This window comes from Phodopus roborovskii, unplaced genomic scaffold (assembly GCF_943737965.1).
Source record: "Phodopus roborovskii unplaced genomic scaffold, PHOROB, whole genome shotgun sequence".
In the NCBI taxonomy this organism is placed as follows: Eukaryota; Metazoa; Chordata; class Mammalia; order Rodentia; family Cricetidae; genus Phodopus; species Phodopus roborovskii.
In genome coordinates this window covers 19946800-20192486 of record NW_026126407.1, presented here as the reverse complement: position 1 = coordinate 20192486, position 245687 = coordinate 19946800, and the positions used below count along the sequence as shown (strand labels likewise).

The 245687-nt window shown below is 47.7% G+C and overlaps 10 protein-coding genes across 14 annotated transcripts; 6 read left to right on the top strand and 4 right to left on the bottom strand.

The window, feature by feature from the left end:
- Nucleotides 1–3357: 3357 nt before the first annotated feature.
- Myo15a (myosin XVA) lies at nucleotides 3358–54166 on the top strand. Its single transcript, XM_051180502.1, has 65 exons — nucleotides 3358–7222; nucleotides 8927–9009; nucleotides 9556–9619; nucleotides 10103–10212; nucleotides 10525–10599; nucleotides 10812–10902; nucleotides 14000–14005; nucleotides 14244–14347; nucleotides 14463–14526; nucleotides 15277–15390; nucleotides 15810–15971; nucleotides 18203–18316; nucleotides 18870–18928; nucleotides 19037–19160; nucleotides 19838–19933; nucleotides 20256–20387; nucleotides 20992–21117; nucleotides 21663–21740; nucleotides 22549–22697; nucleotides 22814–22859; nucleotides 23012–23136; nucleotides 23866–23983; nucleotides 24225–24400; nucleotides 24804–24888; nucleotides 25403–25456; nucleotides 25553–25634; nucleotides 25710–25840; nucleotides 26260–26355; nucleotides 27193–27428; nucleotides 28559–28722; nucleotides 28939–29011; nucleotides 29203–29391; nucleotides 29691–29851; nucleotides 29949–30040; nucleotides 30459–30579; nucleotides 30680–30747; nucleotides 30841–30918; nucleotides 31082–31262; nucleotides 31341–31473; nucleotides 31683–31788; nucleotides 31916–31988; nucleotides 32783–32904; nucleotides 33080–33139; nucleotides 33597–33672; nucleotides 33994–34109; nucleotides 34195–34313; nucleotides 35148–35289; nucleotides 35927–36038; nucleotides 36126–36200; nucleotides 36492–36670; nucleotides 36910–37025; nucleotides 37246–37318; nucleotides 37578–37650; nucleotides 37862–37935; nucleotides 38112–38194; nucleotides 39041–39171; nucleotides 40740–40834; nucleotides 41061–41138; nucleotides 41743–41839; nucleotides 43627–43787; nucleotides 44553–44686; nucleotides 47151–47284; nucleotides 47737–47870; nucleotides 49283–49423; nucleotides 53629–54166. Exons 1-65 carry the CDS (start codon nucleotides 3653–3655, stop codon nucleotides 53728–53730), a joined length of 10536 nt encoding a protein of 3511 aa, XP_051036459.1. The 5' UTR covers nucleotides 3358–3652; the 3' UTR covers nucleotides 53731–54166.
- A 5105-nt stretch (nucleotides 54167–59271) lies between these two features.
- Alkbh5 (alkB homolog 5, RNA demethylase) lies at nucleotides 59272–81000 on the top strand. Its single transcript, XM_051180501.1, has 4 exons — nucleotides 59272–60512; nucleotides 70021–70101; nucleotides 78430–78585; nucleotides 79275–81000. Exons 1-4 carry the CDS (start codon nucleotides 59740–59742, stop codon nucleotides 79450–79452), a joined length of 1188 nt encoding a protein of 395 aa, XP_051036458.1. The 5' UTR covers nucleotides 59272–59739; the 3' UTR covers nucleotides 79453–81000.
- An 11166-nt stretch (nucleotides 81001–92166) lies between these two features.
- Llgl1 (LLGL scribble cell polarity complex component 1) lies at nucleotides 92167–106929 on the top strand. Its single transcript, XM_051180499.1, has 22 exons — nucleotides 92167–92405; nucleotides 95136–95233; nucleotides 97012–97093; nucleotides 97192–97322; nucleotides 98233–98388; nucleotides 98468–98630; nucleotides 98714–98849; nucleotides 99022–99076; nucleotides 99231–99385; nucleotides 99460–99683; nucleotides 99849–99916; nucleotides 100846–100999; nucleotides 101086–101190; nucleotides 101731–102023; nucleotides 102283–102430; nucleotides 102609–102762; nucleotides 103927–104222; nucleotides 104718–104982; nucleotides 105119–105224; nucleotides 105353–105465; nucleotides 105654–105774; nucleotides 105866–106929. Exons 1-22 carry the CDS (start codon nucleotides 92325–92327, stop codon nucleotides 105942–105944), a joined length of 3183 nt encoding a protein of 1060 aa, XP_051036456.1. The 5' UTR covers nucleotides 92167–92324; the 3' UTR covers nucleotides 105945–106929.
- On the bottom strand, nucleotides 106885–119951 carry Flii (FLII actin remodeling protein). Of its 2 annotated transcripts, none has more exons than XM_051180497.1 (30): nucleotides 119785–119951; nucleotides 118193–118303; nucleotides 117870–117941; nucleotides 116183–116263; nucleotides 115832–115917; nucleotides 115580–115741; nucleotides 115288–115391; nucleotides 114662–114837; nucleotides 114426–114583; nucleotides 114038–114122; nucleotides 113346–113493; nucleotides 113114–113250; nucleotides 112739–112951; nucleotides 112380–112559; nucleotides 111763–111845; nucleotides 111562–111636; nucleotides 111295–111378; nucleotides 111036–111207; nucleotides 109854–109958; nucleotides 109583–109774; nucleotides 109102–109290; nucleotides 108867–109006; nucleotides 108554–108794; nucleotides 108260–108414; nucleotides 108128–108188; nucleotides 107920–108048; nucleotides 107743–107849; nucleotides 107566–107671; nucleotides 107311–107376; nucleotides 106885–107186 (listed from the first exon to the last, which is right to left on the bottom strand). In XM_051180497.1, exons 1-30 carry the CDS (start codon nucleotides 119845–119847, stop codon nucleotides 107052–107054), a joined length of 3816 nt encoding a protein of 1271 aa, XP_051036454.1. In that variant the 5' UTR covers nucleotides 119848–119951; the 3' UTR covers nucleotides 106885–107051. The 2 variants fall into 2 exon arrangements, with proteins under 2 accessions (XP_051036454.1, XP_051036455.1); XM_051180498.1 differs by having other exon boundaries at nucleotides 113114–113247.
- Nucleotides 119952–121056: 1105 nt separating this feature from the next.
- Mief2 (mitochondrial elongation factor 2) lies at nucleotides 121057–126256 on the top strand. Its single transcript, XM_051180496.1, has 4 exons — nucleotides 121057–121272; nucleotides 123017–123169; nucleotides 123541–123703; nucleotides 124242–126256. The coding sequence occupies exons 2-4, from the start codon at nucleotides 123023–123025 to the stop codon at nucleotides 125300–125302; spliced, it is 1371 nt and encodes a 456-aa protein (XP_051036453.1). The 5' UTR covers nucleotides 121057–121272; nucleotides 123017–123022; the 3' UTR covers nucleotides 125303–126256.
- Nucleotides 126257–131259: 5003 nt separating this feature from the next.
- Top3a (DNA topoisomerase III alpha) lies at nucleotides 131260–164167 on the bottom strand. Of its 2 annotated transcripts, XM_051180495.1 has the most exons (20): nucleotides 163948–164167; nucleotides 163662–163816; nucleotides 154485–154544; nucleotides 152563–152636; nucleotides 151781–151856; nucleotides 148780–148888; nucleotides 147689–147832; nucleotides 147404–147574; nucleotides 147041–147141; nucleotides 146677–146751; nucleotides 144949–145031; nucleotides 142979–143186; nucleotides 141614–141799; nucleotides 141353–141482; nucleotides 139063–139176; nucleotides 138794–138959; nucleotides 137093–137236; nucleotides 134688–134810; nucleotides 132885–133573; nucleotides 131260–131998 (listed from the first exon to the last, which is right to left on the bottom strand). In XM_051180495.1, the coding sequence occupies exons 2-20, from the start codon at nucleotides 163764–163766 to the stop codon at nucleotides 131820–131822; spliced, it is 2937 nt and encodes a 978-aa protein (XP_051036452.1). In that variant the 5' UTR covers nucleotides 163767–163816; nucleotides 163948–164167; the 3' UTR covers nucleotides 131260–131819. The 2 variants fall into 2 exon arrangements, with proteins under 2 accessions (XP_051036452.1, XP_051036451.1); XM_051180494.1 differs by having other exon boundaries at nucleotides 163662–164167.
- An 88-nt stretch (nucleotides 164168–164255) lies between these two features.
- Nucleotides 164256–175275, top strand: Smcr8 (SMCR8-C9orf72 complex subunit). Its single transcript, XM_051180491.1, has 2 exons — nucleotides 164256–167121; nucleotides 170134–175275. The coding sequence occupies exons 1-2, from the start codon at nucleotides 164771–164773 to the stop codon at nucleotides 170585–170587; spliced, it is 2805 nt and encodes a 934-aa protein (XP_051036448.1). The 5' UTR covers nucleotides 164256–164770; the 3' UTR covers nucleotides 170588–175275.
- Shmt1 (serine hydroxymethyltransferase 1) lies at nucleotides 175090–187857 on the bottom strand. Its single transcript, XM_051180493.1, has 12 exons — nucleotides 187835–187857; nucleotides 187593–187695; nucleotides 185900–186045; nucleotides 184523–184638; nucleotides 184036–184196; nucleotides 183056–183137; nucleotides 181917–182129; nucleotides 180419–180535; nucleotides 178769–178891; nucleotides 177101–177217; nucleotides 176588–176698; nucleotides 175090–176341 (listed from the first exon to the last, which is right to left on the bottom strand). The coding sequence occupies exons 2-12, from the start codon at nucleotides 187659–187661 to the stop codon at nucleotides 176169–176171; spliced, it is 1428 nt and encodes a 475-aa protein (XP_051036450.1). The 5' UTR covers nucleotides 187662–187695; nucleotides 187835–187857; the 3' UTR covers nucleotides 175090–176168.
- Nucleotides 187858–218422: 30565 nt separating this feature from the next.
- Dhrs7b (dehydrogenase/reductase 7B) lies at nucleotides 218423–229788 on the top strand. The gene is made up of 6 exons (XM_051180490.1): nucleotides 218423–218589; nucleotides 221307–221416; nucleotides 223998–224214; nucleotides 224666–224758; nucleotides 227464–227616; nucleotides 229245–229788. The coding sequence occupies exons 1-6, from the start codon at nucleotides 218436–218438 to the stop codon at nucleotides 229448–229450; spliced, it is 933 nt and encodes a 310-aa protein (XP_051036447.1). The 5' UTR covers nucleotides 218423–218435; the 3' UTR covers nucleotides 229451–229788.
- A 4219-nt stretch (nucleotides 229789–234007) lies between these two features.
- Nucleotides 234008–245175, bottom strand: Tmem11 (transmembrane protein 11). 3 transcript variants are annotated; one of them, XM_051180488.1, is made up of 3 exons: nucleotides 244890–245014; nucleotides 242146–242435; nucleotides 234008–234906 (listed from the first exon to the last, which is right to left on the bottom strand). In XM_051180488.1, exons 2-3 carry the CDS (start codon nucleotides 242157–242159, stop codon nucleotides 234390–234392), a joined length of 531 nt encoding a protein of 176 aa, XP_051036445.1. In that variant the 5' UTR covers nucleotides 242160–242435; nucleotides 244890–245014; the 3' UTR covers nucleotides 234008–234389. The 3 variants fall into 3 exon arrangements, with proteins under 3 accessions (XP_051036445.1, XP_051036446.1, XP_051036444.1); XM_051180489.1 differs by lacking the exon at nucleotides 244890–245014 and adding an exon at nucleotides 244681–244704; XM_051180487.1 differs by lacking the exon at nucleotides 242146–242435 and having other exon boundaries at nucleotides 244890–245175.
- Nucleotides 245176–245687: the final 512 nt, after the last annotated feature.

Below are 245687 nucleotides of genomic sequence, written 5' to 3'. Positions count from 1 at the left end.
TCTTTCTTTGGTCACCCCAGAATGAAAGTTTTTAAAAATTAAGAACAGGTTGGATAGACAGTTCAGCAATAAAGAGCACTGGTCTTCCAGAGAACCTGAATTCAATTCCCCAAACCCACATGACAGCTCACAACCATCTATAACTCTAGTTCCAGGGAATCAAACGCATTCTTCTGACCTCTATAGGCACCAGACACACGTATGGTACACATACACACATATAGGCATGTAGTGAGATAGTCCTTCTGTGGCACTGACCACACCCATTGGAGGTGGAGCCATGGGCGGAAGTGACCTGTGGAAGGAGGTTGGAGGAAGGGGGGGGGGAGCTCTCATGCTGGTGAGACTCAGACAGGAGAGCATCCAGTGGAAATTGCTGGTGTTCATCTGTCTAGGCTGTAAGTTATTTCTCCCTGAATAAACATCTATTCGGCCTATTTGTTTATCCTGATCCTTATTTAACCGCAATATAGGCAAAACACCCACACATCCAAAATTAAATAAGTAAAAGTTTAAAAATCAAACTAAAAACATAAGCCTTGGGTGAGGGACATGACTCCAATGATAGAATGCTCACCCAGCATGCATGAAGTCCTGGGCTTAGTCACCAACAATAAGAGCTGGGTGTGGGGTCACATTGGCTTGTAGTCCTAGTTCCTGAGAGGTAAAAGAGGATCAAAAGTTCAAAGTCATCCTTGGTTATATAATTTGAGGCCAGCCTGGGCTATAGCATGTGTCAACACATACACATTTTTTTGAGACAGGGTCTATGTAGCCCTGGAACTAGCTCTGCAGACCAGGCTGGCCTCAAACTAACAGAGATCCTCTGCCTGCCTCTGCCTCCCAAGTGTTGAGATTAAAGGCATTCACACCACACCCAACAGCATTTTAAATTTTATGCAGTCAGGGGGAGCCCATGGAGATCAGAAAGGGGGGCTGGCCATGGGTTCCCTTGCAGTTAGAGTTACAGGTGTTTGTGAGCTGTCTGATGTGTATGCTGGGATCTGAACTGTAGTGTTCTGATAGGGCAATAGTAAATCCTCAACCACTATCTCTTCAGCCCATTCCCTACCCCACCACATCACACATACATACAAAATAATAATAATAATAATAATAATAATAATAATAATAAAACAAATTGGATCAGGACACATGGACAATGGTGGGTGAAGAGACAGTTTATTAGGAAAGAAAGCACTCCCAAGTGAGGAACTGAGCCAGGACCAGGATGGTCAGAAGCTCATTGTCACCCAGCCCCCATGGCCTTTGTACAGTGCGTGATTGTTTCTGTCCTGCTCAACCTTGACAGTGAGGAATTTCCAGCCTGATCTGTTGTTGTTGTTGCTAAGGTTTATTTTCTGTCATCTTTACAGAGACAGGTGGATTACTGTAGTTCGAGGCCAGCATGGTCTGCACAGCAAGTTCAGGCTAGCCAGGGCTACATAGTGAAACTCTGTTTCAGAATAAACTTTTATTTTTCTTTATGTGTCTGTATGTAGGCATACATGTGTAGGAGTGTCTATGGGAGCTAGAATTAGAATTAGACATCCGGTTTCTTAGAGCTGGAGTTACAAGTAGCTGTGAGCTGCCAAACCTGGGTAGGAAGGACTCAGTTCCACTGAAGAGCTGAGCCACCTCTTCAGCATGATTTCTTTAGTATGCTGGGTTTCCCTCTCTTCTCTACTCTCCTGCCACAGCTCACTAAGGCTAACCATGCACCATCCCTGATTCTATGCAGTGACAGAGTCACAGCTCAGTACTTTACACACAATGGCAGTCATTCTGGAGACCAGGCTGCACCCAGACCACCGATCTAACTCTTTTGACCATAAATAATGTTTTTTATGTGTATGGGTGTTTTGCCTGCATGTATGTGTATATCATGAGTGCTTGGTTGCTCATCGAGGTCAGAAGATGGGTTGAATCCCCTGAAATTGCAGTTATAGATGATTTTGAGTGACCTTGTGGGTGCTGAGAGCCAAACCTGGGCTCCTGTGTAATTTCTGAGCCAACTCCCCAGCCCCCTAACAGTCAAAAATTTTAAAAGAATTAAAATTGTGGGCAGGGCATGCTGGCACACACTTTTAATCCCAGCATTCAGGAGGCAGAGGCAGGTAGATCTCTGTGTTTGAGGCTAGCCTGGTCTACACATAGAGACCCTGCCTCAAAAAAAATTAAGACAATAAATAAATAGCTAATTATTGAAATTTTAACCATTGGAAGTAGAAGCAAAAAGATCAGAAGTTCAGGGCTACATAGGGAATTTGAAGTCTAGGCTAGGAAGATTGTCTCAGAAATAAGTAAATATTTAATCTCAATACTCAGAAGCCAGAGGCAGGAGGATCTCAGCGAGTTCAAGGCCAGCCAGAATGACATAGAGAGACCCACCACCAGCATGTCCAGCATTAGTCACATTTTATCAGGAAGAAATGCCCTTCCTCAGTAGCCTCAACAGAGGCTGTCTATCCATCCATACCTCTCTCTCTCTCTCTTTCATATGGTACTTTAAATCTTAGGGGGAGTTGTGATGCCTCCTCCCTTCTTCTACAAGCATTTTAAGTTCTAATGTCAATTGTGATATTGTACCTTCTAAAAATTACTATGTTATCAGGGAACTAAGACATAAAGTTCAAAATCGGTGTGTCTGGGGTCCATTCTCACAGTCCCCGAGCCTAACTAGCTATCTGACCTTCACCCTCCACCTCTTCCTCTCCTCTCTCTCCTCCTCCAGATTTTGTAAATCCCTGTGGATCAGATCCAGGGCAGGAATGAGCTTCCTGGCTCCATATCACCAATAGCACAGCTCTGCAGGTGGTAAGGAGCCACAAAGAGACCCCTGCTGCCTCTTAAACTTCCCAGCAGTTCCATTAGGCCCTACTTCTTCCGGTCACTCCCATTCTACAGGAAAGGAAGCCACAGTCCGGGAGAGGGCTAAGGCTTTCCTGAGGCTACATCATCAATGGCAGTGTTGGAGAGCTGGGCCATGCTCCATTTTTGCTCCTAGGTGTCCTGCCCCTCCCCACAACCTGCAAAGATGTTCACACTGCCCTGCTTTCTGAGGCAGCAGCCGGGCTCTCCATGATGCATTATTCAGCTCCCTGAGTTGGCCAGCTCCCGTTACACTGGCCACAGCCCTGGACACCCGCTTGTCACTTACAGTTGCCCTCCAAGGTGATGTGGTGGGTTGTGAGTATCCTATCCTGGCCTCAGGAGACCTGTCTCCACTCTGGGCCCATGCAGGGGGTCTAGGGCAGATGATGTCCCCCTCTGGAGATTAATGTCCCTCTTTGTTAAGCAACCATTCCCTTTGGAGCTTAGCCAGCTGGGACACAGGAGGGCTTGGCCAGAGTCAGCAAGTTGTTGCCATGGTGACTGTAAAGCCAGGCTGCTGCCCCAGCACAGGCCTCCCAGTCTATCCCCACTAGAAAACAACACCCAAGCACTTTCCACCACCTCTCAAAGGTGAAACCCAAGGCTAGTCTAGAGGATGAATTATGGATCCTCCTTCTCCATGCCACCCAGACAGTCTCAGCTGCTCAGACACTGAAGGGACTTAGGTCCAGTCACAAGCAAGAAGCCCTAGCTGGTCTCCAAGCAGGCCTACAAGTTCCTGAACCTGTGACACCTACCCCAGGCATATTAGGCCACCATGGCGAAAGAGGAAGATGAGGAGAAGAAAGCAAAGAAAGGAAAGAAGGGCAAGAAGGCCCCGGAGCCGGAGAAACCCAAAAGGAGCCTGAAGGGCACATCTCGGCTGTTCATGGGCTTCCGAGACCGCACGCCCAAGATCTCCAAGAAGGGGCAGTTCCGGAGTGCATCAGCCTTCTTCTGGGGCCTCCACACTGGCCCACAGAAGACCAAACGCAAGAAGAAGGCCCGTACTGTACTCAAGTCCACATCCAAGCTCATGACACAGATGCGTGTGGGCAAAAAGAAGCGGGCGATGAAGGGAAAGAAGCCCTCGTTCATGGTGATCCGCTTCCCTGGACGGCGTGGCTATGGCCGCCTGAAGCCTCGTGCCCAGTCGCTTAGCAAGGCATCCACAGCTATTAACTGGCTGACCAAGAAGTTCCTCCTCAAGAAGGCCGAGGAGTCAGGCAGTGAGCAGGCTACACTGGACGCCTGGCTTCAGCGCTCAAGCTCCCGCGTGGGCTCGCGTAAGCTGCCCTTCCCGTCGGGCGCTGAGATCCTGCGGCATGGAGGCCGGCTCCGCAGGTTCCCCCGCAGCCACAGCATCTACTCTTCTGGGGAGCCTGTGGGCTTCCTGCCCTTTGAGGACGAGGCCCCATTCCGGCATGCAGGCTCCCGCAAGTCATTGTATGGGCTCGAGGGCTTCCAGGACCTGGGTGAATATTATGACTACCACCGTGAGGGTGACGACTACTACGACCAGCAGTCGCTGCACCACTACGAGGAGCAGGAGCCCTACTTGTCTGGGTTCGGTGCGTACAGCCCAGCATGGCCACCCAATGACTACTACGGGTACCCATCCGGAGATCCATACAACTACTACCATCCGGATTACTATGGTGACACCCTCTACCCCGGCTATGGATATGGCTATGGCTATGATGATTTTGAGCCCCCATATGCGCCCCCATCAGGGTATTCATCTCCTTACAGCTACCATGACAGCTTTGAGGGTGAGGCCTACCCATACAGCTACTACCTGGATCCCTATGCACCTCACCACGTGCCATATCCACCCTATGACTTTCCGTATGACACTCCTTATGACATACCCTACTTTGATCCCTATGGAGTTCCCTATACTGAAGGCATCTATGGTGGCGGGCCTGAGGCCATCTACCCCCCTGGGGTGCCCTATGTATATCCGGAAGAGCCAGCTTTTATGTACCCCTGGGTGCCACCACCCATATTGTCACCCCACAACCCATATGCCCACCCTATGGATGACATTGCAGAACTGGAGGAGCCTGAAGAAGTGGGTGGAGAACGGCAGAGCACCTCCTTCCGCCTTCCTAGCGCGGCCTTCTTTGAGCAGCAAGGCATGGACAAGCCAGCCAGATCCAAGCTGTCCCTCATCCGGAAGTTCCGCCTTTTCCCACGGCCGCAGGTGAAGCTGTTTGGGAAGGAGAAGCTAGAGGTGCCCCTGCCACCCTCTCTAGACATCCCTTTACCTCTAGGGGAGGCAGAGGGGGAGGAAGAAGAGGAGGAGATGCCTCCAGTGCCCACGATGCCCTACACCCACCCTTACTGGAGCTTCCTCACACCTCGCCAGCGAAACCTGCAGCGAGCCCTGTCAGCCTTCGGTGCCCGCCAAGGCCTAGGCTTTGGCCCTGAGTTTGTCCACCCAACACCACGTCCAGCCACCTCACTGGCACGGTTCCTCAAAAAGACACTGTCAGAAAAAAAGCCTATCCCACGGCTCAGGAGCAGCCAGAAGGCCCGAGCAGGGCGGCCCACAGTCAGAGAGGCAGCCTACAAACGCTTTGGCTACAAGCTGGCCGGCATGGACCCTGATCGGCCCAACACACCTATTATGCTGAGACGCAGCCAGCCACAGGCTCGAAACAACAACAACTCTCACGGCCCACCCTCACCCAGGCCCACACCACGGACCCTCACCCACTGGAGTGCACTCCTATCCCCTCCAGTGCCTGGGCCATCTCCCAGCCCTGGCCCACCACCAGCTCCCCCCTTCTCTCCAATCCTTTCCAGGCCTCCAAGGCTAGCTTCCCCCTACAGCTCACCCTATGGCTCTCTCCGCCAGCATCCACCACCCTGGGCTGCGCCAGCTCATGTGCCCTTTACACCCCAGGCAAATTGGTGGGGCTTTGCTGAGCCCCCTCGTCTGAGCCCAGAGGTTGCCCCTGACCTCTTGGCCTTTCCTGTACCCCGGCCCTCTTTCCGAGCATCCCGCAGTCGAGGGGCAGCTTTTGGCTTCCCCAGGTCTTCCCTGATAGGTTCAAGGAGAAGGCCCAATCTGCCCTCACCCCAGCCCTCTCTGAGGAGCCTACCAGGCCAGGGCTACCACTCACCTTTAGGGCCCTTGTCTCCTCAGTTATCCCTCCGAAGGGGTCCCTTCCAGCCACCCTTCCCACCCCCTCCACGAAGACCTCAGTCACTTCGGGAGACCTTCTCTCTGCATCGAGCCTCTGGACGCCTACGCCCACCCTGCTCACCAGTGCTAGGTTCTCTGAGACCACCCTCACCACCCCCACTCCTCAACCATGGCCCCCGGCACCGGTCCCTCAACCTGCCCTCACGCCTTCCACGGACCTGGCGGCGACTCAGCGAGCCACCTACCCGAGCTGTGAAGCCATGGATACATAGGCCTTACCACCCACCACCCAGTGCTGGGCCCTGGGCTACAGGGTCTTTGGAACACCAAGAGAACCAGCACGAACCAGAGGACTCAGAGACGCCCTGGACAGTGCCCCCGTTGGCCCCCAGCTGGGATGTGGACATGCCTTCTACACAGGGCCCACTTTCTCCATGGCCAGAAGGTATAGGCAGCCTTAGAGGCTTCTCCAGGACCTCTCCTGTGCCTGAAAACCCCTTACATGAGCACATGAGCCCTGCCCATGAACCACAGCCAGAGAACCAAGCCTCCAGTTTAACTGGTATCTTTCTGGGCCAACACCATGACCCAGGGCCTGGGCAACTCACTGAGTCAGCCAGCCCAAGCTTGGAGAATCCTGAAAAAGCAGTCACCTCAGAGGACCCTCAGCTACCAGCTGAACCTGAGACCCTGAACCCAACACTTCCCGAAAAAAATGTTAGCTCGGAGAGGAAGGATTTACGACTCAGCCTCTCATATCCACTGAGCACACATAAGCAGGCAAGAGCTACATGGCCACTGTGGCGCCGCTGGAAGACATTGTCCAGAACCCCAGCTCCCTTGGCCCCCACCAGAGCCCCAGTGTCCTTGCTCAAGGCAGGTGAGAAGCCCCAGCCTGAGCCTGGGCGGTTTGCGGTCGTCATGCCTCAAGTACGAGGGTTGAGCTCCTTCCAGCAAAAACGGCCTGCTCCCCTGCAGCCTCCAGAGCATCCACACCAAGTCCCTGAGCATGGCCCAGCACCCAAAGCCAGTAGTCTGCGCTGGTCCTGCCTCTGGCCACCAAAAGATGCTCACTGTCCCTGGCCACTTGTACGAACCCACTCCTCTCAATCCCACCTCCTGGGCCATGGAGGTGACTGCCTGTCCCACAGGGGCCCCTGGAAAAAGACTGGCCCCCAAAGCTGGCAGAACAAGGTATGGAGGCACAAATCAGAGGGTGGGATTGGGAGTTCTGGCCTAAGAACCAGAATGAGAAGTGGCCCGAAGTATCATGTGCAGGCAGCCATGGCAAGTGGCTGTCTACTTGGACCTCTCTCCCTTCTGAAGGTGGGGACCTGGACCTTGCAGGGAATCTGGGGTTGGGCAAAGGACTTCCCAGTATAGGCAGGCCCTGAATGAAAGGACTAGATGAGAGTAAGAGGGGCAGGATCCCTACTTTCTGACTGTCTCATCACAGAGTAGGGAAACTAAGTCCCAGAAGCCAGGAGTATGTTGGGTAGAGGCAGGCAGCCTGTCTCACGGAGTCCCAGTCCATGACTGGCTGCCGCATACATGGTGGAAGGTGATCTGGATGCTGGATGGCCCTTGGAGGAGATAGTTGATCACTCTAACCTCCCTGGGGACACCCAGAATGGGTGGGGCAAGCAGCGATAGGCGGTAGTTCGTCACCTCCGTACACCGTGCCCACAGAACAGGCAGCAAGCTGGCCTAGCAATGGCAAACGGGGCAGCCTGGCTGCTAGGGGGACCCTGGCCCCGACGACGGGTACCCCGCGCTGTGTGGGCTGCAGCATTGAGGGAGCGGGGCACAGGGTGCCCAGGGGTGAGGGGCAAGGATGCCTGGGCCCTCCTCACTCTGGAATACGTGAGTGGCTGAATTATTCAGGGTCTGTGGCCATTGGCAAGCACGTGACCAGATGGGTGGGCTGGAGGCCAGGGCGGGAGGGTTGATACTTGCTGCGTCCTACCTAACAACAGAGCAAGGGCAAGCAGCATGCAGGCCCTCTTGGATCCTCTTTCCTTGCCTAGAGAGGGTGCAGCTGGGATGGGCAAGGCCAAAGCTGCATATGTGTACACTTGCAGTGACACAGAGCCTTGCAGGCCCATGTGCCTGGACGTGTATGAGTAAATACCAGGTGCAAGCAAGGAGAGCAGGTGTGTGCCAAGTCTGAGCAGACATGGCATCCATGGAGATGTGGGCTCTCAGCCTACCCTTTGAGTGTGTACATATAGATGGGCACTGTGGAGATTCTTCAGCCCCAAGCTGACATCAGGACACCTACTCTCAAGGTCCTCAAGGTGGGAGGTACAACCAAGTGGATGTTGAGAGTACCTATATGAATGTGTGCCCCCAGTCAAGCACATGGGCTGGCACATAGCCACAGATATGCATGGAGCTGTGAGGACTGTGGTGCTACTCCAGTAGATCCACATGCAGTATTTACACAGTTATCCTAGGCAGGAGATGGTGCCATCCTGGGACAACCTCCATCTTTGTCTTTCCAGAGGCCTCCTGTGCCATGACACAGGTGTCCATCAAACTGTCACACAAGCCAACACATAGGATTGGTGGGGAGCAGAGTAGGGACACTGAGAGGACAGGAGTGGGGAGACATTTGTGTTTGTGGTTGTGAATGTATCTGTGTGTGCTCACTCCCTGAGCAAGACGCTTGTGGTGCATAGGCATGCTCCCCCGAGATACTTGGCACACAGACCCATGTCCCTGTGTGTAAGTAAGGGCTGTATACAGTCTTCATGGACCATTGCACTCTAAGACAAAGAGGATGGAAAATCCAGCCAGGATCTAACCTTGATGTTCCTCTCGGACCATGGGAGCAGGTGCCTGGTATGTCCAAGCCAGGGCCCACCCAGGCCTCCAGCTTGCCCCCCTCTCTCATAGATGCACTCCATACGCAATCTGCCTTCTGTGAGGTCCCGTGAGCAGCACAGGGAAGATGGTGTGGAGGATATGACACAGCTGGAGTAAGTGGATGGGGTGAGGGAGAAGTCCTAGTGGGAACCGCAATCTTCTGTCTACACCTATGGACATTTCCAGAGCCCCGCTTCCTCATTTGCAAATAGTGTCATAAAGTGTCACAAAAGCCACATGTTTTCAAGTCGAAGCTCTGTGAGTTAGACAGTCCTTGCTTCAGATCCTAGCCATACCATTTACCAGCTAGGCAGTCATGGACCTATCATTTCCCCACTCTGTGCCTCAATTTCTCTTCCACGAGAGTGGTGTGGGAAGCTGCTGTGAGAATGCTGGCACATGCTGTAAATCCCTAAAGCTCTCCAACTGCAATAAGTCAGCCTCAAGTCTTCTGCCTCGGTGCCCACCAGGGTCCCACAAGGTGGGTATGATGTTTGACAACCCATTGAACAGATGAAGAAACTGAGGCATACCAAGATGAACTATCTTGCCCAAGTCTCGTAGCTGGTCAGTGGTAGAAGGGGGCAAGACACCATGCCAAGGAGGGTGGAGCCTGTGCCAGGACTGGGGACCCTCACAGTATCTCCATGTCCTTTCAGAGACCTCCAAGAGACCACTGTGCTATCCAACCTAAAGACCAGATTTGAACGAAACCTCATCTACGTAAGTCTGGGGCTTGCCAGGCCAAGGACATGCTTGGATTCTACACTAGAGGTGGCCAGAAGGGTGGAAGGGAACCTGTGACCCCAGAGTGGCAGGACAGAGGGCCTGAGGCCTGGAGCCACTTCCGAAAGGCATGGTTATCTATAATGGCTTTGATGACTTTGGGGGCACATGTGCTCTGCTCCTCTGTTGTAGGCAGTGGAGGTTGACCTTGGTATGGGCAGGAATGCCTGCAGCCTAGATAAATGAGGTGGGCAGGAGATTACATGCCATCTTGGCCTGATTAAGGCCACAGAGCCTGGTTCACTTCACATTCACTTCAGCATGTGCAGAGCTTAGGATTCCATTAAAGCACAGACTCTCTTGTGCTGTAGAGGGCTAGATGACAGAATGGGGCCAGGCAGGCAGATATATGTCCCATTGGAAAGGGAAGCCACAGATGGCCATGGCAACCATGACACTAAGGTCCCCATCTGTCAGCAGACCTACATTGGCAGCATTCTGGTGTCGGTGAACCCATACCAAATGTTTTCAATCTACGGGCCAGAGCAGGTACAACAGTACAGCGGGCGTGCCCTAGGAGAGAATCCCCCGTGAGTACCTGTGGGATGTGGAGAAGTTGCCCTGGGGTGCTCTGGGTCCATCTCTGAGCTCGGGGAGCCCCTGGATGCCTTTCAGCCATGCATAGGGGTTGAGTGGGAGTAGGCAACCCACAACTTAGTGCAGTCTCTCCCCAGGAATGGCAGTCTCCTCTAGAGGCCACTGTAGCTCTGACTGAGGGTGAGAGATGGGCAGTGCTGGCTGCTTGGCTAAACAGAGAAACCCCTCCCCACAACCCCTGGTAGTCTTGGGACTGTGGGAACTGACTGTCAGAGACAGTGATGCCTAATGCCCTGTCTTACCAGGCACCTCTTTGCAATTGCTAACCTCGCCCTCGCCAAAATGCTCGATGCCAAACAAAACCAGTGTGTCATCATCAGGTGAGCCAAGCTATGCTCAGGTTGGGGACAGATCGGGGTGCACCATGGGTAGTGGGGTGGGGTTTACATCCAGACATCTAGATGGTAAGATGTGAATCTACTATGAGCCCTGGGAAGAGCACCGGGTGCCTCTGGGCACTGCATGGCTCATGGGTTGGAGTGGACATGGAGAGGCAGGGGAAAGCTGATGCTATGGCACTGTGTTTGGTTAGTGGGGAGAGTGGTTCTGGAAAGACTGAGGCCACGAAGCTCATTCTGCGCTGCCTGGCTGCCATGAACCAGAGACGGGACGTCATGCAGCAGGTGAGAACTACTATCAAGCTATCATGTGGTTGCCCTGTCTGCTTAGGATTCCTAGCCCAGAACCCTTGCTGAACACAACTCCAAAAGACCAGGCTCTTGAATGTGTACTCAGATGGAAGGAGATTGAATTCCAGATAGGCCAGCAGGGGTGGCTCAATGCAGGGCTTCTCTTTCTTCCATCTTCCCCAGGGAAGTATCTCCAGCCTGATCGTATCTCTGGTTATGGCCAAAGACCACTATAGTCTCATACCCAGATGCTAAACAGGTTTAAGTATGGCCACAGTGTGAAACAGAGGCAGCAGACTTCAGGCTTGCTGAGCAGACATGAGAATACTAAATACTGCAACCCTACACCACTCTTGGAAACTGATCCATTCCCTCGGTAAAGGTTTACTGAGACCTTACTGTGTTCTGGGCTCAGCAAGGAACAGAAAAAAAACACATCAAGACAATGTTTACAGCTGTGTGGGGGTTACGTCCCAAGGCAGGAGGTGGAGAAGAAGAAAATATAAGTAACTGTTAAGTACATTATGTATACTGAAAAGTGTAGACTTAGTATATGTAGAGGAGAAAAAAAGGAGGGTGGAGGAAAGAGAGAGATGGTGAGCATCAGAAGGACAATACAGCGACGGCGCCCTGAGTAGGTCTGAGGAGAGTGAGAAGGCCAAATATAAAGGTGCAAGCAGGTCTAGGGTGCCCACAGGACATCAGAATGGCAATGTGGAGTCTGGATCAAAAGGCCAGGGGCTCAGGTGCCTGTGGCTGTGACACTTGGTGTACAAGGATAAATCCAGGTACAGGGCAAAGCCAGCCAGGGACTTGACTGAAGGATCCAGTTACAGTGTGAAGAGGGCTAGCCCAAGAGTGACCACAGGCAGCACGGATGAAGAGGAACTGCTGAAAGGAGGTGCCTCAGGAATGGCGGGAATCCAGGCTCAGGGGAGATACGGCTCAGTGTCCAGAACGAGGGGCTCTCAAAATCCTCAGCTGGAAAATGACTATAATGCTGCAACTGGTGATTATTTTGGCAGGACCTCTTTCCTCTCTGTTCTAAGTAGTTTTTAGATTCTTCTACATGTCTGGGAGGGCCCATGAGGGAGAGAAGTGAGCGCCATGAGTTCCTCCTTGGGACAGATGTCTTCCAAATGCCCTCACAGAGCCTCATGGTCTCCCTTGGAAACCATGTCTATGATCAATTGGAGATTGAGAACATGATGCCTGGGAAGAGAAATGACTTGCCCAGTGACCCCCAAATGAGGCTATAGGGCAGGAATTTATATCCCATGGTGAGAGATGTGCAGAAGAAAGTAAGGACATGTGACAAACTGGGTCTGAGAGTTTCTGGGCCAGGCACACAGCATAAGAATATTGGACAGGTCAGATCTAGGGTCAGTTGAAGTTATGGCTGAATCTAGGACCTTAACCCAATGGGCATGCCTTGACCCACCCCCATACACTCTAGTCACAAAATGATGGTGTGGTACCTTCCTCATTTCAGAAAAGTTCATCTTGTTGAATAGCTTTGGTCATGTATCCTCACTAGAACCAATCACACAGTAGGGGCCCTTCTCCTGCCAATGTTTATACACCCCAGCCCATGAGGGCATCCCCCAACAAGTTTTCTGACTTCGTGTCCTGTCTGTGCTGAGTACCAGGAGCAGAGAAGGGGCCGCACACACTCTGACACCTTCCAGGCACTTACAGACTAAGGGACAGTAAGAACATTGCCCTACTGAACTTGGTTACTGAGCAGCTGCAGGCAGCCCATCCTCTGTTGCTCTTTATCAGGAGCTCAGCAGGCACTGGATTGAGTGTGGAAGTAAACAGGGGGTGCTGCCTCCATCCTGAGGTTACAGGTGTCATGTCTGTGGGAGCTGGGGCCCCTTCTTCTCCCTAAAACTTCTTCCTGAAGACATGACCTAGCCAGAGCCCAATGCATACTAAGTGTATTCACCAGGCACTACTTGGAGCCCATTCTTCTGGACTTGGAGGCCCTGGGCATGCTGTAGCACCTCTCTATATCCCAGTTTCTGAGTCTGTGAGATAGCAGCAGTGTTAGCATCTATGTGTAGGATACAAACATGAACAAAAATTAGGGCATGGAGGTACAGACCTACTGTCCCAGGTACTAAGGCAGTTGAGATAGCTGGGTCATGAACCCAAGGCCTGTCTGGACTATATAGTGAGATCTTGTCTCAAAATGAAAAACAAACAAAATGCTGTGGGTGTGTCTCAGTGATAGAGGTCTTGAGTTCCATACCTAGAACTGAAAAATAAAATAAAGGCAGAATAATTGGCAAAATGTCTGGTACACAGTACATACTTATAGGTGGGTGCCATAGTTAGCTATGCTCACCCTGGGTGGCTCTGCTCATGAGATACTAAACTCCTTATTTTTACCCATTGAGAGAATTTGCAAGGGTCTGCTACGCCTTCATTAGCCCTGTACTGAGAATGGGACCCAAGTGTGCAAGGAGACCAATACCACCTGCTCATCCACAGGACTGAGTTTCTGTAGGGACACAGATGATATCCATGAACCTACATTTGCTGAGGCACTGAGTGCCCTGAGGAAGAAGAGCCTGGGGAGGCTCCCTGAACGAGGAGAGAGGAGCATGCAGGTGCTTTCAGGTGCAAGGACCAACAGGCGCAGATGTCCTGAGGCAGGGATGGTCTAGATGTAAGGGGCCTAGTGAAGCAGGAGGGACAGACTGAAGGAGAGGGCTCAGGAAGCAATAAGACACTTGGAGGTGAGGGCAGGACTGTGATAAGGTAGGTGCCACAGAGGTGGGATGGGTCCCAAAGAACACCTTGGTGTCTGTGCTGAGCCTAACAGGAGACGTAAGAGAGAGGAAATGTCAGAGATTCGGGTGTGGGGCAGAAAGAATGGGGCATCCCAGAGTCTTGTTGCCAGCACACTAGCTGCATGCCACCCGCTGAGGCTCACAGGACTTCCAACAGGGACCTAAAAGGGTCTGCCAGTGTCTCCACAGACCAAGGCCCCCAGCCTCCTGGAGGGAGAGGTGGCTATAGTCTTGTTAGTGAACCACTTTTGTTGTCTCTTCCTTCTGCTCCGGCTTCACCAACACCCCTGAAGATAAAGGTATGCAGGCTGTGTATGGCCCATGGGCAGCACGGCCAGGGAATGGGAACACGGGGCTCTAAACATGAGTGGGCCTTCCGGGGACAGAGGGGGAAGTCCTCTGGGGTTCTATAAGGAATCTGCTTCAGGTCACCCCTCCAAAGGGTGGGCTCCCTGGGAAGACCTCTGTTTGGATATGTTTGGGTCATGTCCTGACCCTAGTGCCCATCTCTCCCATAACCTTTCCTTCCTTGTCCAGATCCTGGAGGCAACACCTCTCCTGGAGGCCTTTGGTAATGCCAAAACCGTTAGGAATGACAACTCTAGCCGCTTTGGGAAGTTTGTGGAAATCTTTCTAGAAGGGTGAGTAGGGCCATGGTAGCTGCCCAGAGGCCTTGCAGAGCCCTTCATGGCCCACAGCAGCACCTGAGGCAAAGTGGGCCACCTCAGTCCCCAACAGCCTACTATGCTTCCCCAGGGGTGTGATCTCTGGTGCCATAACCTCTCAGTACCTGCTGGAGAAGTCAAGGATTGTGTTCCAGGTAGGCAGGCCAGAAGCCTGGCTGGTGCTGACACTCAGAGCCTGACTCAGGGCTTGGGGGTAGTGGATTATGAGCAAATATATGTGTATACATGTGGAGGTATGTGTGTGTGTGTGTGTGTGTGTGTGTGTGTGATCTGAGCCTGTGATCTGTCACCTCCCTTCTTCTATCACAACAGCCTAGTTGTCTCATCCCTACCCAAGAGATCAACACACTGTTCCCACCCCAAGAACACAAGGGTGTATGCATGGCCCAGCCCTTTGCCTCCTCTAAGTCATCCTGCCAGGTCTCTTGTTCAAGGAAGCCACCTTATTCTATGCAGTCCTTTGTACCTATTCACAACCCCCCTTTCAGTGTCTTACTTCTCATCTGTGAAATATAAGTAGCTAAATGTCTCCAGATAGCAGATGGGTTCTATGAGATCTGTCCTCATGGTGTCCCATGGGGCTTGGGGCTCAAGAAGGCCTAGGCCAAATGAACCATCTGCATGTGCTCATCTGAACCATAGAGATACATGTCTCTGGGTGTGTGGGGATAGTTTACACAAGAGAAAATGGGTGGTATGTTCCTATGTCTCCAAACAAAGTAAGGCCAGCACCCCACCACACCAAGATGCTCTCAGATCTCACCCCAGAGATGCCAGCCAACCTGCAGATCCCTGCCTGTGGACATGTTTATATGTGCACAGCTGAGCCTGGCTGAGTGACTGAGTGGTCACTCTTGTATGCACCCACCTTGCCTTGCCTGCAGGCCAAAAACGAGAGAAATTACCATATTTTCTATGAGCTGCTGGCCGGCCTCCCGGCCCAACTGCGACAGACCTTCAGCCTGCAAGAAGCTGAGACCTACTACTACCTGAACCAGGTGAGCATGTACAAAGGGCTACCCAGTTCTGTGGCTCCAAAGTCCCAAAGCTCCATGGCTCCTGGCAAGTGAGGACAGGAACATCGGGCCTCAGCAGAGAGAGGAGCCCACCTGACTTTCATCTCTCCAGAGCCTAGAACAAAACTAGCCAAGGTGATGGTACTACACGCCCCCTCTCTGGAACTCAGTTTCCTCTTCTGGGAAATGGGGACAACATAGCACCACTATGTAGAGGTGTGGGTAAAGAATGCATGACTTGGCACTGATTAATGCTGGCTGTGGTCGGGGAACAAATCCTGCTCCTCCTCACATGGTCTGTGGAGCTGTCCTGGGTCCCCTCAGAACCTCCTGGAAAGCAGGACCTGATGAGCTCTCAGCTTGAGGACTGGACATTGACCCCATCCCCTGCCCCGAACCAGGGTGGGAACTGTGAGATCATTGGTAAGAGTGATGCAGATGACTTCCGCCGCCTGCTGGCTGCTATGGAGGTTCTTGGCTTCACCAGTGAGGACCAAGACAGTATCTTCCGCATCCTGGCCTCCATCTTACACCTGGGAAATGTCTATTTTGAGAAGCATGAGGTAAGAGGTACTCAACCTGCAAGACCACACCCAGGCCTGCAAGCTTCCTCTCTGGTTACACAATGCACATGTCTTCTTCCCCTTTTTGGGCATATTCTTTTCTTGTGATATGTGAGAATGTTTTTATATATGTTAGAAAAGTCAGACAATTATTTTTAGATGACTGAAAACAAACGTATCCTCCGTGTTTCATTTATTGTTTATTTTTATTTATTATTTGGTTGGTATTGTTCTTTCTGGGTATTGCCATGTAGCTATTTTAAAATTACTTTTAGGCAGTTTATCAGTCTTTTCTCATGCATTGTAGATTTTTTGTTTGTCTGTTTGTTGGTCATTTTTTTTGAGAAAAACCTTCTCCTTAGTGCTTGTGTAGTATGCAGGAAGTCCTGGATTTTATCCTTGCCCTCTCAGAAAATCAAGTCCGTGCTGCACACCATTAGTGGAGGAAGACCAGAAGTTCAAGTTCATCCTCAGCTACACGTTGAGCTTGAGGGTAGCTTGGGCTTCACCAGACTCTGTCTCAAAAAAATATGTTTCCTCCGGTAAAAACAATTTGGGGTTCACATGGTTGAAGGAGAGAATGAACCCCTTCAGGTTGCCCTCTGACCTCCATGCACACCAGGGCTTGTACACTCACACATAAAAACACAACAAATAAGTAAATTTTTTAATGTTTTGTTTTTTAGAGGAAGGGTGTCTCTGTGTAGCCCTGGATGTCCCAGAACTCACTTTGTAGAATAGGCTGATCCATTTGCTTCTACCTCCTGAATGCTGGGATTAAAGGCATGTGCCACCACACAGAGCTAAAAAGAAAATGTTTTAAAATTGTGCTTGAGAGATGGCTCAAGTGGCTAAAAAACATTTGCTGCTCTTGTAAAGCACCTGAGGTTAGTTCCAAGCACCCATGTTAGGCAGTTCACACCAATATGTAGCTTCATCTCCCTAGGATATGATACCCTTGTTCTCTCTATAGGTATCTGCACATGCATGTGCATACACACACAAAATTAAAAATAAGTCTGAAAATAATAACCCATTGCTGCCTGGCATTGGTGGCACACACCTTTAATCCCAGCACTTGGGAGGTGGAGGCAGGTGAATCTCTATGAGTTCAAGGCAAGCCTGGTTTACAGAGCGAATTCCAAGGCAGGCTACAAAGCAATACAAAGAAACCATGTTTTGAAAACACCAAAATAATAATAGTAATAATAATAAGCCATTGTAATAAACCATGAAATAGGAATCTGCTGTACTTAATTTCCAGATGGTTATGCAATTGTCTTTATCCTGATTTGAAAACCAGGTACTTTTTGTGTATACAATTGCCAGATATATTTATGCCTAATTCTAAACATTAGAATTTTGTTGTTAGGTTTGGATTTTTGTTTTCTTTTTTATTTTGTTTTGTTTTATTTGAAACAAGGTCTTGCTATGTAGTTTTCCTACCTCAGCCTTCCAAGTTCTGGTACTGCAAACATGTGCCTCTATAGATGGCCAGTGCCAAGAAGTCTGTCTTTTAAACTGTCTGTCTGTCTGTCTGTATGTGTGTGTGTCATGTGTGTGCAAATGCTTGAATAGACCAGAAGAGGATATTATATCTCCCAAAGGAAAGTACAAATGGTTGGGAGCTTCTTGATGTGGTGCTGGCAGCAAATTCAGATCCTCTGGAAGAGCAGCAAGTTCTTTTGACTGCTGAGTATCTCTCCATCCTCTCTCTGTCTTTATCTCTGTCTCTGTCTCTCTCTCTCTCTCTCTCACTGAATCTGTTGTTTGCCATTTCCAATGGACGGGTCATTGAACCCAGGAATTGATCTGTCCCTCCAGTGCTGGGGTTACAGATAAGCAACACTGTGCCTGGCTTTTATTGAGTGCTGGGATTTGAACTCAGGCCCTCATACATGCACAAGTGTTTTATCCACTGAGCCACCTACCCAATTCCAGATCTACTAATGTGCACCATCTATCTGCACACACTGTATTTGTAGCCCATCTGTTTTGTTTTGCATATTTATTTTGGTATTGAAGATGGAACCTATGACCCCACACATGCTGGGCAAATTCTCTACTCCTGAGCCACACCCCCACCAGGCTGAATTAATGTCTGTAGTCTGTCCTACTTCAGAGAGCTTCCTCTACTTCTTTTCCAGGCTTTCTCTGGCATTCTAGCTTGTTTCTGTTTTTATATTCCCAACCGGTTCAGCTCAGGCCTACTGCCCTGGTGTTTTCCATAGACGGATGCCCAGGAGGTGGCTTCTGTGGTGAGCGCCAGGGAGATCCAGGCTGTGGCAGAGCTGCTTCAGGTCTCCCCTGAGGGCCTGCAGAAAGCTATCACCTTCAAAGTGACTGTGAGTCTGAGGGCCCTGCATCCTGGCAGGGGCCCTTTCCTCTGGGGCCACAGTGCCCTCTCCCTCCCCACCCCACCCCCTACCTCTCAGGTCTCTCTCAGGTCACCCCTCAGTCAAGTCTGGAGAGGTGGTGCTTCACTTTCGGCCTCCACATGGGTTTTTCCCCAGGCCTTGATTCTCTTAGTCTTCTGCTCCTGCCAGTGTGGCCAGAGTCAGGGGTGGGGCAGGTGGACACCAGCACACCAGATGGACATGCTCACCTCCAGGAAGCCTTCTCTGGCTTGGTCAGAGCTTCCCTCCTCTTCCAGGCTGGTCCCAGACTTATGTCTTCTTATGCCTATCTTCCCCATAACACCAGCAGCCCCCTCCCCTGCTTGAATGGCCAGGTGAAGAGAAAGCATTCTGGCTGGCCTGCTTTGGCCAGCAGTGAGCATGAGATCAGTTATCCCATATCTCCAATGTGACTTTCCCATGCTCCTAAAACCCCGGCCCTCCAGGGGCTTTCTGAGGCATTGGCCAGACAGCTGTCACTCAAAGATCATGTTCTTCCCAGGAGACAATTCGAGAGAAAATCTTCACACCCCTAACTGTAGAGAGTGCTGTAGATGCCAGGTGAGACTGTACCCCTGCTTGCCTGATTCCCAGACCCCCACCCAGTGCCTGCCCCTTCCCTGAGCCCATTCACCACCCCCCCCCAGCCCAACATGGCCTCTGTTCCAGGGATGCCATCGCCAAGGTCTTGTATGCGTTGTTGTTTGGCTGGCTCATTACCAGGGTCAACGCTCTAGTGTCTCCAAAACATGATACTTTGTCCATCGCCATCCTGGACATCTATGGCTTTGAGGTAAGGCTGAGTGGGACCAGACTGGGCCTTATCCTTAGGAAGCTACTCAGTGAGGCTGGTTGGGGACATTATGTAACAGGCTTATGTGACCACAGCTCTGACATGTGGCTAGCACTGCGGAGCCCTTTAGCCCTTACATGAGCTGGTCATGGGTCAGAGTCAACTTTCTGGAAGAAGGAAACATTCCTAGGTGAAGGAACTCTATCTGTAGAAGTCAGAGGCATGGGGATATCTTGTTTGGGGAGCCAATGTCATTGTAGGGGACTGTTGTACTTAGTGAGGATAATGAGGAAAGACTGAGCAAAACTTCCATAGCAAAAGCCACAGCAGACACTCACAAGGCATTGTTGTGTATAAAGCCACTCCATCCAAAAGCCATGTAAGGCAGCTATTGCCAGGATCCTCATTTTACAAACAGCTAGAAAGTGGCAGAGCCAGGACTGGAACCCAGGCAGAAGGCTCAGTGACCTGAGCTTTTGGCTCTTCTATGGGCCCCATCTGGTGGGCAGAGGGCCCTATAGGGCCTGTGGCCAGGGTTCAACTTTTGGAAATTACAGCCATGAAATGCAGGGAGTGGCCTGGGCTTGGGCCTGGAGAAGGTTCATGGGGACAGTGATGGGTACAGATGGGTTGCTGATCAGGGAGGAACCAGACCATGCCTCCCATCTGCCTGGCAGGATCTGAGCTTCAACAGCTTTGAACAACTATGCATCAACTATGCCAACGAGAACCTTCAGTACCTGTTCAACAAGATTGTCTTCCAGGAGGAACAGGTGTGCAGCCTTCACACTCCTGCCTGTCTATCTTTGCTGCTCAAGGGCCTCCCTGAACACATGTGTCAGGGAACATGGAGAGAAAGGCGTGACAAGCAGCAGCACGTATGAGATCTATGCTTTGGAGGGGAAGGTCTTGAGTTGCTAGCCTAGAGAGGAGTTCTCTCGGGGCCTTTCTCAGGCCCTTCTGACCCAGGAAGAGGGAAAGGGAGGCCCTGGGGGTCCATGTTGTCATGGTAGAATACTGGCTCCATGTCCCAGAAGGCAGGATGCAGAGATAAGTCCTCTTGGGTGGAGGTGGCTGAACCCTCACTGTTCACAGGAAGAGTACATTCGAGAGCAGATGGACTGGCGAGAGATCGCCTTTGCTGACAACCAGCCCTGCATCAACCTCATCTCCCTGAAGCCCTATGGCATCCTGCGCATCCTGGATGACCAGTGCTGCTTTCCACAGGTAAACCTCAGCTGCTTCTATGACCGGAGTCTGAGTCTGGTAGACTCCCTGCCTGAGGCCACCCTTCTGCACTCAAGCCTGAGGCAGGAAATGTGGTGTTGTGACATCATCTACAGCAGTGATTCTCAGCCTTCCCAATATTGCAATCCTAACACAGGTCCTCATGTTATGGTGACCCCCCGAACTGTAAAATTATTTTCATTGCTACTTCATAACTGTAATTTTGCTAGTTATGAAATGTTATGTAAATATCTGTGTTTTCCAATGGTCTTAGGCAACCCCTGTGAACGGGTTATTCGACCCCCAAAGGGGGTCCCACAGGCTAAGAACTGCTGATCTATAGTCACCTGGAGTGACTAAGGTTGGAAGTTCCAGGTGAGGTGACCTGGGTTTGGACCACATACTCTGACTTAAACACAGGGTATGTATGATGTTGGTGAGAGCATATAGGCAGCTGTTAATTGGCTGATTCAGGCACAGCTATGGGCCTTACTCCCAGGACGCAGTCAGCCTATGGGGAGCAGAGTGATCAGGGCTGAAGAATTTGGCACTGGGCCAGCAACAGGTGCCTAGCCCCCAACTCCCCTGCCTCTCTCTGCTGCAGGCCACGGACCACACATTCCTGCAGAAGTGCCACTACCACCATGGCGCCAACCCACTCTACTCTAAGCCCAAGATGCCACTGCCAGAGTTCACCATCAAGCACTATGCAGGCAAGGTCACCTATCAGGTAAAAGTGGAGACAGCCAGCATGACTTCAGGAACTGTGTCCTGCAGGCTGGAGACAGAACTGCAGTGTGGGCCTCCCCCGCTTGGCTGTGTGACCTTGGGAAACTGCTTGAGTTCTCTGAGCCAGTTTTCTCATCTGAAAAATAGGACTAATAACATCAATTTTCTGAGGTAGAGGTGAGACTTGGGGTAGATTTGACAGAGTACCTGAATGCCTGTTACTGGTAATGGTGTCATGGGGTCTTTATTATCCAAGTCACGCTTCTGTCTCCATTTGGACCTTATTTTCCTCATCTGCAGAATGGGTAGAAGGAAGTGAGGCCCAATCTGGGTGGTACCTGCTCCCAAAGAGTGAGCAGGGTAGAGTAGACAAGGGAGGCCAGGACAGAGGGAAGGGTCCATTCCATCCCAGGACAGAAGGCAAGTGGGAAGTCTGGTAGAAGATGAAAGAATGCAGAGGACTGGGACGGAGCCTTTGCTGCATCCCGGCAGAATACACAAGTGGGGAGTGGGACCAGCTACAGACCCACCAGTCCCCTTTTACAGGTGCACAAGTTCCTGGACAAAAACCATGACCAAGTGCGCCAGGATGTGCTGGACTTGTTTGTGCGCAGCCGCACCAGGGTAAGCCAGCCTGGCCTCCCACCTGATCCACTCTAGTGGTCCTGCCCACATTCCCAGCAGCACCTGCTGCTCCTTACTGGATCTAGCCTCCAATAGGTCTACGCATGCGCGCGCGCACACACACACACACACAGACACACAGACACACAGACACACACACACGCACGCACGCACGCTCGCTCGCTCGCCCCAGTCCAGGAAAGGAGAAGTTACTGGTCTTGTTCCTTAACCTAACTCACCCTTGTCTCAGCCATCTGCCATGGGCCCCACCTCAGTCCCTCCTGAGACCCTTCTGACCTGGTTCGGTGTTAACCATCTTACCACTGAGACTGAGTTCTGGATTCTTCATTTATGTTTGAAGCCTGACTCTCTGGGGAGTGCATAGAGGCAAATTTGGGTTCCTTGGAAGGCCAACCCCACTGCTCATCAGTAGATGGACCTATGACAAAAGGACTGGTTGCATCCCCTCCCCTGGGGGCTCTCCTTTTCCTCTTCTGTCAAACCAGCCAAAGTTCCTGACCAAGGCCAGGTTCACAGCTAGTCCTGTGCATTCCCCAGAAAGAAAGAAAAGCAGCCATGCTGTGAGCTGGGTCCCCTGGGAGATATTGAGCCCATATGCAAGCTAGGATGGCAGGGACATCTGGAGTCAAGTTGTTTTTCAGAACCTTTCAGTTCAGGGACTTGACTCTTATCGTTCTGTCCCTGTTACACACACACACACACACACACACACACACACACACACACACCGATGCTTCTGTCCGTTTGCCCTGTCTGTCATTGGCTTCCAGTACCTTGTCCCCTCCAGGTGGTGGCACACCTCTTCTCTAGCTATGCTGCACAGACTGGCCCTCCACGCCTGGGCAAGAGCAGCTCCATTACCCGACTCTACAAGGCTCACACTGTGGCGGCCAAGTTCCAGCAGTCACTCCTGGATCTGGTGGAAAAAATGGAGAGGTGGGTTGGTTGGAAGGGCAGAGCACCCAGCCCCAGCTTTACCCCAGGGCCCTCAGTGGATGAACACTTGCTCTCTTTGTCTGAGATCTCACACCACCTCTCCCGCCTCTGCCCAGGTGTAACCCCTTGTTTGTGCGTTGCCTGAAACCCAACCATAAGAAGGTAAGGCCCCTGGGAAAGTCAAATCCTCTTCCTTGTGATGTGTGACACTGGGCAAGTGTCTCGGCCTCTATGGACCCCTGCCTGCCCATTGCGGAACTACTCACCCCTGCCTTTGTATCCGAATGGATGATATGCAGATGTCCTCTGTCTAGGAACCTGGTCTCTTTGAGCCAGATGTGATGATGGCACAGTTACGATATTCAGGGGTTCTGGAGACCGTGCGGATCCGCAAGGAAGGCTTTCCAGTGAGACTACCCTTCCAGGTGTTTATCGACAGGTACTTCACTGCGTAGTTCCTGGCTGCACAGATTTCTCTCCTACCCCCCACAGCCTAGCCAACATAGGATGTGTCATGCACTGGTGTTGTTCAAGCTGTACACTATACGAGACATGTTAGATTCGACATGAGAAATATATTTGTTGTGCTGTGGTTTTCTTTTCTTTTTTATTTTGGTTTTTTGAGACAGGGTTTCTCTGTGTAGCTTTATAGACCAGGCTGGCTTCGAACTCACAGAGATCCTCCTGCCTCTACCTCCTGAGTGCTGGGATTAAAGGTGTGCACCATTACCACCTGGCAGGTTTTCTTCCTTCCTTCCTTCCTTCCTTCCTTCCTTCCTTCCTTCCTTCCTTTCTCTCTTTCTTTTTGTTTAATTACATGTATTCACTTACTGTGTGGTGGCTCAAATGTGTTGACGTGTGTGGAGGTTACAGGACAGCTTTTAGGAGTCAGTACTCTATCTCCATCATTTGGAAGAGATAAGTTTGCCAGAGACTTACTCAAGCTGTCAGGCTTGGTGACAATAACCTTTGTTTCCCATGTTGAACCCGTCTAGGGTGATTTTAATAGCTATTAGGACAAGCTCCAGCAGGTGTCAGTAAAGGATTTGTTCTGCTGAAATAGTGTATTACAGTTTTGACACCTTGAACTACTTTGACCACACCCCTGCCCCTCCCAGGCATGGGGATAGAGTAATATCAGGCTCTCAGTCTGAGTTTGGTCCCCCAGGTATCGCTGCCTGGTGGCCCTCAAGCTCAATGTGCCAGCGGATGGGGACATGTGTGTGTCGTTGCTGAGCCGCCTATGCACAGTTACTCCAGACATGTACCGTGTTGGGGTTAGCAAGGTGAGCTCTGGAGACACCCACATTCAGTGATACCCAAGAGGTACCCCAGAGCCATCCCAATGCCTAAGCTTGAGATGTGTATCCACCTCAGCTCTGCTCAGGTGGCTCTCCAATGGTTGGTGCACCAGTACCCTAGCTCTTGCTGCTCCAAACTCCCGGCCAAGCTCTGGGAGGCAGCCCTGTCTTCTCTGCTTTTGTGGGCTCTTTGATAGGATTCTCTATTGCTACCTCCCACCTCCAGCTCTTCCTCAAGGAGCACCTGCACCAGCTGCTGGAGAGTATGCGGGAGCGTGTCCAGAACCGAGCTGCCCTCACCTTGCAGCACTACCTGCGAGGCTTCTTCATCCAGCGGCACTTCCGCTCCCTGCGGCGGAAGATCATCCTATTGCAGAGCAGGGCCCGTGGCTTCCTGGCCAGGTGAGGCCCACAGAAGGGCAAGTCTCTGGGGTCCTCCAGTCTCAGAGGAGCCCAAGCTCCAACAGTGAGCATCCTGTCTCTGGAGGCATGCAAGCTGAAAGAAGCTTCCACCGGAAGGATGACCTGACTCTCCAAGTCACTGCTGACTGTGGATCCCACTGAGAGGGTCTCCCTGTTACCTCATGTCAGGGTGCTAGGACTATCACGTGATGGGGTAGTGCATGACCACTGTGAGGATCAATCCAGGCCCTGCCACTAGATTTGCTGTGTGGATTTGGCTGTGTCTCTGTCCCACACTGAACTCGTTTTCCTTTGAGACAAAGGATCCCTGAGTGACATATGGGCAGTGGCAGAGGCATCTCTGACCCTGTGTCACCCCATGGCCTCATCTTTGACTCTTCAGACAACGCTACCAGCAGATGAGGCAGAGTCTGGTGAAGTTCCGTTCCCTGGTGCACACCTATGTGAACCGCCGCCGCTACCTCAAGGTACAGGTCTGCCTGGGGTGGTGGTGGGGGTACTTTGCCCAAGAGGAGCCCATCCTCAGTGCGAGTCCCTGCCATGCCCTCTTCCTGAGCTGGGTGCTGTGGCTCCTGTGAGGACTGTTTCCTGACATGTCCCTCAGGGCATGGAGAAGGGTGGAAGGAAATGTTGTATGGAGAGATATAGCCAGCACTAGGGTCCTTGTGAGCTGCAGACATGACTGGCACTGGGTGACCTGAATCTCCTTAGTGTGATTTGGTACCTAGCTCCCTTCTGGTCTTATCCTCTGTCACATAAACCTATAAACCAACTGCCAGTGACAAATTCCCAAAGCTTGGAAGTCATGCAAGGTCTCCTGGAGTCTTGCCAATGCATCCCCTCCCATCTCTGGCTACACCTTTGCCTCCCTTGCCTGAAGTCCCATCAGGGCCCCCAGGAACCTCCAGGCCACAGGCCCTTCCCTACTGCTCGCGCCTGCCCAGGCTGCCACCTGTGCCCTGACCATTTGCTCTCCTGCAGCTGAGGGCAGAGCGGAGGCGCCGGGCACAGGAGGCATGGCTGCGTGAGCAGGAGGTGGGTGCAGGGTCCAAGCCACAGCAGGGGGACAGGGAGGGAGAGCAGCAGGTGAAGCATGGTAGCTGTCCCTTCACCCCTTGCCCATCCCTCCAGGAGCTCAGCAAGCGTGAAGTGGTGCCCGTGAGACACCTGGAGGTGCCAGCTGAGGTGGCTGGGCTCCTGCAAGCAGCAGCAGGTGTGTCATCTCTAACAGCGGCGGGGAAGGGTTGGGGACAAGGGTACAATCACTACATGCTTCCATTGTCTACAGGCCTCAAGCTGTCCAGTGTGCCCCGAGTAGCCATTGTCCAGACTCCTAGGCTCCAGGCTGAGCCCTGTGTCACACTTCCCCTTGACATCAACAACTACCCCATGGCCAAGTTCGTCCGATGCCACTTTAAGGTAAGGGCTGATACAAGCAGCACTGAAACTCAGAGCTGACGCAGCCTGCCTGAAAGCTTTTGTGGTGTGGATATGAGCCCATTGGGAGCCATAGGGCCCTAACAGGAATGAGACCCTCTTGGACTCCAGCTGAATAGCTTATCAACCAGCCTGGGATAATCAGAACCTGACTAGGAGGTGACACAGCACCTGCCTCTGTGCACTGTCCTCTAAGAAGGGCCCAGCAGCATTGCTCTGCCTCCTCCAGTTGCTCTCTGTGGGCCATGTCTGCCCTCACCAGAACTCAGCTTCTTCATCTAGGCACTTGAGTGGGGATCCCGTGCCATGGTCTCCTGTGCTCTTGCTCAACACAAGGTGGGATAGACATGGATATGTTGTTGTTCCCAATGTCACCTCCCATGCCCTCCTTGTGTCCCCAGGAACCCTCCTTTGGGATGTTGACAGTGCCCCTGAAGATGCCTCTCACACGGCTACCTGTGGAGCACCATTCGGAAGCCATAAGTGTCTTTAAACTAGTATGGGATCTGTCCCAGTCCAGCATCAAGTGCATAACCCTACCATATGCCAAGCCACAAGCACCACTGCCCCCAGGCATCAAGTGCATACATAGCCTTACAGGAGAGGAGGTTACAAGCTTCCTTTTTATTCCCTAACATCCTCCTTGGCCCTCAAGTCCCACACCTTCTCTTGAAGTGTAAAGACCTGGGCCTCCTTCTGAGAGTCTTTTCCTCCAGCCATCCCCCTGGCAATGCTGCCTCAGTCTCTCTCTGGTACCTCCTAATGACTCCCCAGGTAGAGGAGGACAGTCCCTGTTCTGACCCAGGACTATTAACATGTGCAGAAGGATGTTCAGAGGCTGGGAACACAAATGAGGCCCCGGGTCCAGTCTCAGGAGGCAGGCAAGCCACAGGAGGCAGCCTGGAGAAGGAGGCTTTGGAGATGAGAGTTTACCTATTAGGGGAAGGAGGAACTCATTGGGACAGGAGAGATGGGAAGAAAAGGGAGAGTGGCCAGTGAGGTTTAGATTGCAGGCCCCCAGGTCCCGTTTCACCAGAGAGCTGGGGAGCCCTGGAAGGTGTTTCCTGGGAGTGATGTGGCCAGATCTGAACCCTGTAGACCAAGGGGGGTCGGGGGAAGGCCAAGGGTACAAAAGGATGCTGGGGCAATGAATGGGAACCACAGGAGATTTGTGGGCAGAAGAGGAAGTCGATGTGTACTTTGGATCCTAACTTTCCTGCTAGCTGTTTGACATTGAATAGTAGAGTGATATTGAAATATGAGGGACTTTTTATGGGCAGGAGAACATGACAGGAATGTGGGCAGAAACTCACAGGAGTCTGTCTGTGCCCTAGATCCTGCGTTTCATGGGAGACCCCCACCTGCATGGCACCCAGGAGATGATCTTGGGGAACTACATTGTGCACCAGGGGCTGGTGGAGCCAGAGCTGCGGGATGAGATCCTAGCCCAGCTGGCCAACCAGGTGTGGCGCAATCACAATGCCTACAATGCCAAGCGTGGCTGGTTGCTGCTGGCTGCCTGCCTAAGTGGCTTCGCGCCTTCCTCACACCTCGACAAGTTCCTCCTCAAGTGAGTGCAACCCAGAAGGCAACAGGTTGTAGGAGTTCAGAGGTCAGGCCAATGGGTGCTTCTGTGTTGCTAGAAGACCAGTTTGGATGGCAGCCAGAGCTGAATCACTTTACTGAGTCCAGAGCTGGAAGAAAGGCAGGCTCTGCTGCAGAGGGGGGGGGGGGGACCAGGTCAGAATGGATGAAGATTGACAGAACCTAGAGAGGAGAAAAAAAGGGGGTGTGGAGAACTGGGAAAAGAGTTCTTAGCTCTTAGATCTCTTAGATTGTGGGGCAGACCGGGGTTAGAAGGACAGCTGGGCTCAGACAATCTAGATGCAAACCCCAAACTCAACTCTGTGATTTTGGGCAAATCACTTAACCTCTCCAGGCCTTGGTTTTGTTCTATAAAATGGGGGTGATGGTAGCAACTACTCTATAGTATATGTTTGTACATGGAATAGAGATGGGCATATGGCAAGTGCCATGTGGGTATGACCATGATGACATTGTATCCCTGATGCTGGTGAGGTGCAGGGCCTGTGGGAGGCAGTGCACAAGCTTACCACATGACCTAGGACCAGTACCTCTCTTTTTCTCTGCTGTAAGTGGGGGATGGTAACAGGATTCACCCAGCAGGATAGCAATGGCACCAGATTGTGAGGAACCTCTCCAGGCTGGCATGCAGAAGACGGCCATTCCGCAGCCAGCACTGTGGCTATGGTGGTTCTAGCAACACAGTAGGGCCACTGACTGTGGGGGGCCTTCCCAAAAGCATAACCCTGTCAGGGAAGAATGGGTAGGGACATGAGAGGACCTGCTGATGGGAACAACTCATTGGCCCTGAGCCGTTGGGACCCCCACAGCCATCTCTTTCACAGATGGAAAGTAGGAGGCCAGGATAAGAGCCAGTGGTCTCCCAGGCTACCGAGTGAAGGGGTGGGGCAAAGCCCTCTAGAGTGTGGGTTCTGGCCCATGCCAGAACTTTTTTTTTTTTTTAGGTCAGCCTCAGCACTCTAGGCTATGAAAGCCTGTGTGTGTGCTCTCTAACATATCCCATTTATGAGTTAACCTGAGCCCTTTCCAACTCACCTTAGAGCTAAGGGCTAGCCTGAGCCTACGGTAGACTCTAACTCCCCATTCCTCCCCCAGGTTTGTTTCTGATTATGGGCAGAATGGCTTCCAGGCTGTGTGCCAACATCGCCTCCTGCAGGCTATGGGCTCAGGGGCTGCCCGCACCTTTCCCCCCACACAGCTCGAGTGGATCGCTATTCAGGAGAAGGCCAGTATGGCTCTAGATGTGAGCTGCTTTAATGGTATGTAGGCTCATCCCTCAGGCTGCTTCTCTTCTCTTCCTAAAGGAAGAGCAGCTGGAGTCAGCAGCAGCCAATAAAGGTTCTGAAGCCAGGGAGGGGCTCATGTCAATGTGGGAGTGCAGGGAAGTGGGGGCTGGAATACAGGATAGGTACATGGGAGCCAGGGAGGCTGCCCTAGAGATGCCCCAGACTGAGTACTGTAACTGGCTGTGCCAGGTGACCAGTTCTCCTGTCCGGTGCATGCCTGGAGTACGGGGGAAGCTGTTGCTGGAGACATTCTAAAACACAGGTTGGCTCCTAGAATGCCCCATCTGGCACCCCATGACCAGGGAAGAAGGGCGGGGCAGGAGGCACCTCCCTGGGGGGGGGGTCTAGAAGGCCACTGTGGCCATGCCTGGTGTCTGATTCATACCCCGTGGAATCTCCAGGCAACACCTGATGGTTTCATTCTTTATTTTCTTTCCTCTGCACACTGATCAGGGGGCTGGCTGATGGTTGGAGGGGCTGGACAGTGGCCATGAAGAACGGAGTCCAGTGGGCAGAGCTGGCTGGACATGACTATGTGCTGGATCTGGTGTCAGACCTGGAACTACTCCGGGACTTTCCTCGACAGAAATCCTACTTCATTGTGGGTGCAGAAGGGCCTTTGACTGGCAGAGATGTCAGAGGGTACGTAGTTACTTGCCCAGACCACCTCCCCTGGGCAGCTGGCTCTACCCACCAGTTGTAGGGAAAGTTCTAAGGGTGGGGTTGTTTTACGTTTGGTCATTTGAGCTGAGCAAACCCCAAGTTCCTGGGCTAAGGCCATCCTCCTACCTTAGTTTTGGGAGCCTGGAGCTGCAGGTGTGCATTGCCATGCCTTGTAATTTCACCTCTCGACTGGGGAAGCCACCCAACCAAGGACACATAGAAGTTTCAGGGAATCTCTTTGGGGGTCAGCTGTCCTGTGTCTCCACTTTCATCCACAGGGTGTTTGGGAATTGCTGGGATTCAGATGAGGATACACCCACAAGGCCCCAGCCCCAGGACCACATGCCCAAAATGCCTGACTTTGATGGGTACTGCAGCCATAATGAGGATGGTACAAATGGGGAAACTGAGGCCCAGAGATGGACAGCAACCCACCAAGGTCAACCAGCAATGGCCATTACATTAGAGGGAAAAGAACCCAGAGGGTGTGGAGACCCGTAGGAGAAGTAAACTTGGCCCTTTTGTGCCTTCACCAGCTGTGGACAGCACCCGAGGAGCTGTGCCCCCCAAGGAGCTGGATGGCTATTTGGACAGCCTCTTCGACCCTGTGCTGGCCTGTGGGGATGCGGTAGGGATGCAGAGGGATGTCTGCAGGTGGCAGGCTCAGTGTGTGTACCGGAGACATATCCTCATCTTAGGGTGACATCTGAGCCTTACACAGCCAGGGCTCCGGGGCAGGGAGTCCAGCCTGGGTCTGTGCTGGGCACAGGGAAACCTTGGGGTTACCTGGCAGCTGGAAGTGCCCCTGGATGTCATGGAACCCCAGCTGTCACATCTGGCAGAAGCCACACTCATAGAATGGATCACTGAGTCACCAGTTTTCCAATCCCATAAGACTTCCTTGCCCTAGGAAACCCCAGCACAGACACTAGCTCCCACAATTCATTCTTTGTGGAGGGGGTGGGTTGGACGCTTGGGCTGGTATCAGGTGCCTGTTGCCATGGATCCTGGGGATCACAGCAGTGAGGCAGCCACTGCTGTCCCAGGACCTGGAGAAGCCGACAGCCATCGCCTACCGCATGAAAGGTGGGGGCCAGCCAGGTGGAAGTGGCAGCAGTGCTTCAGAAGATGCACCCCGGAGACCCCCAGACACCAAGGTCAAGCCCAGTCAGTGCTTCCTAAATATGCGTCTGGGCTAGGGGCAGGTGGTGCATAGGGGAGCTCCTGCTTTCCCAGCACCCATGCCCACCTCTGCCTGGTTCCCCAGTTCCAGGCCTGGATGCCTCCACACTGGCTCTGCAGCAAGCCTTCATCCACAGGCAGGCTGTGCTACTGGTGAGTGGAGACAGGGCACAGTGTGTGTGTGTGTGTGTACATGAGAGTGTGTCCATGCGTGTGTACGCAAGTCACCTGATCACCTATTCGCAGGCCCGGGAGATGACACTACAGGCTTTGGCACTCCAGCAGCAACCCATAAGCGCAACCTCAAGACCCCAACTCCCAGAGGTGAGCAGAGTACTTCCCAGGGTAAACAGGAATACTGTGTTACCCCAGGGCTTTATTGTCTCTCAGGCCAAGTGTCCTATAGTCCACTTTGGGCAGAGCTGGAGGTTACCTGGGAGTAAGCTGGTATGTCCTCAATGGCCATTTCATGACCTGCTGTCCACAGAGACCACTAGGTCCAGAGGCACGGCCGAAGATCGTAGGCACTGGCCCTCCAGCCAAGCCTGTGCTAGTGCGTCCCACTCCACAGTCGTTGGCCCCAGGCCCTGTGGCAAAAGCCCCGAAGACCACTAGCAAGCCTGTGGCTGCCCCCGTCCTAGCTCAAGATTGGACTGCTCCAGAATCCAGTGAGTATCCATCCAAGTCCTGGCCCAGATCCTGAGGGCAACTGGGCCCTGTGACCTTACCTGGCCACCTGCCTTCAGTTTCAGCCTCCCCAGAGCTGGTTCGATATTCCACACTCAACTCTGAGCACTTCCCACAACCCACACAGCAGATCAGAAGCATCATCAAGCAGTGCAAGCAGCCGCCCTGGGCAGGGCGCCCTGAGGCCTGCAGGTGGGTCCAGACACCAGCCTCAGCCCTGGCTCTATATGGGGCTCATCACTATTCAAGATGGGCCCCTTGGCATTGGGAGGCTTGGGCTGCCATGGTCTCCACTGTGCCAGACAGCCTTGGCCCCTCTCTGATGCTTGTTTGTAATGGTGAAGGAGGGGCCCCCCTCTTGGGGATTATGGGTAAGGGGATACCTATGGGTTACCTGCCAGAACGGATGGTGGGAAGGTGTTCAGGAGGCCACCCGACCCCCATGAGGAAGCCCTGATGATCCTGAAGGGACAGAAGACTCACCTGGCAGTGGTACCTGGCACTCAGGTGAGGAGTGTTTGGGTACCCCATGAGGACAGAGGCCTCAGAAGCCAGTCGCCCTCTCAGAATGGCCCTATGCCTCCCCTCCACAGTCTGCTTACTGCCCCTTGGTGCTCTGTTTGTGGTGGGACAGGTGTCCAGAGAGGCTGTGGCCCTGGTGAAGCCGGTGACCAGTGCCCCGAGGCCATGCATGGGGCCCACTCCAGGTGAGGGCCTCAAGGGTGGGATGTGCACGTGTCCAGGTGAGTGACTGAGTCTGTGAGCACAGGGGTGTTTGGGGGAGCTGTATGTGTCTCTGAGTCCACACTGTGTGGACACTGGTATCATTATAACATCACCCTTTGAGTCGCTGGTTTCAGGCCAGCCCCACCTTGGCTTGGAATCTTACTGCAGCTCATCAAAACAATACTATTTTTCTCTACCTGTTAGAGACGAGGAAACAGAAGCACAAAGATGTTAGGTGGTTTTCCAAGGCCATACAGCTTGAAAATATCAGACCAGAGATATAAACCCAACCCTCTTGCACCAAAAGGGAAGCCCTAATCAGACAGTGACCCTAAAATATGAGTCAGCTCACATATTGTCTCTGACAAAAGCCCCTGTAATGAACATCAAACTCTTCACTGTGATCTTGACCATCCTGTATGACCTATCAGTCCGGTCCCATAGCCTTCCCTCTCCCCTCCTTCCCCTTGACACATTCATGTGATTCCTGTAACTAAGACACCAAGCCTGCTCCCACCTCAAGACTTTTGCACTTGCTGCCTCCTCCAAGAGGAATGTTCTCCCTCACAGGCTTCAGGTGCCTGGCTCCTTCTTGCCCATCAGTCAGGTGTCAGCTCAAATATCACTTCAGAGAGGTTTGCCCAGCCTTCCTGAACCACCCTGCTGTAATTTCATGACACCTCCCATCGCCATAAGCACCATAAGGCCCTCTGCGGTCCTGCTGAGTCCCATGAAACACCCCCCCCCCTTATATTATCTGCCCTGCTCTCCACAGTGCAGCCTTCAAGGTCGCTGGAGCCTCCAGAGGATCCTGTGCAGACACAGCTGCACCGCTTAGTCAACCCCAACTTCTATGGCTACCAGGACGCCCCCTGGCGGATCTTCCTGCGCAAAGAGGTGCCAGAAGCAGGCCAGAGGATGGGCAGGGTTATCCAGGAAGCTAGGTCAGGGGAGCCATGAAGAATGGCAGTAGGGCTACAGCTAGGGTAGGAGTCAGTCAGGGGCTGCATCTGGGTTGGGGTCCAACCAAGAAGGGGGGTAACCCATAGATAACAAAGGCCCTACCACACAGGTATTTTACCCTAAAGACAGCTACAGTCACCCCGTGCAGCTGGACCTCCTGTTCCGGCAGGTGAGACTTCTCTTCCCTCCTACCTGTGGGCTCTTTCTTTGGGGATCTGTGGGTTTCCCCTACTCCCATAAACAAGGCTAGCAGGACCACACATCCAGCTAATGAGGCACAGTTCAATCTGGGCATATGTGCATGCCTGTAACTCCAGTACCCAGAAGGTAGAGGAAGAAGGATCAGGAGTTTTGATACAAGGCCCTGTATCAAAACAAACAAGCAAACAAACAAGTCTCTCTAAGTTCACAGGGCCTAGAGGTCAAATCTCAGTCTCTAGGGATATATATGGAAACCAAGGCTTGGGCAAAACAGAAAGGACTAGGAAGTGACCCTATGAAGGATCAGATAACAAAAGCCACCCAGTTTACGGATGACCCCAGTGCTGCAGAACAGGGACCACCCCTTCCTGCAAACCTAAGCTATAGACCTCAGCTTCCAGCAGGACCACACCTTTTCCCTGCAGATCTTGCATGACACACTCTCTGAGGCCTGCCTACGCATATCTGAGGATGAGCGGCTACAGATGAAGGCCCTGTTTGGTACCTCAGGGAAGGGGAGGGCACTGATGGGCAGTCAACCAGATTGGGGGCCAGCCCTTGCCTGGAAGGAGTGTAAGGATACACCCTGTCCCCTTGCCTCCTACACATGTCCATCCTTATTCAGCCTCACCAGGCTGCATGTTAGGAGGTTAGCAACATGTAATATGCAATACTGCCTTTCATCTATATGTGGCTCCTGGTGCCCCATACAGACATTGGTTAGACAGTTTCTTGCTGGTACCAGCCTCTCACCCCTGACTCCCTGATATGTAAACTGGATAGGAGGGGAAGAGAGTGTTGACCAGAACTGGCCTTCCTTAGCCCAGAACCAGCTGGACACACAGCGACCTCTGGTAACAGAAAGTGTGAAGCGGGCTGCAATCAGCATGGCCCGAGACAGCTGGGAGGTCTACTTCTCCCGCCTCTTCCCAGCAATGGTAAGGGTCACTGTTCACCCCTTCCTTCCTGCCCAGAGCAGCCAGGGATAATGATGGAAGGTGTCACCAGGCTTACCATTCCTAGGGCAGTGTGGGCACTGGCGTGCAGATCCTAGCTGTATCCCACACGGGCATCAAACTCCTGAGGATGGTCAAAGGCAGCAGAGAGGCCAGCAGACAGCTTCGGGTCTTGTGTGCATACAGGTAATGGTACAGGTGATGGCAGGCATGTGTGAGTGGGCTGTCTGGACACAGGCACAGACTGGCATCAACATCTCTTCACTGTGCTCCTTAGAGGTGTTATTAAACACCTATAATGGGCTGGCTGTACCAGACCTTTTTCGCAAGTCCATGTTAGAGATTTGGGAAGTGAAGGACACAGAGAGAAGTTGATGGTCTCTGGTCACATAGGCAGGAAGTGGTTAAGCTGAGAGCCTACTACCCTGTTCTACCTCTGGAGCCATAAGCCAGCCCTGTCTCCAGAGGGGGTAACTGCTGAGATCAGTCAAGTCCCCAAGCATCTGTGAGAGAACTGGCTCTGGCCCAGAGACCCTGCTAAGTGCCCAGGCTCCCTACTGGAGGGCCTTTGTCCATTTCAACACAAGGTCAGGAGAGAGCTCTGATCATTGGCTGGGGGGGAAGCTCCTGCTCTTAAGGAGAAAACTGGGCCAACTGATGGGACAAAGATAATGTGTGGGCAAAGTCTGGCCTTGTGGTTGGCCTAAGGGGCAGGACTATGGCACATGACATGAGGTTTTAAGAGATACACAAAGGCCAGGCGGTGGTGGGAGGCAGAGGCAGGCGGATCTCAGTGAATTGGAGGTCAGCCTGGTCTACAGAGGGGGTTTCAGGACAGCCAGGACTGTTACACAGAGAAAACCTATCTAAAAAAAAAAAAAAAAAAAAAAAAAAACAGAGAGAGAGATACACAGAACCCACATTTGGGTCAAAGAGGGGAAACAGGAACAGAAAAGGCCTGTAGGAGGGCATCTCATTGGCCTTAAGGTTTCTGCCCTCACACCATCTTCTCTCCCCCAGCTTTGCAGACATTCTATTTGTGACCATGCCATCACAGAACATGCTGGAGTTCAACCTGACCAATGAGAAGATCATCCTTTTCTCGGCCCGGGCTGGTCAGGTCAAGACCCTAGTAGACAACTTCATTCTGGAGCTGAAGAAGGTTAGGGTTTCTCCACAGATGCGGCCGCCACTCCAATACAGATACATCACAGTCCTCCTGCCCAGAGAGTGTGGATATACTATGAACATGTGCACACTTCAGAACATAGCCACAGACTTCTGTGCGTCTTCCCCTTGCAATGCCTCTTTCCTTTTGCCTCCCCAGCATCTTCTTCACACCTGCCCTCAGCAGCTGTCTCCTCGAAACTGCACTAGTTGCCCTTTGAACCTCCTTCCCTGTTTACCCCTACACTTTGGCAGGACATGTCCCAGGCCCAGCACCCAGGCTAGGGCGATCCAGAGGAAAGTTTAGGGAGGGATCAGTGGCTAAGGTACAAGAGTTTACTCCCATCCGGTGTAACGCCTTACTTCTGCCCATCAAAGGAATACCCGTCACTTCCCCCTGATTTGTTTTTGTTTGTTCGTTTGTTTGCTTTTTGAGCAGGGTTTCTCTGTATTGCTTTGGAGCCTGTCCTGGAACTAGCTCTGTAGACCAGGCTGGCCTCGAACTCACAGAGATCCACCTGCCTCTGCCTCCTGAGTGCTGGGCTTCTCTGATTTGTTGAGAGAATGGAGGAGCAGTAGAGGGAAGCCCCTGGAATGAAGGCAGTACTTTCTCTATTCCTTGTGTTTTCCAGGATTCTGACTATGTGGTAGCAGTGAGGAACTTCCTGTCTGAAGACCCAGAGCTGCTTTCCTTTCACAAGGGTGACATCATCCACCTGCAGCGCCTGGAACCACCTAGAATGGGTCAGCTCAATGGCTGGGTGGAAGTGCACAGGAGAGGGGAGCCTGAGCAAATGGCTTCCCTGGTACATGCTGATGCTCCTTCCACAGGCTACAGCGCCGGTTGTGTGGTTCGCAAGAAATTGGTGTACCTGGAAGAGCTACGGCGGAGAGGCCCTGACTTTGGTGGGTGTTTGTGGATACCCCAAATCCAAACACACTGCAGACGCTTAAGAGTTTATTAGTGCTCCCTTGGTCAGCTAAGGTGATCTAACCGTGCCAACCAGCAGCTCTCCAACCCAACCTTTGCCTATGCTTACGGTTGAGGTGTATCACCATGCCTGTGGCCATACACTGAATCTCCTGTTGCTCCTGGCATACATCCCCAGTAGGAATAGGTCAAGAGAGCACCCAAGTCTTTGCAAAGGATCCACGCTATCCCGAGACAAGACCTGCCCGTTTTCCTCTACTCCCTAGGCTGGCGGTTCGGGGCGGTCCACGGACGTGTGGGCCGCTTTCCTTCAGAGCTCGTGCAGCCCGCCGCCGCGCCAGACTTCTTGCAGCTCCCGGCCGAACCGAGCAGGGGCAGGGCTGCAGCGGTTGCAGCCGCTGTGGCCTCGTCAGCAGCTGCACGCGAGGTGGGACGCCGAAGAGAGGTGAGGGGCAGGGCAGAAACCCCAGGGGCGGGACCAGCTGTGGGATTCAGCCAATCTCATGCAAGAGACTGGCCTGAAGGGCGGGGCCTGGTTTGGAAGCCGCGTCAACACAAATTGAGTGAGTATACACAAGTAGGGGCAGGCTTGAAGGGTCCTTATGGGAGGCTGGGAGGTCAGCTTTCACAGCAGTGTCGGGGTGTGGGTGGCAATGGGCCTTGGCAATTGCCCTTATCCTGCAGGGTCCTCCAGTCAGGGCGCGTTCTGCGGACAGCGGAGAGGACGCCGTGGCGCTCCCACCGAGCACAATGCTCGAATTTGCCCAGAAGTATTTTCGAGACCCTCGGAGGCGTCCCCGGTGGGTAGTGATCCGTCCCCCTCCTCCCCTCCTCCGTGTTGCCTTGAAGTTGTTCACGCTATAGGCTATAGGGCTCCCAGCTCCACTTTTGGCGGGTGGATCCTGAGGCCCCTTAGTCTCAGCCTCTGGGTGCCTTCCTGACGGTAGACCCACTGGAAGGGGCAGAAATGTGGCCAAAGGCTGGGAGACAGGACTGGGTAGCAGCGCCCATCTGTTGCAGGGATGGCCTCAAGCTGAAGTCTAAGGAGGACCAGGAGTCCAAAACTCTGGAGGACATGCTTTGCTTCACTAAGGTGCATGTCCTATGCCTCAGTTTCCTCATCTGTAAAGCGGTGATGCAGAAACCCTCTTTCTATCCCCTAGAGTAAATACCCAATTGAAAGCCTCTGGCTCTCAGCATCCAGAGTCAGGGCTCCTTGCAGTACAGTATCTGTCCCTGTTTTGCAATGTGGCCCCTTCCTGTCATAATACAGCCTGAAAGTATGGTGTAGTCCTCTTCTGTTCTACCAAGTCTCAGCTCCATCATGAAACAACCCCTTGATCTCCTCACAGGCCCCGATCCAGGAATCCCTCATTGAACTCAGTGACAGCAATCTCAACAAGATGGCGGTCGACATGTTCCTAGGTGGGTGGGATGCAGCACTATATGACCTGTGTTTGTTACTGCTTGTCTCTAGTTCTCGGTTTTCCCTTCCCAAAAACTGAGACACTTTGAAGAAAATGGAAGACTCTAGCTGTCTCAGCTGCAGCCTCCCAGAGAGGAAATAGACCTTGGGATCTCTTGGGATGGGCATTGGGGGCATGGTGGCCCTGAGCAGGATGGGTCTTTTCTACAGCTGTGATGAGGTTCATGGGGGATGCCCCACTGAAGGGCCAGAATGAACTGGAGGTACTCTGCACGCTCCTGAAGGTCAGTCCTGAAGCATGTGCCTCGTGCTTCCTTCTTGCTCCGTGCCTTGGTTTCCCCATCTACAGTGCAGTGGGAAAACTTTCACACTGCCCAGAGAGTAACAAATGCATCCCGCTGGTGCACAGCTAGTTGAAGTCTCCCATATCTGGCAAGTGACCTGGCCTGCCCTTTCACAGTTTTGTGGGGATCATGAGGTCATGCGAGATGAATGCTACTGCCAGATTGTGAAGCAGATCACAGACAACACCAGCTCCAAGCAGTGAGTCATCTCCCAGCCCACTGTGCCCACACCCTTCCATCTCAGAACTTCTCCCTTCTCAGCCTTGCTCCACTCACCTTCCTTGCTCTGTGTTTTGGAAACTGCTTGGTCTGGAGCATGCCATTTCTGCTCTCTTTTCCTCTATGAAAAAGGCAATGATAGTGTTTATGTTCAGATTCTTGGCTATCTATAACAGAAGTCCAACTCCGATGGCTTGAGCAAAAGTGGGAACCTGCTGGTTTAAGCAGCTGAAATTCAATCAGGATGTGCTTCTGGGCACAGTTGGGTCCAGATGTCATTAGAAAGCAAGATGTCAGGAATGGGGATGTGTCTGAGAGGTTAAGACTGCTTGCTGTTCTCTGGGAGGAACTGAGTTCAGTTTCTAGCACCCATACCAGGTAGCTTGCAACTGCCTGTGACTCCAGTTCTGGGAAATCCAACTCTATCTTCTGGCCTCTGCCAGAACCTGCACCCATGTGCACATTCCCACACACAGGCATGCAATAATGATAATAAACAAATCTTCAGAAATATGGCAAGCTGCCTCCATCCTCTGATTGGGACTGCATCTTTGGCCTTCTATTTAAACCCAAACCTTATCCCAGGATTCCTCTAGTCCTCTTCTCAATGTGGCCACATTAAATAAATATATTTATCTGCTTTTCAAAAATAAAAGAAACCCCTAAATCTAGCTATATATTGGCCTCAGCTGGTCCTATGCTCATTCTTGAACCAACCATAATGGCTCAAGACACAGGTGTTAGCCAGTTTGGATTGGAACTCTAATTAACCAGTCTTGGATCTTGTGTCTAAGCCACCTATGACGTGACCCCTGTGTGCTTACAGGGACAGCTGTCAGCGAGGCTGGAGGCTGCTGTACATCGTGGCTGCCTACTACAGCTGCTCTGAGGTCTTCTATCCATACCTCATTCGTTTCCTCCAACATGTGAGCTGGACCCCAGGACTGCCCTTCCAAGGTGAGGAGCTGTGAGTGGGGACACTCCCACAGGGACAGGACATTCAGCCATGGTCTGGCAAAACCAGAGAACCTGGCCCTTAGCAGATGTCTAGGCAGTGTTGACTGATATAAATGGCTCTACAAACACTCATGGAGATCCCAAGGGGTTGGTGCAGTGACTCCTCTGATCTCATGTGAGTGTGTCCAGGGAAGACTTCCTAGAACAGGAATTGCTCTGGGTAGTGATTGCACAGGAACAATTTCCAGGTGGATTTTGCAGAAGTCAAGGCCCAGAAATGGAGTGCATGATATATAGGAGAAATGGAGGAGGTAAGCAAGAACATCAAAGTAGGGCCCTGCTTCTGCTCATCCAGGGTCATCAGTGGCCTGCAGCTGGTAGCATGGTCTTAGCTTTACCTCTGCAGTACGTAGAAAGGGGCTGCTTACAACTTTGTTTCCATAGCAACTCAGCCTTAGCTTACGCTTGTCCCACTAGCTCTTTTAACTTAATTTAGCCTGTTTTTATTCATCTATGTTTTCCCTCAGAGCTTTTTACCTTTTATTTTGTATGTGCTACTTTCCTGCTTCCTCCATGTCTGTCTGTCTGGCCCCTGGCATCTCTTTTTCTTTTCCTTTAAGCCTAAATTCCTCCTCCTACTTACTCTCCTGCCAAGAAGTCCTGTCTATACCTCCTCCCTCACTATTGGCCATTCAGCTTTTTATTAGACAAATGAGGTGCCTTAGGGAGGCAAGGTAAAATAGCCACATATCTTTACATAATTAAACAAATGCAACACATCAAATACTCTGCAACAGCCAATAGGCATACATGTCCATGGGCCAATCTGATGGGACATTTCCCCAGCTGAAGTTTTCCATTCCTGGTGTCTCTAGTTTATATCAAGTTAACAAAAAATAATGAGTACATGCACTGAGATCTTATCTTCAAAAATAGAGGGGCCAGGACCCTCTAATCAATTATAGTGATGGCAGCCATAGAGGACAGAGGGGAGCCTCTTCCCCTGAATCTCCCTCTGATTATTAACTGTCATGAATAACTAGGGAAGGGCTCCCTAGTCATTTCCAGGTGGGAGACAACTGAAGAACATGCCCAAGAATTCCTGACTCCATCTCTGGAGAGGGAAAATACACTGCTTAGCTTAGATGCATGAAGCACAGATAGTGGGGGTCTCTGTCCTGTGATGTACAGTGAGATGTGGCACTTGGCATGCATTCCCAGTTGACAGAGTCAGGGCACCATCATGTCATCTATTGAACCAGTTGAGAGTGAGCAACATAGTCAACAGCTAAGGAGCGTGGATATTTATCTCTAGATCCACACAAAGCCAAGGACAAGACAAGATTATAACCCCATGAGATGTAGGTGTGGATTCTCTCTTACACTTCAGGTCCTAATCTTGGTGAATCACTGCCCCTTGCTATCTGAGTTCTCATTCCTCAACTAACAAGAAGGGAATAAGACATATTTCTTGTTGTAGGAATGTAGGGGGCTCATGGCTTGGGTAAGATGAACATTTTCCTGCCATGGCCAACCTTGAGCAAGGTCTTAGCTCTCTGCCTCTGCAGGGATTGCCAAAGCCTGTGAACAGAATCTGCAGAAGACCTTGCGTTTCGGGGGCCGTCTGGAGTTCCCCAGTAATATGGAACTTCGAGCTATGTTGGTGAGCATACAGCAGGGCTGGGGTCAAGATGAGTGGGAGGCACGAGCTCTGCATAGAACTCTTTGTTAGGTTCATGTGCAATGCGTGGTATGTGAAGATGGTTCCTGTCAATCCTGGCACATAAAGGTTTCTGTACCGACATGCCTCTGGGTATGGGGACTCCCATGAGGATGATAGGGTCCAGGCTTTCAACTTCTTTCAACTTACTTCTGTTTACCTATCCCAGGCAGGCCGAAGTTCCAAGAGACAGCTCTTTCTTCTTCCAGGAGGCCTTGAACGCCATCTGAAAATCAAAACATGCACTGTAAGTGAGAAGCGTCTCAACAAGCTGGTGTTAGAAAGATAGGGATGCCAGGCTCTGGGTTGGGTGGAGTGAGCATCAGTGGTCCAGAGAACCTCACAAAGCCCCATGAGTCAGGGCTTGCAGTTAGTTGTTCCTTCACTTCTGTGGGTTCAGCATCTGCAGATTCAACCAACTGCAGATGGAAAATATTGGGGACACTGGTACAGAGTCTTTTCTTGCCTTTCTCTAAACAATGCCACATGACAATGTTCGCACAGCAGTCTGCTATATTTGGTGTTATCAGTCAGAGACCATTGAAAGTCTAAGGAGGATGTGTGGGGGTCATATGCAAATAACTATATGCAATTTTAAGTAATGGCCTTGGGCATCTCAGGAGTTTGGTATTTGCAGGGAGTCTTGTAATACGTCCCTTACAGATGCTGAGCAGGTAACAGCAAACTGGGACTTCAAAAAGCTGAGTCACACAGCCCAGAATCACACAGAGAATATAAAAATGCAAGTCAGGAGCCAGTTCCAAAAACTGCACTCTGTCAGGTTGATCCATGGAGTCTTATGCCTCTTTGTTAGTGGCTAAGGCCCAGCTTTACCTCTCTGACCTTCCTAGGTGGCCCTGGATGTGATAGAGGGGCTCTGCACTGAGATGGCCCTGACACGTCCTGAAGCCTTTGATGAATATGTCATTTTTGTTGTCACCAGCCGAGGTGAGTAGCCATGAGGACTGAACATTCTAGGCTCCTTCATGACCCAGCACCACCTTTGGCCATGGGGCCTCTTTACCCTGCCCTGATGACCAGGTCAAAAGTCACTTTCTCTGAAGCCTTTAACCTCTGTATGCACTGAGCTAGCTTTCCAAGCCTTTTGTTTCTCCCACTTTGCTATGATCTGTACATGTCTGTCTCCCCTTTTCTTTAGATTGGGGTTGGTGGAGGAGAGAACCTCTGAACCCTGCTTTGGTCTCTCAGGGCCTCCTTAATTAAAAAAGCTTCTCTCTAGACCTTACACTTTGGGGAAATCTCATCCATGAACCAAACTCCTGAAACTCCACCCAGGAACATTTGCTCCACCCTCGAGCCCTCAGAGTAGCATGTAAGCCCCTCCTAAGGTCTTAGCAAGCCTTTCCTCAAGGGCCCTGGGCACACAGGGAACCTCACACAGCCTCAAACCCAGTTTGCTACAGGCCCACTCTAGGCTAATTTTGCCTTCCACCAACTGGTAACCACGGCCATCTCCAGTTGTCCCTTCATGAGTGCTTCAGTCCTTCCTCCCCCAGGTCCAGTCAGGACAGAGGGGGTGGGAATGGCAGGTAACAGCAAACATTTATTGAGCATATAGTGGGCATGATTCAAAGTTTCAATGGTATAAACACCTCTATAACTGAGAAATGCTCCCACCCCAGACCTTAATGCTATAAAGTCTTTTAACTCCCACAGCTCTATAGTATAGACTCTTCTCTTTGCTATTTACAGTTGGGGAAATTGAGACCCAAAGGAGATTTGTTAGTTTCCTGTGGCCACAAGCCCAGTGACTTACAATAACACAGATTGTCTCACAGTTCTGACAGTCAGAGATACTAAAAGAGAAACACAGCCAGGATTGCTTTCCTCTGGAAGCTTTGGGGGAGGGTCCATTCCCACCCTTTCCCAGCATCTCCAAGTTGCCTACAGTTCTTGGCTTGGGACTCCTTCCCTGTCTCTGAAGCCAAAAGTGTAGTCTTCAGATGTCTTTTTTCCTGCCCCGACCTCAACTCTGCCCCCATGTCTCTGACTTGAGCCTGTTGCCTCTCTTTTAGGATATTCAGTGCTTCCATTTGGCCTGTCCAGTAATCTAAGACCCTTAATCACATCTGCAATGTCCCTTTTGCCATAAACGTGACATAGTCACAAGTTCTAGGCATTAGGATATTGCTCTCTGCAGAGGGGCTATTCTCAGACACCACAGGGACCTGATCAAAGTTGCACAGTGAAGGTCAGAACTCAGGCAGTCTGGCCCTCCACAGTGCAGTCTTGCTGAATACGAGGGACAGGTAGCAGACACATCAGTGCAAGGGAGAATATGTACCTCTCTCTTAGTTTAAAGCTCTGGCCTTTGACCCTACCCACCACAGATGCCCAGCAAAGGGGCTCTCCTGAAGGAAGTCTGCAGAAAGGTTCATGGCAAAGGCCTACTGTACTTCTCTGTGATCCCCTTCTTTCTGGAAAAGGGGCTGGCATTTCTCCATGCAGAAGGCAAGGTCCTTTCCAGACCCTGGCATGCACTCCAGAACATTCAAGGCACCTTCATGGGGAGGAATGGAATGGCACTTGTTTCTTTGAACTGGGGAAAATCCTCCTATGGTCTCCAGCACTTCACAGGTGCTTTTCGTGTTTGTTCCCCTTAACGAGGAAGATGCATCCTTGCTGGTGAAACTTCACTCGGCTGGCCGGTTGGCCCTGTACACACTTGCACCACAGGTGCACCTTCTCCCAGCCATGCCTCTTTCTCCCTGTAGGCCAGCACGTATGTCCACTGAGCTCCCGAGCCTACATCCTGGACGTGGCCTCAGAAATGGAGCAGGTGGAAGGTGGCTACACACTCTGGTTCCGGCGGGTGCTTTGGGATCAGCCACTGAAGTTTGAGAATGAGCTGTATGTGACTATGCACTATAACCAGGTGAGAGATGTGACCTCTCTGTTGTTCTGAACCCTATAAAAATGGTGGGGGTCTGTCACATCACAAAACACACATGCTACACCCAGATTTTTGTGGAACTTGTACCAAAGCTTTATCAATGCCACATAAAAAAATACATGGTCACATTGTTGGATGTGGTGGTGCATGCCTTTAATCCTAGTGCTCAGGAGGTAGAGGCAGGCAGAACTCTGGGAGTTAGAGGCCAGCCTGGTCTACAGAGCAAGCTCCAAGCCAGCTAGGGCTACACAGAGAGACCTTTTCTCAAACACACAGCCTCTTTGTTTCAGGGCCACACAATGTTAAGACCTACCTCTGCATAGCCTGGTAGTGTGCTCCTCAAGGACCAGCAAATGCTTGATGCTAACTGGTTCTGCCCCAGATCTACAGGATCAGAAACTCCAGATACAACTCTAAAATTTGGCTTGACACGCTTTCTTCCTTGGTCTCAGTTTTGAGAAACATGTATCTAACGAACACTTGCACACACTATACTGTTTATGTTTCGTTTCACCTAGACCAATTTTCCCACGTTACCATGGAAACTCTCTCATGGTCTTCATCCCTCAGAGCTCTTCTCCCATGTGCATCTCTCCTTACCCCCCACAACCCAGGAAAGTGATGAACCACAGACTCCTAGGAGTGGGAAGGACTAGAGTCAATGCAATTGCCTGGCCCAGAACCCCCGACAATGAATGCCCAAATGTGCTCCTGTCTGGCAGTCTCTCATGCCAATGCTTCCTGCAGGTTCTGCCTGACTACCTGAAGGGCCTCTTCAGCAGCGTGTCAGCCAGCCAGCCCAGTGAGCAACAACTGCAGCAGGTGTCCAAGCTGGCCTCTCTGCAGCACCGCGCCAAGGACCACTTCTACCTGCCCAGTGTGTGAGCACTTGTCCACTCGTCTCAACTGGGAATGAGGGCAGGCCACCCAGTCCCCTCTTTTCTCACAACTGCCGAGCCCCGGTTTCCCCTCTGTACCAATTAGTCTGGAAAAGGCTTTCCCGGCCTTGAAGCTCTTTTCTTCTCCTGCAACATATTGTTAATAGCTTGGAACAAATTGAACGATGAACAAGAACTTTCAAGACACTCATACCTTGTAGGCTAGAAAATATACACAGCCATGAGGATTGAGCCACATAAACATTCACTGAACTTGGGTGTGGTGGCTCATGTTGCTAATCCCAGCCGTGGAGATGCTGAAACAGGAGGGTCACTTGATTCCAGGAATTTAAGGCTAGACTGGGCAACATAGTGAGAACCCTAATTCTCTCAAAACACAAATCAAGGCTGGCCAGTGGTGGAGCACACCTTTGATCCCAGCACTCCGGAGGCAGAGGCAGGGGGGATCTCTGTGAGTTTGAGAACAGCCTGGTCTACAGAGCTAGTTCCAGGACAGCCAGGGCTGTTACACAAGAAACCTCTTCTTGAAAAACCAAAAGCCACAAATCAAAACAGAGTTTGACAACTCATTTAGAGTAACAATATAGCTGTTCCATGTTAATAATATGTATAGAATGTGATGAAAACTAAGCATGGTGTCTGAGTGAGAATGCCATGTCTGACGTTTGTGAACCCTCTCCTGGCTGATTCACACGCCATCTCACTGTGTAGACCAGCCCATTCCTCACAGCCTGAGAAGCTTCACAGTTCACACGTGAGAGGACGAGAGTGGGGGAAAAGCAAATGACATGTTGGTGGCACTGTGAAATGGTTGTGGCCTCACAGCCCCTGGACTACACTTGAGAAGCCCTGTGAGAGCAACAGCATGATACTACCTTTATCGAGTGTATCTCAGGCCTCTGCTGCCCAAGGCCAAATGCTGAGAGGGCCTTTTCTTCCTTCCTTCCTTGCTTCCTTCCTTCCTTCCTTCCTTCCTTCCTCTGTGTGTGTGTGTGTGTGTGTGTGTGTGAGAGAGAGAGAGAGAGAGAGAGAGAGAGAGAGAGAGAGAGAGAGAGAGAGAGAGAGAGAGGGTCTCATGTAGTCTAGGCTGGCCTCAGTGTCTAGCTGAACTGCCTCCACCTCCTGAGTGCCAAGATTTCCAGGCCTGAACCAACACACCAAATTCTAAGGCACTCTTCATGGAATGATTGCTTTGGTTTTGTTGGGTTTGCTTTTCAAGACAGGGTTTCTCTGTGGCTTTGGAGACTGTCCTGCAACTTGATCAGTAGACCAGGCTGGTCTGGAACTCACAGAGATTCCCCCCTGTCTCTGCCTCCCAAGTGCTGGGATTATAGGCATGTGCCAGCCTGGCTCATGAAATGATCATAAACAACCAAAAGAAACCCATAAACGTGTAATTCCAGAGGCTGGAGATGGCTCACTCCATATGCCACACTAGCATGAGAATCTAAGTTCAAGTCCCAGCACCCACAGAAAATGCCACACATGGTAGTATGTGCCTGTAGTCCCATTGCTCAGAAGGTAAAGACAGAAGGATCTCTAGGGCTTGCTGGCTAGCCAGTCTAGCTAATCAGTGAGCTCCAGGTTCAGTGAGAGACCTTCTCTCAAAAAATAATTGAAGCCAGGTATGATGGTGCATGTCTTTAATCCCAGCACTCAGAAGGCAGAGGCAAGCAAATATTATAAGTTTGAGGCGAGATTATTCTACACATTGAGTTTCAAGCCAGATAAGGCCACATATTGATACCTTGTCTCCAAACCAACAATCAAACTCACATCAAAATAATAATAGCAATACTAATAATAGTTGGAGAAACAACTGAGAAAGACACTCAACATTTACCTCTGGCCTCTTACCTGTTCAGGGCAGGGTAACTCTGGGAGGGGAAGAGGCTACCTCAACTTTTCCTAGCCCTTTCCCCAACTGCAGCCCAGGGCAGGTGGGATGGACCAGGACTGCTACTGCTATTTTCTACATACCCAAGAGGCAGAAGGTCTGTCCTGAGAGAGCCTGCAAATGTCAATGGTCGGGGGGCAGGAACTAGGGCAGGTGGGGATAAGGCCCTGGGGACTCAGCCTGAGGTTCCTGCTTTGCTCACCTGGATGTATCCCCACCTTTGTGCTCTTCACCCCTTTGCCTTGAGCTCCTTGGGTGCAGGAACAAAGAAACCCAGTCTGGATTCACCTTCCCCTGTTTACACTGCCTCTTACCTTGTTTATACTGCCTCTCTCAGTCTTTGCATGACCTTGCCCCTCCTCCTCCACGAACCTCTCAGAGCCTCAGCTCCCTCAGCTGTGAGTAGGAACCCCATATTTCCTTCCCATGCTCCCCTACATTTAGTATCCCAGGAGAGTGTGGCAGCCATGTCTGCTTGGTGTCACACCTGCTTCCTTGTAGAGATCAACAGGTGGGTGGGATCAGAAGCCCCGTACCCTTTGCACGCAGGCGTGAAGTCCAAGAGTACATCCCAGCCCAGCTCTACCACAGCACAGCCAGTGACACCTGGCTCAACTTGGTGAGCCAGCACCGGCAGCAGACTCAGGCACTCAACCCCCACCAGGCCCGTGCTCAGTTCCTGGGTGAGAGCTGGAAGGAGGCGTGAGGGGAAGCTGAGCTGAGGGCTGCCAGAGGGAGGTTGGAGATACCATTTTCTTTGTGTGTGTGAGGATGTTGGATCCTGGAGTTACAGACAGTTATGAGCTGGCGTGTGGGTGCTGGAAACTTAACCTAGGTCCTCTGGAAGAGCAGTCAGCACTCTAAACCACTGACTTTTTGGTGGCAGCAGAGCCACCTGCCTATTTGGAAAGACTTGTTACCACTTTGCTAAAAGTACCCCTGGGTTGGAAATGATGGTGGGCAGAGAGTTAAGGGGGAGGAAGTAGGAGGTGCTGTACAGGAAGAGGCCAGGAGGAAAGAGAGGTCTGATTAGATTGGAGCACAGAGCAGTTTCTGCAGGCCGCTGACAGCTCAGGGCAGTGGCTGTCCTTTGTCCTGGCCCATGTGTCCTAATAACAGGCTCTCCACACCACAGGCCTCCTCAGTGCCTTTCCCTTGTTTGGCTCCTCGTTCTTCTTCATCCAGAGCTGCAGCAACATCACGGTACCAGCCCCCTGTATCCTCGCTGTCAACCATAATGGCCTCAACTTCCTCAGCACCAAGACCCATGTGAGTGGCCTCTGCCAGGCCCTGCGCACCTGTCCCTTCTATCCTGTGGCACACCCCCACCTACTCTTAGGGACAAGATTGTCCTTCACATTTGCCTCCTTCATGGTCTGCAGCCAGTCCCTCCCCCTTCAGAACCTTCATTTGGAAAGCTGGGGATAATAGAATTCTGGCCCCACAGGGCTTTGTGAAGGGGGAGTATAGGATAACACATCGAGAGCATGTGAGTAGTATGTCAGGCTGTTAGAGCTGCACACCATAGGCTGGGAGCCCTATGCAATACAAGGTCATTTTGTCATGTTTCTGGAGGCTGAAATTCCAAGGTTTTTACAGCTTGGGAGTCTCAGTTTCTTTTTGGCTTGTAGACAGTACTCTTTTTGTTTGTTTGTTTTTCAAGACAGGTTTTTCTGTGTAACCTTGGTTGTCCTGGAACGCCTTCTGTAGACCAGGCTGACCTCATACTCACAGAGATCCTCCTGCCATTGCCTCCTGAGTGCTGGAATTAAAGGCGTGTGCCACCAAGGCCCGGCAACTTTCCTCTTCTTATGAGGACACTAGCCATGCTGGAATGGAGCCCAATCTAGTGACCCCATTTTAACTGACTGACCTCTTTTTGGAGTCAGGGGGCAGGGGAGTTGTCTACATTTGTGGCCCAGGCTGACCTTAAATGATTCTCCTAACTCAGTTTTTCAGCAGTGGAAACCAGCCCTCCCCCCACACTAGGCAAGCACTCTATCCTTGTTCCCTTAACCCCCTCTTTACAGGTCCTACCTCCAAATACAGTCAGGTTCCAGGAGACAGGGGCTTTCTACAGCATTAAAGAGTTGGTCTTGCCACCCTTTTCTTAGTTCCTGTTCTTAAAAACCAAACATGGGTTGTGAGTTTGGGGACAGGAGGTTTACTTAGAGTTGAGTCTAGGGGACCCTGGAAGAAGTAAGTGGGGTGGATAAGGGGTAGGTGTACAGTGGTTGGAGGCCCTGGGAGACAACATAGAACACACCTGTGAAGGTGTGTTTTTCTACGCCATTGGTCAGTAGTTGAAGGTGTCTACTTTAGGTACTAATTGTCCATCACTCTACCTTTCTCTGCATGGGGACCAGAAATAAAACTCTTTGATAAAAGGGTACAGGTGTTCCCAGAAGCACCTCTGATATAAGGTCGGAGTACACAAAGCACACGCTATCCTTTGCATCTCAGGCATGAAGCTTCAGTATCTGTTGAATCAGTTTCCCCTGGTGAGGAAACTGAGATCCGGAGTGGTCAGGTAATTTGCTCCAAGTCACAAAGTCAGTGAGTGTCTGAGGAACTAGAGCTGAGACTACTCTGCCTTTTGATGTGGCTTGGGGGGGAGGTTGGTGAGGTAGAGACTGTCTTCACCCCTCATGCCTCTCTGGCTCCTCTGTCCTCATTTCCAGGAGCTAATTGTGAAGATTCCCCTGAAGGAGATCCAGTCCACATGGACTCAGCAGCCAACGGCCAATTCCAGCTACCCTTATGTGGAGATCTCGCTGGGGGATGTGGCAACCCAGCGTACCATGCAGCTCCAGCTGGAGCAGGTAAATCCAATCCTGCTGGCCAGACCCTGTCATAAGGCTCTGGCTCTCTCATTCTACACACTGGGCTCCTCTCTGGCCTGGGCTATGCCCCAGGAAGCATACAGCCCAGTACAGGTGACAGTTGTGAATTATCATGGAGGCTTTCCCAGGAAGCAATTTTACAGTGCTCTGTGAGGAAGGATTCAGGTTTGAAGAATAGTGAGGGATTTGGCAGGGTGCTAGGAATATTCACCAGGAAAAGACAGGCCTCAGAGCTCTTTGAATGTTGAAAGAAAACTCTGGGAGATGGAGATATAATTCAGTTGCTAGAGTATTTGCCTAACATGAATGAAGCCATAGATTTGATCCTTAGTACTGCACAGAAACTGGGCATGGTGATACATGGTAATCCCAGCACCTCAGAAGGAAGACAGGAGGATCCTAAGTTCAAGGTCATCCTTAGCTACAAAGGCCAGCCTAGGTTAGAGACCCTGCCTAGAAAAGAAGAAGGAGGAGGAAAAGGAAAAGGGAGGAGAGGGAGAAGAAGAAATAACAATAACTGGAAGCTTTTTGAGGTCACTAGGGAGCAATAGAAAGTTGGTGAGTGGACATTTTGCACAGGAGGTCGAAGGAGGTTGACTTGCTGGCAGCTAGATTGTGGGGGCCCAAAACTGGAAGCAAGGTAAGTAACTTTCCTTGTGACATCTAGACTAGATGACATCTAGACTAGGAAACTAGACTCCTGGATAAATCTCATGGTCCCTCATATCAGGACAGAAACAGAGATAGGGCTGAGGCAGAGAGGACAGGATTTGGGATGGCCTCATTTTTGCCCTTTCTAGCCTGCCACCTCCCCTGTGAGACTGGGCCTCCACTGTACTAGAAAGAGCCCTAGAGAACCTGTGATGCAGGACCAGGTTCCTTCTGCCACACCACTTTGCCCTGCCTCCCCCATTCTCCTTCCTCTGACAACCATGATTTCTTTCCCTGCAACCTCTCTGCCCCAGGGCTTTCAAAATAATCTCTGCAATGGTGATGTTCTGGTTAGGGGTACTATTGCTGTGATAAAACACCATGACCAAAAGCAAGGTGGGGAGGAAAGGGTTTATTTGGATTACACTTCCACATTGTAGTCCATCATTGAAGGAGGTCAGAACTGGAACTGAAACAGGACAGGAACCTGGAGGCAGGAGCTGATGCATAGGCCATGGAGGGTGCTGCTTACTGGATTGCTCTTCATGGCTTGCTCAGCCTGCTTTCTATAGAACCCAGAACCACCAGCCCAGGAATGGCACCACCCACAATGGTCTTCCCCTCCCCCCATCAATTACTGATAAGAAAATGCCTCACAGCTGGATCTTAGGGAGGCATCTTCTCAATTGAGTTTCCCTCCTTTCATACAGTGATAACTTGTGTTGGGCTGGAGAGATTGTTCAGTGGTTAGGAGCACTGTGTGCTCTTCCAAAGGTCCTGAGATCAGTTCCCAGCAACCATATGGTGGCTCACAACCATCTGTAGTGAGATCTGGTGCCCTCTTCTGACCTGCAGGCATGTGTCCAGGCAGAACACTGTATCCATAATTGTAAGAGTATGATTTTTCTGCCTGCTGCCCGGTCTTGTCCTGCTACCACGCCACCAGCCCCAAATAACACACAGAGACTCTGTATTTGATACAATACTGTTGGCCCGGTTACTTGTTACTTATCGGCTAGCTCTGCCTTTAATTATTAACCCATTTTTATGTATCTTCACATGGCCTTCTCTTACCGGGGAGGCGGCTGGCGTCCAGCTCTCTCCAGACTCTCCATCTTGACTCCTCCTTACTACTTCCTATTTCCTCCATGTCTCCTAGTCCCTCCTATCTTCCTTTCCTATTGGCCAACAGTGCTTTATTATTAACCAGTATGAGAAACATACAGAATGACCTCTCCCATCACATAATGAAGAAATAAATCTTTAAAAACAAAAAAACAAAAAACTTGCTGGGTGGTGGTGGTGAGCACCTTTAATCCCAGCACTTAGGAGGCCGAGGCAAGGGGATCTCTGTGAGTTCAAGGCCAGCCTAGGCCAGCCTCGTCTAAAGAGCAAGTTCTAGGACAGCCAGGACTGTTACACAGAGAAACCCTGTCTGGAAAAAACAAAACAAACAAACAACAACAACAACAAAACAAGCAAAAAAAACCCTCTAACTTGTGTCAAGTTGACAAAAAACAAGCCAGCACATGTCAAACTTCTCTTAGCTGCTCTAGTCTGAGCCCTACACTCCCTCCATGGCTCCTTTGACTCTGCTATCCTTCCATCCATCTGCTCTCTCATCACCCCTGCATCCTCTCTCTCTTTCCTCCTGCTCTGCCTTCCTTACAGCTCCCCTGAGCTGAAGTCGCCTTCCCCTCCCTGCTCCAGACCCTTTACTCTTCTCTCTACCTGAAACATTCCTTCCTCCTGGATTCTTCACAGGTCTTCCTCCCTCCCTTTACTTAGGTTTCATCATAAAAGTCCCTCTAAGCAAAGGCCTTCCTTGTCCCTCTTCCCTAATGACTTGCCAACTCTGCTTCTGTGGCTCTTAGCACACTGTGCATATCATTTATGCATTTGCTTGCCTGTTGCCTGTCTCCCCGCCAGAACATCAGCTCCATGAAGGCAGGGCCTTATCCATCTTATTTGCACCATGTCAACACAGAGTGCCTGGCACATAGATGTTAGTGTGTACTTGTTGGGTTGATAAGTATATGAATGGGTAGGTGGGTGGGTGAGTGAATGGATGGGTAGATGAATGGATTGGAGAGTGAGTAGAAAGGTGCTCAGATGGTTGAATGAAAATCTTTTTGGCTTCTCCAGTTCCTTGCCATCGCCTGTGAAGGCGCCATTACCTCTATCCTGTATGCTTAGAGGGACACAGTCTTTTATTCATTCCTTCATTCAATACATAGCCATTGAGCATCTCTGTATAGCATGCTTTAACAAATGTGGCTGAATCCCCTGCTGTACTGGCTCATAGAACCCCAATTTCAGATCTGTTTTTGTTGTTATTGTTGTTGTTGCTTTGTTTGAGACAAGGTTTCTCTGTGTAACAGTTCTGGCTGTCCTGGAACTCACTTGGTTGACTAGGCTGGCTTCAAACTCAGAGATTTACCTTCCTCAAGTGCTGGGATTAAAGGCATGCCACCACTCGGCTCCAATTCAGATCTGTAAAAAATCTCTCTGCATAACCATGATCTATATTGGGAAGGGTACACAAGAGACTTGATCCGTGTAAGAGGCATTGCCAATGGCTCCCAGGAGGAGGTATGGTGGCATTGCAGTCTCTGTGGGCTGTGCAAAGTGATTATGAAGCCTCCCTGCTACCTTTGAGCCTGTTTCCATAGCTGCTAAACAGGGCATACTCATAGCAGCCTGTGAATAGTCAAAATATTGACTGGGCTGGGCCAGGCAGTGGTGGCATACACCTTTAACCCCAGTATTTGGGAGGTAGAGGCAGGTGGATCACTGTGTGTTCTAGGCCATCCTGGTCATCAGAGTGAGTTCCAGGACAGCTAAGGCTGTTGCACAGGGAAACCCCTGGAGGGAGAGAGAGAGAAAAAAAAGAAAAAACAAAACAAAAAAACCTTAGGCCAGGAATGGTGGCCTGACCATTAATCCCAGAACTAGGAGGTGAAAGCAAGTAAATCACTGAGTTTTCATAGCCAGCCAAAGCTACATAGTAAGATATGTCTCACCAAAATATATATATATATATATATATATATATATATATATATATATATCTGATCTTGTTGGACATGGTGATACATGCCTATAATCTCTGTAATCTCAACCCTGAGGAGACAGAGGCAGGAGGATCTCTATGAGTCAAGGCCAGTCTGGGCCTGGTGTACATAATAAGTTCCAGGCTAGCCAAGGCTACACACTGAAACTCTCAACACAACAAAATCCCATCTAAGCCCTCCAGGAGCCTTCTAGGCTGGGTCTGATAAACTGAAACACTTCAGAGTCCCAGAGAAGCTGAGCTTCCATGACATAGCACACAGACAGCAAAGCTGATGTCCAATACACTGTCCCCTACTTGCTGTCCCTTCTGGCCTATGGCTGGCCAACTCTTTCAGAGGGAAAGGGGGAAAGGAGCCTCACATGAGTCATGTAACCTCTGCTCTTTTCCCAACTACATGTCTGTTCTGGGAAGGAAGTTAAGAGACCATTCTGTGTCTCCCCCACCCCCTACCCTGCAGGGTCTGGAGCTGTGTCGTGTGGTGGCGGTGCATGTGGAGACCATGCTCAGTGCCCGAGAGGAGCGGCTTACACTGCCCCCCAGCGAGATCACCCTGCTCTAAAATGGCCTGTCTTCTTGCTACTTCCTGCCAGATTTGCTCTGTGGCCTGAGGGTAGTTGCTGGGCCTGTCTGGACCAGTGACCCCAGACAAGGGTCAGAACCTTGGAGAGCAAAGGAGACAGGAGGAAAACTCAGGAACCCAAGAAAACCTGTCTGGAGCTGGGATGGAATCACAGATCTAACCGAGTGTTAGTTAGCAGAAATAACTTTTAAAGGCTGGCCTGTTGTGCAGTGAGGAAGAAAGTAAGACCACAGGGCCTCCAGAAGGTGCCAGGCCTGCCTTGACTACTGCTCTTGACAGGGAAGCCCCACACCAGTAGTCTAGATGTGTTAGGACCTGCCTTTGGTTTCTTTGGAACTTGATACTCAGATCTGCTCCAGCTTCATACCCCAGCCTTCCATATATCCTTGTCAGGTGACCTCAACCTGGACCTGTGACTCTTGGTCATTTCTTTGCAAATAAGATGCATTCCTGTCAGCCATGTCCTCCATGGGACTATTGAGTGGTTGGAAAGCAAGCCTGATAGAGGAGGTAGAGGCACAGCTGTGCCAGACTCACTCCTATGCATAGCATTTCCAGCAGACACATCTGCCCTTCCCCATCTCTAAGGACCTTTGACCTCCACTCTACAATCTTTTGGTACCCTAATCCCAGCTTCCATCATAGGATGGACCACTCAATGCACAAGATTGGGACAGCAAGGAAGTCCCCATCTCAGGGAGTGGGGGCTAGGAAGGCTGAGAAACAGCCTCTCAGAGACTGGTTGGTTTTTTTAAGAATAAGTAAAATTTGTTAAGGACAGATGGAAAGGAGAGAGACATTCTAGAGGAAACCATACTTTCCTTCTGGATTTGCAGATAGAGGGTCTAGCCTAAAATGATGACTGATGTAGAGTCGGCCTTTCAAAACTATTTGCCATATAAATGAAAGGATAAATAAAGGAATGCTAGGTATGATGGTATACACCTGTGATCTCAGCACTCCAGAGGCTGAGTCAGAAGGATTACTTCAAGTTCGAGGCCAACCAAGGCTATATAGCAAGACCCTGTCTGGGGGCAAAAGAGATGCTGGGGAGATGGCTCAGTGGTTAAAAGCACTGACTGTTCTTCCAGAGGACCTGGGTTCAATTCCTAGCACCCACATGGCAGCTCACAGCCATCTGTAACTCCAGCTCCACAAGGTCTGTTGTCTATGGCACACATGTGATGTACAGACATATGTTCAGGCAAAATACTCACACACAGAAAAAAAATTTAAAAGTAAATAAATGAATGAACATGGATGAGAAATGCTGCTGATGGGAGACTGGTAGAAAACACAGAGGCTTGGGAACTGGGCTTGGCCTGGTGATCGAAGCCATGGCACCAGAGGAAGGACCTGAGACTCTCAGCTGTTCCTTGGCATGCCACCTGGCACGCAGCACCTTTTCTAATAAGAAGAAGAGGAAGAGAAGGTTTTTTTTAAATCCAAACTTTGTACCCTGGCTCTGGCTAGTTATAGAACACCTTACAGATGATCCTGAGGCAGGAGGGTACTTACAAAGCTTTTTTAAAATACTAACAAGTCTTTTAAAGAAAATTTACAAAAATGGAAAAAAGAAAAAAAAGAGAGAGAGAGCCCCTTCAAGATGTACCTTTTTAAAAAAGGTACCGGGCGTCTGGGGGTGGTGGTGCCCACCTCTAATCCCAGCACTCAGAGGCAGTAGCAGGCGGATCTCTGTGAGTTCAAGACCAGCTTGGTCTACAAGAGCTAGTTCCAGGACAGCCTCCAAAGCCTCAGTGAAAACCTGAAATCCTGACTCGAAAAAACAAATGAGAGAGAGAGAGAGAGAGAGAGAGAGAGAGAGAGAGAGAGAGAGAGAGAGAGAGAGAATAGATATAACTCGGAATTGGGACCCACCTCCTGGGTGTTTGGAACCACAGTGATAGCAAGGATGTGGTCCAATTATGTCAGCTCATCCTAAAAAATATAAAAGGCTTAGGATCAGATTGTTTTTCCTGCTAACATTACAAAAATACTCCTTTGTAATGCCCCCTGACCTGAGCTTTAGTGTGTATCTGTGTTTATCTTTTCTTCATTCCCTCAACACCCCTAGCTAGGGTTCTAGGACTGGGCACAGGCTGATGTGGTAAGGCCCAGGACAGAGGAAGTTCCAGCCTAATGTGGGACAAAAGAGGGATATCTTGGCAGCATGGAAGATTAAAGTAATAAATTAATGTAAGCTTGGTGCTTAGGCAAGCGCAGCAGTGCACATCATAATTCAGGACACCAAAATAACCAAAGCGACCTCTTTGCTGCCTCTCCTTCCCCTGTGGGACAAGCGACTCAGCTGGCCCAAATTTCAGGCTGACATACACCTCTAGCTCTCTCCTGCTCAGGACTTGGCAGCCCCTTAAGGGAATGGTCTCTGGGTGGTTGAAGGCCCACACTGAAGAGCCAGAGAGGCCTGTGTTCAAATCCATTTGTTTACTAACTGGTTCCTTGCCCTCTGAGTTTTGCTTGGGACAATTATATTCTAAGTGTTCATCAATATTCCTAGCATAGGATACAAATGGGTGTTAGGGATGGACATATGCTGTTGCTGTTTTGTGTGTGTGTGTGTGTGTGTGTGTGTGTGTATACACTCATGTGATAACAGGTATATATGTGTATGTGGAGGCCAGAGGCCTAAGGCTTGAGGCCGATGCCAAGTGTCTTGATTACTCTCCAAGTCAATATTGTGGGACAGGATCTCATTGAACCTGGAACTCTCAAATTCAACTAGGCTATCTGACCAATGAACTCTAGGGACCTGGCTGTCTCCATAACCTCCCATCAACACCCCACTGCCTCATTGCTGGGGTTACATGGCTGCTGGAGATTTGAACTTGTCTTCATGTTTTACATGGCAGGCACTTTACTGACTGAGCATCTCTCCTGCCCTACATTGTTTTAAAAGGTAATTTTAGGAGCTCGGAGGAGGGTTCAATTGGTAAACCTGACTTCAACCCCCAGAATTGAAGTTTTTTTAAAAAGTGGGGGATAATTATAATCCTGCAGCTCAGGAGGTAGAGACAGGATAGCCTAGCCCACTTAGCAAGCCAGCAGAAAGCCCTGCTTCAAAGTCTGGTGTGCACCAAGCACTCCAGGAGTAACACCCGAGGTTGACCTTGAATACGAAAGCCCACAATGTCTACATACTATGCACCACACACACATGAACATACTTACAAAAAGGTAAGTTTAGGAAGGAAAGGCAGGAGAAGCTGTTCAAAGGCATCCTCCAATTATGTACGTACATGTGTATGCATGTATGCATACATGTATTTGTGTGTGTATATGTCTTATCTCAAAAAACAAATTATTTGCACTATGTGCCAACCCCCCACAAATGCTAACTCCTTCAATCCTTAAAATCATCCAATGAGGTTGACATAATGGGGAAAGTGTTGGCTGCTAAAGTGTTGACCCTATTGGACTTGTGCATGTAGCCTTGTGAAGTTCAACCCAGGCAGGCTGGCTTTTCTCCCCAGGATCTGGGCCTGACTCAAGAGCACAGTTCAGGAGGAAACAAGCTGCGTTGCCTGGATTTGGAGACTTTTCCCCCTCCTTTTTTCTGAGGTACAGTTTCACTAGGTACCCCTGGCTGGCCCCTGTGCCACCAACCCAGCTGGGTTGTGCACTACCACAGCCATGGAGGGTCACTTGGAGAGTAGCTATTAGGTGCTTCTGGCTTTGGTGGTAAAGAGCGTTCACCACACCACACAGCTGTAAAAGGCAGATCAAAGGTTTAAAGAACTGGGCTTCTAAAGAGATCTGGACCTCCCAGCTAAACTGCCTATTGCGCAGGAGAGACACACCACAGTGTTCACATGGTACCAATCAGGCAGGATTCTGCCAGAGTCCAGATCAGCTGACCTTGCCCTCTAGTTCACCTCCTTACTACCTGCAGGTGCCCTTCCAGCCTCACTTCATCACTTGGGTCCGTGGGGTCGCACCAGGAATGTCCAGTGTGCTTGTCCCATTTCCCACTATCTGCCTGCTGCTTGGGAGAGAGTGCAGCCTGGATCCCTAGCATCCTGGCAAGTTATCACACAGTCCCGACTTTCCAGTAGAGACTGCTGCCACCCTCCATTTTCAGATCAGGAAACTGAGGTTCAGACCCTCTATTAGCAATTCTTCTGCGACTCCATTTCATCCTCATAACTACCTTTTGAGGTGAGTACTGGTTCCTGGTTTTACACACCAGTATCTGGGATGGTTTCAAGATAAGAGATGAACCTAGTGAAAGGCACGGGAGATGGACTGGCATTACAGGTGACATACAACATGGGTCTGTTGGTCAGGAGGGATGGAGTGTTTGAAAATCTGACAGACTACTAAAGAGGAAGCACCTCAGCGTGGAAAAGGCACTAGGAACCAAGCAGAGTGGCTGGATTTCGTCTTGGGGAGGTGGGGAGCAGAAACCTAGCAGAAACTACTTGCTGAAGTGCTCAGGGGCCTCCAGCATGGCCACACCTTTGTTCAGGCCTTGCCCTCTGCTGCAGGCTTTTTTGTTACTAGAGTTTGTTGTGGTTGTTTTTTGAGACAGAGGCTCGCTATGTAGCTTAGGCTGGCCTCCAACTTGTGGGCTATTCTCCAACCTGTCTCCACAGGGCTGGGGTTGCAGGTGCACTTTACACACCACTGTTCAAATGTTTTAAGTGTCTGAAGTAAACATCCAATTTGGAATAATCCATGGTAATCCTTCGACCGTGAGACTAGGGGAGCCCTTTTGTCGCCCTCTCAGGACTCCCAAAATCCAACCCAGCAGAGACAAGATAGGGCCGTGCGCGTGCCCGTGGCTGCGCGCACGGCGGGCAGTCCCGGGACGTGACTTATGGAACGTCCGCTCCAGGAAGCGATGGCGGCGGGGAATAGGGTGTGGGATGCCCTAACTGCGCGCCTCCAGCTTCGGTTGCTGTCCTGGCTTGCTCTGGAGTTTGGATCTGATGCTCTCCAGCCCTCAATTTGAAAACTTTCATACTGTTTCCGAAGCTCACAGGAGTCCACAGGGATTTCCTCCAAGATCTCCATTCAGGCACTTACTTAGCCACCTATTCACCCTTCAGGGGTCCTCGAGCTGCTGCCCGAAGCTAATTAAGTGATGGACGCAGTAGCCAAGGAGACTAGCTGATTGACAGGCATGATTTACCAACCGACTCTGGAAACTCCAGTCTGTGTTTGCCCAACGCGTGGCCGGCAGTCCAATTAAGAAAGTGGAAGCGCCAAAGGGGGCGGTCACGGGGCGGATTGGGTTGTGGTGATTCCCGAAGATTGCGCGCTGGAAGCTGAGGCGTCTGCGGGCGTCCGCGCGATGCCGTGACGCGGCAGCGCGGCGGAGTTGACACCGCGAGCACACCCCAGAGGACTCCGTCCTCTGGTCCCGGAGGCGGCGTGGCGTGAAGGCAAATTGCTGTTTGAGAGCTGTTCTCTCCAAGTCTTCCGAGGGTGGGGGGAGGGGCGGCGGGCGACGAGCGGGCCCCGTGTGCGCGTGCGCCGGCCCCTTTGCCGACCTGGCCGCACGCACGCGCATGCTCAGAGTGCACGGAGTCTCGTGGCCGATTGCATTGCGCATGCGCGCCGAGAAGCCCGCTAAGGAGCGGCGCTGTCGGAGGTCGGGCGGGCAGGAGGTGACGTCGTGAGGAGAGCTTTAAAGTGCGGGCCGGGCCGGGCGTCTCAGGTCTGACCCAGAGTCTGGCCGAGTCTTCACGGGAAGCCTCCACGGCATGAGGCGCTGCCGGCGCCCTTGTTCCTCGGGACGTGGAGAAGGTGGAGGAGGAAGAAGCCTCGCTGTCGCTTGTGCTGCATGACCGACCGCTGCTGAGGTTCGACCCCTTCCTGGCCCCTCTACGCCCCCCGCTGGTTCCTTGGGCCAGGCATGACGACCTGGCACTGAGGACCCCCGCTTCCCTCTCGGGCCCCCGGGCGCGTCCCCTAAGAGCCATGCCGGGCCGCCCTGGAGGACCCTAGAGTTGAGTTGCGGGGGCCATGGCGGCCGCCAGCGGCTACACGGACCTGCGTGAGAAGCTCAAGTCCATGACGTCCCGGGACAACTACAAGGCAGGCAGCCGGGAAGCCGCCGCTGCTGCAGCAGCCGCTGTGGCCGCCGCCGCGGCTGCCGCGGCCGCCGCCGAGCCTTACCCGGTATCCGGGACCACCAAACGGAAATACCAGGAGGACTCGGACCCGGAACGCAGCGACTACGAGGAGCAGCAATTGCAGAAGGAGGAGGAGGCGCGCAAGGTGAAGAGCGGAATCCGCCAGATACGTCTCTTCAGCCAGGATGAGTGCTCCAAGATCGAGGCCCGCATCGACGAGGTGGTGTCCCGTGCCGAGAAAGGCCTGTACAACGAGCACACCGTGGACCGGGCCCCCCTGCGCAACAAGTACTTCTTCGGCGAGGGCTACACGTACGGCGCCCAGCTGCAAAAGCGCGGGCCAGGCCAGGAGCGCCTCTACCCTCCAGGCGACGTCGATGAGATCCCCGAGTGGGTGCATCAGCTGGTGATCCAGAAGCTGGTGGAGCACCGCGTTATCCCCGAGGGCTTCGTCAACAGCGCAGTCATCAACGACTACCAGCCTGGCGGCTGCATCGTATCTCACGTAGACCCCATCCACATCTTCGAGCGCCCGATCGTGTCTGTGTCTTTCTTTAGCGACTCGGCACTTTGTTTCGGCTGCAAGTTCCAGTTCAAGCCCATCCGGGTGTCGGAACCTGTGCTTTCTCTGCCGGTGCGCAGGGGGAGCGTGACTGTGCTCAGGTAACACACACCTGGGAGGGGCTGGCCCTGCACCTTGCCGCCGAACCCTTTCCAGCCGGGTCCTGGAAGCCACAGCTGATGGGAACCTGTTCTTTTTATGGTCTGACTCATCCTTTTTCGTGCAGACCATAGGAATCTTGTGTCTAAAAACTCTTAGAGGGATGAGGCCAATATGGAATTCTGTACCTGCAGGCAGGTTTAAAGTGGTCATAATAGTTTATCTGGGAATTCATCTAAAAAAGCCTCATTCTGAGAGGCTAAGCATTTTCTGAAGGCTGTCATAGGACTCCTGTTTCACAGATACGTGGTGCTTGTTCTGCATTTTGTTTTTCAAGACAGGGGTCTCCGCTAGTTCGGGATAGCCTTCATCTTTCTACACAAAGAAAGATGATCTTGAATGTGATCCTCCTGCCTCCACCTCCCAAGTGCTGGGATTACAGATATACACTGGCCGGGTTTTTGTGGGGCCTAGAGATAGAAGAACTCAAGGCTTCGTGTTTTCCATGTGGTTTTAAGCAAATTACTTTCGGTTTTGGACTTCATTTCCATATCTTAAAAAGAAAGAAAACCTGTGCTTAACTATCTAAAAGTTTCCCCTGGTCTCTTGTCTCTAAAAGTTTTCTCTGTTCCATTGTTTGTGGTTTAACAAAGTATGGTGGATTCCTTAACAGAAAATGTAGGCAGAGTCCTTGAGTTTTTTGGTTGTTTTTTTTTTTTTTTTTTTTTTGGTGGGGGGGGGGGGTTGTTTTTGTTTTGTTTTTAGTACAGATTTCTCCATTCTCGGAAAGAATGACTTCCTTGGGGTTGAACAATTTAGTGGTTTAGCCAGAAACACTCTTAGTTTTGGGCCTGTGTAGGCACTTTGTAGAAATGCCATAGCTGTTACTGGGATCTACTAAAACAAAATACAGCTGGTCTGTTGACCTGGTGTTTGGCCTTGTGATTTGGTGACCACATCTTAGGCTCTTGGCCAGTTGGGGCCCCAGATACTGCTAAGAATTAGTTCAGTGCCCTGGCCAGCTGCAACACTGTTGGGCTTTATATGAAATGAAATTTTATTTGGGGGCTGTCTTCTTCCAGCCCTTAAAAAAAAAAAAAAAAAAAAGAGGTAAGCTTGGTTAAAATGAGGCCTAGTCTACAACTGTTTCAAGTGTCCCAGACGTATGGTGCTTCCAGATGGATGTCTTGACAAAATATTTTTAGAAGGGATCCCAGCTGAGTCTAGTAGTACATGCCTATATGCTCAGCACTCATGAGGCTGAGGCAAAGAGGGCTGCTGCAAGTAGATCAAAAACGATCCATCCACCCACCCACCTTCCAAAAGAAGGCATTTCCAGGGAGCTTGCTGTGTAAGGGAGGTTTTTGGGGTCTACCTTGTTGAAGTTTCTTGGTCCTGAAAGGATGTCACACAAAGGCCATTTGGTCATTTAGTGGAATTTTTTTTTCCTCATACACTTCTGAGGTTGTCTAGAGGGTTGGTTCCCAGTGACTGGCTGCTTAATGGGGAATTCTCAGGCACTTAGAGACTCCCCCTACAGCGCACTCCCAGATTTAAAAGCAAAACTTAGAAATTCTTAATGTGCAGGTCTGTTAGTGATTAACAAGATTGCGTCATCAGGAAAATTGTCTTTCTTTGCAGTAGTAAAGTCCTAAAGCTTTCCCAGTTCCTTCCAGCCCTTCCTGGATTTAAGCTTGGCTCTAGAGTTAGTGCGGGAGGCACAGCTGTGTCCTGGAAAGTGCTACCCCAGGCTTTGAATCCATTATGCTTTGGGGTTTTATTGGGGGGGGGGGCAGAGTCTCAGCCTGTAGCCTAGGCTGGCCTCCAACTCAGCACTATTACTGTCTCTGCTTCCAGAGTGCTAGGATTGCAGGAGTGAGCCATCATGGCTAGCTTTCTTTGGGATCTTACGGGTGTCCTCTCAGAGTTGAATTTCTTAGCTGTATAACAGATGGTGCCAACTTTTAAATGTGATTTGGTGTCTAACAGCATGACATGGGCTAGGCACTCAAGTGTCTATACAACTATTTGGTGAGCCCCAGCTCTGGGTGGGAAGGGTGCTAGGGAATTGGTGGCTTTTGAGACATGACTCCAGTCTTCACAGTTCATTCTCAGTAGAGGCTTTAGACTAGGTGAATCATCAAGAGTCCAGAAAGATAATCAAAGAAGCATGTTGAGGGAACATATTACTGTGAATGTTGGAAGTTCTTGGTAGGAAGGAAGCTGGAACTAAAGAATGACTAGAAATTAGTCAGAATGGCGAAATCACAAAGTAGCAGAGCTTCAAATGCAGCAGTAGATTGTAGTCATTGGTAAACGTGGATGCTGTGAGGCAGGTGGCATTCCATATCAGAGGTTCTATTAGGGGATTATCCTGGTGAAAACAGTAGTTTCTTAATAACTACTACTGTTGATACTTGGAGCTTTAAATTCTTTTCTGGGTAAGCTGTCCATGCAGTGGGGGGGGGGGCATCCTTGGCCTTTATCTGCTACACTAACAACAATTTTATGACAGTAAAAAATCGGCTCCAGACATTGACAGGTGTCTCAGTAGGTGAGGGTTGCAGGACAGCTTCATCTCCAGTTGAGAACTATTGTCCTAGGGTTCTAGACACACATGATAATTTAAATCTTCACGAACCTGTTCACGGTACTTTGCTTGCTTGGTATGCAGTTAAATAAGTACCTGCCTATTAGTAATGCCCCTTACCAAATCCTATAAGCCTATAAGAAGTTTGCTTTTTGCTTCTTTCCTTATGGATTCATTTTCCAGAGGTGAGAGTATTAAAGCTGCACGTTAGATGAAAACAGATAGATGAATGTGGGTATAGATGAATTACAGCAATTGCTATCTTCACTTGTTAGTGCAGTAGTATCTGTGTGTGGCAAAAGCACCATGGCAAAATTGTTTTACATTTATTGATGTTCAGCACATGTTTTGATTAGTGGCAGACATTTGACTCTGGTGTCTAGACCTGCATTTTTATTAGAGCAAGGCTTCACAGACCACTGTAGAAATGTTTTACATTTCTTTCCCAACCAAACTGGCAGGTTTTGACTATTGGTAACTCCCAGTTTGGGCCTGGGAGGGGTCCCCCCTTTGGGGGAGGGTGAGACGGTTTCTTTGTATCATTTTGGAGCCTGTCCTGGAACTTGCTCTGTAGACCAGGCTGGCCTCAAACTCAGAAATACACCTGCCTCTGCCTCTGCTGGTATTAAAAGGCCTGTGCCACCAGTGCCCGGCAGGGGGTCCCCTTTTTATGCTGTTCTCTAGAGATCTCTCATTTGCCTTTTCTTCATGTCAGTTGTCCCATATTCTTTGTCCTGGCTCTGTAAAGTGAATAGGGCAGATTAAAACAGACCACAGAGTTGGAGATGGTTCAGTTGGTGAACTGAACTTTAGTGCTTAGAAGCATAAGGACCTAAGTTTGATTCCCACTCCTTATTTTCCTTCTTTAAAGCCAGATGTGATGCCATACTTGAAACCCCAGGGCCAGAGAAGTGGAGACAAAACTCACTAGCCACCCAACATAGCCTTCTTAAACCATTGAGAGTCCCTGTCTCAAAAAAAAGCAAGGTGAATGATGCTTGAGGAATGGCACCTGAAGTTGACCTCTGGCCTCTTATGTGCATGTGCACCCACATATATGCACAAATAAAAAAGCAATATATACATTACTTTATAATAAAAAAGGATTTTAAAAAACAGACTCCAGTTGTTTTAGTTAGACCATCACCTCAAGGCTAACTGCTTTTAAACTTAATCACTGCTTTGTAGTCCTTTCCAGACACCTGGGTCTTGGCCACCAGTAGACTGACTGCTTCACTTAGTCGTTCATTGTGAGCTTAGTCTTTCACTCTTCTGGTTACTAGTATTGGGGGATTAAGCATTCTGGCATCTCTAAGTTTGGGGCTAATAGGTGATCTTGTTTGGCTGATTGAAAGCAAAATTCAGCTTTGTAGCTTAAAATAGTTGGGAAAAGTCCTGGGCTGCACCTCTTGTTTGAATTTTTTGTTTTCATTATGTACATTTATTTGTGTGTATGCATATGTGCTTGTGGCACATCAGAGGACAACTTGTGAGGGTTGACTCTATGGGTTCCTGCTATCAAACTAAGGAAGTCAGTCTAGCAGAACTGAACCATCTATTTCACTTGCCTGTTTGAAATTTTCCTGTTTTAGGGCTATACACTCCCTGGAAGGGCTGTTGGTTGTTGATTGGCTTCCTATTTTGTTGCCAGGCCTAACAAGTTGAAAGTAGCAAAGGAGAAACAGCTAGATGGGAGCCATGATCTCAAACAGGAAACTCAGAGCAAGCAAAGAATAAAGAGGCCACAAAAATCTCAGGGCTGACTGTCTGGCCACTTTAGCTTGAGCAGTTAGTGTGCAATACTCAGTCTCATAGGACTGGTATTTATTCCTATATTCTTTGAGGCCAGCAAGGCCCCATGACAAATTAAACCCTGTTACCAAGAAACGCAGATGGGATTTTCTGTTTTTGCTTGTTACTTACTGAACACATTCAGCTACCAAAACCAAAAGATTATGTAAACTTGGAAGTTTCAGCATCACTGTCTTAGCTGTTTGAACATCTGCAAATTTTGTTTATTTATTTGTTTGTTTTTGAGGTGGGGGTTTCACTATGTTGGGCTGGATGGTCTAGAATTCACTCATGTATACTAGGAAACTGACAGATCAACCTGCCTCTGCCTCCCTAGTGTGAGTGTACCAGCCATAAACAAATTACTAAATGGTCCTACTTATCTCTTGTGCTAAAAGGAAGCCAATGATGCTTTAGAGTTGTCAGAAAAGTTGTGATTGGTTAATCAAAAAAAAAAAAAAAAAGGTTGAATCTCTATTATGGCTGATTTTTTTTTTTTTTAAAGATTTGTTAAATTTTTTAAAGATCTGTTTATTTATTATGTATACAATGTTCTGTCTGTATGTATTCCTGCAGGTCAGAAGAGGGCACTAGATTTCATTACAGATGGTTGTGAGTCACCATGTGGTTGCTGGGAATTAAACTCAGGACCTCTGGAAAAGCAGCCAGTTCCCTTGACCTCTGAGCTATCTCTCCAACCCATATGACTGAATTCTCGAAGTTTAGTTAAAGATGTCTCAAGAGATGAACCACTGTCAGTACTTTGGTGTGTACAGAATTGGGATATATCAGTGTCCAAAAAGCCCCAAGACTTCTTTAAAGTTAAGCCATTTCTTTTCTTAGAGCTTTGAGTTCACAGTCCTCCCTGTGTACCAGTGGCTCCTACCACAACCCTAGCCCTTGGCTTCCGTCTCCTAAAAGTCTATCAATGATGAGGCAGGCTCAAAGGGGCTGCCTAGGAAAAATAGCCCATCAAAGGGAGGTTAATATTAGGATGTGACTTTGTCCAGTTCATTTTTGGTTTGCCCTGGCCTAAGCAGGACATGGAACAGATGGGGAAAGGTGGCCATCTTGGAAGTGAGCCTTATCAACTCGATCTCTATGGCTGTCCCCAGAAGAGACATGCATAGTCCTGCACATTTCCTTAGTAATGGTTTTCCGGACTCATTACCTTTCTGTACAGTTCTCTAAAGAAAGACTTGTTGCAATCTGTTTTGATGGTTTTAAAAAAGAGGCTTCAAAGTCATAAGCTGTTTTGGTGTAGAATATTAGTACACATTTAATTTTTTGTCCAGTATACAGAATTGAGTAAGGTCTTTGAACATAGTGTTTGTTGTCTTAGAAGGAACACAATTTCTTTGCCATGAGATGATGTGGTTGGGTAGCATGGAGGAAATAATTTGGGGCAGGAGGCTTAGGGAAAGTTTACCTGGAGAGAGGAGACAGATGTCAGCTTCCTCGTCATTTATGGTCTGGGATTAATGAGTGACAGAGCTAGATTCTGTCACTTCGTGGTTATGGATGGCATAGTAAGCATTGTTGCTGTGCATGGGGGTTCAGCTCAGGCAGAGAGTGACCAGCTAGACAGCGTAAGCTATTCCTCTACTTTTCCTGTGAAAACAGGAGTAGGTGGCCATAGAACTTTCCTTTCACATCAAGGGTAGAACTGGGCCCAGAGCACATTATATTTCAGACTGGAAGAGTAAGATTTTTAGTGTCTCCTGTAGTAAGTAGGGTTCTTAGCAGTAAAAGGCATTCTTGTGGTCTTGGCTGGGCATTTTCTGCTTAAGATCAGCCAGGAAAACTTTTTGGGTTTCTTCTACCAAAGTGGGCTATCACAGATAACAGGAAATTCTAGAATACTATATTTATAGGGTTGGTATGTCAAGGTCATTTCTGTGGTTCAGTGTAGTGCTCCATTCATACTAGTTGTGAGGCCAGGGCTTAGGGCAGGGACCTGGAATGGCTTGTTTGTTTTCTAACTCTTTGGAGGATGGGGCAGGGAACGTGAAAGCACTCAAGGTTTGACAAATAGTCTGGATTTGTTCCAGAGCTACATTAAGAGAAGTGGTTTCTTGTTGGAAATAAGAAGTTAGGGTCCTTGGTCATACTTACAATAGCCAAGTGAAACATAATACTTGTATGTAGGACTACCTTGCAGCTCAGTCTCTAGTCACTCATATAAAATGATAATAACATGGCTCATACCTGTAAATCTCGGTATTCAAGAGCCTGAGGTAGGAGGAGTGCTGTGGATTTGGGGCTAATCTGGATTATATAGTTACTGGCCTACTTGGGTTACAGTGTGAGAGGTCTTGTCTTAAAAGTCAAAATGGGGAAAAAATAATGAGACTAGAGTTAGCTCCTAGCCTGGGAATAGGGTCAAAAAACCCCTGCTAGTGTAGAACGTAGAAACCTGTACGGGGTCAAAGATTGTGTTTCCTCTACAGGATCTAAACTCAAGGCTCTGGCTTGCTAAGTAGTCTTGGCTCTTTAGCAGTGCCAGATGCTTAGCAAATGGTAGGAGTGTCCAAGGCACTCGGAGTTATCCAGCGTCATTTTCACCCCTTAGGTAGGCCTCTCAACTGCTCTCATGCCAAAGGTTTCCATCATGTAAATAGTCTAACTCTTGAGTCTGCCTTGAAGGGAAGTGGTGTCTGTCTGCCTTTTAACATTTTGGATCTATAATAATGACAAAAATAAGTACCTAAATTATAGAGCATAACAAAATGAACAATAAAGGATCTACTGTTCTCCTTACAATCACTGAAGAAACTAAGGTTTTCTGTTCAAGCATGTGACTTAACTCTGGTCACATAACTTGTAGCTTGGCGGTGCAAGATGGTACACATATTTAATCCCAATACTTGGGAAGGAGAGGCAGGAGGATCCTGAGTTTAAGGATAACTTGGTCTACATAGTGAATTTCATCCAGGACAGCCAGGGTGTGTAGAGAGACCCTGTCTCAAAACAAACAAAAAACTTGTAGCTGACAAAGTTCTAATTTGAACCCAAGTCCTCTGTAACTCCTCTTATGTGACACTTCTCATGGGCTCACAGTTTTTAATAAGGATGAAGAGTGTGTTCTTTAGTGCTCAGTTAAAAGTCAGTAGATTCTTTTGGTCTAGTAATTCTTTTTGGAACTCTTAATTAGTATTTACCATCTTTATTTGGTTTAGGATATTTGTTAGCCTCTTTTAAGAATAATCTCTCTCTCTCTCTCTCTGTGTGTGTGTGTGTGTGTGTGTGTGTGTGAGAGAGAGAGAGAGAGGGGGGGGGGGGACGAGAGCGCCAAAGAATCATGATCTAGAAGCAGCTGTGAGTGGCGGTAGGAACAGGTAAAGCATTTATCAATGAGCTTGTTCTACCTCCAGCATGGACTCAACCAGAATGGGACTCTCTCTGTAGCCCTAACTGTCCTGGAATTTGCTGTGGAGACTAGAGATCCGCCTGCTTTTGCACCATCTATTCCTCAGAGAGGATAAAGCCTCCCATGGGGAGTCAATGAAGTCTGCCTCATCACCACATTGAGGCAGGTATATCTTCATAGGAATTGGACTCCAAAAAGCCAGTTCATGTACTAGGGGATAGATCCTGGTCATGCTGCCAGTGGCCCCACAAACTGCCCAAGCCATCCACTGTCACCTGCATTCAGGAGGCCTAGTTCAGTCCTATGCAGGTTCCCCAGCTGTCAGTCTGGAGTCCGTGAGCTCCTGCTAGCTCCAGCCAACTGTTTGAAACAGATTTTTAAATCAAAAGTGCTTTCCTCTGATGCAGTGATTCTCAAGCTGGGGGTTAAATGACCCTTTCACTGGGGTCACCTAAGACCATTGGATATTTACATTACAATTCATAACTAGCAAAATTAGTTATGAAGTAGCAATGAAATAATTTTATGGGTAGAGATCACTACAACATGAGGAACTGTATTAGAGGTAGCAGCATTAGGAAGGTTGTGAGCCACTGCTCTAAGGGCTGACCCTGAAACAGTTTGTCTTTTGTATTTCTTATTGGGCTTTTGAATTCAGCATTGCTCTTAGAACAGCCTGGCCCTTAAGGAGTCATTCCCAGATCTTTTGTGTTTCAAGTAGTTAAGTATGTAATATCCGAACACCTGCACTAGAGAAGGAACAGATGAGCTTCCATGAGAAAATGGTGTGTGTGCCAGGAGTGGTAGTGCAGGCCTTTAGTCCCAGCATGGGGAGGAATTAGCAGGCCAGTCTCTGAGTTAAAGGCCAGCCTGCCATACAGCATGAGTTCCAGGACAACCAGGACTACATACAGAGAAACCCTGTCCAGGGGCAGCTAGAAATCTTAAATGGGAAAGCTTAAAGGCAAGCTCTTGCATCAGGCCTGGTACCTGGCTGGGCAGGTATCTTGCTGTGTAGATCTCTGCAGCTCAATAGAGTAGCTTGGAGTGGGAATATCTTATCTCTTGGGGTGTTCATTGAGAACATGTAAGGGGCTCCATTATTCCTGGAACTTCAGGGGGATGCCAGCTGAGAAGAGAATAAGTAGTAGCCTATAAATAGTTTTAAAATCCTAACTTTTAAGTAGAAATTTCGTTATGATGGAAATTCGTAAAATATCCCAAACACAGCTGTCTTCAAAATTTGGATCTCTCCAAAGGATGCTTTTTAAAGGTTTTATTTTTCTTTTTTCCAAGTAGGAAAGTTCTGTATTGGAACTTAGTGATTTACTTGTCTTCCTCTGTATACGTGGCTGGGGGTAGGTTTCTGTTTTTCACCAAGGACTTTTACCTTCACTCGTTTCCTCCAGAGTTTCTTTGTTTTTATTTGGTGCTGGGGATTGAACCCAGAGCCTCACACGTGCCAGCCAAATGCTTTTCTGCACTACGCCCTACCCTCAAGCTTCAAACAAAAGGGATTATAGTCTATACTAGGAGTATCCTGCTTCAGACTTTGTCTTAAGTGACCTGTGAATCTTCTGTGCCAGGTTTTTCCTTTAATCGTTTCTAGGCAGACACTTCTTAGAGCTTAAACATGGTATTTCCCTCCCATGTAGATTCTTGAACTTCTCCAAGGGCGGCCATGAGGTTTGGTCCTATTCCTGTCCCCCAAGAACTTTGGTTGTTTTCCTACTCTCTCACTGGTTCTGTTTCTTTCTAGTGGATATGCTGCTGATGAAATCACTCACTGCATACGGCCTCAGGACATTAAAGAACGGAGAGCGGTCATCATTCTCAGGAAGTAAGTACCTTCATGTATGGCATCCTCTGCCTTATCTACAGCCTGTCTGAATTTTCTTTAACTTACCTCTCTACTTCTTGCATGCCACTGTAATCTAGGGGAGCAGAAAAACATAAATTCTCTTATTTTACATCTTTAGACTATTTAGGAAGTTCAGTGTTGAGCAAAGATGTGCTCCTGTTATTTATTTATTGGCACACTTTTTTTTTTCTTTTAAGCATATTTTCTGGGGGTGGGAATTTCTCTGTGTAGCCCTGGCTGTCCTGGAACTTGCTCAGTAGATCAGGCTGGCCTCAAACTCAGAGATATCTGTCTGCCTCCTGAGTACTGGATTAAAGGTGTGCACCACCACCGCCTAGCTTATTTTGCTTTTAATTATGTGTGTATCAGTGTGTGAGTGTGCACATATGTGCAAGTGTCTGGAGTCTAGAAGAGGGAGTCAGATTCCCTGGAGCTAGAGTTCTGGGTAGTTGTAAGCCAGCAGACATGGATGCTAAGAACTAAACTTGGGTTCTCTGCAAGAATAGTGCATGCTCTTACTCCTGAGTTATCCCTAGTCCTTTTGGACACAATCTTAAAACAAGATTTGGGGGTACTTCACACACGTGAGCGCGTGTACGCGAGTGCCCGACCGCCCATTCGGACTTGTCACACATGCTTTTTTGTGATTATTTTTAGACTGTGCCTTAGCCTACTTTAAAAAATGCCTAGGCTTTCACTTCTAGAAGGAGCTAGGGATGGAGAGGTGACAAGAGTGGGAGATTAGGATGTAGTACTTAGCTGGTTCTTAGCTATGGGAGAAAAGGAAAGTTAGTCAAGCATAGTGAGGCACTCCTGAAATGTTGACCCCAAGGAAGTGGAGGTTGTAGAGGAGTTCAAGGCCAGCCTGGGCTACATGAGGCTTGTGCTTCTTTTTATTTTGGTGTTTTGTTTTTATTTTAGATAATTTTTATTGTGTTGTCCTGCCTAGCCTGGAATTTACAGTGTGGACCGGGCTGGTCTCAAACTCTTTTAGGATTCACCAGCCTGTATTTCTGAAGTTTAAAAGTGAGCAAAGCATGTCTAGTGTGCAGATTCGGGTTACATTTGAGGTGGAAATTGTTTGCCATTTTACCCCCTTTAAAATTTAAATGAAGTCTTTTTAAATCTTAAACGTTTTAAAATTTTGTTATTTAAAAAAAATGTTACATGTAAGTCAAGTATGGTGGTGCAGAGGCAGGTAGATATCTCTCAGTTGAAAGCTAGCCTGGTTTACATAGCTCCAGGACAGTCAGGACTACATGGAGAGACCCTGTCTCAAAAAGGCTAGAGCTGGCTCATTGGTTAGTAGCCCTGCCTACTTGTCTAGAAGACCGAGTTTGGATTCGCAGAACCTAGATGACTGCTCACAACCATCTATAATTTCAGTCATAGGGGATCCAACATTCTTTTGGCCTTCAACCAGGTCCAAAGACTATACAAGGCAATAAATGTCTATACAGTTAAAATAGGCATTCAGAACAGAAGCTGTGGGGCTTCACACTGGATTGTATTTTCACTATTAGATTATATTTTTATGTGCTTATCTACCACCAAAAATTAAAAACTAGTGATATTTGAAGAACTAGAAAAGCAGCAGCTGGGTGGTGGCGGCACATGTCCTTAATCCCAGTACTAAGGAGACAGAAGCAGGAGAATCTCTGTAAGTTTGAGGCCAGCCTGGTCTATAGAGCGGGTTCCCAGATGCCAGGGCTACACAGAAACCTTGTCTTGGAAAGAAAGAAAAACAATTAGCTTAATACACTCTGGTTTGTTTTTTTGTTTTTTGTAGTTTTTGATTTGTAGAACATTGTGAGACTATTAGAGTTTCCATGTACCCTGTATTTCATTTCCTTTATTGTTGATACCTTAAATTTAGTGAGATGTATTTGTTATAGTTAAGGACCATCGCTGAAGCAGGAAGATCTGCCTACTCTACAGAGAGCATGTTTGTGAGACCCTAAAAAGTAAGAATGCTGTGCTTAGGATATAGTTCAGTGGTAGAGTGTGGTAGAGTGTTTACCTGGCAATCCAGGCCCTGAGTTAAATCCCCAGTACAGAGAGAAATACCAGTACTGTCTATATACCAGATATATTCGACACAATGGCATATGCCTGTAGTCTCAGCTTCTTGGAAATCTGAAGCAAATCACTTAATTCTAGGAATTGGAAACCAGCCTGGCATTACAGCAAGACCCTTTCTTTAAAACAACAAAAGAAAGGAAATCAGTTGTGGCTGGAAATGTAGCCCAGCAATAAAGCACTTTGTTAGGAGCCTGGCTGGGGCTTTGAGATCCATTCATCATCCTTAGTTTTAGATTTACTTACCTAGTATCTTGGTTAGTTTTCCTGTTTCTGTAATGAAATTCCCTGACAAAAGTAACTTAAAAGAGAAAGAATTGATTTCCAATCATAGTTCTAGGATATAGACCTTCGTGGTGGGGAAGTCCTAGTGGTAGATTTAGGTAGCTGGTCACATTTCATATAGAATAAGCAAACAGAGAGCAATGAATGATTGTATTCAGCTCACTTTTGTCTTTTTTATACAGTTCAGTATCTCAGCCAAGGGAATGGTGCCACCCACAATGGGCAGGTCTTCTTAACTCAATCAAGATAATCCTCTATAAGCCTCCATGCCCAAAGGCTCATCTCCCAGGTGATTCTATATCTCAATAAAATGATGATTGAGATTAACCATCACACTTAGGTTTACTTAATTTTTTTCATGTGTCTGTTCTCATCCAAGGTGTATCCTATGTTACATTTAATTGTTATGTCACTTTACTCCTCTTGGCTATAACAATTTCTCAGACTTAATTGGCTGGGTATTTTATTGAATATTGCAAAGCTGGACATGGTGGCACATGCCTTTAATCCCAGCACTCAAGAGGCAGAGCCAGGCAGATCTCTGTGAGTTTGAGGCCAGCTTGGTCTACAAAGTGAGTTCCAAGACAGCTAAGAATGTTACACAGAGAAACTCTGTCTTGAAAAGCAAACAAAAGAATGTTGCAGTGGGATTTGCTTCAATTTTTTTTTTTCCCCTTATACTTGGACTGAGCTTATATTTTTGTGAAACAACTTGCACCTTTGATAGTGAATATCAGCCAACCCAGGTTACTCTAAGGATTGACATAGATGTCTTTTATTTTTCCAGACAAGGTTTCTCTGTGTAATATCTGGAACTGAATCTGTAGATAGGCTGGTCTCGAACTCACCAAGATCTGCCTGCCTCTGCCTCCCAAGTGCTGAGACTAAAGGCGTGCACTATCAATGCCTGGCTCTAGATGTCTTTCTTGATGGCAGAATGAATTTCTAAGTATCCAGCCTAGTTTATTGAGATTCTTCCCTTTATCTTATTCTACCTTAGTACCTATAGCCCCAATGCAGTTAATGAACTTATGACCTGGTTCTGTTTCAGGATGGCTTTTTTGGAAGCACCTTTCTTTCTAACATGTTCATGTTTTGGTCCACATCACCACTCTCAAATTTCCCACATGTACACACTGGTTAACCTAGCTGTCCTCCGAGGCCCTGTGCTAACCATTTTGGCATTCAGAACACCTTGTATACCTGTAGCCCTTCAGCATGCTGTCCCTCTTTAAGCTGTCACAGCCTATATACATGGCCATTGTGAATTTCCAAATTCATCCTTAAGGAAACTAGAGGAGTATCCACACAGGCAAAAAGAGATATTATTTAATAAGTGGAGCGTAATTTGGACTGTCAGTGAATAAAAAGACAGAAATCCAGATACTACCCAGATATCAGAAGTGACCTTATGGTGTCTTTTGGTGAGACCAAGTTCAGTGAGTAGAGTTTGAATGTTACTCTGCCTGTTTCTTTTAGTCAGGGGTAAGAGTCAGACCTGCCTAAAGTTCAGATAAAGATTGTATAAACTCCTGGTAGCTCAGTTACAACTGGCAAGATCCTTTTTCAGGGATCTCATAGGGGGAAAGAGGATGGATATCTACCATGTGCTTGCTGTCTAAGCAAAATGTGGCTCCTTTTGAGTTGGCTTGGGAATAAAATCCTCAAACTACAAACCAGTTTGTTTGTGGTGACAGTACATGGTTGAGTGAGATCTTGAACCCAGGCCTCCTGGCTTGTTGGTGGTTTTCAGGTTTTCATAGTGGTGGACTCTGCCTTCATCCACTTCCCTGCCCATGTGTCACTGGGTTATATGCTTGAGTTAAGAAACAAGCTCAGTGATTAAGAGCACTTGGCTGTTCTTCCAGAGAAACCGAATTCAATTCCTAGATCCATACTGTGCAGCTCATAACTGTATCTCAGCTGCAGTGGCTCCAATATTCTTAGGGCACTTACACACTTACACTTGTCTTGAGACAGTCTTACTGTATATCCTAGCTGATCAGGCTGGCCTCCAAGTTCTGGGATTAAATGTGCATGCTACCATATCTAGCTAAAATTAAATTAAAAATTAAATCTTTAAAGGGGCCTGTCAGAGATTGCTCAGCAATTAAGAGCACTGCTGTTATTCCAGAGGAACTGGCTTCTTTTCTCAGCACCTACATGGCAGCTCACAACCATCTGTAATTCTAGTTCCTGGGGATCTGACACCATCTTTTGAATTCTTTAGGCGCACATACTTATATGCAGACAAAATGTTCATAAGATAATAAAATAACTTTTTTGTCATTGTTTTCTTTTGTTTTCCAAGACAAGGTTTCTCTGTGTAACAACCCCAGCTGTCCTGGAACTCACTTTGTAGACCAAGCTGTTCTCGAACTCGCAGAGATCTACCTGCCTCTGCCTCCCAAGTGCTGAGATTAAAGGCATGTACCACCACTGCCCGACAACAAATACATTCTTTTTGGTTCCAGCACTTGGGAGGCAGAGGCAGGTGATCTACAAGTTTGAGACCAGCCTAGTTGCAGGCTGAGATCCAGGACAGCCAGGTCTATACAGAGAAACCTTGTCTCAAAACCCTCCCAGCCCCCCTCCCAAAAAAAATACTAGAAAAAAAATAAAGAGAACTATAGGCTGGGAGGCAGAGGCAGGCAGATCTCTGAGATCTAGGCCAGCCTGATCTGCATAGCAAATTCTAGGACAAGTCTAAATAGAGAGAGACCCTGTCTCAAAGAGAGAGAATGAGAATTGTAAATATGGGGGTGGGGGGACAAACTACCTGACAGGAGTGTATGAAGTAGCATGTCCTTAAAAGGGCCCATGTCTAGCAGTGTCTCTGGATATTGTGGTCACTGCTACCCCTGGAGAAAAACTGGACCCAACTTCTTTTATAGAGGGTAGTTAAAGGGTTCAAGTACTGGTTAGATGACCAAGAGACTAACCAACTTCAGGGATGAAGTATTAGTTCTGGGACATGGTAGTAATGAATGGGGGTTTTAGTGTCTATATGACTTCCTGCTGTGTACCCTAGTGTTCTTCCCCCAGAAGACCGGGCTTGCTGCCACATGCTCATATATTAACACTGAGAGTAGGAGGTGTGACTGTGGAAGGGGGCTCAGGCAGGAAGTGAGTTGCTTGGGATGATTTTTGAGCAGGGATTTCTGGCTTGTTACCATATTTTTTTATTGTATATGGGCCATAGTTCTATTTTTGCATGCCATTACAGCACAAAGCAAAGGGCACACTGCTAGAAAAGCACAGAATATGTCCCCTGAGGGTCCACCAGAAAGAAAATCAAAATTGGGCTGGAGAGATGGCTCAGCAGTTAAGAGCACTGGCTGCTTTTCCAGAAATCCTGAGTTCAATTCTCAGCAACCACAGGGTGGTTCACAACAGTCTGGAATAAGATCTAGTGCCCTCTTCTGGCCTGCAGGAAGACATGTAGACAGAACACTGTATGTATAATAAATATTTTTTAAAAAGTATCAAAATTAATCATATCCACCTTAGTGGGAGAATCAGGGAAGGTGTAGTACATCGGATTTCTGAACTAGAAACTACTAGCTAGACAGAAATGGTATATTCAGTGGCTGAAAGTCCATCAAATTTAGGGGACTAACTGGTGCAGATGGAGGGGTTAAGGAAGATCTTAGATTAGCATTGGTACCTCAGGAGATAGCTTGCAAGATTTTTTTCAGGTCTTGACTGTCTAGGAAGCTTTCAGGGCTCCACTTGGTCTGTTTACAATACTTGAATTCCTCAGATGGCACTGTCCATTGAACTAGGTGAAGTAAGACATGGCAGTATAAATAGGTCACTTTTGATAAAGTAGGTTTTAAGAATGCAAGTGGTTAGCTGAGGTTAGTATGTTCTGGGTTCTGTGCTGGTGCTAGGAGTATTGTTAGTATGATTTGGTTTGTTTTATGAATGGGCCAATGCTTTACCACTGAACTATACCAGACCCATGTGATCTCTCCCTCTCTTTACTTTATTAAATCATACAAATATTCAAGGACAAACATACAGCTAAGGATGCTAGAGTGAAGAAATCTTTATGAGCGTAAAGTCACAAAATTTTTTCAGGTGCTGTCTTCAGTGATGCATTTTAACACTTTGGGAAATAGGAAATATTCTACTACCACAAAAGCAGCAAGTCCCCATTGAACCCTTTTAATAACATTTTTTGTAAATGTGACATTGTTTGTAAAGCCACCCATGTGTCTCCAAGCCTCATTGTGAGCCCATGGATCCCTCAGCCCTCATGCATCAAGCTTCTGGATTGTTTCTTATGGTGTCCCTTTTGTTTTCCACTGTTTGTAATCTGGAAGTACCAATTTACCATGACCATGTCCATGTCTGTGTTTGTGTCTGTGTTTAGTAGCCATATCTGACAGCAGTCTGACCTCAGGTCATTCCTGAGTGATCTCTTTACCTGTGTCTCCTTTGGGGGAAGTTAGCCACTGAATGCTCACTAGGGAGAGGAGCAAGTTGAGAAAGGCTTTATGTACTTAAATGATTGGGCCTCATCCAAGAACAGAAGGGTCTCAGGTTCTGATGTAGTTTGGCCAGAGAGGTACTCTTTGGCCTAGAGGATATAGGTCCATTCTAGAGCCTCACTTAGCATGTCTGAAGTTCCAGTTCCATTCATAGAGGGAACACAAGCTCTGAGGCATTCATTATGCTGCACTAGAAATGAAGTGGAGATTAATACAAACCTGGATGGCTATAGGACGCCACTGAGAGCAAGGGGATGTGGGATTCACATATGACAGGTTATAGGAGCCTGAGTTCAGTGGCTTGTTTTACCATTGGAGCCAGAGGTGTGCAGGGGAGCCCCACCCCAATTAGTGAATGGATGAACAGAGGGTGGGTGTGATAGATATGTTCTGCTATATTCCTCAGGAAAGTATGAGTAGCTAGATCCTGGTTTCCCTAGCTTTGACCATGCCTAACCTATTGCCCCCACAGATGCCCTTGCCCTCTCTGGAGCATAGTAAGTGGGAACTGATTCCCCCTCTCCCAGCATTATGGTGCCCCCAGGCAGCTCTGCTCCATCACAGTGAAAACTGCCTCTGCCTTAGACATCTTGATGGAATCCAGTTTCTTTGGCCTGCTTGGACACCTGCATATACCCCCACAACACACATACATATACATAATTAAATATAATAATATTTATATATTATATATAATAAAAATACGTTGTGTTGTATATTATGTGTAATTATAAATGAAGCCCTTTTGGTCTCTGCTTGTTTAACATTCCCCAAAGAGTCACTGCTTAAGTGAGTATGGCAAGGATATGGAGTAGGCTAGGCTTTTCTCCATTTCCTGGCCCTGCCACTTAGCCTTCATGACCCTTTGTTTATGAGAAAGTAAGGTGGTTCTGCTTTTCTCCACCTCTTCTGTAGACCTGGGGCAAAACCCTCTTTGTGTTTGTATTCCTGGCAGGGATGAGGACATCTGTTGAAGTATACCCACAATGCTCTGGCAGGTTAGGTAGACGATCCTAGAGAAACTACAACTCAGAATGGGTAAAGAACTGCTACCTTCATCCAGGCAGTGGTGGTGCATGCCTTTAATCCCAGCATTTGGGAGGCAGAGGCAGGTAGATTTCTGTGAGTTCGAGGCCAGCTTGGTCTACAAAGCAAGTTCTAGGGTAGCTAGAGCTGTTAATACAGAGAAACTCTATCTTGAAAAACCAAAAACACAAAGAAATGCTGCCTTCTGTGGCTGAGAGTGCATGCGTAGTACATGGGAGCTATCCAAACAGAAGTGACATTCTCTGTAAATCACTAGACCAACCTCTAATCGAACCACAAAGAGACCAAGGCACAGAACACAGACTGCTAGTTTGCATGCCAATCCAGTCTTCACTGGAGAATTATCTGTTGGATGGGACTTATTACCTACCAGAGGCCATGTTTTGTGTTTCCCTTGCAGGACAAGATTAGATGCACCGCGTTTAGAAACAAAATCCCTGAGCAGCTCCACATTGCCACCCAACTTTGCTTCAGATCGCCTGTCAGGAAACAACAGAGACCCTGCGCTGAAACCCAAAAGGTCCCACCGCAAAGCAGACCCTGATGCTGCCCACAGGTACTTAGAGCCCTCAACAGCCTGCAAGCAACTGATGGTCTGTATGAAGGCTACTTAGGAACCTGGTTTGTCCATTCCTTCGAAGCCTTGTCTTTTGGGAAAGTGGCATTGGTGGAACACACATGCCTACAGGCGTATGCGCACGTGTACACACACACACACACACACACACACACACACACACACAAGAGAGAGAGAGAGAGAGAGAGAGAGAGAGAGAGAGAGAGAGGCCAGCAGAAATTCTGAGAAATGCCCCATGATTTGCCTTGTTCAGTCTCATCTGGGCATAAACATAAGTTTACACTTAGGTGTTAAGAGAACATCTTGGTACTTAGAAATGAACAAGGGATTTCTTAGAGAAGTTCTGTAAGAACTGAAGCTCTGAGGCAGTAAAGATCATAGTTGTTTTAGAGACAAGGCAGTTACAAGGTTTCAGGGATGATTATGAACAGCAGACATGACAGTACTGAGCACCACAGCCAGAAATAAGTAGGCTCCACAAGGTGCCTAAGAGATATCCCCAAGACAAGGCTTGCCCAATGTCACTTAGTGGGCAGGCCCCACCACTGTTAGTGCATCTGGATTGACATCTCAATCCCAGGATGGCGGTGCTTCTGAATCCCCTATAGTGGTGGCACAATTAGACCACTCTGACTTCTCAAGTAACAACTTGTTCCCATTGTTTGCAGACCCCGAATCCTGGAGATGGACAAAGAGGAAAACCGGAGGTCTGTGCTTCTACCCACACACCGGCGGAGGGGTAGCTTTAGCTCTGAGAACTATTGGCGCAAATCCTATGAGTCTTCGGAAGATTGCCCAGAGGGAGCAGGCAGCCCCACCCGCAAGGTGAAGATGCGGAGACACTGAGGCCCTGTGCCCTCCTGGAACTCTGGCTAATCCTGATGTAGCTGCCCCATCTTCTGTTTCATTTGAGTGTTTTTTCTTTGTTTGTTATTTTGGTCCTATATATGTTTTCCTTCCTTTGTTGCCTATTAAGGCTAAAGAACAGAATTGGCGCAACACCTGGGTTCTTATGTTCTTGGCTTTCCTCCTTGATGGAAAAGGCTGTTAGCTTCTGTAGGGGAACACTTATAACCAGAGTAGCCAGTCAAGATAGTGGGGACAGCTGTCTTCAAGTGGAAATGTGTCAGACTAGATTTATTTAAACACACAAAATGATTTGGTTAAGGAATCCTTGTTTGGGCTTTAAATGTAAACTTTGCAGTGTTTTAAATTTAAACAAAGGCGTCTTTTGCTAGCCCTTTTTTTCCACTGATGCTCATGCTTGGATGAAGTCTCTTGGAGCCATACAGGTCCTGCATTGGGCCTGCTGCCCCTACATCTCACATGCTGCCCAGGCTCTGGAAGCTCATGCAAATAACCCTGTTCCTCACTATTCGGGTTGGCTGGGTGTGGGCTTTAAACAGTGCCAGGCCCTGCCATCCCATTTCTGAGTCCCCAGGTTTCCTGCATGCCCTCCAGCTTGCTCTGCCCACCAGTCCTGGGTGGTCAAGAGACTAGCTCAGTGGTCCTGACCTCTTGCCAAGAGCATACCCATTTTCTGGGTTGCTCCTTTTAGGCTTATGTGTGTGGTTGTATGGAACAGTTAGATTTGCTGCAGTGGGTCATTTGTAGAAATTGTTTCTAGCTAGAGGGATTGATTTGCTTCCAGTCTAGCATTTGGGTTATGGGGACTTGAGGTGTGTGGTAGGGCTTTGTTTCTTTTGTTCTGAGGTATTTCCCCTTCCAATAATCTCTTGGCTTTTTCCTTTTTTCCTCAGTTGGCCATCTTAGTTCCCCCCCCCCCCATCATCTATCTAAGAAGGTGTGTCCTCTCTTGTTCATCTATAGCTTCTATCCAAGGCCAGAAGTCAGACCTGCATTTTGGGTTGGTACTTTCTCTGCCTCAGGGCCATGGGTGCTGGGAAAGGAACTTGTAAAGATAATAGAAAGTTAAAGTCTTTGACAGCTGCTGCCTGCTCAGATCCTGGAAAGCTGTGGGGTTTTGCTGATCCAGGTTCATTAGGAATGTCTTTGGCAGCCAGACAAGGACTGGGCCTGCCAAAAACAGGCCTTCTGAGCAACCATGCCACCACAACTCCAGAGGTGCACAGAGGCCTGACCTCAGGCCTCAGGGGCTGCAGAAATGTGGGGAGCAGCCAGCCATCAGGAAATCCCTCTTTGAGGTCAGAAATCCTTTGCCAATGTGGAGTCCTCAAGTTGAGACTGCTTAATTAAAGCAGTTGCAGGTCTTCTGTGGTTTTGGGTTGTTTTTCGTTTTGTTTTTTGTTTCATTTTTTTTTCTTTTTTACTGCTCCCCCCCCTCCAAAATGATTTGTAGTTGTGTGTGCAGCACTTTGCCCTAATATGTGTGTGCTCTACAATAAAAAACAAATCTAATATATTTTGAAACAATTGTCTGATGCTGTGGTAAGAGAAAACCTGACCTTGGTTTGTCCCTTAATTTATTTTCTTAACTGCCAACTGGATTTGGAGAAATTGAATTTATTGCCTACCAGTGCTCTGAAGACAGTGGCCACTGGCAGTGACCCTGTTGATTAATGGCTAGAGGTGGACTTGCCCTTGCCCACTGCCTTCTCCCCTTCAAGGAGGATGGCCTTCATAAACCATGGTAACCAGGGATACATCTTGTTGAATTCTAGAAGCTACACCCTCTCCCTGGCCTGTTAAAAGAAGCTGCAATCCACTGCAAATGCTACAAGTGGGACTTGGGTGGGGTGAGGGGAGCTCTGGTAGAGGACATGGCAATTCTTGTACTCACAGCCAGGTTCCTGAACTCCCTGGCTGGAACCTTGGTAGACAAAGCAGATAGGGATAGGATGAGGCTAGGCCTCAGTGGACTTTAGTCTATTGGATTCCCTAATGATGTGGATCCCAGGGCATTGCCAACCATTTCTGTCTACTCAGCTCTGCTCCAGTGATCTGAGCCAGTTTGGTCAAATTGCCACTGTGGAATCTTGGTCAAGCTATTTCATTGCTTACAGGATGCTGACCAGCACATTTTGGAAAACAGTGCTTGGTCAAGAAGGGCCAGGGCCTCTGTGTAATCTTTGCAATGCACTGGGATGACTGGAATTGAGAGGAAAGCACCAAATGTCAACCCAACTATGATGTTGCAACAGTGGTGATCCCACTCAGTGCTTGGACACCTTGCCCTAGGGGCAAGGGATGGAGACTGAGTAACAAGGGATGTGAGAAACTCTTGACCCAGTGATCTCCTAGGTTTCAGTCTCTTCTTGGATAGTGCCCCCATCCGCATAAAGTAATAGCCTTAAGCAGGTTTCTCAGAGTCCTACACCTGACTCCCGGAATCCTGCCTGTTTCGGCCATAGCACTGGGCCAAGAGCTTTGTTCCATTAGCCCCTGCCTGACTCAGCCCTTCTGTTAGGTAGTAGTTGCTCCAACAGCAGCTGGTACCGCCCTACCCACCCTGGAGGTCATCCCATTCCTCTAGCCCTGTTGTGTGGAGAAAGAAACAGGTCTAGAGAGTTCAGGAAAATAAAATATCTTATAGGCCAGGCTCTGTAGGAGAGAGACCTGTATATGACATGCATATGTGCATATAAGGTACTCTGTGATATATAGCTAGGACCGCAGTAGAGCCCATTAACTGTAAGTGTAAATAACATGTACAGTGTGCTTGTAAATCTCTATAGCTAGTTGTTGCTCATGGAACACTTGACTGGTGTTTTTTTGTTTTTTGTTTTTTTTTTGAAGTATGGGATACATCATCTGCCTGTGGTGGTAATTCAAATACCATGTGAGGGATATGCATTTTATCAGTTTGTCTTAGTTTTCTATGGCTTCCAGAACATTACTTCAAACTTGAGAGCTTAAGGCAACAGAATTAGCTGGGTGTGGTGTTGCATGCCTATAATTCCAGCAGCGGCTGAGGCAGAAGAATCAAAAAGTACAGTGCCAGCCTGAGCTAAAAAGCCAAGACCTTGTCTCAAAAAGCAAAGTGGCCAAGCATGGTGTTTGTCTATAATCCCAGCAGAAGCCACAGGAAGAATATTGCAAGTTTGAGACTAGCCTGGTCTACACAGGAAGCTGGAAGGCAGCTGAGGCTACATAGTGAGACCCTGTTTCAAAACAACAAAAATGTAGACTGGTTCAGGTTCCCTCAGGCTCTGGTGGGAAACCTATTCTTGCTTGCTTCTTGCAGCTTGGGGTAGTTCTAACCAGTCTACCCTAGATCCATAATCACATAGCCTCTTTTGTATGCTATATCCTCCTCAGTACCTCTCTTCCCAGCGGCACACCCCCCTCCGTGTGTGTGTTTGTGTGTGTGTGTGCGTGTGCGTGCGCGTGCGCTTGTATATGTGTACACAGGGTCTCACTGTAGTCCAGTCTAGCCTTGAACTGGCAATCCTGCCACTGCACCCAACCTTTTCTGTCCCTGTGTTAACTGGGCATTTGTAATTAGATAAAGGAACACCCACATAACCCCACTTTTGTTTTTGTAGCAGTGTCAGGGATAGAACCCAGTGCCTCTCCAGTGCTAGGTAAGGACTCTACCACTGATCACACCCTAACCCCAACTCTGTATAAAAGTAAGTGTATGCCTTCCAGAAGCTAGGAGCCTTGGGGGCCACTGTGCAGCTAGCTTAACATACTGCTATTCAAAAGTTGTTATAAGATCTGTGATCTATTGATTCCTCACAGAAATTGTATTAATTGGATTGAAATTTCTCAGCCTTAGCACTATCAAAATTTAATCTGGACCGTAATATTTACTCCATTGCCTGCTGTATTATTTTTTTCTTTAGTGCTGGGCATCAAACCTAGGCCTTGTGAGTTCTAGGCCTCACAACTGTTAGCTGTGCCCCCAGCAGCTCATTGCTTTCTCAAGTTTAGAAGACCTATGCTGTTCAATCTGGAACCACTGGACTCTGCCTTTTGAGCACTTGAAATGTGGCTAGTTTCAATTGAGATATGCTTTATACACACCAGAATTTGAAGTTAGTATGAAAAAAGAATGTAAAATATATAATTGATAACTTTATATTGATTACATGTTTAAATACTATTTTGGACATACTGAAATAAAATACATTATTTAAATTAATCTCACCTGTTTTGTTTGAGTTCTTTTTATAAAGAAGTTTTTAGTTTCATAATGTCTAACGTGGGCTTATGCACATGAGTGCAGGTGCCTAGGAGGCCAGAAGAGGTAGGTAGATCCCCTGGAGCTGGAATTAGTAGAGTTGTCCCACCTGTGTGCTAAGAACCATCCAGGCCTTGGTTTTGGTTTTTAATCAGGCTGTTGAGTTATTTGTTTGCTGGGTATTACAGAGGATTGAATAGATTGCTTACCTAGCATGTCTTCAATACTCAGCCCCATACACAGATAAATAGATCCTAGACAACACTAAGTGCAGCTAGTATACACCTATAATCCCAGCACTCAGAAAACTGAAGCAGGGAGATCTTTATTTTATGTATACACTGTCTGTCTACATGTCAGAAGAGGCCACCAGATCTCATTATAGATGGTTGTGAGCCACCATGTGGTTGCTGGGAATTGAACTCAAGACCTCTAGAAGAGCAAGTTAAATGCTCTTAACATCTGAGCCACCTCTCCAGCCCCCTAACTTAAATTTTTTAAAGATGTATTCATTGGCAGGAATTGGTGGTGAAAGCCTTTAATCCCAGCACTTGGGAGGCAGAGGCAGGTAGATCTCTGTGAGTTTTGAGGCCAGCCTGGTCTATATAGCAAGTTCCAGGACAGGCTCCAAAGCAATACAGAGAAACCCTGTCTCAAAAACAAAAAACAAAAGAATATTAATCATTCGTCCTAGGAATTGAACCAAGGACTTGATAGGTGCTACTAGGCATGTGTGCTGTCACTGAGCTACATCATCTAAAACATGATCTGCTGGTTGAATTTTTCAACTACCTCCAGATCTTGCAGGGTTCCCATTTGGGGTCCCTTGAAGGAACGTGGTCTGATTTAGGATTCCATGGGCTGTTGTAGGAAAGCCACTGCATTGCAAGCAACTATGAAGTGTAAAGCCAGGAATCTGAGGACTCCAGATGTACAGGTGGCTGCTGGAGCATCCATTGCTGCAGTTCCCCATGTTCCCTCAGTGTGGCAGCGGAGCCCAAGTGATGGTGTTTCCTGGTGCCTCGAGGAGCAGCTAGCTAGTCATAGTTTTGAATGAGGTCATATAACCTGCGTGGGGTTGACCTTTGCTTCTGTTCTACATAGGCAGGGTTCTTGTGGCTAGTACTTGTCTTAAGGCATACAACCTGGGGACAAGCAGATGCCATCAAGTGTTCCAAACTGTGGACAGAGCTGTAAAACCTGCCTCAAACATGGGTCTCACCCTACTTGGGGAAGCTGTGCCCTACTGCGTCTCCTGCTTCAGGAAGCACTGCTTCAGGAAGTTCTCTGGTAGAACTCAGGCTCCTTGGTTCCTGGGGGAGGAAGGGCACCTCTTAGTACTGGCTTCCCAGAAGACACTGCAGCTCCCATGTTTCCCCTCCAGATTGGGAAGGAGAACCTACCCTTTCCTCTTTTTCACTGTGAATGAAACTCCCTACTTAATTTATTGTCCCATTTAATTCTCACCTCAACCTTTTCTTTTTGAGACAGGGTTTCTCTGGCATCGAACTCACAGAGATCCACTTGCCTTTGCCTCCCAAGTGCAGGGAATAAACGTGTGTGCCACCACCACCCAGCCTCACCACAACTTCTAACACCACACTTAAGAGTCAAATCGTAATTTTGCAGCTGTGTGGTGAGCAAGTGGTAACCTCTCTGGCTTCAGTTTCTTCCCCTGTAAAATGAGTGTAGTCTTAGGCAAGGTGGTAGTGGCACACACACCTTTAATCCCAGCATTTACACAGAGAGACTGTCTCGGGAAATGACAACAAAATAAAAGTGAGTGTAGCCTTAAAGGAATGGTTGTCTGCACAGTGTAAGTGTTAATGTGGAAACAAGTGAAGTGTTAATGGGGAAATACTACCCCCGCCCCTGTTCTGCAGTAAGAAAATGGAGGGCTGAGGAGGGGAGATGGCAGAAGCAGTACATGATGAGGGTGTGGATCACAGTGTGCAGCCCCACTTCCCAGCAGCCCTGTGAAAGTACCCATTACCCAGTCCCTGCAGCCTCAAAGCCACCCTCCCTGGAGATGCACCCAATGTGTCCTACTCCTTAGGTCTTGCTCACTGCACAAGCCAAAGAAAGCCCAATCCAGGGCTGGGGAAATGGCTCAGAAGCTGAGAGTGCTTGCTGCCAAGCTTGATGATCTAAGTTTCACCTCCAGAACACGACCAAGTGAAAGGTAGGAAAGAACTGACTCCACTAAGTTGTCTTCCCATACCTGACTCCTGCATCGTGAATATATGCATGCATGCGTGTGTGCATATGGGTGTGTGCACTAGAAATAATAAATGAAACGTTTTTACAAAGATAGAGCTCAGGTCAATATCCAGCCTGAGGCCTATGTCAAGCTGGGTCCTATCTTAGGAGAAGGATGACTGTATAATGTACCCTTGACCTTTCCTTTGTTGGGGATGCTCAGGATCTGTTCCAGTCTGGCCTAGACCTCAACATCCTTCTTGCCAAGTTCCTTCTGAGAGCCTGTTTCTGGGACCAAGGCCCCAGACACCACCTAGAAGAAGCTGCCAGTGTGGTTTAGCCAGCCCCTGGAAGCTTGAGCCAAATAAGTGTTAGGCCTTTTCTCTTTCCCATTCTTATGTAGACCAAGGTGACCTTGGACCAAGTCACTTCTCTATCCTAGCTCCCTTTCTCTCTCTCTCTCTCTCTCTCTCTCTCTCTCTGTGTGTGTGTGTGTGTGTGTGTGTGTGTGTGTGTGTGTGTCTCATGGGGGTTTCAAGCAAAGTTTCTCAGTATATTTCTGGTTGTCCTGAAACTCACTCTGTACACCAGGCTGACCTTGAACTCAGAGATTCACCTGCCTCTGCCTCCCTAGTGCTGGGATTAAAGTTGTGCATCTCCACTGCCCAGCTCCATTTTTATTCTTTCTAAAGTGGAGGGGGTTTTGTACCTATGAGGACTAAAGTTGAACCATATTTGTTTCCTAAGGTGCCCATTCCTGAAGACTCCATTAGAATGTGCTACTAGCTTAACTGAGGGCTGAGGGACATCCCTAGTCACCAAACTCTGTCAACCCTCACTTCTGTGGGATCCATTCCTAAACTGTAGATAGTGATTATGTGTTACTCTTTTGTGTGTGTGGTCCTAGAGATGAAACCCAGCACTTCTGACCTTAAACTTGCTATGTAGTCAGGTATGGCTTTGAATTTTTAAACCTCCAGAGTGCTGAGATTACAAGCTTTAATACCACACCCAGGGTCTCCTGCATACTAGGAAAACATTCTACCAACTGAGCTGTGTACCCAGCCCTTCTCCTTTTTGTGTGTGACAGAGTTTCACTCTGTAGTCCAAGCTGGCCTGGAATTCATTATGTAGCCCAGTCTGGCCTTGAACTTGCAGTAATCCTCTTGCCTCAGCTTCCAGGTACTCCCAAACTACCTCACCTGGTTTGTATGTTCTGTTATTTGGTTTAGTTTAGCTGCTATTAAAGAGGGCAGGAGAGATGACTCATGGAATAAGAATACTTCATGCCTGGCATGGGGACTCACACCTTTTATTCATAGTACTCAGGAGGCAAAAGCTGACAGAATCCTATTACTTTGAGGCCAGCCAGAACTACATAATGAAAACCCATCTCAAAAAATAAAATGGAAAGAAATATAGCCAGGCATTGTTGCTCACATCTATAATCCCAGCATTTATGAGGCAGAGGCAAGAGAATTGCTGCAGGTTCTAAGGTTGTCAGGGCTATGTGTCAAGGCCCTGTCTCAAAGAGAAAAACAAGCTGACCCAAGTAGATAAATCCACCTGCCTCGGGGCTGGAGAGATAGCTCAGCAGTTAAGAGCACTGGTTACTCTTCCAGATGACCTAGGTTTAATTCCCAGCCCCGGCATTGGGAATCTAGTAACTGTCTTGCAATTCTAGCTCCAGGAGTTCTGAAACCTTTATCCTCTGCTGATACTTATTATCAGCAGCCCTTGCACACACACAAACAATTTTAAAGATAAAATAGATTTCTAAAAGTCTATTAAAATATGTTGGAGGTTGTGCTGAGTAGTTTTGTGTCAACTTGACACAAGCTAAAGTTATCTGAAAGGAGGGAAACTCAGTTGAGAAAATGCTTTCCTAAGATCCAGCTGTAGAGCATTTTCTTAATTAGAGATTGATAGGGGAGGATCCAGCCCATTGTGAATGGTGCCATCTCTGGACTGGTGGTCCTAGGTTCTATAAGAAAGCAGGCTGAGCAAGATATAGGGGAGCAAGATAGTAAGCAGCACCCCTCCATGGCCTCAGCATCAGCTCCTGCTTCCAGGTTCCTGCCCTGCTTGAGTTCCTGCCTTCACAGCTTTTGATGATGAACTGTTACATGGAATTGTGAGTGAAATAAACCCCTTCCTCCCCAAGTTGTTTTTGGTCATGGTGTTTCAGCATAGCAATAGTGACCCTAAGATAGGAATGTAGCTCAGTTGGTAGAGTGCTTGCTTACCTAGCATGAACTGAGTTCTGCATTTGATTCCTGACGTTGTATAAAATGTAGCTTGGTGGTACACACTTATATCCTAGCCATAGGGAGGTAATAGAAAGCAGATCAAGAGGACAAGTCCAATCGAATAGGTTGTATATAGAGAAGCCTGTGCTAAAGGACTATTCTTGGTGTTACACTAAGAAACATCTGAATCAAGTAGCCCAGCAAGACAAATTCTTTCTGTAAAATGGGTGCACTGTGCTGTCCTCTGACTTCTATCACTAAAACAAGGAGGAATGTGGCACTTCCTAACAGTCTACTCTTGAGGGGAATGTGGCACTTCCTAACAGTCAACTCTTGATTGACTAATTTGGAAAGCTGTGTGAAGGAAATTGGGAAGGGGATCCACCTCTCAGGGTTACCTGACTGTAGGAACACAGCACATCCTTTGTATGAACAAAAGTTTTTGTGTTCTTGATTGTTGTTGTTATTGTTTTTCCTTCATATTTATTTTTCAAGACAGGGATTCTCTGTGTAACAGTCCTGGCTGTCCTGGAAATTGTTTGGTAGGCCAGACTGGCCTTGAAATCACAGAGATGAACCTGTCTCTGCCTCCCAAATGCTGGGATTAAAGGCATGTGCCACCACTTCCCAGCATGGATTTTTTTTTTCCTAATTTTTATGTGCATAGGTATTTTGTCTGTATGTTTGTCTAGGCACCACATTGTGCCCGGGGAGGCCAAAAGAGGGTGTCAGTTCACCTGGAACAGGAGTTACACATGGATATAAGCCACCATGTAAGTGCTGGGAATCCAATCCCATCCCTCTCACCCTCGAAAATAAAATCTTTTCATCTTCACCTAGTAAAAGTTTTGTTTACACATGGACTGGAGAAATGGCCTAGTGGTTAAGAGCACTGGTTGTTCTTTCAGAGGTCCTGAGTTCAGTTCCCAGCATCCACTTCAGGTGGCAGACAACCAACTACAACTCTAGTTCCAAAGGATCTCAGGCTTTCTTCAGGCCTTAATGGGCACCCACATGTATATGCCAGACACGTGCACATTCATGCATGCAGGTCCTCTCTCGCTCTCTCTCTCTCTCTCTCTCTCTCTCTCTCTCACACACACACACACACACACACACACACTTAAAAATAAATCTTAATTCAGGTGGTGGTAGCACACACATTTAATCCCAGCACACAGGAAGCAGAGGCAGGTGGATCTCTGTGAGTTTAAAGTCAGCTTGGTCTACAGAGGGAGTTCCAAGGCAGCCAGGGCTATACAGAGAAACTCTGTCTGGAAAAACAAAATAATTATTTTTTTTTGTTTTTGCTTTTTGTTTTTGTTTTTGAGACAGGGTTTCTTTGTAGCTTTGGAGGTTATTCTGGAACTTGCTCAGTAGACCAGGCTGTCCTCAGACTCACAGAAATCAGCCTGCCTCAGTCTCCTGACAGAGGAATTAAAGACATTCACCACCCACACAGGAATTAAAGACATACACCACCACTGCCCTGCTAATTAATTAATTTAATTAAATAGATAAATCTTTTTAAAAAAATTGAATTCCCATGCATAAAAGCTTTTTTAAAAGTGTGGAGATTTATGGTATATTGGTCCTTGGCAGGCTGGCCAACTTTACATTTTTTTCTATTTTTATTCATGTGTCTTTGGTTTGCCAAGAGGTTCAGAAGAGAGTGTTGAATTCCCTGAAATTGAAGTAACAGGTGGCTGTGAATTGCCCAACACAGGTGCTAAAACTGAACCTGCTCCTAACTGCTGAGTCATCTCTCCAGCCACATTTGTTAGGAAAGAAAACAATTTCTCACACCTGGGTTACAGGAGATGCTGTCTTATTTAAAAAGAAAAAAAAAGGAAGCTAGGCAGTGATGGCTCAAGCCTAGCACAGAGGCAGGTGAATCTCTGTGAGACCAGCCTGGTTTACAGAGGGAGTTGCAGGACAGCCAGCTCTACACAGAGAAACATTGTTTCAGAAAAAAAGAAAGAAAGAAAGAAAGAAAGAAAGAAAGAAAGAAAGAAAGAAAGAAAGAAAGAAGGCTCTGTGACATCTTGAGTTTGAGTCCTAGGTCACAGTAGAAGGAGAAGACTAACTCCCTTAAATTGTCTTCTGACCACACAATGTGCTGTGGTGTGTAGTCACCCTGGCACTTATGAGCTTGCACACACAAACACACATAAATAAAATTTAAATTAAAAAAAAAAAAAAAAGGAAAAGACGTTTAAGCTGGGCCTAGTGGAAAACACCTGTAACAGTAGTGTGTGAGGAGGCTGAGGAAGAAAGACCATGAGATGATGTGTGGTGTCAGCAGTGGTGGCATACATATTTAGTCTCAGCGCTCCAGAGGCCACTCTGAGTTTAAGGCCAGACTGGTCTATGTAGTAAATTCCAGATCAGTCAGGGCTACCCAGTGAGATCCTATCACAAAAAAAAAAAAAAAAACCAAAACAAAACAAAACAAAAAAAAAAAAAAAACAACCAACAACAACAAAACCAAAAGTAATGAATAGATAAATAGAATATAAAAACTGAAAATCATTTTTATTGGCATTACACAACAGAAGTTGTTTAATAATAAGTTGTTGTCGTGTGTGTGTGTGTGTGTGTGTGTGTGTGTGTGTGTGTGTGTGTGTGTGTGAGACTGCATGTCAAATCCCAGGAAACCTGCTAAACTTTTTTTTCCCCTCCCTTCCTCCCAACCTGCTAAACTTTTACCTCAGCATTGAGGCTAGAGAGAGATTGACGGATGCTTCAGGTGAGGATAGCTTGGATCAACTGCAAGCTGGAAACCTAACCTGGGGCAGGACAAGGACTACATACAGCCTTGGCCTCTGAGCGGCTTCTAATAATGGCTGGTGACTAGTGGGGTCTGGTCTTGGTCTGTGCTGGTTGTTCTAGTTTCACCTCTTGTGAATATGGGATGATACCGCCATAGAACGGTGTGATATCTGTGCCTCTCTCAGGGAGTTCTTAAAACCATTAAGCCTGTTGAGACCAGGAAGTGCTCTTTGCTGTCAAGCCAAACATTTCATCAACAGCAACAGAAAGATCAGTAAGTGATGAGCCCCAGCTCACAGTTCCTGGGCAGTTTGGGGGTAGCCAAGTCCCTGTCGCTGCTGAGCAGCTACCTCTCAGGGTTAGAGGTCAACTCCTCCTCTCCACACAGCTGGTAGGAGGGGGAGGTGTGTGTGGGGGGTGGCTGCTCTGTGATCTCTCCCATCATTGAGCCCCTCAGCTAGCAGGAAAAGATTCAGCATAGAGGCCATTGTTCAGACGAGAAAAGTCTTGGGAGGTGGGTGGGACAGGAAGAAAGTGGCGGCGGGCACAGCTTTGTTCTCGGAGTTCCCTGTCGCGATGGGAGAGGGGCATAGGGGAAAGCCAGTATCAACCCCACATGCCACCTTCTATAGCCCTCCTCCCCTTTTCTCTGCCTTCCAAAGGATCGTCTGAGCCTGGGCTAACCGAACCCTTTGTGTTGGGTCCTGAAGAATGTATAAGAGATCCCCCAAGGGATGAGAGAATTGAATTCTTTTTTTCTTTCTAAGACATAGTTTTACTATGTAGCTCTGGCTGGCCTGCAACTCAGAGAGATCTGCCTGTCTCTGCCTGCCTCCCAAGTGCTGTAATTAAAACACCACACCCGGTTCCTAGAGAGGAGTTCTTTACTAATCCATAGTTGAGACAAAAAGCATGGCGTGGGAGACACACTGGAGGAATAGAAAAAGTAGTGATCAGTGAAAACTGAACACACAGGCTTCGTAACCTCTGGACAATGGCAAAGACAGTGGATGTGGGGCCCGGAGGGGATAGGGATTTGTCCCTGGCATTATGAGAATGTGCACATAGCTCAGTCGTGAGTGGAAAACAGCCTTCTCCAAACCACAGCCCAGCTTCCCACGCGGGAGACACACCCCCGGACTACAAGTCCCAGCAGGACCTGCACAAATGCGCATGCGTTCTTGGGGCCCCCTGGCGAGCCCGGCGAGCCCGGGGGCCCGGTCTTTGCCCATTGTCTGGCGAGCAAGGGGCGGCGCGGTACGGCGGGCACGCACACGTCGTGGGTCGGGCGGGCGTCCGTGGCGTCCCGCGCCTCTGTGCAGGCCCCGCCCCGCGCCTCAGGACCGGCGGGGCCGGGCGCATCCCGCGGCGGTGGCGGCGGCGGGCACAAGATGATGAAGTTTCGGTTCCGGCGGCAGGGTGCCGACCCGCAGCGCGAGAAGCTCAAGCAGGAGCTCTTCGCTTTCCACAAGGTGTGGCGGCGGGGGCGGTGGCGGCGGCGGCCCGGGCGGGCCACGTCGGGCCGCCTCTGCCCTGGGAGCGCCGCGCTGCTCGGGCGTGCCTGGTCGGGGTCTCAGGCTGTGCCCCGCGCTGCGCCGTGCGCTTTCTGGCTCCTCTTGTTTCTCTGCTCCTGGGTCTCTGAATCCCTGGTGTCTCTCCCGGGTGTCCCTTGGGCTCAGTGGGGTCTCCCCGGCCTATCTGCCTTTTCCTCTTGGCCTCTTTTCTTTCATTTTTGGTAATGTGGCCCGGCTCGGCCGAGGGGCACCCAGGGCCAGGTTTTGTTTTTCTTTAACTCCTGGGCGGGCAAGAGTGGGAGAAGTGGGGGGGGGTGGGGCTGGAAAATCCCTGTGCGGAGCTTCCACCCCTCTTCCCCCAGGCTCAACCCTGTCTTGGGGGTCCTTAGTCCCGGGGATGTGCCGGTCTCTGTGCCCAGCTGCATTTTAAACCGTAGACCCTCAGTTTCCCCTGCCATGAAATGAGGCCAGTTAACTCCTTGTGGATTCTGGATCTCCCTGAAACCGGGCCGGCCTGACCTTACTAAAGTTGGAAAGATGTGAGGCAGGAGCCCCCTCCCCTCCCCCATGAGAAAGGCCTCAGTCCCCACCTTCCCAGCACTGAACAATACAGAGCCCTGCAAGGTTAATTCTGATCTGGAGTGATGGGGCTCGGGTTAGATGTTACTTTTATCCCAGAGCCAGTATGTACTTCTGCCATTGAGGTTTCGATTTCTCATTTCCATTACATATGTGAAACAATTGAGGTTCAGTAAGGAGTGAGCCACTTATTTTTCTTGCCTTGTTGTGTGATGACAATGGTATAGGGGCCCAGCGTTTTGAAGCAGCTACTACCGTCCTGAGCAGGAGTTAGGGATCCTGGACTTCCCTTAGGAGATATGTTTCAGGGGAGGTACTGAGGAGAGGAGGGGAGGGGAGGGGAGGGGAGGTTCCCCTAGATATGAGTCTCTGCTTTTGCTGGTGTGACCATGAGGCTGAGCCCCCTGAAGCAAGGATAGGTCTTAGCCAGTGAATGAAGGTGTGTAAGGGACCTGCACAGATGGGGTGAGGCTCTGAATCAGCTTGGCTCACCCTGGCTGACGCTGCAGTGGCAGGAGTTGAGGGTGAGGCATAATTTGAGTGGGCAGCAGTGATAGGAGAGAGGTTATCTTGGGGAAAGGGTTTGAATGCCAAAGGGAGTGTTAGGAGATCCCTAGGAAATAGGCCCCAGATTCTTGAGTCTGGGGTTGTGGTCAAGGGTGAGCATGAATTTTTACCCTGGGTGTTGGGTTCCAATCCAGCTCAGACCACAAGTTGCCTATAGGGTGTGCATCTCATGCTTGTTTAATTTGGATTCCTGCCTCCTTGGTGCTAGGGACACAGTGGGATCCAAAAGAGACACCACTTCATTGAAGGGATGGTTTATCGGTTGGGAAGAGGATGAGAATGAAAAGCCAAAACAGAAGAGTAAAATATATAGTAGTTCACCGTGCTGTGTGATGAGGGTGTGGGAAAGTGGACTGGGATAATGTTTCAGGCAAGACCAGCTAAGGAGGCCTTTTGGAGCTGGCCACTTGGGAGTGCCAGGTAAAGCACAGTGTGGTGGAGGAGGGGGCAGGAGTATAGAAGATGTCAAAGCCCTGGCAAGCTCTGTGTAGCAAACGAGCAAGGCCTTCGGAGTAGGAATCAGGTAACTGAGATGCCCAGACAAGGACCACATGGTGAGGACTTGGCTTTGACTGGAGTAGCAGGGAGCTCCTGGAGGGCCCCAAATGGAGGTAGGCATGGCTGGATGGCTGATTTTCATAGGTGACTTAGTGAGTACTGGTCCAGGCAGGCAGTGGGGAGGCCTGGAGCAGGGTGTGAGAAGGTGACTTCTATATGTCTTAAAGGTAAGACAGTAGGACTCAGGAATTGATCGGACGTGAGGTGCAAATGACAGACACTAGGTAAGGGATGTCGCCTCTCTTACATAAACAAGCCTGATGGTGCCTACTCAGGACTGTGGGCACTTGCCATACTGCCATGCTCTAGTGTCTCCTGGACACTAGACTGCAAGCCTGAGGCTAACTAAAGGAGGTCAGATCTGGACAGGGCATGGCATTGCTTGTGAGAAAGGGAATTCCCTGACCAACTGGGCTGGTTGGTGGCCCTGCTCTCTTGGATGGGCTCACTGTCACTGCCGAGTGGAAGCCGAGTACTGTGGTCAGCCCAAGACTGCATAGTCAGGTCCTGCCACACCAGCTATTCAGGGGGATGTCCCCATGTGGATGATCTCTTTTATTTATGTATTTATTTTAGATACAGTTTCTCACTGTATGGCCTATGCAGGATCCTCCTGCTTCAGCCTTCCAAATGCTCGTAGCTGTGTGCTATCAGATTATATCTGATATCTCCTGAGGGTACTCATGCCGCAGCCACACGTATGCATGGGTGGGAGGTGGTACACCACAGGAAGGAGTAGGTACCGAATCTTGGTGTGTAGGGAAGGGCATTGGACCTGGTTCACAAGAGCAGAGAAGCAGATAGGGAGAGTCAGCATCAACACCACCAGTGCTCAGGACCCCGGATGCCATCCCCGCTTCTGATGGCACTGGGATTCTTGTTCTCTGGTTCTCTCCATGTGGGGAGGTGGACAATACTTTCACGGTCAAGTGGAAGCGGTCGTCCCAGGGGGTTTTGCCCATGTAGCCCTCTCCTCCTCTGCAGACCGTGGAGCATGGCTTCCCCAACCAGCCCAGCGCCTTGGCCTTCGACCCTGAGCTTCGCATCATGGCCATTGGCACCAGGTCTGGGGCTGTCAAGATGTATCCTTTGCCACTGTGGTGCTCAAGGATTATGAAGATCAGTCATGTGCTGGGATTCTAGCATGGCAGCTGCTTCATGTAGACATGGTGCTTGTTGGGTCCTCTAAAGAGGCTGGCTGTCCCAGCGTACCTGTGATGACCCCTTTCAGAAATGATAGGGTCTTTTTGTTGGGAGGTGGGTGATTTGCAGTGACCACTGGTGTCGCTTGCTGTCTTTCAGCCTGGCAGTTCTTAGGTGACTCTATCATCATCTTGGCAACTGTGACTGGGGTAGTTAGGGGTGGCCTGTGGGCCCCGATGAGAGGGTGAGCATGTGCACCCACACACACACACACACACACACACACACACACACACACACACACACACACGAATACGAAGATCTATGTGTTCAACCCAGGGGCGAAGGCAGTGCCAGGCTCAGCGTGGTGAGTGCAACACTGCCCCCATCTGGAGTGTGCTGCCATACAATGGACTGAATACATGGTACAAAGCAGGCATTTTCCTGCAGTCCAGGGTGGGGGTGGGAAACAGGCTGCTGAATGGCTCCTTACCCGCCCTGGAAGTACCATCCTAACCTGCTTCAAGAAGACTGAAGTTCAGAGTCTGACTAAAAGGTTGCTTGGTAAAGGAGCCCACCCTCCCTCTCCTTACCAGAGCTAAGGGCACCAGCCAGGTTGGGGTGGGAATGGCCCATGGTTTTTGAGCTGATTGCCTGGGTTAGGGAATGTGGCTGGATGGGGATGTCCTTCCCTCTATTGTGGGCCATTGAATGTGTGTTGGGACAGTGACCTGGCTTGTCACTCCAAGCCCTTGTGGGTCTGTGCTGCCATCACACTTGCATGGCTGCAGCTTTTTGCCATGTTGGAGGTGTTCACTGCCAGGTGCTTGGAGCTGCCCTTGTGGGACGACTCCTTGTGCTAGTGCAGGGGGGGCCTAGATCCCCCCTCTCTTCCCACTTTCCATTAAATTCCCTCAGCCTTGAGCCCCTCAGATTGGGAAACTGAGGCCAAAAAGTGCCACCCTTGGTTTCGGAAGCCTCCCCTCCCCCTGCAGGAGGCCCATCTCCTGGGAGACACTGCCTCCCGCCAGCTGCCCCTGCCCTGTCTTTGTCATCCTTGCCAGGCTCAGCAGGGAGTTGCAGCTCAATATCCAGGCAACAGCTCCTGGCTGGTCACTAAGACAACATCACTGACCCATCTCTTAACCCTCTTGGGCCCCTTCAGGCTTTGTTGGCCACCATCAATCCTGGAGTTGCTGGGTCTCAGGGCACTTGTTCAAGCAGGTCACCTGTCTCCTAGTCTGTGTGTTTATCTGTAGAGTGGGCAGTGGAAGCTGTTGGCTGCCTGCTCTTGAGGGTGCTTGGGGTTCTTGCCCACAGCTGGGGTTGGCTTGATCTGGTGCTACTGTGTTCTGGCTAGGCCTGTTTAACCTCTATTGCAAGGTACTTGGTCCATGCAGATGCATCAGAGACTGCATGTGTACCATGCTGGAGCCACCGGTGCTGAGCAGGTTTTTATTCTTACTCCATCCATGCCAACTTTCTGCATTTGAGTCATTAGCCTGCTGTATAGATGAGGACTAGAATGATATACAGTAGCACCTGAATTGGGGGACTATGTGGATTCTGGGAAACTTGAGGGTACAGGAGCAGAGTTGTTTCAGAGAGAGGTCTCATCAGGAGACCTCTGGACTCATGGATGGAGAGGTCTTGGGAAAGGTCTGTCTGAACTGCTTGGCTTTGTCTGCATGTGTTTGTCCTTGACAAGTCACCTCAGCTATGGTGCACCTGGAGTGGAATTTACGGGTCTTCATCGGGATACAGCCACCGTCACTCAGATGCATTTCCTGCCGGGTCAGGTGAACATCTGCCCTCCTTTACTAGCCCCAGGTGGTCCCCATCCCCGTGCCCTCCCCTCCAGGCCAGCCCCATTTTGGTCTATGCTTCTCCCCATCAGGGCCGCCTCCTAACCCTGCTAGATGACAGCAGCCTGCATTTGTGGGAGATCATCCATCATAATGGCTGTGCCCACCTGGAGGAAGGACTTAGCTTCCAGCCACCCAGCCGACCCAGTTTTGACAATGCCAGGTACTGAAGGACCAGGCTGGGGCAGGCTGGGTATTTTAGAGAGGGCCTGTGAGCCTGCTCCACTGAGGCAGGGCAGAGACAGGCAGGCTACAGTTCAGGTTGGGGTGTATGGAGCCCTGCCTGGGTGGACCCCTGCTTGACAGTTGTGCCCTTTGAAGTTAGGGTTAGAGGTGTAGCTAAATCTGAGGCTAGTATGCAGGGTCTGTAATTCCTGCTGTGGGAGCCTCTAGTTTGTGCTCTCTATAGGTTTGAAACAGTTCTGTGCCAGGTTGACATCAGCAAAGTCTCAGGCTAGCCCTGAATTTTCAGTGGTCCTCAGTCTCCCAAGTGTGGGATTATGGGTGTGTGCCACCATGTCTGGCCTTCCTCCTGACTCCTTGAGTTGGCATGGGAGATGTGCTACTGGTACATTGGCACACAGCAGGTTGATAGTAGGGAGGATTCTCCAGGATGGGCTTGGCGAGGTGCTAGGAGAGTGCCCTAGGTATGCACAGCAGGCCAGGCTTTCCAGGTAAAGAACCTTGCTCATGGATTAGTTCTTGGTCTGTCCCAGTCACTGTAGGCAGGGACTGTTTGGGCCCCTGAAGTCTGAGATGCCTGGAAAGCTGGTATTGGGTACCCTGGCTGGGCCAGTGCTGATTCTGCCTGAGAGTCAGAGTGATAAGAGGACCTGTGAGTCCTTTGAGACGTGAGGAACTTCTATTTATCCCTTTCTTTGCTGGCATGCTGGGGAATAATTGAGTGGGCTAATTGTATTGCACATTGCCTTCCCAGGGTGCCAGTCCATGCTGTGGACAGATCCTGTGGGTGCAGAGGGGTACAAGAGAGGCCACAGCAAGGGCCCAGCCCATTCCGCCTTCCTCAGCAGGTAGAAGGGCTTGGCCTTACTCTCTTTCCCTCTTTCTTGCAGTGCCCCTGCCAGTCTTACCCGTGTCACTGTGGTCCTACTGGTAGCTGGCAGCACAGTGGCCCTGGGGACCGAGAGTGGCAGCATTTTTTTCCTGGATGTTGCCACCCTGACACTGCTTGAGGGCCAGACCCTCAGCCCAGATGAGGTTCTGCGCAGGTGAGCGGCAGGTGAGCAGCAGGCAGGAGGAGCTTCCCATTTCTGGGAAGTTCTCCTGACTCTGGGGCACTCTCTGCAGTGTGCCGGATGACTACCGGTGTGGGAAGGCTCTGGGCCCTGTGGAGTCTCTCCAGGGACATCTGCAAGACCCCACCAAAATCCTCATAGGCTACAGTCGGGGCTTGCTGGTCATCTGGAGCCAGGCCACACAGTGTGTGGACCACATTTTCCTGGGTAACCAGGTAAGCAAGTGAGGCCTGCATGCTCCTCATTCTGGGTCCTTATACACACCTGTTGGCTCATGCCATCCTATCCTCATCCGTAGCAGCTGGAGAGCCTGTGTTGGGGCCGTGGTGGCAGCACCGTTATCAGCTCACACAGTGATGGCAGCTATGCCATCTGGTCTACCGACACTGGCAGCCCCCCAACGCAGCAGCCCACTGTAATGACCACACCCTATGGTGAGCACTGGGGAGGCTTGAGCTGGGGACTGAAGGGCTGCCTGGCCTTGATGAGGGTACTGCCTAGCCAAACCTATAGGAGACTTTGGGGGGTATTGCTGGGTCTGGGCCATACCTTGGGGAGAGGCACATGGAAGAGGAATGGGAGGTCTGACACTCTCCCCACCCCCAGGCCCCTTCCCCTGCAAGGCCATCAACAAGATTCTGTGGCGGAGCTGTGAGTCAGGGTAGGTAGAGGGAGCAGTATGGGAGGGGGCTTGTCTGTCTGGGGCCTAGAGGATTAGGCTCTGGGTATATAGGGGTGAAGCCCTTACTGGGTTATCCAGCGTGCGCCTGGTTCTCCAGGGGCTACTGGTTCACATGGAATCTCTCCCTTTGCAGAGACCACTTTATCATCTTCAGTGGTGGCATGCCCCGAGCCAGCTATGGTGACCGTCACTGTGTGAGTGTACTGCGAGCAGAGACGCTGGTGACCCTGGACTTTACCTCCCGTGTCATCGACTTCTTCACAGTGCACAGCACACAGCCAGAGGATGGTGAGTATCCCTCTTCCCTCACCCCAGCTGCCCCAGTGTGACTTCAAGCTCAGCTCACTCGCCCAATTCCACAGAATTTGACAACCCCCAGGCCCTAGCTGTGCTGCTGGAGGAGGAGCTGGTGGTGCTGGACCTGCAGACACCAGGCTGGCCAGCCGTGCCTGCCCCTTACCTGGCCCCGCTGCACTCATCGGCTATTACTTGCTCTGCCCATGTTGCCAATGTCCCCAGCAAGCTGTGGGCCCGCATTGTAAGTGCCGGTGAGCGGCAGAGCCCGCAGCCTGCCTCCAGTGCCTTGGTGAGTGTGGGTGTCTTGTGACCCAGGGTGGTGAGGTGAGGACTGTTCCTCGTGGAGGGCAGTGTCCAGCCCAGACTGGAGATGGGAGTGTGGTAGGCATATGGCCAGAATGAGATGGAGACCTTCATTTTAACTTTGAGCTCTCATCTTTGTTGTCTTTCTTAGAGCTGGCCCATTACTGGGGGCCGGAACTTGGCCCAGGAACCTTCACAGCGTGGGCTGCTACTGACTGGGTAGGTGTGGGGTGTGGGTGGCAGGCAAGGTCCTGCACCTATGAGGCCTTATTTGCTTCTTGAATGCCACAGGTTGTTTGGGTGCTGGAGCGCTTGGTGACTCAGGCCTAGTCCTGGCAAATCCAGGTTGTTCATGTAAGGAAGCCTCCCTAGATTCTGGCTCATAGCCTTAGCCTGCACTTCCTCTTGGCCTGGGACTGAGTTCCAGCGTAACCCAGGCTCCACCCATCTGGCTTGCCATGGACTGGAAAATCTGGGTTGGCCTATGGTGACTCTCCCAGTCAGGTGCTGGAGAGCCAGGTTAGGTCTGGGCACTGATGACTCAGGCCTTATTAACTGCCCTGCTCCTTCCTCCTGCCTGTGTTGGGACCCTCAGGCCTCGCAAGGCAACTTGCCCTTTCCTGTTGAGAGCCTGCTGTGGCCTCAGGGATGCCAGAGGGTCTGACCCACCTTATTCTACCTCCTTCTCAGCTGCCTGAGTGTGTCACTGTCTTGGGACCCACTGGAGCTGGCTCTGCATCTGTGTTCCAAGGCTGTACTCTAGCTTTGTCTACTCTCTCCCCCTCCTGCCTCACCCACTTTTGCCACCCAGCCTTCCCTCGGCTTCACCTGGAAGACCCTCTTGAGTCTCCTGCTCTTCATGTTGTAATTTCTGGATACCCATTGCTCCCCTCTGTCATTTCCTACTTATCAAGGTGGTCATTCCTTTACCCTCCAACCTGTTGAGAGGATTTGTGGCTCGTGGTGAGTGCAGCCTGATGTGCAGTAGGCATTGAGTCCCCATTGGTACTGTGTAGAAGGTGCTTGCTGCTGAGACAATTCTAGTTAGCGTTTGGCATATGCAGTAGGTACCTATAGTGGCCACTGGAAGAATAATTCAGAGGGTGTGGGGTACCCAGGGGGGGCTCTGACACCCACCCTCTCTACAGCCATGAGGATGGCACTGTGCGGTTCTGGGACGCCTCTGGTGTGGCACTAAGGCCACTCTACAAACTGAGCACAGCTGGCCTCTTCCAGACGGATTGTGAACATGCTGACAGCCTGGCCCAGGCTGTAGAGGATGACTGGCCGCCCTTCCGCAAGGTGCCTCTCCTCCCTCTCCCCCCAGGCTTGGCCTTTGAACCCAACATAGTTCTGCCTGGTATCATCATTCCATCTTGTCCCCTCAGGTGGGCTGCTTTGACCCCTACAGTGATGATCCCCGGCTAGGAATACAGAAGGTTGCACTTTGCAAGTACACAGCCCAGATGGTGGTGGCTGGGACTGCAGGCCAGGTGGGCATGGTGTCCCCAGGTGTGTTTGTTGGGAGGCTTTCTACAGGAGGTAGCCCTGAAGGGTGTGGTGGTGAAGTAGGGACATCAACATGGGCCATAGGTCAGTGTGGGAACGGAGCACCAGGCAAGGTTGGCCAGGGTGAGGACAAATGGGCAGTGTGGGGTGCTACCACTTGAGTAAGGGTAAGGGAAACCACAGAGGCTTGGGCTGGGAGTAGGACTATGGTGTGAGACATGCTCCGTAACAGCAGAGCCTATGGGTCTTAGTCGCAGATAACCTTTAGCACTTGACTGTGTGCGGAGGCTTAGTGTGTGCTCAGTGCTTAGAGGAAAACAGACTCTCAGGAAAGAGTCAAGGGCAGGGCCAGAGGATTAGGTCACTACGGTTTCTTGGCACTCAAGGAAAGTTTTTGTATACAGTAGGTATTCAAAGGGTACTAGCTGGGTAGGTGAATGAAAACATTACGGAACCGTTCTGACAATGTCCGGAGAGGTCCAGAATACCCCTCTTCATCTGAGTCCTCTGCTGTTGTGGTCCAGGTGCTGGTGCTGGAACTCAGTGACACACCGGCAGAGCAGGCTGTCAGTGTGGCCAGTGTGGATCTCCTTCAGGATCGTGAGGGCTTCACATGGAAGGGCCATGAGCGGCTGAGCCCTCATACAGGACTGTTGCCTTGGCCTGCCGGATTCCAGCCCCGCATGCTCGTGCAGTGCCTACCACCTGCTGCTGTTACTGCTGTCACGCTCCATGCTGAGTGGAGCCTTGTGGCCTTTGGTACTAGTCATGGCTTTGGACTTTTTGACTACCAACGCAAGAGCCCTGTGCTGGCCAGGTATGTGGTATGAGGTGAGCAGCAGCTAAGGCCCTGTTACAAAGATCTGGGATTCAATTTCCTTTTAGAGGTTGTTGTGGCAAAGGCAGGCTGATTCTTTTCATCTTCGAGAGAACTGGTCAGGCCCTCCAGCTGGTGGGGCCATAGGTCCTAGCACCAAGTTGCTCTGGTTCCTTGACCAGATAACCTGGCTTTGATAGCCTGGCTTCAGGCTAGCAGGAGTGTAGCACCATAGCACAGCTGGCCCTGTCATCCCCAGGTGTACCCTTCACCCCAATGATTCTTTGGCCATGGAAGGGCCACTGTCACGGGTGAAATCCCTCAAGAAGTCACTGCGACAGTCATTCCGGCGTATCCGCAAGAGCCGTGTCTCAGGCAAAAAACGGACCACTACTGCCAGTAGCAAGGTGAGCTGGGACTAGCTGCCAGGTCCATGCCCTGGCCCAAGCCCTCAGTTTGCTCAGTTGCCATGTTCCCCTCCCTAGTAGTTAACTGGGAAGCAGGTGCTTGGATGGTGACGTCTGCTGGGTACCAGGCAGAAAGGGCTCGTGGAAGAGCACATCTGAGATCCTCTGGCCCTTCCAGTTGCAGGAGGCCAATGCACAGCTGGCAGAGCAGACCTGCCCCCACGATGTGGAGATGACACCTGTGCAGCGCCGCATTGAGCCTCGATCTGCTGATGACTCCCTTTCTGGTGTTGTACGCTGCCTCTACTTTGCTGACACATTCCTTCGAGATGGTGAGGCCAGGGTAGGGACAGGGGTGGAGAGGCTAGATGGCTTTGTACTGTTAGAAGTGGTGTTCTGAACACCTACTAAGTGCTGAATTGTATTTTGGGACACCCATATAGCCCAAGTCAACATATTTTGAGGGTTTGCTGGGTGGGCAGCAGATCCTCAAATCCTCTACAGGCCTTGTAGAGTTGAACAAGAAGCAAGGGAGCCATGGTGAGATAGGCATTGAGGGCCAGGATTAGGTCACTACGGTTTCTTGGTACTCAAGGAAAGTTTTTGTATACAGTAGGTATTCAAAGGGTACTAGCTGGGTAGGTGAATGCAAACATTATGGAACCGTTCTGGCAATGTCCGGAGAGGTCTAGAATACCCCTCTTCATCTGAGTCCTCTGCTGTTGTGGTCCAGGTGCTGGTGCCTTAGGTATATTGGTGGTTCTTTTGTTTTTTTGCATTGTGTAATGGTAGTTTGAAATACAGAAATAGTATACAGTCACCCACATACTCTTACTTCTGCTGCCAGCCCCAGGTATCTGCTGCCATTGTGTACCCTCTATCCACACTTTACTCTTTTTTAGTTTTTTGAGACAGGGTTTCTCTGTGTAACAGTTCTGGCTGTCTTGGAACTTGCTCTGAGACCAGGCTGGCCTTGAACTCACGGAGATCCATCTGTGTCTACTTTCCCAGTGCAGGGTTGAAGATGTGTGCCACCATGCCTGGCTCATATTTCCTTCTTGTATCTTTGATTTTGTTTGTTGCTTGCTTTTTAGATAGGGTCTCACCACATAGTCCTGGTTTCTTGGAACATGTTATGTAGACCAGGCTGGACTCAACTCACAGATACCTGTCTCTGCTTCCTGAATGGTGGAATTAAAGGAGCGTGCTGCCATGCCTAGCCTTGCAGGAGGGTGCAGCTTGATGACTTGGTGGTATCAGGGACCAGTTTGTGGCTGATACCCACCTTGCAGATGTCCTCAAGGTGGCTCATGTCTCTGATCAGGGTTGCTCTTGTGTCTTAGACTAGTGGGTTGAGGACATATAGCTGTGTGAGATAGGAGGGATCTAATCCCTACAACCAGTTAGGAGATGAAAGTACAGGTGAGAAAGAAGGGTCTGCGAGGAATGGAGTTCCTCAGGAGGCCCTCCTCACTGTTCTTCTTTCCCTCCCTCAGCAACCCACCATGGGCCCACCATGTGGGCGGGGACGAACTCGGGCTCTGTATTTGCCTATGCCCTGGAGGTTCCAGCAGCCACAGCAGGTGGTGAAAAGCGGCCTGAACAGGCAGTGGAGGCTGTGCTGGGCAAGGAGGTACAGCTGATGCACCGGGCACCCGTGGTGGCCATTGCTGTGTTGGATGGTCGTGGCCGTCCACTGCCTGAGCCCTATGAAGCCTCTCGGGACCTGGCACAGGCCCCTGACATGCAAGGTGGACACGCTGTGCTCATTGCATCTGAGGAACAGTTCAAGGCGAGTTTCCATGGGTGATGGAGATCCATCCAGAATCTTGGACCCTTTAGAACCCCTGGTTTGTCCATTTCCCCTGCCTGCCGAGACCTAAATCCTTCCTATTCCACCAAGCAGCCTTTAGCCAGTGGAGCCCCCTGAAGGACCTATGTCCCCCCTAGGCCTGCCAGGTTCCCCTAAGGCCTTGCACCTCACAGCCTTCTCCAAGAGCCTCATAGGAACCCCTTGAATCCAGTCCCCACAGACTTATGGTTTGAAGGGGTGGGTACCAGGCATAGAGCATATGAATATGTCTAGTTAATTTGGCTGTGGGTGGAGAAGAGGTATGCCATGAAGCCTGGGCTGAGTCTATAGATGGGGGAGGGCTGATTCAGTGGGCGTCATTTTGACATGCACTGTTGGGCTGGGGCCTACAGGGCCAGTTGGGGGTCTGCAGCCAAGTGAGAAGTGAGTAGGACAATGTTGGACCTAACTAACTCATAGGCTATCTGTCACCAGGTGTTCACATTACCCAAGGTGAGTGCTAAGACCAAATTCAAGCTGACAGCCCATGAAGGCTGTCGTGTGCGGAAGGTAGCCCTGGCTACATTCGCCAGTGTGATATCTGAGGACTATGCTGAGACCTGCCTTGCCTGCCTCACCAACTTGGGTGATGTCCACGTCTTCTCTGTGCCTGGGCTGAGGCCTCAGGTGCACTACTCCTGTATCCGGAAGGAGGACATCAGTGGCATCGCTTCCTGTGTCTTCACACGCCATGGCCAGGGTGAGGTGGGACGGGTGGTTAGGAATAAATGCTGGGTACAACAGAAAGCGCAGGTTCTGCTTATGTGCTGAGGTGTTGGGCCAAGGGCTGGACAGGGGCCAGCCCTCCTTACATGCTCTTTTTCTCTTGTTCACAGGCTTTTACCTGATTTCTCCATCGGAATTTGAGCGCTTCTCCCTGAGTGCTCGAAATATCACAGAGCCCCTCTGCTCTCTAGATATCAGCTGGCCCCGGAATGCCAGGTATGTGAGGAATGGGCCCCTTATCCATCTTGGGTTCTGCACTTTCTGGTGTTAATCCCTGTTCCTGGTTTGGGGATGGAAAGTAGCACCTGTAATATTCCCCATCACACTCCCATCTGTTTCTATAGCCATCGGCTTCAAGAGTCACCCAAGCTGAGCCAGGCTAATGGGACCAGAAACATCACCCTGGCCCCAGAGAGCTGTGAAGGAAGCCCTAACTCTGCCCAAAGCAAGCGCGCTGGTGAGCGGTCACAGGGATGGGGCAGACATTGGCTTGAAGGTACCTGGGGGAGAGAGGTCAAGACATAAGCTCAGTGCTACTGAGCTGGGGCTGGAAGCTGCCAGAAGAGAGGCAAGAGTGCCTGTGTGTGTACATGCATGTCCAGCTGTGGCTGGTCTCTAGATGCTGAGGAGCACTTTTTTCAACAGATGCCACAGAGCCACCTGAAGCCACACTCTCACCTGTGTCCATTGACTCGGCTACTAGTGGGGAGACCACGCTGGACACGACAGGGGACGTCACAGTGGAATATGTGAAGGATTTCCTGGGGTGAGACCAGCTGCTTTCTCCCAAGCCTCCTTTCCCAGGGCAGCTAGGGGCCTTCCCATGCCAGCCCTTCTGATTACGTGCCCCTCCCCAGCTCTCCTGAGGACTCTGAGAAGAACTTTCGGAACCTGGAAGAAGATGAGGCCCGGGCCTACACACTTCTGATTAAATGAGGTGCTGTGAGGCAGCCGAGCCTTACCACACAGCAGCTGCCATCCCTTGCCTCAGCTGGGACCCTGGCAGGCCTCTATAATGGTGTCACTCCTGGAAGCCTAGCTGCCTTCCCTTAGCTGTCAGAGGCTTAGGGGACCTGCAGTCATTTAGTGCTAGAAAGGCTTTGTCCTGTCAGACTTGGTCTTGGACATTTAGAGGGCCACCTCTGAGTCTGGGTGTAGGAATTGAGGCTCATCCTGTTCGGTGAGCCCATTTTACAGGATAGTCACTGAGGCTGATAGGTCCTGCCTATTGAGCCAGCACATGGAGCTTATGTGCCTACCATCTCCTGCTATGGACCCAACCTAGCTGGAACCTGGAGCTATCTGGACCTTGGTAGCTAGTGCCTCTGCACCTACATTGGGCAAAGATACTACCCATATCCTAGATCCCCAGCAAGCCCTTCCTCAGGCAGTCACTAAAGGGCCTGCCCGTCCGCCCTGCACAGACTGGTATGGCCTGGGTTTGCTCCCCCTAGCCATCACCATCTGCTTATCCCAGCCCACTGTCTGCCTTGTCTAGCTCCTTAACATTGAACCCACACCCGTGGGATCCAGTCTTACTAATGCTGGGCCCTAAAGACACCCCTAGCTTGAAGGTCAGCTTGAGGGAGTGTGCCAGGATCCTCCATCTTGCACTCCATACTGCCCTTTATTTCTCCTCAAGCAGAGTATTTTTCTAATGCCTGGACTACGCTGGCCAGTCATTTCTAAAGCAGTTTTGGTACTTGGCTTCTGGCCTGTGTGTATGCTCATGTGACTGGAAACTGCAGGCTACCTTAACTGGATTCAGTTGGGTGTGTGCACATGTGTGGGGCAGTGAGGACAGGCTTCCCTGTAGACTCCACCTTGGGCTTTTCTGTCTTTTTTTAAAAACTAGTTTTAATATTAAAAGTACTGATTTTTTTAATATTGAAAATAAAAGCATTTAATATCTTTTAAACTACCTCTGCTGCACACATGTGACACACTGGTGAGGCTTACAGGATGTGGGCAAGACTGGTGGGTAGCTGAAGCAGGTGCTGGGGCCTCTTCTTCCTCACTGGAGTCAGAGGTCCGAGATACTGCTTAGGCTGGGGCTTGGCGGAATGTGCTCCAGGCATGGAAGCAGCGGGTGAAAGCCCGCTGTTCGTTGCCTTTGCGGACCAGACGCAGGCGGCGTGGCTGCTCATGTTCTTTAGAGCGTGTGTGCTGGATGTATACCTGGTAAGGAAAACAGTGGGCCCGGGTAAGGGTAGTCCGAGTCCTGCTAGACTGCCTAGGGTGAGGGAGGGGGCAGATAGTTCCTGAAGTCAGTGGGCTGGCGTCACTGCTGTCCCTTTCTTACCTGGCAGGCCTTCAGACTCAGTTTGATCTCCACTTGACTTGTCTGGGTCCCAACCCACATGTAGACCTGAGGATACAGTGGAGGAAAATGGTCACGTGGGTGTCTTGGCCTTTGTGGTGGTTTATAGTGCTGGAAACAGAACCCAGCGTCTTCATATCTGTTAATCAAGTGCCCCACATGTAGCTGGTGGGAACACTTCCCTCTGGGCTCAACTGTTTGCCAACGGGCAGGGTCTGAGGTGGGGGAATGTCTTACTTCCTGGCCATTGTCTAGCAACATGATGTCATCATCTGCCAGGTCATCTTGGCAAAAGTCAGAGCATTTCTCAGTCACTGCGAAGTAACCCTTCTCATTGGAACACCTGAAGGGCAATGGTCAGGGTGAAGATAAACGTCAGGACTAAAGAAGCTAGAGGAAGGTCAGGGCACTCACCTAAAGAGCCTTGTGTGCTTCATGTACTCTGCATCATCGTCGTAGGGTTTCTGTGCACCAATGCCTACCCAGAAGAAGTTCTCTGGCTCCTCGCCTTCATTGATGACCTATGGAAAAGGCTGGTTAGCCAGGGCCATCCTCTGCTCTCACCTTCCTGCCTGCCCCCACCTCTGTTACCTGTTTGCTGTAGGAAGCATCAAACATGGTGTTGAGGATGTCTTCTGCCAGCTTGGCTTCATCAGGGTCTGATGCCCGGCCCACCCAGGCATACACAATGCCTTGGTTGTCCTCACTTTCAAAGGGGACCTGTTGCATGCACAAGGCTTGGGTTAGGTCTGGATTCCTGCCCACCACCCTGCTCTGTGCTATCCTGCCACAGCCTCACCTTGAGGATGAAGCAGAACTCAGAGTTGAGAAGGCTGGAGTCAGTGTTGATCTGGATGCATCTGGGAGAAAGGGGAAGTCAGCAGTGTTACCCGTCATGGAAACCTACCCTTTCCTCATGCTAGGTACCTACCGGGTGCAGAGGGCACTGCCATTGGTGCGGATCTGATAGAGGCTTGGCTGCAGAGTACCCTGGGCCGCCTTCCTCTTGCCCCGGTGGATGATGAACTTTCTTTTGAAATGTGACAGGAACTTGGGGTTCTCCTGCTGCTGTGTCATGCGTACTACCTGGGGATCAGAAGTACTGGGCAGTTCGCTAGACCCTACCTGCCCTTCAAGGCTCAAGCCTCCTCAAGTCTGCTTTGATCACGCTACCATCCCAACTGTAGGCTATGGGGCACAGCTTAGGGTTTGTATGAGGGCGCACCTCCAGCTTGCCAGGGAATAGGCTCTCAAACTTCTTCTGAAGACTGAAGGTGAAGGTGAGCCAGCCCATGTTGGAGGCCTCCCGGCCCTGCCAGAAGTAAACGATGCACTGAAAATCCTCCTCTGGCTGCTTCTCCTCTGCCTCAGCTACTGCTTCCTCCCCTTCTGTGCCCTCGGCCGAGGCCTTCCCCTCCTTGTCTTCCGTCTTCTCTTCCTCCTCATACTCCACAGGTACCCAGTACCTGTGATTTAGACAGTGGTGAGCATGGGCTGCATAGGGAAGAGGACAAGAGGGTGAAGTATTACTGTGGTACCTGCAGAGGAAGACATAGCAGTCCTGGGTGTAGAAGTGGCCAAACTCTTCCTCTGGCAGTCGAGTGAACTTCCTGCCCTCCAGCACGAAGCCTTCCATGCCATCCAGGTCCTCATTCCATTCCTCCATCAGCTGCTCTGCCTGACACCACATCCCCAGGTGAGATCTGAACACCATGCTGAGCAGAGCCCCCTCACCTCTCACACCTCCCCTCACACAGGCTTGCTTCATCCCACCTCAGCCAGTGCCATTGGTGGCTGCCGTGGCAGGAAGAGTGCAGTGAGGTCAGCCTTCATCTGGTCTTTCTTCTCAGTGTCACGCTTCACTTTCCCAGAGAGCCCCTGGTCCTGCAGCACAGCCTCTGCATTTCGAGTGTAGTCTACTGTCAACACATCATCCCAATTTTTGAACTTGGCCTTAAACACCTGTGGAGAACAGTAGAATGCCATAACTGGGGAAAGGTACAGCAAAGTTAAGGTTGGGGCTGAGGGATTCAAGCAAGGTTTTGGAAAAGCCGGTGTCTAAACTGGAGCTGGAGACAGGACTTGGAAAAGTGGAGCTTAGCAAAAGGAAGTGGGAACAGGCTACAAAGTGGATGGCTCCGCAAAGATATGGTGGATTTGGACCCACCTTTGCAGCACAGTAGTGCCAGTAGGCCAGCAGAGGAGTAGGGCATAGTGGGCAGTAGAAAGCAAGCGTCTGGATGTGGGGGCATACCTGAGCCTCAGTGCCTTCCAGGCTGCGGCTGACCACTGCATGGCGTGGCCGGTGCAGCATCCCACACAGCTCCTGGCCCAGTTTGAGTGCAGCAGCACGAACTAGTCTTGGGGACTTGCGGCCAAGCCAGATGAATACATCAGACCAGCAGTCCAAGATGTACACACATCGTGTGTCCAGCAGGCTCTGCAACTGTAGGACAGAGGCTGGAGGTCAACACCTGGCTAACATGGAAGGAGACGGGACCCATGCCCACTTCCTACCAACTCACCAGTCTCATTCCTGGCATCAGTTCCACCTTGGGCCGTTTTTTATGTTCCACTGAGAGCTTGTAATTGATCTGGGGAAGCTCCAAGTAGCCCAGGCCCAGGCCCACCTGGGAGGAGGAAGAGATGGGTATGGCAGACCCCACCACATTTGCCCTGATTTGGGGCCTGGCTCCCCACCTTTGGACCTGCTTCCCTTTAAACTGAACCACATTTTAAGAAGTTCCTACCAATGGGAAGGGTCTAGTGTTCATTGAGCTTTTTTCCTAGTGCAGGGAATAGTTCCAGGGTCTTGCCTTCACCAGGCAAGTGACCTACTACACAATCCTACTCCAAGCCAGTGGAAGGGCATTTAACTTTTAATTACTATTTTTAAGTAGGCATATTTTGCCTGTAGGTATGTATGTGCATTGCATGTATCCCTGGTGCTTATGGAGGGAGGCCAGAAGGCAGTATTGAGTTTCCTGTAAACAGCTGCCATGTGAGTCCTGTGGCTTGAACCCAGGTCCTTTGGAAGGACAAGTGCTTTTAGCCACTAGGCCATCTCTGCAGCCCTCAAAGGACTTGTTGGGTTTTTTGGGTTATTTTATTTTTTTTGAAACGGTTTCTCTATGTAATAACCCTGGCTATCCTGGAACTCAATTTGTAGACTAGGCTAGCCTCGAACTCATAGAGATCGGCCTGTTTCTGTCTCCCGACTGCTGGGATTAAAGGTGGGTGGGCCACTACTGCCTGGATAAAAGAGCTTGCCTAATCTAGGTTCTTACTATTGTTGATTCCTTCCTTCTTCGAGACAGGGTTTCTCTGTATTGCTCTGGAGCCTGTGCTGGAACTAGTTCTAAAGACCAGGCTGGCCTCAAACTCACAGAGATCCACCTGCCTCTGTCTCCCGAGTGCTGGGATCAAAGGCATGTGCCACCACCACCTGGCTGTTTCTGATTTCTTAACTTGTCTCTTAACTGCTCATAAGAACCTTAGTCTCCTGCTACTCACAAAACTAGGGCCAAATTCTCAGTTCTTGTACCTAGGAGCTTCTGGCCCACCTTCCAGAAGAGCATGTCAGCTCCATCCTCACAGCTAGCTTTCAGACTGAGTTCCTTGTCCAGAAGAATGCTCTTCTCACAAAGCCGACAGCACAACCAATGGACTGAAGTCAGGCCTACTCCATACCCCCAGCACTGACTCACCTTGTATAGCTTGGGCTGGGGTGGCCAAAAGTCATCAGGCACATGCTTCTTGATCTCAGAGGGCTCCCCGCCCAATACCTCCCAGAACTCTGGGGGCTCTTGGCCCTGAACCACAAGTGTGATTTCTGCCTTCCCTTTCCGCTCATTCTTGTTAATTTTCTCTGCAAAGAGCCTGAGGACAGATGCAAAGCCTTCAGCAAGGTGATGTTGTTCTTAGGGATACCTTCCTTTGCCCAGAACATTCATAAGACCTACTTACCTGGCCTTGGTAGTGTTGCTCAGTGTGGCCTGGGCCCCCCGCCACACATAGATGTCCAGTCCTCGGTCCAGGAGAAACACAAATCTGGACAGAACAGTAAGAGCTGTAATTTAACTCCCTGTCCCTGACCCAAAAGATGGGGCTATGGCCCTTTTGGGTAGACCTCAGCTTTTCTTCTAAGCTCTGAGAGAAGTCAACATTGCTTCCTCGTAGGTGGGGAGGCAACTAAAGGAAAGCACCCCTATTTCTTCTCCTATCGGTGCTCACCTTGGATCCAGTGAGGCTCCCTTGAGGGGCACAGGCTCCAACTTGATGTTCTTTTTCCCATATACACGGTACATCCTGGGGGGGGGGGGCGCAGGGCAAGCAAAATTTGATGTGGGTACCAAGGGTCACCTGACTTCATTCCCATTGCCTCCACCCATTCCCAGTACTCTAGGTCAATGCCACCCATCTCTACATGCTTACCTGGTGACATAGTGTGTATCTTCCACAGTATAGAAGCCACTGGCTGTTCCGCCTTCGATGTAGGAGATGTCACTGTCAAACACCTATTGTGCGAGTATGGTTCTTTATCACTGAGCTGTCCTCTGCCCCTACCAACTACCTCTATCAGGCTTGGCAGAGTTTACATAGCCAGAGCGTGGGCACACACCCACTGATTAGGATGACATACATGCACTGGAGACAGGGCTGCACAAAACTGCTTACGTACAGATGGTGGATAGTCAGAGGTATTTACGGAAGCTTGCAAACTCCAGCTACATGCCATCTCTAAAGGTAACCCAGCTAGCAGTAGGGGAAAGGTCAGTTTAATTGGCTTTGTGTTTTTTCTTAGGCTTGACCCTATGCTTAGCCTCAACAGCTATAAGTCCCAGCCCATCTCTCAGCTGCTTTCTTCCTGTCCGCCAGCTCCCATGCTAGTCTGTCAACCCCTCTCCCATATCCATGGATTCCAGCCTCTGACCATCTGAGGCCTCCCCAGACTTCCCCTTGTTGTCTGCGGTCTCTTGTTACTACCTTTGATCTCAGCTCCCTGTCCCCCCTCCATATATAAGGTCTGAGTGTCTGCTCAGAGGCTGCACCTGCAGGAACTCCTCGCTCTCATCGCCCATCTCTTCTCGCAAAGTACGGCACTCGGCACCCAGGTAGTTGCGCAGGTTGACTGCATGGATGGCAGAACAGGCTTTCTTGTCAAGTGTGGCCACCCCACCAATCCAGTAGTAGATCTCCCAGTTCAGGGAGCCAGTGTCATCCAGGAAGGTCTGAGGAGACCAAGGCATCAGTCATGAGGGACTTCATGGGTTATTCATGGGTTTTCTAGCCCACATGACTTTTCAGGCCACATGCATGGTGACCACTGCCTAACTCCAAACACAGCTTGCCCACCTACCCCCTGGTCTCACTGAGCCACACCATGCAGAAAACTAGGAGCCAGCCCTACCTTGAGCACAATGTAGCAGTCAGCTTCGTAGAACTTTCCATGGAAGGCCTCCTCCACCAGCACAGGAACAAAGTTCTCAATTTGCCAGATGGTTAAACCAGGCAGCTGGCCCACATCCTCCGTGAAGAACTCTGAGTAGTCAAGGCGAGGCTTCTCCAGGCCCTGATCCCAGCGCTTCACCTTCCCCCCAGGTGTTCGGGCATCTATGCTTTCCTGGGGACACAGGAGCAGTACTTGACTCTACTGAGACACTAAGACTGGCCTTTGCTTGCCATCACCACAGGACCTCGGTGTTAGCCATTCTCTCTCCTCAGGGGCTCTCTTCCTCTTGAGCAGAGTCTAGACCTGCCCAGCCCTAGCCCTGAACTGACTTACCTCTTGTTTTTTGTTTTTCTCCTGGGCAACATCTGACATGCCCTTTAGCACTTGCTTGGCCTGGTCATCCTGGGCTGAGTCCTTGCGCCTCCGTAGCCGCATCTTGCGAGCCAAGGGGTCCTTGGACCCGCTCCCTACTTATGGAAGGTGCAAGCATCTGAGCCCTTGCAAATGGGTATGCAGAGGTCCAGAGAAGTGGCCTTGTTCCCAGGCCAGACCACATTTTACTCACCAGCTGCTGCAGCAGCCACTGTGGCAGGGGAGGCACCTGCCAGCCTCAGCTGGTTCTGTAGTGAGAAGTCAATGTTGTACCACTCAGCAGTTCGGTCAGCAGGCTTGGGTGGCATGACCAGGCTTGGGTTTTCTCGAACATCCAGGACCTGTTAGGTGAGCAGAGACGGTGCTGGGCTGGGAGCTCACCTCCAAGCCACATCATACCTGGCCTCTAATTGGCCTATAGATGGGACCAGGACCTAATTCTTACCCTGGCCACCCTGCAGCTGCCAGTGAGGCTTCAGTGTGCTGAGAGAAGATGCTGTCCCCAGTGGCACCTGGGCATTGGCCCTAGAAGGCTATTGCTAGGTCTCTCTCACCTCACTCTAAGAAAAAGGTATACCCTCTGCTCTATCGTTCTCTCTTGTTCTTGCTCAAAAAATTTTATTATATATACAGTGTTCTTCCTGCATAGATGCCTGCAGGCCAGAAGAAGGCACCAGATCTCATTATAGATGGTTTTGAGCCACCATGTGGGTGATGGATGGGATTTGAACTCAGGACCTCTAAAAGAACAGCCAGTGGTCTTATCCTCTGAGCCATCTCTCCTTTACCCCATCACTCAGGAGGCAAAGTCAGAAGGATCTCTGGAGTCCCAGGGCAGCCTGATCTACACAATGAGCTCCATCTCTCTTGTCCCCACTGCCTGACCTCAATCTCTGTCAGGAAGTGGATGGCCTCTGGGAGGGTCACCAGGCGGTTCTTGTTCAGGACGAGTTTCTTCAGCTTTGGGCACCTGCAAAGACAGGGCCAGCCAGAGCTTAGGGGAGATGATATTACAAATGGGGCCAGAGGAAAGGTGTCTTCCCTGGTTTTTTTGTCAGAACAAGTGATCCGCTCGAGGGTCAGATTTTCAGAAGAGGATGGGAGGCACAAACTTAAATGGTGCTGGCCTAGACCCTAATATCCTCCTAAAAGGTGCTCTGGGAAACCTATGATGGGTGTGGGATGGGATGGGGCCTCTTCCCTGAAGACTAATCAGTGGCAAGCAGGATGCAGGCAGATGATGAGCTCCACCCCAGCCTAGCCTGCCCAGCACCTGCAGAGACTCTCAGGGATCAGTTCCAGGTTGTTGTTAGCAGCCATGAATTCCTCCAGGCTGCTGAGCTTGCCAATGCCGGAAGGTAGCCCGTCGAAGTCCAGCTTGTTGGAGTTCAGGTATAGCTTCTTCAGCTTGGTCAGCTTGCAAATGGCTGACTGGAGAGGCATGGAATCAATTAGGGCAGAGCCCAGCACTTCCACCCAGCCCGCCCTATGTCCCAGGCACAGGCTCACAGGCAGGGAGGTGAGCTGGTTACGAGACAGATTCAAGGTCTCCAGGTGCACCCACTGGTCAATGCACAGGGACAGCTCTGCAATCTGGTTGCTACTGAGGTTGAGGCGGTGCAGGTTGGGGAGGGTGTACAGGCACTCTGGCACCCTTGTCAAGTCATTGCACGAAAGGTCCACATCTGAGGCATTGGGAGGAACATCAGGTAGGACCCACAGTGAGCAAGGCTCACTGTGAATCCATAAGACCACCAGGTTGTATGGTCTTAGGCAAACCTCTTTGACCTTTAGTTTCTACATTTGAGAAACTCCCTAACAGGTGGTCTAGTGACAGAAACCCAGAGTAAATCGACCATGGTGTATAGAACTGTAAGCCCAGCACTTGAGAGGCCAAGAGAGGGGGACTGCTATGAATTCAAGGCCAACCTGTCTGCACAGTGAGTAGTACCAACTAGACCAGGCATCCACAGTCACACAGCAAGGCCCTATCTAAATAGCATTTTAACAGTAACCCAACGTAACTGTGTATCTGTGAAATGGGATTGAAGAGGCAGGACTCCACCCCTTCGTTCCCAAGGAAGTAGAAAAGCTCAAAGGGCTGAAAACTTAGGGGCTCCCCAGACAGTTCTGACCTGAAAGATTGCTCAGGCCCTCCAGGCTGGTGGGGAGGTTACTCTGGGTACGTTGAGTGTTTCTCAGGTGCAGGGTCTGTAGGGCCATCATGGCTGGGAGCTGCCTGTAAGGAAAGAAGTGGTCACCCTAAGGCTAGTCCATTCAAGGGGTATAGTGGGAATGGGGTAGACAGGAGGGCAAGACCAAAGAGTGGGGCATGATGCTCAGCAAGCTAAAGCCAGTGCTGAGGCCTGAGGCCAGGGGTGGAAAGGGCCAGGACCCCTGGGACGCAAGGAAAAGCAAGACACCTACCGGAGCTGTGCATGCAGCAGTGGGTTTCCATTCAGCACCAGTGTCTGAAGGTGCACAAGGCGGCGCATCTGAGGTGGAAGGCTCTCTAGGCGGTTCTCACTGAGGTCCAGGTATAGCAAGTCGGTAAGGTTGATGAACAGCTGGTTGGGGATGGAGTCAATGCTGCAGTGAAGAAGGGAAAGGCTGAGAGTCACACTCCATCCCACCAGGCCCCACACTGCCCACCTGTTATGCCCCCCATCTCCCCAGCACCTGTTATGGCTGAGGTTAAGCACCAGCATGTTCTTGGCATTCTCCAACTCCCGTGGGCATTCTGTCAACTGGTTATGACTCAAGTCCTAGGGAGCAGGGTGAGGTCAGGCCAGGGTTGCCCACCCATACTCAGGGGTCTGGCAGAACACTGAACAGGGAGTGGTGAGCATTCAGGGCCAGAGGTAAACAGATCCACAGTAGAAGGGGGCAGGGTTAGGGAAGGGAGTCCATGAATGACCTTGGCCCAGCACTGTCTATTTAAGGGATGCTGATGGCCCCAGAGATTGCTGTCATGAGTGAGGACTGAGTAACTGGGCATCCTAGGGGCCAGATGGGCAGGTAACCACTGACCAGAACTGAGAGATCATCCAGCTTGAAGATATCATCGGGTACTCCAGAGTTCTTCAGGCTGTTGGCCCGAGCTACAATGGCCTAGGTGTGTAAGGAAAGAATTTGTGATCCTTACTCTCTACCCTTGGGGAGAAACACAGGCCAGATGAGGAGCTTCTTCAGAAACTGGAGGCAGCCAGGTCTGAGGACTCTCCCCCCCTTTGACCTTTGCTCACACAGTCCATCTGGTGGGCTCATCCTAGCTTCCTGGTGAAAGTCTATTCAAACTTTAAAACCCAATGCCAGTGTGCCCCAGAGCCCACAGAGGCCCTCAGTTGGTACTGTGATGGAAGCCCGGGGCTTTGCGTGTGACACTGACCCTGAATTGCATCCCCACATACTTTTTTTCTTTTTTTCCAGAGACAGGGTCTCACTCTAACTCTGGCTGTCCTGGAACTTGCTCTGCAGATCAGGCTGGCCTCGAACTCACAGAGATCCATATGCCTCTGCCTCCAGAGTGCTGGGATTGAAGGTGTGCACCACTTTTTACTTTTTATTTTGAGTCAAGGTTTTCCTAGCTTGTCCAGAGGAGCTTGAATTCACTCTGTAGCCCAGGAGAGCCTTGAACTTTCCATTTTATCTATTTTAGCCTCTCATAGCTGAGAATATCATTTCTGTACCACTGCCTCAAAAGAATACATGTTCTTTTTTTTTCTTTCTTTTTATGTGTATGTGTAGATGCCTGTGTATGTGTATATGTGCACCATGTGCAGTTACTACAGGCTATTCATGGCCTTGATAGTCTGGCCAAGTCAGCTAGTTCCTCGTTGTGTGATACTAGGTAAGTCACTTCATCACTGTGCACCCCAGAAGCCTCACTACATAGACATGAAAAGGTTTTGAGCAGAAGTGGGGACAGTGATGTTCACTGCTGTTTCTGAGTCTCCATGTCTAATGTAGCAAGAGTCACACCTGCTGTTTTCCTGCGTGCATCCTACCACCCAGAGAAAAGGGAAGACTTGTCCAAAGCTGCTGAGCCAATGTAGTGTGTAGGTGAGAATGGTCTCCATAGGCTCATACACTTGAATGCTTGGTCTCTAGTTGGTGGAACTATTGGTAAGCATTAGGAGGTGTGGCCATGTTAGAGGAGGTGTAACACTGGGACCAGACTTTGAGGTTTCAAAAACACTTTCTCTGCCTCGTCGCTGTCTAAACGTGAGCTTTCAGCTACTGCTCAGCACCACAGCTGCCTGCTGCCTTGCTCCCAGCCACCATGGTCATGTCCTCTAACTCTTGGAGTTAGAGTCCTGCACTCCTAAACGAAATGCTTTCTTTTATAAGCTGCCTTGGTCCTGTGGTTTGTCACAGCAATATTAAAGTAACTAAGACAGCTAGTAAATGGCAAGGACCTGGTTTATAGTCAGGAAGCCCAGATTCAGAGCCTGGCCCCTGAACATCTAGGATTTCTAGTCCTGCAAAAACAGGCCCGACTGAAGCCTGTAGGGCTGGCGGGAGTCTGATTTTCAGGCCATCTTTCAGGCTCACACACCAGCTACACTGCTGTCTGGGGTTAATTTCTGAAAAGTCACCTGCTCGTGAGGCCAGGGGTCTTTACCTGTGTTGTAGACATTAGAGGCACATGACTAGCTCCATGTTGTACCTGCAATGGCTATGTTCACAAGTGTCTATAGTGCCAGCACTCACTCACCCGAAGTGAAGGCAGGCTGGACAGCTCCCCATGCAGCGTAGTCAGGTTGTTGTGGCTCACAGACAGGTGCTCCTAGGCAGGACAAGAATCAGAGGCTCAGGTGGGGACCTCAGATGTGCCGTGTAACTGCACCATCTGGAAAGACCATCCCAATAGTCCCCTCTCTTTTACACCCTCACCTGCCTTGTGTACCTCCCAGGTCAGGTACCCACTCCATCATCAGCTTTGCCTGTTTTCTCTCTCTATGACTAATCTTTTTGGCAGATGTGCCCACCTGGCCCAGTCCCAGCAACAAGGACCCTCCCTGCTGCCCGAGCCCTTACCAGCTTCTGCAGAGCCCCTAGTTCTTCAGGCAGGTAGCAGAGGCCTGTGCGGTTCAGCTTTAGCCATCGCAGACTGGTCATAGCTTTAACATTCTCAGGGAAGTAGCCACCCTGGTGGGAGCAGTCATGGTGAGGTCAGTGAGGGAGAAGGGTGCCCTGGCTCCCAGCACCTTCTGTGGTCCCCATGGAGTCTAGAGGCCAGAGTCAACTCCTTAGCCTCTGCACTCTGTGTTCTGATTTCTTAATCACAAGACGACACTAATGAGGGTCCAGAAGGACAAACATACTCAAATCTGTCTCTCCTGCTCTGTGTCCCAGGGAGGCCAAACAAACATGGTGTGTTTCAAGGGATACCCAGCACTCCACTGTAGTTAGGGGCACTCACATTGCTTTGCCTGGTGTTCCAGGCAGACTGGGCCTCTGCAGTGAGATTGCCCCGACACTCCCCAGACTGTACTAAGAGGCCAGCTCCCCACCATTCCTAGCTCAGTCTCTTCATTCATTCCTCATATGTAATGCCCACTTCAGCCGACCCCCAACTTGGCCATTTCTTTTTCTTTTGGTTCCCTGAGACGGAGTTTCTCTGTATAGCCCTGGTGGTCCTCGAAGTCAGGGATGGCCTGCCTCTGTCACCTCAGTGTCGGGATTAAAGCAGTGCACCACCACTGCCCGGCAGCTAACCCTGGCCATTTTGACATCTGAGCAGCATGAACCTTAATTGCCTTTTGTTATTGTCTCCTCCTTCTCCAGCCACAAAAACCCCAGGTGAGGATGGTGGGAATGTGGACAAGGTAAAGCACTGATGACTGTGTACAGAGTCAAATGTGTGTCCACGTGCAGGCAAACTCAGGAGGATCCCATCTCCTCTTGTTTAGCCCCTAACCCAACAGCCAAGCCTCTGAACTGCCCCTCCGGTCCAGCTTTCCAAACCCTGGGCCTGGGATCAGCCTGCTTCATCATTACTACTACTACTACTACTATTATTATTATTTTCAAGACAGGGTTTTTCTGTGTAGCTATGGCTGTCCGGCTGTCCTGGAACTATTTGTAGACCAGGCTGGCCTCAATTCAAAAAGCCACCTGCCTCTGCCTCCCAAGTGTTGGGATTAAAAGCTTGTGCACCACGCCCATAGCCTGCCTCTTTGACTATTAAGAAGTTGGGTTGCAGGTTCCCTGACCCCCATCACTCTAGCAGCTGCTCTGACCACACCGCGGGGGACCTCGCACACCTGTCAGACACTCCATACTAACAGATCCCTTTCCATTTCACGCCTCCCTAAGCTCCTGGGGCAGATGAGAACCCCGGGGCCGCGAGAGGAGAAGTGACTGGTCCTAGACTACAGGGTGGGGCGGTAGCCGGCTAGGGCGTGTTCCCGGTAGTAGGGGCCCGGGCGCGCGACCCGCTGGCCCCTCTCCAGTGCGGCCCGGGTATGCCCCAGCCCAGCCCCGGCTCCGCTCTTCCGCCGCAGGCGGGGCAGGCCCGGGAAGACACTCGGAGGCCCTCCCGCCCCGCCCGCCGGTCCCGGAAGCGCAGAGGGCGCGGCCCAGAGGGATGGCTTCGGGGTCGCCCTCCACCTCCCCCCCTTGCTAACCTTGAAGTCGTTGCCGCTGAGGTCCACGCCGCGTACGAACGGCAGCACCCCGGTGGCCTCCATGGTGGCGTAGGTCTCCGGCGGGCAGGGAGGACGCGGGGCGGCCGGGAGCCGCGGGCTGGGTCAGCGCCGGCCCCGCCCCTTTAACCCGCGCGCGCCTCCTCCCGGCCGGCCGCGGCCTCTGCGGGAAGTGCCGGCGGCGCGGCGGCCCCGGTAGCTGTAGGCCTCGCCCGGCCCAGTCTTCTGACTTCTCGCGAGTTCGGGGACTGGAAAGACCTGCAGGGGGTCCGGGACTCCCGCTGGAGGCGTCCGCTACCTCCAGTCTCCAGTGGCAGCGTGGAGGGTGGGGTCCAGGCACTGTCGCTTGGGCTGCTTTAGCCTCTGAAGCTTGCCGTGACCCCGGAGAGATTATGATGCCAAAGTCAGGGGCACCGGCGGCTTGTGCCCACAGATGGGCGGTAGTGAGTCTTCGAGTCTTTGGGGCCTAGCCCTTCTGTTTCTGGACTCAGCTTTGCTCTTGTGTGACATGCTTCCCAAAGTTGTCAGTAGAAATAGATACTCAACATGTGGCCGCTTAGGGATCAGGGAGCACGAACACTTCAAAGTAACAACGAAGAAATGAACTGTTCTCTTGGCGTCAGGACTCCCGCCCCTGCTCTTTATTGGTTCGCTTCTTGCTCTAGAAGACCAGCCCGGCCAAGCTGTTAGTGACTGGCTAGCGCACGGTAGGTACATAAGCAGACACAGCTGTTCTATGGAAGTTCAGAGTCTGCAGCTGGTGTTACAGGAGGCACGACAGGACTGACAAGAGTTCCCACGACAGGTGGCACAGCTCTTTGGGCATTGTGTGCCAGGCAGGCCAAGAGGAAATGAGACCACCGGGCTTTCTCGCAGGGGTGAACTTGAGAGACAGAATGTGGGCCTTTGGGCTAAGTGCAGTTCTGTCTGCCTGGTTCACCAAGGGAACGTGGACCCGCAGCTTTCTCCACACAGAGGCTCCCATTATAAACAAGTACACACAAGGTCAGACATGAGGCTTAGGCAGGACTGCCGAAAATTTGAGGTCAGCCTTGGCTTCAGTGTGAGGCCTTTTCTCAATAACAAAACAACAACAACCCCCCCCAAGTAAATAAACTAACCAGGCCCTGAGTAACTGTCACTAGTCTTCCCCACCTCCCCCCATTTTGCGCAGACAACATAGCCTTGCCCCTTTAAATCCGGAGTGCGTCTGTGGTTTCCGCCCCCGACGGTGAAGGGGCGTGCCTGGCGATCATTGGCCGAGCTGCGCAGCTTTGAGCACGTGTGTGCACAAGTTGTGCTCTCGGATTGGAGCGAGGGCTTGCTTATCCAGCATGCCTTTCGGGTCACCTGCCGCCCCGGGCCTCGGCATTCGGTTCCCGGGGCTCGCACGTTCCATTCCCAGGCGGGTCCCGGGGCTTCAGGCTCCTCACTGCGTCCTCGGGTCGGTGCGCTGACGCCGGGACGCAGGTACGGCTGCAGCGTACGGGGAGGCCCGGGGTTTCCCAGCCCTGGGTTTGGCACGAGTCTCTATGCAGGTGGAGGCGTGGCTTGTGGTCACACCGAGGTGGGAGGGAGGACTCGGGGACTGAAGACCTGAGTTCGAATCCTAGCGTTGGCCCTTCCTGACTTGGGTACTGCACGTGAATTCCATGGCTTCAGTGGCTTCCTCCTTGAATAGAGTTTAGGAGTAGTTTGTATGTGGTTTCTGCTCAGCCCTGATCCAGGGCAATCAGTTTGGGCCCGAGGAGAATAGGTACCAGGCTATGAAGAGTCAGGTTATTTTGTTGTTTTGAGCAGGTTCTTTATTATGTAGCTCTGGCTTCTCTACAGCCTTGAACTCACAGAGATCTGACTGCTTCTGCCTCCTGAGTTCTGTGATTAAAGGCCTGCACCACCACTCTGGGCCTGCGTTGGTTATTTTTAACCACCTATTTTATTCCCTCCTTCGGGGAGTTTGAATACAAGACCCCTCCACGTGCAGGGCCGAGTCCCACTTCCGCTAGGTGATAGAATGTAAACCTCCTCCAGTTTTGAAATTGGGTTCCTGGTTTGAGGGCAGTGGTAGACAAGCAGAAACCACTTTTGAGCTTGTGATGGACCCCCTGGCTGGCCTTTGACCTTGCTGGTCCCAGGACAGGATCTTATTTTTAGTCTGGGAGAGTAGACATGTGTCCCAGCTGAGTCACAAAGTGCTTTGGGCTTCAGCTACTCCAGGCATCTTGTCACTTGGCAAGTGGGTCCCAAGGCACTCATTGCTCCAAAGGGAGGGCTGAGGCCCTTGGTGCTCCAGCAGGCAATGACCTTCTGGCTTAGTGGACTGGGCACTGGGAAATTTGTTTCCTTTCCCAGGTTCCTGACCCCATCCAGCTTTCCTTACTGGTGCCGTTGTATAGAAAGAAACAAAAGTCCTTGGCTATAGATAGGCCTTTTTCTCTCACCTTCTTCCCATCCCCAACATTGTTCCAAGTGCAAGGGGTCTTGCCAGCTACTCCTGATTTAATAGGCTATTTAGGGTTACTTTGCTCGCCACTGGCCTTTATCCTTGACTTGTACATGCCCTCAGCCTGGCCTCCAATGCATGTGGTTGTACTGCCTCTGGAAGTTTTTCTGTCAAGATGGGGTGGGGTGGGGCAGGGACTGGATCCCTGAATTTGCTGAGGTCTGTCAAAGGTCTGACAGGCAAGCACCCAGGCAGGCTTCCTGGAAACATACATTGCAAATCTTTCTGGGGAACCTTTGGTTCCTCTTGATAGGCTGTCACACAGGGTGGCTGTTCTGGGTAGGACCAGATTAGAAGTCTGAGAACCTGACTAGGAAGCATGGGGAAAATAGAAATATTCAGGCTTTGAAGGTGAGTGAGTCTGGAGACTGTGTTGTGAGCCCCAGCCTGTGGCACTCTGTTGACTTGGCAGCTTGTGTCTTTGTAGAGTAAGAGTATCGATGGTGAATCTTGTTTCTCAAGGTCGTAGCAGATATCAGAGACCTTGGAGGGTGAAGTTAGGGGAAAAGGCTTGGAGCCTTCCTATGTGAGCCCCCTTCTAGAGGAGGACCCTTGCGGGTTTCGGTAGGGGCCTGGCGGTCCCCCTACTTCCTTCTAAGAAACTCTTTGAGCAGCCCCTTTCTCACAAGTCCTCAGGAAGCCACCTGTGCATTGGGCTCTAGCAGTCTGTCTGTCCTCCCCCTCAGCACAACACCTCTGCCTCTCTTGCAGGCGACCATGGCGGAGTTCTCACAGAAGCAGAGGAAGCAGCATGGCAGCGAAGGCCTGGGCAGTGTAGTGGACTTCCTTCTGGCTAATGCTCGGCTGGTGCTAGGGGTGGGCGGGGCTGCAGTGCTGGGCATTGCCACCCTGGCTGTAAAGCGGGTAAGGCCAGGTCAGGCTGGCAAGGCCTACCTGAGACCCTCCACAGGAGGAGGCGGGACTGGGGAGCTGGGGGATGGTGGGACCTTTTTGTTGTTTTGTTTTTGTTTTTGTAGACAGTTTCTCTTTGTAGCCCTGGCTGCCTAGGAACTCACTTGGTAAGACCAGGCTGTCCTGGAATTCATAGAGATCCTCCTGCCTCTGCCTCCCAAGTGCTGGGATAAAAGGCGTGCACCACCATTGCCTGGCAGTGGTGGGACTTTTTGAGGCTGGAACAATGTGGGCCCCTGCTTTTTCACCCTAGCTTTCTGGTGTGCTTCCCCCTAGCTTTGCCTTGGCTCCCGGTGCTCTGATCTGTGTCACTTTGCCTGTAGCTCATCGACAGGGCCACTAGCCCTCGGGATGAGGATGACACCAAGGGGGACAGCTGGAAGGAACTGAGCCTGCTGAGAGCCACATCACACCAACAGCCCCAACCCCCCCCTGCTGCCCTCAGCCAGCCCATATCTCTTGTGTCCCCCTCACCCTCTGCCCCAGGTGAGCGGCACTTCTTCCCAAATGTGGTGAGTCACGTGCAGGAGACGCAGTCTTCACAAGGTTTTGCTCCTCTTTGGGCTGTGGGCTCCTCCCATGATTAAATGGGTATTGTAGTTCCATGTCTTTCTGTTGTAGTAAGGGTAAAACACTGAGCTTCACATAGGCCAAGCCGGTGCTCCACCACTGGATTCTTCCACAGTGACTTACCTGTCTGCTTTCTACTATAGCAAGGTTGCACCATTTGATGGTGGGGAGCCTCAGATGGGGAAACTGAGGCCTGGAGAGGGGCAGGATCTGCCTTCCCCATTCTCCATGAAGTTGTTTTAGTTGTAGGAGCCAAAGTGTTGGGACTCTGGGCCAGTGAGACTTTCTTTGTCATCATGCCCTCACTGTCCTAAGGACCTGAACTCAGGGCTTTCTCAGTGGCCATCACAGGTGAGGATGAAGCCCAGTACAACTGTACAGCTAGTAACCAGGCAGTTTTCATGACTTGTTGTGGGAACTTCTGATGTACTCTTCTGGATGCTTCTCTCTGCAGTGGAGCCCACACCTGCTCATTCTCAGACGACACAGACACCTCAGCTCAGCTCCCTAGCACCCTTGTGCCTGACGTTCCAGGAGAAGCTGCTGGCATTTGAGCGCAGTCATGTGATTATCCCAGAAGCCCATGTGGCTTTGGTGAAACAGCTGGCTGGAGACATTGCCTTGGAGCTGCAGGCCTACTTGAGGAGCAAATTCCCGGAACTGCCCTTTGGTGCCCTTGTGCCAGGTGGGCCTCTCTATGATGGGCTGCAGGCAGGAGTTGCTGAACGTGTGCGCCTGCTAGTGCCCCTGGAGTTAGAGCCAGATCTGTGGAGCTTGATACCTGGCATGGACACTGTGGCCAGGGAACCTCGATGCTGGGCTGTGCGCAGGACCCAGCTTGAGTTCCATCCCCGTGGGCGAAGCCCATGGGACCGCTTCCTAGTCGGGGGTTATCTCTCCTCCCGTGTCTTGTTGGAGCTGCTAAGGAAGGCCCTGGCAGCCTCCGTCAACTGGCCAGCCATTGGTAGCCTACTTGGATGTCTGATCCGGCCCAATGTGGCTTCGGAGGAGCTGCTGCTGGAAGTGCAACATGAGCGTCTGGAGTTCACGTTAGCCGTGCTCATGGTGGTCCCTGGGGCCAGCACTGATGACCGCCTTCTGCTAGCATGGCCCCTGGAGGGGCTGGCTGCCAATCTCTGGCTACAGGATCTATATCCAGTAGAGGCTGCCTGTTTGCGGGCCCTGGATGACAAGGATGCTGGTACTCGCCGCAGGTTGCTGCTGCTGCTGTGTGGTGTATGTCATGGCCATCCAGCTCTGGTGCGGTTGGGCTGGAGCCACCTGACCCAGGTGGTTCTGCATCTGGGTGAAGAGGAAGTGGCCTGGACTGAGGAGGCCTTGGGGGATCGATTTCTGCAAGCCCTGGAGTTTCTGGTGGGCAGCTTGGAGCAGGCTAGCCTGCCCTGTCACTTCAACCCCAGTGTGAACCTCTTAGGCAGTTTTCGGGAAGAAGAGATTGATGACATTGGCTATGTACTGTACAGTGGTCTCCAGGTCCCTGAGAACCTGTTGTAGGTGGATGAGGACTGTGATTGGCTTGTTTTCTGATGCTGGAGAGCAGCAATCACCTCCCTCCCAGGACACTGTATGTGGTTTGCTTTTATTTTAGCCAGAGTGGAGGGGAGGATACATTACCTAAGTCCATGGGTGGGCATATGCCTGGGTGATGGTAACCAGGATTCCCAAATCCAGAGTCTGGGTTGCTGTCACCTAATGTGGCTAGCCTGTTTTTGGCTTTCAGTGCCAGGTACACTGATGCCCCCTGGCCCTCTGGGGTTAACTTAGGATCTTGGGCTCAGTCTATCATCACCAGCAATGAACTCACCAAGAATGAGACATGGCTTTTGATTCCCTAGGCTTCACCTACTTAAAGACTGGTTCCAACATTTTGCCAAGAAGGAAATGTAATGCTCTTGGTTGGGTGATGGCCTCAGGTATCCTGGAGGCACCCACAGCTGGTCATTGAGTCTTGTGTTGGTGCTCCCTGGGGCTGGGTTCTCCTGGTGCCTCAGAGGGTGACTTCTCAGTTGTTGAAGGATGGTGTTTCCCTGGTGGTCATACATTTGTTTTTCTGGTTGAGTCCTCAGGCCTTGCTGCCTGCCTGCCTTATACCCCAGAGAAGGAAGGCCTTGTTTCCAGCTGCTTGGTGGGTTTTCTCTGTAGGTCACAAATTACCTCTGGGAGAGCCCCTTCCTCATTGAGGAGCTGAGCTCTGTGCTGTCTATGCAAGGCTATCCCATATTGCTGCTGCTGGACCTCACTGCAGGATAGAGGATATGCCGCTCCCAGAGGCCTGTGTGCAGTCCTGGCCTCTACAGCGTGCCAAAATATTCATGGTAAATGTCTATCTCCTTAGCTGGCATCCTGGTTAAGGTGGCATGACTGGAGGATGGAAATTACCTCCCTTGCCAGGGGGCCTTTCTATTTTAGGTACCCTCCCACACACACACAGTGAAACAGCTATTCCTTGAAGAGTGAATAAAAGATGAAAAATTTTTATGCATGTGTGATTCTTGCTAACAGAAAATGGTCTTAATACCTTCATAGGTGGCTGCTTGGAGCTTCACAAGTCTTGTAGCTGTCTTGGTGGGGAGGCTTGAGGTCATTTTGGAGATGGACAGATTTCTTTTTCAAAAGTTTTCAGGAGCCAGGTGGTGGTAGCGCACACCTTTAATTCCAGCACTCAGGAGGCCGAGGCAGGTTGATCTCTGTGAGTTCGAGGCCAGACTGGGCTACAGAGCTAGCTCCAGGACAGACTCCAAATCCTGTCTCGAAAAACCAAAACAAAACAAAAAACCCAACAACAAAGTCTCTTTAGGCCAAAGAGATGGCTCAGTGAGTATACCTTTATCCCCTACCACCCATAACCAGGGCACTATGGGAAAAAAGCCGTTGGGTCTCAGCCTGAGAGGCCATCATCAACAATTGAGGATCCAGACATTTGAGCGACACTGTTCAGTCTTTTGGTTCAGACCATCTCTGCATCAACTCAACCCTTAACCATGGTTTTACCTGGTCTTGAGCTCATGCTACATCCAGATAAAGACTTGCAGGCCTGTGAGAGATCTGGGGCATAAGTGTCCCCTTCATTGGAGACAGGGTGGCCAAAGGGTGGGTGGCCAGGAGGTCAGAAGAGAGCTGTCTCACTGCTTAGCCTTCAATTCCACACATGGCCTTTGATGCTTGTACTTTCGTTTGTTTCAAGTCAGGGTTTCTCAGTATAGCTCTGGCTGTCCTGGAAGTTGCTCTGTTGACCAGGCTGGCCTCAAACTCACAGAGATCCCTTCTGACTCCCAATTGTTGTGATTGAAGATGTTAGCCACCACTGCCTAGCAATGTTTGCACTCTTAATACAATTTTCCTTTGTAACCAGGTAAATGTCTTTAAAATCAGCCTTTATTTGTTAGACAGTTGCAGCATAAAAAGCCTGGCACATACCCCAAGGCAACATGAAAGACTCTGGTGACCCATGGATCTTCTACACTGCTTGACAAACTCGCAGGACAAGTCTCTTCAGTTCACTAAGGCTGGGCCTTAGTGGGTAGATGGCCCAATGCCCAGGCCTTTTCACTTTCACGGTTTTAGCAGGACGGCTCCACATTTGGATGGCAGGCAGAGTGAATACCACCTCCCAGGTGGGAGCTGGCATTTGAGGTAGGGTTAATATGGTTTCAGTAACAACTAAGGAATGGACCTGTCATTTGGGGCATATCTTCCATTCCAAAGAAGGACACGAACATCTTGTTTTGCTTCCTACTGTGATAAACACCATGCCAAAAGCAACTTGGGAGAGGAAAGGGTTTTCCTAGTTCATGTACCCTGAGTCACAGTCAACTGAGTGAAACCAAGGAAAGAACTGAAGCAAGAAGGAACCTGGAGGCAGGAGCTGATGCAGAGAACATGAAGGCTGCTTACTCTCATTCCGGATGACTTGCTCAGCCTGCTTTTTTTTTTTTTTTTTTTCTTTTTTGAGACAAGGTTTTTCTGTAGCTTTGGAGCCTGTCCTGGCACTTGTTCTGTAGACCTGGTGGCCTCGAGATCCACTTGTCTGCCTCTTGAATGCTTGGATTAAAGGTAAGCACCACCAACCGCCAGGCCCTCAACGTACTGTCTTACACAACTCAGGAACACCTGCCTTGGAGTGGCCCTGCCTGTAACTGGCCTCTCCCACATTAATCAGATTAAGACCACCTGCCTTAGGCTTGCATACAGCCCAATCTGATAGAAACATTTTCTTATCGAAGTTCTGTCTTCCCAGCTGACTTTAGCTTGCATCAAGTTGACATAAAGCTAGCCAACCTGAGGCCAGATTTGTCTAGGTAGTTCTTGGTCTTGGCATACCCAGAAGTGGTATCTGTGTTGATTTAAAAAAAAAAAAAAAAAAAAAAAAAGCTGGGTGGTGGCCCACACCTTTAATCCCAGCACACAGGAGGCAGAGGCAGGTGGATCTCTGTGAGTTTGAGGCCAGCCTAGTCTACAGAATGAGTTCCAGGACAGCTAGAACTACACAGAGAAATCCTGTGTCAAAAAAAACAAAACACACACACACACACACACAGACGAGAGAGAGAGAGAGAGAGAGAGAGAGAGAGAGAGAGAGAGAGAGAGAGAGAGAGAGAGAGAGAGCGCGCGCACTTCAGGGCATCTTGGAGAGAGTGCTTCAGAGCATCTTGAAGTCCTGAATCTGTGAACTGTGTATAAATACGGGGTGACCCTACAAGGCTCATGTGTTCAAGGTTTGGTCCATGGTGACTGATGATTCTATCAAGCTCAAAAGAAAATACATTAACACAAATGGGCAGGGGCTGGGGCACAGCTGGGGGGGGGGCAGGGCAGAGTGTGTGCTCAGCATGAGGTCCTGGCTTTTAGTCATCAGCACAAATTAAAGGCAACGGAGCTCAGCAGTGGAGGGCCTGCCCACCATCACAAAACACACAAAGGGCTTGCAGGCATTCAACAAGACAGATTTGCCTGTCGGACTGTACCTAGCATAGGGACCTATTGGTAGCTGCCTTTAGAGCTGTTTTCAGAGATGGGATTTTTGCCAAGCTGGAACAGCTAGGAATGAAGCTGGAACTTCAATTGAGAAGATATCTCCATCAGACTGGCCTATAGGCAGGTTTATGGGGCATTCTCTCAGTTAATGATTGATGTGGAAGGGCTCAGTTCCTGGGGGCAGTGGCACCCCTGGAAAGTGGATCTTTGTCATACAAGAAAACACAAATGAGTAACCATGGGGAGCAAGCCAGTAAGCAGTGTTCCTCCATGCTCTCTGCTTCAGCTCTGGCTGACTTTCCTCCATAACAGACTATAAGCTATGAAATAAAATGGTTCCTCTCCTCCCCCAAGCTGCTGTGGTCATGTTGCCCATCACAGCAACAGAAAGCAAACCAGGACAGTGGCTTTGACAAAGACATCACTTTCAGGGAAAGCCAAGTATGAGTTAATGTTGGATTTACTTAAAAGTAGAAAGAAAGGTAGAGAGGGGGGAAGAGAGACAAGAGGGCTGAGACCTGTTGAGTGCATATCCGACAGGGTGAGTGTGGTATAGGATCATGATGGCTCTCAAGTTACAGCTGTAAGTTCTAACCCTACTGAGAAATGTCCCTCCCCCATTCTGATATTGCTCAGTGTAGCTTAGGTGCTTATTGTAGGCAGACATACACTAAACAAATGTTAGTATGGCCCCTGCACAAAGGATGACATGCAAATTCACCAGAAGTTCTCTATCGTCCTTTGGTTTCTTGGATTATACACATGTCTATAATCTGTGGTAGAAGGAAAGAATGGAAGTTTAAGGGAGGTTTATGAGGGTGTTGTCAAGGTTTAAGGGATAGGTTGTCCTTGAGACTCAATGGGATACAGCTCTCTAAGTGAAGGCAAGCCTGTTTATTGCCCTGAATGTCTTTGGAGTACACACCTTTCCTCCACAGGCAAGTTTGGTTTTATCAGTGCTGTCTGAAAAGTTTCAACCCTATTAGCAGGGCCCACAAGCCTGAAGCTCCTCCTTCCTGCCTGCCTCAGGGTGACTACAGCAGCACCCCAGGCTCCACAATCAGCAGGGCAGGCGTAGTGGTGCATGCCCCAAACTCTAGCACCTGGGAGGCTGAGGAAGAAGGAGCAGGGGGTTCAAGATCAGTTACTTCACACATACTAGCACAGCTGTTAAGACAAGGAAAAAAGAACGACTAAGGGTGTGGAAGAATAGTAACGTCACATGTTGCTGTTGAAACGAAACTATAAACATTTAAAGTTAGCTAAGGCTTTAACAATTCACTGCTATACATATACCCAAAACGACTGAGATGGCATCCAGACACCAGTGAACGAATGTCACAGCAGCACCACTCACAAACACATGGCACAAAAGTCCCTCTCACTTGATTCAGTGCCCTGCAGCCTACTGTGGGCACGAAACATCTCTCAGAGAGCGGGCGGAGGAGCCTTCCCTTTCCATCTCATCATCAGTTTCTCATCTTTACTGTGCCTGGTGTAAATGCTACTGTGAACTTAGGGATGTGGAAGGGTATGGCCCCACATACAAATAGGACTACTTACCATACCAATGTGAGCTTATTCAGACATGAAGATGGAGTGTGGGGGCTGAAGAGATGAATTAGCAGTTAGGAGCACTTCTCGTCTTAGAGGACTAGAGTTCGATTCCTAGAACCCACATGGGGTGGCTTACAACTACTTGTAACTCCAGCTCTAGGGATTTGATTCCCTCTTCTGGCCTTGGTGGGTACCTGAAAACATGTGGCATACATTTCCAACACACATAAAAATATTTTTAAAATGGAGTATTGAAGCCGGGCAGTGGTGGCACATGCCTCTAATCCCAGCACTCGGGAGGCAGAAGTAGGTGGATCTCTGTGAGTTCAAGACCAGCCTGGTCTACAAGAGCTAGTTCAGGACAGCCTCCAAAGCCACAGAGAAACCCTGTCTGGAAAAACAAAAACAAAAAAACCCCAAAACAAAACCCAAAAACAAACACACACACAAACAAACAAACAAACAAACAAAAAAAAAAAAAGGGGGAGCAATGAGTTATTGTATAATCTCAACAAATCCTGTGAACATTATGCTAAGGGAAAGAAGCTAGGCATAGAAGGCACACGAGGTTCTTTTTATGTGAAGTGATCCAATAGGTAAACCCAGCAGGTGAGTGGTAGACCAGGGAAGGATTCTAAATGCGGCTGAGCAAGGGTAGGAATACTCACTGGTGAAGTCCAGCTGCCAGCAAGGCCGAAAGCTACTGGTCTAAGCAAAGGCCATTGATCAGACCTGAAAACAACTCCAACTGCTTCAGGAACTAGCTACTCAAGGAGCAATTCACATTTCACTTCTCAACTGGAGGACAGAGCTAGCACGGTACTTTTAGAAGTTTATGAGAGGGAAAAAGTGCATGGCCTCCTCTGGGTAATGTGAAGGGAGAAGATCAGTGGCGCCAGCTTCAAGGGGCAAGCCACCGCAGAATTGGGACAAGGGTGCTGAGATGGGGTGGGGAAGGTGTCAGGAAGAAGCCCCTTTCGCCTTGACTGGCTCTGGCTGGCATCCCCAGACTGCACACCACCAGAAAAAGTGGATGAAGTTTTTTATTAAGGCATATGAACTATGGGTGTCCTGGGAGAGCAGCAATGGAAGTTTCTGCAGCAAACAGCTGTGTAGAAGAGTGCCATCTAGGCTGCCCAGGGCCTGTGTTGGCTGGAAACACTACCTGCTTGTCATTTGGCAGACAGCAGCCACAGTCAGGGCTTGGGGTCACCAAGGTCAGTTTCTGCTTACACTGACCATCTACTCAGTTCTCCGCAGTGCAGCAGCTGGAGTTACTCTGAGCCACACATATGGGAGCAATCAATACCCAGCAGAGGCAGCAGCCAGATTCTCCAGGGGTGCCCCATCTTTGTAGCCCTCAATAAGGAAGGCCAACTCCAAAACCCAGTACCTCCCTAGGTTTTCAGGACAGTGGGTGTCACCTAGTCCCAGTTAGCTCATGTCCTGGTCTAGGCAACTTCTTCCACCTTGCCTGCCCTCATCGGTTCTGAGGACAAAAGGGGCGGGTGTGTCCAGGCTGGTGGCAAAGGCTACATTTCCGGGCCTTTTTTGTTGTAGATCCTGCATCTGAGGAACCAGCCCTTAGTCTTTTGCTTGCAGCCTCTGGTCTCTGGGCTTTTCCTCTGCCTTCTGGCCATGGTGGGGCTGCAAGACTCCCTGTGGGAGGAGACAGGAAAAAGTTGAATTCCCAATTGATACCCTCAAGTAGCAAGAAACAGGTGCAATGCCAGTTGTAGTGGTGTACACCTGTAATCCTAGTACCGAAGAGGTAGAGGCAGTTCAAGGACTTATATAGCTTGGGCTATGTAAGACCCTGTCTCTGTAACAAAACCCAAACCAAGGTACAATGTTGGGTAGCAATGACATCCCTTTTAAAAGTCAGGTGAGTCCACTGGTTTGTCTCCATTTGCTCTGTGAAGGCCAGCACCATGTCAAGAATATGACTTATCCTATCGCCTGTTACCTGCTTTCTTTTCCTATTATTTTATTTTACACACTTTAAATCCCAGCACTTAGGAGGCCGAGGCATGGGGCTCTGTACATTCAAGACCAGCCTGTTCTACAAAGCAAGTTCCAGTGTCTGGGAGCCAGTCCTTAGAACATTCATTCCTGAGACACTGGGCTGTGTAGCTCTTGACAGGTTTCTACACACCACCAGCCAGTGTGCCACCAGGTAAAATGAGGCTAACATCAATGACCTAGTAAGGGTGCCAGTCTATAGGGGAAGAAGACTCTTATTCCTACTTTGGACCCTGTCATCGTGACACCAAATAAGTCGCTTCCCTGGTCTGTACCTCACCTCATTTGGACATGAAAGAAACCTGATACAGAAAGTGTATAGATCACAGCGCTGGGCACAGTAGCTACTCTCTAACGTGAACCCAAGACCCTACGGTTCGTACCTCACTGAACGAGGGAACCGAGGCAAAGCAACAGCCTTGCTGATCCCCACCACATTTATCTGCCTTCCCTTCTTCTTTGGTCTCTGCAATGGTAGCCACCATGAGAACCCATGTAGGGACCTGCGGTCCTGCTCCCTCACCTGGGGCCATGTTCTCATCTACCCACTGAAAGAAGCCACACTGCTGCTCTCGAGGCTTGGCACAGGTGTGGAACTGTCGTCCTTTGTTGGGCCCATCCTTCTGCACGGTCCGTGTGACAGCAGGCTGCCCACACAGGCAGGATGCATCTCCACCACCATCACCGCCAAGGCTGCCAAACCCATCCACGTTGCTGCCTAAAGCTGATGGACAGCCCACCGAGTTGCCTGGAGGTCTTGATGCCGACGTGGGGGGCCCTCTTCCCGTGGGATGACTGCTGTCAGCCCACAGGAAGAAGTTGCAACCACCACCATTGCACTTATAGAAGTGCCGGCCCTGGTTGGGGCCCTGCTTGCGGGCAGTGAGCAGCACAGCCTCCTGGCCACAATTGCACATCACAGAGTTGCTTTCACCAGCAGGAGTGGGTGGTAGGAAGGTTTCGGTCATTGCCTTTGAAGGTCCAGTATGTCTGTTGACCAGAGGTTGAGAGAGGCTATGCTGACTGCTGTCCATTCTGTTGAGGGCCTGGCTGGCCTGCAAGTGGCCAGAGGGCTGGGTAGCCCTTGGAGGACCCTGTGAAAATCGCAGGCCCAAGATTTCCTTCAAAGTCTCATCACATCCACCTATGCAGCCAACAAATTCCAGGGGCATGGTTGGGGGAAGGCTCCCACGCCTAAACTTCAACTTCAACCTAGTGAGGCCAAGATGAGAAAAGATGTTAATCTTTGCTCTGGTGCACAGTTGTCGCCAGTCACAGCCTCTCTGCACACCCTAGGAAGCCCATTCAGAGTACAGAGCAGCAAGCACACAGACGAACTCTCATGCTCTAATAACCACCAGAATACAGGTACTTCTGGGAAGTTCTACTTCTCTACCACTGGCCCCTTCAGGGATCTGCAGCTATTTCAAGGTAAGGAAGCCAAGACAGTAAGAATACATTTAGTCTACTTTCATGTTTCCATATGTGCACAATAGAGTTTCAAGAAATGAAGAAACGTGATGACTCAGTGAAGTACAGGGACAGAGATGGAAACAGATACAGTCCCACCTAAATGAAAACCAGTGATGAGTGATGTAATTCTGTAAATATGTTTCTCTTATTGGTTAATGAATAAAGCCCTTTTGGCCAATAGGAAAACAAGACAGGCGGGACTAGGAGACAAGGAGGATTTTGGGAGATGTAGGAGAGTCAAGATGTAGAGACTTGAGAGAGGTCCGGACCCTCTCTCTGGTAAGATAAGACCATGTGGAAACACTTAGATTAGTAGAAATGGGTTAATATTTAAGACAGAGCTAGCCAGTAAGAAACACTAGTAACAGGCTAACAGCTTTACATCTAATAAAGGTCTCTGTGTGTTATTTGGGGCTGATTCAGCTGTGGGACCAGGCTGGCGGGAAAACTGACCGTAACAAACCAGTATTATTATCTTCAGTAGTGCTGTATGTCTGCTTTGGAAAGCATTTTATCCAGTCAGCTGCTGCTGCTGCTGAGACTGTGAGATGAGAACAGAATTCCCAAGAGCAGTGGTTCTAAACCTTCCCAATGGTGCAAACCTTTAGTACAGCTCCTCATGTTGTGGTGACCCTCAACCATAAAAGTTTTTTTTGGAGCTACTACATATCTGTAATTTTGCTACTGTTATGAATCATAATGTAAATATTTTAAATATTTTTGGAGACGAAGGTTTGTCAAAGGAGTTGGGACCCACAGGTAGAGAACTACTACCCTAGACATTCCTGCCTGGGTTCCAGTGAGAGGGCAGGAAAGAGTTCTACAGTGCATGCCCCAAAGACACCCAGCTCACCTGTACACAGGGGGCGGTTGACAAATGGAACACACAGTGCTGTCCCTGCTGGCCTCCAGCACCGAGTCAGGAAACCAAACAGCTGACCGACATTCTGGGAACCCTGTGCAGCTAAGGTAGAACCTGGAGAGCAGAGTGGACAGGTCAAATCTAGGAATTCAGAAGACACACTGCTTACTTCCATCTGCCATGAAGATCCTCCCTTATTGTTTTGGTTTTCTGAGACAGGGTCTCATTGTATAGTCTTGACTGGCCCTGGAACTTGCTGTGTAGACCAAGTTAGCTTGATCATTGAGACACAACCATCTCTGCCTCCTTAGGGTTGGGATTAAAGGTGTGCTCCATCATATCCTAACCTAAGAAAACCCTTCTTGCCTGCTTCTCATTCCCTTAAAAGAAAAAAAAAAAAAAATGCAGCTGTAGCTGGGTGGTGGTGATGTACACCTGTAATCCCAGTACTTGGGAGGCAGGGACAGGAGGGTCTCTGTGAATTTGAGGCCAGCCTGGTCTAATGAATTCTAGGTCAGGCTCCAAAGTCACACAGAGAAGCCCTGTCTCAAAAAACCAAAACAAAACAAACAATAAAAATGCAGCTATAGCCAGGCAGTGGTGGTGCATGACTTCAATTCCAGCACTCAGGAGGTAGAGGCAGAGGCAGAGGCAGGTCAATCTCTGTGAATTAGAGGCCAGTGTGATTGTGGTAGTTTGAAAAAAAATGGCCCCCAAAGGGAGTAACACTATTAGGAGGTGTGGCCTTGTTGGAGAAAGTGCTGTGTACTGTGGAGGTGGTGGCCTTTGACGTCTCTTATGCTCAAGCTTCCCTCAGTGTGACTGTCAGTCCATTTCCTGTTGCCTACAAGATGCAGGACTCTCAACTATTCCTCTAGACCACATCTGCGCCTTCATGCCACCATGATGATAATGGACTGAACCTCTGAAATTGTAAGTGCCCTCAATTAAATGTTTCATTAATAAGGATTGCCATGGTCATGTTACCTCTTCACAGCAATAGAAAACCCCAACTAAGACACTGGTTTACAGAGCAAATTCCAGAGCAGCCAAAGTTACAAAAAGAAAACCTGTGAGACAGAGGATATGCAGCTACTGCTGAATCTACTTAGATCAACACCACCAGTGACTAGGTGTGGTGTTTCTCCAGTAAATCCCAGCACATGGGAAGCTGAGGAAGATTTAGCAAGTGTGAGGCAGGCCTGGGCTATATACTGAGTTTTAGACTACCTCATGCTACCTAGTGAATGAGACCCTGTTTGAAAAACAAAACAAACAAACAAACAAAAAGCCCACCACTGACTAAGGTGAAGCCATGTATGAAGTGCCCTGAGCACACACACACAGTATCGTGTTTAATGTTGCCTCTTTAAAAATTGCCAATCTTAGGTTGATCTCTGTGAATTGAAGGCCAGCCTGGTCTACAAAGTGAGTTCCAGGTCTCTAAAAACAACAACAATAAAAATTTGTAACTCTTAGCCCAGTGTGGTAATGTATACACGTATTCCAGGCACTTGTGAAGGTGAGGCAGGAGGATTTAGAGCCCAAGGTTAATTTAGGCTACATAAATAAGACCCTGACTCAAAAATAAAACAAAACAGAAACCCATTGGGGTAGGTAGTGGAAACCTGCCAAGTATTTGAGGGCCTGGGTTCTACTCCTACAATTCAAATAACAAAACTGAAAGTACACAAATTATAATAAAAATCCCTGAGGTTCAAGAGATGGCTCCATGGTTAAGAACACTACCCATTCTTGCAGAGGAACCAAACCTGGGTTTGGTTCCCAGCACTAAAACTGGACAGCTCACAACCACCTGTAACTCCAGTTCTGGGAGATCCAAACCCTCCTCTGGATCCTACGGGCATCTGCATGCTTGTGGTGCACATACAGACAAGAGGGCAAAGACACATAAAATAAAAACAACAGTTAAAAAAAACAACCCACCCTCAATGTAGCTTTGTGAAGTAGATGAGACCCTTGCACATGGTGTGCGTATGGGGGGCAGGGGTTAGCAGGAGTGGCAGATTATTTTATGTGACTGGTGCCCTCAGAGATCAGAAGAGGGCAGCAGATTCCCTGGAACTAGAGTTATGCATGGTTGTGAGATGCCTGTAGGTGCTAGGAACCAAACCTGGGTCCTTTGTAAGAGCATCCAGTACTCATAACTGCTGAGTCATTAGTCTACTCTGCCTCCTTTTTAATGAAATATAAATTCCCATAGCATTCGGCACCCAAATGCTACCTTGATACCCTCACAGTTGTATCATCTTACCCAGTGTCCACCAACAACAGGTCTACCTCTACATAATGGACTGATGGAGCCTTTGAGAGCTAGCTAGCTGGTCAGCCGAGCATATACTGTGTAAACAGGTAAAAGGGAGACAGGTACTAACCCACCACTCTTCTTGGTCTTAAGGACCATATCCTTGTTGCACTGTGGGCACTTTCGAATAGGCTCTGGTATGGCTGGGAAGATCTCTTCTTGCTGGGCCATCTCTGTCCCTTCTCCTAAGTACTGAGATAAGGCCTCATCCAATCTGAAGAAAAAGCAGATATGCAAACCATTTTCAGGCCTTTATTGCGTTCTTAGGTGTCTATAATACACAGGAGAGTAGAACCAGTTGGTTAGCCACAGGCCAATGTAGAAAACAGGGCAGAGAAGAGATGGAGCTCTCCATCCCACTGTCCCTGGCTCTAGGCCCCTAGCATGATGCCAGCTCTAGGCAGACACAAATCATACAAATTTAGCAATGTCTATCTATATCCCTGCCACAGGGTAGTATCAATGATTAAAAACACAAACTGGGGCTGGCATAAAGGTTCAGTGGGTAAAAGTACAAGTCAGAGAACCTGAGCTTGATCCTGGGAACGCCCCCAGTGTAAGAAGAGAACTATCTTCTAAAAAATGTCCTCTGAGTTGCTAACATTTGCCTTGGCATGTACACACTCACACTCACCTAGCATGTGCGCACATTTCTTGCCATCCATATAATAGCCATATAGAATATTGTCCAGTGGATACCACCTGTATATCCTAATTCAAATTAGTCCTGCACTTACCTAGAATAAGTCAGACCCCAAAGAATGAGAGCTCAATGACCAACACTGTTTCTCTTTCAGGATGTGACCTGTGCTTCTGACTATAAAAGGGGGCTTCCCACAGTCTGATTCACTGGGTGGCTTATATAACTCAGAACAGCCAGACAGGAGAGATATTAAGGACAAAGAGTGTATTGCTGTGCTTTCCCTGGGTGTACTGAGATGTTTGAAAGAATTGAACACAGTCTTTATTTTGTCTCCAATACTTAGACACAACTGGTAGACCATGAGCCACCGTGACCAACTTAGCCTTGAGTACCACCCTAGAGCTGCTGAAAGTACCCAGCCTTCTAGCCTTATGGAAGTGTACCCTGGGAATTAATCCTAACTGTGGCTCAGTAGGTGCTTTCCATCAGCCAAGTGTCTGGCAAACAAAGATATTATCATTCTAGAGTCCAAGTGTGCCAGGAAATCAAACTAAATATGTTTATATGCATGAATCATACCATCCGGTTTAGAAAAATATTAATTTTTTTCCTTTTTTTTTCTGAGACTGGGTTTCATTTTGTGACCCAAGATCTCCTTGAATTCACAACAATCTTGCCTCAACCACTCAAGTGCTAAGATGACATGCAAAAGCTACCATCCTTGGCTTGCAAACATATTATTTCTAACAAAACACATACTCTGTTCACTAACTGGCCACCTCTAAATGCTTCAGAGAATGAATGGATTCCACACTAGAACTTGGATTAGCTGATTTAAAGGACTGTTGCCTAATTCAAAGTAGAATTAAAAAGCAAAGAATGGCACTTCTAAAGCTCAGAACCATTAGAGACACTTTCTATAGAATGGAATAAACCAAACCCAGGAGGGAAAATCCAAGGGACAGTGCCTGTATAGCTAGCCCCTCTCCCACAGGGCAATTGTTGAATATGAACCAGTAGGGCCTTGATGTCTTCATTCAGTTGAACCTCCCTAGGGGCTTGCAGGCCTCTCTAGGAAGTGCTATGGCATGGCTGCAAGCTACGGGACCACTCGGACAGGGCACTCACTTCTTTGCCTTAGCTACTGCTTCAATGAAAACTTGCTTGTATTTCTGCACTTGCTGCCTTAGAACTTGAAACTTATCCTTCTTGCCCTCACAGATGAGCTTGAGATCAGCTTCAAGCTCGGCACGGAGGTCGGGCTTGGACATCTCATAGCCCATAGAATCATAACCTGCAAGAGAAGAGCAGAATTGTGAGGTTCTAAATAACACCACCAGGAACTTGGACACTTTGGCCTCCCCATTGTTGACATCGCAACCTCTCTCCTGCTTTACCTTCCACAAGTCCCATGCCCAGGTGCCCAGGGAGGAACCGCTTGTCTGAGGTAAGTCCCACATACATCCGGGCTTTGATGGTTTCAATGTGTTCTGCATGAGTTGCATCAGTACCTAGAAACCATTTCCTTATTATTATCATCGTCATCATGACAAGGTTTAGTATAGCCCTAGCTGGCTTTGAACTTCCATCCAAGGCTGTCCTTGAACTATGAATCCTCTATATCCCAACTGCTGAGATTGCAGGTATTTGCCACCATGTCCATCTCATGTCCCCATTATTCTGAGGTGACACAGCCTGTGGGTACCTCATTTGCCTGGACAGTTTTTGCAGGCAAGATCTCTTATTCACATCTGACTTACACTAGCAATCTCAGAGGCCATTGTGGATGCACGGATAAAGATTCACGGGACTAAGCTCAAATATAGATTAAATATAAAATTTATTTCAGGGAAGTCACTTATACAAGAAGCAGATGGCCACTGCAGGTTCCCGCTCTAAGGATGCACACCGACTGCTCCCTGTGACCTGACCCGATGAAAGAGAGCGAGCCACCTGTCCTGATCCCAGACCTAAACCACCCTGCCATGTCTGCACCTGTGACCATGCTACAGGTGCGGACGGGGTGAATATCTCACTATAGGACACTTTGGTTCTCCTCCCTCCTAACATTCAATTGCCAATTGAATGCCTAACATTAGAATTGCCAATCCCGGAGGGAGGGAGGAAGAGAGAGGGAACTGGGATCGACATGTAAAATAATAAATTAAAAAAAAAAAAAAAAAGAATTGCCAATCCCAGCCTCAAAACTTCTCAAAGCCTTTCCCTTTCCTGTGTCAGACTGTGGCTGAGTGGCCCGTAGCAACACCTGCACTTCTCCAGTATTGCTTTGTCCATCTCTATTCGAATCTACTTCAAACTGTAGCCAGAGGGACCTTTTAAGTGTAGCTGTGCTGCTAGGAGATACAAACCAAAATTTCAGTGAAATGCCAAACCACATCTGGCTTATTTTTAACTTTGTCTCTGCCTGGGTACACGCATGTGGTTGCAGGTGCCCATGAAGGGACATCAGATCTCCTGGAGCTGTGGTTACAGGCTTGTGAGCCATCTGACATGGGAGCTGGGAACAGAACTCAAACCCTTTGAAGCAGCGTGAAGCTCTCTTCACTGCTGAGCCATCTCTCCAGCCCCTGGAATTGTACTTTTTTGAGGCAGGATCTTGCTATGTATGCAAGGATAACCTTGAACTCCTCATCTTCCTGCCTACCTCACCCTCCTAAGTGCTGGGACTATAGACCCTGCTACTCCTTTAAATTTTGAGATAGGGACTTCTTGAATAGCCCAGCCAGTTCAGCCCTGGAACCTGCAATCTTCCTGACTCAGCTCTTGAGTTATTTATTTTTTGGCTTTTGGTTTTTTTCTGTGATGGGGTTTCTCTGTGTAGCCCTGGCTAACCTGTAACTCACTCTGTAAACCAGGTTGGACTCAAACTCAGAGATGCACCTGTCCCTGCCTCCTGAGTTCTGGGATTAAAGTTGTGTGTCACCACCATCCAGCTATTTGTTTTTAATCAAAATAAACAACCAATCCAAAGGGCATAAGGTACCCTCACCTGACTCTTGAGTCACAATAAATACATATATCTTTACAAACCTATATCATAATAAACACCATGAGTTATAATAAACACCTGTATCGTCAGGCATGGGTGGCACACGCCTTTAATCCCAGCACCTGGGAGGCAGAGGCAGGCGGATCTCTGTGAGTATGAGGCTAACCAGGTCTTCAAAGAGAGTTCCAGGACAGCATCCAAAACCTAGAGAAAAGCAAAAAAAAAAAAAAAAAAAAAAAAAAACAAACAAAACAATAAACAACTATATCAAGAACACTGGGAAGACTGGGGTCCCCCAGGCTCAGTGTCAGAGAGCTTGACTAGCATGTACAAGACTCTGGGCTCTACCCCAGCACTGTAAAAACAAACTAAAAACAGCACATTAGTCATGGAGTTATTTGTATAGCATATTAACAATGTACAAACTTGCGGAGCTTAGGTAAGTTCTTAACTTCTGCTGGTTTGACTTCACTGTGTTTTTTTTTTTTTTGAGTTGGGGTTTGGAACGGAATCAGGGTTTCGTGTAAGGTGGGCAAGTGCTCTGCCACTTAACTACACTCTAGCCCTTCACTTAAACTATAGGATAGGGATAGGAATATGATGCCTTCCCTGAGAGGAGGTCACGCTTGGCCTATAACATGTCCAAAAACCATGAGCTCCCCACTCAAGATACTGACCGATACCATGCTTCTCCATGAGGGCAATGAGGTCAGCCTCAGTAAGCAGCTGGGGTGGGCTAGTCTCCCCATCCACCATTTCCACGGTGCTGGGCTGAAAGCAGAAGCCTTGCTCATAGACAGGGAGGAGCTATAGGAGGAGCAGGTATGGAGTTCAGATCGTTTTGTCATCACACTGGGTTCAGCTCTACTCCATCAGGCAACACAGGGCTGGAGCACAACTGCTGCCCCTCTCCCGGGTGGGGCCCACCTCCTCATCACCTTGTCACTCCAGTGATCATATGGGTACACATCCAGGTAGTTACGAGCCAGAATTATGAGGCCATGGGCTACAAAGCGTTCCTGAGCAATGTCAATCTCTACGGTAGTCTCTTGCCCTTGAGCATCTTGGGAGCAACAAGCCAGGAAATGGCGAACGATGAACTCATATAGTCGCCGCTCATCTCCCTAAAGAAAAAAAAGAACGTTAAATTTCCAAATAGTATGTCTCAAGGACACAGTACTTCTGGAGTTTCAACTTGGTTTATTCCACTGTGAGCTGGAAATCTGCACAGAATAGAACACATGGCTCCTCAGCCCTGCAACACTGTGACACTGTGAGTCCACGGGAAGCTATGCTCTCCTAGATTCTTTTTTTTTTTTTGAGATAAGGTATCTTTATGGAGTTCTGCTTAGCCTACAACTAACAGAAATCTGCTTGCCTCTGCCTCCTGAGTGTCAGGATCAAAGGCATAAGCCACAAGGAAAAATTTACAATCCTAACCAGGCAAAGGTAAGCAAGGGATTCTTTGATAATGAGCCTCATATAAACAGAAACAAGGTGAAAGCACAAGAAATTAGCAAGACACTTTCTGAATAGAGACAGGCAGGACTGGACATTATGGCTTTCTGTTACTTTCATGCATGCACTCAAACTGTGATTTGTTAGGGGTAATATTCCATTAGTCAGGCATGCAAGGATTTAGTGAGGCTCACGATACTGAAAAAGCTCAGGAGACACTCAAATACATAACTAACAATCCCATCCCTCTCCCCCTCCTGAGACAGGGTTTTTCTATGTAGCTCTGGCTATCCTGAAACTCACATTGTCTACCAGGTTGGCCTCTGCCTCCCAAGAGCTGGGATTAAAGGTGAACACTACCAACCCCCCCATTCACAATTCCCCTTTAAAGGATTCATTTATCCACTTCATCTCCCAAGAATGTCATTGTTTATAAGCAGTAAATATAAAATATGCATACAAATACATTAACTATTTGGGAAGATCTCCAGTTACTTCCTTTGAATCAATTCTGACCTCCACACATGTGCTGTGGCATGTGTGCCCTTCCAATAAATAAAATGTAATAAAAACAACAAATCTGGGTATGGTAGCACATTCTTTTAATCCCAGTACTTGAGAGCTTGAGGCCAGCCTGGTCTACATAGTGAAACCTTGCTTTAATATAAAGGCTGGAAAAATTTAAAACAAAAACAGATTCACTGAAGGCTTTCTTCATTCCCCTCCTGAAATGAAAGATGTTTTGGTATCACTACTGCCAAAACCCAGAGCCCACAGAGCCTGCCTTCCTACCCACCCTGCACCTGGGCTGTGTTCCAGCAGGACTCACACTCAGACAAACTAACCTGTAAGCTGCTGGTGTATTTGGTGGGGTGAATGGGAGGGTGAGCTTGATCAGATTTGTTCCCATTTCGTGGAGTGGGGCCACCTCGCTCTAGAATATTCTGAGCAAACGCTCCCCAGTGTGGATCCAGGGTCTGCTGCTCCACCAATGCAGCCAGGTTCAAGTCTTTGGGGAAGATGTTTGTTTCTGTTCGGGGGTAGCTAATGTACCTAAGAGAAAAGTACACCAAAATGACACGATTAGGCTCTTTCACTGGTTTGAAACCATTGGAAGTTGTAGTCACCCACATGACACTGCTAATGTAACCATAAACTACCTAAGATAGTTGGAGATAGAGCTCCTTAAGGGGTGAAAAGCATGGGCTTTCCTGCTAGGCCATTCTAGAAACCTATAAACAAGAAAGCAGAAGCACAATATAGGGTAAAGGTCTAATACTCTACAGTTCCTCATAGCTCCAGGCATACCACTGGCCCCTCTTAACAATCAGTCTGACAGAAGGATCCTGTGTGGTGTGAGCCTCAATGGACATGACTGTTCCAACAGCACATTCTCTTAGAAGTTTTTAAATATTAACTTTGTTATTTTATTTATGTGCTTTACTTATAAATACATATGTGCACCATCACTGTGCCTGGGATTCCAGAAGCCACTTTGGATCCCCTAGATTTAGAGTAAGAGATGGTTGTGAGTCACCAAGTAGATGCTAGGAATTGAACCTGGGTCTTCTGTAAGAGTAGCCAGTGATCTTAACCACCAAGCCACCTCTCCAGGCCTCTATAACTTTTCTTAAAGCACATAAAGAATAGTGTTGCCCAGGTATTGGAAAGATGTCTCAGAGCACTTCCTCCAGAAGACCTGGGTTCAATTCTTAACATCCACAAGGAAGCTCACATCTCACATCTGTCTGTAATTCCATTTTCAGGAGATCCAATTCCTTCTTCTGGCTTCTTCTGGCACCAGGCACACATGTGGTGCACAGACATACATGCAGGCAAACACCGATATGAATAGAATATAAACAAATAAACCAAGGGAAAAATAAAAAAAGAACTGTTGATATGACTCAGTGGTAGTGTCTGAGTGTCTAGCATGTGTGAAGGATACCTAGATTTAATCCTTAGTGTTAGAAAAAGGAAGAAATTAGAATGTTTTGTTTTACTTTCACATACAACTTTAAAATACACTATGTATTTTGTAGCATGATTAATTAAAACCCAGAGACAGATATTGGGGTTCAAGCTGAAGATAAGAGAGACAAAGCAGCTGGCCACTACCTCTTACATCTACCTCAGACTGAAAGGCTGTCCTGTCCTCAGCATGGCTGGAGAATAAGTCTCTAAGACTGACTACTGAATGCCCTGCCCCTATCTTATATACCTCTCTAGAGCTGGGATTAAGGGCGTGGGATCCCAAGTCATGAGATATCCTTTGTGTGAGCAGTTTCTCTTTTAGATTAATGTAACCCTGGGTGGCCTTAACTCACAGAGATCCATCTGATTTTGTCTCTTGAGTCCTGAGATTAAAGTTGTGTGCCTCTACTGCCCAGCTTCTATAGCTAGCTAGTGTAGCTGGTGAAATTAAAGGTGTGGTTAGATTTGCACTATGATCTCAAGTGGCTTTATTAAATAATAAACAATGTATCACTACAGTATTTTATATTTACAACACTCAGTTTGGACAACCCACCTTCTATGCTCTCAAGCAGTGGTAAGTGGACAGTAAGGACACTTCACTGCTAAGACACTCACTGATCCCAGAGGTATGAAGATCCTAACAGGTAAACAGATCCTAAAGGTGCTGCCTGTTGGATGACACGTGCCAGGACCCAGGAGAACTGCTGAGAGGTCAAGAGTAGCATTTAGCATAATGGTAGTATGCTTACCACTGTGTGCAAGGCCCTGGATCAAATTCATAGTATGACAGGCAGGGAAGGGGGTGGTTTCAGCTTGCTCGGTGATCTCTTACACTTACCCTTGTGTGTAGAGCTTTTCGGCAATCCTCATGGTTTCTTTAGCATTTATTCTCAATTTCCGAGAAGCCAGCTTCTCTAGCTCCTGTCAACAGAGTTAGAAGTGTGAAGCTTGTGAGTGAGGGCTCAACACAAACACCTAATTCATCTTCAGGGAGTTCTAGCCCTGTCATTCAGCTACAGCCACCATGCCCAGAGGGGAAGACTGCCCAAAGGAAAATTCCTGGGATTTGGTGGACCAGGTAGATCACAACTAGTAAGGGGCTTTGTTTGTTTAAAATGTACTTTTAACAAGAACAAGAACAAAACCAACCAACTAAACAATCAAAACAAGAAAACACAAATAAGAGCATGGTGGTGCTTGGGAGGCAGAGATGAGAAGATCTGTGAGATCCAGGTTAGCTTGATCAATGTGAGTTCCAGACCAGCCAGGGCTACATAGTAAAACTTGTTCAATAAAAAAAAAAAAAAAAAAAAAAGAAAAACCACACACACATACACACACAAAAAATCTCTTTGGTTTGAAACATTATCTCATATAGTTCAGGCTATCCTTGAACTCATGACTCTCCAGCCTTTACCTTGCAAATGCTACGATACCGGCACATCCCCTCTTCTTAAGAAAGCTAGTAAGTGTTTTTCAATATTATGTGCAGCTGATACTTACTCAAGGAGTTGGCAAGCCCAGATAGTAGGTTGTTTTTTTTTTTTTTTTTCTTCTTCTTCTTCTTTTCTTTCTTACTTTTTTGTTTGTTTGTCTGAGACAGGGTTTCTCTGTACAGCCCTGGCTGTAATGGAACTCACTCTGGAGAACAAGCTGGCCTTGAACTTAAAGAAATCTGCCTGCATCTGCTTCCTGAATGATGGGATTAAAGGCATACGCCACTACTATCTGGCCCCAGATGGTGTGTTCTTTATTTTTTTTTTAAGACAAGAGCTTTGTATGTAGAGCAGGCTACTCTTAGTTGCATCAGCTTCCTTGAAAGCTAGGATCAGACAAGTGCTACCACTCCTTAGCTGAAATCTGTCTGTCTGTCTGTCTGTCTTTTTTTTCCTTTTTTTCTTTTCTTCCTTCCTTCCTCTCTTTTTTGGTTTTTCAAGACAGTGTTCCTCTGCAAAACAGTCCAGGCTGTCCTGGATCTAGCTCTGTAGCCGCGGCTAGCCTTGAACTCACAGAGATCCGACTGCCTCTGCCTCCTGAGTGCTGGGAATAAAGGTGCTTACCACCACCACCCAGCTAAAATCTGCATTTTTAATGAGTAGTCTGACAAGAGAATGAAGCTAATGCAGGCAATATGAGAACCACACTAATAGAACACGATCAAAGTCTCGAAATTTCCCCTAGATCCTAAAAAAAAATCCTCTGACAAAGGATGATGGTGCATAACTTGAATCCCACACTTGGGAGACAGAGGCAGATAGATCTCTGAGTTTGAGGCCAGAGTGAGTTCCAAGACAGTTAGGACCCTATTAGAGATCCCATCTCAAAAAAATCAAAACAAATAAACAAAAATTTTTAAAAGGACCAACAAGACATCAAAATTATATGATTATATAAAGGTTACATATATAATAGTTGTAGTAAGAGGTTGAGTTAATTCAGATCTTCCAAGCTTTTCTGAGTGGCCTTGAGATTTGAGTGATATTCCTTCCTTCCACTGGGTCACAGCCCATGTAGAATTGTAGCCCCAACAACAGGAAGTAACCGTTCCTTAGTGCCTGGAACATACCACAGTGTCCAAAGCTTGAGGCCTCCACTTGCTCTTTGGCTTAGATCTGACCTCTACCACAGTTGCCATCGGATCCTAGAAAATCAAGCACACAGCCCACATTAGCCTGGAGTATACCACCTCAAGTGACTGTTGTTAGTGTTCAGTCAGACACACACACACATACACACACACACACACACACACACACACACACACACCCACCCGTCCTCAGGAGTTGGTTTTCTCCTTTCACCATCTGACGCATCCTGCAGGCCCTAGGGGTATAAACTCCAAGCCAATAAGCAAGCATGAAATACAACAGGAAAGTTTCTGGGACTGTATACATGCTTCTAGATCTCTAAGCTCTCAAAGAACTCCTTACCTCCATACACAACTGATAAAGGACAAGACAGGCTGTGTGGTTAAAGAGACGGTATCTTTTCCAGTTGAACTCTACAGTCCCATCCTTGTGGTCATGAGTTACTATATTGGAGAGAGACAAACAGAGCTGCCTCAGAGAAGCCACCATATGACAAATAGAAAATGGTACATTACAGTGAAAAAACAAAGCTTATGATACAGGGAGGAGTTCTAGACTCGTAAGGGTCCTTTCAGTGGACTTTACTATGCTGAGCAGGATAAAGGACAGCAAGGTTGAATGATAATTATACCTTCAATAAGCTCTGCAGCCCCTTCACCTTCCCGGGGCCAGCAAATCCCAGAGCAAAGAACCTTGGGGCTTTACCTTTAATTCTGTGGAAGACTTCTGGCACAAAAGCCTGAATGGCTTTGAACCTCTCCACCACAAACCCCAGTGTTGGGAACTGGCAACTACCATAGCTGATGAGCTGCTCTGCCAGGACCTCAGGGAAAACCCGCTGGAGCCGCAGGGTCTGGAACCTCGTGAATGCAGCTCCTACAAGAGGAGGGAGGAGGAAGAAGGAACAAGAAAGCAATGAAATATTTTTGGTCCTATGACCTAACACCAAGATGCCCCTTAGACAACAGGCAGCCCCATCTGGCTCCTCACCGATCCTCAGATCCAGCTCTTGCCTCACATCCACTGCGTCACTTACTCTCTGGTCAGGCTCAGTTAGGTTTTCACAGGCTGCCCTGACAGCACGTGGTGTGATCTCAGAGAAACGGGCTCTCAACACCTGGAGATTGGGCTTTACTGTAGGAGAGAAGGAAGCAAATAACAAACTTAATCGTAAGTGCATCAGCCCAAAAGCAACTGCTCTTCTTTTTTTTCTGAGACAGGGTTTCTCTGTGTAACAGCTCTAACCATCCTGGAACTGGCTCTGTAGACCAGGCTGGCCTAGAAATCACAGAAATCCACCTGCCTCTGGCTCCTGAGTGCTGGGATTAATGGCAAGCGCCACCACTGCCAGAAGCAACTGTTCTTGTTTTCCTTAAACCATAATGACATCCAGACAAACCAGTACAAGAAGCTGGTTTACCTTTCACCTATTGGTTTAAATTAATAGAATACAAACAGCAAAAAGGGGAAGGGCATTATAATCCTTTATAATAATTTATTTATTTTACATTCTGACTACAACCACCCTCCCTCCCCCTCCACCTTTCTTCGATCTACCACTCCTCCATAATCTGTAAGAAAGGGGCAGACTCCCATGGGCTTCAGCAAAGTATGGCATATCTATCATGCTGTCATAAGACTAAGCACTTCCCCCCTGTATTCAGGTTAGGTAAGGCATTATAATCTTTAATTTAAGTCTTATAAGAAATTAACAATGGGATCAATTTCAGCCACAAAGTAAGATACTTTAGGTGGACCTTTTTAGACTTAAATCTTACTTGGATATTTTAGCTTAAATTTAGGAAAAAGAACAACAATCTTATTTTAGGAAGCACAACTTTAATCCCAGGGCTCGGGAAGTAGAGGCGAGGGATCTCTGCAAGTTCGAGGCCAGCCTGGTCTACAGAGCAAGTTCCAGGATTGTTACACAGAGAAACCCTGTCTTGAAAACAAACAAAAGAAATTATTTTTAATGATGTGTATTTCATGGTTCTGTGTATGAATCAGGAGGGACTATGTATGGAGGGATTTGGCCACATACCACGTAATAACCCCACACAGATACTCAGCAGTAGACTCACCAGCCTTGCATACATGGATAATCTCAAATCCGATGTTTTCACCTTCTCTGTCACAGTCAGTCCAGATCACCAGTGCCTGACAATGCTGTGTCTCTCGTTCCAGAGTCTTCTAAAATTACAAGGGGCAAGTGCAGTGAGCAGGGAAAATATTGGCTCCTTTATACTAAAGAATCTGACTTAGGAGGCTGGAGAGACGGCTCAGTGGCTACTCTTCCATAGGACCAAATGCAGCTCACAGCCATCTATTCCAGGGGATCTACACCCTCTTTTGGCCTCTGGGAGCACCAGACGTGCATGTGGTACACTGACATGCATACAGGCAAACTACCTATGCACATTAAAAAAAAAAAAAAAAAAATTAAGCTAAATTTAAAAGAAAGAAAGAAATCTGATTTAGCTAGGCAACATAGGTCACATCTGTAATCCCAACTCTGGGGAAGTTGAGGTAGATTGCTGTTGAGTTTCAGGTCAGTCTGGGCAATAGAGTAAAACCCTGATTCAAAAACAAAACAACACACACACATACACACACACAACTCAAAACAATAGAATGAGGATCAGAGCTGGTCTTGGAGTATTCAAACTTGGGGGGTGGGGTGTGAGGGGATAGAGCAGACAAAATTGCTCATGGTATGGTATCTGCTAAAATTCTCCAGACCTGTGTGTATACAGAAGACATAGGGTTTCACACAACTTCATCAATATGATTAAATCCACAACTGAGCCCAAAATCACCTCTACCATCAGTTCTGCTCAAGTTCCAGTCACTGAGTAAGTTCCTCCCTATCTCCCTCTCCAGACAGAGTCTCATGTAGCTTAGGCTGGCCCTGCATGAGCTACACAATTGAGGATGATCTTCAACTCTGGCTCCTTCTATCTCCATCTCCCCAGTGCTGGGATTACAGGAGTGCTGCTACCATACCTGGTTTATGGAGTATGAAGCACTCTACAAAATGAACTACATTCCCAGGCCTATTCTCAGTTTCATTCTAATAAACTTTCCCAGTTAGAACTAAGTGCCTTGAGTTGGTAATTTACCCTCCCCTATTATTATTATTATTATTATTATTATTATTATTATTATTATGTGGAAGGCATGTGGACGCCACAGAACAACTTTGTGGAGTCAGTCTGTCCTTTCACCTCAAAAATTATTTTACAACATTTTTAACATTTTTAATTATGTGTATATGTGTGCGTTGGTGTATGGATTATGTATATTTGAAGGCATGGGGCCAGAAGTATTGAATCCCCTAGAGCTGCAATTAGGGCGGTTGTGTGCTGTCTGATTTGGGAGCTGGGAATTCAACCTGAATTCTTTCAAAGTGGAGCATGTGCTCATAACCACAGAGCCATCTCTCCAGGCTGTTTTGTTTTGTTTTGAAATATATTCTTCATTTGTGTATATGTGTGCTTCTGTATGAGTATATACCACTGGTATGTGGGTACCTTTAGAGTCTAGAAGAGGATGTTAGATCACTTGGAACTGGAGTTACAAACATTTCAGAGCAGCCTACCTGGATGCTGGGAATTGAACTTGGGTCCTTTGGAAGGACAGGAAACACTTTTCAGCACTGAGCCACATCAAGCCCTCTTTCCACCTCTACATTGGTTCCTAGCAGTGAACACAGGCCACCAGGCTTTTGCTGGCCTGACAATTTTCTTTTCTTTAAAACAGGGTTTCCTCTCTGATCCTTGGCTGTCCTGGAACTTACCCTGTAGACTAAGCTGGCCTATAACTCACAGAGATCCTCTGCTTCCTCCACTGCCCAGTTTGTTTTTTTGTAAATTTTTTCAAGACAAGGTTTTGCTAAGTAGTCCTCATTGGCCTTGAACTTGCAATAATCCTCCTCTTACTTGGAAGTAAGGGATGTGAATCCATATTGCTCCATTTGGGGGGGGGGGGCGTGGGGTTTGAGACAGGGTTTCTCTGTGTATCTTTGGCTCTCCTGGCACTCACTCTGTAGACCAGGCTAGCCTTGAACTCACAGAGAACTGCCTGCCTCTGCCTCCCGAGTGCTGGGATTAAAGGCATGAGCCACCACCGCCTGGCAATATTGCTCCATCTTATTTTGAAGATTCTAGAGTTTACCTAAGGATAACATTTGTTCCTTGAATTTCATTTAAAGAGTGCCTTGGGTACTTATTTAGGTGGCTCAGGCCTGTCATCCCCGCACTTTGAAAGGAAGAGACAAGAGAATCTGTGCAGGGGGGCCAACCTGGGCTACATGGCAAAACCACGTCTTCCAAACAGTGTTTTGGAAATTCTTTCTACCAATAGCTTTGGGGTACTGGTCTTAGGGTGTTGCCTGGGGTGCTACATGAGGACTGAAAGGCTGAAGGAAAACACATACTCTCTCTTGTGCTGGCTCATGCTTGGCATGGTGGGAGACCCAAGTGGCAGAGAGACAGCTCAGGGTCAGGGGAGACTTCAACCTTGCTCAGTATCTGTGAGTTTGTCCTTTTTCGTTGCATTCTTTAATAAATCGGTTTTTATACCTTTTTGAGTTCATGCTTCAATACAACAGGTGGAAAAAGCATTTAAAGTTATGATACTGGTTGGGTGTGGTGGTATACAGCTTTAATTCCACCAGAGGCAGGTGGATCTTTACAAGTTTAGGGCTAGACTGGTCTACATACTGTATTCTAGGCCAGCCCAGGTTACATAGTGAGACTCTGTCTCAAATAAATAAACAATCAATTAATTATGATACTGAGGTTGGTGAGAAATTCCAATGCATTAAAAATATAGAAATCACTCAGTTCAATGACTTCTAGTTGTTTTATTTATTTATTTACTACGGTTTTTTGAGACAGGGTATCTCTGAATTGCTTTGGAGCCTGTCCTGGAACCAGCCTTGAATACCACCAGGCTGGAATCGAACTCATAGAGATCCACCTGCTTCTGCCTCCCGAGTGCTGGGACTAAAGGCGTGCGGCACCAATGCCCAGCTTTCTAGTTGTTTTAATCTCAATATCACATATCTTCCAAAGATCTTACCTTGATGTCTATAAAATTTTCTGGGCAGTACTTTTCAATTTCCGCTTCAAAGAGGACTACAGGATTGCAGCTATGCCTAGAATAGAAACGGACACACAAAGGCCTTTACCAGCATGGACAGAGAGCCCTCTCCATTAAGAACATCTAACTACAGCAGGTATACAGGTGGCCCTCCCATAGGAAATGGCCTGGAGAGCTACAAAACCAACCAAGCCAAAAAAACATCCAGAACCTGGGAACATTAGTCAGAAAGACTGGAGATAGTCCATGTCTCAAAAGAGAAAGGACCAAAAGACCCCCCTACCCCCCCCCAAAAAAAAAGCAAAAAACTCAAAAACCAAAATAAATAAGGCTAGAGAAAGTAGCATGTGCCAGACATCCAGCACCTGGGAACATTAGTCAGAAAGACAAGACAGACCATGTCTCAACAGAGAAAGAAAGGAAAACTGGCAGAGGATTAAAAGTAAAGCTATGAGCTTCTGCATAACACACTGTCCACTCTCCCAAGCACATTGACAGGAGATGCAGAGAAGAAACTTGAGAGTCTGTTTATGCATATCTGCAATGGAATAAATGCAATCCAGACTGCACTAAAAAGAGTCTATTTAGGGGTATTTATTCTCAAGGTATGATAAAAACTTATAGCAGGTCATATAACCCTAGGTAATTTTAGTATTATAAATTAGTATTTATAAATTATTATAAATGACATGGAACATCAACATGCTTCAAAATCCCTGTAATATTTGTCACAACTTACTTCCCATACTAAATGTACTGACCATTTCCGAAACCTCATCTGGAAATCATGAGCCAGCAAATGTCCAGAGACTGAAGTCATTATCATAGTAACATTCTGAGTACAACAAAATGAAAGTTAGTCTTTCTATGGTTATACTTTGCCAAATCATTCAATGGAAATGAACAGAACTAAACAAACACAGCTGATTGAAAGAAAGGACCACAAATGTAACTCCAAAATCATAGATAGCGGCACAACTACATTCACACCCCCTCTCCCTTGTTTGTTGAAAAGGGTCTCTCTATGGTCCTCACTGCCCTGGACCTCCCTATGTAGACCAGGCTGGCCTCAAACTTACAGAGACCCACCTGCCTCTGCCTCCTGATTGCTGGGATTAAAGGTACCTGTCACCATGACTCGATACTGTTCTTTAATTTACAAAAGAAAAGTATTTATTTTACTTTATGTGTATTGATTATTTTGCCTATACGTATGTGTACCATGTGCATGTGTGTTGCTCACTGAGGTCAGAAGAGGGCACCAGATTCCCTAGAACTAGAGTTTAGGATGGTTGTGAGCCTCTGTATAGGCCCTGGGAATAGAACCTGGATCCTCTGCAAGAGCACCAAGTGCTCTTAAATACCGAGTCATCTCTTCAGCCCCACCAATCACCATTCTAATACCAGTTCCATGATGCCTTTTGGATCATTTAAGATTTCCTTAGGAGGCCAGGATAGTGGCACATGCTTTTGATCCCAGCACTTGAGAGGTAGAGGAAGACATATAGTAAGACCCTAATTTTTTTTTTTTAAGTCCTCAGGGATGAGAGAGTTATAACTGTCATCAATTGGTTAAGTACTTGGTTTGAAGTCCTATATTCCTTCTCCAGCACAATGTTTTGGGATGTATGTAGTAGAGAAATGAGGTCCTCAAATTACTATATATTCTATTAAAAAGGTATCTCCTTATGTTATAAAATTATCAGAAATGGGGATATAGCACAGTTGGTAGAGCACTGGCCTCAGATAGTCAAAGCCCTGAGCCTACTCTCTAGCACTGTATAAACCAGACATGAAGGTGAATGTGTAATCTCAGCACTTGGGAGGCAGTGGCAGAATGATCATTAATTCAAGAAAATCTTCAATTACATAGACTACATCATCACTTGTAACCACAGACTTTATATATTTGGTTTTTCTAAAGGTTTCTCTCAATTGAGGTTCCCTACTTTCAGATGACTCTAGCTTGTGTCAAGTTGACATAAAACTAGTCAGAACACCAGGGCTATGTAGTGAGACCTTGTGTCAAAAAATAAAAGGGGCTGGTAAGATGACTCAGCAGGTAAACACTCTTGCTTTCAAGCCTAATGACCTGAATTCAACTTCTGGAACCCACATAGTGGAGGGAGAGAACCAGCTGCTTACACTTGTCTTAACCTCCACATAGTAAATGAATTCATTAATTAAAATAAATAAGTACGAAAAAGTAAAGTAAAAAAAGCTGACATGTCCTTGCAAATCCCTAGATCCTCTCTAAATTGCTTGTGTTTTACTTAAATTATAAAGGTCCAGCCAGGCAGTGATGGCTCACGCAGTAAATCCCAGACAGAGGATCTCTATGAGTTCAAGGCAGCCTGATCTACAAAGTGAGTTCCAGGACAGCCAGGGCTGTTATACTGAAAAATCCTGTCTGGAAAAACCCAAACAATAACAAAAACAAACAAACCCAAACAACAACAAAAAACTGTCAAATGGAAACATAACCTAAATAAACCCTTTATCCCCCCAGTTGCTTTGGTCATCATGGTGTTTCATCACAGCAATAGTTACCAAGACACCTAGCTAGGTTGCAACTTAAAAATAACCCTCCTATCTCAGCTTCCCAAATGCTAGGATTACATTACAGTCTAGCCACATTGCCTGTCTTATATGTCAGCATTATGATGGAAACACCAGTACCTACCTGCCCATATAGATGATAGTCAAATTCGTAAATTTTGTTGAATTTAGAAAGGCCTTCTTTCTGTAAAGCACAATGAAAATATGTAAAATTTCAAATCATATTAATGAAACAAATGACTCCCCAACATGAAGAATGAGCAATACCCAGGGAGTAGAAGAAGAGGATACTAAAAAAGCAAATGCAACTTGACATGTTAGCATTCAAGAGACTATGAGTATTATAAGCTTGAAGCCTGCCTGGGCTACAGAGACCAAGTTTAAACAAGCAAGCAAGCAAACAAACAAACAAACAAACATATTTCCTGAACAAAGATTAAGCGGGTTGGGCTGTGTAGCTCAATAGAAGACAGTTTGCCTATCATGCACAAAACCATATGTTCAATCTCTAGTTGTGTGGGGGCACATGACTTTAACTCCAGTACCCAAGAGGCAGAGGCAGGTGGATCTCTGTGAGTTCAAGGCCAGCCTGGTCTACACAGTGAGTTCTAGGGCACACTAAAAAACCCCGTCTCAAGTGAAAAAAAAAAAAAAAAAAAAAAAAAAAAAAAGAAAGAAAGAAAAAAGAAAACGAGACTAAATTAGGATCATTTATTAATATAGCTAGTCCAAGGTCACATGACAAATCAATGCTATGTTCTTGTCCATCTGTTCCTTCCTCTCTACATTTTTGCTATTTCAAGGTCATACAACCATTAAACCAATAAACTTATAACTCAGGTCACTGACTTTTTCTGAGCCTCAATTTATGCCTAAATAAAGTCATTTTTGAGGTTCCTTCTGATTCTGGAACCTATTCTTCAGCTATAGTTAGAAAGGAACAAGAACTTCTCAATACCCAAGCTCCCCCAAGCTCAGTACTCAAGACAGTCAGCCTCAGCAGCTTCCCACCCGCTATATGCATAGGCAGAATACAGAGACTGGAAGACACTCAAGGATCCAGAAGGAATACAGCAAAAGACCGCCCTTCAGCCTCAAAACCACAAATTTTCTGCATAGAATACTAGATAAATTGGTCTTGGAGGCAAAATGGTATGTAACCCCCCATCCCCACCTCCACCCCCCACCCCACCCCTGTTTGGTAGTTGGGAATGACACCAGAGCTTGAAGCATACTTGCCTATACTCTCAAACTTGTAAGGGCAAATTTTGAAAGGGAAATGATCAATATCTGATAACTATAAGTACAGTGTTGATGAAATCTAGGAAAAGGCAGGGCTTACAATCCCAGCTACTTATAAAGTTTAGGTAGGAAGATTTAGAGTTTAAGGCCATCCTGGGCAACCTAGTGAGCCCTGTCAAGGTAAAAAAATTTAAAAATGACTGGGCATAGTTCAGTCAGCAAAGTGATTACCACACCAACCATGAGGAACTGAGTTTGGAATCCCAGCACAAATGTCCCCAGCTGGGTCCTGGGTACAGTGGCCCCTGTAAACCTGACCCTGGGGAGAGGGAAGCAGAGACAGGAGGATCCCTAGAATTTTCTGATCAGCTAGCCTAGTCAAGTGGGTAAGTTCTCTCCTTGGAGAGACAAGTCAGAAAAAGAAGGTGAAGAGAAACACATGAAGATATCATACATTATTCTCTAGTCTCTATGGACACACACATTTGGATAAATAAAATGTGGTTTGAGTAAGAATGGCCCTCATAGGCACATATATTTTAACGCTTAGTCACCAGGGAATGGAACTCTTTGAAAAGATTGGAAAGATTCGGAGGTGTGGCCTTGTTGGAGGAAGTGTGTCACTGGGGGCTTACAGGGTTTCTGAGGCCCAGTCTCTCTCTGTCTGCTGCCTATAGATAAGGATGAAGCTCTCAGCTACTTCTTTAGCATCGTGCGTGCATGCATGCCTGTGTGCCATCATGCTCCCAACCATAATAATGCACTAATCCTCTGAAACTATAAGCAAGCTCCCAATTAAATACTTTCTTTTATATGAGGCTACATATCTCAGTTCATCTCAGTAAGAGATAAAGACAGGTGGATCTCTGAGAGTTCGAGGCCAGCCTGATCTACAAAGTTCCAAGATAGTAGGTCAGTCTCATGGAGAAACCCTGCCTCAAAAAACAAAACAAATGAAAGTAAGGGTGGAGTGGCTGACTGTGTCCATGTATGCATTCAGGGTGCCCCAGGGTGTACCAGACCTCCATGATGGGATCTTGGTTTTGGAACACTGTTTTACTTAATGTACCACCTGGGTTCTAAAAGAATCTTTAAAAAGTTCCCCTTGTACCTCCAAAAGTTTGTGCCAAAATAGGCAGCTTTCCTCTGCCCCTTGGTTGCTTCTTGATAAAGTTAACTTGGCAGGAAGATTTCACCAAAGTCACAGGGTATCAAAGTCAGGTAGAGTGTGTTGATGAAAGTGGCTAATTGGATAGGCTTCCCTTCCTCACAGCTGCTAGTAAGGGAGGAGGGGATACAGCAAACTCAGGTATCACTGTTGCTTTCCTTGTGGTTGCTCATGGAAGGAGAAGGAAAAGCCAGGAAAATCTTCAGAGGACGCTCTGAAGGAGATATGGAAGCCGCTTCAGTGTATTTTTTCTTTTTTTAATCTTACAGAGGTTAACAAGGCACTTCTAAATTGTAGCAGCTTAATCCAGACCTTCAAAAGAAGAAAGCCCTGGTATTTTTCTCCATTAGATCTTGACCTAAATTTTGACTGCAGGATAATAAGAATGGCTTCTAGAGAGAAATATCTATCATAGTATTATTTCCTTATCTTACAAAAAGAGCTTTGCAGAAAGAAGGACATTCAGTGTTTCTTAGCTTGCCATTCTCCCTTGCTGGTACATCCTGATAACAGATACAAGCCTTCAAGGTTCAAAAGGGTATCTGAAAGCTAACACAGATTAAGGTGGACACCTCTGTCATCTTGATCTGCCTTGATTAAGAGTGCTGGCTGCCATATATCCATGACTTTCAAAATGTAAAGTTACTTTTCTATGCTGATATAGGACACCATAACTAAGACAACTTACAGAAGAAAAGTTGGCTTATAGTTCCAGAGGGCTAGGGATCACATTGGTGAAGACAGCATGGCAGCAGCAGGCACGATGTCTGGGGCAGCAAGCTGAGAGCACACATCTTGAAAGCACAGAGCAGAGATGGAGTGTGGCTTTTACAACCTCAAAATCTGGGTGTGGTGGTCCAAGCCTTTAATCCTAGCACTTGGGAAGCAGATGCCAGCCTAGTCTACACAGGGAACTCCAGGATAACATAAAGAGGCCCTGTCTCAAAAAACAAAACAAAAAAAACAGGCTGGGCAGTGGTGGCCAGCGCCTTTAATCCCAGCAGTCAGGAGGCAGAAACAGGAGGATGTCAGTAAGTTTGAGGCCAGCCTGGTCTACAAAGTGAGTTCCAGGACAGCCAGGGCTGTAACACAGAGAAACCCTGTCTTGAAAACAGTACCACCAGTTGGGGACCAAGTACTCAAACAGCTGAGTTCACAGGGGACATTCTTATTCAAACCATCACACTTTTTGTTTTTAAATTTGATACAAACTTTATTAAAGATTTATTTTTATGTGTATGGGTATTTTGCTTGCATGTATGACTGTGCACCACATGCCTGAACCCAAAGAAGGCATTAGAAAACCTGGAACTGGCCAGGCAACACTGGGGAGGCAGAGACAGGCAGATCCCTGGTCTACATAGCAAGTTCCAGAACAGCCAAGGCTACACAGAGGAACCCCATCTTGAAAACCAAAGATCAAACAAACAAAAAACTGATTAGTGGAAATAACAAACCCAGCACAGCTGCAGGATACAAGTTCAACACAAAAATCAATACTGTGAACTGGCTATGGTACACACTCCCAGCATTTAGAAGACAGGCAAGAAAGATAACCACAACTTCAAATTCAAGGCCAGCTTAGAATTCCCCTCTATGCAAGCTACAAGGCCTTACCTATTTTAGGTTACATATCTCAGGTCACCTCAGTAGGAGGTAGAGACAGGTGGATCCCTGAGAGACCCATGAGGGTACTGAGAATTAAAACCAAGTCCTCCAGAAGGGCAGCCAGTGCTCTTAACACTGAGCCATCTCTCCAACACCTACATGTTACTATGTTTTATCCCATGACATAAATATGCTTGCTGTAGAAATGGGTAACTGGAAGTTCACCAATGGAAAGGACAGAGAGCACCCTGCTTGGAATCCCCTATCTAACGTTACTCCAGGATGAACTTTACCAGGGCTTTCTCATATGATTTCTGCTGAATGCATAAGTGTCAGACTTGGTGATGGTTTGTTATACCTGCTGCTTCTCTATCTGCTACTTGCTGCTCATTCAAAAGCAAAAAAAGCACCATTATCGATGGACTCTCTAGACTGTAGAAAATACGGAAAGACTTTTGATTGGTGTGCTTTCTTTCTTTTCTTTTTCCTGCCTTCCACTTAGGAAAATCTGTTTATTGAGCACACTGAAAAAGGGTTATAGGCTGGAAATTACCTAGAATCCCGTGGCAGGCTGGCCTATGTTTTCTGTGAGCTTTACCTAGGTGCTTAAAAAGCCTCATAGTTTATCAATATCCATATAGGTGATCTTAATCTATTACATACCTTATATACAGTTTGGACTTAATTGTCCTTTAATAAGATGATACACTTATTTGTCAATATTAATATGTCTCATGATATTAACAAAAGAAATAAAAGGGAGGCAGTAAATAGGAAAAGCAAATGTTAGAAGGATGTAAGAAAAAGAGGCTTTTAGTTGAAAAGGATTTCTGTATGATAAGACTTTGCCCTGGGTTAAGATAGCTATGTATTTATAAAATGAGAAAGATTGAGACAAATCAGGAAAGCCTGAGTAAGTTATAGAAAGCATACAGAAGATGCAACTTAGAAATGCTACATAATATTAATATTTCTAAAGTGAAAGTCCAATCAAACCTCTGCTTAAACCAATAGAGCTCTCTTAAGTTATTGATTCCTCTTTACAGCATTTACAAGGACTGGCGTAAAGAACAAAAAATGTATGTTTAGTCAGGATTTATTTAAAAGTGCTTGGTTTTCCCCAACTTTTATCTAAGTGTTACACAAAAATTAAACGTAGCTGGAACAAATAGATCTCCGTATACTAAAAGGATAAGGTGAGACATACACAAAGAGATATGAATTAAAAAATTAGGTCAAAGACAACTAACTTCGGGCCAGCAAGATGGTTCGGAGGGTAAGAGTGACTGCTGCCAAACCTGAAGATCTGAGTTAGGTTCCTGAAAACCACATGGAAGAGAGAACCTACTCCTACAAGTATTCTTCTGACCTCTATACACATGCTGTGGCACATGTGCACCTACACATGCACAGGCACAGACACAATATATGAACGAATAAAAATTTAAACTGGAAGACTCTCAAGAAAAAATATGTAAGTACATTTTTCTGACACTGTATTTGACAATGACATTAGAAGTGAGCTAGGATACAGTTCTGTGGTAGGACAGTTGCCTAGCCCATGCAAGGCTTTAGGTTTGTTGCACAGTCGAATCCTTCCCAAAAAGATAACTAAATAGCCCACAAGTTCATGAAAAGTAACTCAGTATCATTGGCCAATGAGCCATTATTAAAATGTAAATTAAAAACACAGTACCATTTTAGACCTGCTAGAATGGTTATAAAGTAAAAACAACATGAAATGCAAGTGTTTTTAAAGCATGTAGAAAAGTGTGGTGTCCTGAAAAAGGTAAAGGTAGCTACCACATATCCCAACAATCCCACTGGTAGGACTCCCATAATTGTAATAGCTATCCAAACAGGAACTTGCAAATCAGTTTACAACAGTCCTATTTAACTCAAAATGCCCCTCAATCCATCTAGTCAGTAAAATGACCAACCATGAGAAGAAACAAAGTAGTAATATATGCTACAACGTGGATACATTTCAAAAACATTAAGCTAAATGAAATAAATCTGACACAAAAGCTATGCTTTGTTTTCATTTATAAGAAATGTCTAGACTAGGCAAATCCATGAGGACAGAAAGTGGATTAGTGCTATGTAGCTTGTCATACTTCTATGATCATGTTGGAAGGTAGGGACAGGAAAATCAAGATTTCAACGCTTAGGTGTCTGGAGTTGGGCCAGCTGTCTTCTTCAATGCCCAAATAGTTACTTCTTGGAACTATGAGTTCAGTTTTAAGATATTAGCTTTTGGGGTGGGAGGATTCAATTCAGAGGAAATATCTCACAACAAGCTTACATATGGGTTGTATAGAGATATAGAGATGGTTCAGCTCTTTTTGGTCTTGAAGGGCACAAGCAAACACATGGTGTGCGCTCTCACACAGACATACAGAAAAATAAAAATAAGATAAATTGGTTATTCCAGTTTAAAGAAAGGAAGAAAAAAAGTTTATGGCTAGTCTCCACTACCTAGCAACTTTATGGTCAGCCTCAGCTATATGAATGAGACCCTAACTCAGAAATCCAAACCCCCACTTAACAACAACTAAAGGCACTCTGGCCAGCTCCAGCATGGAGTACATAGCTCTGGCAGGCCTTGCCCTTCTCCCCCATTCCCTCTGCCTTTCTAAAAACTATTAGATTATATCCCTAAAGCTAGCCACCAAGGTCTGTTCCCTTACTTGGCCACTTCTTTCTCCTGAGGCTGACTACGAAGGTCCAGCTATCAAAGTATTAAAGTCCAGCAATCAAAAGCCCTTTGGCCCACCTAATATCCAATTAAAATTAAACACCTCATCCTAACATGGGATTTCCCATTTTACCTTTTCAAACTTCCATTTTCCTATGTGCCATGTCTGTCTGTCTCCTCTCTCTATCCAGGGGCAGTCCTTTGTCCCCCCAGGGACAAATATCCTTACCACTTTCCCTGGCCCCCTCCCCCTTCTCCCTTGTCCTCTATCTCCTGTGTTTCTTCTCTCTTATTCCCTGCCTTCTGTCCCCTGGGGCAAATAAATCTTTATGCTGAGAACATGACCTTGGGAGTCCTGAGTCAATACTTTTCCTTTCAGTAACAGAGCAGGTTAATGGTGGTGAGCATGACAGAGCAAACAACGACATTCCTTCTACAACTAGATAGTAAAATGATTATACTACTACCACCCACACTTAACACACTTAAGGTTGCTGTAAGACATTTCCTCCAAATTGAAGCATGAACCCCCTGACCAAAAGCCAAGGTCCTGAAACTGAGTCCAAAGTTCTAGGAAGCAGGTACTTGAAGACTGTAGAAGGTAGCTGGTCCAACTCCAGACACCCAGTGGTAGCAAAAAAAAAAAAAAAAAAAAAAAAAAAAAGAGAGAGAGAGAGAGAGAGAAAGAGAGAGAGAGACAACAGACAGCTTATCTAACTATCCTCATTCTGCCCCAAATAAATCTCTCTCAACCCTGTCCTGTTCCCTCTCCTTAGCTTTAAAACCTCAACCTAAAGCAAGTAACGATATTTTCTTGAACTCTGGTCATCCAGGGCCTAGGTCCTGTGCCCTGATCATGCATAATCAGAACTATAAACCCACCTCTCCGGCATTAAATAAGGACTGCTCTAGCTGTTTGAGGTCACCTAAATTCTCATCTTTTAATTCTTCCTACAAACTTCTTACTTATCTTTACAGACCATAACAATTCTCAAAATGGGTTAACCAGGGGACAAGACTAAGCTTCGTAATGACTTGACAGCTATCCTTTCTCTACCTAACCCCCATTCTCCCTACATAATCTGCAAGCTAAAGACTGTCTTCTAAGATTGCCAGCTCTCCAAAGAAAGCACTGTTTGAAAAATGCTGTTCCTATGTACTCATTGGTCTCTGAAAAGCAGCAACATGCTCTGTTATTCTAGCTTGGACATACTACGTGTCATGATGGTACATTAATAAGAATCCCTGGCTTTGGGCTGGAGAGATGGTTCAGAAGTTAATAGTACTCATTGCTCTTCCAAATGTCTTGAGTTCAATTCCCAGCAACCACATGGTGGCTTACAACTATCTATAATGAGATCAGGCGCCCTCTTCTGATATGTAGGCAGAATGTATACATAATAAATAAATCTTTAAAAAAAATATCCTTCACTTGGTCTATACTGTTAGTCCCAAGACACAGGGCTACACTACACTCTGTCTTGGAAAACAAAATAGAAAAATAATAAAGAAAATCAAAGAGAGACAGAGAGGAAGTATCCCAGGCTTAGTGGGGGATTAGTATGTGGGGAGGTGGGGTCCTTAAAAATAAACATTTAAGGGGCTGGAGAGATGGCTCAGTGGTTACGAGCACTTGGTTTGATTCCTAGCAGTATTTGTACTTTCAGTTCTTAGGGGATCTGATACCCACTTCTGGCCTCCGTGGGCATACATATGATACACAAGCATACATGTAGCCATAGATGAAAAAGAGAGACAGATAGACATTTAAGCAGTAGTTAGGCTAGATGTCAACCAGTAACCCAAATACCTGGAAGGCAGAGGCAAACAGAGCTCTTGTTTGTTCAAGGCCAGCCTGGTTTCCTTAGCCAGGGCTACATAGTGAAACCTTATCTCCATAAAAGAAATTGCTACTCAAGGATATTTGACACTTGGAAAGGTGAAGTTGGGGGGCAGTGTCAATCCAACTTTGGCTCCCTTCCACTATTTCGGAACTAGAGGCAGAGGTCTAGAGATCCTGTCATTTACAAAGAGAAACTAAGAGCTTATATAGGAAGTACCTCCAACTGAGTGATAATGCAACAGTTCTTGGGATTGCTACCCTTTCCATCTTCCTTTTTTCCTTTGTCAAGAGACTGTCCTATGTGTTACTCCTAGGGTTGCCACCCAGACATAGTCACTGGGACTGCAGCATGCAGGGATAGTAGGATCGATAAGAAAGGCTTGAACGCCAAGTAAAAGGAGTTTGGTACAGGTTTCCAACTCAACTGAACTTCAGACTCAACAAGAAAGAATACAGGATACATGTTTGCTCGCAATCGCTCCAGACTCACAGAAGACCCATCGTCCACAGGTATTTGAGACAATCAGACAGGGACGATGGGCAAAGATCTATTAAATGCCATCAAAGGCCTACGTTTAAAGCATCCCTAAGTCTAAGGACAGCCTGAGGGGTGAGGGAGGATTAGAAGGGGCCTCTGTCGCACTATAGGCGGAGTCGCTTTCGCCTAGGCTTTGAGTACTCAACGCACGGTCTAACTTTTTGTGGGCGTTCCTCAAGGAAGACGAACTGAAATGCTTCTTACCCGCCGCATACGACCATTGGACAGCAAGTCGGCGATCCCCTTGGCAGCGTCGTTTTTCTCCGCTACACAGAGAACTTTTCGCACTCCTCGGAAGGCCATTTCCATGGCAGCACGGGACAGGGCACGGCCTCCAGGCCGTCGCTGCCACTGGAACGCTAAGAGGGTGATTGGGAAAATCATTCCTTAGGCCCTGCGCCAGCAGCAACTCCACGGTGCCCCGTACATGTTGGGGAACCTAGAGAAGAAGCCACGTGACACCCCTCCGAGAGCCACTTTAATATTGCACCTTTCCCAGGCCACTGCAGCCTCAACGTGGAACCCACAACTCAGAATCCCGCTTAAACTCGCGCTCACGGCAAACTTCCGCTAACCGAGCAGCCTCGAACTACAACTCCCAGAATGCTTCATGCCCCAGCACGCTCACCTAACGCTGTTTCTCCTCCTCCCTTCCACCCCGCTGTACCCTACTTTCCCTTTCTTTAGGACAGTGGTTGGTTAATGGGGCTTGTTCTTGGGGGGGGGGGGGGGGGGGGGGACTGACTGACAGTGACTTAAAAGGCATCACTTACTCGGAAGTCAGTGAGCGTTTCCGGGTCACGCGACGCTGATGCTTGGGAGTCATGTGATACCAAGATGGTGGTTCCGCGGTAGCTTCCGTGGGACAGTACAGTCCTAGGAACCGCGACAGTTTCTAACCTTAGGTCGTGAGGAGGCCCATTTAACTGACTGCAGCCGCGCGTGACTGGGATTAAGGACCTGATCAGAGCTGGGACTGTTGATGTCACTGGTAGGTTCCGGGGAGTGCTAGTGACCTCGGTTCAGAAGCCATACGCCGGCCGGGGAAGCATCCGGAGAGTAGCTACACTTCTCCGTCATCTGGGCTTGCAGCTTTGGAGTTCATGAGACTTCTCAGGGCTTCCCAGGTTCCAAACCTTGAGAATCTTCGGGGATTTGGATTCTTGGGTGTGTGAGAGGCAGCTTAGAACCCCTGGAAGTGCAAAGAAGGCCGCAAGAGCTTCGCTTCCTCATCCAGAGGCCGGACTTCACTGCCGACTAACCCCGCATTATTTTCCATTTCCTCTCAATGTTCTCTCCGTATTTCAGGAAATATGATCAGCGCCCCTGATGTGGTGGCCTTCACCAAGGAAGACGAGTACGAGGAAGAGCCTTACAATGAGCCCGCCTTGCCAGAGGAGTACTCGGTCCCTCTCTTCCCCTATGCCAGCCAGGGGGCTAACCCCTGGTCTAAACTGTCCGGGGCCAAGTTCTCCAGGGACTTCATCCTTATTTCCGAGTTCTCTGAGCAGGTGGGACCTCAGCCTTTGCTGACTATCCCCAATGACACCAAAGTTTTTGGCACTTTTGATCTCAATTACTTCTCCTTGCGGATCATGTCAGTGGATTACCAGGCTTCATTCGTAGGTCATCCTCCTGGTTCTGCCTACCCGAAGTTGAACTTTGTGGAGGACTCCAAAGTGGTACTGGGAGACTCTAAGGAAGGGGCCTTTGCATATGTGCACCACCTTACCTTGTATGACCTGGAGGCCCGTGGCTTTGTGAGGCCCTTTTGTATGGCTTATATATCTGCAGACCAGCATAAAATCATGCAGCAATTCCAGGAGCTTTCGGCTGAATTTTCCAAAGCATCTGAGTGCTTGAAGATGGGTAACAGGAAGGCATTTGCCGGGGAACTTGAAAAAAAGCTGAAAGACTTGGATTACACAAGGACAGTGCTGAACACAGAAACTGAGATCCAGAAGAAAGCCAATGACAAAGGTTTTTATACATCTCAGGCAATTGAGAAAGCCAATGAACTGGCCAATGTGGAGAAGTCCATCATTGAGCATCAAGATTTGTTGAGGCAGATCCGCTCATACCCTCGTCAGAAGATGAAGATACCTGATTTGCATCCTGGTGATACGGAGCATACCCAAGATCAGGCTGACCAGGTATCCACTACCTCTAACCCTGAGGAGTCAGCTGATGCAGACCTTTATACCCGCAGACCAGCTTACACCCCAAAACTCATCAAAGCAAAGTCCACCAAGTGTTTTGACAAGAAGTTGAAGACCTTGGAGGAACTCTGTGACACTGAGTATTTCACTCAGACCCTGGCCCACCTTAGCCACATTGAACACATGTTCAGAGGGGACTTGTGCTACCTCCTGACCAGTCAGATTGACAGAGCACTTCGAAAACAACAGCACATAACAAATTTCCTCTTTGAGGACTTTGTGGAGGCTGATGACAGGATGGAGAAACAAGAGAATGTGCCCTCTCAGCCCAGTCAGGATAGGCTGCCTTCCAGGCCTGTGGAAGAATGCCCCATTCCTAAAGTGTTAATTAGTGTTGGTTCTTACAAGTCCAGTGTGGAGTCTGTGTTGATCAAGATGGAGCAGGAACTTGGAGATGACGAGTACAAGGAAGTGGAGGCAACAGAATCGAGCGGTTTTGACCTCCAAGAAAACCTGGACTACCTGGACATGGATATGAAAGGGAGCATCAGCAGTGGGGAGAGCATCGAGGTTCTGGGCACAGAGAAGTCATCCTCTGTGCTGTCTAAATCTGACAGTCAGGCCAGCCTCACAGTGCCGATGAGTCCCCATGTCGTCCGTAGCAAGGCAGTCAGCCACAGGACAATTAGTGAGGACAGTATTGAAGTCTTAAGCACCTGCCCATCGGAGGCCCTCATTCCTGATGACTTTAAGGCCAGCTACCCAAGTGCCATTAATGAGGAAGAAACCTATGCAGATGATGAGGGGGCCATCCATTTCCAGGCAAGTGTCAGCCCACCAGAACTGGGTGAGACTCAGGAGGGCAGCTTGGAAAATACCCCATCCCAAATAGACTCTAGCTGCTGTATTGGAAAGGAGAGTGAAGGTCTGATGATTCCTCTTCCCACCGCAGCTTACACTCTCTCTGATGAGGATGGTGTGGTGAGCATCCCCCCACAGCGCTACAGGCAGAAGGACCAGGGGATCCATGTGGACATCATGATGGAAAACACTGATCCTTCCCAAGACAACAGTTGTGAAATGTTCCCTGCTAATGAGCTGAATCCAGGCTGCCTTCTGGCTAGCCGAGATGTTAGTAAGACGAGCCTGGATAACTATTCAGATACCACAAGCTACATGGGTAGTGTGGCCTCCACCAGCTCAGACAGAATCCCCTCTGCTCACTCTGCTAGCCTATCCTCTGAGAGACACAAAAAGAGAGCTGGCCAGAACGCCTTAAAATTCATCCGCCAGTACCCTTTTGCCCACCCAGCCATCTACTCCCTACTTAGTGGGAGGACACTTGTGGTCCTGGGCGAAGATGAAACCATAGTCAGGAAGCTTGTAGCCGCACTGTCCATCTTTGTTCCCAGCTATGGCTACTATGCCAAGCCAGTGAAGCACTGGATTTCCTCCCCTTTGCATATTATGGATTTTCAGAAGTGGAAGCTTATTGGCCTACAGAGGTAACTGGTTCCAGGTGGTGGGGAAGAGCACTAGACTAAGAGATGAAGCAGCTTGTTCTGTGGCCCCCGGGAAAGGGAAGCTTGCTTTCTGGACAATGGATAACCCAACTCACTGTTCTTACCTTTGGCAAATCACTCTTGATTTCACTGCCTTCTCTGTCATGGGGAGGGGGTTCACAATTGCTAAGTGATTGCCAACGCTGGCCCCTTCCTGCTTCCATGTTTGGGAGAATTACTCTGTGTGTGTGTGTGTGTGTGTGTGTGTGTGTGTTTGAATCAGTTGGTCTGTCTGACATAAGAACTGGAGTCTTGGGGCTGAAGAGATGGCTCAGTCATTAAGAGCACTGGCTGTTCTTCCAGAGGACCTGGGTTCAATTCCTAGCACCCACATGGCAGCTAACAACTGTCAGTAACTCCAAGAGCTGACACCCTCACATAGACATACATGCAGGCAAAACACCAATACACAGAAAATAAATAATTTAAAAACAGAACTGGAGTCTTGGTCCGGTGCAATCAGAGAATGATTGGACTTGAAGGTCTTATGTTCCTTCTGACTCCAGTTCACATTGGTGTAAAGAATTGTGGCTGTCACTGAGGAAGACATAGAGCTCCCAAAGCTTGTACTCTGCTGTTGTATTTGTTCTGGAAGTGAGGAATCACTAAAGCTTGTCCTTCTCACATTTGAAGTTAGGGTGTCACCTTGCATTGGCTCAGCCACACCAGTAATTTGGGCAGGTCACTCCTGCGTTCCAGGAAAATAGAATCATAGAGTTGACTTACTGAATGGTCATTTGCTGAGTATTGTGAGCTAAGTGAAGTGCCAGCCTCTGCCCAGTGCCTGAATTACAAGGTAATCCAGCCGTTTCACCATTCACTATGCCACCAGCCTAACCTCTCTGAGGCTATCTTCTTTACTGTAGTCAGCGGGCAAGTCTGTGTTACAACAGCAGATGCGTAATCATTGACTACTTTTTAAAAGATTTTACCGGGAACCACCAGCTCCCCTGGCCCTTGATTCTTTTCCCCTACTCAGGTCTTCTGCCTGGAAATAGGAGGTTGGATCAGCCACTTATGATTCTCCCATCATTTTAAGTGAATGTCAGGGAGAGGTGTGTGGCTTGCTAAACAGCAATGACAAGATCAGGACTGGTGGCTAAACAGGACCCAGTTCTAATAGAGAGTGCATGGGAGAGGTAGGGGCTTCAGCAGGGTCCTGGCTTGGGGGCCTCCTTGGTTTGGATGGTGGCAGTGGCTTGGGGGAATAGGCGGTGTTCACTGTAAGGAAGCACAAGGTCTGGGCCCTGATTGTGTATTTGGTTTCCTGAGGAAGAGTTTTATGGGGAGCAGAAATGGAAGATGTTGGAAGCAGCCAGCATCTGGGAGGAAGGGAGTGTCAAATCTAAATTTCCGGAAATGGCCTAGGCTGGGACATCACAACAGAGATAGAGGGTCAGACAGGTAGAACTGTGCTGAGCCCAGTGGGGAGAGGGGCTGCACATGCTGACTGAGCTCGGGATTTGCCTGGACCCCCAGGGGGAGTAAAAGCAAACTAAATGTAATGGAGAAGCTGGTGTGGACTTAACAAGGTCCCCCGGTGCGGGGTGGCAAAGGCAAGCCATTGAGGCACTAGGATTGGCAGAGGGTGAGGGACGCTCTCTCCAAACCTCTTATTGCCCTCGTGGACTGTTTCTCGCCTGCAGGACCCAATTCTCTGTTTTATGAGGTGTGCTGTCCACCCACTGCCACTGGTTCAGGGTTTGGGGCCATAGTCTTCTGGCCTTCCCCAAGCCCCAGGTCCCACTCTCCTTTCAAGTCCAATGCACCCATGAAGAGGAAGAAGACAGGACTCAGTGCAATCTCAGCTCAGGTCAATGCCTGGTTAGGTCGTAGATGCTTAATAAGTAATTATGAAATACACCAAGAAGGAAAACATAGTTGTGGTCCCAGTGGTATTTCATTTTGTACAGTGCCATGTCTTACAAAAGCCCTAAATGTTAGAGGAAGGTCGTCTGTAAAATCTTGTCAGTTCTATTGGCTGGGCAGGTGGGAAATGCCAGCCCCTATGGGAAGACTGCCCTAAAGGGAAGCTTTTTTGTGTTCTTGTGGTGCTGGCCTCTGCATGGCAGGCAAATGTTCTACCTACTCTACCCACCCCCACTTGAGTTTTTTTTTTTTTTTTTTTTTTTTTTTGTATTGTTTTACTTTTAGGAGCTTATTACAGAGTTTAAAAGGGAGAGACCGTGCAGTGCCATCTGAACCAGGCCTGAAGGTCAGCCACATGGTGGACAGGAAGCCAGCTGGCACTGAGGGGAGCATTGTAGAGAGAAGCTGAACAGAGACGGGAAGAAAAGAAACCTCTGCCTTTCTAAGAAACTTGGGGGCTTTTAGGGAACAGCCTCAGAAGGCTGAGCACTTGGCCTGTTCCACTTCACCCCTTGGAACACATGCTGCTGAGCAGTAGGGACGTAACATGGAGGGAGATGTAGCCCCAGGGCTCTAGAATGGACAATTCCTTAGCAGTCACCACAATGGGTGGTAGCACTAACAGTGATAGCAGTACTCACTGAAGGCCAGGTACCATCCTGAGGCGACTTAGTTTGTCATCTGGTGACCCCATGAGGAACAGTAACAGTGAGAAGTATCTCTCCATCTCAGAGATGAGGGTAAAGGAGGTTGACTAAGCTAGTAGCCCAGAGATGAGAGAGGCCTGAAGTGCTTCAGTCTGGTTTGAGGAGGTCTAGGGAGAGCAGATAGGCAGGTGCTCTGGAAGCACCAGTGAAAGTTTGGCTCACTCTGTGGAGCATCCACTTAGTCAAGTAATAGATGCTTCAGAGGTCAGGAATCAAATTACCCAGGGCCTTGGGAACCAAAGCATTTGAATTTCCTCTAGGGCCAATATATGCTGGTTGGATGGGAGTTAGTTTGGGGACTGTGATTCTCATCTCTAAGTATCTGTCTCAGTTTTTCTAACGCTTGCCTTTTTTTCTGACTGTGACCTATCTCTTTCAGGGTGGCCTCCCCTGCCAGTATGGGAACCCTCCATACCCTGAGCCGTTACAGCCGCTATACAAGCATCCTGGACCTGGACAGCAAGACCCTCCGCTGCCCCCTGTACAGGGGTACACTGGTGCCCCGCCTGGCTGACCATCGCACTCAGATCAAGCGGGGCAGCACATACTACCTACATGTCCAGAGCATGCTCACCCAGCTTTGCTCCAAGGCATTCCTGTACACCTTCTGCCATCACCTACACCTGCCTGCCCACAGTGAGGAGACACAAGAAGCCGTGGCCAGCAGACAAACCAGCTTCCTAAAGCTCAACCTGGGACTAGTGAATGAGGACATCAAGGTGGTGCAGTACCTGGCTGAGCTGTTGAAACTGCACTACATGCGGGAGTCACCTGGGACCACCCACCCCCTGCTCAGGTTTGACTATGTCCCCAGCTTTTTGTACAAAATCTAAGGGTTCCAGCCACTGTGACCAAGACCTGTGACTCGGTATGGGGAGGGAGAAGGGTTGCTGTGACTAAATGGTTGCCTGAGCTGGAGTGTTGAGCTTTGTGGTGTCAGCGGCAAGGAAACAGGTAGCAGTTGTGATCCCCATCTTGCTCTGGGCAATGTGTAAAGTAGGCCGAGCAAAGGTGGAGCCCCGCTCTCTAGAGGTGGCTGGAGGAACTGCAGCTGCTCTTGGTCCCATGGGGAAATGGCTGCCAGATAAGGGGGTATCCTTAATTTTCCAAGGACCAGCAGTCTGGGCAGGAAGAGAAAGCTCCAGACCCTGTGGGGCTGGAAAAGATGAGGCTAAGTAGCCAAAGCCCACATGACACCCAAGTGGCAGAATCAGCCTGGGAACTGTGGTGTGTGTTACACAGGACAGCCATCGCCTTCATCTACCTCTACCAAGGCCCTTTACTTGGTTTCCTGGAACCCAATAACTGAGGGAAGACTCTGAAACAAGGACATGGAAGAACAGTGCTCTGGTCAGTTGGAGAGACACATCAGACCTGGGGGATGCAGACCACAAGTGGCCCTTTGTCCTATCTTCCCCTCTGTCAAGGAAGCAGATGTCAAACAGCTACAACCAGTACAAGAACTACCTGGAGAGCTGTAGATGAAGCAGGCTGTAGGCCATCCCCACTGTGCATGACAGGAGCTGCCCACTGGCTCTTTTCGGCCATAACATGAACTCAGATGCCCCTGGAATGGTCTGCCATACTCTGTTACCTCTCCTGGGGGCTGGGGCCTTGGTGACAACTGAGTTCTGACTGGAACTTAGGGAGCAAGGCTATCCTGTACCAGCTTCCAGGTTGTTGTCATTATAGTTCACATCTGGGAGGCAGTGTATACCCTATCATTAAAAATCATCCCTATGTAAGTCTTTTCCCTTCAAAGAACTTTGAGCCTGAGAAGGAGGCAGCTTCTTGTCCCCATGTGACCCACAAGTGGCCATCATCATGACCTCCCTGGGACTCCTGATGCAGCTGCTCCACGGAGTGCTTCTCACAATCTTGAAAATATGAGACCTGTTTAAAAGTTTTCTCAGCCAGGCCATGGTGGCACACACCTTTAGTCCCAGCACTCAGGAGGCAGAGGCAGTCGGATCTCAGTGAGTTCAAGGCCAACTAGGTCTAAGTTCCACGACAGCCAGGACTGTTACACAGAGAAACCCTGTCTTGAGGAGGAAAATATTTTCTCTCTAAATAGATGCTCTGGTTGCTACTGCTGCTTTTTTAATTTGCTATCAAAGCAAACAAAACCCTGCAGTAAATTGGACCCGGATCAGCCCTGTGCATGCATCTGTTAGATGCTTGCTGTGTTCCCTGCACTCAGGTCTGTCAGCTGGCCACACCACTGAAGTCTCTCACAAGAAGGAACACTGTAGAAGCCTCGTAATCAAAGATGGCTTGTAGCATGCCACTCCTGTGTCACGTTCCTTACCCAGGTCTTTGACACAGAGTTTCAGGTCATGGTCCCCATTTCACTTTAGACAGATGTGGTTTTGCTAAAACCAGGGTTTTGTCACTGTGGCTGTTACATGTATTTACAGACACCTTAGCTGCTGTGGTTTCTCCTCATGGGCTCCCTCATCAGCGGTTGCTTCTTAGTGTTCTAAATGCTACTTTGACTGGTTGGCTAAGTGCCCTTTTCTAAAGCCTCCAAGGATCAATGATGGAGTTCAAGAGCCAGGCTGGGAAGTGGTCAGTCACTGGTACTACAGCCTCAGCATGGGGACTCGAAGGTGAATGCTGTTCCCTACACTGAGGAAGGCAGCTACTTTGGCCTTCTGCACACTGAAAGCACAGACTTGAGTGGTCTCAAGTGGAGCTCCAGGTACCAGGTACCTCCTTGGCATTCAGCCACAGGGTGACCCAGAAGATAAAGCCAAGACTGATGTGGAGTGAGCAGAAGTCCCGTGTGGCAGGTGTGGAAATGGCAAACAGGTGCCTCTCTTGAATGGCTCCTCACTAAGTACAGACTGACAAGGAGTCAAACTCTTAAGATTTATTTTGCTTTTGAGACAGGATCTCACGTAACCCAGGCTGAGTTCAGATTCAGAATGTACCAAGGATAACCCTAAACTCTTGATCCTTCTGCCTCCATGTCCCAATTGCTGAGATTATAGGTGTGTGCCACCAGAACCAGTGTCTAGATTTAGACTTTAGTTTTAAAACTTTATTGTGGTGATTTGAAAGGATCACTTAATGGCAAAATCATGCTTCCTCTTAGGATTAGTTATCAGGGCTGAGTTTGGACAGAGGCAGTTAATGCTTTGCTCCTCTGCTTTAGAGGACTGAGATCTAGAAGATGTGTATGTACCTTCTATGCTGTGGAAACCTATGCAACAAGACTCAGCTCTTTAAATTTTCATGTGGTCATTGGGTGTGGTGGTACACCATCTCTAATCCCAGCATTCAATAGGCAGAGACAGGTGGATCTCTTGTGAGCTAGAGGTCACCCTGATCTACATGAGGAGTTCCAGGCCAGCCAGGGCTAAATAATGACTCCTGTCTCAAAGAACAAAAGGTTTCCAACTGTAGTGTTAGGCTAGTAAGGCTTTTGATTGTTTTGTTCTTTTGAGACAGTTTCATGTAGCCCAGGCCAATTTTGAACTCTGTAGCTAAGGCTGACTTTGAACTTCTGATTCCTCCTGCCTCCACATGCTGAGATTGCAGGTCTGTCGTGCTTAGATTCCTTGGTTTTGGGGAATGAAGCTGGGGCTTCATATGTACTAGGCAAGCACCCTATCAACTGAACTACATCCCTAGCCTGGCGAATTTAAATTGTACTATTAATAACACCTCACAGAAAGATAACAGAGCTCTTCTTTATTCCTATCATTGTGAGTCCTGGCACTAAAACCGGTAAAAACTTGTCTGCCAATCAATTATGTCCCTTCCTGTTTTAAAAGCTGTCCAGTTTAAAAACCATCCAGCTGAGCTGGTACATTGTTCTACCATTGTACAAGTCATGCTTGTACAATCCTCAACATTCACCCGCTCTGCTGTTGAGGTCAGTTCATGGTCTTCTATATAATGTTGGGGGACAGACACGTGGAACTTACTGACTTGAGTTGCCACCTCCTGCCTCACCATTTCCCTTCAGAGGAACCTTGAAATAAAAATATTTTAACTTGGGCTGGAGAGATGGCTCAGTCGTTAAAGGTTAGGCTCACAACCAAATATATTTTAACTCAGCCAGGTGGTGGTGGCACATGCTGGCAAATGTCTGATCTCCACAGATCCTGTCTCAAAAACAAATGTTTTCACCCCTCCATGATTTGTTAGTCAAGTAGCTGAAGTTACTCTTAAACTTGGAACTGGACTTCAGTCATGACTTGTCATTCCTGATCTGACTTTTAAGTCCTTTTAGTTCAGTTGCAGTATTTGAAGTACAAAGGATTTCAACCCCATCTAAATTAATTAGTTCCCATCTTAGTCCTAGGAAAGCAGACCTCCCTTCTTCTTGGCCAAGTATCAAAGCCAGTAGTGCCATATGGTACTGGAGGCAGAACTTGTAGGTTATCTTGCATGCATTTTGGCTATCCGCCTGCTTCACTCAGTCCATGCCACTCCCCAGCCTGGGTGCTACGACTGCCATGGTTTATCTCCCAAATAGTTGGGTGGTAGTAGCTCACCCAGTCAGGGATGATCTATCATCAGGTATGTAAGGCCTCTGGAGGTACCAAATCCTCATGGCAGTAGGCCATTCAGGCTACTTTCTACTTCCTTAGAAAGCTCCTAAGAAAGTGCCTTGGCTTGTACTTTGGAACAAATTAGCCAGCTTTATGGCTTCCCCCTAATACTGTGATCAAACTGGAATTGTTAAGGAATACACTCATACTTAGGCTTCAGAAATGATATTTATTTTGCTCTGAAAACAAAGCTTTCTTTGAGTCTTTGAGTTTGGCCCACTCACTAAGCTTTGGGAACAGCAGGAACAGATGAAGTGTAGCAGTGGGAAAAACAAATTCGTCCTACAGTGTTGATTTACTGGTTTACAGTGTAGGTCCCCAGGAAGTCCTACTTGGAGCTGTGTAGTTGTCTTCATCAAAGCAGGAATTAAGTTTGCTAAAGTGTACAGTGGTCCTACAGTCAGAGATGAGGAGACCAGTATGCCACCACACCCCATGGAAACAGACACAATTGTCTTCACATGGTGGAGACAGTACCAACAATGGACCAGCTCCCAGGGAGACTTGGCCAGACTATCTTAAACTGGACAGCTGGAGCTGCAGGCTGGACTGAGGCACACAGCAGTTAGTGAGCAGCAGTCAGCAATGAACTCTTGCTATTTTCAAAGAAGCTATTTTACTACTGCATGTCCCACAATGTCTGAATATAGTCTCAACCTGCAAACTGCAGTCACAGTACTGGAACCAGAGCACTGCTGATGTGACCGTGTCCCACAGGCATTATACACAAAAGTTTAACCAGCGTAAATGCCAAACAAATAGTATGAGGAGTGTACTTTTTAAGATATTAATTTATTTGAGTTCAGATATTTTTAAAATATAAGAACTGGTTGTATTTTTTAAAGCTATAATTCTTGTAGACATTCTGTGGGTAAAAATTTGATTGTGCATATTTAAAAAAAGTCACCGATGGTTTGCAATTCAACAATGTGAAAAATAAAGATTCTTTGGGAAGGTGGCATGTGGGTTCCTAATTATAAGAAGGAGCTGGTTATCTCAGGAAAGTGGAACACAAAGATTTGGCCTCTGCTGATTCTCAAACCAGAAAGAGATTTGCACTTCCATAGACAGCCAGTTCTATAAGACTGTTGTGCCTTAGGCATGAACCAAGGCCCTAGGCAAAACCATACAGACTTTGATGTACAGTACCTCTAAGTGACACCCGTAGCCCTTCTATAACATTTCAAACTGCTGATAGTAATTTTCTTTAAAACAAAATGTTACATGTATTGCTATTTTGCTTGTATGTATGTCTGTACCTCATGTTTGCCTAGTGCCTTTAGCAACCAGAAGGTGTTGAATCTCCTGGAACCAAACTTACAGATGACTGGGATCCATCATGTGGGTACTAGCGATCAGGGTCCCTCTGGAAGAGCAGCCTAGTCATCTTTTGAGCACCCAACCCTAACTCTTGCTTATATACTTGTCTAGTTTATAATCTCAAGCTCAGAGCAGAAAATTCAGTGCTCCTCTGGCATTCTACTGGGCAACAGAATAGGAAAAATTGAAAAACACAAGGGTAACACAAGAGTGAACCTAACATTTCCTTACCTGCCACAGGACCCACTGAAAAAGGAGAAAGAAGAATTCTGTAATTTTTAATAGCTCTGCCTCATACTGCAATCAGTGAGATCAAATGGCTACAAAGTACTTTTTTTTTCAGAATAGTTAATTATATACAGCTGCCAAGAAGTGAAGTTTCAGAATTTCTAAACTGAAATCAGCCTGTCAGAAACACCCTCCGAAGCATGGGGCAGGCTTAGTGCTGCTGCAGGGCAGCTTGGTAGTCGAGAGGGCATGGGGTCCTGGAGCAGTCCTACCCATGAGGTAGATGCTGGCTATTCTAGCTCTGTCAGACGTCGGGCAGGCCAGGTAGGGAGAAGCTTGAAGCAAAACTCTCCACGTCCTCCCGCAGAGTCCTTACAGCACTCTGGTACTTCTCATCCCCTGCCAGTTTCTCCTTGAACTCTTTCAGGGTGGCCTTCACAGCCATGTCGCTCTGAATCTGCAGAGTCAGCTCAATCCCTGTGCAAAAGACAGTGAGTGCCATGAGGGCTTTTCTTCACCACATACCCTGCTATAACTCATAGGTGTCACTGTTCCCCTCAGACGATTGTGGAATAAATATGTCCCTTGGCAGTACTTATTTATAGACCTCATACAAGAGGGATCTGTAGACCAGCTTTCACTAATGGCTGGGTCTTAGCTATTAAACCACAAGAAACACCATACACAAGAAAGACATTTGAACTTCCAACACTTCACCCTTACCTCTGTGGATAAAGTGTGCAACTTTTTTGAAGTCTTCTTCCATAAGTCCACGGGATGTCAATGCTGGGGTCCCCAGTCGCAGCCCACTGGGCCGTAATGCACTCCGGTCACCTTTGAGACAAATAAGGCCTGAGCTTCAAACACACCACTGTGCCCACAATTTAAAAAATAAAATAAAATAAAAATATTGGTTGGGCAAAGATCCTGGTCTGTGGATCTCAGCTTGATCTAGCAAGAAGGCAACTGACTTAAAAACTAGGGTCTGAAGACAAAGAAGCATGTGGGCCACTGTATTAACCTGTAAAAAGCAGTCCTCTGGTGTGGCTTTGGACCTGACAGGAGAAATGCTACTTGTTTTAGAGTCTCTGCCTCGCCAGCTGTGCCATTCAATTAGCCTTTTCCTTTCTGCCCTTCTCCCACTGCGGTCTGTCTCCAAAGCTGAATCACTTGCAACACTGGCTGACAGAAATGCAGATGGAAGGGCTATGGAAGAAAACCATGTAGGAGTCTCACCTGGGCAGGTATTCTTGTTGCAGGCGATAGAACAGGCTTCTAGTACCTTCTCAGCCCTTCCACCATCGGTCCCCTTAGAACGGAGATCCACCAGGATTAAGTGATTATCAGAACCACCTGGAAACAACATTGGATAAAATGGGACATAGAAGGTTGACAACACAAAGTGGTATGGAAACTTCTGGTTGAAACATCCAGCAACTTCTCTAGCCTATACTGCCTGTGCCAGAACATGGTAGAGAGCCACACAAGCCTAAGAGCACTCAGTTTTTTTCGTATTCTGTGACAAATGACTCAAGGGAAACGCTCTAACACTAAGCCACGCCCCCAGTCTTTCTTAAGCAAATTTTAAGAGGCTCCTTCTGGAACAGGCATAGCATGGTGTTACATGCTTTCAATCAGTCCCAGCACTGGGGCAGAGGCAGGTGGATCTCATGAGTTCGACGCCTCAGGGACGCCAGCCAAGAGTCTTTTATCTCAAAAACCTAACAACAAAAAGAGCTCCATTTAAGTAGCACCAAAGGACTTAATAAGGGTTCAATTAATTACACAGATGGGGTAATAATCACATTATTAGGAGGCTTTTGTTCCAAACCCCATGATGCTGGTAAAACAGATTGAACACCCTCCATCAAAATGCTCAAAACCAGAAGCAGTGTTTCATGATTTAAGTTTTTTCACATTTTAGAATATCTGCTAGACCTTATTTGTTGAGCATCTTTAATACAAAAATTACAATCCAAAACTTTTTAGGCATCTGGTTTGTGTTCTAAGCCTTCAAATTTCAAAGGAGCTATCAGTGTAGTAGATAATGCTAAGATTCAGATCTCAAGGGCTCCCTAAAAGTTCATGGTGTTAAAGGCTTGCTCTCTAGTCCAGCATTATCCAAAGATGACAGAACCTGTTGAGAGACTGTCCTGATGCTGGACACTGTGCTGTGTGCCATAACATACCTAGCATTCTGGAAATGGAGGCCAGCCTGGGCAATATAATGAAAAACCACCCCTGTGCCCTAAAAGACAGGCTTAGGTGGTCTTCAGGTCAGTGGAGGACTATGGGATCTCAACCCCTTCTTCTCTTTCTTGTTTCCTGGCTGTGAGCTAAATGGCTATGCTCTACCACAAGCTCCATGATGCACCTGCCCAAAAGCAAAAGGGCTAATGGGGTTAATCTACTACGGACTCCAAAAGTGAGCTAGTCTGTCTTTGTCTGGGGCACTTGTTAAAGACAACTAACAGGTGAGAACAGGGATGATAACAGAATTTTCTGGACCAAGCCTGAGGACATAAAGAAGATCCTAAGCCTCTAGGTCTTTCCACTTTGAACTTTCATTAACCCTTGACAGGAACCAGGTAGAGCCTACTGTGTCCTGGCCTCATGGATGGAAGGATGCTGGCTCTGCCACCTGCAAGTGGGTGACAGCTGTAACCTGACATCTCTCAGGTGAGTCTTGACTCTTCCCAGACTGTGCAGAGTCCCCAAATTGGGTGTCAGGTGGTAGCTACTAAGGCACACAGAAGGACAGCTGAGGGTATGCTCAACTGTCTTGAGATGGCAAGAGTCATTGCAGTGGTGGCAGACCATACCCTGACTAGATGAACCAAGAGACAAGACTTCAATATTCCCACCCAAGAGAGGTCAGCCCAGCACTTTGTGCATTTGGTATACCTGTGACTATTTTGTAGCCTAGCTCTGTGAGAGTCTCAGACAGAGCCCTGCAGTTGGCCACAACCTGGAGCTGGTATATTTTGAATTCTGTAGTCATGGCTTGCTTCAAGGCCACAGCAACACCTGAACAAGGAGACAGAATTAAAGACAGGTAGCGACTCAGGAGCAGACCTTGTTTTCAAGGAATCCAGTGCCTGAATTATTACAACCCTCCCCCACTGGCCCAATTATATACTTCTGTTCTTTGACAATGCTAGGGATAGAAACAGGATCATAGTTGTGCTATACCCCATATTGTTTTAGCCCTATAATTACCCCGCCACCCTCTTTGTAGACATCACTGAAGCCACTCCCAGAGGATTGCTTTAGAGGTGATCTTATCTCTAGGGATGAAAGCCCAGTGGTAATCTGATTACCACAAAGATAGGTTTAGTCCATTTCATGTCTGATATATGGAAATGAATCTCTAGATGAACAAAGTCAGTGCCTTGTGTGATGTAATACAGCATTGTGAGCTGTACCCTCAGAAGGGATAACCTGCTTGCCCCCTCACCACTTAGGTGCACTGACACCCTTTTAATTATGCCTGTGGGCTGTTTGACGACAAGAGACAAGAAGCAGACCACCATGAAAATGCATTACACTTAAGCCCTGGTACGGAGCCACCATGTCTGCTTATGGAAACACTTGGACCAGGATGACCAGCATCTTGGGTAGCAGGGATTATGAGAGCTAAGCATACAAGCACAGTAGGAAAATCTGAACACCTGCCCAAGGCCTACAGCATCCCATGCCCTACACCTCTGGCATCCTCTGCTCCACCAGTGTGCTGTGTTAAACTGCTTCAAACTCAGACCTGTCTGCTTCTTCCCCCCCAATGCTAGGATTAAAGGCATGTGCCACCATGCTAATTTTTTTTTTTTTTTTTTTTTGGTAATGTGTATGAGTGTTTGGCTTGCCTGTCTGTCTGCATCATTTGCATGCTGGTGCCTGCCTCTCCCCAGAAGAGGGTATTGAATTCTCTAGAACATATGGTTGTGAAACCCTTATGGGTGCTGGAAATTGAATCAGGTCCTATGGAAAAGCAGCCAGGCTCTTCCCCGTTAAGCTCTCTCTCAAGTTCCCATATGCTGTTCTTTGCAATATCAATGTACACATTGATATCTTGCCTGAGACACTCCACCTTGTCCTGAGTGCCAAGGTCACTGCCAAAATGACAGTGAGATGATTCAGACTGTTACCGGTTATCCATAAGCCACATGTCCAGATACAGGGAAAAAGGAGAAGAGAGCCTGTAGGGTTCCATGAAACCCAGGAATTAACCCCAAGGTGTGAAAGTTATAAAGTGGGAGCCTACCCCCCACAGGTGTAGGGTTAATGGAAGGGAAGCAGCCTGTCTGTAGGATTGGGCCCTACTTTTCTTCACTGCTGGCCATCTGAATAAAACAGACACTTCTGTCCTCACCTTGTACTACTTTTAACTAACTACCTCTCTTTTTGCTGTACAGACATTTTCTCCCAAGTTCCTTCTCTAGTGTGGAAGTCCAGGAACATCTTTGGAGGACAGGCAGGATGGGAATTATAGACTTCATGGGGCTGTGAAGGCTTGGGAGCAACCCAAGGGCTATACAATAGTCTTGGTGACATTACCAGCAATGGCATGGTTGTGGGGGCCCCCCTGTAGGCCTGGAAACACAGCAGAGTTGATGAGTGACTCCAGGTCATAATGAATCTCTTTGCCAGTCTTGGGGTCCACACTACGCACACCTGGTAAAGAAATTACAATGTTAACAGACCAGTTTCCTTTGCCTCTCAGCCAAAATGATATGTGCAGTCAGTCCCATGTCAGCCTGGACTGGTTGGTTTGTAGTGAAAGCTGTTTTACAATGCTAGAGCCAAGGGTCCCTGAAGATGGAACTTTTGAGCCAGCCTTGCCTTTTAGCCTTGCCTAGCCTAGAACTCACTATGTAGACCAGACTAACCTCAAACTTAAGAGATTGGCCTGCCTCCTGAGGGCTGGGATTAAAGGAATGGGCCACCATGCTTGCCCCCCTTTTTTTCTTTAATTAAAAAAAAACACACACACACACACACACACAACTATAGCAAGGGCATAAGGTGTACACCTTTAATCCCAGCATTCAGGAGGATCACTGAGTTTGAGGCCAGCCTGGTCTGCAGAGCAAGTTCCAAGACAGCCAGGGTACACAGAAACCCTGCTTCAAAAACAAAAAGCCCACAAATCTACTACTGTGAATGGGCATGATATGCATGTGGACACACATGTACTTTAGCAGGTACCATGGTAAAGGTCAGAGGGCAACTTTGGGGTTGGTTCTTTACTTTCATTCCACTTTCATGTGGATTCTGGGACTGAACTCAGTCACTGGGCTTGTGTGCAAAGTGACGAAAGATACCGCCTATTCAGTGATTAAGTGTTACAGACACCTACACTGTAAGCCAAAGAACTGGCACAGAAGTACTTTGTGTCAACTCAATGAATCCCCAAAACCATCTGGAGGCATGGGTGCTACTCTAGCACTCTCTGCTCTAGAGCTGAGGAGAGATAGGCTGCCTGTAGCCCAAGATGATGCAACAGCAGAAGAGGCTGACTGGCTGAGGGCCAACAAATCCCACCGCACACACCAGACACACCAAAGGTCTGTGTCGGGTGACTTAAATACCAACCCAGGAACCTAGCTTCTGCCTCACATCTATAATCTGAACACTTGACAAGCTGAGACAAGAAGACTATGTTTCAAAACCAAAACAAGCAAAGAAGAAACAACAAACCCAACAACTCCACACCAAGCAAGCTGACAAAGGTCCTCAGAGGCCACAGAACCTGGGAGACTGAGGAGGAACCTGACTAGGACTTGCCCTCAATAGGGTGGGGTGGGCTAAAGCAGTAAGATCCCACCGGGTAAGACACACTGGCCAGCTAGTTTATCAGCTTCTCCAAGGCTATGGCTACTTAACTTTTGATATGACTTTCACCATAAGGGAAGTATATACAGAGGTGGGGTATAAGGTAGTAGGAAGAGAAACACCTTACTAAAATGATGAAACCTATACAGAGTTTTCCTGGTTTCTTCCACACAGGAAACATTAGCCCACCCTTTGCCTGTCCCAGAATATGGGAACTTACCCTTTCTGTAGAATATCATCCCAGCGCGGCAGCCTCTCAGGGTTTTGTGGGTTGTGGTGGTTACCACATGGCAGTGTTCAAAAGGGGAGGGTACCACACCAGCTGCCACCAGCCCACTGATGTGTGCCATGTCTGCCATAAGATATGCCCCATTATCATCAGCAATCTTTCGCAGACGTGCATAGTCCAGGTTCCGAGAGTAGCAGCTGGTCCCTGAGACAGAGGAGATAACATGGTAGTATCAAAGATGCCCAGAGCAGCTGATCGAGCCTCTGATGCACAGATCTGAAAGGAGATTCCACCCCCTGATCTTTGAGGACAGATGTGCAAAGTGCCCTATAACCATCCCTGAGCTAGGTGTGGTGGTACACACCTATAATCCTGGCACTTGGAATGCAGAGGCCAGTGGATATCTCACTTTGAGGCCAGCCAGGGCTACACAATGAAACTTGTTTCAAAACAATCAACCAATCAAACAAAATAAAACCACAACTGTGTTTTTATACATGTTAAGAAAAGCCTAAGGCTTGAAGCACTAACCCACTAAACACTATTGATGGCAAGACATGAACAAGGTCTATCTTTCCCTTATATGGTCAATAATAAACCCAAGTACAAGTTCACCCTGGGAAACCAGAGCTTATTGGGCTTACTTATGGGTGAGATTAGTAACAGAAGTGTAGGTGACCCAAATGCAGCTGTCCTGTAAAGTCCTCACAATCATGGATGCCTTCTCTATAACAGTATAAAGAAAGCTCCCTTCCCCCAAGCTAACCAGCCTAGATTCTCTAGCCCCTTATGGAGGCCATGTGCACTCAGGGAGGAACTGCAGATGGCTGGAAGAAGTGGCCTGACACTCAAGTGGGTTCAATGGCCTTTCTGGCTCCCTCCTTTTAGGAGGGCAAATGTCAGCCTTCCACATACCAAATCAAGATGGACCCTTGAAAGCAGGCAGAGCTGACCTCATGAAGATGGCAGCAGTCTGGCTGGAAAAATAGCTCTTTACAGTCCAAGTCTTAAAAGGACAGAATAAGTCAAGTCCTGAGCTCTGCACAGTGAACTGGAGGATATCTATCTATCCTTCTCTGTAGGACACAGAGGTCCTGCCCAGGAACCAGGCTGCTCCACTTGCCACTCACCTGCAATGATCAGCTTTGGGTGAAAGAGGCTGGCATTCTCCTCCAGCTGGTCATAGTTGATGTAGCCAGTGTCTGGGTACACCTATCGGAAGCAGGAAGACACAGGCTTGGCCACTTCCTCTGGTCACACAGTGACCCCTGCCCACCCAGCTGAGCCAATTCAATCTGCCACAACACAGACCAGGACCTGAAGCAGGGCACTGTATTCAGCCTGCACAAAGGTATAAAAGGCCAGCTATAACACAGATTTGGGAGCCATCAGAGGGGCCTCAGGATAAAGGGGAGTCTTAGCCCTAGCTACTAAACCATGTTACAGAACAAAAGCCCAGGAAAAAAGAGAGGCACAGCCACGCCTATAATCTCAGCTAGTGGCTGAGGCAGAAGGATTATTATGAGTTCAAAGTCAGCCTGGGTTACAGAGTAAGACACCAACTAACCAAAATAATACAGATAAGGGCTGGAAAAATGCCTCAGCAGATAAGAGTATTGACTGTTCTTACAGACGACCCAGATTCAGTTCCTAGCACCCATACACATGCACACAACTGTCTGTAACTCCAGTTCCAGGAAATCTGACACCCTCTTCTGACCTCTTTAGCCATCAGATACACACACATCTTTTATATTTGTCAGGCAAATACTCATACAACCAATACACACCACCTAGAAGCTGATAGTATTGATTCTAGAGATGGGGACATTGCTATCCTTGTACCTGTTGATCTTGGTGATGGCAAGCCTGCTGGTGCCATCAGCTATTGTTAGGAGTCTGGCTATCTGATCCTTTCTCAGTCATAGCTCCCATCATGTCATAGCCTTGGCCCAAACCTTAAGTCCCCCTTCCTTATGGTCCCCAGAGTGCCAAGAGACTGAAGAGTCCTTGAGGCAAGGAGGTGAGATCTGGTAGAAGGGGCTACAGCAGTGCTGTGCAAATGCCAACTCATAAGGAAAGCTCTGAGGAGACACACGCCCCACCCTACCTTATAAGGCATAGATTCAAAGAAGATAGACGTAGCAGAGATTTTCTTCTTGTCTGTCATGAAGCCATGAGTCAAATGACCTCCATCTGGCAGGTCTAAGCCCATGATACGTCCATGGGGCTCGACCAGGGCAGTATACACAGCGAAGTTTGCAGGGGAGCCTGAAATGGGGACAACAAAGAGGTCATGAGTCACAAAGTGGCATCCAGGAGCTTGGTTATTAGACAGTCAGCAGGTTATCGCCATGATTTTCCTGAGCCTTAGAAAGTTAACATTGTCCTAATCCCACTGATCCTAAGTTTCAATGCAGAATGCTACTTGGCAGTGCAGAGCTAAGTATGTCCAAGGGCAATAGAGATGGATATACATACTCCTTGGCTTGCTCTGTTATTTATGAGGAGCCTTTTGTAGGACTTGACTTGGTGGCTGTAACACCATAGACCTAGGCCTATGAACTACCCAGGGTCTATGTGGATGCAATGATCACCTGAATAAGGCTGGACATTGACTCCCCAACACTGAGGATCCAGGTGATAGGCCTGCAACGCACGCTTCTGACACAGAGTCTCCAGCTCATCAATGAACTCAGTCCCACCGTAATACCTGTAAAGAGAACCATGGTCCACATCTACCTTGGGCTCAGTCTCTGTGCCTAACAGAGGCCAAAGACACCAAGGGTGGGTAGAATATGGTGGGGGGAAGTGAGTCCTGCTCTAAGCTGCTGTGAGGATATAGTGAAATATTTGTAGCTAGGCCAGGCCTGGTGGTACACACCTTTAAGCAGCACTTACTTGGCAGGCAGAAGCAGGAGGCATTCCAGGCTAGTACTATATCTGTCCCCCCTTCCCCTCAAAAAAGGGAAGGAAGGGAAAAGAAACAAGGGTACCTCAGGACAGAATGCACTGTATTCTTTCAAGACTCCCTTTTTTCCTGTTTCCATAGAAACACCTACATACATGTAAAAACACTGTCAACTCCTGTATCTTCTTTGCCTTATTTTGACTGTGATTAATAGAGAGACAGAGAGATGGATAGATAGAGGATCCAGCCTATGCTATGCAGTGAGATTCTGTCTCAACAAACTGGTTTCAATGTGGTGAGTGTCTAAGGAGACTTGTCTAATGTGCATTAGATCCTAAATTCAACTCCCAGCAAACACCACCAAAAACAACAAAAAAAAAAGATCAGCATAATGGTGCATGCCTGCAAGCCACCACTTGAGAAACAAAGGCAGGAGGAGCAACACAAGTTTGCAGCCAGTCTGGTCCACACACCAAGTTATATTGACTACATAGTAAGACTCACAAAATACCCAAAGTTTCAAGTTTTGAAGCACTAGTTTTAGATATAGAATCAAATGGAAAAATTTTAATGAAAATCACTTTTGACTATAAGCATTTTAGAGGAGGGATACTGAGCCCGCAATACAGGTTGGTTTTTTTTTTTCACTTCCTGGATTCAAAGGTTCTCAGAGCAAGCCATTCTCTGTAGCTTTCTCTCAGGACAATGACCTTTCCTAGAGCCTAGACTACATCTCTCATAGACAAGCCTGATTATAACCACTTGACCCCAGAGGGAGGAGGGACTGTTGGGTGTGACTTCTCTGAGAAAGATCACAGAATCCCACCCAAGCAAAGAATTGAGGGAGTTACATCACAGAGCAAGAAGGGAAGACAACCCTACAACTAGGAAGCTACAAGTTTTTGAAAGTTATATATTAGTTGAAAGCCAGGCATTATAAATTAAAACCACAATAGCACTTGGAAGGCTGAGGCAGGAGAATTAGGGTTCAAGGTCAGCCTGAACCACATAACAAGAAATATAAAACAAAATGATCAAAGCAGGACTTTAAACACTCACTCACCTTTGGCCTGGATACCCCTCAGAGTACTTGTTATTTAAGCAAGATCCCAGGGCCTCCAACACAGCTCTGCTGGCAAAATTCTCCGAGGCAATCAGCTCCAATCCAACCCTCTGCCGGTTGCTCTCTTTTTTAATAATGTTGTAAACCTTATCAGAAGAAAACAGACATGAGGTTGGATAGTAGCCTACTTGCTAGAGGGCTTATCTAGCATTCATAATCCCTTGGGTTTGATCCTCAGCACTGACTAAATTGGGAAGGGTGGCACATGCCTGAAATCTCAGCCCTTAGGATGTAAAATGGCAGAATCAGAAACTTCAAGATTACCCTTGGCCATACAGAGTTTAATTAGAAAAACAGCAACAAAAATAAACTTAAAACAAAATGAACAGGACCCACTGGCAAGAGTCTATAATCTCAACATCTGGGAGTGAAGATGGATGACCAGAGGCCTAGGGTCACCCTCAGATAGCATAACAATGTGATTTAGGATCATGCCTAATTTTTATTGTTTGATTATTTGCTGAGATGAGCTTTCACTATATGCCTTGGCTGGCCTGGAATATAGTCCAGGCTGGCTTCTAATTCAGTGATCCACTTGCCTCTCTGCCAGCATTAAATGTGTGGTCATTACCCCCAGCTAATTTTTAATTCTATCCTTACATTTTACTAAGTTCTTATCTCCATGAACCTTATTCCAAAAAATGTTTTAGCAAATACAGCGGAACAGAAACTCCATTAATAGATGCCCACGGTTGGGAAATTTAGGGAGAATAGGGTAGTTGCACATGGATTCCCAGGTATAAAAATGTTCTACACTTCACTTTGAGTATATATGCTGCTGGACATAAAATTTCTCAGCTTTTGAGAGAGGCAAAGCACTAGGCACCAAGTAGATACAACTTCAAGCTTTGAACAGGTCTCTTTTTCCTGGCCAGAGAGATTCTGAACTCTCCACCCGATGCTGGGCAGTGGTAGCAAGCAGCAATGCCCAGTGATCCCATGACGGGATACACTCCTGACTATCCTGGGGATAAGCTGACTATCATGCTCCACACTGCCAAAGTCTGGATATGTGACAGGTAAGAAGTAGACTCGGTACAGTTTGACCTATGTTCAATTTATGTGTGTTTATTAAAACATAACTAAATTATAAATTGAGGACCACTGAACCCTAAAACCACAGGACTGTACAACTAATAAATAAATATATCAACAAGACTACTATAAAATCAAGTTGCTTGTAGGCACATGAGCATGTCTGTTCCTGGGCAGTGTAAAGGAGGGTCAACCTTCTTCCTATTTTCTAGAGCACCTACCACTGAGCTTAGAAATACCTACATTATCCCCGAAGGACCATCAGCCACAGCTTCTCAATCTGCTCCCTTGGTGGTGTTGGGAGTTGTAACTGGGAGAGCAAATGCTCCACCACACTACACACCAGCCTCAATCTGTCTGTACACAGTCAACTGAGCATCCTAATGAGCAATTTGGAGGCCAGGAGTCTAGTACAGTAGTCGAGACATCTGCCTAACAGGTGTTAGGCCCTGGGTTCTACCCCTCACAGCACAAAAAAAAAAAAAAAAAAAAAAAAGAAACAAACAAAAAAAATCCCCACCAAACAACAACAAAAAACCCACAGTCCCACAGTGATCTAAATAGCACTGCCAACATAAAAGCCCATGAAGGTGCTCACCTCGGCATCACTATCCTTGAGGGGCTGTGTCAACATCTTCTCATGAGAGGTCCACAGGGTAATATCCATGTTTGCTGTTGCTGCTGCACTGGTTCAGAGTTGCCTAAAGCAAGGAGAAAGTACATGTGGGTCCCACAACAACATCAACCCCTGCAAGTCTCCCCTGAGTGGCCGATACACTTTTTTTTGGTGGTGGTGGTGGGGAGGCTGAGTAAGCAGGAACATAAACCCCTGGAACTCACTTGGGGCTCCTTTCTGAACTTTGGAACAGATTTTCCTCATTCCAAAGCTCTCTGCCCTAAAGCTTCCTCCTTTGAAGGCCTTCTTGGATGGCTCTATACTGAACCCAGCACTGCCAGATAAACACTGGTCTTTTTTAGTCTCCCACAGTATCCAGAACAGCCACAATGGAAGAAGTAATCTGTAAATGAGCAATTGGACCCTTTACTTAAACCAGTTCCACTGGCAGAAAACTGGTAAGTTCTTGTAAAACAGTACACATTCCATACTTATCAACTTCTCAGACTTTCAGGTAGACACACAAATTAACAGAAAGCACAGACAACTGGGATTCTTCTTCCAAGATGCCCAGCACCAGCATGTTATAGTTGATTTTTTTTTTTCCTCACATGGTCCAGGTTGGCCTTAGACTCGCATGGGCCTAGAAATGACCTTGAGCTACTCCTCCTTCCACCTCCCAATGCCAGCATTATGGGCATGTTCCACCACTTGCAGCAAACATTTTATAATTAAGCCTGCACTATTCACTCCATCTGGAGTTTTGCTTTAAGAAAGTCCTCTGAGCCAGGCTGTAGTGCCGCTCGACTTTAATCCCAGTACTCAGGAGGCAGAGGCAGTTGGATCTCTGTGAGTTTGAAGCCAGCCTGGTCTTATAGAGCAAGTTCCAGGACAGCCAGGGCTACAGAGAAACCCTGCCTCGAAAACACACACACACACACACACACACACACACACACACACACACACACACACAAAACAAAAAACAAACAAACAAAAAAGAAACTCTTCTGATTAGGCATTCAACACCAAGTTGTGTTGTGCAAAACAGTCATGCACATAAAATAAAGTAAATAAATGTAAAATAGAAACACTGCATTCGTTCTGGGTGTGGTAGCACATGCCTTTAATTACAACACTGGGGGAACAGAGGCAGGTGCCATCCTGATCTCCAAAGAGTTCCAAGACAGTTGAGGATATGCATAAACCCTGTCTTAAAAAAATAAAATAAAGCAAAACAAACCCACTACATGCATAGCTCTTCCTTTACCCAATGGCTGGCAACCCTCCTGGCTCTTTCTGTTAGTTTGTGTAAACTTTATTTACAGGACAGTTAGTTAAGGACCTTCCAACAGCTACTACTTTTTGGTGCTGTGGTCAATAAATCTTGTAGCACGAGTTCTAATAGCTCTTAATAATAAAAACCTGGAGTCAGATATTGGGGCGGATGCTGAAAGGTCTGAGAAGTAAAGGAGCCAGACACAAGAGACCTTTTACCTCTACTGAGCCGTCAGACCAAAGGGGTGATTCTGAACCTACAAATACTCAAACTGAATGCAACGAGCTCCTGCCTCCCCCACCTTATATTCCCCTCTCAGCCCAACCACATCACTCTCCTCTCCACCTCCCTAATGCTGAGATTAAAGGTGAGTGACCCCCTAGTGCCGGAATTAAATATGTGCCACCACTGCCTGGTGCCTTTGGCAGGCTGATCTTCAGGCAAGCTTTATTTGTTAGATCACAAACAAAATATCACCACAAAATCCAACTGGGGGCCCTGCCTTTACAGAGTTTCCTCTGGTGGAAAAGGACCACAGACCAACACAAATAATGAACACCTAAGAACAAAGCAGGTGAAGAACTGAGTGCTGGGAAGGCAGAGGCAGGTGGAGCTGAGTTCGAGGTCAGCCTGGTCTACAGAGTGAGTTCCAGGATAGCTAGAGCTACATAGAGAAACCCTGTCTTGAATAAAAACAAAACAAAACAAAAACTAGCCAATCATGAGCTCATAGGCCAAGAGCCTACTACTCTCCAAGAGGGCACACTCCCAGACAGACAAAACCAAGGAGCAAACTACAAAAATAGTCCCAAACAATAGGGCTCCTCCTCTCTCTGGAAGAGGTAGGCAAAGGGTCAATCATCTTTAAACAGAAAATTCCTCGTTAGGACTTTCAGAGTAGTTGTTATTTTAACACAGATATGGAGTCAAACACATATATGCCACACATGAAAAACACCTAAGAATCAATTTTGCTTCTGCAGCTGTAATAGCAGGCCTGGGGTTTACAATAACCTCAGCAATGCATGCAAACACACCAAAAGTTTCTTCCCTAAAGAACAGCACCAAGGCAATCCAGGCACCTCTCTGGGCCCTTGGCAAGTTGGAACCAGAATCCACGCCAGTCACGTGGGAACTTTGTTCCTGGAATCCCAAAGGGCAACATTTTCATTGATCATTAACTGCTTTACGCTGGAACTGATACCTCCTAACCAGGAAGAACAAAGGTCCACTTGGAGTCCTCTTCTTTGGAGATCAGACCTCTTTTCCTTAGGCAAGGAACATTCAGTCCCTTCTCCTCAGAAAGAAGGTATCTCCATTTAGGTACCACCAGTATCCCCATTCTGGTCCTCTGACTCACTTGCAGCTGCACACTGGCCCACAAGCAATGGCTTTTCTGATCAAAGACACTGGTCATGAGTAGCACTTACCTAAACCCTCGGGGGAAGCTGCAGGGATGGCCTCCTTATCCCCATTCCCCCAACTCAGTAGCCTCTCATCTCCCTGAAATTTCCCATCTTGTGTTTTGTTGTTGTTTGCTCTGTGTGTGTGTGTGTGTGTGTGTGTGTGTGTGTGTGTGTGTGTGTATGTATGTGTGTGTCCCGGCATGCCTCAAATTCAGAGATCTACCTGCCTCTCTCTGACTCCAGAATGTTGGGTTTAAAACTGCTGAGATTAAAGGCATGTTCCACCATGCAACTGTTTGAGACAGGATTTCTCCATGTTAAGTTTAACAGTGCTGGCTGTCCTGGAACTCACTCTGTAGATACACCTGCCTCTGTCTCCCAAGTGCTGGTAATAAAGGTGTGTGCCTCAAATAGTCGTTTTTTAGCTAACTGTTGAAAACAAGCAACGTTTTTTGTTTTAAATTAAGGTCTATAGGTTTGCCAAGGCCCATATTCAATACTATTACTGCCTTTAAGTTGTAGTAGGGGCAGGCATGGTGGCCTTGTCTGGAGCTACTTAGCCTAACTAAAGTCATGCAATAAAACAAGGATCTGAACTTGTTTACTTTTGGTTTTTCCCAGAACCCCCAGGTAACACAAATATTCACCTCCCTTCGACATTCCCTCAAGGAAAAATATTTAAAATAGATTCTGTAAGGAGCATAAACTGGTGTTTCCAGTCCAGCAACTGCCTGACATAAAGAAACACATTTGTGCTTGCTTCAGCTAACAAAGAATCACCTAACTTCCTGACCTTGAAACAGAGGCAAATGGGCTAAGAGAACACTACAACCCAACCCGTCTCCCTAGACCAAGGAAACACACTGCAGACGTACAGGGACCTGCTACACAACTAGAGACACACCTCAGAAGTTTCACTAACGTGTAAAATCAAGGAGTTCCAACCCCAGCACCCCATAAACCAGGAGTGATGGCTCTCGTTGGTGAGGTGAGGTACAATCGGAAGTCATCCTTGGCTACACAGCAAGTTCGAGGCTAGCATATGCTACTTGAGACTCCCCACCTCAAAAAACAAAAACAACCGCAAAGACTAGACATTACATACCTAGTCTTAGGAGGGTGAATTTTTGTGATAAGGTCTCAACCTGCGGTGTAGGATGGTCTCCAATCCACTTGGTAGCAGGTTCTGGCCTTACACTGCTGGTCCTCCGGCCTTTACGGAAGGGAAGGGGCTAAGGGCGGCGTGGTGGCGCACGCCTTTAATCCGAGCACTCGTGAAGCAGAGGCAGGTGGATCGCTGAGTTCCTGGAAAGCGCGCGAAGAAGGACCCGAGCCCCACCGCCTCCCGGAAAGCGACAGCGCAATGTCTAGGACAAGCCGCCAAGCCCCAACAGCCCAACACGTGCTCTGGGAACTAGCCCACAGACCACGTGACACGCCGCGTCCGGGGGAGCCCAAACTTGGCGCGCAGAGGCCAGGGCTCCACTGGGCTCTTTTTGCACAGTCCTGCCCTGCCATGCCACGCCCCCTCGGCGGCCCAATCAAAGGACGCGGTCAGATAAAGCCCGCCCCCAGCCACCCAGGCGTGAGACTGGGCTAAGCGGGAAGGAGGAAGGGAGATGGAGTGGAGGGGGCGGGAGGGAGGAGGGGACTGGGCGGCCCCTTACCTTGGCACCTGTTGACTTGGGCTTTAAATCTGGCTGTGGAGTGAGGATTTGTGTTATCCAGAAGATCTGGGTAGGGTTGGGGGTCGAGCCTAGCTAGCTAGGGTTCAATTCCCAGCAATTTTCACAATATTCTGTAACTCCAGTCCCAGGAGATCTGCCTCCAGTGTTCTGGGATAAAATGTATGTGTCATCATGCCTGGCTTAAATAAATCTATTTTAAAAGGAAAGAATGATATTTAGGGCCCTAGTGTCTACTATGTAATCCCTGTCACAAAAATCCAGCTGGAGTTAGGCATGGTAGCATTACCAGAATTCCATAGGTTTAGACAGCGGGTATTGAGACGAGAGACAACATGTCTAAATACCAAGATCCAGGCCAGCTGGCTGTCTCAAAAATTAAAACAAGGCTGGACGTGTAGCTCGGTGGTAGAGAGCTTGCTTAGCATATACAAGGGCCTGGATTCAATTGCATCACACACACAAAAGTAAGTAATAACAATAGAGAAAGTATAATGCCACAGGGATGGAGAGATGGCTCAGTGGTTAAAAGCACTGATTGCTCTTGCAGAGGACCTGAATTCAATTCCCAGAACCCACATGGGTGGCCCACAATCATTTATACCTTCAGTTCCAGGGGATCTGATGCACATGGTGCACAAATATACACATAGGCAAACACTTGTACACATAAATAAAATAAATAAATCTCTAAATGTCCATATATAATGCCACATATGCATTAAAATATAAAAATACCTTGATAACGAAATGGATTTAAAATAAGATTTAAAAACACTTTTTAGAGCTGCAGGGAGTAACACACTCCTTTAGTCCCAGCACTTGGGAGGCAGAGACAGGCCATTTGAGGCCAGCCTGGTCCACAGTGTAGTTCCTGGACAGTCAGAGCTACACAGAGAAACCCTGTCTCAAAAAAAACTTTATTGTATTTTATGTGTATAGGCATTTTGTCTCTATATATGTATGTGCACCATGGAGGTCAAAAGAGGGTGTTGAATCCCCTAGAGCTGAAGTTATGGATAGTTGTGAACCACCATGTGGGTGCTGGCAACAGAGCATTGGTCCTCTGCAAGAGCAATAAGTGCTGTTAGCCACTGAGCTATCTCTCCAGCACCTAATAAAAAGACTAAAAATGATAACAAAAACGAACCCCCCAAGGGCTGAGATTCACACCTCTGCTCTTCCAAGAATTGTTAACAGTCACCTCTCAGTTCATCATCACCAGGAAGTTAGATCGCTAGCCTTTTGATCTTGACATTTCACACCCCCTCATGATGCCCAATAAATTCCAAAGTATATAAAATATGGCTAGTGTGACAGTCCAGAAGACTAGACACTGTGACATAGTCTTTGAATCCCAGCATGCAGAAGGTAGAGGCCAAAGGATCATTGTATGTTCCAGGCCAACCTGGTCTACATAACAGTTCCAGACCAGCAAGAGTTACATAGTAAGACCCTGTCTCAAAAGCTAAAAAATAAAACCTGACTCAGAAAAGCTTGCAAAAAACAGTAAGAATGGGGAGAGACCCAGGGAAGTCCCAGAAGGCACTGTTGCTTTCACTAATCACACTTACTTGGAATCAGAGGGTTTTGCCAAATGCCTCGTCTGCTTAGAGACAATTCATTTTGCCCCACTCTTCCCCAGAGTGGACACCATCAAGTAGGGAGCTTGTTGGGAAAAACAGAAGGGAAAGAGATATAATTATCCACAGAAATTAGAGCTTTCCTCCTATATTTGTCATTGGGGGTTTACCTATGGGAAAACTTGCTGTTGTATTCTCCCCATTCTTTGAAGTACGAATATACCTAGCTAGCTAGCCTTTCTGTCAGTATGATGACATAGAAATACCTTTCCCACTTGAAATATAGCTAGGGCTAGTGGGGGCACATCTGTAATCCCAGTCCTTAGTAGGCAGGAGCAGAAGGATAGTAGATTGAAAGTCAGCCGGAGCCAGGTGGTAGTGGTAAACAGCACTTGGGAGGCAGAGGCAGGAGGATCCCTGAGTTCCAGTCAGGACAGCCAGGGCTACACAGAGAAACTCTGCCTCTAAAACACAAAACAAAAGCCTAGTGTTGTGACCCATGTCTATAATTCCAGAATTTGGGAGGTTAGCCAGGACTGCAAATTTAAGACCACTTTCTGCTACAAAGTGAGACCTGGGCTCAGAAAATAAACAGCAAAATCAAAAATCCAGGACTTGAGAAATGGCTCAGCAGTTAAGAGCACTGGCTGCTTTTTTGAAAGGACCTGAGTTCAATTCCCAGCACCTTCATACTGGATTACAGCCATCAGTAACTTCAATCCTGGGTCAAACACCCTCTTCTAGTCTCCCTAGACATTGCATGCATGTGTACACTAAAAATAATAGGGAAAACCCCAAATAATTAAAAAATTTACCTCCTTGTTAAGAAGTTTGGTTTTCTTTTGAACAGAGTTAATAATCAAGCGCAGGTTGTTGTGACTGCAATGTCCAAGGGGCTGAAAATGAAGTATTTACCAGGTTAGAGATGATATAGAAAGTTTTAAAATTACATTAATTTATGTTTTGGGGGTGGTGATGTGTGGCAGGATGCATATGTGGAAGTCAGGACACAACTTTGGGAATTGAACTCAGGTTGTCAGGCTTAGTGGCAAGCGGCTTTACCTGCTGAGCCATCTCTTTGGCCACGTTACAAAAATTTAATACATGCTATGGAGTTGATGACTATAGCTCAGTTGATAAAGTCCAAGCTTGCAAAAAGCCCTGGGTTCAATTCTCAGCATTGCACAAACTTGCCATGGTGGTTCAATTCTGTAATCCCAGTACTTGGGAGGTAGAGGCACAGGATCAGAGGAGAGTTCTAGTAAATTCATTTGTTTGGTTGGTTTGTTTTGGTTTGTATTTTTTTTTTTTGTGATTGTTGTTGTTTTTAAAGGTTTGTTGGTTTGTTTATTATGTATACAGTGTTTGGCCTGAATGTATGCCTGCATGCTAGAAGAGGGTGCCAGGACACATTACAGATGATTGCGAGCTGGGAATTGAACCTAGGACCTCTGGAAGAGCAGCCAGTACTCTTAACTGCTGAGCCACCTCTCCAGTCTGTTGCTGTAATTTTGATACATGGTTTCTCTATGTAACAGCCTTGGCTGTCCTGGAACTCAATTTATAGACCAGACTGGTCTTGAACTCTCAGAGATCTGCCTGCCTCTGCCTTCCAAGTGTTGGAATCAAAGGCATATGCCTCTACTGCTCATATTTCTCCCTCCTTCCTCCCTCCCTCCCTCCCTCCCTCCCTTCCTTTCTGTGGGTGGAGGGATTTCAAGACAGGTCTCCTCTGTATTGCTTTGGAGCCTGTCCTGGAACTTACTTAGTAGACCAGGCTGGCCTCCCACCAACACCCGGCCAGCCTGTTTGTTTCTTAAAGGGTACTGTGGACAGAGAAAATCTCATTACTAGGAGTAAATGGGGACCTTTAATAGGAGTTAACAGAAGTTACCTGACCTTACCTCCTGGGCCATTTTTGTGTTATATTTGAATAGAGTTCAGTATAACTCATTAACTTGAATCCTCCCTGATACCAACCATTAGGTGAGGTGACAGGGGAAATTAGGCATTAGTTTCTAATTGTTTGTTTATGGCATTAGAAGTCAATATGACTGGGTGTGGTGCTGCACACCTTTATCCCAGCACTCAGGAGGCAGAGGCAGGTGGATCTCTGTGAGTTCCAGGACAGCCTGGTCTACAAAGCAAGTTCCAGGACAGCCAGGATTGTCACACAGAGAAACCCTGCCTCGATAATAATAATAATAATAATAATAATAATAATAATAAGAAGAAGAAGAAGAAGAAGAAGAAGAAGAAGAAGAAGAAAGAGAAGTCACTATGTCCTCAGGCTCCAAATGGTTAGAATCCCACTGCTAGAGCAGAGTATTTTGCTTTATATTTTTGGCTTTGTCTTTACACAGATAGGCACACCAATTACTGGGAAAAGACCAAATATATGACAAACAGCTGTCAAAGCAGTTTACTTTAGGACTAATTGTTTCTCTTGGACATAATGCCATGACAGTTTGGCTCTATAAGGAGGGGAGATTTCTTTCTGTCTTTATAATCCTGTGAAGGACTACTTGATGTACTCAACTTTTTGGCTCAATGCTTAATTATTGACAAAACTGTTTTCCACTGCCACTGTTGACTAAGTAGAATCCAGGAACTCTCTATCTCCAACTGTCAACAGTCCAATCTTTTGAGTGGTCACAGCTGTTATGATGACGATGAGAGCTGTTGTACGGAGAGAATATCATTCTACGACAGTGTCCTCGAATGCATCTGTTTTCAATTATGTGCACCAGTTGTATATAGGCACACATTAGTGAATAGGTAATTTCCCCTAGAAAGTTCACTTAGAGGACCCGGTTTGCCTGTACCCAAAATTAATTCAAGCTAGATTGACCTTCCTTCTCTTATACTGAACAAGTGGAGTAGAACTGAATAAAATCTGTCTAATTTTAGTGATCATTAAGGAAAGGGGAAACTTTGTTTAGAATGAGATGCGCATGCAGCCTGAAGCAGGTGGATTACCTAGGTTGCTAACAAGTTTCTAGGTACATTGTTTGGAGGGTGTGTGTGTGTGTGTGTGTGTGTGTGTGTGTGTGTGTGTGTGTGTGTGTGCGCGCGCGCGCGTGCGCAGTGCATGCACCTAAGTATTCTAGGCTGCCAAGTAAATAAGGGGTGTGTGCATAGGCCAAACCATGTGGAATCCCAGGTGGCTAAACTATTCCTCAAGCTTATTGCTTTCAACATATCCAAGAGACATTTCTCTTTAATTTTTTTATGGTAGATGAAAGCAGATCAGCCTTCCTGGGACTGCTTGTTCTAGAATTTTCTTTCTTTCTTCCTTCCTTTCTTCCTTCCTTTGTTCCTTCCTTTCTTTCTTTCTTTCTTTCTTTCTTTCTTTCTTTCTTTCTTTCTTTCTTTCTTTCTTTCTAGATCTGTCTGCCTCTGCCTCCCAAGTGCTGGGATTAAAGGTGTGCACCACCACTGCCTGGCTCACTGTACTTTTCTATACATGTTAACACAAAACTTCATTCCTTTTGGAGATTTAAGTAAATTTCCCCTTGTAAGTATAAGGATTTCTATTTTGGGGACCCACTCCTGCAAGGCAGTCTATTTGATATTGAATTTGGGCTAGACCCCCTACAATCTCTTTTATAGTCATGGCACTTTCTTTTTCTTTGTAGTTTTATTTTATTTTATGTGTATGAGTGCTTTGCCTCATGTATGTCTGTCCACCACACACATGCCCGGTGTAGGTCAGTAGAAGACGTCAGATGCCTGGAACTAGAGTTATGCACCCATAAACCACCATATGGAGCTGGGAACTGAACCCAGGTCCTCTGCAAGAGCAACAAGAGCCATCTCTCCAGCCACTCCTCAGGATTTTTATCACAGAAACATTTGTTGTTACATATGGCAGAGGGAAAGTACCTTTCCAAAATGGAAGCAATATTTAAAAAGCCTGCAGACACAAATAAGACAGAAGTCTTGTGAATTGGGTAGTTTGTATGGGAAGTGTAAAGTATGGTTTTCTAAAGTTCTTCATGTGGCAAATTAAGCTGAGACCATTAGTGGATCCAGTTAACAGAGGTACATAGTTCCAGGCTCGGTCTTCAGGATAACTGCTTATGCCAACAAATAGGCTCTGAGAAAAGGGGGTTGGTCCAGATTGGGAACTTCTCCAGCAGAAATCTGAGCTGATCTGAGATAATCCTTTAATCCTGGCATTCAGAAGGCACAGGCAGACAGATCATAGTGAGTTTTAAGCCAATTTGGTTTTACAAAGTGAGTTCTAGGCCAGCCAGGGATACATAGTTAAGATTCTGTCTCAAAAAGAAAGAGGGGGTTCCAGTATTGCAGCCCAAGAGGCCAGCTCCTAGGGTAGCAGAAAGAATGCCTTCAGAATAGCAGGATTTAGAAAAAATTCTTACCTCTCTGAGGATCTTTAGGGAAGGACTGACTCATTCTGATGGTAAATAAGAAAAAAAGGAACAAGCACACGCTTTCCTGATGGTAACCTCTTTTACATCATCTTGAAAAATCTCTTTCTTGACAATCTCTCTACACAGTTACATCTCTTCACATAGCTGCTACATCTCTCTTCTCCACACATCTCTGTTCTATACACACTTCTCTCTACTCTGTTACATTTCTTCACATAGGTGCTACATCTCTCCTCCACATCATTAACTCACACACACCTCTCACACATTAACACACACTTCTTTCAGAACTGAAAATTACATTTCAGGTCACATAGTATTTCTTGAATAAACAATAAAAAACAGAGCCATTCTGATATACAAAGAATCACAGGGTTTCTCTTAGGTTTAGAATATCACACTGACTGGCTGGAAATGAGTAACCATGGCAACACTTGGCCATGCAGGCAGGAGGCATGGCCTATCTTCACATAGCCTGAGAGACATCATAGAGAGTGACACTGAAAATCAGGAACTAAGCAATAAACAGTTAATTGACTGAACCTTGAGCTTTGTAGCATAACAGTGAGGTTAGGAATACATGCAAAAAGTCAATTCATCCAGGGAGCTATGTCTTAATGTTATCAGCCTGACTTTGGTTTAACAAACAGACACCTGGAAACTTGCCATTGTGCATATTTTGCAGGGGCAACTAGTCTATTTTGAATTTGTTTTGAGGTCTAAAATCAGCCAATGGTGTAAAAAGCTGTATTTGTAACTGAGAATATTGTAATTTTTCTGTCAATCTGAGCTATGAAAAATATCCTAGTACTATTTCTAGTCATTAAAATAGTACGGTTCAAGCAGAAATAATCTTCCTGACTATCCATGACTATAAGAGATTGAATATATATATATATATATATATATATATATATATGAGAAAATACCCATAGTTGTTTTTAGGGAAAGAATATAGTGGCATATGAGGAAAAATTACAATAGAAGCAACTAGTTTTCAGAGTCTGTGATCCTGTAAGCCTTGATTGATGAGGGAATTATTCATCTGGTGTGCCAACATCTGAATTATTAATTGCCAACTGTTGTGTATTCTCAGTGGCCTCTGGTAAAGCCATTTCTACCAGCAGCTCTCAGTAGTCCAGGGTGCTGGTGGTGCTGGAAAGGTGACTTTGTGATTAAGAGCTCATATTGCTTTTGCTGAAGACCTGAGTTCAGTTCCCAGCACTTACATCAAGCAACTGTAACTCCCTCTACTGAGGATCCAGTAGCCTTTTCTGATCTCTGATGGTACTGTTCGTATGTATATATGTATGTATGTACATGTGTATGTATATGTGTATGTATGTATATATGTATATATGTGTATAAGTCACACCAACATGCATGTAATTAAAATAAAATAAAATGTATAAAAACAAAGGAAGGAAGTTGGGTTAGCAGTAGCAGAGAACTGTTGGAGCCCATAAAGATGATTCCTCCTCATCTTGCCTCAAGGTCAGAGAGTTCAAAACTGTCCTTAGTAAGTCATAAGACCTAACGGTCTAAGGCTTGGCTACCGCAGGATATTTTGGTCTTGGTAGTGGATGTCTTATATAAATAACAGACTTGGGCTGAGGTGTGTTTACTCTTGACCCTCAAGGCTTGATAACAGGTGTGGTTATCAAATGCTTGGAGGGTTAAGGGAAGAAAGTCTGTTTGCTCCTTATATATGGTAATAGAAGTCTTCTGTCATGTCCCCGCTTTTGGTTGGGGTACTTAAAAATGTTAAAGAATGAACTTTGGCCATTCAGTATTCACTGGATTGCCTTCCTGACTCTATCCTGTGCCTCGTCTTTTTCTTAGTGTCTTTACCTGCCCTTTCTCAATCCACACTCCCCCTCTCAGGTATGAACCGTGCAAGTTGGCTGGATCTGACTGAAGGCCCACAAAGATGGGTTTCCACAGGGAACCAAGAAAGGAAAAAGCTGTGGCAAGACATTTTGAGATTCACTGTGAGTAATTCCACTAAATATTTAGCTTAGGGCTTGCAGCAGACTTCCCACCCAGGGATCTAGCCCTTTTCACAGCATGGACAAAAAGGGGACACTTGAGTCCCACGTAAGATGTGTGAATTAGGGCCTTTTGTGAAGGAACATGTTCCCATTTGGGGTTAGTCAGGAGTGGTCTATGCATCTCAGTATGAAGGCCCCAGACCCTCACCAGGCTCCTGCTTTGGCAGCCAAGACAGGCTGCAAAAAAGACCCAGAAAGATGTAGGCTCCTGACTCAGCAACATATGCTGAGCCCTGGACTTTGCCCAACCTTGCCCTAGTCATTAGGAAGCACCCACCAGATACCCTCCATCTGGTAAGGAACCAATCAGATGTTAGCTGGAGGGCTCTGGCTGTGCTTTACTGATAATAATGGAATGCAGGGCATAGCAGCTGGCCTGGGATGGCCTCTAGGTATAGCAACCTTTCTGCAGCTGCAGCTGACCAATCAGCTCAGGACAGATCGCCCAAGCTCAGGGGTGTACAAATTCTGAGACTGTTGCTATGCAACTAGGGGGACCCCAGACACTCCCTTTGCTCTATTCCAATATATCCCTTATCCCACCTGCAGCTTGGGGTCCCTCCTACTCCATCTGCTGTGTTGGATGGACAGAGGACCCAAGTTAATTCCAGTTAACTTGTAAATTAAAAAGACTCTGTGTTTGCATCAGATCTGGTCTCTGTTGGTTTTGGGGGTTCAAAGTCTGGGCACAACAAGTACACTAGTTCATCCTTTCAGGATGATTGCTAGCAACTAACTGGTGGGGATCCAGCAGGATGAACCTATGAAAGTAAGGCATATATCCCAACACACACACACACACACACACACACACACACACACACACACACACACCTCTACCTCTTTAGTTTCAGGACACAGAAAAAGCTCAGGGTTTGATTGACATATTTTTCTGTTTTTAGTCTTTTTTGGGGGGCTTTGATTGAATGTAGGACCTCATGACCTTGTGAGTCGAGGTATATGTCCCATTTTGGAACCACATCCTCAATCCTATTTTTTAATCTGTTTTAAATTTCATGAATTTCCCTATTTGCTTGATTTTTGGGACAGATTCACTCTATAGACCAGGAGGGCTAAGAACTCATGTTGTGTCTAGATTCTGAACTCCCAAACCATCAAAAGACCAGATCCGATGCAAAAGCAAAGAGCCTTTTTAATTTATGAATTAACTGGAGTTAACTCAGGTCCTCTGTCTATTGACACAGCAGGTGGAATAGGAGGGACCCCAAACAGCAGTGGGGCAGGACATATATGGGGCAGAGCAAGGGAGTGTGGGGGGGGGTCTGATAGTTGCATAGCAAGTCTCATGACTGGTGCACCTCCGGGCTAGGGGAACCTGCCCTGAGCTGATTGGTCAGCTGCAGCTGCAGAAAGGTTGCTGTACCTAGAGGCCATCCCAGGGCAGCTGCTATACCCTGAATTCCATTATTATCAGTAAAGCACAGCCAGAGCCCTCCAGCTAACATCTGATTGGTTCCTTACCAGATGGAGGGTATCTGGTGGTTGCTTCCTAGTGATTAGGGCTAGGTCAGGGGCTCAGCACAAACTGAGTCAGGAGCCTACATCTTGCTGGATCTTTTTTGCAGCCTGTCTTGGCTGCCAAAGCAGGGGGCTGAGTGAGGGTCTGGGCCCTTCATTCGTGCGTGCGTGCGTGCGTGTGTGTGTGTGTGTGTGTGTGTGTGTGTGTGTGTGTGTGTCACACACACACATATAATATTTTTTGAGACAGGGTTTCTCTGTATTGCTTTGGAGCCTGTCCTTGAACTTGCTCTGTAGACCAGGCTGGCCTCGAACTCACAGAGATCCACCTGCCTCTGCCTCCCAAGTGCTGGGACTAAAGGTGTGTGCAACCAGCGCCAGTCCTTCCATTCACTCTTTAGCTTAGACTGGCTTCAAATTCACAGTAATCCTTCTTCTTTAGCCTCCCAACCAGCCTTGAGACTACCAGTGTCAATTATCACACCTGGAGAATTTCACCGATTTTTGTCTTTATTTCTTTATGATTTCTTTAGATTTATGTAATGTCTAAGCTCATTACATTTGAGACTTTGTAGTGAGTCTTTCTTTGGACCACCAAAAAGACTTATTAATTATGAAAGCTTGGCCTTGGCTTAGGCTTGTTCCCAACTTGCTCTTGGGTGGTGGGGAGGTGAGACAGGGTTTCTCTGTGGTTTTGGAGGCTGTCCTGGAACTCACAGGCATCTACCTGCCTTTGCCTCCCTAGTACTGGGATTAAAGGCATGCACCACCACTACCTGGCTTCCAACTTGCTCTTAAAACTTAAATTAACCCATTTGTATTAATCTACATTCTGCCACATGGCTCATTTCCTCTTCTCAGTACCATGAGTTCCACTTTCTTAGTGTCTGACTGGCAAATCTTGCCCCTCTTTTCCCAGAGTTCCTATCTCCTCCTGGAAGTCCCAGCCGTCCTCTTCCATCAGCTATTGGCTGTTCTGCTCTTTATTAAACAAATCAGAAGGTGCCTAGGCAGAGACACATCTTCATAGTGTACAAAAAGATTATCCCACAACAAGACTTCTCTTTTAAGCATTTAGTGTCATAAACTTTCCTCTTTGCACTGTCTTAGCTACATCTAAAAGTTCTGTTACTTGGAGGCTCCAAATAGGTGGCTCAGTAGTTAAGAGCATTGGCTACTCTTCCAGAGGACCCAGTTTCAATTCCTGTTTCCCATATGGCAACTCACACTCATCTGTAACTCCAGTCTCAGGAGCATACACACAAAAACTTGAAAAGGGTTCAGTTTCTTGGTAAAAATTTTCTTTCTCATGTTCCAGATAAAACTGATGTGGGAATGTATTTCTGTATTATGTCTGGGAAGAACCATCTGCTACAGGGGATTGCACATGCTTACAAATACTCTACCATTGTGCTATACCACTGGCCTAAAGGGAATGATTTTTGACAGCTACATGGTTTTCTGCTTCCATAAAATTCTGAATCCTATTTCCATTTTGTGTTTAAGCTGGCTTCCTTGGACATTACTTTGGCAGGGGAATTTTATGCATTTTTGCCATTGGCAGATGGGAATGGAAGTCTATATGTTCCACTTCACTGACACCTGGAGGAACTCTCTGTTCCTGTTTCGTACAAATAGAAGTCCAAGCTCCCAATCAGCCTCCACTAACACTCCCTTAGCAGGGAGGGGAAAGAGTATGTAGTTATTGCTTCCTGCATGGCCTCTTTCTATATGCAGGAAGTGGTCTTGCTGCCAGTAAGGAGTGATGCAAGTTCTGACTTTCTACTTGGCTTCAGCTGACATCACACCCAGAGAAGGGGGAGGGGTGACTCCTTACACTTAAGTGGGGATGGTTGCCCAGGATCTCTGGCCCACTGACACCAATGGACAAGAGTCTCCTTACAGTCCATTGGGAATGGAAGTCCCAGCCTGCCACACATCCTTCCGAGATTGTACCAGTTGAAGAGGAGCAGTGGTATGGGTGATACTCTAGATTTTCTTCTGAGCAAGCATGGAAGAGTGCTGAAGGCTTCTTTCATGGTTTTTGAAAAGAGTTGAACTATCATTGTTTGAAACTTGTTTTCCTTTCTAAGTTGCTGCTTTCCTGGTCCTGTGCAAGAAAGAATAGGCTTTTTTCTGAGACTGTGTTTGCTGGCCTCTATAGGTGGCCTATTCCTCCAGTATCTCATCTGGGATACATGAAGCCACTGTGTTGTTCCTTGGGGGGTCTGAGGTCCTAGCTCGTTTATCTTTTCCCCTACCTTTTAGTATTCTGGTGGTGTTCAGGGTGTGATTACACACAACAGGAGAAATAGGAAAAATGGATTTAGTCCATATTCTTGGAAATAAAAGTCCCCTGTCCTGCTTCTACAGAAGGTCATGATGCTCTGATAGTCAGTGGTGTCTAGTTGTGTAATATCCTAGCTGGAAAGTCCAAGTTTTCATTCTTGCATGTGACAAACCCAATTCAAATGGGCTGCAAAGTACATTGGAATTAACTGTCTTTCTTCTAGAACAGTCTCTAAGCAGGAATGAAATGTGGGTTCATTAAGGTTTGGTAGATGGGCTCAATCTTTCAGAATGATTGAGGATCATAATTCTGAACTGGCAAACAGTAGTATAGAGTTTTCAAAACTGAAGGGAAGCCATGAGGTCACATAAACTTCTGCAGATGTGTCAAAGGGAAAGGTACAGAACATATTTGAAAATGTAGCTAACATATATTTGAAAATAAAATTTCTTCCAGTGGTTCATGGTGGTATATATTGATCTCTCTGTGTCACACACACACACACACATACACACACACACACACACACACACACACACAGTATTCCCAGCTACTCAAGAGGCTGAAGCAGGAGGATGGCTTGAGTTCATTGAGTACAGCCTGTGCAACTTGGAAGACCCTGTCTCTCAAAATAAAAGTAATAAAACAAACAATAACAAAAGCAATAGAAGTATTTCCACTATATTTCCAGATTTTGTGGATACTTGCAAGGATTTTAATTTAAACATAATTGACTAATTAAGAATGATAGCTTTGGAAAGACATACACAGTTAATTGTATTGTGATGGGGAGATAAGAGGAGGGTAGAAAGAATGGAGGGGGACATACTCAGACAAAGTACTTTTGTTGGGGACAGGCAAAAGCATTTCGAATTTTGAAGTACTACCATTTTGAATTCAAACACCATTTTACATGCAGGGGAAAACAAAGTTCAAGTTCCCAAACCCTGGGGGAGCTGGGGGTTTCCCAATAACTGACCAGCTCCTCCTTAATAGAAATGGCGATGGGAGATGTCATTCTGTAAATATGTTTGTCATACTGGTTAATGAATAAAGCACTGTTGGCCAATAGGAAAGCAAGATAGGGGGGACTAGGAGACAAGGAGGAAAGAAAAAGTGGTAAGGAGGAGCCAACATGGAGAGATTGGGGAAAGCAGACGCTGGCCCCACTCCCCGGTAAAATGAGACCACATGGAAATATTTAGATTAATAGAAATGGGTTAATATTTAAGACAGAGCTAGCTGATAAGAAACTAGTACCTGGCCAACAGCATCACATCAAACACAGAGTCTCTGTGTTATTTGGGGCAGGCATGGTGGTGGGACGGGGGTGGGGAGGAGAACCTACTTGTAACAAATGGCCTCTTATACATTTTTAGTTCTCTAGAAACATGATGGCTGTTCCTAACAACAAAACCAACAAATGAGTTTGATTAGCTGGACTGAAAAGCTTGCATTGTTTACGTGACAATGATGGAACACTTAAGAAAAACTTCTAATTTTTAAATTCTGATTGGTGATGTATTGTAACTGTAGCTTGGCACTGATGTTTGTGACCTTTTTATTCTTAAATACTTGCTTCACCTGGTATTCGGGGGCCATTGTACAGCTCCCAAGTCTGTTTTGTGGCCCTTCTTGATCAGTTTTTTTTTTTTCTGCCCTGTATTAAATCTTGCTTTGCAGAAACCTCTTGTGTCTGCTTGGGTTGATTCAGAGCCTTGAGACCCAAAATATATTAAACTTGTATGAAAATATCCTTATGTAACCTTATCTCTTCTGTAATGAATATACAACAATGAAAATAAAATAAATTTATTTGCAAGCTTTGTATCTTTCTGAATAAAATTTATTTCCTGGTAAGCATATTACAAATCATATTGCATTTCCACTCTCTTTATTGTGTATTATTACTTTTACATTTATTTTTATTTTGTGTGTACTCATTGCCTGCATGTATATCTGTGTGAAGGTGTCAGATTCTCTGAAACTGGAGTTTCAGATGTTCAGTTATGAGCCACCATGTGGGTGCTGGGAACTGTACTACAATCTTCCAGAAGAGCAGCCAGTGCTCTTAACTACTAAGCCATCTCTCCAGCCCCAATTGTATATTATTGTTATTGTTATTATTATTGTTGTTGTTGTTGTATTTTGATACAGGGTCTCTCTGAGGCCCTGGTTGTCCTAAACTTGCTATGTAGACCTGACTAGTCTCAAACTCACAGAGATTTGCCTGCCTTTCCATACTCCTGCTGTGTTAATTTTTGTCAGCCTTTTCCTTTAGAGTTGGTGTTTGTATTTTACCATGAACTATTTTTCCTGTCTATGCCCAGGTTAGTTTGCTAGTAGAGTTGTGCTTTCTTGTTTGCTTGTTTTCAAAGAGTTGTACCTTTTATATGTAGGTCATTACTTTGTCTAGAATTCTTTTGCATGAGGTAAAAGAACACCTATTCTTACTAGGTGTGATGATGTGAACCTTGTGACCCCTGCAATTAGGAGGTTGAGGCAGGAGGATCAAGGAGGATCAGCACAGAAGGAACTAGGTTTGTAGTAAGACCCTGTCTAAAAAGAAAGTTCCCAGCCAAAAGAAAAAAAAGGGTGGGGGAGGCAAGCCGGGCTGTGGTGGCTCATGTTTTTAATCCCAGTATTTGTCAGGTAGTAGCAGGTGGATCTCTGTGATTTGGGGCCAGCCTGGTCTACAGAGCGAGTTCCCTGGAGAGCCAGGGCTACACAGAGAAGCCCTGTCTTGAAAAACAAAACAAAAATTCCACCCTCAGTCCCCCAGTTGATAGATCTAGCACTATTGATAGAATAGTAGGTTTCTAGTTGTGTTAATGTGGCTATTAGTTGGGAGAAAAAGTTACTACTTATGTGTAGGTCTTTTTTAAAAACTGATAACCGCTCCCTTTATCTTTATTCCAACATCACATCATTCTTTATAATATTCCTTGACAGCTGTAACATTTATTTTTGCTTTTTGAGAAAGTGTCATGTAGCCTAGCCCGAAGGTGACCTTAAATTCCAGAACTTTCTCTCTCCACCTCCAAAGTGTTGGGATAACTGGAATATGCCCTGACACCCAGCTTTGCAGCGTAAATTAAGTTTTTCTGAAAACCAATGGAACCCAAGTCACTACTCAAAATTTCTCTCCGGAAGACTTAAAGGAAAGGACTTAAGCAGGATGATTTCACTCAGACCTCAAAGGTTAAACCCTACGCCGGGCGGGCGGCGCCACAGCGCATGTGTTCCTCAAGAGTTGTGATTGGACAGAGCCAGCTGCATTACGTCAATTCCGAGGCGGGAGGATGAAGTTGATTGACCATGGTCTCTCTGTCCACTAGGTAAACCCTAGGGATTTAGGAGTTTGGGGTGAGGGGGAATGAGGATGGCACTGTCCTGTCTAGAGCTGATGCGCGCGATGCATCCGGTTCGAGTGCCTCCAAGTCCGGGCTGAGCAGGGTGCGAGGAGGCCGTGGGCCCTGATGGCTTCCGGTTCCCCGCTGTGCCCCACTTTGAGGAAGCTGGGTTCTGGTGCACAAACTGGAACGCTGTCCCGGCGTGCTCATTGCGGGGGTCGCTGCGTCTGCTTGTAAGCGTGTCAGGGTCCGCGAATGGCACCTGCGCCTGGAACGCGCTAGGTCGCGTGCACACCTGCGGATGCGTGACCCAGGGCTGGAGCGCCCGGGCCCGTGACACCCCAGCCCCAGCATGGTTAACACTAAGAAGATCTAGGTTTTCCGGAAGGGCGGGCAAGACACTGACCCTGGAACATCCACGGGAATAGCTTTCTTAGACACTCTTTTAGCCCTAGCTCTGCCGCTTAGTGAGTGCAACTTTGGGGAGATGTCTTAAACATTCAGCGACCGTTTCTTCAGTTAAAACTTTAGGAATACAGCAGAAGTGAAGTGTAAATGAGATTTCGCTCGAAAGGACTTACTTAGCTAGTGGCTGACTGCATGTACTCAACACATGATACACATAAAACGTTCTTCAATTCATAACCCTTCAGTATAGTGGCTTGAGAGTGGATACACATTCCCTTCCACACGAACACGACCTTGCACTATCTCTCAGGTGGGTATCAAATTTTGTTATTTTTGTCTTTGTGCAGTATTTTATTAAGTGTCTTTACAGGGCAACATCCAGCATCTAGATGCATCTGCCAAGATCCTGTAGGCACTGCCTACAGGCTCTGGCTTCCTATTCTTTTGTCCTGAGATGGGAGGGTGAGGTGGGGTGGGCAGATCTCATCTTTAGTCCAGGATGGTGAGGCAGAGGCTTCTCATGGCTGATCTTACCACTTGGATCCCAGGGCAGCATGGACTTCGAAGTCCAGCACACCCTGTCTGAGCAACACATGGTACAGGCAGTGTCAGTATAGTAGTTAACAGGGTGGGTCTCCACTGTGGATATCCACAAGCTTCATGGACTTGGCCCTCTGTCTTCAGAACTTCTGGGACACCACAGCCTGGAAGCTCTACTCTCTATGATGCACCCTAGCACACCATAGCAGACCCTTGGAACAGCAAGCCCTCCTAGAAGTTTAACCTAGAGATTCCAGGTGGTTATCATTATGCCTCAAGTGTGCCTACACATCCATGCTACTTTTGGTGGAATTGCCTATAAGGGCTTTTCTATCTATAGGGGTAGAGGAAATCTCTAGAGAAGTGGCAGATGGAAATAGGATCCCTTAGTGATAGTTTGATTTAGCCAACAATATCTACTTGTTTTAGAAGAAAGGGGGAAGGGAACTAACTGGAGCACCCACCATGGAGGCTGTTTCACATACCCATGGTCCTCCTGAAAACAAAGTCAGTGGTATTGCCATGTCTCACAAGTCATAGAGGCTAAGCTGTAGCACATTAGTGAAGAAGGCAGGCTTTTAGACACATACCTCTGCAAAAGCTGTGCCCTCAGGGAAGAAGACGGGCTCTGACTTGGCCATTGTAAATGAAACTATTGAAAGATTGTTGTTACAAGTGTGAACCTCAGTGCATTGGCTTAGTATGGGGCCCAGATTCCTCCTCACACCCAGTACCAGGCACTTGGGGAATGCCTGAACTTCCAGATACTTGAGTCAGGAGATCACAAGGCTGGGGCTGGGGGGCCAGACTCCAGTGGCAATACTTTTTCTGGAGATAACAGAAATGCCTATCCATTCCAGAGAGAAAGCAAGGACAGACTAAGAGAATGATCCCATCCAAGTCAGGCCTGGAAAACTGGCAAGCCTGTCAGGGTGACTTACAGAAGCCTGGGTGAGGGATAACTTAAAGGGACACAACCAATTCAAAGGCAGCTTTGTCACTGAAATGCCCATCCGAGAATGGGAGATACACTATTGGCTTCTGTTCAACTTGCAGACAGCTGCACTACTGAGCAGTCTTCCCTCCATCAGCATCATTTGTTCTTGGACTTCTACCTAGCAGTTGTTCACTCACAGAACTTTCTGGACAGCTGTTCTTCTTGAGTCTTAAAAGTTTCACAAACTTTCAGATGTAGATTTTTGTTCCCTTGATTTTCCGAGACAAGGTTTCTTTACATAATAGTCCTGGCTATCTTGGAACTAGCTCTGTAGACCAGGTTGGCCTCGAATTCACAGAAATCAGCCTGCCTCTGCCGCCTCTGCTGTGCCATCACTGCTTGGCAATTTAGAAGTCTTTTATTTCATAAGCTGGGTAACCTCTCCCCACTTGCTTAGTTTCTCTTTTGCAACATTTAGAGTTTGTTTGGGTTCATTTATTTTTATTCTAGTATACTGATTAATAGTATAGGTAGGAATTTCTTTTATTATAGAGGACAGCCTCTGAAAAATGACTTGCTATATTGAAAAGGATCTTTGCTCAAATATTTTTCTGAGTTACAGGTTGACTAGAGATTTGGTAAGAGCAGCAAAAACAAGAGTTAGAATGTGCTAATAACACATGTGCTTATCTAGAGGAAACTAGCTTAGTTCCTTTCTTTTTCCTTCTTATTTGACTGTCTCATTATGAAACAACCAGATTTCTGCGAAATTCCTCATTCTATATCTCCTTTCTGCCTCAGGCTTTCATTCATAGTCATGTTAATTCTCAATACGGCTCTGGTTTTTCATCCTTAGTTAATTGAAAGAAGGAGGAAATGTGAATAGCCTAATGTTTTAAACAGATAGAATGTAACTGGAAAAGGTATGGAATCAAATTTTTATGTATCAGTTGTCAATGCAGTGAGTGCGCCACAGTGAGTGGGAATAGAGATAGTTTATTCTGCAGCCAAGTATGACCCAATGTGGTAATAGTTGCATGAGGTTTTACAGTAACAACAAAGGAAACCATAAATTCCAGTCTCTTTTGCAAATACATTGGTGGAAATATCTGGCAGTCAGGTTATGTAAAAGTGGGGAAATCTCAATTCCAAGCCACAGATGCTATCCGACGCATTCTTGGTCTTTTGCCTGGTGAGCTAGGAGTTTGTACATTCCAAAGCATTTATCTCATGTTCACAAAGATGTTATGTATTCCCATACAGAGATGGGGAATAAATTTGTCCTGAGGGGGCTAAAGATGGCCCAAAGTAATTTGGGCTCTGAACTTGCAACATTCCAACCTCTCCACATTACTGAAGTTCTAACAGTCGATCAGCCTTTGAGGCCTCCGCTTCATTTCAGGAACTTGAATTATAGCCACTTCGTTTAGGCTTTTCAGCAAATATCACTTCCTATTCCTCTGTTGGCTTTACTTTTTCCTGACTGCACACTGACTGCACAGTGTGTTATATGTGTGAATATTATATTTAATTTGTCTTTGTTCATCTCTCCCACTGTTCTGACATTTCTATGAGGACAGTTTATTTTGTCCTGGCACCAGGCAGTACACAGTAGTTCTCGATGAGTATTGAATTAATGTCTACTGTGGCAGCTCCACCTGGGATAGATACCCATTATCAGATTTCTTTCTTTCTGTTTTTTTTTTTTTTTTTTTTTTTTTTTTTTTTGAGACAGGGTTTCTCTGTGGCTTTGGAACCTGTCCTGGAACTAGCCCTGTAGAGCAGGCTGGCCTCAAACTCACAGAGATCCGTCTTCCTCTGCCTCTGGAGCGCTGGGACTAATGGCATGCGCCACCAACACCCGGCTCCATCAGATATCTTAAGTTGCTTTGCTTCTCAGTTCCTATCTGAATCCCTGAACTAATTGAAATGCCTGTCTTGTTGCTTTTGATTTCTTTTTCTTTTCTTTTTTTTTCTTTTGGTTTTTTGGAGATAAAATTTCTCTGTGTAACAGTCCTGACTATCCTGGAACTCACAGAGATTCTCCTGTCTCTGCCTCCTGAGTGTTGGGATCAAAGGTGTGCACCACCACTGCCTGGCTTGTGTTATTCTTTTAAAGGTAACTAGTCTCCAGGAATCACAAAGCAGCAGTGGCTCTGGGTCAGATGCTTTAGCCTCTGTGACTCTGAGCAGTCCTGGCAGTCTGTGTCTTTGCCAGTGGTTTTACACATGGCTTCTTTAGGCCTACCCTCACATGGTTAATGACTTCTGAAACTGTAGCCCAGGGCTCTCTGAGGAGCCCACATGCAGGGGACACTCGGAACATCTTTCCACAGTTTGGCTGGTCAGGGTCTCCACACCCAGCATTTGTTTATTTGGTTTTGTACTGCTGGGTAGGAGCCTTCAAGAGTCATCCAAGTTTCTGTTCTGTAGGTGACATTTTCTTTCTGATATTCCTGAGTCTCCCGTTCCTTCCTGGGGAGTGTTTTATTTGGAGGGAACATTGTAATTTGGAGGGAAATGCCACAAGACAACATTGGAATCCCAGTTTTCACCTATGTCTAAGTGTGTAGGTAAGCGTCGTCTGCCCTGAACTAAAGATGAGCAGCTGAGACTTTGAACTGTAATAAACGGTTAGCCTCCACGTGGCTCTTTCTCTCGTGGCGCTCTGCCTCCTTGTGCCACTGCCTTGTGGTCACTGCTGGACAGCTGCCTCCCAGTGGCTGCATTGCAGGGGCCAGCACTGAACCTGCTTCGAATCCTGTTTGCAGGGTTGCTGGGGGTATGCGCTTACTGCATAATGGAGAGCAGAGGCGCCTTATTGTGCTTGCTCTTTCCGGGACTAGCATGAAGTACCCGCTAGCCTTGCTGCTTCCCATTTTGTCCTTACTGATGCCAGTCTGCATTCCTTCAGCTGTGGTACTCTCAGGCTGACAGCCCCAAAATACAACACTCTGTAGCTTGTTCCAGCAGCAAGGTCCTGCTGGCCTGAAGGTGTTCCCTGGCCCCTGATTGTAAGCACTGCGACACTGGTACTGGTGTGGGGACAAGAGATGTCTTGCTAGGTACTGCTTCTCAGGCGTGAGCTATGGAGTGGGTGCCTTTATCCCACTCCCTTTTTTTTAAGATTATACTTTGGAGGGGTAGGGCTGGAGAGGAGGCTCCGTGCCTAAGAGCACTGGCTGCTCTTCTGAGTTCAGTTCTTAGCACCTTATTGGCAGCTGCCTGTAACTATAGCCCCAGGGGGATCAGATGTTTCATTTTTAAGCTCTTTGTATGTTCTCCACACTAATCCTCAGTCAGATGGATAGATGGCAGAGATTGTCTCCCATTATTTAGGCTGCCTCTTGGCACAATTAACAGTTTCCTTTGTAGAGCAGAGGGTTTTCCACCTTATTAGGTCTCACTTGTTGCTTGTTGGTCATATTGCCTGAGTGTCTACAACCCAAGTAAGAAAGTCCTATGTGTGCCTACATCTTTTAAGTGTTCACCTAACTTTAAATTGAGGTCTTTGATCCATTTGGAGTTGATTTTTATGCAAGATAAAAGATGAAGATCAAGTTTCATTTGTCTAAATAAAGTTTTCGCAGCACCGTTTGTTGAAGATGCCTTTTCTTTCTTTCTTGGGGGGTGGGGCAGGGTTTGAGTCACCATTTCTCTGTAACAGCCCTGGTTGTTGTGGAACTTGCTTTGTAGACCAGTTGGGCCTCAGACTCAGAGAGCCATCTACCAGCCTCTGCCTCCCGAGTGCTGGGATTAAAGGTGTGCTCTACTGCCCAGCAATTTACAATTTTTTTTAAAAAAAGTATTTATTTTGTGTGTATATGTGTGCCTGAGTATATGCTTGTAACTCGCTTACATTCAGGAGCCTATTGGGGTCAAAAGGGACCATAAGATCCCCTGGAACTAGAATTGTGAGCATCATGTGGGTGTTGGGAATTGAACCTGGGTCATCTGCAAGAGCAGTAAGTGCTCTTAACTGCTGAGCCATCTTTTGGCCCCTGATTTACAGCCTTGTTCCAGTGTAATCAGATTGAATACAAGGCATTATTTCAGTTTTCCTCCATTTGTTGAGGCTTGCTTTTTGTCCAGTAAGTGATAGATTTTAGAGAAAGGACCATGAACTACTGAGAAAAATTGTGTATTGTGTTTTCATAGAATGTTTTATAGGTCTCTGTTAGGTTCATTTGCTCTATGGTGCCATTTAATTATAGTTATTGTTTACTTTTTGTCTGGTTAATCTGTCCAGTGATGAGAGTGGAGGTGTTGAAGTCACTGTTTAGTGTATTGAGATTATCAGTCAGTATGTATTTTATATGCTTTTGAGACAGGGTTTCTCTGTGTAGCTTTGGAGCCCCTCCTGGCACTTGCTCTGTGGACCAGGCTGGCCTCAAACTCAGAGCTCCACCTGCCTCTGCCTCCCGAGTGCTGGGACTAAAGGCGTGTGCCACCATTGCCTGGTCCACTCTTACATCTTGCATCACTGTTTCTTCTCATGTTCTCTGGAGTCTGTCTTATGCCTAGATTCATATCCCCTTCTCTCTGCCCAGAAGTCCTGCCTGACCTTTCTGCCTAGCTATTGGTCATTCAGCTATTTATTAAACCAGTCAGAAGGAGCCTTGGCAAAGACACATTTTCACAGTGTACAAAAGTTTATTCCACAACACTCACCCCCATCCCCCAGTGACACACGTCTTCCCACAAGGCCACACCTACTAATCCTTTCAAATAGTGCCACTTCCTAGAGAGCAAGTATTCAAATCTGTGGGCCTATGGGGGTCATTCATAAACAAACCAACACAGACGGCTTCACCCTTGTGGCTCTGCTGTCTGCAACACACTTCTCTCTCTCTCTCCAGCAGACTCCACTCCTTAAGTACAGTTCTTAAGTTCAACTTACCTTTCTACTTGAGAGGGAGTGTTTGCTTGGTTCAGGAAAGTCTGTTGTGGAGGGCGAGGTGATGCTTTTCTTTTATACTTGTGCAAGGTATCAAGATTTCTCCTCGGTGGTCTAGCAGTAAACCCATCATGAACATGGAGTGCCAGTTGCCTATAAAACAGTCATTCTTTCCTTTAGCATTATGGAGAGTAAAGAGACACCACCAGCACTGTGTGTACTAGTGTATTAGTTATGGTGGTTATGAGTGGAAAAAATTAAAAAAAAAGAGCTGGGTGGTGGTGGCACACGCTTTTAATCCCAGCACTCAGGAGGCAAAGGCAGGCGGATCTTTGTGAGTTCCAGGCCAGCCTGGTCTACGAGTGAGTGCCAGGGCAGCCTCTAAAACCACAGAGAAACCCTGTCTCAGACAAACAAACAAACAAACAAAAAACATTAAAAAGAAGGGAGAAGTCAGTGACAGTAACAGGTTATCATGTAGAGGAAGGGGCATATACACAGGAGAAATGGTAGAAGAGGAGAATAAATGAGATAGGGGAGTTTTGGGTATAACGAGACTAAGAAGTATAACACAAATAATAAAAGACCCAGAGTCCGATATTGGGGTTCAAGTTGAAGATCAGAGAAGCAAAGCAACCAGCCACTAGCTCTTATCTCTACCTCAGGCTGAAAGTGCTGTCCTGTCTCCATGAGTCCTTAGAGACAGTGCTACCTCCACGAATCCTTAGAGGTAAAAGCCCTGAGTTCTTGTCTCCTCCTGCCTTATATTCCTTTCTCTGCCCAGCCAGCCATATCGCTCCTGTCTCCACTTCCCTAGTGCCAATCCCAAGTGTTGGAATCAAAGTCGTGAGCTCTGTTACTCTTGACTTGTGTAGGCCAGAGAGATCCATCCGCCTGTCTCCTGAGTACTGGTAATAAAGGTCTGTGCCACCAGTGCCTGGCTCTTGACTTGCGGCTAGCTTTGCATTCTGAACCCTCAGACAAGCTTTAATAAATCATAAATAGTATACCACCACAAAGAAGAGAGAGTTAAAGATATGTATAAAAATAACAGAGCAGTCTTCTCTCTCAGGAGGTTGAATCACAGACTAGAGCAACCAGGATGCTAGGATAGAGAGAGAAAAGAAAGATAATAGAATAAGAAAGAAAGTCAGCGTGGTGGTGATGGTGGTGCACGCCTTTAAACCCAGAACTTCGGAAACAAAAGTCAGACCTGGTCTACAAAGTGAGTTCCAGGACAGCTGGGACTGTTACACAGAGAAACCCTATCTCAAACAAAAAGAATATTAGAAAAGAAATGAAACCCAGCAACATTGAGGGACTATGATGGCCTGCTACATTGACCTGGGTGTATTTTATAAACAAAAAAGAGCTGTGGAAGGAAACTAGAGCTGGGAGGAGCCTGGGTGTGAGACCAGATACTCTCCTGACTCTCTGACCTAGTAGGCGCCCTGGAGTTCGGGCCAAAGTCTCTGTATATTCAGCGTCAGAGGTGACTCGAGCTGGGACTGGAGAGCAGGTGGGCTCTCTGGCTTCAGATGGTGAAGCAGGGCAGGTGGGCTCTAGTTGCTAATGGTTAACCAGGGTTGCGGTTGAAGAATGGGCAGGCTGTTGTGTCTCTTCCCACTTCTCTGACTGAAGTCCTGTCGGGTGTGTTACTTAAACTCATGGCTTGAGTGCTAGAATTACAGGTGTGCACTATCACACCTGCCCCTGCACAGACATCTGGAAAATAGATAAGGAATTTTCAGATTTCTGTAGATAAATTCTCGTCTTCCATTTGGAACCCTGTCTGTCCTTTGGCCCAGTTTGCTTGTAATGTGACTTGATATTGCATGATTCCCTTCTTACAGACCTGGACTGGTTCCTCTCTAAGCTCTGGAGAGTTCTTAGGTCCTGTCTTGTGATTTTCAGATTTACATGTTTAATTTCTGGGAGTAGTTTCTGCTTAGATTACAATTGCTCATTTTTTTTTTTTTTTTTTTTTTTTTTTTTTTTTACTAATTATTTGGTTTTTAAAACATTGCTTGAGTGAATAAAGGAGTCTTAGGAACAGATTTCATCCCTGACTTACAATGGTGAACTTTGGCCAAAGTAATTGAAAAGAGTAATATCATGGGTGACATAGTTTTTGTATCTAAGTTGGTATTCTAGAAGCCATTGCCAAAATACCCCTTGGTGGAAGAGAAAGAACAGCTGGGTGTGAGAGCTCATAGAACTGGTCGCCTGGCCTGAGGAACACCTTTAGCAGATCACTGTAGGTCTAGAATTCACTAATCTTGTACAAGCAGGTAGCCTCAGCCTGTGAGCCCCTGGGCCCCTTGGCCAGTTTATATGACTCATTAGTGCAATTTCAGGCCTTGCTTACTGGCAGTTAAGAGTGGCTGTGACTGGTGTGCATACTGCTTGTGTAGGCGGCACATCCTCCTTTCGGGGTGGTCTGAGGTCTGTGCTTCTGTGGAGGAAGCCTTCTTTTTTCTGATGTCTCTCCCTGTTTGCTGCTCTGGTCAAATAGCCCTGGAAAGGCTCTATCCCTTTTTATTACCAGTTGGTATCTGGGAAACTTGAGCAAAGTAAGTCTGCTTCCAACCCCCTTTTGGTTTTTCGAGACAAGGATTCTCTGTGTAGCCTTGGCTGTCTTGGAACTAACTATGTAGACCAGGCTGGCCTCAGACTCCTAGAGATCTGCCTACCTCTGCCTGGGATTAAAGGTGTGCACTGTCACCCACCTGGCAGGTTTTTTGTTTTGTTTTCGTGTATTTTCCTTTGAGACAGGGTCTCACTAAGTAGACCAGGCTGGCCTCAAACACACAGAGATCCCACTGCCTTTGCCTCTTACTGGGATCCCACTCCATTTTATACTGACACTCTTGCCTTCTGGTCCATGATTTGGCCACATCCTGAACTAGAAGCTAATAAGCATTTTGATGTAAAATGTGTTTTATAAATGTACTAAAGCTCTCTTGTGTTATACTTTGAAAGGAAATAGGCTTGTTCTTTATAGAGAAAATTCGTTTCCTAACCTGTTAATTGGACTGCCCAAGACAAAATTCCCTTCTACTTTTCAGTGAGATTGCCCATACTTCTTAGCCAGGGGGGCTCACTGGTGTGGTTATGTGCATTGCAGTGTAGAATAGGTTGGTGGGTATTTAAACATTAGAAAACTAATCGTGTCTTAGGGTTAATTAACATCACTATGATGAAAGAGCATGACCAAAGCAAGTTGGGGAGGAAAAGGGTTTATTTTATTTATTTTCTTTAGGTTTTTCAAGACAGGGTTTCTCGGTGTAATACTACTGGCTCTCCTGGAACTCACTTTGTAGACCAGGCTGGCCTCAAACTCACAGAGATCTGCCTGCCTCTGCCTCCCGTGCTGGGATTAAAGGCGTGTGCCACCGTTGGGTACTGGCTTGGAAAGGGTTTATTTGACTTATCCCTCCACATCGTAGTCCATCATTGAAGGGAGTCAGGATACACGAGTTTAGACATGTGAGGCAAACTTTCTGTGTGTGTGAAAAAGATTCTTTCTGTTTGTTAATTTAACTAAATGATTTATGCAGGTGCAAAAATTAAGCTTCATTAAACCCTATTTAGTGAGTTTCTTTCATTTGGAAAGAATGAGCATTTCCCAGGTCTCTTTTAGAATTCGTTTGCTCCAGATGGGCATTGGTGGCGCACACCTTTAGTCCCAGCACTCGGGAGGCTGAGGCAGGCGGATCTCTGTGAGTTTGAGGCCAGCCTGGTCAACAGAGCCAGTTTCAGAACAGCCTCCACAGCAATACAGAGAAACCCAGTTTAAGGAAAAAAAAAATAACAAAACAAAAAATCTGTTTGCTGTGAAGTGACTTTCTGAAGACTGAGACTGCTCTGCATGAGGCTGATACTGCCACTGGCAGCTGCATCCTGTGAACATGCACCTGAGTGAGCCATGCACATCAAGCCCTTCGCTGCAAGTGACAGTGGGCTGTGCCCACCTGAAGATGGTTCTTCAGGGCTCTGCTCTGCTGATGCTGTTCCACTTTGAGTGTCTAGAAGTTGCTGGAGCCTTTGGGTAATCCTTTGCCCTGGTGGCCTTTGGTGTAGCTGTGGTTCAGTTCTACACTGGGTTTGAAATGGGGCTGACTCTGCCGCTTGTGGTCTTGAGGGGCCCAGGAGAGGGTGTGCAGTGGTCTCCAGTTAATAAGCCTAGCAAGGCTCTGGTCCTTGTCCCAGAGGCTAGGCTCTGCTGTCCTTCCCTAAGCAGGGCCTCTACCCATCCATCTTTCTGTTGTCTGGGAAATGACCAGCTCCTGGGCCATTTTTGGATAAGGCAGGGTCATTCCACACTGAGACTTGTTTGGTATAAGAAGCTGAGATTGCCAGGAGAAAAAAATTTCTTCAAGTCATCAACTCAGCTGTGTTGAGCCCTAGTCTCCTCCCATCTGTGGAAAGGCTGGAGTGGGAGCTGCATAGGTCCGACTAATGCCAGGTCTCCTGCTTTGTCCCTGATTGATATGGTTTGGTCTTCCAGGAAGAGGGTCATGGACTTGGTCACCCAGACGGCTATCCTGCCCCTGCTGTTTGGATGCCTGGGGCTTTTCAGCCTCTTCCGTGTGCTGCAGCGGATCCGCTCAAGGGCTTACCTGAGGAATGCTGTGGTGGTAGTTACAGGTGCCACCTCAGGGCTTGGCAGAGGTAAGTCATAGGTCTGTGATGCTAGGAGTGGAATCGTCAGGCTGTCTGGGGATCATAGACATGCAGAAGGGTCCCGCTGTCCACGGTCCAATAGGAAAAGATGGATGTGTAAGCAATGAGAAAGGCCCGAACCTTAGTGTGGGGGATGAAAGCGAGTAAAGAGGCTGCTGCTGGGAAGCAGTGGTCTTCCTCAGCTCGCCTGCGTATTGAAAGAGGGATTTTCAGAAGTGGAGAACCAGGTGAACAGGTGTGTTTACCTTTTCCTGCGTTTGGTTGATACACTGGCCTTGGGTTTCGGGCTTGGCGCTAGCTTTTAGGCTTTCCCCTCTTCCCTGATAGGAATTAGCAGGATTAGCGTCAGGTCCGTGAGATCCCTGCTTTCCACACCCAGACCTTCCAGGTCAGTGCCCTTGCCCTTCAGTTGTGCCTCTGAGTCTCAGAGAAGGTGTGCTGGATGAAGCTCAGGCCTTTCCTTCCCTGGAACTCTCGTCAGTGACTCCAGCAGCCCAGGCAGAGGCTTACCACGGACCGGACCTGCCACGGTAGAGCGCCTGCCCTCTTTCCTCAGCCTCTGTCCTGCAATAGCAGCCCCCCCCCCCCCCCCGTGGCTCCAGTGCCGTTCCAGAGAGGAAGGCTGAGGAGCCCTGGAACTGGGTTGCAACTCTTGCCTCAGTATATGTGGCCTCAGCAGTGTGTTCCCAACAGGTGTGGGGGGGGGGAGGACAGTTACCAGTGCTCTCACTGTGCTCTCTCAGCTGCGATTCCATGACTAGATCTGGGACTTTCAGCTGCAGAGCCTCAGGAGCCAAACCCAGGTCCGACTCCAGAGCTCCAGCCTAAAGCGGCAATGGGGGAAGAGAGAGCCCTTCAAAGAATGTATGGGTCCTAGGATAGTCCAGGTGCACCCACAGGCAGGAGCGGAGGGTGGGAAAGGTGTGGAAGGTGGGTGTTACAGAAACACAAAGGAGCAGCCGGGCCTGTAGGGTGCCAGGCAAGGTAGAGAAGAAGGCTCTTGGGCTCACTTGTACTCCTGACGCTATCTATGGCTGGTACTGTTTCGAGTACGGAGGTGCCAGGCTTCTGACCTTACTCAGCTACTATTAATAGGGTAGTCAGCAGCTGCTTCTTGGATCTCAGTGAAGAGGAAGGAGCATTTTGGGCTTATTTTTTATTTCACTTTGGAGACCGGGTCTTACTGTGAAGCCCTAGCTGTCTAAGAACCTGCTATATAGACCAGGTTGGCCTTGAACTGGTGATGGTTCTCTGGCCTCTGCTTCCCTGGTGCTGAGATTCCCATGCCTAGCTTGAGAAGAGCAAAATTTAAAGTCCTTAAAGAGTGACAGACAGCTGGCTAGATTGGAATGGTACGGTGCGAGGCTGGACATGTGGATGTGTAGGACACTGTCTTTTATCTACACTTGCTCTCCCAATACCAGACTGAAGGGAACAGAAAATGTGATTGAAGAAACTACATTGAGCATATTGTGTGGTATACTTTTCTGTGTTCTGGTTGGCATGCTTACAGTTTGCCCATGTAACAGCATGCTTATAGTCTGCTCATGTGTAATGAGATCTGGCGCCCTCTTCTGGCATGCGGGCATGTATGAAGATAGAATACTATACACACAATAAATAAATCTTCTAATATATATAGTTTCTTAGACCTATATATAGGTGTGCCTTGAGAAGATACATTCATGAGCATTTGCAGGACAGATTCACACTTATATCAGCTGGTTAGTTTGTAGAGGCAGTTTGGAAATATTAATGCACTGGCTAGGCAAGGTGGTGCATGCTTGTATCCTAACACTTGGATAGTAGAGGCAGGAGGATCAAGATTTAAAGGCCATCTTCAGCTACATGGTGAGTTTGAAGGCCAGACTAGGCTACAGGAGACCTTGTCTCCAAACAACAGAAAGATTAAAGTATTAAAGACAGGTATTAAAAATCTTCATATTGCTTTACCTGTGAAGTAATTACCTACTTTATCTCATTCAGCCTTAGTTCCCTCTGGATTAGGCACTATTAATTTATATCTCACAGAAGGGGAAAGGGAGAAACAGATTGTAACATAGCTGGATATCTTAAAACCTACATGAAAAGGAAGTTTAGAGTTGTACACAGACCTAGCTTACGTCCATTTTCAGGAGCACTGGGCTCCACTCTGTCCAAAAATGCGTATGTTGAGGCACTGAGAGTTAGCTAGGACATGTTTGGGGGTAAACAAGGAGCAAGAGACATTCCCGTTTTCTCTTCCTTAACATTGCTGCCTGAACCTCTTCTCCAGTCCAGCAAAGCCTGAGGCCCAGCATCACCTTCCATGGCCTCTTGGGTGCTTTAGATACCAGTCCCCTGCTTCCAGTATTTCCTAGGCACCTACCCTTTGGGGTTAGGACTCCTAAAGGGCCCCAGCCTCTCTGCTTTGACTTTCCAAAGAACTGTGTGTGTGTATTTGTCAGCTGCATTAGTGGTCTGGGTGGCAGCGTTGATGGTGGAGCAGTCTCCAGGGACCATAGCAACATGAGCGCTAGCACCGCTTGTGAGAGTGGACTGAGTTTATTGGGCCTTACCTCCCAGCTCCACACTGATCTACACATGCATGTCAAGTATGTGAGAAGCAGGCATTGCGCAGGGTTGGGTGACTTTGAACTGAGCTGCCTGGAGGAAAAACGCCATTGGATAATTTCAGCTGTCAGAGTTCTTTTCTTTTCCCTTAGAATGCGCCAGAGTCTTCCATGCTGCAGGGGCTAAACTGGTGCTCTGTGGTCGAAATGTGGAAGCCCTTGAAGTACTCACCCGTGAACTTGCTGGTTCTCGCACCTCCCAGGTGAGTCTACAGCAAGGGTTCTGTGGGGAAGGAAGGACTGCCGTGGGCCACAGCAGCCCCTCTAGGACTGCTGAGCTACAAGGCATCCGTCCGTCCATGTGATCACATTGTACTGGAAGGCAGCAGGCTCCAGGTAGCTGAGAACTGTCCCCATTTTGTACCCCGACATGGCCATCAGCTGCCAGCCACCACTGCCTAGGCTAAGAGCTAGGGAAGTCCCCTGCATACTCATCTAGTAGGGTGCTGGCTGAATAAGTGATGATGATTTTTTTAAAAACAATTGTCTTCTGCTCTTCCAGAGATCCTGAGTTCAATTCCCAGCACCCACATGGTGGCTCACAAGTGAGATCTGGTGCCCTGTTCTGGCCTGGAGACATACATGCAGGCAGAACACGGAAATAAATAAATCTTTTAAAAAAATACTGTACTAATCTTTTTGAGACAAGGTTTCTCTGTGTAGCCCTGGCTGTCCTGGAACTGGCTTTGTAGACTAGGTTCGAATTGAACTAACAGAAATCTGCCTGCCTTCACCTCCCGAGTGCTGGGATTAAAGACATGCGCCACCAACACCCAGCAATACTAATAAATTTTAACATAATAGGTTTTACTCTTTGAGAAATTCACACATGCATACAATGTATTTCAGTCATATTTGCCACCCACTCTCTTCCAGCTCCTCCCCAATGTCCCTACCCCACCCGCCTCCTTTTAAAAATAACACACCAAGTCCAATTTGTGCTGCTCCTTCCTTCCTACAGTCTGTGTCAAACCCAATAGCACGAAGACCCCCTAGGGCTGTCTCCTGCATTCCTTGCAGGGCAGATCTAATGGAGCTGGGAATGCTGACATCTCTCCCTCACTTTGGAAGGGCTGTTATGCTATGTGCTGATTTAGTGTTTTCTTATAACTTTGGATATATCTGCCTGGTTTCTTTAGTCTTCAAGGGCTCTGGTGAAACATGGGTTGGTGTTTTTATGTGAGGAGCTGCTCCTGTTGCAGTTCTTAAGCCCCCCCCCCCCCGACAATTTTTGATAATTTGGCGCACTGTGCGTCACTAGCTCATGTAGTTGTGGTGGCCTCTTAGATGTCATTGAGTCATGTCTTCGGTTGTCCATTCCATATTTAAACATATCTCAGAGCTCCACGTTTCCTATGTTGGCCTACTTGATAGAATACTATAGATTTCTTGGACTCTGCTTTTGCTTTTGCTTTCCTAGACTTAATAATTTAAATGATTGTTTTGAGATCACAGATTTCTCTTTTTCACCTATTTTTAAACTCTAGTGTCTTTACCCCTTCACTTATTGTACTTAAGCTTATATTTTTGTTTGTTCATTTTTTTCAAGGCAGGGTTTCTCTGTGTAGCCCTGGCTGTCCTGGAACTCACACTGTAGACCAGGATGGTCTTGAACTCAGAGTTCTTCCTGCCTCTGCCTCTCAAGTGCTAGGATTAAAGGTGGTGTGTGTCACCACTGCCTGGCTAAAATTTCTTTTTGTAATTTTACCCTTTACGGAAATATGCCTTTTTTTTTTTTTTTTTAAACCTATTTCCTGTTGTTGCCAGTGTCTTTCTTCATTCTTTCAGCATTATAGAGATAGTTGTTTTAATACCTTTGTTATTAAATCTAGCATCTCAGCCTCCCGGGATTCTTTTTAGAGATGTACTTATAATTTTGATGTTCTAAAGCAGTCTTCGGGCAGCTGTTTTCAGTGCTGAAACAGCCCCCTGCCTCCATGCCGCACCCCAGCCTCAGGAGTAGGTCAGCAGTATGTGGAGGCTCAGTTCCTTCTTGCCTGCCCTGGGTCCCCCAAGTTGCACCAGAAATATGGTCTGCCTTTCCCAGAGTTGCCTGCCAGGTTTTGGTGGCTGCAGTCCACTCCTGGTAGCTGTGATTTGCCAGCAAAGCACTCCCTTGGAAGTTACATTCAGGTAATCCGGAACTTCAAGTCAGATGGAGACGGGTTCCCACAGCTTCCCACTCTTGACCTCTTCTCTGCCTCCCCCTCTTACTTTCTGCTTTCACTGAGCTTCACAGCAGCAGTTTTTGTGATTATAGAGGTTAACTGCCCTCCCACCCAGACTGGGTCAGGAGCTGTGTCTGGCCTCCTTTCTGTTGTGTCCCAGTGCCAGGCCTTCTGGGAATACATGAATAAAATTTCATAAACAGCCGAGTAGAAGTAACAACCTGGAGCAGATGGCATCTATGCACTGATGACGGTTGAGTGTCATGATATACAGTGTGGAGCAGCAAAGGCAGCTATTGTTAGTAGCTCATGTATGTGGTAATGAACACATGTATATTCACACCATACGAGCTTGACCTGTGGGTCTCACAGTCTGGCTGGTGAAGGTAAGAGGGGCCTGTGGTCACATCTTGTGGGGTATAGCAGTCACTTTCAATCTAGGAGAAATTTGCCCAGGTAGATGGGAATGCAACAGGAAGGAGCTTCATAGGCTGTATCTTTGGAAGAGGGTTGCCACAACCTATAGCATTTATGCAAAGTGGACCAGTCCCAAAACTCTGAAAATCAGGAGTTACTGTCACTAATGAAGTGCATTTTGTATTTTTTATTTGGCCAGGGACAGACACACAAACCTTGCATGGTGACCTTCGACCTCACAGATCCTGGTGCTATTCCTGTGGCAGCAGCTGAGATCCTACAGTGCTTTGGCTATGTGGACATCCTCATCAATAATGCTGGGATCAGCTACCGTGGTATCATCAATGATACCCTAGTGGACGTGGACAGGAGGGTGATGGAGATAAACTATTTTGGCCCTGTTGCTCTAACAAAAGGTGGGTGGCACCTTGGGGTAGGAGGTATGAGCACCAGTCATTAGAATGCCTGTTACTCTTGCTTGGTTTCCTTTCAGGGAGACACTACTTGCCCCTGTGCATTTTGCCCCTTGCAGTGGGTGTGGCCATTGGAGTCTGGGTGTTTCACTTTTTCTGGGTTTATATTTGCATCATATCTGTTTTGTGCCCTCACATCAGTGTTGTTCTTATTGATGCAGCTTTGCATTTCTGCTCCACAGTGCCTGTGTCCCACTAAAGGCAATATTTTGATGTACACAGACTTCAGATCAGAGGTCAAGCTCCCAGTAGGACAAGGGGACTGTGCTGTTTGCATGTTCTGTTCTCTCCTCCCGGTCCTCTGGTTCTCTGTGGAAAACTATAGTGTCTTCTCCAGCAGCACCAGGCACAGTGACTGGGAGATGGTGTCTAACTTTCCACCCTGTCCCCTCAGCGCTCCTACCCTCCATGGTCAAGAGGAAGCGAGGCCACATCGTCGCTATCAGCAGTGTCCAGGGCAAGATCAGCATTCCTTTTCGATCAGCATGTAAGTACTTTTATCTTCCTTTACCAGAGCATTTTATTTTTTTTCTGATTATTAAAAATAATGTGTTCATTTACTAGATCCATACATTGTAGGAATAAATATCCTTCAGATACATGAGTAATTTCTTCAAGAATGTTCTGTTTTTTTTTTTTTTTTTTTTTTTTTCTTGTTTGTTTTGTTTTTGTTTTTCTAGACAGGGTTTCTGTTGCTTTGTAGTCTGCCCTGGAACTAGCTCTGTAGACCAAGATGACCTTAAACTCACAGATATCCCCTGCCTCTGCCTCCCGAGTGTTGGGATTAAAAGCATGTACTGCCACCACCTGGCTCATTTGGTTGTTTTTTGTTCTCTTTTGTTTGTTTGTTTTGTTTTTTAATGGTTTTGTGTTTTTGAGACATAGTCTTTAGCCTTGGCTGTCTTAGAACTCCCTATATAGACTAGGCTGTCCTTAAACTCAAGAGATCTGCCTGCCTCTGCCCCCAAGTGTTAGGGCCAAAGGTGTGCACCCCCACACCCAGCACTGATCAGAATGTTTTAAGCAGTCCCACACCCTAGTTTAAATTCTAGTTTATTCCTTATCCTTTAGGTAACCTTGGGCAGGTGCTCCCTCCATATACTTACAAATGGAGACAGCTCATCCTGGAAGGCTGTTATGAGGAAGGACCTGTAGTGGCCCTGTACTGAAACCCTTTCAGGACTTTGAAGCATTTGGCTCCAACTTTTTTTTTACATAAAGTCCAACATCCAAAATGGGATTTTATTTTACATAATGTTTCTGACTTGTTAAACCACTAGATAATCATATAGGTTCTTTTAATTACCTCTAATTCAGTAAATGGCTGTGACAGAATTAACAGCCATTTTGATAGACTCTGGGGAATCTCCTTCCTCACCTCAGACTTTGACCTTTAGTAGTGATCTATGATAGACTATTCTTGAATATTGATATCTAGTTGTTCACAGGGAAATTGAGATAAGCCCCAACACCCAAACATTAAAAACACCCAGTTGGCTTCTAGTTATACACTGACTTCTACCTACCAGAGTGGCTGTGCTATAATTTCAGATGTCATTTCATTTGTCTGCCCTCCTGTTACACATGCAAACAAACACAGAGAGCAGCTGGCCGGCCCAGCAAAGGAGGGGCTGAATTGTTTCAACACTTAGAAAGGACAGTGACAACACTCAATTCAATAAAGGGTAGCTGGCCATTAAACAAAGGCATTTTCTCTGTCCCAGGCCTGGACCTCAGTTCTGCCTTTGGCTCCCCATGTGTGTCCTTGGACCTTCACTTAACTGAGACCCTAAGCTTTCTTCTGCCACACAGTCATCATCGCACATGCCTCCCAGCACTGGCTCAAAGATGCAGTGAGATGTGCTTTGTCATTTAACGCAGTGCAGCCTTAGTTTCTATGGATATTTCTCTGTTGTCTCATCATTATTTTAATCCTGTTAGCATTGGACAGTTACCTAAGGCTGCTCAGACGATTCTGCAGAAAAACAACCAAAACACCATAATCAGGAATGATTAAACAATGTTAATAATGGGTAAATTGGAGTAGAAGTTTACAGAGTATGTAATGAATTATTATTCTCCACATTTTACTTTGACTTGTTCCCATTAGTTTTCTCTAATTGCCCACTGACTAAAGCATGTATAGACAGTGGTGTGTATATTATATGGTTGACCAGATTGAGCCTGGCCAGCTTCCTAGGGAGATGGGGTTAACCCAGTGATGAACAGACTTCTTAGCAGTGGACTGGGAGAAATGGCCTTATCCCCTTTTGTAGTTAGTCTTCTGAGAAGTTCACAGCAGGGCATACACACCGAGGAATGTCACTGTGTGTGCCCAGAGGAGGGGCCAGCTTTACCTGGCAGCATTGTGGGCTTGGTGTGCACAGCATAGCTGAAAACCCATGGCCTGGGAGCTCTGGACCCAGAATGGCTGCTCTCCGCAGCCCTTGGGCTGCCTCCCGGAGTCACAGTTCCTGTCTGCTCATCCAGGCCAGCACCTCTGCTCACACTGCCCTGCTGCCTCCTGGTGCCCACTGTGACTCCTTGCTTTGTCCTTGCATTGTGTTTGGCTGATGGGAATCCCTTTAGACAAGTACTAAAACATGTAGGACTCCAAACTAGAGGAAACAGGTTTCCTATGGAGACACTGGTTTGTTTCCTAAGAGCCTCACTCAGGGTCTCCATGCCCCTGAGCACCTGACCCCAGACTGGGGACCTGCTGCTGGGGAGCACAGGGGCCTGTCTCAAGCAGAACAGGCTTAGGTTCCTCTATATGGAAACAGTCAGAAGTGTCCAAACTAAGCTTTGGTCTGCATGGCCCTTCATGAGGGAGGCTCCCTGGGGCCAAGCTGAGCAGCAACAAAGACTGGAACAACTTGTGAAGGCTCCTATGGGGTCCATTCTGTCATCGGGGACCTCCTCCCCCCCAGGATTAGATGGGCCCACTTGGCAAAACTGAATATATTTATAGGTGTGTGTGTATATAAACAACACATACACATCATATTTATTTTCTGAACCATTTGAGGATGCTGAAGGCATGGCAGCACTTTACTCCTATTAGCTCAGGATCTTCTAAGAGCAAGGACAAAGTGCATTTGGCAGTCAGGACATAAACATTGCTGTAGTGTTGTAATCTCTTAAATGGAAAACCTACACCAGCACCCTTTCTGCCTCTGTCCACACCTACAGATGCAGCCTCCAAACATGCAACCCAGGCATTCTTTGACTGTCTGCGTGCTGAGATGGAGCAGGATAACATTGAGGTGACTGTGATAAGCCCTGGCTACATCTATACCAATCTCTCTGTAAATGCTGTCACTGCTGATGGCTCCAGATACGGAGGTAGGTCTGGTTTCTTTCCTTCATCACCAAAAACTACATACTGACCATAATGCAGCACTCTGCTGGCCTAAGTGATTCTTGAGCCTGAGTGTTGGTCGCAGATGTGGACTACTGTATTCTTGGCATTTCCCCACTGAGACCCCCTTGGCCTTTATCATCACAAATTCAGCTTTGAGAACAAGATCCCCTGTATGTAGAGAACTGGGATAGCAAGCCCTTCACCAAACTTCCCACTAACTCATCAACAGATCCTAAGGCTCAAGGGATATTATAATTGGGACTAAGTAAATTGAACTCAGGGCTAATAGAGGTGTGGGGGTAGGGTCAAAGAAAGAAGGGGGCACTTGGTACAATCGGGTCCTGCCCAGGGTGTTGAGAAATGGCTGGTTTCAGGGACAGTGTTGAGGTGAGGCTGCATGGGGTGCAGCAGCATCAATCTCCAACCTCCTCAGCCAGAAGCAATGCCGAGCTGACTGCAGGTGCTCATGGGTTGAGCAGCCTGACCCCTGCTTATACATATAGGAGTTGACTTCCATCCTGGGTCAGCTGGTCCATGAGTGCTGGGACTACTAGAGCCAGCCTACCTTCCTGAACTTGGAGCACGCCTGTTACAGTCTGTGTGTGGTTCATGCTGCTGCCGCCGCCTAGGTCCTGCAGGTCTTGTACCCACCTGAGCAGGCCTGAACCAAGACCACCCCGATCTGGGTGGCTGCTTTGCCACAGCAAGTCTCTTCACAGAAAGCCACAGTGGTAAGAGCTAGACAGCTGCAAACCTAGCTGAACAGCTAGGTAGCTTTTTGTCCTAGAAAATTCAGCTCAAACCTTTCTCAATTTCCCATTCTCCTGTGGCAAACACGCAGTAAAGACTGATTCCTGTGGTAGCTCGGGTTCTGGGTGGCGTATGCTAATGGCCTCTTCTGTGTCTGCCAACTGGTTCTGCTCTGTTAGCAAGATGATGAGTCACTAGCAAAGAAGGAACATGAGATGCTGTTACCCTACACTCTCCTCCAGCTGTTCAACATCCAGCCTTTGCTGCCACTGGGAACTGGGACAGCTGTCAAGATGGTCTCTACCATTTCCCACTGACAGCCTGTGAACCAGCCAGCCAGAGTAAATGATATATCAAGATTCTCAGGCCAGTGAAATGGCTTATGGTTAACACTTGCCACCAAGCCTAACAACCTCTCTCTCTTTTTAAAAGATTTATTTATGTATTTATATGTATATGAGTGAGTCCTGTCTTCATGCATGCCAGGAGAGGGAATCAGATCCCATTACAAGATGGTTGTGAGCCACCATGTGGTTGTTGGGAATTGAACTGAGGACCCCTGGAAGAGCAACCAGTGATCTTAACCACCAAACCATCTCTCCAGCCCTGGCAATCTTTAGATGTGGGGTGGGGTCCACTCTAAGACCTACCTGTGCTATCGCAGACCATCAAGCAGGCACACTCACTAGTTAGTTGGTTCCACATTAACTGGTATACCCAGTCTGTCTTCCTGTCTGTGTCTCTATCCCCATTTACCTGCTTTGAACCATAAAACAGTTCCTCCTTTTCTCCTTCCAGGAGGAACTCTGAGAAGCTAGCCTCATGACTCCTCATATTCTTTTCCTTTTGTTTACTGTAGCTCTAGACAAGAACACAGCTCAGGGCAGAAGCCCTGCAGAGGTGGCCCAGGATGTCCTTGCTGTTGTGGGGAAGAAGAAAAAGGATGTGCTCTTGACTGACTTACTGCCATCCATGGCCGTCTATCTCAGGACTCTGGCTCCTGGGATTTTCTTCAGAATCATGGCCTCTAGGGCCAGAAGAGAGCGGAAATCTAAGAACTCCTGATATTGCTGAGCTGCTAGCCTGGATCAGTGTGATCAGACTGAGTACCACACCTTCCTGGGCTGGGGCAGCTCTGCAAGGGATCCACAGCTGAGACCTGCTAGAGGGTGGCCGTGCACTCTAAGGTGGACAGAAGCACTTCGGTTTTCACTGGTGGTGGGTTAGCCCTTAAGAAGTAAAATATGGAGTTGTGCTGGGACTCTTAAAGATGTAAAATAAATGAGTGAACTGGGTCAGAGTTCTCAGTAGAACCACATGTCCTCTGAATCCTGGACTTGCCGGATTCTGAAAGTGGTTCTGGGGGTTTACGAACAGGGTGTCCTAATAGCACCAACCCCAAATCTGGTTTATTTTTAGAGACAGAGTTTCTCTGTGTAGCCCTGGCTGTTCTAGAACTCCCTCTGTAGACTAGGCTGGCCTTGAACTCAGAGATCTGCCTTGTCTCCTGTGTGCTGGGATTAAAGGTGTACGCCACCACCACCAGGTGCATTTGCTGTTTTATTTTATTTTCCTTCCCTGGTATTCTCCCCCCCCCCCCCCCCCCACTTTTCTGTAACAGTTTGAGTTTCACATCTTACATGGGGATATTTGACCTATTTGGAATTGACTTACAAAGGGTGACATAAAAGATCTAGTTTTGATTTTGGCCATGTGAATGCCCAGGCCTCACAGCACCATTTGTGCATTTTTTGTGAGAAATCAGGTAGCTCTAGCAACGTGAGTTTTTATCTGTGTCCATTAATTAATCTGTGTCTGTGTTCAATGCCAATACCTTGCTGTTTTTGTTACTATGACTCTGTAATATAACTTGATGTCATTTACTAAGGTGGTAACCTCCCACATTTACTCTTTTTGCTTAAGATTACTTTGTTTATCTAGGATTTTTTGTGCTTCCAAGGTTGGTTTTTCTAGTTTTTACTTTATTATTTTTAAGGGTGGCTTTTGAGCTGGGCGGTGGTGGCACACGCCTTTGGTCCCAGCTTGTGGGAGGCAGAGGCAGGCAGATCTCTGGGAGTTCAAGGCCAGCTGAAGCTACACAGGGAAGCCCTGTCTCAAAAAAAAAAAAAAAAAAAAATCAAAAAGCTTTTGAATTTGTGGTGCAGTTGCATTGAATCTGTAGATACCATTTGATATGGTAGCCAGTTTCCATCCTTCCTTTTTTCCCCTCCCAGACTGTTATCTGTCTGGGCTCAAATTCTCTGTGGCCAAGGATGGCCTTTAACTCCTAATCCTCCTGGCCCTCCCCCCTTCAAGTGCTGGGTTTCCATGTGTGTGTTACCATGCCAATTTATAGAATGGTAAAGATCATTCACTTATAAACTGAGCTACACCTGTAACCTAAAATAGTCATTTTCATAAGAATGGAGGTTTTTCATCTTCTAATGTCCTCAATTTTTCTTCTTCTTTAATTTCTGCTGGGATTAAAGGTGTGCTCCACCAGTGTTTGGCCAGCTTCTTTCTCAAATGTTTTAATGTTTCCTTTGTAGAGGCATTTAAGTTCTCATACTAAAGGGGCTTCTCAGTTCTACTTTTCTGGTGGAGTCTTTAGAGTCATGTAGAAGCATAATTTGCAAGGATAGTTTCCCCTTTTCTATTTGTTTTATTTGCTTCTCTTGTTGTTGAGCTGTTATGGGTGTTTGGTCTGCATGTATGTCTATGTACCATGTGCAATGCCTGCTGCCCGTGGAGGCCATAGAGTACATCAGATTTTCTGGAGTTACTGCTGGGTTTTAAGCTATCATGTGGGTGCTGATAATGGAGTTTGGATCTTCTGGAAGAGCAGCCGGTACCTTTAACCACTGAGCTATCTCTCCAGTGCTTTGTACTTCTCTCTTGACCCTGATAGGTGACTAAAATGGCTGCAGATAAGCCTAGGGTCAATGTTTGGAGGCTTTCCAATTCCCTGGGAGAAGAAAGGTGAGTGGGTGATCAGGCCTGAGGCTTATTGACCCTGGTTCACACCTTGTCCCAAATGGCCCAAGAACGGTGGATGAAACGTGGATAAAGGTCATGGGTGGCCTCTCATCATCCACCCTTCTGCTAGGGAGGATCATCACCAGCAGCAACTGTACTTACTTGGGCTGCATGCATCCTAGTCCCTGGAGGCAGAAAGCTACAGAGCACTGAGCATGTTCCCAGTGAACGGCAGCAGGGATACTCCCCTATATGGAATGAGAATGAACGCCTTCTCTGACACTTGTTGGCTGGCACTTTGAGAAGAGTCACATCCAGCTACCATTCTTTCCTCTCCATTAAAGTGGTAAGCCATAGTAACAGCAAACTCAGTCATCAGAGGACGGAACATGAAACTGGTCGAGGGGGTTGGTTTGAGAGACACTGGTAGGTAGCTTGGAGCTGCTGAGCCCCCACAAGTGAAGGCACCAAGGATTCAAGTAACCTGCACATACACGAACACTCTGTCCTTTGCTTCCCATGCCAGATGACGCCCTAGGTCTGAGGGCAAGAGAACCACCAGCAAGGTTCTGTCATGCCAGTTACTCTAGCCAACCGGAGTGCTCCCTTCCTACCCGCTGTCACCCAGATGCTTGGAAGGCCCAGTCCTAGCCTGCCTTCAACTCATGCTCTCAAGTAAACTTTATTCCTGACATTTTCAGCCCAGCGCCTTAATGTGAGCAGCTGTTCGACTTTCTGTCAAGGTTCAGTCTCCATCTTGCTCTTTAAACCTTGTGGTGTCTGGCCCATCCTACAGGGCAAGTAACAGGTTAAGTTCATGCCCCATGGGCTCAAGGGCAGGTACTGAACCAGATGTGTAAAGGGGTTAGATCTGCACGTCCATGTTTCCTGTTAACTGCCCCTTTATAGAGCTCTTTGATCTTGAAAGTGGGTAAGTAGGCAGGCAGTTAAGACTAGATTGATTGGTTTGTTAAATTCATCCCATGCCCTAAAAGGGTCACACAGAACTCTTTATCAGGTGGGTTTCCAACAGGAGGGCCCAAGCCACATGGCTTTTCTTTCTTCTCAACAGAGAAAGCTATTGTGGAAGCGTTGTGGCTATCACTAGATAGCTGCCCATCGCAGAGCCCAGCCCAGGCACACCCATCTCTACCCTGCTGGCTAAGGGCCAAATTACCAAGATGGCATTTCAGAATCTGGGTTAGTCCACTCAACAAGAGTCACTTTGTTCAGTGCAGCTTGGGAAATAGGAAGGAGCTATTTGTACCTGGTTTCTATTTTTGGCAAGGGCATCTGCTTATCTGTAATGAGGTTCTCCAGCCCAGTCACCCCCCACCCCCACCCCATGCAATCTGATGTGCTGAAAGAACATAGCCAAACCAGGTGACTACTTGTTACAAAACCCCTCCCACGCTGTGCTTGCCCATCAGGCTCAGAACCAGCCTTCAGCCACTGAGGATTCTCACCCTGCAGAGACCTGTTCCTCTGGGATTGCTTATGGCTAAGGCAGTTACCTCTTCAGCATCCCTTGACCCCACCATATGCCACATGCATATTGGTTGCATACTAACACCATCTTATCACTGAGCACTCAAAGTAAGCCATTAGTATTTCTACAGTATTTGGAATTAAGCCAAAGTTTTTTGTTGTTGTTGTTATTTTGTTTTTTTAACTTCTAAAAAATTTGAGACAGGGTTTCTCTGTGTTGCTTTGGAGCCTGTCCTGGAACTTGATCTTTAGACCAGGCTGGCCTTGAACTCAGAGATCCTTCTGCCTCTGCCTTCCGGAGTGCTGGGGATTAAAGTTGTATGCCACCAATGAATGCCTGGCTAAGCCAAAGGTTTTTTGGTTTTTTCAGTTTCTTATACTGTGTGGGCTTTTTAAAATCTCACCCAAACCCTGGATCTCTTCTATTACAAATGTTTCAATCACCCCTGGGAGTTCTCTAAAACCTTTGCTTCCCTTATACCCAAGTCAGGACCCCTTCCTGATGATGGGCATCAGAACTTCCTATGGAGAAGCTAGTTTGATGATCACTAAAGACCACAGAAGCACTATGCCCCAGCCTTTATGCAGATCATTTTCCACTTACTGAAAACTTTAGAAAAAAAAAGACACAAAGCTGGGTTCAGTAGCACATGCCTTTAATCCCAGCACTCAGAAGGCAGAGACAAAGGATCTCTGAGTTCCAGCCCCAGCTGGTATAGACAGCAAGTTCTAGGACAGCAAGAAAGACTGTCTCAAAAAACCAAAACCAAAAAAACCTTTAAGACTCACCACCCTAGGCAAAGGTGCCTCCCACGGCCGGCCTGGGGCATTGGATTGAACTCAGGGCTACACAGCAGAGATTTGTTTCCTATGCTCTTTGGAAAAGGGCTTCTGGGCTTGATGTCCCTAGGTGAACTAAAGGGAGACCAAGGCCACCTTATCCTACTATGTCTGGCAAACAACTGCCAACGGGCCGTGACTGGACTGGACTAGCAGGCCAGAAGCCAGTCCTCTTATGTTGTGCATTCTCTTTTTTTGGCAGAATATCAGCTCTAGTGCCACTCTGCTGCAACAAGTTGCAGCAGGGTGTGTCTGCAGCACTTGTCTGCCCCACATACAGCAGCAGCTGCAGGCACAGGCATAGAAAGAGAACAGAAGTTGAAATTCTCATAATTTTAATGGTCAATAGCTTCCGGTTGGCTTCTGAATGGTATAGTTAAACAATGTACTTAAGACACCCACAGCAAGTTCATACCCCTCAGTAAGTAGCGTTGGCGCCATCCATATTCCATTGCCCAGTCAGACTTCCACAGCCTGGGACCCACTCCTGGGTTATGGAAAGAGACATCTTAGTGTAATGAGCTGAATAAACCCCTGGCATACCCATGATCTGTTATGTTATTTTTGCTTAAAAATAACAAGTTTTAAACCAAACACTTTCCCAGGTGCTGTTGCCTCATGGAGAAAACCCAAGGTGGTGTTGTAGGGATCTGAGTCCTGTGGGCCCTGTGGTTCTGCTTTGTGTCCCACTCTCCTGCAGTCATACAGCGTAGAGCTCATAAACCTTCTTTACACAGTACACCAGGGCAGCCAGTGCTATTGTGTTGTGCAATCTCTTTCTGTGCAGGTCGTCCTTCCGAACCAGCACCACTGGTGTGGAGGAGGTGAGCGTGTGCAGAGGCAGGCGGGACAGTTTATAGGCATCATACTCCACCTGGTACTTGCAGCAAGGGTCAAACTGCCAGGAGATCCCATAGAGCGTACAGCAGGCCAGGCTTAGCACACCAGCAGGCAGGGAGATGTAGTGGGAGTAATCCAGAGGCAATGCCAATGGGGTGAAGAGGCAGGCAGTGCCAGCCAACACAGCCGTCTTGTGCAGGCAATTGCCCACGGTGATCCAACGTGCTGTCTCATCTCCAATTCGGGTGGGTTCTATCACAATGTACTTGTACTGAGCTTCCAGCGCCTGCTCCAGCTCATACTCAAACTGGTCCTGGGCATTCTCCCCACTGTAGATTTCATGCACTATGTAGCAGTCGGTGGCTGACAGGCTAACCCTTTAGTGGAGGGAAAAAGACAAGGAGGTTAGATGTACAGTCTAGCATATATGGATGTGTGGTATTTGGACAAGTGTTTTGTCTCAGCCAAGGACATTCCACTTACAGGTTCATCTGTTTCAGATTCCAACCCAAGACACCATTCTCTGACCCTGAAAGAAACAGTGAAACAAAAAGGCCACAAAGGTAGCCTGGAAGGAGGAATGACTTTGATCCCAATACTTGGGAGGCAGAAGCAGGCAGATCTCTGTGAGTTCAAGGCCAGTCTGGTCAACAGTGAATTCCAGACAGAGCTACACAGTGAGACGTGTTCTCCAAAAATATCCTCCCCAACCCAAACTGTACTCCTAGTACAGGGTGGGGGACATACCCAGACTAGCACCCCTTAATTTAAAAAAAGACACTGGCTTGGATTCAGGCAATGCAAATGCTTTACCCCAAAACAGTGACTGTAATTAAACTGGACTCAGGTGAGGCTTAATTAAATCAAATGCCCCAAGTCAGCTGTACACCAGGGAGAAAGCTATTCCCTGGGGTGGGACTAGAAGCCTCAGCATGGGAAAGAGAGATGGCTCAGAGGCAGAGCTTGCCTAGTCTTCACTGGGCCCCTGGGCCCACCCCTAACACTACAAAAACAAACAAACAAAACCAGAAGCCATTTGACCAGGCTGTGGTGGCACACACCTTTAATCCCAGCACTTGGGAGGCTGATCTCTGTGAATTCAAGGCTAGCCTGGTCTACAAATCGAATTCCAGGACAGCCAGAGTCATTACAGAGAAACCATGCCTTTAAAAAAAAAAAAAAAGTCACACCATGGGGCTGGTGTGTCATGCTGCAGGCTGCCTGAGACTCACAGGAAGCTGAAGATGCCAATTGGAAAGCAGTGTTTCCCCCATTAAGATCTTCTGTGAAATTTCTCCATCTAGAGTACATTCCAAGGGAAGGTGAGCAGGATATCTGCAGTTTGTTCACAACAGGACACATTTATTTTCAAACACTTTTAACCAATAAGTAAGCTTGAGGAAAGAATCATTCCAGCTCAAAGAGTTGAGACCAGACATGGTGGCACAAGCTTGCAATACCAGCAGAGGCTTCAGCTAGGACAGAGTTCTAGGCCATCATGAGCTGCACAGGGAGACCCTGTCTCAAAAATACCGAAGTCCCTCAGTGGTACAGAAGGCGTAAGGGGTTCTTTAAGCAGTGCACTTCTGGCCAAGAGATTACCTTTGTGGTCTCGTGGCCATAAGCCAATAAAAGCCAAAGTATCAATTTATACATTTATCTGTGAAACTGAGACTCTAGGCAGAGCTATTCCAAATCATCACAAGTCCTGCCCACTTTCCAAGTGGGCAGAGAATCTGAGGCAAGCCCTCTCCCCTGTGGAATAGGTTCAAGCTGGGATTGCAGTGCCCTTACAATGCTAGTCAACTACAGTGTCATGGCCGCCTCTACTGTGTAGGCACATGGTCATCCTCAACACAGGGGAAAGTTTTTTCAGTAAGGCACATCCCAGACTGCTCATCTTAAAAACCTATCACTAGGCAGATGACACTTTTCATCTCTGCCTGGCCAGTCCCCAGGCACTTTCTGCATGCCTAGCTGGCCCCCACCTATCCAGGCCAGGCTGAGAGAGTCTATCTCTTGCTATTTGTCAAGACAAATGAATGGGCATATTCATGATTAGAGACATGTCTGGAAATGAGAGGACAGTGCTCCATAATATGGGGGGGACATGAAGCAGACACAGCCAGGAAAGAGCTCTGAGTCAGTGGGTCATGATCCTCAAAGTTCCTCACTGTGGGCAGTTTTGTGAATATCACAGACTGCAACAGCTATGGACATAGGTATGCCCACCCAATCCTCATATACCCTAGCTGGTTCTGTAGACACACTCACCAAAGCCCCTTTCCACCCACTATGGACTTGGCCCAACTATATAGCATGAAACAAAAGCAAAGCAAGCCAACAGAGGAAGCAGGAGGACCACACAACAGTCTCTCAAGTTCACAAGTAGGCAGTACCTACACAACCATGGGCACCAGAGACACCAATTCTATGGGGACTGCCAGTTAAGAAAAGTAGTCCTGGGTGTCCTTTGGGATGATAGAATCTTTAGAAAAGTGTATTTCCAGGAAGAAAATAACAACACTCAAACCAAACATCCAATAAGCAAAGCACAAGGTCCCTATATTGAAGTACATGGGATCAGACAAGATGCCAGGACCCTACTTTGTTATGCACTGGTAATCCTGCATGCCATGGCAGGTGTGTGTGTGTGTGTGTGTGTGTGTGTGTGTGTGTTTTTTTTTTTTGTTTGAGATGGGGTTCCTCTGTGTAGCCCTGGTTGTCCCGGAACTCAGAGATCAGCCAGCTTCTGCCTTAAGTGCTGGGATTAAAGGCATGCACCACCTCCAGCTCCATCTTATTATTTGTTTTTTTTGTTTGTTTGTTTGTTTTTTGTTTGTTTGTTTTTTGAGACAGGGTTCCTCTGTATTGCTTTGAAGCCTATCCTGGAACTAGCTCTGTAGACCAGGCTGGCCTCCAACTCATAGAGATCCACCTGCCTCTGCCTCCTGAGTGCTGGAACTAAAGGTGTGTGCTACCCACGCCCATTTCCATCTTATTTTTTAAAACAGGGTCCCTCACTGATCCTGGAGTTTGCCAATTGGCTAGACTGGCAGGCCAGTGAGAGCTCTAGGGATCCACTCCCTGACCACTGGGGTTACATACATAGGCTGCCACATCCAGCTTTAAATTAGGTGCTCCTCCTGCAAGCAGAGTGAGTTTATCCACGGAACCATTCCCTCAGCCCCTGTAAAGTGTTATTTTAGTTATCTACCTGTTTACAAAAGCACCTGAATATCTAGGAGACAAGGTCTCAAAATAGGAAGAAACTGAATGGCCCAGGGAAGGAAAGGAAGCCCTTTTCACTAAGTGACCTTTGATCCTACACTTGATCCAACCTCTGGTACTTAAAATTAAGAACACCTTGTTATGCACTTTGCTAAACACTAGGTGAGAGGTCATTCTATCCTGAGCCTTCAGTGGAGCAGGTGGCAACCTTGCTCTAGCATCTTAGGTCATGGGCCTGCCTGGATTAACCAGTTTTGGGTAGAGGAGAGGGGTAGTTATAGCAGAGGAGTCACTTGGAAATGCTGGTAATGCAACTAAAGGGCAGCCATAAGGAAAACTAATAAGGCCTGTCATTAAGGCCTGCCTTCAATTATCAATTATGAGGAGTAAGGAAATGAGGCTTCATAAGAAAGATGCAAGGTGGTCTCTGCTTCAGGGAACTATCTGGGGTAAGGCAAGGCTAGCTTTCTACTTAGAAAGTTAATCGGTAAGTACAAGGTTTTTTCATTCCTAGCTGATCTTGAACTCACAGGGATCGGCCCGCCTTTGCCCCCTGAGTCCTGGGATTAAAGATGTGGGCCACCAGGCCTGCTTGGCTCAAGCACAAGTTTTATTATCTGTGATAAAATCTGTGATAAAATATACATAACAAAATTTAGCACCTTGTTTAATACAGTCACACCATTATACAACTAATCTCTATAAGGTATAAATCCAAAATGATACCCACTGAAACAGCCCTTGTACCCACTACTGTATTCATGGAATCACATATCTGTCCTTTTGTGGCTTGGCCATTTCACTTAAATGATATTTTCTTTTAAAACAAAACGATTTTTCCCCCCTAAACATTTAGGTTTTTGATGGGAGATGTCATTCTATAAATATGTTTCTCATGCTGGTTAATGAATAAAGCACTGTTGGCCAATAGGAAAGCAAGATAGGCGGGACTAGGAGACAAGGAGGAAAGAGGAAGTAGTAAGGAGGGGTCAAGATGGAGAGTCTGGAGAGAGCAGAACCACCAGCTGCCTCTCCCTGGTAAGATAAAACCACTTGGAAATACATAAAAATGGGTTAATAATTAAGACAGAGCTAGCCGATAAGAAACTAGTACCTGGCCAATAGCATTATATCAAATACAGAGTCTCTGTGCGTTATTTGGGACTGGCACGGCGGCATGACAAGACCAGCGGCTGGCAGAAAAACTACTTCTTACAGGTTTTGTTTTTCTTCTTTTGTAGACAGGATCTCACTCTGTAACCCTAGTTTTTGCTGGAACTTGCTATACAAACTCTTTACCCCTGCCCTGTTTTAAAATCTTTTTTATTTATTTTATGTGCATTGGTGTTTTGCCTGCACATATATAGTTGTGTGAGGGTGTCAGATCTTGAAGTTACAGACAGTTGTTAGCTGCCATGTGGATGCTGGGAATTGAACCCAGGTCTTCTGGAATAAGTCTGTGCTCTTAACCACTGAGCCATATCTCCAGCCCCTTGATTTATATTTTTAAACCCGTTTCATCACGTGAAATAGGTGATCCATTACTATGATCCCTGCACATGGGAGATGGAGATAGAAGGATGGATCATGAGTTTAAAGGCCAGTCTCAGCTACATAGAAAATTTGAGCCTAGCCTAGATTATGAGACAATGTTGCAAACAAGAGGGAAAAAAGTCTTATCAAAGAAGAAAGCACAGAACATACAATTCCCAATTTTAGGTTGACACAACATCAACACCATAATCTTATGACACTTTCATCACCCTTGAAACTCTGTACCACTTAGAGGTGCTTTCTTCCCTTGACCCTCCTAAGTTGTTAGTAGCTACCAATTTGCTTCTTGACTTGCCAATTCTGGTCACCCCAGATAAACAGCACCACACACCAGATGGGGCTTTGTGACAGGCTTCTTTCACATTAGCACTATGCTTTTAAGAGGCATCATGTCCAGTGATATTTAATGTAATTTTTAAAAACTCAAGAGCTATATGGGAAACATCAAAGGCTCTGTATACCAAAGACCAACAGCCATTTTCTTCCTATGATAGTCTAATAGTTGACCTTTGCATTTTATTTTTGCTAAGACTTTGTTTAAAAACCAAACAAGAAGCTGGGCAGTGGTGGCACCTGCTTTTAATCCCAGCACTCAGGAGACAGAGGCAAGTAGATCTCAGTGAGTTCAAGGCCAGCCTGGTCTACAGAGTGAATCCCAGGACAGGTTCCAGGCTCCAAACTTACACAGAGAAACCCTGTCTCAAAAAAGAGCAACCTGACCACTGACTCTGTATTTTCAAGCCCCAGATACCTTAAACATCACAAGATTTTCTCTTCCTGTCTCTCACTACAAACATTCTTGGGAATCTGTCGCATTCAGGCAGTTAGATGGGGATGCCTTGATGGAAACATCCTCAGTTGTTTTAAAACTAAACAAAACAAAAACCCAAATGAATACCAGTTGCTAGCTTAGATGTGAATTCCCATGGAAATCTGGGGTCTAGGAAGCATACCATGAGACTGCATTCTTCTGGGTCTCTAGAGACCCTCTCCCCACCAAATAGAACAGAGCTTGTTAGAGTGAAAGAGGGAAACAGAATTGTCCTCTTCTCAGCAGGATTGCGGGACGGAGGCCAGCAGTCAGCATAACACAGCCAGGAGATCCTTAACTGCCACAATAGTAATGCCCTTCCAGAGCACAGCAGTTCCCAATACTCAGGAGATCCAATGGTCTCGTCTGAACCTGAACCACAGGTGCCTACTCAAATACACCATTAAAAAATCTTGCCCAGCAGTGCTGGTGCATGGTTTTAATCCCAGCACTCCAATGGCCAGCTTGATCTACAGAATGGGTTCTAGGATGGCCAGTGTAAGGATTCAGGCATTACGCTGGCCTTCCCCTGTCACCTGGCAGAATGCACTCAGGCAGTACTCTGGTCAGCCCAGGGTTCCATGAGTACTAGTCTGCAGGCAGGTGTAAAGGACCCCTTTAAAGTCAGACCCCTGCCCACTTATGCTCTTTTTGTTCTCTTTTGCTCTCTTTCTAATTCTCTCTCTGCTCTCTCTCTTCTCTTCTGTCTCTGGTGTCTCTATGTCTCTTTTCCCTTCCCCCTCTAAATAAACTCCTCATTTAAGCTCTAACTGCCTGGCATGTTATTTCCTCCGCCTCAGTCACCCTCACCTGCTATGCTCTCCCATGTGGCCCCTTACCTTGGGACCCCCACTCCCTTCTCCAGCTTTTATTCCTATAACTATAACAAAAGAACAACAGCCAGGACTATACAAAGAAACCTTGCCTTGAAAACCCAAACAAACAAAACACCAAAACCAACCCCCCCCACAATAAATCTTGTGTTCTTACAAAGAGGGAAGGATCAAAACATCTGTAGCTGTTTAAATGTCAATTAATTACTCAATAAAGTAAAAACCTCAACCCCCCTGGCATAATAATGCTTCAAGTGCTGACAGACATAGGCAACCAGAGGTAACCCTAGTGATCAGCAGACTGCCCAAGACTCTACTGCATAGCCTTCATCTGAATAACTGTGGGGAAAATTCAGTGGTTACCGACTTTCCCCAGGAATTCTGTGCCCATTACAAGTTGCTCTCAGTACCAGGACCCAAACACAGAGGCAGCAAGAAGGTTCCCTGTATATGCTGGCTCATGAATCACACTTCCCACCCTACCCACAGTTTTTTCCACACTCAAGAAGCTAGGTAGCGCAGCTTCAACCTTTCCTCCTCCCTGGACACTATGAACCCTACCTTTCTCAGAGGTGGGACCCACTGAAATGAGCCTGCAGAACTGATCCACAGAAGCAGAAATCAAAGCAAGCGGAACCCAGACTGCTTGAGTAAAACCCAGGAAAATAGAAAATACACTTCAAAGGATGGACCATGGCAGACTTCCACGTTCAGATTTGTGAGCAGAACATGTGGTGTATGTTCAAGGCCTGCTCACCTCGTCTAGACCAGGAAGGAAAACTACCACATATCCGAGCCAACATAGGAACCTCTTGAAATAATAAATGCCTCAAATCCCTGGAGTCCCCAGCTCTAAAAGGAAAGGATCAGAGCAGAAAGGGGGTCCATTACCCCAGCAATGTAAAACAGGCTGCCTACATGGCTCTTCAAATGGAGTAGAACTAACTATACATTGGCCACTGGGACCTCATGACCCTGTATTCACAAGTATGACATAGCCTTCTTAGGAGGTGGTAGGGAAAGACGTGGAGGTAACCCCATAATAACTAGCTGCCTAACAAATGCACAGAACAGAGGAAGGAAGGAGGCTTGAATACCCCAGGCCATCCTGCATCATCATCAGACATAGATCAAGTATCTTACAGGATCAACAAAAAAAGGAATTCAGAGTACGGGGCTATACTCACATTCCAACAATCATGGAGATCTCAGGGATGCTCAGGGGCCCTGAGAGCAGCACCAAGTAGCCCAAGAAAGGATAGGCAGGGCTGTCTGAGAGCTGGTCCAGGCTGGCACACAGGTGGCAGAATACAGATACCTGCTCTGCTTTCCTAGATGGGTAAGTGTGCCTCAAAGAGGCCAGCAGGACAAACGGCAATCTGTTTGCTGTGCTTGCTGTCAGTATGCTCAATTTTGGACAAGAATTCAGGTTACAGCTCAGAGTTTGATGTTCTTCATTACAAATACTGTTGTTTCCCTGGATTTAATGGAGTGGAGAGAAAAATCAACACATAAGCAGCTCTCAGTTTGCTCCTTTCCCCCTCCAATTTCAGTCTACATAGCACTGTCCCTAGACACTGCGCTGGTGAAGAAGTTCTCTCTCTGATTCACCATTAGCACCCGAAACATGGTCTGTGATCTAAAAGCTAAACCTTTCTTTGTATTTAATTTTAACTTCAATGTAATCATCACACATGGTAGCAACTACTGAACTGCTACAATAATTGTCACTCAGCTCTAGCACTAGTCAGTGTTTCTGGAGTTAAGCAGGCAAAGCAAGAACTAATGCACACTAAGCTGGCAATCATCAAGCAAGGCATTAAATACAACATATGCTCCAGAGTATGCAGCCACTGTTCAAAAGCAATGCCCACTCCAGCTCTTGCCACAAACCACACGGCATCTCCATCATTTTCAGCATAGGGCAGGCAGCAAGGTGTGAGCAACTCTGAAGTACTCTTAACATGAAGCTGAAATTTGAGTCAGTCCAAATGTGACATGGAACAAAGTCACTTAGGAGCCATAAACAGCTTACTTATGTCATGAGAGCCAATAATACACTCAGTCCTCACAATCTATGGTGCCGAGCACTCAATTATTCTGACCTGCTCCACCCAGTCAGGCCACCAAGTGAGCAGGAATGGAGGTGTGCCCAGAAGTCAGCTCGCTAGTCAGGTGGGGTTGTTTCCATACACTGTTAAGTGAGAGGGCCTTAAGGAGATGGGATCCTGAGAATGAGTCCTTTGGCAACCAGAGGGGTAGCCTGCAGTCACTATACATTATCCAGGGGGGCAGTTGGCAAACTCAAACCATAAAATCTGAAACCCCTTCCTGGCAGACACACCACATCTGCACGAATGGGTAGAAACTGCAGTTCCTGACCAAAGGTCATAACCTGAACACCTACAAGACCCATATAGATAACCTCAATTAGTCAAGTTTTCAGGTGAGGAACTAAACAGAAGCTGCTCTGAAGAGTATCAACTACTATCTAGTTTTACCATGAAATCTGTCTGCATGTGATTTAAATTCCTTTAAAAGCTGTTTTAGCTCAATCAAGGACTGGACTCCTAATATAGGTGGCTGGCAAACTATTTTTGATTAATATTAGGTTCAAAACAATGGAAAAATAGTTCACTTGGGAGTCAGAGGCAGGCTGATCTCTGTGGATTTAGAACAACATCTTTTACAGAATGAGTTCCAGGACAGTGGGAGCTACATAGTGAGACCTTGCCTCTAAAAAACAAACAAAAGGAGTAGTAAAAGTGTCATTGTCTAACACTGGGGTCTACTAGGAAGGTTCTTTCCTGTTACTAAGGAGCTGAAATAAAAAATCTGAAAGCATTCCTTAAGGTCTAAGGGCATGGAAGACAACAAAATAACCTCTTCTGATGTTCTTATCTAAGAAATAAGTGAAAGTTAGGAAAACCACTCTTTGCCATTGCTTTTTCATGAAACAGTAAATGCACAATAGATTATTTTGCATAACTGAACTCAAGAATAAAACCAAGACTATCACTACGGCGAAGCAGGAAGAATCGTGTGGGATGAGAGTTCTCTAAGCAAAAGCAAGGAACATGGGATGCATCAGTCAAAAAAAAATGCAGATTAGTTGAGACACAAATTTTATGTTGGACAGTACTCATCGGAAAAGGAGGGGCAAACAACTTTCTTGTCTACTGACATCTACAGTAAAATGCGGAGGCCTTCGCAAAACAGACTGGGCAGTTTAATCCAATAGTTCCACCGATGTACACCTATCTCCCCAAACTTCTAGTGACTGAACAGTTTCTAGTAACCTCTTAGCTAAAAATATTTCCCAGAAGGAAAAACCTACAAATTTCAACTTAAAACACGCCAACTACTCTCATCTTCGGGAAATCACTGGAAGAAACAAACCCCTAGCGCCCCCAAACGCATTCTGTTGAAAAGGTCACTTTAAAGGACTTAGGGCAGAAGCACTTGCAGAGAGCGCTCTAAGAGTGGCGATGACTGCCCGCTCAGAAGGCGTCCAAGCACAGTCCCTTGGAGGTGCGCCCGGCACGCTGCTGCTCTCGGCAAACGCCCCTATAAGCACGCCGCTCTATCCTCCTCCTCCTCCTCCAGGAGTCCATCCTCGCCACGTCGGGCGCCCAGGCCCAGACAGCCACGTGCGCGAGCCAGCCGCCCAGAGCCCGCACGCCGCTCCGCAGGACAGCTTGGCGGCCCTCGCAGCCGCCCACCCCGGCTCACAGACCGTCTAGTGAGGGCCGCTACCCCTCCTAGTCGAGCTCCCCGCGCTCTTCGGCCGTCGCGCCGGCCCGTTCCTCCCACACCAGGGCCCCCCGACTGGGCCCCGCGCGCGGCAGGACACGACCCGGAGTCGCGCGTAGCACAGAGGCTTCGCCGACTCTAAGGTCGGCGGCCGCCCGCAGTCGCGAGCCCAGCTCACCTCTCTCGGGAGCCACCGCCGCCCGGACCCAGACGCCTCCTTCCCCACGCGGCCATCTTGGAGACTCTCGGCTCGTCGGGGGCTGGCGCCGACGCGGCTCGCGGTGCGCGCGGGCCGAAGGGAAACGTAGTCCGGTGGGCCGCTCGTACGCAGTGGGAGGTTGTGAGCGGACTACAATGCCCACAATGCCGCACACCGGAAGCCTGCTGTAAACTGCCGCGCGCAAGAGGGCGAAAGGTGGGCTCCGCCTGAGGAAAGAGCCTCGGAGTCTCAGTGTGCGAGTTGCTGCGCCCACCGCTTGGACGTCCTTGGACGCCCAGAGAGTGTCTGAAGGAGAGCGGAATGAAAGCGCCTACCACTCCCAGAGCGCTTCGCGCGGCGAACCCGCCCTCACGGCCCGAGAGGCCCAACCCTTGGCTTCAGCCTTCTTGCCCTTCACGGTGGCCTCGGTCGCTGGGGGCCCGCGTTTCACCTGTCCCACACTTTACAATGACTTGAGCAGCTTAACCTCCTTCATTTCTCTCTTCTTCTCTGCAGACTAGAACTCGTGCGCCCCCAGTTTGAAGGCTACCTCTGCTTTCTCAGTGTCAACTGCCCCCCATCTCCTGACCAGAATTTACTAGGCTGGCAAATTGGGAGATTTTTGAGAGGTCTGTAGATGTGCTTGACCCAAAATGCCTTTTCCTCCCAGCTAGTTTTTATGCTTCAAGACCTTGGATCTGCCGGGCGCGGTGGTGGCGCACGCCTTTAGTCCTAGCACTCGGGAGGCAGAAGCAGGCTGATCTCTGTGAGTCCCAG

Excerpts from the sequence above, each read along its gene's own strand:
- Myo15a (XM_051180502.1), top strand. The coding sequence starts at position 3,653 with ATGGCGAAAGAGGAAGATGAGGAGAAGAAAGCAAAGAAAGGAAAGAAG. Across the intron at positions 19,161-19,837 it reads TGGACATCTATGGCTTTGAG|GATCTGAGCTTCAACAGCTT; the intron begins GTAAGGCTGAGT and ends TCTGCCTGGCAG. Across the intron at positions 31,474-31,682 it reads GGGCGCCCTGAGGCCTGCAG|AACGGATGGTGGGAAGGTGT; the intron begins GTGGGTCCAGAC and ends GTTACCTGCCAG.
- Alkbh5 (XM_051180501.1), top strand. The coding sequence starts at position 59,740 with ATGGCGGCCGCCAGCGGCTACACGGACCTGCGTGAGAAGCTCAAGTCC. Across the intron at positions 60,513-70,020 it reads GGGAGCGTGACTGTGCTCAG|TGGATATGCTGCTGATGAAA; the intron begins GTAACACACACC and ends GTTTCTTTCTAG. Across the intron at positions 70,102-78,429 it reads GCGGTCATCATTCTCAGGAA|GACAAGATTAGATGCACCGC; the intron begins GTAAGTACCTTC and ends TTTCCCTTGCAG.
- Llgl1 (XM_051180499.1), top strand. The coding sequence starts at position 92,325 with ATGATGAAGTTTCGGTTCCGGCGGCAGGGTGCCGACCCGCAGCGCGAG. Across the intron at positions 97,323-98,232 it reads CCCAGTTTTGACAATGCCAG|TGCCCCTGCCAGTCTTACCC; the intron begins GTACTGAAGGAC and ends TCTTTCTTGCAG. Across the intron at positions 105,466-105,653 it reads TGCCCAAAGCAAGCGCGCTG|ATGCCACAGAGCCACCTGAA; the intron begins GTGAGCGGTCAC and ends TTTTTTCAACAG.
- Flii (XM_051180497.1), bottom strand. The coding sequence starts at position 119,847 with ATGGAGGCCACCGGGGTGCTGCCGTTCGTACGCGGCGTGGACCTCAGC. Across the intron at positions 111,379-111,561 it reads GGAGCCTCACTGGATCCAAG|ATTTGTGTTTCTCCTGGACC; the intron begins GTGAGCACCGAT and ends TGTTCTGTCCAG. Across the intron at positions 107,377-107,565 it reads TGCTAGACAATGGCCAGGAA|GTCTACATGTGGGTTGGGAC; the intron begins GTAAGACATTCC and ends CTGTATCCTCAG.
- Mief2 (XM_051180496.1), top strand. The coding sequence starts at position 123,023 with ATGGCGGAGTTCTCACAGAAGCAGAGGAAGCAGCATGGCAGCGAAGGC. Across the intron at positions 123,170-123,540 it reads CCACCCTGGCTGTAAAGCGG|CTCATCGACAGGGCCACTAG; the intron begins GTAAGGCCAGGT and ends CTTTGCCTGTAG. Across the intron at positions 123,704-124,241 it reads CCCCTCACCCTCTGCCCCAG|TGGAGCCCACACCTGCTCAT; the intron begins GTGAGCGGCACT and ends TTCTCTCTGCAG.
- Top3a (XM_051180494.1), bottom strand. The coding sequence starts at position 163,841 with ATGATTTTCCCAATCACCCTCTTAGCGTTCCAGTGGCAGCGACGGCCT. Across the intron at positions 148,889-151,780 it reads AAAATTTTATAGACATCAAG|AAGACTCTGGAACGAGAGAC; the intron begins GTAAGATCTTTG and ends TTGTAATTTTAG. Across the intron at positions 147,142-147,403 it reads AGTCTTCCACAGAATTAAAG|TAACTCATGACCACAAGGAT; the intron begins GTAAAGCCCCAA and ends TCTCCAATATAG.
- Smcr8 (XM_051180491.1), top strand. The coding sequence starts at position 164,771 with ATGATCAGCGCCCCTGATGTGGTGGCCTTCACCAAGGAAGACGAGTAC. Across the intron at positions 167,122-170,133 it reads AAGCTTATTGGCCTACAGAG|GGTGGCCTCCCCTGCCAGTA; the intron begins GTAACTGGTTCC and ends TATCTCTTTCAG.
- Shmt1 (XM_051180493.1), bottom strand. The coding sequence starts at position 187,661 with ATGGATATTACCCTGTGGACCTCTCATGAGAAGATGTTGACACAGCCC. Across the intron at positions 184,639-185,899 it reads GAGGGGTATCCAGGCCAAAG|GTATTACGGTGGGACTGAGT; the intron begins GTGAGTGAGTGT and ends TTCTCTTTACAG. Across the intron at positions 184,197-184,522 it reads CAATGTCCAGCCTTATTCAG|GCTCCCCTGCAAACTTCGCT; the intron begins GTGATCATTGCA and ends TCCCCATTTCAG.
- Dhrs7b (XM_051180490.1), top strand. The coding sequence starts at position 218,436 with ATGGACTTGGTCACCCAGACGGCTATCCTGCCCCTGCTGTTTGGATGC. Across the intron at positions 221,417-223,997 it reads CTGGTTCTCGCACCTCCCAG|GGACAGACACACAAACCTTG; the intron begins GTGAGTCTACAG and ends TTATTTGGCCAG. Across the intron at positions 224,759-227,463 it reads CATTCCTTTTCGATCAGCAT|ATGCAGCCTCCAAACATGCA; the intron begins GTAAGTACTTTT and ends CCACACCTACAG.
- Tmem11 (XM_051180487.1), bottom strand. The coding sequence starts at position 244,945 with ATGGCCGCGTGGGGAAGGAGGCGTCTGGGTCCGGGCGGCGGTGGCTCC. Across the intron at positions 234,907-244,889 it reads GGCGGTGGCTCCCGAGAGAG|GGTTAGCCTGTCAGCCACCG; the intron begins GTGAGCTGGGCT and ends CCTCCACTAAAG.